General features: G+C 48.9%; 3 protein-coding genes, 1 long non-coding RNA gene and 1 pseudogene across 22 annotated transcripts; 4 read left to right on the forward strand and 1 right to left on the reverse strand.

Moving 5' to 3' along the window:
- The first annotated feature begins 3,358 nt into the window (after window positions 1–3,358).
- LOC309642505 lies at window positions 3,359–5,835 on the forward strand (annotated as a pseudogene). Its single transcript has 2 exons — window positions 3,359–3,530; window positions 3,651–5,835. The product of its transcript is annotated as an uncharacterized misc_RNA (transcript).
- Window positions 5,836–15,959: 10,124 nt separating this feature from the next.
- HSPG2 (heparan sulfate proteoglycan 2) lies at window positions 15,960–117,605 on the forward strand. Of its 9 annotated transcripts, none has more exons than XM_082448280.1 (98): window positions 15,961–16,125; window positions 51,267–51,402; window positions 52,627–52,671; window positions 58,262–58,371; window positions 58,473–58,531; window positions 58,838–58,998; window positions 60,161–60,211; window positions 60,639–60,767; window positions 60,975–61,229; window positions 61,321–61,440; window positions 63,444–63,575; window positions 63,728–63,872; window positions 63,967–64,118; window positions 64,214–64,360; window positions 65,823–65,986; window positions 66,503–66,682; window positions 66,778–66,974; window positions 67,083–67,230; window positions 67,949–68,076; window positions 68,422–68,508; window positions 68,597–68,655; window positions 68,823–68,890; window positions 69,779–69,940; window positions 70,063–70,239; window positions 70,377–70,556; window positions 70,670–70,788; window positions 71,446–71,557; window positions 71,728–71,841; window positions 71,929–72,056; window positions 72,440–72,526; window positions 73,014–73,063; window positions 73,382–73,476; window positions 73,790–73,930; window positions 74,327–74,518; window positions 80,123–80,215; window positions 80,541–80,621; window positions 80,846–81,076; window positions 82,776–82,889; window positions 84,084–84,211; window positions 84,350–84,436; window positions 85,454–85,512; window positions 85,703–85,870; window positions 86,024–86,134; window positions 88,107–88,207; window positions 88,306–88,486; window positions 89,365–89,490; window positions 89,636–89,788; window positions 89,869–90,011; window positions 90,337–90,472; window positions 90,553–90,707; window positions 90,926–91,076; window positions 91,812–91,981; window positions 92,067–92,208; window positions 92,647–92,798; window positions 92,952–93,087; window positions 93,185–93,336; window positions 94,496–94,631; window positions 94,768–94,919; window positions 95,283–95,421; window positions 95,514–95,665; window positions 96,268–96,403; window positions 96,521–96,672; window positions 96,871–97,009; window positions 97,625–97,776; window positions 97,992–98,139; window positions 99,183–99,334; window positions 99,755–99,896; window positions 100,228–100,379; window positions 100,769–100,910; window positions 101,037–101,177; window positions 101,508–101,642; window positions 101,894–102,075; window positions 102,593–102,788; window positions 103,039–103,218; window positions 103,529–103,789; window positions 105,272–105,476; window positions 106,015–106,112; window positions 106,542–106,808; window positions 107,549–107,658; window positions 107,861–108,008; window positions 108,091–108,207; window positions 108,862–108,973; window positions 109,744–109,888; window positions 109,973–110,072; window positions 110,218–110,327; window positions 110,452–110,560; window positions 111,128–111,226; window positions 111,614–111,835; window positions 112,126–112,370; window positions 112,715–112,886; window positions 112,981–113,103; window positions 113,190–113,246; window positions 115,001–115,076; window positions 115,159–115,237; window positions 115,364–115,434; window positions 115,635–115,718; window positions 116,129–116,232; window positions 116,381–117,605. In XM_082448280.1, exons 1-98 carry the CDS (start codon window positions 16,063–16,065, stop codon window positions 116,551–116,553), a joined length of 13,278 nt encoding a protein of 4,425 aa, XP_082304406.1. In that variant the 5' UTR covers window positions 15,961–16,062; the 3' UTR covers window positions 116,554–117,605. The 9 variants fall into 9 exon arrangements, with proteins under 9 accessions (XP_082304413.1, XP_082304414.1, XP_082304406.1 ...); XM_082448281.1 differs by having other exon boundaries at window positions 85,706–85,870; XM_082448282.1 differs by having other exon boundaries at window positions 69,800–69,940.
- Window positions 74,527–80,116, forward strand: LOC309655107. Its single transcript, XR_014260623.1, has 3 exons — window positions 74,527–75,697; window positions 76,892–77,095; window positions 77,969–80,116. It is a non-coding gene; the product is annotated as an uncharacterized lncRNA (long non-coding RNA).
- An 87-nt stretch (window positions 117,606–117,692) lies between the features above and the next one.
- Window positions 117,693–161,348, reverse strand: LDLRAD2 (low density lipoprotein receptor class A domain containing 2; the record flags this gene model as incomplete). Its single annotated transcript, XM_082424141.1, has 6 exons — window positions 117,693–118,499; window positions 121,773–121,904; window positions 124,810–125,222; window positions 126,574–126,590; window positions 127,381–127,625; window positions 160,961–161,348. The coding sequence occupies 6 exons, from the start codon at window positions 161,346–161,348 to the stop codon at window positions 118,015–118,017; spliced, it is 1,680 nt and encodes a 559-aa protein (XP_082280267.1). The 3' UTR covers window positions 117,693–118,014.
- USP48 (ubiquitin specific peptidase 48) lies at window positions 161,168–227,595 on the forward strand. Of its 10 annotated transcripts, none has more exons than XM_082448623.1 (28): window positions 161,169–161,576; window positions 173,665–173,785; window positions 174,738–174,894; window positions 177,521–177,648; window positions 177,964–178,088; window positions 178,578–178,686; window positions 182,112–182,245; window positions 182,856–182,938; window positions 184,945–185,064; window positions 190,716–190,895; window positions 193,718–193,843; window positions 194,533–194,682; window positions 198,183–198,380; window positions 199,450–199,564; window positions 200,488–200,618; window positions 203,299–203,370; window positions 209,740–209,864; window positions 210,028–210,150; window positions 210,443–210,504; window positions 210,770–210,880; window positions 211,447–211,577; window positions 211,936–212,042; window positions 214,231–214,335; window positions 217,970–218,125; window positions 222,090–222,215; window positions 223,717–223,765; window positions 225,966–225,992; window positions 227,057–227,595. In XM_082448623.1, exons 1-28 carry the CDS (start codon window positions 161,443–161,445, stop codon window positions 227,077–227,079), a joined length of 3,228 nt encoding a protein of 1,075 aa, XP_082304749.1. In that variant the 5' UTR covers window positions 161,169–161,442; the 3' UTR covers window positions 227,080–227,595. The 10 variants fall into 10 exon arrangements, 9 of the variants coding, with proteins under 9 accessions (XP_082304749.1, XP_082304747.1, XP_082304753.1 ...); XM_082448621.1 differs by having other exon boundaries at window positions 161,170–161,576; window positions 193,715–193,843; XM_082448626.1 differs by lacking the exon at window positions 161,169–161,576 and adding an exon at window positions 161,670–161,698 and having other exon boundaries at window positions 193,715–193,843.
- Window positions 227,596–234,615: the final 7,020 nt, after the last annotated feature.

The following is a 234,615-nucleotide window of genomic DNA, read 5'->3' on the forward strand; positions in this document are numbered from 1 at the left end:
GGTGAATGTGGGGCCCTGGCACTGACAATGTCAGGTTCTTTGGCACATAATAGGTGCTCTACCAGGTCAGTCTCTCAGGGGTGAGTCTGGGCAGGAGGCGGGGTAGGCAGCTCCCCATCACCCTCCCTCCTGTGTCCCTGGGCTTGGAGTCAGTTGGACCCCAGCCGGCAGGCCTGACTCCAGGCTGGGCCCTGAGAGCCCAGGACCTAAGGCCAGAACCACCCCTCCTCTCACGGGAGAAGGGGGCTTTTAGTCTCCTTGACCCCATTCTGGCCTCCCAGACTCTCCTGGCTCGGAAGGCCTCTGTGGCCCCCAGAGGACCTCAGGATCCCCTGGAATTGGGGAGGCTGGAGAGAGACATTCCTGATCTTATGGGATACAGCCTGGCTTTCTGGGAAGATGGAAGAATAGCACATTCCTCCTGAAATAATTGTCCTGGAGCTATTTCCAGAGGCTCTTAATGCCCAGGCCAGAAATGGCCAGTGATCTCGGCGCCTGGGTACCTTCAGGACAAACGGCACGAAGGTCCAGCCCTCTCGCTGGCCGCCTGCCTGCCTGCCCGTCCCCCGGCCCAGAACAGAAGCAGGCCTGGCTGAGGCCCCACAAGGGAACGGTTGCCACTGCTTCCCTGGCCCACTGAGTTTCCCTACACCCCTCTTCCTCCTTCTCCGGGGTCCCTCTGAGCCCTCCTCTTGGCTCCCTGTTTCAGCAGCTATAACCACCCCACCCCAGGGCAAAAGGCCCTTCATGGCTGGGGAATGTCCCGTGGAGGCTTCTGTGTGTATGTGCTTTGTGATCTTGCAGCTGATCATTAGGAAACATCAGATAAACCCAAATTGGAGAACATTCTCCAAAACAATTTGCCTGTGCTCTTCAAAGCTATCAATGTCATAAGAGACAAAGACTGAGGAACTTCCAGGTTGAAGGAGACCAAAGAGACCTGAAAACTAAAGGCAAACCTGATTGTGAATTGGCTCCTGGATTGGAGATACAGCTGCAACGGAGAACATCGGAGGGAATAATCGGTAAATTGTGGATTGTGTATCAGCTAACAGTGCTATATCAGTGTTAACTATCCTGTATTTGATAACTGGATATGTAAGAAAATGTCCTTGTTCTCCTAGCTTGTAGAAGATACACGCTGAAGTATTCAAGAGTAAAGGCTGCCGTTGTCTGCAACGTACTCTCAAAATAATAATAATGTGTGTGTGTGGTGATAAATGTGGCAAAATATTAATAATTAGTAGATTCGAATGAAGAGTATATGGGAGTTCATTATCTTGTAAGTTTTCAGTAAGTTTGAAAAATTTTCAAAATAGAAAGTAAAAGTGTATTTTCAATACTTACGGGAAGGAAATGGTGGAGGGCAAATACCATGAAATCTCAAAGGGGGATCTTGTTCATTCATTCAATGGATATGTCCAAGATGCTCCTTATGGACCAGGACCCAGTGGCGTGGGGGGCACAGGAGTTCTGAAAGGAATCCTCAGGCTCTAGCCCACCACCCAGTAGGGACCCAACACGGTGTTGCTGACTGCATGAGGACCAGGCAAGAAGGGAGGAAACACAGTGCTGTTATGTTATGGGTCACTCAAAGGGACAGCACTTTAGGGAAACTTGATAAATGTTTGCTGACCCAACGAGAAAAGAAAATTGATGCTGACCACAGCCAACAAGAGTTATATCAGGTCCGGCATGGAACTTCCTGACTCTCAGCATAATTAAACACTAGAAAAACAACAGGGAACACTGGAAAAAGTCCACCCTAGCCTCACTTTAAAAATAGGGCACATCTGTCGTGGAGAGCTTAACGCGGTACTTGCCCTGAGGCAGGGGCCTGACCAGGATGACCCCTGGAGGCCTCTCCCAGCTCCAGGATTCCATGATTGTATGACAAGGCCAGCAGCCTGGAGTAGCGGCCTGAGGGTGTTCCCCAGTGGAGAGCAAGAGGAGGGCTAAGTCATCTACCTCCTGAAGGTAGAGTGAGAGTGGGAGAGGGCCCTTAGGGCAGGTGGGACCAGGCAGCCAGGAAGGGAAGGAAAGGGGGGCCTTGGGGACCAGCCTTCAGCCACCTCCCATATTTCTGAAGGAGGAAATGGGGGGCGGGGTGGACCGGGGATGGAAGAGGCGAGAGTCTGGACATTCCACGCGATTCAAACCCAATGGACAAGGGCAGCTGAAGGGCCATGGGCTGGGAGAGGGGCAAGCAGCTGTTTTCCGGGTGGGACAGGCTCAAATACTGCTCCGTTCTCACTAAGCAGAAGTGGAAAATTAGCATCAAGCTGGCAGTAGTGGGGGAGAGAAATCAGAACCTTCCTTCTGGTAAGGGGGACTACTGGGGACCTGAGGGACAATGGGAATGGGGGTGGGGCTCCACTGCCCAGGCAGGCCCAGGGACAGGAGGCGGGGTTAAATGGACTGGAGCCTGGGCAGGCCCTTGTCCCTGTGAGGTGCCCACTTTTAGACCAGGAGGAGTAGGAATTCCAAAGCCCACTTCTCTTGTGGGGTGGATGAGGAGCTCCCTACTGTCAGAGAGGATGAAGACCAAATATCCTGGAAGGTTCTGTCTCACAAGCCCAGCCCCATTAGTAGACTTACAACACCACCTTGCCCCCGCTCCCTCAACTTGGGGTTCATAGAGCCAAGATCATCTCAGTTACAGGGTTAACAAGCACCCCTCTCCATCTGCTTTTCCCCATCAGTGCCCCCATCCAGGCAGACAGGACAACAGGTGTGGCGAGAATTCTTCCTCAGTAGACTGGGGGGGGGCAAAGTCACCCCGACAATGTGGCATTGTCCCTTAAGGGTCATCAGACACGCTCAAGATAGTACCTTGGCCCCCACCACTTACAAGCTGTGTTATCTGAGGCAAGTCACGTCATCTCTCTGAGCCTCAGTTTCCCCACCTGTCAAATAGGAATAGAATAGTAACCACCTCCTAGATTTGTAGTGAGACTTACAACGTAAAGCACAAGCAAAGGGCTGGGCAAAGAGAGAGGGCATGCATTGCATCGCTTCCAAGACATATTTTTTAGTATGAGGGTGCATTGAGTAGTGGATGGTTAGCTATTTGATATTACCTCCAAAGAATGTGTGTCTCAGTACCTGGAATTTCACCATTAGAGATTCAGTCCTTTGCCTTTGTGGTCTCCTAGTGTCCCTGCTTAAAAGGTAAATGGGAATTTCAGAATGTGGGCTAGAGTTAAAGGAAAACAGAGACTGCCCCACTTTTTCTAGGGGTCCTCTGGCCTCAGTTGTTCTCAGGGTCTTGCCTTCTTCCCCATCTCTTGTCCTCTGTGCTTTCTGAAGAATACGGTGGCCGCTTTCCAGCTTGAAAATCCCTGGGCCTGGGAGGAGGATGGGAAGAGGAACACCCAGCGAGAAAGCCCAGGGGGAGGTGGCAGGGAGCCAAGGAGAGGTGACCCAGCTCTCTCCTCACCAGGCCGGGGGGACCAGCTTCCAGGTGAATTCTCAGCAGTTCCGCACCACGAAGCTTTGTCTGCCCGACTGGGACGATGCCTGGATGCCAAGCGAGCCGTTCTAACACCTGCAGCCGCTTGAACCATTCCAACAATGTGTCCTTTCTGGCCCAGGCTGGGACTCCAGGCTGGTCCCACGGCCCCAGTGTGACCGGGGCTAACAACCTCAAGTGTTCTCGTACCTGAGTGGCTCAGAGGCAAGCAGCAGCCCTTCAGAGCAGTCCGACAACCCCGGATCCCCCAGACTTCCAGTGAGGAGAATCTGCATGGGCCGGCCCTACAGCTCCAGGTATGTGGAGACAAGCCACTTGGTGAAGTGCCCCAAGGTGGCCAGAAAGCCCGCTTGTCGTGGCAGTCCCCACTGCCTGCTCTGTACAGATCGTCCCTCGTGTCCCTCTGGCCCCACCTCCCTGGACCAACTCATCAGAGGCATCAACTACCTTGACAGATCCACCAGCGCCTTCTACACCAGCCGCCCTAATCATCCCTGAGCCTGCCGAGGCTTGCAGCCAGCTACCTGGAACGTGCCGCCAACTCCATCCACCTGGACCACCTGGACCACTGCTTCCCGCGCAGGTACTCCAACCCCAGCACCAGACTGGCCGCCTCTGACAACTCCTGCGCCAGCATCTGCATGGCGCCGTCCTCCAGGGCTGCCCATGCTTTGCAGTACGTGGATGACTCCACCAACACGAGCTGCCCTCACGGGCCTCCTAGCCGGAACCTCACTCCCATGCTGCCGCAGAAGCCGGGGATAAAGTTGCCTGAGCTCCCTCTGTTCAGCAACAGGATCTTTTCCTTAGGTCATCTGCCCAAGTTCTGGGAAGCAATCCTCTCGGGCTGGAGAGCCCCCGAGCCCATCTCTAAGCCCTGTAGCTGGTGGTGACATCAACACCAACCGTGAAGTGCGCACACGTCCATCAGGCTGCAGTTGTGGAAAATAAATTGTTTGTGGCAAAATGTACCTTCCAAGCCTCCATTGGGGGTGGTGGTGGGGACAGCCATTTAGATGGGGGGTTAGACACGTGAGGACCTACAGGGCTGGGCAGGTAAAAGTGAATGGGTGAAGGGGGCTGGGTGGTAGTAGGGAGTGGTGGAGACTGTGGCTGAGAGGAGAGGGGACACCTCGTCTAAACCCAGCTCTCAAATGGGCGGTTGCCTTTTCTAGAGAAGCCAGGAATCTGATTTTCTATGTGTTAGCAACAAATTTAAAAATATCATGGTGTTTGAGGGCTGAACAAAAGTACTTGCAAGCTGAATGTGAGGCCCACAGATCAGAGTTTGGAATCTCTGATTTACACCTTGAATGAATCACTGGGGAGCTTCTCAGCCTCCCTTAGCCTCTGCTGAGGCTGTTCATTCTCAATCCCTATTCATATTCTTCTTTTTTTTTTAGAGCATAGATTTTATTTTATTTATTTATTTATTTATTTTTGGCTGCGTTGGGTCTTTGTCGCTGTGCTTGGGCTTTCTCTAGTTGCGGCGAGCGGGGGCTACTCTTCGTTGCGGTACATGTGCTTCTCATTGCGGTGGCTTCTCTTGTTGTGGAGCGTGGACTCTAGGTTCACGGTCTTCAGTAGTTGTGGCACGTGGGCTCAGTAGTTGTGGCTCGCGGGCTCTAGAGCGCAGGCTCAGTAGTTGTGGCGCACGGGCTTAGTTGCTCCGCGGCATGTGGGATCTTCCCGGACCAGGGCTTGAACCCGTGTCCCCTGCATTAGCAGGTGGATTCTTAACCTCTGCGCCACCAGGGAAGTCCAATATTCTTCTTTTTTTTAAGAATTGTTATTGATTTTAGCAGAGCCCCATGTAAGAAGACAGGTAGAAGTAATAATGATGAGGATGACAGTGATGATAGGAAGCCCTCATAGAACACTTAATATGTGGCAAGTACTGTGCTAAGTACTTTATACATATTTGTTCTTTTAAAGATGTGGTTTTAATGAGCAGGGCCCAGGGTGGATGTAGAGCAAACCCTGATGGCTAGTGTGACATGCGTTGAAACAGGCAACCAGGGATGGTTAGAAGTTGGGGGACAGCCTTTCCTGGGAAATCTCTGAAGAGAGTGGTCTGTCCGGGCCAGGTGAGAGCTGGAAGGGTCAGAATGAGGTGGGAATATCTGGGAAAATGTTCCCTGGGCCACCAAGGGCTCCAAACCTTCAGAGACTCAACTGATCTGGATGCTGAAGAATCAGGCCCCACAAGACGCCCAGTTGTTCAACATCATTCTGCCTAATGGACTCTGGAGACCAGATTCCAGACGAGTTTTGCCACCAGCCTGCCCTGAGACCTTGGGGACATCACTTCCCCTCTCCAGGCCTCTGTTTCCCCTTCTGTAACATGAGTGGGGTCCTTTTTTTTTTTTTTTAAAGTTTTTTTTTTTTAATTAATTAATTTATTTGTTTATTTTTGGCTGTGTTGGGTCTTCGTTTCTGTGCGAGGGCTTTCTCTAGTTGCGGCGAGCGGGGGCCACTCTTCATCACGGTGCGCGGGCCTCTCACTGTCGCGGCCGCTCTTGTTGCGGAGCACAGGCTCCAGACGCGCAGGCTCAGTAGTTGTGGCTCACGGGCCTAGTTGCTCCGCGGCATGTGGGATCTTCCCAGACCAGGGCTCGAACCCGTGTCCTCTGCATTGGCAGGCAGATTCTCAACCACTGCGCCACCAGGGAAGCCCGAGTGGGGTCCTTTTGATGGTCTCTAAAGGCCCTCAGACTAGAATATTTCTTTTTTTTTTAAAAGAAATCCTAAAAAAAAAAAAGAAATCCTAAGTTATTTATTTATTTATTTATGGCTGTGTTGGGTCTTCGTTTCTGTGCGAGGGCTTTCTCTAGCTGCGGCAAGCGGGGGCCACTCTTCATCTCAGTGCGCGGGCCTCTCACTATGGCGGCCTCTCTTGTTGCGGAGCACAGGCTCCGGACGCGCAGGCTCAGTAGTTGTGGCTCATGGGCCTAGTTGCTCCGCGGCATGTGGGATCTTCCCAGACCAGGGCTCGAACCCGTGTCCCCTGCATTGGCAGGCAGATTCTCAACCTGTGCACCACCAGGGAAGCCCCGGACTAGAATATTTCTGAGTCTCTCTTCCGAGTCCAAAGCCAGGCCTGGAGCTTCCTGAGCTGAGAACTGAGAGTGCCTCCACCCAAGAATTCAGGCTTCCAGAGTCCTGAGCCATCTTTCCAGGCTGCCCAGGGGCCATTTCAGGCCTCAGGGCCCATTTCTCTGTGGTTCTGAATTTCGGGCCCAGTCCCTTCTTGCTGGAGTTTTCCTCTCTCCTTGGAAATATGAGGGCCAATAGCAACTCAGAATGTGGAATGGGGCTGACCTTGAAATAACACAGAACCTGGAGGTCTACAACTTTCCATGGCTTTTGGAGGTCGCCTGCCGTGGCCTAGTCCTGTGACCAGGAAGAGAAGGCAGCAAGCCTGCAATATCTATGAGATTGACACGGTGGTCCCAAGGCAGGAGGAAGGAAGGAGGCACCGAACCCCTAGCCCATTGAATTCACCTCCACTTTTATTCCATCTCTGAGGACTGGGGAGATCCTCCCTGGGTCCAAAGCTCAGCAGTGCAGCACACTCTTTATTCTGTCTCTTGCACCCCTTCCCTCCCCAGGGAGAAGACTTTGGCCTTTGTCTGGTGGGTGCTCAGGCCCCTAGTGACCCATTGCCCAGGCGAACATTCACAGGAATACAGCTCGTTGGGGTCCATTTTGGCCCAGCTCAAGAGATAGTTCAAGAGTGTCCTGTTTCCTAAACCCTCTCTCTGGCCACTCAAGGCATCCCCTTCTTGCTCTAGGCCCATATTTGCATTCGAGTCAACCTTGACTCTCCTGGAGATGCCTACTTTCAAAACAGTCCAGTTTCTCCTAATCAGAGAATCAGACCCTTGGCCAGGACACTGCTCTCGGGGTCTCCAGTATCTAGCCCAGTTCTGGCTCACAAGAGGAGCTCAGTTATTACACTGATGTTGATTACAAGCTCTCGTGCCCAATAGGTGCTCAGTAACCTTAGCTATTATTACCTTAAGAATAATCACAGGGTTTCCCTGGTGGTGCAGTGGTTAAGAATCCGCCTGCCAATTCAGGGGACACAGGTTCGAGCCCTGGTGTCGGAAGATCCTACATGCCGCGGAGCAACTAAGCCCGTGCACCACAACTACTGAGCCCATGTGCCACAACTACTGAAGCCCATGCGCCTAGAGCCCGTGCTCTGAAATAAGAGAAGCCACCGCAATGAGAAGCCCACGCACTGCAACTAAGAGTAGCCTCCACTCGCCGCAACTAGGGAAAAGCCCGCACGCAGCAACAAAGACCCAACACAGCCAAAAATAAATACATAAATTTATTTTTAAAAAAAAGTATCACAGTGTCTCACACACAATGAATATTCAATAACTAATAATATTAATCATGACAGCCAACATTTATTAAGCTCTTAAATATACTCCAGGCATTGTTTTAAGTGCTTTGTGTGTATTAACTCAATCATCTCATCAATCCTTTAAGAAAGGATTGTCCCTATTGTATAGATGAGGAAACTGAGGCACAGAGCGGTCAGGAACAAATGATTATGATGAAGATGGTTACAGTTACAGAACACAGTGGCTCTCCAAAAAAACGGTTTGAGGGAATTCCCTGGTGGTCCAGTGGTTAGGACTCGTCACTCTTACCGCCGGGGCTCGGGTTTGATCCCTGGTCGGCGAACTAAGATCCCTCAAACCCCGCAGCATAGCCAAAAAAAAAAAAAAAGAAGTTGACATTTTCAGTACAGAGTACTATGTGCAGAGCAGGCACTCAGTAATAATAATTATCTTCATGATTACAACATCTTGCACGTAGTAGGTGCTCAGTGAATGATAGATGTCAGTGCAGAGCTCTGTACATAGCGAGTGCTCAAGTTTGAAGATTGAGGATTAGATTGTACCCAAAAGGGACAGGATCCCTGCACTGCCCTAACTCTTACTCAGGGTAGAAACTCACTACTCATGATTCTCTCCCACCAGTCACTCAGCCCAAGTCCAGAGAAGGTTCTTAGTTAGAGAAGGCCCTCTGCTCTGTGTGGCCCTGCAGAGGTCACAGGACGTCCCCCATGTCCACTGTTCAAGCCATGCATCTGCAGGGTCCATGTAAACAGGAAGCAGCACACCGGCTGCAGAACAATGCCAGAGGCTGCTGTGCTGTCCATCTTGTGTACAGAAGCAGCTTACGTGTCCCTGCAGCTGAGGGTGGCCAGGGAATGTCCGTCACACCTGCAGACGTATGTCACTGTTACTGAGCACCCACACTGTGTGTCAGGCATGCTGCCAAGGCCTGAAACATAGGCTCACAGCCCTCTGCTCCTTGCAAGGCTAGGTTTTAGTACCCATTTTACAGAGGGGGAAACTGAGGCAGCTGGTAAATAGCAGAGCTGGGATTCCACCCCAGGGCTTTGCTCCTCAACCAGTGCCCTTTCCATCCAAAGTGCAGTTTCTTTCTCAGTATTTATTGAACAGATTCCAAGAGAAAGAGGGACAAATCTTGGCCTCCAAAATATGCAGAAATTTAGACAAAGCAAGGATGGTATTTAACCCTGGAGGTTCGGGCTGCACCCAATACCAGTGTTCTGATCAGGGCAGCATTAACCTCAAATACGTTCTTCCCAGGAAATAATAAACAAAAGGAGAAATTCCCTCAAAGCCCACCTGTGTTCTCAATTACCCAATCCACTGGTCCCTGTGGCCTTTGGTAACACTGAGTATAGGTGCATGATATTAGAATTCCTTTTGTATATTTAAAACAATCTGGGGGACTTCCCTGGTGGCGCAGTGGTTAAGAATCTGCCTGCCAGTGCAGGGGACATGGGTTTGAGCCCTGGTCCGGGAAGATCCCACATGCCGCGGAGCAACTAAGCCCGTGCGCCACAACTACTGAGCCTGCGCTCTAGAGCCCAAGAGCCACAACTACTGAAGCCACACGCCTAGAGTCCGTGCTCTGCAACAAGAGAAGCCACCGCAACGAGATGTCCATGCACTGCAACAAAGAGTAACCCCTGCTTGTGGCAACTAGAGAAAGCCCGCGCACAGCAACAAAGACCCAACGCGGCCAAAAATAAATAAATAAATTTATTTTAAAAAAAAATCTGATATGGCCCTTTTCAAACAGTTAATCTGATATCATGATTCTAGGAAATAAACGCAGCTTTTTGTGTTACCAAGATGGGTGTTACAGAGACACACTCAGCCTATTCCTGACCTTCACCATACCCTAAACTTTCCTCATCTCTGAACCTAACCCCCAAAGCCTTAGCCCACCCCACCCCCATTCCTGAGGCCCACTTTATCTCTTCTGCCAGCACGTGACTGGTGCTGCTTGCTCTACAGAGGAAACAGAAAACTGGGGGCGTGTGACACCCTCCCCACTAGTTGCATCCACACGGCCCCCTTTTAAGCGGAAATCTGGAGAGGCAGAGCCTCAGATATGTGCTCTGCCAGAGTTGGTACCACCATTTTTGGCAAACTCTTTTAACAGCCTCCTGAGCCCCTCCCAACAGGGCAGGAATTTCTCATGAACAATTGAACAAAGCCGGGAACTCCAGGGAGAAGGCACAGGACATTCCAAAAGGATTTCTCTCAAGCTCCAAAAGACAACATGTGGGAACACTGCAGAAGGCTCACAGCCTAGCAAAGAAAAGCATGAAAGGGACGGAAAATCTGCCCAGTAGGAAGGGCAGTGCAGGCTGGAGGAAGGAACAAGAGGCTGGGGGTCAGGAGGTCTGAGTGGGAAGCCTGCCTCTGTCACTCGTGACCCTGCGGAAGCCACCCCACCTCTCTGGCCTCAGGTTTGTGGTCCTGAAAAACTGAGGGAACTATAAAAATAAACCCACAGATGCATACATATCAGCTCAGAGCAATGCTTTATGAATCACAGAGACCTGGAGGCAGCCCAAATACCCAACGACAGGATAGGGTTAATGAATAACGGTGTGGTGATGAGACCTGACACCACATAATTATTAGAAATATCGGGACTTCCCTGGTGGCACAGTGGATAAGACTCCGTGCTCCCAGTGCAGGGGGCCCGGGTTCGATCCTTGGTCAGGGAACTAGATCCCACATGCATGCCGCAACTAAGAGTTCTCACGCCATAACTGAGGAAACTGCCTGCCGCAACTAAGACCCAGCACAACCAAATAAATAAATAAATTTTTTTTTAAAAAACGAAATATTACGTGCAAAGTCAACACGACTGCTATTCAGTCACTGGCCCACAGATTGCTAACGATTACCAACTGCAATGAAGAGCTCGTACCAGAATGTAAATCCATGAGCTGCTTCCAAAACGGACCAAGTATTCCAAGAAAAAAATAGTGTCAGCTGAGCTAAACAGAGTGCTTACTGACACAGTTGATTTACGCTCTGAGCAAACTTCTTATCTCATCTTGGACTGGTAATACACAGTTGGGGGCTGGCACTGGTCCACAGAACCACTTTTAAGTAGCCCTGGTCCTGACTGACACATAGAACTGTGTTTATGAAAATGTTAAGTGAGAAAAACAAGACAGGAAATCATCAGCATGTGCTGATCACAGGAGGTAAAACGCCCATGTATGCAGTGACAAAGGAAGGAAACTGAGCATTTATGGAGCTCCAACTACGGCCCCCACGCAGACGTCTTCTAGAGCTGAAGCAGGGATGTGTGGGCAGGAATGTGAGGGGCTGTATGGATGCCATGAGAATTCCAGCCTGGATGGAGGGGAGTGGTGGTGGTGTGAGGTGCTCGAGTGACAAATTCCAATTACAGAGACCATTTATGGTCAGCTCAGGAGTCAGGGGCAGTATTTGCCAAGTGTGTTTTGAGAAACACCAGTCCTGTGAGATGTTAAAAGGTTTTTCCAAAAAACAAGTGGGTTCCATTCTTGAATATGTTGAGGAGTGCTGGGTTAAGCAGAGTTGGACAGGCGACTTTACCGGAGGCCTGCTCAGAAACTTTCCTGTACTGGTGTCCCTCGAGATGGCCAAAGTGTGGGAAAGAGTACAGAGTTCCCAAACTTCTTGACCAGGGAACCCCCTTTCCAAGGAGCATCTCAGAGGGCAGGTGAGGCCCCAAGGTGGAAGCTCAGCAAGAACTCACTTGATAATGACGAGGGGTGTTGGGGAAATACTAGGAGGGGTTGAGAATGTGGGTTCTAGAGTCAGACAGACATGGACATGAATCCTGGCTCCACCACGGCTCCTGGCACTGACTGTGTGATGTAGGCAAGCCACTTCATTCCCTGGGCCTCAGTTTCCTTGTCTGAAAAGGGTGGTAATAAAATACACTCACTTGCCTACTGCCTAGGATTGTGATCAAGTGAGATTCAATGTTGATCAGACTGTGAGGGGAGTTTATCTTTGCCCCAAGTACAAACCAGAAAGAGGACATTTACGCCTTATGCTTTGCTTGAACCAACTTGTTCTTTCATTCAGGTAAAATTATTCAAATGCCAACTTTGCCAGGCACTGTGCCCTTCACAGGGGATACAGTTGGGAACAAGTCAGAAAGCAGGTAGTCACGCTCTCTGCCTTCATTATGCCTCTTCATATTAAATAGTCTTCCAAATTATTGCAATTGTCAAAAATGTCCAGAGGGAGAAGCACGGGGGAGGGAGGTTGTGGGAAAGCATAGTGAGGGACATGATCTAACCTGGGAGGTCGGGGAGGCTTCTATGGTGACATGAGATTTGAGCTGAATCCTAAAAGAGAGCAGTAGGGTGAAGTGGGGTGGGTGTTGGGTGAGAATAGCCCTTAAGGAGAAGGAACCGCATGTGCAAAGACCAGGGTGGGAGAGGCATGTGGCTGGAGAGTTGGCCAGGATTGCATCTCCCTGCCTTGCATGCTTCCCTCCCTCTCCATGAATTTTCACTGCCTGCTTAGAACTGTGTCCTCCCTCCTCTTCTTCCTCTTCTCCACATCATCTCCTGGTTCCCTCTCCTCCATCCCACTCCCTTTCACACCAATTTCCTGTTCCATATTCTCACCCAAGTACATATCCTTGCCCTGCCGGCATCTGTTTTCCCACACAGGCATTGCATCCCTTGTGCATAATAGATGTTTACTTTCATTGTTGAATGAACGCAGGGCCACAGCTAACCCATATGGTACCTTTGCTCATATTACAAAAGGTACCCCCTCTGGGCAGATGTAACACCACAACAGGGTCCCCTTGGCTGCATACCCTTGTTCAGTGAACAACCTGCCCAACCGTCCACTGCAGCCCTGAATGAATAAAGGAATATGAGATGAGTGAGAAGCTCCAAGGCAAAGAAAAGGTTTGGAGTAGGAGTGGAAGCCAGGAGAAGTTGAGTCTTGTGAATTTTGTAGTGGCAGACGGTGACCCACAAACTCTGGCAGACAGGTGACCCACAAAGTCTGTACTCCCCCATCAGACTAGATCAGACTCCTGTTTCTCAGAAGCCAAATTTTTGGCTGCTCTTGCCTATCCAAACTCTGGTAGTCTCCCCTTATCTAAGGAACCTTGTGTGAGGCTTGAGTTGTTTCTCTCCCAAAGAGTGTGACCAGCACCCAGAGCTATGAGTACATACAGTGAGATTATAGGTGCCTCCTGGGCTCAGCAAGCGCCTGGAAGGCCTTGCCTCTGCTCCTCTTCTAAGCCATATGAGGAGATAGCCAGGCCCTAGACAAAGCAACTTGAGAACATTTACTAAAGATATCAAGGACAGCAAAATAAAACAGAGCCAGCCAAATCCCTTAGTGGGAAGGAGAGGATGCAGAATAAATAAGGGGATGACCAATCCTCAGGGTAGGTGGAGTTACTCTGGAACTTTCTCGACAGGCCATATTTCCTGCCCTCCACGTCAGCCCAGTTCCTTCCAGTCCAGTAAGCTTTACCATCTCTTTCCTCAACCTCTTTTAGGAAGCAAGACTTATAGCTCAGATTTAGTCTTGACCAAACATCTACAAAGAGTTGCTTGTTCTCCTTTTCCTTTGCTGATGAGCAAATCATCCAAGAAGCCAAGGCTCTGGGACTTAAAGGCCCCGAGGTAGGGAACATTGAGGCAGCTCACAAAATGCGATTTGTCGAGGATGCTGACCCTCCACGGACAGTCAAGGCCTTGGAAAAATCCTGCCACCAAGGCTGGCCACCTGTCAACTCTGAAGTCAGTGGAGTTTTGTAGTTTTCCTCATCAGACAGGGAAGTTTGATGAGTGCAAGGCTGTACTCCCCCACCAGACTAGAGGGGCTCTTTGGGGTTGGGGGCTGCATCTGGCCTTCAGACTGAGAGCGGCACTGGGTGCAGGGACTGCTCCTCCATCAGACTGGAGTCCCCTGAGGGAAGACTTGTGTCTCGCTCTCTAGATTGGGAGCTCACCCAGAAACAGTAATAAGAGAAACGGGTGGGACTTCCGTGGCAGTCCAGTGGTTAAGACTCTGCGCTCCCAATGCAGGGGGCATGGGTTCCATCCCCGGGAGGGGATCTAAGATCTCGCATTCCGCAGCGCGTGCCACCCCTACCCTGCCACAAAAAAAAAGAGAAAGAAATGGCTACTGCTTATTTAGGGCTTACCATGTGCCCAAAACTGTTCTTTTTAAAAAATAAATATATTAATTCATTTTAATCCTCATAACAACACTGTGATGGAGGTCTTAACGTTAATTCTCCTTGTCTAAATGATGAAATGGAGTCATGGAAAGATTGAAAAATTTGTTCAAGATTGCACAGCAAGGCGATGGAGGCAGGATTCTCCAGCAGACTGGAAACACCATGAGGACAGGAATTATATCCTCCCCTTTCCCTCCATCAGATTAGGGGTTCACCAAGGGCCAAGATCAGGCATCCCTCCTCTGTCCACCTCCCTGTCTGGAGCAGAAATAGACCTTATTCAGTGCTGTGTCTGGCATCTGCGTTTAGGCTGGGGAGTTGGCCAAACCACTGTGAATGTAGTTTCTGCCCCTTACAGCTCTGAGCTGGTCCCCTAGATACACCCCACAGGGTGGAGAAGAACCCAGCTTTTGGAGATGGGGCATTTATCTGGGATGGGAGTCAGGATGCCAGTATTTTCTTAATCCCCCAGGTGCCAGTCAGGATGCCAGTGTTTTCTCATCTCCCAGATGGGAGGCTTCAGAGTGCTTGGGAGACTGCAGGCCGGCCCTTATCACAGGGAACATGCCTTCCGGAGCCAGGCCTGGTGCCGCCCAGTGAGCTGGGCATTTCCTTCTGTCCACAGCTCACCTCACTCCTGGCTGCAAACCCCACTTGTGAGTCTCTGGAACCTAGCAACTCTCACAGGAAACAATGGAAACTTCAGTTTTTATTCTCCTCCATCGTTACTCAAAAGGTTTTCCTCTAAGTGACACACACACACTTACACACCCCAGTTTTCTCTCCACCCATCAGGCTGGGCTGCCCTGGAAATTTTCAGGCAGCAAGGAGACCATGGCCTGGGGAGGCCTGGTGGCATGGCTGTGTGTGTTGTCTGTGGGTCTGTGTCATCAGGGACCGTGATTTACCTCCCAAGCACCTGTGATTGGGCTTTGGCAGTGTCTGTTTGTGTCTGGGCCTGGGTGTGTGAGATGGTGCATCTCTGGCAGCGGGGCTGTGATTTATGTGAATCAGAGTCGGTCTGTGAGTGATTTATGTGGAGAATGGTGTGTATCAGGGGTAATTCAGTTTCGTATTGAGTGCCCACTGTGAGGTAGAGGTACTGAGAAAATGTAAAAAAATGCAGGTGCTGTGCGTGTAAGAAATTCTGTTGGCCTGTGTGTGAACTGTGAGACCCTGTGGGGAATCTGAGCGTGAAAACGTCCTTCCGCTTCCTGTCCTGGGATTCACATATGTGTGTGAAAATGTGACTATGAACGTGAGCAGCTGAGCGTGTATGTGTATAAGCTGTGTCCACTGCGTCACCTGTAGCGGTGAAGGTTTTCAAGGCATACAGTGATCTCTTGAGTCGGGGGGGACTGTTAGTGTATGAAAGTTGGGTGAAGGGAGTGAGCGTGTGCAAGCGTTCACGGGCAGTGGATGAGCACGTTAGCGCGTGGAAGTTGTGAGTGTGCAGGTAATCTTGTGAGCCAAAGTTGTAGTGAGCGCGTGTACCAAACGTGCCCATGTGAGCGCGTGCTATTCTGGAGGGTCCTGGAGAGCCGCCCGCGTGGAGTCACGTCTGCGGAGTGTGAAAGGGTGTGAGAGCAGATGGATTTAGGGGTCCGGGGGTCGGTGGGGAGGTGCGGGAGAGGCGTGCACGTGGAGGGAGGGTGGTCCAGCGCGCAGGGCCCCGGCCCCCGTCCCATCCCAGACTCCAGGCCGGGTTTGGCGGGGAGTCGGGTTGGGCCGCGGCCCGCGCGGAGGGGGCTGGGGGCCCAGACAAAGGCTCACTTGGCTGCGCAGCGGGCCAGGGAGAGCGCAGCCTTCAGTCCCGGGGCGGTCCAGGGGGCGGGGCCTGGTGCCCGGGGCGGGGAGGCCAGGGGGCGGGGCCTCGCCCCGGGGGCGGGGCGGCCGCGGGAAGGGTGGGGGTGGCTGGAGCGGGCCGCGCTGTCCCGAGGACTCAGCAGCCTGGCGAGCGGGCGGCTGCGGGCGGGCGCCGAGCGAGCGAGCGAGTGAGCGGAGCGGGCCGGGCCATGGGGCGGCAGGCGGCGGGCGCGCTGCTGCTGGCGCTGGTGCTGCACGGGCGGCTGCTCGCGGTGAGTGTGCGGGGCGGAGAGGCAGGAGGCGCCCCGGGCCCCTCTCGCCGCCCCCGCCAACTTGGCTGGGGCGCCAAGGCTGCGCGGCTGGGACTCTGGCCCGGGACGGCGGCGCCCGCCAGGGACCCCGGGCCGGCACAGGCCGGCGCCACCCTCCTCCGTGGGGCTGTCCCGAAGGGCACCCAGGGGACCCCGCGACGGACCGGGGGCGGGGCCGGCCCTCGTGGGAGCCCGTGGGTCGCCCGGCCACGTTGCTGAGTCTGAGACTCGCGCTAGGCATGGCCCGGCCTGCCATTCCTGGGGGCCAGGCTGAGAAACTTCTAGCAGGGTGGGAACTCGGCAGGGCGAGGACACGCCTTTCTTTGCCAGCTTGAAACAGGGGCACTCAGTGGTGATGGGGACCATATCCATCCTCACTGGAACTTTACCACGACGTCTCTCCCTTTGGGGAGCTGGTCACCAGGCAGGCACAAGTAAAGAACCGTTCTGGACACAACTGATTCTTGTGTGGAACACCCACGGGCCCTGGAGTCCCACAGCCCCGGAACTGAATCAATCTCTGCTCTTCACTGAGCAGCTGTGTGACCTCCAGCAAATTGTTAGCCTCTCTGAGACCAGCCCACATGCCCAAGGGGAACTCAGAATACACGGCCTCGAAGTGCAGGGCTGGGTGGAGTACGTGCAGAAAGCGCCCGTTGCTGAGCCAGTTTGTGGTGGACAGTGTGTGGATCTGTTTCCCCAGCTTCCTCCTCCCCAGCTCTTCAAGGTGCAGGGGAGGGCTGCCCCTACAGTTCAGTCCCCTGCTCTGAGCTTGGATGGGTCCATGCCGAGAGAAAGAGGACACTTGGCCCGGAGAGGCTCTGAGGACCCAGTGAGCCTGAGAAGGGCCGGGCGGGGTCAGTGGGCAGGGAGCTGGAGGCAGATGTGGATGGGGCACATCTGGGGATCTGGGCCTGCGTGGCGAGCCACAGAGCCAACCCACCCTCTTTCAGGTGGTGCTGGGCCATCCCTGTCCCCTGTCCTCAGAGTCAAGAGAGGGACTCATCTAAGCTGGCCGGTGTTTACCCAGTGACTGACTCCCTGTCCTCGCCTTGCCGGCTCCCTCTCACCTCTGCCCTCCTGAGTCACTCGTTAACCCCCACCCCAGACCTGACCCCTCACCTCTCCTGCCCCACCCACCCAGCACCTCTCCTCCCCCATCCCCATCAGGGCAGCTTCCTTAATCCTCTGTCAGCCTCTCACTGCAACACATCCAGCAGGGCCCATCCATCCAGTTGCTCCCCAGTCTTGACCTGAACTTGCACCTCCCAACACTGATCTTTACTTTTCCAAAAAGTAGACATCAACCTAGCACATGAAATGTTCCTTTTCTGACCCTACCCCAGCTCTGCCCCCTGATCAGGGGTTCTACCGTGGCAGGAGTGGGGAGGGGGGAAGGAGATGTTTGCTGTGTGTGGGAGGAATTCCCAGATTGCAGCCAATCCTCATTCACTTGTTCATTCACCACATCTTTGAGCAGCATTCCATGACAGTGAGCAGGAGTTCAGGGTTCATTCATTCAGTAGATACTTGCTAAGCACCTACTGTGCACCAGTGCATCCAGCACTGGGGGCTTATAGGTGAACAGAAACAGGCCCTGGCTGCACTTTCCCAGAACTGAGATGGGTCAACAGGCAGCTCTGATCCTGTGGAATTACAGTCTCCTCAGCAACCACACCGAGGTCTTCATGGTCCCACCCTAGGCTGAGGGTAGAAGGGCTGGAAAGAGCTTGGCCTCTGGAGTGTTACAGACCCATGTTCGAATCCCAGCTCTGCCACTTCCTAGCTGTGTGATCTGGGACAAGTTCCTCTCTCTGAGCCTCAGTTTCCACATCTGTAAAATGGGGGTGAGAAGTTTGTTGTAAGTTTTAAACGACAGCAGGCTTCTAGCCCTGTGCCCTAGCCAGCCTTGGGCTCCTCCTTGTCTGCTGCACTTTATCTCTCCTGCCTTTCAGTTCATGTCTGCAAGCCCATAGTGAGTGGGTGAGGGTAGGACACAAGGGGAGGGTAAAGGTGGTCCTTAGGGAGCTCAAGACCTCACTGGGGGCAGGAGACAGAGGAAATAGTGGTCTCTGATTAAGTGTGGGAGTAATTTCAGTTCAGAGGAGGTGGGGAGGCTTGCTGGGGGAGGGGGCCAGGCCTGGGTGACTCAGGGCCTGCCTTGGCCTGCTGGGGCCTTAGCCCTTCCTTTCTTGGGGCCGGCGCTGCCAAGAGACAGGGTTCTTGAGGGTGATTGTGGTGTTTTCCAGCGCTGAGGGGGGAAGTCACTGAGATACCTGTTTCCTTCCTCCCCTGGGTTTCCTTGCTGGGGAGGCTGTGGGCAGACGGGAAATGGAGGAGCCTCCCCTTCCCTCAGGGGCAGTGTTACCTCAGCCCTCCCCTTGACATAACTGGCAGCCCTGTCTTTCCCCCTTGCTCCAGATCTGCCGCCCGGAGGGGGTTGTGAGTGTGCGCTGGAGATTTCCAGAGGGAGGGTGCAGGTCTGTCCACAGAGGGAGGCAGAGGCTGGCGGGGGTAGAGATGGACGCCCCCGCCACGCCCCAGCCGAGCTCCTTGTGTCCGGGGAGTCCTGGACCCCGACCAGCTCAGCCTGGGCCTGTTCTCGGGCTGAGTGCAGGCAAGTTGGGATCTGCGGGCCTGAGGCCCAGCCCGGGAGATGGGTGGAAGGAAGGTGGCAGAAGGTGACTGGGTTTAGGGCTTGCAGTAGTGGGAGGGCAGTCTTGGGGTACCAGGCCAGATGCTGACAAAATAATATGGATAGTTCACATTTATCCAGTGCCCACTGTCTGCCACGCATGAAGTTTCTGAACAGATCCTCACACGTTGTTCCCTCGCTCACAGTCTCCCTGCCCTCCCCATGTTGCTCACGTCAGACCCCAGCCCCTGACTTAATTTAGCCCCCAAGGCCCTACAGATCTGGCGTCCCCCTCTCCCTCTCAACTCTCTCCTCCTGCCCACTTTCCCCTTCCTTGCGCACTCCAGACATGCCGGTCTTTGTTTCTGGACCTTGCCAGACACGCTCCCACCTTAGGGCCTTGCATCTGCTCTTCCTTTTGCCTAGAATGCTTGTCCCCCTAGTATCTGCGTGACCCTCTGCCTCACTTCCCTCCAGTCCCTGACTACTCTGCCCGATGTTCGCTGTCCCCTTACACGGCTTTGTTTTCTTCTTGTCACTATCTGATGTGTATTTATTTACTTGTTTATCACCACCCCACCCCCAATTTAAGCTTCATGCGAGCAGGACCTTATGTGCTTTTGTTCACTGCTGCTGTCTCCTTAACACCTGGCGGGTAGTAAGCGCTCAGTAAATATGTCGGTTCAATGAATTAAGCTATAGCTACTAGTACAATCCCCATTTTCTAAGCAGAGGAGACTGAGGCACAGAGGGATCGTATAACTTGCCCAACAACTCATATACACTTTGCTTGGAGGCACCACGAGCCAGGCTTTGAAGCCACACGAAGCTCCTCACCACCCCACCGGCATCCCGCTCACCCTTAGCAGGCAGGCGGTGGGTGTTGATAAAACTGTCACCACTGATGTTGATAAAAGGACTCAGGTCCTAGGTGGTGCAAAGGCTTCCTCGGGCAAGGAAGACTGGGGTCTGGCTTTGGGGACAGAGGCACTCAGGATGGGTGTGCCCGAGTGTCCACGGGGCCTCCTGGGGACACCTGCCCTGGCGGGAGCCTAGAAAGACTTAACTCTAGGGCAGTCATTTGTGGGATTGCCTGTTCGTTTGTAGGTTTGTTAATTAATTTCCTCACCAATATTCCCTGAGACCCTAGAGACAGTTGAATTAATCCAGGGGCCTTAAGGCCTAAGTGCGCCAGGCCGGGCCCTACCCTGTGTGGGAAGTGAAGGAGAGAATGGCTAGCCGCCCGGCACGGAGTCCTCTCTGGATTCCCCTGGCTGTTCCCTGGGGACTGAAGGTTTAGGGTGAGTCTGCAGAGGCTTCAGGGCTGCCTGGCCTTGGGGCGAGTCTCAGGAGGGAGGGTGAGGGGGCCGTCCAGGATGTGGAAAGATCTGGAACGATGATTCAGAAGCTACTTGGAGGCCAGACGTGTGGGTTCTGGACCCTCAGACCACTTGGGACATGCGGGAAGGACTCCCAGCCCTGGCCTGTTGCCCCCTGCCCCAGTCCACTCCCAGCTGTGAGGGCTCAGGCTGGAGGAGGAGGGGCAGAACGTGGCCGCGTCCCCCCCCCCCCCCCGCAGCCTCCCAAGGATCTGCGGAGCCCCCTGCCCTTCCTCCCAGGGCCCACCCTGGCCTTCCCCTCATCTCTCTCCCACCAGGAAGCAGGAGGGTAGGCTGAGGGTCCTGGCCCTGCTGGAATGTTGCCCCAGCTCTGGCCTTGGCCTCTTTGGCCCTGCTGCCCCCTCCTGCTTCCAGGGCCTGGCTGGGGCCTGCTGGCCGCCCCAGCGCCCAGAGCTGGCTGACTGAAACCCAGAAGAATGTGTGGAACTCGCTTCGCGGGGAGCCGCCAGCTTCACTGCCCAGCCTGGTGGCGTTGGGTGCATGTCAATAGCGGCCGTGAGAAGGGAGTGGCTCATGGCTGCTGGGGTGGCTGGGCCAGGGGCACCGCCATGAAAGTCCTGGGAACAAGGCGGCTCTTTGAGGCCTGGGAATGCGGGGCCTTCAAGTGTCAGCCGCCCCCAGAACCCACCCTCCCCTCCTTTCCTTGATGCCCATGTGTGCCAGGGCTGCAGGGACCTCAGAGCATCCCAGGGTAGGGGGTACTCGTGACATCTGTGAGATGTCCTGAGGACCAGCTCCCGGCTGCCTACCAGAGCCCTGTCCCTGAGCCACAGAGGAGGGCGCCCTGTTTCTCTGTTGCTCTGGATTTCAGGGTGGTGTCTGGCACACAGAGGCTTGCAGTCTGTGTTGAATGAATGAATGGACAATGATGTATGTGATTAAATATTCTGTAAACTAAAGTCCCCGAAGTGTTAGACTCAAAATTCATTTCACAGATATTTATTGAGCATCTTCTAAGTACCTGACCCTGTTCTAGGTGCCGAGGTTGCGGCAGAGAACATAGAAGTCCAATTCCCTTCCCTCAGGTAACTTGCATTATAGCAGGTGCAGGGAGACACACAATAAATATAATATGGCAGGTGGCGATCAGTGTTTGGAAGAGAAAATAAAGCAGGGAAGAGGATAGAGAGTGATCTGAAGGAGGTGAGGGTGTGAGCCCTACAGGTATCTAGGGAAAGAGCACTCCAGGCAGGGGTAACAGCTGACACAAAGGCCCAGAGGTGTGCTTGGTGCGTCTGTGCAAAGCAAGGGGGCCCACGTGGCTGCAGCAGCATGGCTGAGGGTTGGTGGATGCAGCCAGGGGCTTGGCAAGGGAAGGTGGGGCAGAGCCTCAGACACAGGAAAGACTTTGGATTTGCTTCTGAGTGAGATGAGAGATCACTCTAGTTGCTGTGTGGAGAAGACAACGTGGGACATCAAGGTCAAAAGCAAGGAGACTGTGACCCAGCCCCGAGACGATGGGAGCTCGTACCAGGGCAGTGGAGGCGTGAAGAAAGGGTTGAATCCTGAGTATATTTTGAAAGTAGGACCAACAGGATTTGCTGATGGACTGGTTATGGGGGTGAGGGGACAGAAAGAGAGGCGTCAGGGACGTCTCCATAAGCTTTGGCTTGGGCATCGGAAAGGTGGGGCTGCCACTAACTGAGGTAGGAGAACTCCACAGAAGCAGGCTTGGGAGGAGGGTGGGGAACGGCAGGTGATGGAGGGGATGGCATGGGGGAGGGGACAGTGTTGGACTGACTCTCAGCTAGGGCAGCCCCACACCCCCACCCCAAGTTGGAGCCTCTGCATTGGCCTGGAGGGGGTTCTTGCTGAGAATACATTTGTGCAGCTGCGGACACTGATCCCTTGGAACCCCCCAGCCTAAGCTCACAGCTTGTATATTTGTGTTTTATTGAAATTCACTGTCTTCCCCATCTAGAATTGAAGCGCCATGAGGGCGGGCATTCAGTTTTGTTTGTTACAGTCTGCCCGGTGCTAGGCTGCTGGGCAATAGTAGGTGAACACTTATTGAGTGAATAAATTAATGGCCTTGAAGGACTTCCCTGGTGGCTCAGTGGTTAAGAGTCTGCCTGCCAATGCAGGGGACACGGGTTCAATCCCTGGTCCGGGAAGATCCCACATGCTGTGGAGCAGCTAAGCCCCTGTGCCACAACTACTGAGTCTGCGCTCTAGAGCCTGCGAGCCAGAACTACTGAGCCCTCATGCCACAACTACTGAAGCCCGCGCTCCTAGAGCCCGTGCTCCGCAACAAAGAGAAGCCACCGCAATGAGAAGCACGCCCACCGCAACGAAGAGTAGCCCCCGCTCGCCGCAGCTAGAGAAAGCCCGCACACAGCAACAAAGGCCCAACACAGCCGAAAATAAATAAATTAAATAAATTAATTAAAAAAAAATTACTGGCCTTGAAGAAGCCAGCTGGCCAAGAAGGCCAAGGCTCCTTGCTGAGGCTGGACGCAGGGGAGCTCTTCTTCCCAGCCACTGTTCTCTGCTGGGTTCTGGAGCATGTGAGACAAGCCAGGGTGCCCACCGTGCCGTGTTCCACCTTTCTGTGCCCCGACTGGACTTGGAGCCCTTTTTTCTGGGCGCTGAGGACAAGGGAAAGGTGTGGGCTCCGAGGGTCGTGCCTTGGCTCAGCCCCAACTGGCTGTGTGACCTTGGGCAAGTTGCTTCATTTCTCTGAGCCTCAGGGCAGAAATGGGGATCATGATGCCTGTTTCCCGGGTGAATATGAGACCAGGTGGATGCACCTCAGGCAGTACCTGGGATGTGAGAGTGTTTGACAGTCAGTGGCTGCTCTATTAGTCTGGTTCCTGCTGAGGACACAGCCAGAGTGGTATTTGACTCGGGGTTCCCAGTGCCCGGCATGACACACCTTCTCCTGATCGCAATTGCTGCCACGTACTGACCCAGGCCCTGCTCTGGGCTTGTTGAATGAATGACCGAGTTAAGGGATCCTCCCTGCTCCCTCTGCCTCTCTTTCTCAGTCTGTGAGCCCCGGATGTAACTGTATCTGATCTGTCACTGGCTCCCCTTCCCCCACTGAGGCTGCAGCTGCAAGAAAAAGTCCACCCTTCCACCCTGATTGCTCCTTCCTGTAGGGGGAGAAGGAGCGGGGGCACACCCCGGGGTGTGGCCTGGGAAAGGCTGGAGCCTGTGGACGCATTGTCCCCTTCCCAGATGTGTGCTGTTGGTGGGCTCTGAGCAACAGAGGTTGTGGCCAAGTGGCTCCCATGGGTGCAGAAAGGATGTTCATGCATCTTAAGGGGAATGGTGGAAGGGGGCTTCCTGGGACTCCATCCCAGCCCTCAGGCCCACTGGAGGAGACAGGATCTTGCCCGGGGAGCCCTGGGCAAACCTGTAGCAGGTCCATTGCCAGGGAAGCTGGAGTTGCACAGCTTTAAATCTGGCTCCCATGGGCTCTCAGAGAAATAGCCGGGCTAAAAGGAAAGAGACGCACTCGTGCTTGGTAACTGCTCCCTGCACCCTGGGCCTTGGCCTTGGGCTGCTGGGTAGAGACATGCCCCTTCCCCAGTAGGATGGGTCATGTCCAGGTGTTTCATTTTTTAACATTTGGCATCTTTTCCCCAATCCCGGGCTGTGGGGATGGGGAGGCAGCCCCAGGCTGGCAGGGGGAGGTCTTTAAAGGTGGCCTGAGGTGACCCCACAGATGCTTCTCCTGGGGTGGGGCTGGGAATTCCCAGCTGCCTCTGGCCCCTTCCCAGCCCACCTCCAGGTGCCTGCCTCCACCCCCTCTCCCCCGCCTCCCCAAACTCACCCCCAAAGAGCCAGCTCTGCCCCCCCTCCTTCTGGTCCTGGCCTCTCCTCCTCACCCCAGCTGACTCACCCCTCTCCTTGTTTGGCGTTCCCAGTTTTCAAATACTTGGGAACTGGGATCATGCCTCTTCTTGCATCCCTCGCTGGACTGGATGCTCTGAAATTCTGGCCTCAGAAATCCTAGCCCCAGTGGCCTCTATCACTTAACAGCTCTTCTCCCCCTCCTGCCATTTGCCTTCCTGTGACCCTTTGGCCAGAGAGACAGAGACCTAGGAGTTTCCTGAGGACAGACCAGTTTCTGTGCCCTGGGACTTCCAGGGTCTCCTCCCCAGTGACCTCAGTCACCCAGGTTGCCGCCCTCTCTTAGCCAAGCCCCACACAGGGCTCTCTCCAGGCATTATCACATATAATCCTCACAGCGGTCTTTTGCTGTTGGCATTATTATCTCCATTGTGCATCTGGGGAAAATGAGGCACCGAGGGGGGTGGGCATGGCTGGCCCAAGTCATCCGTTCAGTACCTGGCACAGCTGGGAATAGAGCCCAGGCTGGCTGACTCCAGACTTGTCATCCCTTCCTGAGTGGGTCTGGCCTGTTGCAGGGAGAGAGAGGACGATCCGGGAGGACTGGCATAGTCACGACAGGCTGCCTGGAGGAGGTGGACTGGGCCAGCCTTGGCGGAAGGTACAGCAAGCTGCGTATCTGCCATGTGGGCTTATCCAGCTCCTACTTCTCAGACTTGGGTGCCTTTTGCCCCTTGGCATCCAGCTCAGTTTAGTGATAACGTTCCCCAGGGAGGTGGATTTGGCTTTCCCTGAGATCGAGACCCTTGGAAACCTGGATCCTTCTCAGTCAGGTCCCAAGCTCCCTTTGGGGCCTGTAGGTTTTGCCTAGTTTGGAGTTCAATGGATTTTTGCTGAGTGGGGCCTGCTCTGAGGCAGCCCTGTGCTCACCTCAGTAGTGACGCAGCTGGGAGCAGAATCTATATACAAGTCCCAAACTGTGTCATTTGTTTTTTGTTTGTTTTGTTTGTTTGTTTGTTTTGGCTACGTTGGGTCTTCGTTGCTGCACGGGGGGTTTCTCTAGTTGCGGCGTGCGGGGGCTACTCTTCGTTGTGTTATGCGGGCTTCTCATTGCAGTGTCTTCTCTTGTTGCGGAGCATGGGCTCTAGGCACGTGGGCTTCAGTAGTTGCAGCATGCGGGCTCAGTAGTTGCGGCACGCGGACCCTAGAGCACAGGCTCAGTAGTTGTGGCTCACGGGCTTAGTTGCTCTGCGGTATGTGGGATCTTCCCGGACCAGGGCTTGAAGCCATGTCCCCTACGTTGGCAGGCAGATTCTTAACCACTGCACCACCAAGGAAGTCCCCCAAACTGTGTCATTTGAACATCTTTGTGCGGCAGAGGAATCAAGTCTTCATCCATCCATTCATTTATTCACTCATTCATTGCCTGAGGACCTGCTGTGTGCCAGACATTGTGCTAGTGTGTTGTCTGCATTTTCAACTTTCCTACGTAATTGGGATTATGCCTCCATTTCCCAGATGAGAAAAAGCTCAGAGGAGAACAGTGACTTGCCCAAGATCACACAGCCAGGTGCAGAGGAAGGTGGGAGCTGAATCCAGCTCTGTCAGTCCTCCTGTAAGAAATTAGAGTGGTGGTCCCTACTCTCCAGAAGCTCTGGGTCTTGTTGGAGAGGTAGGGCTCATGGACCATAGTTACCCAGCACAACTCCAGTCTAGACAATAGCAGATTGTCAGGGAAGGAAAAGGTCAATTTGGCATGAATTCTCTGGAAAGACTTTCTGGAGGAAGTGGGGCTTCAAGAGCAAGGAAGATTTGGCTGGTGGAGGAGGAAGGCATCCAGGGCAGGGGTCCAGAAGTTGTCCCCATCTTCCCTAGATACGCATTGTTGTCAAGCGTGTGAGCAGGAAGGCTGTAGCCTGCAGCTGGAGTCATTAACACTGGAAAAGAATGAGAGGAAGTCACCAAGATAGCTGAGGTGACAAGCATTCCAGTCCCCTGCCCTGTAACTGGTCAGACCAAGAGGCAAGAAGTCAAGGCCTGGGCCTCCACTTGGTTGCCAGCCAACTACTGACCCTCTTCCCTGGACCTCGCTTTTCCGACCCACAAAATGGGCTCCTTGTTTTTTGGCCACTTGCCAATTCAGAGGAAGGGGACGTTGAATTCTTGGAGAAAACTGTTAGCTTGTCCTCAAGACTTGGTGGTAGCTACCAGGTAAAGCCCACCATCTTACCAATCTCATGTCTTCCTTCATTGACTACCTGCCAACGAGTGACAGACCCTGGGCCAGGGAAACAGATGAAGGAGAAGACCCCCTGCTCCATTAGACCTTCCTGAAGCCTCACCTGTCCTCCCGTGTGGACCTGGGGTCACTCCTGCGGTGGTCCGCCCACATCAGATCACCTGCTGCTGAGCTAAGGTCCAGAGGCCTTGTAAACGTCTGTTGAGCAAGTGAGCACTAGACTAGGAGTCACAGGGTTCCTGTACCCCGTGCCCTGTCAGTGGGATCCAGGGCAAGTCATTTAACTTCTCTGAGCGTAATTTTCCCCAGATGCAAAATGGCACCGTTCATTCATTCATACAGCAAATATTTATGGAGTGCCAGCTCTATGCCCAGCCTTGTGTTAGGTTTAAACACCAAGCATGGATTGAAGGAGCTTCTAGTCTGACAGGGGAGACTAGTCAATAAAAGGGGAGGTTCATTCAATAAAAGGAGGCTGCATTCAAGGAAGAGTCTTCTAAGGGCTTGGGAGCAGCTTTTCAGGGCCACACGACCTCTGGGAGATAGCTGGGGTCTTTGTGACTTTGTCTCAGCCCCCGTTTGTTACTCTAGTTACTGTCTGTTTCCCTCCAGTTAGCTTGTGGGAAGAGGGGTCTTGGGGAGACAGCCCCCCTGGGCTAGGGCAGGGGAGAAGACCCACGGGGCAGAGAGGAGAGCAGTCAGGTTTTGCCATGAGTCTCAGATGAGCTCGTGGATGTGGAAAATAGCGAGGCTTATTTATACTGAGTCTGGTTATTTTAATTTAAGAGAAATGGAAGCTGCCCATGGAGCTCATGTTTGGGGCTCCGTGACGTTGAGTGAGTTAAACAAGGAGAGTAGGGCTGAAGCTCCTGCTTTCCACTTTCCTTCCTCTCGTCTCTCTCCCCACTCTTCTGGGGGATCTGGAGGGAGGCAGAGGTCAGCTCAAGCCTGGATTTGATTTGAAGAAATGGGAGGAAAGGGTTAAGTCCGCCTGGTTTCCCACCTCCTGGGTGGGAGGAGGTGGGGAGGGGACAAGGACCGGGATGGCTGGGGCAGGAATGTGCGATAAGATCAAAGCTTCCAGCCTGCCTGGGCCTCACCTAGGTTTCACCTGAGCAGTTGAAGGGAATTCTCTAAGTGACCTCCTGGGGGAGGGGGTGCAGGTCCCACCCGCCACCCTTCAACACTCCAGGAGACCCCACCCACCTCACGCAGGCCTCAGGTGCTGGAAGCCCTAGGGGCCACCTTTACTTGACACATCCAGATATGGGGGACACCCTGCATACCACCCCCACCCCTACCCGCTCTTTCACCTGGGGTTTCTGGCCGGGACTCAGAGGCTCCTTTATGTGGCCTGTTAGCCCCCCATCTGTTAATTCTGCAGGTTATACTTCGGGACAGTGTCATGGGCAGGAGGCACAGCCCTGAGTCCTGTCCTAGCTCCATTACTTATTGCTGTGTGACCCTGGGCCGGTGACTTAACCTCTCTAAGCTTCAGCTCTCAGCTGGGAATGGTAATACCGTCTTTGCAGGGTTTTAGTGAAGATTAGACATCATCTAAATCACCTCCAGCCAGAACAGGCAGTTGATGTATGACAGGAACTATTATTTTGCGATTTTCCTTTTTCCCCTTCAAGACTGCCCTTGGTACTTCGTCCTGGGTAAACCTTGGGGCTTGGTTTCGTTCTGCCTCCCCGTGACCTTTGAGGAGGCTCCAAACCCCAGGGTCCATCCTCTTGTCCAACCCTCTTCACTTATGGGTCTTCATAATTTTGGGAGGGGAGCAGGGCAGGAAGGGTTGTGAGTGAAGAGGGCCCAGATGCTCCTAAGTGTCCTCCAGGCACCTTCTGGGCCACCTGCATAGTGATATCAGATTAGGCCTTCCTGGTCCAATCACCCCCACCTTGTACCAGGGGCCTCAGTATCCCAATGGTGTGGCTGGGAAAGTGGCCCCGGAATTCCTCAGGTGGGAAGGGTCTGGAGCGTCTGGCCTTGGGCCTGGGGGTGCGATGCTCTGCCTTGGTTAATGATTACTCTGTATGTTAAGAGAGCAGGGCGGGGATAGGCCCGCCCTCCCAGCTCCTTAACCACTGGTTGCACCTGAGGTATGTCAGCACTTGGGTGTTCCCTGCTTTAATGTGGCAGCCTTGCTCTGGGGCACATGGGATGGGGGGAGCAGGGAGCAGGGACTTGGAATTACAGATTGACAGGCAGCCTGTGCCCCTGGAGTCCTAGGGACAGACTTAGGACTCACAAAACCTGGGTGAAATGTGAGCTAGGGTATAACAGGCCCCTGTGGTTTGGCACCGGCCATGTGAGCGGACCCTACAATGATACATCAGGTGAGCAGGCCCTTTCTAGCCCCCCAAACCCCCTTTGCTCCTCCTCTCCTGGGCGCAGACCCTGCAGAGGCGTTCCAGCTAGAAGGTAGTACATGGTTAGGGCTTTGGGGCAGCTGGGCTCGGGTTCCAATCCCACCTCTGCCACCTCCGGGCTACGTGACCCTGGGCAAGTCACTGCACCTTTCTGAGCACCCATTTCCTCATCTGAAACGAGAGAACACTAAGTCCCTACCTTGCAGGTGTCAGTGAGCCAAGGTGTGGGAAGTATTTAGCTCATAATGAATACCTGGGGAATGGTAGCAATTATTACTACTGCAGTTTTTGTTATTAGGAGAAAGTGAAAGTTGAATCTTAGTTTTGGGTAACCAGGGCCCATGGGATGAGCTGGAGGTTTTGGGCCTGGGGAAGGCATGGGGAGGTCCCAGGAACACGTATGAGAGAGTGTCCCAGGAACATGTATGAGAGAGTGTCCCAGGAACATGTATGAGAGAGTATCCCAAGAACACGTATGAGAGAGTGTCCCAGGAACATGTATGAGAGGGTATCCCAAGAACACGTATGAGAGGGCTGGAAGGATGGTGAGAACAGGGCTTTGGTGGGATCTCTGTCTACCCCAGGCCTACCTTGGTCCTCCCAGCTTTCACTCCTCCCTGGGCTGGGTCTTGAGGCTGGTGCTGGCCAAGAATGGAGGAGGAGGGAGAATTGTTTATTTTGATAACATTAGGGCATTTTCCCCCACTGGCAGCTGCTATTTTGAGAGCCCCGGAGAGCAGGGGCTATGGTTAAATTAGGTAATGTTGCTCCAGAAGGAATGTGTGAAGCAGGGCGAGGCTGCAGGGAGAGGACAGTTGGTTCACTCCACGTAAAATTAAACTGCAGCTTGGAAAAGAGCAGACGGGCCGCTTTATAAGGCGATGGAGGGGGAGGCTGCTGGACGCTGCCGCTGGGAGAGTGGAAGTGATGGTGCAAGGCCTTTCTTGGGGGAGCTTGGGCTTTTGCCTGGAGGCCTGTCTGGCCCAGCAGGGGCCTGCAATGGAGCTGAGGGGCAGGGCTGGTGTGTCCTCAGCTCCAGGCCCCTGGCTGCCACTGAGGCTGATGGGGCTTGGGATGGTGTGATGCATGGGAAGGATGGATCTGCAGGCGTGGCCTAGAATCCTGCTTTTGCCTTGATTTTTTTTTTTTTTTTTTAAATTTTGGCCTCACCGCATAGCATGCGGGATCTTAGTTCCCCGACCAGAGATCAAACCCGTGTCCCCTGCAGTGGAAGCACAGAGTCTTAACCACTGGACCGCCAGGGAAGTCCCCTGCTTCTGCCTTGAGTCCTAGCCTTCTGTGCTCGGACAAGCCACTCAGCCTCACAGGACCTCAGTATTATTGGGGTGAAATAACGGTTCTAATCCCCTAGGGATGATTCTTAGTGATTAAATCTCTAGAAGAAAAAGTATAGCTAACTTTTATTGAGGGCTGCTGTGTGCAAGGTGCTGTTCTAATCCCTTTTTGTTCTCATAACCTAAAGGGTGGTCCATGCATCAGCAGCTGGGGCCTCACCTGGGAGCTTGTTAGAAATGCAGTCTCAGGCCCCACCCAAACCTACGGAATCCGAATCTGTACGCTAACAAGATCCCAAGATCCCATGCTGATTCCTGTGCATGTTAAAGATGGAGAAGCTCTGCTTTACAGACATTGTCTCATTTTATCTTTTTTTTTTGGTTGTGTTGGGTCTTCGTTGCTGCGCGCGGGCTTTCTCTAGTTGTGGTGAGCGGGGGCTACTCTTCATTGTGGTGCACGGACTTCTCATTGTGGTGGCTTCTCTTTGCTGCAGAGCACGGGCTCTAGGCGCGGGCTTCAGTAGTTGTGGCACGTGGGCTCAGTAGTTGTGGCTCACGGGCTCTGGAGAGCAGGCTCAGTAGTTGCGGCACAGGGCCTTAGTTGCTCCGCGGCATGTGGGATATTCCCGGACCAGGGCTCGAACCCGCGTCCCCTGCAATGGCAGGCGGATTCTTAACCACTGCGCCACCAGGGAAGTTCTGTCTCATTTTATCTTGAAAACCACCCCCATGATGTAGGAATTATCATTTGACAGTTGTGAAAACTGGGGCCTGGAGAGATGGCCAACATAGAAACGCCATCAATGTTGATTTTCTTCACTATTCTCCTCCTCCTTCCCCTCTTTTGGTCTGGGCTGGGGTTGAGAAGAAGACTGGGGTGTCCAAGCTCCTAGCAGGACTGGAGAAGAACAAGAATATCCCTTGCCTTTGAGACTTAATCAGACTCTCTTTTCTCCATTTGCCCATGGGATCAGCACAGCTGGACCTGAGTCATCTCCCCAAAGTCATTCCACACTTCCTGTCCTTGGGGAAAGGTGGGGCAAGAAAAGGGTTCTCTACTGTGCTTGTGGCCACTGCTTGGCAGATTGGGGAGCGGGGTAGGGGGGAGTCAGAGCAGGAGCTTCCCGGGGCTCAGTTAGGGTCACCCCTTCTATCACTGGTACTTTTGGGACTGAGTCAATCTAGCAGCAAATATTTTAAGGAACATCTACTATGTACCCAGCCCTGGGAAAGTATCCTAAATTTCTCCCAATTCTGTAGACTCTTCATTATACAGAAAAGAAAAAGAAAAAAAAAAAAAAAAGTGTTGCTATTGTTTATTTAGCACTTACCACGTGCCACATGCTGTGCTAAGCACCTGACTTGTATTATCTCTGTTATCTGTTTAATTTCACTGTCAGTTTCCTCTATAAGATGGGGTTGTTAAGAAGATAATATTTGTCAAGTGCCTGGCACATAGTGTTTGTCAAATAAATGTAATAAGTACAAATAATCTCCCAACAAGGTGGGCACTATCATTGCCCCCATTTTACAGATGTACAGATTGAGGTCCAGAGCAGGGAAGGGACTTGCCTGTCAGGATCACAGGAGATTAGGGCAGAATCGTTAAGACACTGAGTCCCCAAACTTCTAAGCCACTATTAAAATTCAATTCAATTTAGTAAATACTGTTTATTATCCACTAGCTGTTGCTTGGCATTGGGAAGTGTCTAAAGGTTGAAAAATAAATATATATATAGTATATCGTATATAAATATGATGAAAAAAACTCAAGCTGGTGTTTGTTCCCAAGGAGCTTTGGTTCCAGCAAGAGAGTAGAGATATTTACTCAAGTGGCTGTATTTAAGACCAAATCTCTAGCCCTCTAAGAGGTAGAAATTAAGTCCTGCGGATGTATGGGGGAGAAAGATGTCTTTGTGGGGGGTCCAGGAAGACTTCAGAGTGGAGGTGGTAATTAAGCCAGGCCTTGAAGGATGGATGAGTAGATTAGATTGGGAGGCATAGGAACAGCATTCTGGGAGGAGGGAACAGCGTACATAAAGGCTCAGAGGCAGGAAAATGTGCCATGTGAGAGTGTCGTGCAGATCTCAGGAGCCTTGGGGGGCTGCGTGGGGTCTGGGGTGATGAGGTGGGGAAGGCCAAGCCCAGCTGTCTTGTCACTGAAGATTCCCAGCGTTCTCAAAGACTTGGCTCCTCAACCAGCTAGGATTAGTACGTCATCATTCTGCCTTTTCTTCATGTCAAGAAATCAAAGACTTTTATAAATGGCCCATCTGGTCAGCGTGTGATAACCACCGACAGAATTCGCGCCAAATGCAAGAGACTTGATGCCCTGATTAACTGGGCAGCCTTATCGCCCACGCACGTACGATTTCCGTTAGTCTCTGCCAGGGTTGATATTGACCCTGGGTCGGGGCACAACAGAGGGGCCAGGCCTGGGTTCTGATTTCTTCTGGGCGGCTTACCTGCTGTGTGGCTTTGGGCAAGCCTCAATTTCCTCCTTTGTCAAATGGAGCTAGCACTCCCTCCAGGATTGGTGTAAGGACTGGTGATGGTGTAAATCTGCACTGTCCAGTATGGTGACTGCCAGCCCACATGTGGCTGTTTAAGATTTAATTAAAGGAAACTCAAGTTTCTCAGTTGCACCAGCCGCATTTCAAGTGCTCGATAGCCACAGGTAGCTCATGGCTACCTTATTGGACAATGTAGGTATAGAACATTTCCATCACTGCAGAAAGTTCTGTTGGATAGCACCAGTGCATATAAAGTGCCACGTGCACTCAGTAAGGAATCACTGCTGTCATTTTTACTAGATCCCTGTCCCGGTTTGGAAGCCCCAGTCTATGGAGGCCTGCGAGACTCCTGGGCCCTGATGGGGGCAGACAGGATTGCCCCCCTTGCCACACTGTGCCAGACCCACTTTGTCCTTGGCGCTGGGGAGGTCTCGCTCTCCCCTTGCCTAACTCCATACGTAATGTTGGAAAGTCCGTGACTCGGCTCCATCCAGCCCACCCTTCCCCCCTAAATTTCCCACCCACTCCCCTCAGCCTGTCTCTGCTTAGCTGCTCCCCGTTCAGCTGCTGGCATCTGGACTCTCCACGTCTAGCCTCAGAGATTCCCACTGCCCATTCTCGGGGTGGGGTGGGGGCCTCCCCTGGCAGTCCCCAGCTCCCAGCAGAGGTGCTAGCTGCCTGGGCCCCTCTCGACAGGGCGGAGATGATAGTTTGTTGTGATGGGGGCAGTGGGCAGCCTGCCTGCTCTAACGCGCCTGTATCTGGGAGCCAAGCATGCTGTTTGCACTTGGCTGGGCCTCAGGGTCTGGCCTGGTGCCCATTAGGGCTGGCCTGCTTTGGCACCCCTGGTTACAAAGGCCGGTCACGGGCCTCCGCCTGGTCGGGAACACCAGGAGCTGTTCACAGGCTGGGTCCTGGGTGCTTGGGGGAGAGGCATGGCTGGCACCTGGAGGTAGAGAGCAGGACAGATTCCTGGCTGTGGCTGGGCCCTGGGCGCTGAGTGGGGACAAGGCCCAGGCAGGCATAGGCAGGGTGCAAACTCTTTGTGGGGGGAGGGGGCAGGCAGGAAGTCGTGCTGGGTGGTTCAGGTTGGTCTGGTCTGTATGTGGCATTCACACCTGTGGGGAGGAGCTTCGGGTCTGAGGTGCCAGAAAAGCTCAAGGTCACGTCCCGGCATCATACTCTCCCCTCCCCCTTCTTTTGGCCCCTCCCTCATCAGCTGGGAGGTGGACGAACAGGCATTGCTGGTCCATGAGGCTGAAGACATGGAGGCCCAGCAGGAGATGTAACCTGTCTGAGATCACACAGCCAGTCTGGAGGAATCAGGTCCTTGACTGAACACCTTGCATACTTTTCTCCCACCCTCTCCCTCCCCATGGGAGTTCTCATGGACTCAGTAGCCCCTGGACTCTTTGCTGAGAAGGAGGGTTGGAATTCTAGTTCTGCCACTTACTCCTTCTGTGATCTTGGCCAGCCTCTCTGAGCCTCATGTTCCTCATCTGGGGAATGGGGATAATTATAACTCACTCGCAGGGCAATTATGGGTATTAGGTAACTGGCCTCCTGGATGTTTCCAGAACATTCAAAGGATACTCCTGCCTTGGGGCCTTTACCGCTGCTGTTCCCTGTGCTCAGAGAGCTCTTCTTTGTGCACGCACCAGCTTCCTTCACACTTCTGTGCCACAGAAGTGGCACAGATGGCCTGTGTAAAAGAGCAGCCTCCACGCAGCCACTCCGTGTCCCCCTCACCCTGCTGCATTTTCCCTTTCAGCACTTTCAGCGTTTAACAAGTGCTGGTTTCTGATCCAGCTGCTCTGTGATGGCAGAGCACGTGCATGGCTCATAGTACCTACTCACATGACAGTTCTTGGTTATCTTCCCTTCTCCTTCCCGACACTTCCCAGTACCTAATGGCCACTGTTTATTGGGCCCTTGCTGTGTGCCAGACCCTCCCTGTGCTAAGCGACTCACAGCTGAGCTCCGTGAATGTCACAGGGTGCCCCTCACGGCCGTGTCGCTTGCTTCCGTATCAGAGATGAGGGGTGGGAGGTGCTGCAGTGACTTGCCAAAAGCCTCCCGACTGGCAAGTTGCAGAGCTGGGCCTCCAACCGGGTTAATCCTACCCCAGAGCTTACACTGTGCCACCTCCTACCTTGGGTTAACAAGATCGGAGCCTTCATCCAAACTTGGGGCTCAGAATCCATGTTTGACAGGATTGAATGAATCAGGTTTAGGGGTGGCTTTCAATATTTTGGGGGTCCCCCTTCCAGCCCTCTCTTCTCCTCCTGTGATTGGTTATTTACAACCGTTCCCACCTTCCCAGAATGACAGGTGCCTTTTGGCTGCGGAGCCCCAGAGACCAAGCCAAGGCCCCAGGGGCAGGGCAGGGAGCAGGGGGCGGGCGAGGTCCTGGCTGTCCCTGGGCTGTCCCGGGGCAGGTGGACAGGATGTTCCCCCAGGCAGCCGACATTCCTGGTCGAAGGTGGCAGGCAGTGGGAGATTTATCATTTCCGGTAACCCGGTAACCGAAGTCCCTGGGAGGTGAATTCTCCCTGCCAAGGACACGCACCCCTTGCTTGCCAGCCCTTCCTGCCATTTCCTCCGCTGGGCCTGTCTGACTGGGTCTTGGGGCGGGCCAGAGGAACCAGTTTTCAATCCCAGAGGTTGAGGCTGGGGTCTCAGGCCTTGATCAGCCCACCGCAAAGACCCAGCCTAATGCCACCTTCCCAGAGTCCTCTTCTCTGCAGCCCGGACCCCAGCCTTGGGGAAGGACGGGAAGAAGGGGGCGTCATGGAAAGTGAAGGGCCCTGTGTTAGGAGCCAGGACACCTGGGTCCTGAGTCTACCTCTGCCATCAACTTGCAGGGAGACTTCTTCCTCTCTTCCTTGAGCTGCTACGTCCTCTCCGAGTACCCAGCACTGCCGTAAGAACTCTGCATACGTAATCCAACTTCTCCTTGTAACAGTGCTCCAGTGGGGAGGGACACTAAAATGAAGCTCCAAGAGGTCACGTCACCCAGCGGCAGTCAGGCAGAGGTGGGTGTGAACTCAGCCTCTTCAACACTTGCTGGGCCTCCTTAATGTCCTTACTTCCCCTCTCTGGGCCTCGGTTTCCCCTTCTGATAAGTGAGGGTGTTGGGCTAGGTGATCCCTTCCTGCCCTGACAGCCCAGGACCCAGGAATCCATCGGAGCCTTTTGTAGGTAGGTTCCTCTTGAGCCCTGTCTAGCCTGTAAGGGGGCAGAACAGAGATTATTCTCCCCAGGGGTTTCTGAGGAGCTCACTCTCTTGGCTTGTAAGGTCTTGGTTGGGTAGGAGTGGGAGGAGAGGAAAGGCAAGAAGTTGACACTTGAACCTAGTAAATGTCAGACACTGGGTTAAGCTCTTGGGTTGTCCTGCTGAATCTTTACAACAGCCTTGTGAGGTGACCATTTTTATTCCTATTTTACAAATGAAGCATCAGAGGCTCAGAGAGGTCAAGTGATTTGCTCAGGGCTGCACAGCTAGGAAGTTGCCAGGCTGGGGTGTCCAGTCAGCTCTAACTGGTGTGAGGTGGCATGTGGCCAACACACGTTTCCTAGGATGGCTTTGATTTATGAATAAAATAATATAAAAATAGTCTTTCCAGGCACTTCCCTGGTAGTCCAGTGGTTAAGACTCTGTGCTTCCACCTCAGGGGGCGTGGGTTCGATCCCTCGTCGGGGAACTAAGATCCCACATGCCACGCGGCGTGGCCAAAAAAAAAAAAAAGAAGTCCTTCCAAAACACTGTGAATATGTCCTAGAATTTGAAATCCAGACTACATCTCCCAGGCTGCCTCTGACATCCGGAAGTGGCCCAAGAATCCTTTGTTAAACTGTTCTTCATGTTCGCTTTGGAAAATATGGTCAGTGGTAATTATGGGTAAGCAGGAGTTCAGAGGAGCAAGAGCCGCGTGGGCTGCAGCAGACTGGAAAGGCTTGGCGCTGAGCTGGGAGTGGAGCTATGGGGGCTGAGAGGGGTCTGGGGTGGTGCCAGGCAAGGCTGAGTTCACAGGCTCCAAGAAGGGTCCCTGCAGGGTTTGCAACCCCGGCCATTTGCCAGGAAAACCACAAGGCCCCTCCTAGGACCCCCTTCCTATCCAGACCTGCCCAGCCATCTCCCCCCAGGGGGTCTGGGGCAGCCCAGGCTCCAAGCAAGGCATGTTCAACCTGCAGACCTTTGCTCCAGCCCCTCCACCCTCACCCCAGACTTCCCAGGGAACTGGGGAAAGGGCTACGGGGTGGGGCAGCGAGGCCTGCGTCCTGGCCAGTGAGCCCGGCAGGGCCAGGCACCCTGGGATTTGAGCGATTGGCAGCACGAGGACTGAGATGACGCCAGCCAGCCGGCTCCCACCCCCTCCTGCTGCGGGGCCCTTGGCCCTGAGGCCCCAGCAGCTGTCAGCAGGGAAGGGTGACAGAGGAGGACCAGAGGTGACCTCTCAGCCTACCCCTCTCCCCCTACTTGGGCCAGGCCCAGAACTCTTACCAGCTGTTGTCAGCCGCTGCCAAGCCTTGTTCCAGAGCCAGCAGTGGGCACCCCCGTCCTCTCCAGGACATCTTCCCACCGTCCTTCATAACTGCTGACCCTGGGGAGGGGTTGGGGCTAACATGGGGGACATGGTCGCATCCCTTAATCCCTTTGATTTTACTAATGACACAAAGGAACAAGAATAAATGCTCCTGTTTTTATGGAAGAGAAAACAGTTCCAGAGAGGCCAAGTGACTTGCTTGAAGTCACACAGCTACTGAATGGCTGAATTCAGGCTCTTGGCTCCCAGCTCAGTGCTCACCCCACTGCCTTTCTTGGGGGTGTTTTTGTGCAGGATTATAGAGACTTCAGCGTTCCTGGGTTTGATTCCCACTTGTAGTTTTAGGCTGCTTTGTAGTTTTAGGACCCCAGGCAAACTCCTTAACCACTTGGAGTGGAACTCGCATTTTCTTGCTTATAAAATAATAATAGTACCGACCTCTTGGGATTGCTGAGCAAATTAAATGAGATAATCAATGTAAAGTACTTAGCATAAGGCCTGGCATGGTCCAAGTGCCCAAAATGAGATCTGGCAATATTATCACCAAAGAGTATTAACCACCTGTGTACTCAGCACTGTGGGTGGTTCTGTGGGGGTTACAGACACATTCCACAAATATTTATATCAGTCAGTAGATATTTATTTGGCACCTACTGTGTGCCAGGTGCTAGAAAAAGAGCAGTGGCAAAACAGACAAGATTTCCACCCTGCTTACCTTCTCCCCCACATGGTAGCTGGGGAGACACAGCTTCATTTTAACCACAGAAGCCTCCAAGTACTTTTACACATACTGGTGGTATTATCCACATTTTGCAGATGAGAAAACTGCAAATGCAGAAAGTGTGGGCTGAGAAGATCAGTGGCTGAGCAGGGGCCAGGACCCAGCTCCCCCAAGGGTCTTAGGTAGTGGCCCTGAGGGCTTCCTGGAGGAGGAGGCACTTGTGCGGCATCCCTCGGGGCCTTAAGGCCTGGCGGGAGAGGTTGGGACACAGCCACCACAAGATGAGCAGCAACAATTTCAGGAAGGTCTTGCGGAGGTCAAGGCCTCTTGTTCCCCAGGAATGAGGCCCAGCCAGAGCTTTAAATACCCCATGCAGCCCAAAATAGCCCCCATTGTCTTGGCCTACAGCTGGGGAGATCCAGGAGAATCCTGAGGGAGGCAGACCTTGGAGGTGGGGAGCAGGAGAAGGTCTTCAAGCACTTCCTTATAGGGTACGGGTGGTGTTTTTGTGAAGACTCTTCCATTTGGCTCCTGCAGGAAGGCCTGCCTTGTGGAAAGGGTGGAGCAGCTGCCTAGACTCTGCGTGAGCAACGTGCAGCCAAGGGGGGAGCCTGGTGGGTGGGGGACTCCCAGAGAGGGCCATGTGCCCAAGTGAAGGTGCTCCTTTGTACCCCAGGGATGTGTGTGCTTTGGCCCACTGGGCCCTCCTCTGTGGGCAGGCCTAGCCAGGTCCCCTGCCCCGGGCCTCCTGGCACCCTCTCCTGCTCTGGCTATTTTGGGCACTGGCTGTGTTCAGGCATGGGGAGGGATGGGTAATCCTGCCCAGACCGAGGATGCTGGGGGCGCTCCCTGGACCACCATTCCAGCCTCTTGGATCTTTGAACACTGTGGCCTCTGCCCCTGACCTCATTGTCAAAGGGTCATGGTCAGTGGGATGCTGGCCCCCCCGGCAAGGGTAAAGAAGGGTGCCAGATAAATCTTTACCCTCAGGACATTCATGCTGTCAGTATCAGGAATAGTTGTGCTGCTGCTTCTTTTTTTTTTTTTTAATTAATTTGTTTTATTTTTGGCTGTGTTGGGTCTTTGTTGCTGCGCGCGAGCTCTCTCCAGCTGCGGCGAACGGGGGGCCACTCTTCGTTGCGGTGCACGGGCTTCTCATTGTGGTGGCTTCTCTTGCTGCAGAGCACGGGCTGTAGGCGCTCGGGCCTCAACAGTTGTGGCACATAGGCTCAGCAGCTGTGGCGCACGGGCCTAGCTGCTCCGCGGCATGTGGGATCCTCCCGGACCAAGGCTCGAACCCGTGTCCCCTGCATTGACAGGTGGATTTCTAACCACTGCGCCACCAGGGAAGCCCAGTTGTGCTTCTTCTAAGCAACGGGTTTGTTTTTACCTCCTGGGACACAGAATCCAGGGACCGGGCAGGTTTCCTTCTTCCCATTGACCACTGGAAAGCTTAGAACCTAATGCATTGTCACTTTCCCAGGCCTCCAGAATTGAGCACATGCTTCCCCCCTACTCGTCTCACTCCAGTCCAGGCCCTGTCTGCTGTAATACAGTTTTTCTTATGCATGTTTAGTTGATTTTTCTCTTGCTGTTACGTGTATATCTTTGTAAGCTGCTTTGAGTCTTTCTGGAACAGGGTAGTGGGGGAAGTAGAAACAGGTAAATGACGATGATGAAGATGGTAACCCTTCGCTGGTCAGTTTCCTGAAGTCTGCTCCTTATGGCTTGGTCCTCACTTTGTAATTCCCTCCCCGAGCCCTGCTCTCTGTGCTGGTGGGAGTCACAGCCTAGAATTTTAGAATTCTAACATTTCAGGGTTTCAGTGCCATAAAATGGCAAAGCCAGAAGGAACCTTTGGGATTGTCTAAGCTGAAAACTTTTAAACTTATTTTTAAGCAGTGAAACCCTTGTTTCAATCAAAATAATGGTATTTTGGTTAAATACTATTATATTTTGATAAATAACAGCAAACACTTATAGAGCCTCCACCATGTGCTAGCATTTTACAACAACCCTATGAGGTAGATACTATTATTATAAATTATCATGCCCATTTTACAGCTGAGGAAACAGAGGCACAGAGAGGTGAAGTGACTTACTTACAGCTAACCAGGGACTGAACCAGATGTATTATGTAGAAGGTCAGAATATAAAATGGGAAAAGATGGAATTTGTTTTTTATTGAAGTGAGTATTTGGGGGAGGGGGCCCAAACTCTACCTGTTCCCCCCCACCCCCTGAGGACAGACTGGAAAACAGTGATCTAGGCCTACTGCGTCATTTGACAAGGGAGCCTGAGGCCCAGAGAGGGGAAGGGACTTGCCCAAGACATCGAGGTGAGCTGGAAGCCCATTCTCCATCCCTCATGGCCCGCCTGCTGCCTGGAGGACCACCAACCCCTCCCACCTCCCCTCGCCCACAGCAATCCCCCGTCCCCATCTCTGCACTCAGCAGCTGAGCCCTCCCTCGATCACTCCGCTCCCTTTGTCTCTGGGCGTGGGTGCCCTGGGACCTTCTCCTTGATCCTAGGGCACTGGGAGTGACCAGGTGCTGGGCTACCCTCCTTGTCCTCTCTGAGGGACTCATCTTCTGAGAGGGCAGCTGATGGCCAGGGAGGGAAGGAGTAGCTCCTGTCTGGGTTTTCCCACCCCAGGAGAGAGCATATCCTCCTGCCACCAGCTAGCTGTCACCTGGCCTGCTTTTCCTTTGTCAGCACTTCTCATGTGGCCTTGGGGCTTTTCTGTCTTCAGGAACCCCCTTTTCAAAACCCCTGTGGTGGTGGCTCATAGCTTACATCTAAAGCCTTACTTTGGGAGAGCTAGTTGGCAGCTAGCTGAGGGAAAGGCGGATGTTTGGGGTGGGTGTTCCCAAAGTATGTTCTGTGGAACCCTAGTCCCATGAGGTCTGCATGAAGAAAGGGTTCCAAATTAAGCACATTTGGGAAACACTAAATAGTTGTCCCCCTTCCCTCATCATGGTATTTGGGACATTTAGGACTTAGGGAACCAGCTCAGCTTTGTGCAGCCGGCCTTTCCCAGAGGTGTTTGTCTGCATGACCTTCCCTCATACCTACTGCTGTCCGGAGTTACTGTGCCCTGGAATGGACACTAGTCATGAGGAAAGGGGACAGGGGGGTGCTTCAAAAGGAAGGGGCCCTTCCTCTTATTTCCAGCTCTGTTGCCCATAGGCCTATCTTCAACCATGGGCTTGGCCCTGCCTGCCCCTCCTCCCCCTCCAGGAAGCAGATGAGGAAAGCCCCGGGGGCAGGGGGAGCTGGCCTTTTTGGCTGCAGCTGTTGGGCTGCCATTCCAGCCTGTTTTTTCCTGTTGCCGATGCCCACGGGAGCAAGCAGGAATGGAGTCACTGAGACCTGGCTGTCTGGCTGCCTTGCGCAAGGCCCTGGAGCCAGAGCTGCGGGCCTGCTTGCCTCTGAGATCCCCACCCATTCCCTGGGATGCTGGTCTGGGCAGCGGGCAGGTCTCTCCTCAGTGACCATGGACAGCTTCTTGTGCCCCCAGAGATGGGCCTCCTGGCTGCAAAGCTCCAGGCGTCAGAGATGGCAGGAGGAGGGCTCAGGTAGAACAGAGTTCCCTGTTTGGAACCAGGGGTCTGGCTTCAACGTCTCTGTGGCCATGGGCAAGTCACCTTTCTAAGCCTGTCTCTTGATTTGTAAACCCCATTCATTCATTAATTTAACAAATATTATTGAGCATCTCCTGTGTGCCAGGCACTTTTAGGGGCTGGGGATTCAGCAGTGAACAAAATGGACAAAGTCCCTGCCTTCACGGAGCTGATGATAAACATGTAAAATGTAGGGTAGAATTTAAGTGGTGAGGTCGTCTGAGGCAAAGTAAGGGAAGCGACAGAGAGCCAACTATAATGGATTCTGGACCTGGGATATAGTCAGGGTGGGTCTCTCTAAAGGTGACATTTGAGCAAAAACCAGAGGAAGAGGAATGTGTACACCTGGGGGTGGTGTCCCAGGCAGGGGACACAGCAAGTGCAAAGGCCCTGAGGTGGGTGGGGGCTTGGTGTGTTTGAGAACTGTTGAGACAAATGTGGCAGGGAGTAGGGAGGGCACAGTAGGAGAGGAAGTGCAGAGGTCTGTATAAGTATACACGTGTGTGTAGGTAGATCACACGGGACCTGGCTGGCCATAATAAGGGCTTTTTTCCTAATTCTTTGGTGAGTCGAGAGCAGTGGAAAGGCCTAACCTAGTCTGTTCAGGTTCATTGTTGTTAGCGGTGTCTCATTTCATGGAAAAGGTGTGGAGCCCTCCCCGCATCCTCCCGTAGGACTGGCGCTGTGCCAGGGGCTTCATTCATGAAATCTGTGGGTCGTGACCCCAGAAGGCGTGGGCACACCCAACCAGGTTGGTGTGGGCTCGAAGGCACACAGGCACGCCAGTGTTCCATGGCCAGAGAATCTGAGGACCGAACCGGGCTGCGGGCAGGAGGCAGGCACGTGAACACTACAGGTGCTGTTGGCACCGACAGTACTTGGTGGATAACGTTCAACCCCCAGGGACCTTCTTGCTGGGCGGCCCAGCACGGAAGCTGCCACTCGGCCACTCCCACCACAGTGGCCCCACCTGGCACATGGGTGGGGCAAAGACATTTCCCAGTAGCCTCCTGCTTCCTCCCTGTAAGCGGCAGGCAGCACACTCAGCACCGGGGGAGACCCGTACTTGGAGTGTAAGAGCAGGAAGAGAGTATGGGAACTCCGGGGGGACTGGGAGAATTGGGCTCTGTGACCAGCACCGTGACAATAGCACAAAAACGGGCACTGCTCTTTAGTGGGAAAGCCCGTTCAGGGCTGGTTTCCTTTGATCCTCTGCCACCTGGCACACCATGTCCCACTGCACCAAACTTCTTCCCGTCCCTCAGCCCACCTTCCTTCTGCCTGGTGCATACTCTGTCTCCCTTCTCCATCCTGCTTAGGCAAAATCGTCTTCAAACCCAGCTGAATTGTCATTTCCCCTGGGAAACCCTCCCCAACCTCCACCCAGCCTCGCTAAGTGGGGCGGACCCTCCTCTGGGCTCTCCCAGCCCCTGTCCTTCCTCTGCAGAGTTCTCTGCACACTGTGTTGTCATCACTCGGTTTCGTGGTCTGTCTCCACTAGGCACACGGAGCTCCGTGACCATCTACTTCCTCATTTTATCCTCAGGGCCAACACCTATTAGATGCCCAAAAAGTAGAGGTCAGAGTGACTGGAATTGAACCTTATGGGGTAGGTCTGATTGATGACCCTTTTTTAACAGATGAGGAAGCTGAGCCCACCCAGCTAGAAAGAGGCCAAGGTGGCCTAGAATCGGGGCTGTGCACCCTCTCTGCCCCACCGGTCGCATCTCTCTGAGACACAGGGATAAAGCGCTCTTGCTCGGCCATGGCTGTAGCAGACCCATTCGGGCGCCCACCCCAGCTACATTAGAGGGGCCTTCAAGGCAGAGCCCGGGTCAGGTCTACTTGGGAAAGGGCCAGACAGATTCAGGGTCTTTGGCCACACTTCCCAAAGAAGGTCACCCCTCATTCTACTTGTCTCTCCCAGCAGCCCCAGGAAGGAAGCAAACAAAGCAGGGTTCTTTGCTCCCATTTTTATCACCAAGAGAACTGAGACCTGGCAGGATTGTTATCCAAGGGCAAGGTGTCCTAGGATGGATTTCAGGGAGTGTGTGATTCAGTCCCCTGCTTCTCTTGGTGTCGAGGTGTTATGGCCTCGATTTTACCAATGGGGAAATGAAGCCCAGAGATAATTCTAGTATATGCTAGCTGTGTGATCTTGGGCAAGTCCTTACTTTCTGTTTCTGAACTTTGCTTTCTTTTGTCAAATGGGCTAATTCCTACCTCAGGGTTGTTGGGCAAGTTCGTTTGTTCATTCATTCATTCTTTCACCATGCCACCTAATCAACAGATTTTTAAAAAATATTTGTTTGTTTGTTTATTTATTTATTTTGGTTGCTCCGGGTCTTAGTGGCCGCACGCAGGATCCTTTAGTTGCAGCATGCGGACTTCTTAGTTGCAGCATGCATGCGGGATCTAGTTCCCCAACCAGGGATCGAACCTGGGCCCCCTGCATTGGGAGCGTGGAGTCTTAACCACTGGACCACCAGGGAAGTCCCTCAATCGGCAGATATTAATTGAGCACCTACTATGTGTTGTCTGTTCTGAAGATGCAGCAATGATCAAAACATAAAAATCACTGTCCTGTCCTCCTGGTGCTTTGGCTCACATTGACTGAGATGGCTGCAGTTTGCTAAAAGGGAAGGGTGTCAAGGGGCTTGTCCAGGGTCACATGGTGAGTTTGGGGCAGAGCTGGGATGAGAAGAACCAGGCCCCAACTTCCCACTCCCTTGTCCAGGGTTGAAGACCCTGACTGGGCCTCAGCACTCCCTCAGGACGCTGGCTGGAATGCTGCCTTTCCAAGTTCCAGGCCATGGTACAGAGGGCAGGGGTCAGAAGGAGGGGCCTGCTGGCAGCTGTGCCTCTGAGCTAGCACAGGGGCCCCACTTTCAAACTGGATTTCTCTTGCCTTAGCTGTGTGAACTTGGGCAGGTGACTTCCCTTCTCTGAGCCTCTTTACTTATCTGTAAAGTGGGGGAGCCAACAGTATCTGCCTTATGAGTTTGCGGGTTTGCTTGAGATAAGCCTTGTATAGACCTTATCTCAGCGTCTGCACATGGTGAGCACTTGATGAGCCTCGGCCATTCTCCTTATTTGGGGGATCTGTGTCCTTCCTGGTCACCTGGCTGGCGAAGATCCTGCCGCCTTGGGAACCCAAGTGTGGGAAGCTGGCAGGGCTCCCGAGTGGCACGGGCAGTGCAGGCATGCCAGAGGAGGCTGCGGCCGCCTCCTTTCCGGCCCGGCGCCCCTCTCAGCCTGCCAGGGGATTAAAGGCCTTTTGGCCTTTGTGTTGGGCCCTCCCGCCCCTGGCAGTTTGCACAACAAAGTGCTGCCCTGACAGATTCCTTCCCCTTTGCCGTCTGCTGCCCGTGGACAAGGTACCCAGCAGCCTGGGGGTGGGGCATGGCACCTTGACCCCGTATCTGGGGCCTGGGTTGTAGCAGAGTGGGGGGAGCACTCGTAGGGTTATCTGGGAGCCTGCATCATAGCAGAGTGGGAGGAGGAACTTGTCTGAGTTTGGGTTCCTCCCTGGAGATTCGGGGGCCTCGGGTCACGCTTCTGCTGGTCCCTCCGCCTTGGATCGGGGAAGGGGCAGAGTCTGTGCTGGCAGAAGGCAGGTGGGCAGGCAGCGGCTCGTTTGTCCCCCACCCGCACGCTGTCTCTGGATTTTGATGGAGTGAGCTCACTCCAGGCAGCTGCAGCCACCCTGGGGACTGCGGTACTCAGGCCTTCCTGCCCAGCTGTGGGATGGTGGAGGGCTCAGCCCCAGGCCTGGACCATGGGGAGGTGGGGGGAGCATGGGCTGGCTGCCCAAGACATGGGAAGAATGTCTCTGGAGAAGCCCGAAGTCCCCCAGTCCTCCCAGAATCAACCTCAGAGCAGGCAGACAACTTGAGCCTTGAAACCAAGCTTCACCCCCAGCCAGGGCCCTGCCCAGCCAGCCAGCCCAGGGCCTGGGCAGCAGAGCTAGACCCCTCCCTTCATCCCAGACCTGAAGGTGACCCTAGGCCTGAGCCCAAATCCCACGCCCCCGTGCATCGCTTCATCGCCTCTCAGCCCTTCACCTCTACCCTGTACCCCCTGCATGGTACTAATTCTAATGCTTATGGAGCACTTACTGTATACAAGGTACCAGGCTGAATGACTTACATGCTTAATCCCATTTACACAGATGACCATCTCTGAGCCTGCAAAATGGAAATAACAGTTATAAGTTCACAATCCCTCAATTGAGACCCTTGGAGTAAGCCATGTTTTGGAATTCAGAAGTTTCCAAACTTGAGAAAGGTGACATAGAACATGTGCCAGCTGTGATGTGGCATCCTCGGTAGAGTCTGGGGTAACACCCCATAATCAAACACATTAATATTGCTGCAGCAAAATGTATGACTGTTTACCCTAAGTGGAGTGAATAAGCTATTAATAGCTTCATGTCAGTTTAGGTCAGGACTTGACACCAAATGAGCTTGCTATAAACTTATTAAAAACAAAACAAAACAAAACAAAACAAAAACCACTCTTGGTTTTCAGAGCTCCTTGGATTTCCCTTATTGCAGATGAGGGATAGTGACCCTGTAGTGCCAGCACTCCCGGGTTGCTGTGAGGATTAATTGAGTGTGTTTAGGACAGGGCCTGGCATGGAGAAAGCCCTCTGTGGGCAATGACCATTCTTACGGTCGTCTCTTCACTTGTCACTGCGTCTCTTCCTACAGCTTTGATTTTAGCAGCGCCAGAAATTCTTGTCTATACACGTAACCTCTACAAGACCCACAATCCTCACTTAAAAACTCCTTTTTAAAACCCCACACCCCATACCCACTGTCTGTAGCTGTACCTCCCCCTGTACCCCAAAACCTCTGCCTTCTGTACCCCTCTCTCATGGCTTGACCTTTCACCCCCACACTCTTCCCAGACATCCTTGGCTCCTTCTGCATCCTCACCCAGGCCAGGAGAAGAAGGCGCAGCCGATGTCCCCGGTCCCCAAGGGGCCTTTGCAGGACTTGGACCTGGGGCTCCATGTGCTACCTCATCCTCTCTGGAGGGCCTGGATCCAACCCAGCCTCTGAGAGTGGGTGCCTCCCAGAAGTCCCCTGTCTGTTTGATATCCTGCCTGTCTGGTCCCCCCACTTCCTCACCCTGCCTGTGTTCAGGGAATGCCTGGCCATTGTGTGTGGGGGGGGGCACTCTGCCCACACCTCCACCGCACGCAATTGTTCCTAGCAGTCTAGAACAGTCCTTGGCCTGTGTGAGTCAGCTTCCCCCTCCTTTCCCTCACCAGGAACCTGCAGGGTCTGGAAAATCCCCTTCTCTGTTTGACTCCTTCCTCTCTGACCCAGGTCTGCCCTCTGGACCCCTCCTCTCTGGCCCCGCCATCCGGTTCCGATGCCTGCCTGAAGTACTGGGTTCCTCTGGAAGGAAGCAGGGCTCACTCACAGCCAGAGACAGTCTGGAGTGCAGGAAACCTGGGTTCTATTTCTGCCTTTGACCTTGGAGCCACTGATGGCCCTCCTTGGGACCTTAAGCACCCACTGTATGGGTCCAGGACGCTGCCAGCTCAGGCATCCCATGAGCCATCCTGGGAGCTGGTCCGGTTGGGGATGGAGACTGGCCAGCCCTGGGCCTCCTGGCCCTGCCCACTGCTTGGGCCTCATGGCCAGCCCAGAGGCCCAGCTCCAGCCCCATGTCCTTTCCTGGGGAGCAGGGGCTTGGGGTAGGGAGCTCAGAGGTCCTGGGACAATCCTGACTCTGCCAGCCAGTGGGGGCCATCCACACCAGCTCATCCATCTCAGGGGGTCATTGTCAGGGTCAAATGACACTGAGGCTGAGGAAATGCTCTGTAAACTGTGGATTGCAGTTGAGAGGCTTTGTGGGAGTGACTCTCAGTGACCTCAGTTGGTTCGTCTCTTCCACAGCCTTCGTTACAGAGGTGGTGTGGCACAGTGGTAAGGACTTAGCTGTTGGAGCCAGACCACCAGGGTTCAGATCCCAGCTCTACCCTGTGCTAGATCTTCAAGCAGGTTCCTGACTCTGCTCCGTTTCCCCGTCTTTACAGTGGGGCTACCTAACACCTAACTTGGGTTAACACCTACAAAATCCTTAAAGGAGTGCCTGCTGCATAGTAAGTGCTCAATAAATGTTAGTTCTTTTTATTCCCCAAGTAGACCCTGGACTTTCCAGCTCTGAATCCAAATTCCCTTCTACAGTCAAGTCTCAGGCTCTTTTGGGCTCTTTCTGGAAGCTTCTTTCCAGCCTGGCTTCATCTCCCTTCCCAGATGTAAAATACAGCTGTTAAAACCTTTTGATCTTCAGCTTTTCACAAGTGAAGTCTGCTCTTGCTGGCTTGTGCCTTGCTGTAGGCCCTTATCTGACCCCAAAGCCTCGGGTCCTGGGGTAGGGATTGCAAGCAAGGGCAGGCTGGCATGCACAGAGACCATTTCCTGGGGTCCCTGGGGTGGAGGGGCTTCGGTCCAGGACCCGCCATGCTCTGGATTCTCTCCTCTCACTGCAGATGTGTGTTACTAGCATTTTTTCCAAGTTGAATCTCTCTTTGCTATTTCCTGTCCATTCCCAAGCCCCGGTGGCCTCTCCCTCCCTGGGAGAAGCTCTAGACCTTGCTTACCACCAGGATTTTCCTTTCCAGACAGCGGTTTGGTGTCTAGGGGGTGCCAGGAATCTCTGTGCACCATGCATGCCCTCCACGGCCTTGCTTCCATGGGGAGGGAGAGGGGGTGGCAATGACACAAAGAGAGCCCTCCCCAAGTGGGGAGGGTCCTGCCCCTCTAACCTCCTCTGCCCAGTGTCAGTGCCCCTGTACCAGCCCTAGCCTCACTCCCCTTAGGTCAATCAGGGCCTTCTCAGGACCACCCCCGCCCCCAACACAGTGGGAACATTGCCCTCTACCCCTACCCAGGGGAGGAGGGAGAACCCCTGGTAGGGGACTAGTCTTGTGGTTCGTAACCCGTGAGTGTCAGAATCCCCTGAGCACGCACGACTTTAACCCTCCCAGCTGGAGTGGGGAGAGTCTGACTCAGAGGCTCTGAGAAGGAGCCCAGGAATCTATTTCTCACCAGCTCCTTGAGGTTCTAAGGCTTATTCCTGGATGCAGACCTCATGGGCATGGCCCAGAAGTCTACTGGCCACCCAGGGCTGGAATGGGCACTTGTCCAGAGGGAGAGGGAGGGGAAAGAAGGAACAGGAGAGACTTCCCTGGTGGTCCAGTAGTTGAGACTCTGCGATTCCAATGCAGGGGACGCGGGTTCAATTCCTGGTCGAGGAACTAAGATTCCACATGCCGCGCGGTGTGGCCAAAAAATAATGAAATAAAATACATGTGAATTCAAAAATATATATATTAAAAAAAAAAAGAAGGAACAGGAGGAGGGATATGCCCATGGATTGTGCGGGGAAGGGGCTTTAGGGGATAAGACATGGGCAGTGCAGACATTACGCAAGGCTTGATAGCACTGCAAACACAAAGATGACCACCCAGCCCCTCCCCCCAGGGAGCTCCCAGCCTGGGAGGGAGATGCATATAGACTGCGCAGGGGTGGGTGGTACCTTCAGAACAAGTCATGTTCAGGAAGCAGCTAGAATTAATAGGTGATGACACTTTTGTCCATTCATTTATTCAAGCATTTATTGAACATGGAGTGCTGAGAAGGTAGAGATGAGCTCATCACAGGCCATGCCTTCAAGGTGCTGTCATTCCAGTGGAGGTACAGGCCATTACAGTGTGAGCCCTGGAGGGCCCAGAACCCAGCCTAGGGGCAGAGGTGGCTGGAAAGGCCAAGGAGTCATGACAAAGCCTCCCAGAGGAGATTTTCTTTTGAGTCATATTTATTGAGGTGTAAATTGCATACAATAAAACATACCCACTTTAAGTGTACAATTCAATAATGAGAATGAGTTGTGTATAACCAGGGGACCGTTACTCCAAAAGGTTTCCTGTGACCCTTCCCGGACAGCCCCACCCGACCCCTGGTCCCAGGCAACTACAGATCTTTCTGTCATTATAGATTAGACTTTTCCCCCGTGGGTTTCATATAAGTGAAATCATATGCTATGGAGTCTTCTGTGTCTGGCTTCTTTCACTCAGCATAATGTGTTTGAGATTCCTCCATGTTTCCAGGCCTATATGGAGTTTGTTCCATTTTGTTACTGAGTAGTTAGAGGAGATGATGTTTAGGTGAGTTTCGGAGGATGAACTGGAGTTAGCCAGGTAAACAAAAGGAGGAAGGGCATTCCAAGAGAGGCACCAGCTGAGGGGGCTTCCCTGGTGGCGCAGTGGTTGAGAATCTGCCTGCCAATGCAGGGGACACGGGTTCGAGCCCTGGTCTGGGAAGATCCCACATGCCGCGGAGCAACTGGGCCGGTGAGCCACAGTTACTGAGCCTGCGCGTCTGGAGCCTGTGCTCCGCAACAAGAGAGGCCGCAATAGTGAGAGGCCCGCGCACCATGATGAAGAGTGGCCCCCACTTGCCGCAACTAGAGAAAGCCCTCGCACAGAAACGAAGAGCCAACACAGCCATAAATAAATAAATAAATAAATAAATTAAAAAAAAAAAAAAAGACCATCATTCATAGTATTTCTTTAAAAAAAAAAAAAAAAAAGAGGCACCAGCTGAGAAAAGGCCAGAGGCTCCAAGACATGGGCTGTGTGAAGTTGGGGAAGCAGGGAGGGAGAAGGATTGGCTGTTTCTTTGTTTTTCTTCTTCTCTTTGGCCCTCTCTGCTGCTGCCACCACCTTGTCTAGCCAGTGAGGGCCGGGTTTGGTTTTCACAAGTGAGACTATTTCCTTCTGGTCAGGCTGGGCTCCCCAGATAGGGCTGAGGCCAGGGCAGGGCCTGAGACACTCGCGCCAGGCCATCTGGGCTGGGTGTGTGAATCCATGCACTCTTGTGCTTGGGGGCTCTGGGGTTCCCTTGGGCTCCGCTGAGTTTGTTTTCCTCTAAGTTATCTTGTAAAACTCCTCTGGAAACACCTCAATCTTATCTAAGGGGAAAGAGGCCTTCGTTGTCTGCACCCGTCCCCAAGAAAGGCAGGGGTCATGGCTGTTGGGGCCCTTCTGCGCCGGCCTGCAGGGTGCGGGGTCCAAGCCGCCCCTCTGTGGAACGGGAGCCCGAGGCGGAGCTTGTGCTGGGCTCAGCTGCAGCCCGAGGTCACATGAGTTGACACCACGCCTGACCTGCCCCCGGTCCAGCCCAGCAGCTGGGCTCCACCCCCGCTTCTGGGTGCACAGATGATCCTGTCAGTGTGGCCACAAGTGCCAGAGCTGATCTCCAACATGGCTGCAATGTGTTCCCTGTGGCCTGGAGATTTGGAGGCCAGACCAAGGCAGAAAGAGGTGGCCAAGATCGCTGGGGCGGGGGGGCGGGGGGCTGTTGTTGGGGGCAACAGCTTCAGTTGACCTCCCCTCCATTTCTGCTTCCGTCCCCCATCCATGCTGCCCCTGGCCACCCTGTCACCTGCCCACATCCCCCATCTTTGCTGGCCCCGGTCACCCTTTACCTGCCTGTGTCTCCCTGTTCACTAACTCATGTCCTGGATATCACTTGCCTTCTCCAAAGGAAGAAGAGTCATCACTTACCAAAGTGATTTTAAGTTTATTGTCGGGACTTCCCTGGCGGTCCAGTGGTTAGAACTCCGCGCTTCCACTGCAGGGGGCACGGGTTCAATCCCTGGTCGGAGAACTAAGATCCCACAAGACGCGCAGTGTGGCCCAAAACAAACTTATAAGTTTATTTGAGGATTCATGCAGGGGCTAATGAGATTTGGGGAAACTGAGTCAAAAACAATGGTACAGCCCCAGCCTGACTGTCTTTGCCAAACCATGTCTGATTTAACTGCCGGAGGGCCTTGGGGTGGGACTCTGGGCCCCCCCTTGAAGTGAGAAGAGGTGTCCTGGGCTTGGCAGGAGTTGGAGAGTCTGACACAATTGCTTGTGTGGTGTCCCACAGGTAACCTGTGGGCTGAGGGCATATGATGGCTTGTCCCTGCCCGAGGATGCAGAGACAGTCACAGTGGGCCGTGCTGGCTGGAGCTATTCAGACCTTTCTGATGATGAGGACTTCCTGGCTGATGAGGCCTCCGGAGGTGAGCAGAGGGTTGTGGTGGCTGGGAGTGGAAGGGGTACGGACGGAACTGGGGTTCTTCCCACTGGTCCTTAAAGAGGCTCCAGGATGCTTGCCCAAGGTGGCACCTCAAGAGATGGACTAAGAAAGATATGGAAGCAACCTAAGTGTCCATCAGCAGATGACTGGATAAAGATGTGGTGTATACATATACAATGAGATACTACCCAGCCCTAAAAAAGAATGAAATTTTGCCATTTGCAGCAACATGGATGGACTTGGAGGGCATTATGCTAAGTGAAATAAGTCAGACAGAGAAAGACAAAATACCGTATGATATCACTTATATGTGGAATCGACAAAATACAACAAACTAATGAATATAACAGAAAAGAAGCAGACTCACAGACGTAGAGAACAAACTAGTGGGTTACCAATGGGTACAGGGGAGGGGAGAAGGGCAATATAGCGGTAGAGTAAAAGGTACAAACTATTAGGTATAAAATAAGCTACAAGGATATGTTGTACATCATGAGAAACATAGCCAGTATTTTATAATTACTATAAGTGGAGTATAACCTTCAAAAATTGTGAATCACAGGAATTCCCTGGCAGTCCAGTGATTAGGACTTGGTGCTTTCACTGCCGGGGGCCTGGGTTCGATCCCTGGTCAGGGAACTAAGATCCCACAAGCCGTGCAGCGCAGCCAAAAAAAAAAAAAAAAATTGTGAATCGCTATATTGTATACCTGTAACCTGTATAATATTGTACAGCAACTATACTTCAATTTTTTTTTAGTTCAGAAAAAAAAGAGATGGGCTAAAAGCTGCGTGCGTCCTGAGCCCTGGTCCCAGTGACCACAGGATCCTCCACTTAAAACTGTGTGACCCGGGACTGGTGCCTGCTTCTCCTTACGGCCCAGACTGAGCAGGACCTAAGGGGCAGGTGGTGGGCAGTACGCAGTAGAGGATGATTACGGCCCCCTACTCCACTTCCTCCCATTGTCACCTAGAGGCCAGTCTGACCTGGCCCCCGCCACCCCATCCGTCCTGGTCCACACCCTCTCTGATGGAGAATTCCAAGCTGGCTTTTACAGGCCGGCCCTCCCGAAGTGTGGAGAGGAGGCAACAGCTGTGTTTTCATGACCTTCCCCACCGTGTGCCAGGTGCCCAGAACAGTGCCTGACACCCAGTAGGTGCTCAACAAAGATTAGTTGTTGCTGAATAAGTCTCTCTTTTGCTTGTAGATGGTGTGGGCAGCGGGGACCTGGGCAGCGGGGACTTCCAGATGGGTAAGTATCTGGGGGCATCGCACAGGCCCCCATCCTGCCCCCGGGGAAGCCCCAGAGCAGGTCTTCCCAGCCACAGAGGCGGCATCTCCTGGACTGAGGGCCTTGAGGGCTCCTTGTGCCTGCCATGGGGATGGTCTCATCCCCGCTGAGTGACAGTTGTGTGCCTTGGTTGGCCAGTCCCTGCAAGGTTGGGTATGGACAGGTTCTGTGCCTGCCTGTGCTGGGAAATGCCCGGTTCTGATGGGGACTGAAAGTCAGCCACTCAGCATTCAAAGCCAGATTCTCACCTCCCTGGGCGGCTCAGCTGTGGAGTCCTTCCCCAGAGCCCTCCTTGGGGGTGAATGCTGCAGAGTTGGGGACCCCAGGCAGGGGTGGGCGGACAGAGGGGCTCTGTGGCACAGACATTCGGGTAAGCCAAGAGCTGGACCTGGGAGGGAACCTGCCTTAGGTCGGGTCACCTGCTGGGAAGCCAAAGTTCCTGGGTTGGGGAAAGAGGGTTGGGCTTCCTGGAGAGAAAGGAATCAGGCCTCCATCAGCTGCCCACTCTGCCAGCACTCCAAGTGCATAGCCAGAGCAGGAGCTGGCCCAGCGCTGGGACCAGGGCTCAGAGTCTCTGTTTCCTCCCACCCTGGGATTCTGGCGAGAGAAGGAACTACTCGGGACAAGACCCAGCAGCTCCATATGGTTCCTGCTGCCTTCTCTGGGAGCCAGTGCCTGGGTACAACGTGATCAGGGCCAAGGATGGAGCTCAGCTCAGAGTCACCACTGGGCGGCCCCGCTGCATCCCTGTGCTGCCCACCCCAGCAGGCCTGGGGCGAGTCTGGCCTGGGTCCCTCCAGGGACGGGGTTGCCTGCCTACAGCTGGCGTATCAGGAGCATCCCAATGCCAGAGGGTGGCATCCTAACCGGGCCAGTATGGATAGGAGGGTTGACCCCTGGGTGGCACAGTCCTGACTGTGACCTCCCAGCACCTGGGACGCAGACACTGCCTGAAGCTTTTCCACGTGTAGGTCTCCGCAGGGCTACAGACGCCTGGGAGCTGGGTGGGGCCTGTGTGTGGGTGTCAGGTGGGCCCCATGCACACAATGCACACCCCAGAATGGCCTGTGCTGATGTGTCTCTGGGAGCTGCCTCTTGTTAAGCCAAGTCTGCCTGCTGAGGCCCTGGGCCAGTCCACACTGTCCCTTCAGAAATATCTAGAGCCCCTCCCAGGGGGCTGCTCACAGCAGCTCCACCTGCTTTGAGTGGTCCTGGCTAGCCCACCTCCTCCCATGAGAAGCAGCTATGAGGGCAGGAGAAGCCAGAGGTGGGGGAAGGATGGGGATGGGGAGCAGCGGCTGGGGAGGGCCCAAGGGCAGGGCAGGAGCCTTTCCTTGTAGGTGGGGCTGATCTATGGGAAGATGTGGGGCCTTAGGCCCTCCAGACCCAAACGCTGGCACCAGCCCGCTGCCCCCGGGGCAGGTCCAGGCAGCTGGGCTGAATCTCAGCCCACGAGGCATCAGATAAGTCTCCCTGATTCCCAGGGTCAGTGTGCCTGCTTCAGCCTTGCCCAAGGGCAGGTCCTTCCTAACTCTGGTAAGCAAGGGCCATCCTGACCATGATGGGGCCGTGCCTGGCCACCCCTTGACTGACCCAACCCCCGACGCTGGAATGTCTGAGATGGCTCCTCCGTCTCCCCTTCCCTCGGGCAGGGTTGCGGCTCCCCTTGGCTCTGTCCCAGCCCTGACTGCCACCCCCAGGCCAGTCCCCCTCCTGGACAGCTCCTGGCTCTGCCTCCCCACCTTGGGATCCCTGCCCACCTCCCCTCGCCCAATCTTTCCACCTTCTGACTGTCTCTTTGTCTGTCCTGCTGACAAACTGTCTACATGTCTCTCCTGCTCCCTCCCTCCCCTACCTTGGGCCATCTCTTTCCTACTCTGTGTGTCTCTGTCTCATGCTGCCTTTCTCCCTCCACCTCTTGGACTTGCATCTCTGCTTCCATGTTCCTGTCTTTCCCTCTTTCCAATCTGCCTTTGTCTCGTCTTTTCTCTCTCTCATTCTCCCCACCACTTTCTCTCTGTGTCTCTGCCTATATCTATCTCTCTGTGTCTCTGTCTCCATCTCTCTGTCTGTTTCATCTCTTTCTGTTTTCTGTCTCCATCAGTCTCTGTGTCTCTCTGTCATTTCCCCCCTCTGTCTCTCCCTTTGGTCTCTCCACCTCCCTGCCGTCTCTGCCCCTCCTCACCTCCCTGCTGTCTCTGCCCCTCCTCACCTCCCTCTCTGCAGGCCCTGGGCCACCCCCGGGCCACCCTCCCGTGGCTGGTGTGATGGCCTTGGAGCCCGATGAGGAGTCTCCTTTCCCTCTCTCCCTCCCCCTCCTCTCTCCCAGCTCTTCCTCTCACTCCTTTGTCTTCTTTTCCTCCCCAGCCTGCACTTGGTCACACTTGAGGGTCAGAGGCACCTCTCTGCAGGGTCTGGGGCCAGGCCTGCCTCTGTCCCCACCCCAGCTGGCCTCACCTTCTCCCCTGCCCCTGCCCAGGAGGCAGCCAGGCCCCAGCCGGGCATACAATCTAAGCACAGTGGGCCGGACCCCTGGTGTAGGCAGCATGGGTGCAGCAACCCTTCGGGGAAAAGGCCAGGGCCTCGGGCCTCGCTGATCCTGGGGACCCAGAGGAACTGGGCTGGGGTTCGGGGGCCCAGGTGTGTGGGGGAGGAGTTCTGTTGAGCAGGGACTGGGTATCGAGCGTAGGTGGGGTAGTTGGCTCCGGGGCTGGGGGTGGTCGGGTGTGCGTTCCCCACCCCACTCGGGGTGCCGGGCAGCTCTGGGCCTCCCGTCCCTCCAGCCATTGGCTCCAACTGAGCTGTCCAGATGGGGTCAGATGAGGGCCAGCGTGGAGCTGGTCAGCCAGGCAGGCGCCCAGAGAGCACACCCACCCCGGGCTGCATCACTCCCCATCAGCACCCTCAGCTCTGGGGGCTGGTTCCTGAAACTCACCTTCTGCCCCAGCCCTCGGATACCTGCCACGGGGAGGCCGCTCAGGGTGGAAAAGGGGGTGTGCTCATCCTGACCTGCCCCTGATCTGGGAGAAGGCAGGGGGTGGGGTCAGGTTGCAGGGTCCGTGCCCTTCCCAGGCCCTAGTAGAAAGGGGCTTTGTGGAGCCTCAGCCCCCTCCCCCAACAGCGGGCACATTCCTGGGCAGAGGCCTGGCCTCCTCGCCCGCGCTGGGCCGCAGGGCTGAGGCCAGGGGCCAGGGTGGGGGACTTTCAATGGGCCTCTGTGCCAGCTCACAAGGGGCCTCTGTGGCCAAGCTCGCGACCCTCACACTCCAGCCCACGGGGCCCCGCCCGCCCGGCACCCCGGAGCCCAGCCCAGCACGGTCCCCGTGATGCAGTGCAGGCGGCGCTGCCCTCACAAGCACCTTCTCTTGGTGCAGGAGTTCCCTCCGGTGCTTGCTAGGCTGCCTGATGCGCCCAGGACTTGCTCCGTGAGCCGCAGAGGGGGAGGGTCCAGGCGCAGAGGGCGTGCGCACCTGTGGACCTGCCGGACAGAGTAAAGGGGAAAGAGGACAGGCCCAGCCAGTGCCACTCCCTGCTCTGCTGCCCACGCGCTGCTCGTCTGTCACTTCTCAGAGCCCACTTCTGCCTCAGGGACAGCTGCTGTCCCCTCTGCCTGGAGTGCTCTTCTCTCAGCTGCCTCCCGGTGCCTTACTCTTTGCGGAGAGGCCTTCCTGGCCGCCCTGGGGAAGTAACGACCTACCCCCACCCCAGCACGCCCGCTCCCCCAGCCCTTGTTTTTTTTTCCTCATAGTCCATATATTCCTTGCCCATTTGTTCTATTTCCTTTCTCCTCCCCCTAAAAAGTGATCTTTATGAAGTTCACTGCTATATCCCTTGCCCCTAGAACACTGCCTAGCATAAGAAAGACCTTCAATATAGATTCGATAAAGCAATGAATGCTTCTCTCAGATGGGAAGAAATAAAACCAAATCCATTCCTTCAGTTTGTCTTAAAGACCAGAGATAATACAGCTAATGCATGCAGCCCCTAGTGTGCGCCAGGTACTGCCATAAGCATTTTACATTCATTATCTTATTTCATCCTCCCAACAGCCCTCTGGGGTGGGCACTACCATCGTCCCTGTTTTATAGATGAGGAAACTGAGACACAGGGAGATTAAGTAACTTGCTTAAGGTCACAGGGCAATTTTAAGTTATTTTAATTGTAAATGGAAATTTTGCTCCAGAGGCTGAGCTTTTAACCACTAAGCTATACTGCCTCTCATATAGTAATAGCTCATATTATATTGCCCCTACTATGTGCCAGGCTCTGATCTAAGCACTGTGTGTGTGTGTGTGTGTGTGTGTGTGTGTGTGCGTGTGTGTGTGTGTACATATATATGATTCATTTGCAACTCATATTTATAACTTCTATTATGAACTCTGAACATTATGAGATTTAATGTGCATAAAGTGTATATAGTAGGTGCTTAATAAACAATAGTTGTAAGTGTATGCTCACCCCAATCTGCTATGAATTTATTCAGCAATCACTTATTAGGCACCTACTCTGTGCCAGGCTCTATGCGAGCACTGGGGTACAGGGTGAATGAGATCCAAGGTTTCCCCCCATCAAGTTTATAGTCTGGCAGTAGAAAGATGACAACAGCTTCTGATTCCCTAGCACTTGCTCTATGCCAGGCGCTGCATCTTCATGCACAGGGAGATGGCCTTCTAAGCATGATATCATTTATTCCCCGCAGCAACCCAGTGTGGTAAATGTAATTAATATGCACATTTGACCAAAAGGGAAACAGAAGTTCAGAGAGGTAAGGTCCATGCCTGATGTGCGGCTGACCTCAGAACCCACGATCTTTATGATGATGCTCTGGCAGGATCTATGCCACGTGGGGTAGAAGGTGCTCTGATGGGAGAAGCCAAGGGGCTGGGGGACCCCCAGAGGAGAGGCCTCTACCCAGCCAGGGTTGGGAAAGGAGGGCAGCTCAGGCAGTATTCTTGGAGGAGGTGGTGACTGAGCTGAGCCCTGAGGGCAATGACTGGCATGAATGGGGGGGTGGGGAAGCATGTCACGGTCACTCTCGAGTAATTTCTGTGCCAAAAAAAAAAAAAGAGGGGACTTCCCCGGCGATACAGTGGTTAGGACTCAGTGCTTTCACTGTGGGGGGCCCGAGCTTGATCCCTGGTCAGGGAACTAAGATCCCACAAGCCGCGCGGCGCGGCCAAAAAAAAAATTCTGTGCCAGGTCCTCCTGCTCTGGAAGCCACCCCTTCTTACCCAGCCTTCCTCTGAGCCAGTGGAGGTCTCTTCTGCACTATCACTTGGTGTCTGGATCGGGCCATTTTCCCTGTTAGTTGAAGCCATTCAGTCAAGGGTGGGGCCTCGGCTTTGACCCCTGGGCGGCCTGCCAGGGCCACTGCAGCATGTGCTCTCCTACAGGCAGTGCTGGGCACAGCTGTGGGTACACAGGTGTCAGCCTCAGCGAGAGGCCTCTGGGGACCGTCCCCCCCATTTCCACCCACTGGCCCAGCTGCCTGAGGCCACTACCTGCCAGGCTGGGCCCCTCATAGTGACCCTCCCACCACTCCTTTCTGCAGTTTATTTCCGAGCCCTGGTAAATTTCACTCGCTCCATCGACTACAGCCCTCAGCTGGAGGATGCAGGCTCCGAGGAGTTCCGAGAGGTGTCCGAGGCTGTGGTAGACACGGTGAGGTGAAGGGGCTTTGGGGAGCTCCCCGAGTATGGCAGGGCAGGACTGAAGGTGGGGTGAAGGGATCTGGAGGCTGATGGTGCTGTGTCCCTCTCCAGCTGGAGTCAGAGTACTTGAAGATTCCTGGAGACCAGGTTGTCAGTGTGGTGTTCATCAAGTGAGAAGGGTCCCCTGGGGTGGGGGGTGGGGGCTGGTGAGGGACTGACAAGGATGGGGAGGAGCCCGGGTGCCAGGAGGGGAGGCAAGAGAGGCCTAATGGGCTGAACTTCTATTGGTAGAAATTCGGGAATTGGTAGGGGTACAGTTTGGACTTTAAGTTGCCTTGCATGGGGTACAGGCTATCCAGAAGCAGGGGGAGAGTCAAGAGATCAGGTCTGAGCATCAGGCAGGGGGCCAAGGGAGGAGCTGAGACCCCAGGCATCTTCCTCACCCTGCTGCCCTGCCCCCCCACACCCGTCCCTAGGGAGCTGGACGGCTGGGTCTTTGTGGAGCTGGATGTGGGCTCCGAAGGGAATGCAGATGGGGCTCAGATTCAGGAGGTGCTCCACACCGTCATCTCCAGTGGCTCCATCGCCTCCTACATCACCTCTCCCCAGGGATTCCAGTTCCGACGCCTGGGCACAGGTGAGCCTGTCCTGGAACTGAGGGTCACCTCCTCCAATTTCTCAAACTCATGTGGGCCCCCTTTCAGTGTCACCACCATGGGCTCTCCTAGCTTGGCCTTGCACACCACTAGGGACAGGGAGCTCACTACCTTGTGAGTCTGCCCCATCAATCTTTATGCAATCTTGGCTTGGGTTGAGCAACATCTGTTTCCTCTAACATGTACTCAGTAGACCCAATTTCCACTCTCTATTAACCTCTCTATGTTGACAATAGGTAATAATAATTCCTTTCTTCGTACAGTGCTTTCAAGTCCAAAAACACTTTTGTGTTTAATAATAACCAACAATTCTTCACTGACCGTTCAGTCTTCATAAGAATTCCTATGAAGCAGATATTATTTCTCCTGTTTTAGAGATGAGGGCACTGAGGCCCAGCGAGGAAAAATGATTTATCCAAATCCACATACACAGATAGTGCAAAAGCCAGAATGTAAACCAAACCCTGTGTCTCTGCTGGTCTTGCCAGAACCTGTGACGAGACGAGCTGAGAAACGCAGCTCAGAAAGAACAGGAAACTGGCCCCAAGCCACACAGCTGTTAGATGTGCAGGCCTGGCCTTCGTACCCTCAGTCGGCCCAGCTTTCTTTTTTTAATTTTATTTTATTTTATTGTATTTATTTCTTTTATACAGCAGGTTCTTATTAGTTATCCATTTTATACAGGCCCAGCTTTCTTTTCGCTGCACCCTCTGTCTCCTGTTTCAACTCCCTGAGTGTTTTCTTCTCTAGGCCAAGCAGTCCCAGTTCATTCCTCACAAGCTACAGTTCCCAGCCCATCCCAGTCTCCATCTCAGTCCTCTCTCTGGGAAATGTCACCATCCCGGACTAAGTGGAACCCAGAACTGAACAAACTTCATCCCTACCATGGTGTCACCCAATCAGAAAAAAAGGGTGAATCATTTGTTCTGCACGTAAAACCTCAATTAATGTGCCCAAAGATCAAGTTTGTTCTTTGGCATCCCCAGGCCCAGGTCTGAAGATTGCTGAGGCTCCAGTCCTCTTATCCCCACTTTCCAATGAGTCCTCCTGGCTAGGGATGGTAGGATGGGCCTGGCTCAGCCCTGCAGCCCATAGCCCCCGGGTCCCAGGTGGGACGGCTGCTGATCACACCTTCCTTTCCAGCACAGACACCCCCGCCCCCCCTGGCCGCTGTGGTGGCCGCAGTGACACCAGGTGAGAGTGTAAGCCAGACCCAGGCTGAGCCGGGTAACTAGAGAAGCTAATGGATGGAGGGGAAGGAAGGATGAGGGCAAGATGGCTGGGCACAGCCCACAGGCCTCCCCTCCTCCCCTTCCTCTTCATCCTCTCTAGGCCTGGCTGTGGCCCGCACGTGTGTGCTGTGGTCGTTGCATGGTGTGGAGTGTTAACTGTGTGTGGGGTTTGTGTAACTGATGGGTGAGGCCACTGCCACATAGCCCACATCCCACATGTGCTGTGGATGTGTTCACCACGTGCTCTGTGCCCTCACTGAGTCTGCCAGAAACCACGTGGCCTGACACGGAGCCCCAAAGCCCCCTCCCAGCTCTGCAGCACCTGTGCCGCCCGTGACATTTTCTGCCAACCTCCTGCCTGCCTCTCTGACTGTCCCACACCCCCGCAGTGCCCCAGTTCCCAAGGGTCTGCACCGAGGCGGAGTTTGCCTGTCACCGCTACAATGAGTGTGTGGCCCTGGAGTATCGCTGTGACCGGAGGCCTGACTGCAGGGACATGTCTGATGAACTCGATTGTGGTGAGGGGCTGTCTGGGGACACGGTGGCCTCCAAGTCAGTCCGGGGCTGGGAGGGTTTGCTGCAGGCCAAGGGGTTAGGCGGGTTAGGTGCGGGAGGTGGGCAGGGACACCGGAGGGGTGATGACAGGGTCAGGGCCGGGGAGTGGGAGGGGGCGAGGGCTGAGGAGCCACCCCTTCATGCCAACGCTAAGCGGGCTCTGTCCACAGAGGAGCCGGTCCCCCAGCTCAGCTCACAGCCAGCACCTCTGGCGGAGACACCACCTGTACCGTCCCAGCCGGAGGCAGCCGTCACACAGCAGCTCCCAGCCACCCCTGCTCCCCAGGTTGTGTTCCCCAGTCCAGGCAGGCCCGTGCCCTGTGGGCCCCACGAGGCCACGTGCCGCAGTGGGCACTGCATCCCCAAAGACTACGTGTGTGATGGGCAGGAGGACTGCAGGGACGGCAGTGACGAGCTGGACTGCGGTGAGGGCCGGGCAGGGGCGTGGGTGGGGATGCAGGGGGTGGGGAGATGGCCACTGAGGGCCGCTGGCTGAACCTTGCCTGGTCCCCCCAGGCCCCACCCCACCCTGTGAACCCAACGAGTTCCCCTGTGGAAACGGGCACTGTGCCCTCAAGCTGTGGCGCTGTGATGGCGACTTTGACTGTGAGGACCGCACCGATGAAGCCGACTGCCGTGAGTGTCCCAGCGCCCGCCCGGCGCCCCCGGCCCATTGGCCTAGCTCCCCGAGCCCCGACCCTTCGAGGGTAGGTTTGTGTGCTGTCCCTGGCTGAATGGTAGAGGCCCTGGGGACAAACTTTAAGGTTTATCTCTCTTTGACTCTGAGCTGGCCTTTGTAGCAAGCAGTAGACTACCCGTGGTTAATGTCTCTTTATTTATTTTGTTACCATTCATCTTCTCTTTGTCATATATGCTTGTGTGTGGGTCAGACGAGTAGGCTTGATACACGAGGGTCCCTTGATGAAGGGGTCCTTGATGTATGTGTGAGTCAAAGCCTTCCTCTTACGGGCCTAGAGTTTTTTCATCTAGAGCTGGTTCTGAGTTATTTGTTCCTCCATCTGCCCAGCTTTTCATCCATGTGACCATTCAACCATCCACTATCTATCTGTCCATCCGTCTGTCCAGCATCTTTCCTCCCTCGCATCCATTTATCCACCCACCCACTCATCCAACTATGCATCCATCCATTATTTATCTGCAAAGTTCTTCATCAGTCTGTCTACCTATCTACGTATCCAGCGTCCTTCCTTCTGTCCATTTCATCATCCATTCTATCATCCATCAATCTGTTGTCTATCCATCCATCCATTTGTCCAACATCCTTCCTGCCATCCATCTCTTCATCCGTCCATCTATCATCCATCCATGCATTATGCATCTTGCCAGCTCTCCAGGCAGCCAGCCATTCATACAGCCAACATCTTTCCTTCCTCCTCTTCATCTGTCCAGCCATCTATCCATTGCTCATCCATCCATCTAGTCAATGTTATAAACATTATGACAGTCAAATGGGTGAGACTGGAGAGTCAGAGACCATATCAGGTAGCATCTTGTGGTTTCTGTCCTATGAGGTGAACCTTGGGGCTTATTAGTCCAAGATTGAGGATAATCTTCTAACCATTGCTCTGTGATGCTGGGTCACATGTTTGAGTGCGTGTCGACATTCCCAGTGTCCGCCGGTCCAGCTTCTCCTCCTTGCTTCCCCTCACCTTCCCCGCTCGGCAGCCAACCCTGGAGAGAAGCAGCATCGTGCTGCAGACTGGCAGAGTTTTATGATGCCCTTCTGTGGCTCTAAGCTTGCCTGACAACATGGCCCCTTGGGAGAGAGAAGTAATTGAGGGTTTTAGTTGAAAAGCCCTTCTCAGAGGCCTCTGCGGGGGAACAGTCTAAGGAAGACCAAGTCCTTGTTGACAGAGCGCAGAACAGAGAACATGAAAGCCAGATGACTTTGGGGGCTCGTGGGGTGCTGGGACAGAAGCCCCCGAGGGAGTGGGAGTAGGTGGCTGCCTCCTGCTCTCCTCTCTGTGCCTTCTCTGTGGACGGGTGGCCTCTGCTCCTGCACCACTCTGCCCTTTCTGTCCCTGCCTGTGTGTCTGTATCAAGCTCAGTCTCCCAGAAAAAGAATGTCAGTTACCATCTGCTAGAGATGTCTAGCTGGGGCCCAGCCCTGGGGCCAGGCCAGCTCCAGGCCTCTGGCCAGTCCAGAGATGGCTGCCTCAGGTCAGGCTACTTAGAGGGGTACAGAACAATGAGGTCCAGGCTGCGGCAGGCCCTCACAAGACCTTTCCAGTAGCCAGAACTGCCCAGGTATTCCCGGCATCCAGAGATACTGGCCACTGGGGCCGTGCCTTTGACCAGGGGTCTTGTGCTTCTCTGGTGGCTGGCTGTGGGAGGAGCTGAGTGACTGTGGCGTGCCAGGTATAACTGTCTTGAGGAATGCAGGTAGAGTGTGCTTCATTGCTGACCGGTGACCATGACGTTGTGGACAGCGTCGTGGCAGCAGAGTCTGGGTCTGGGCCTGGTCAGGGCAGCTGTGTTGTCATGTAGGCGAGATGAGAGAGTGATCCTGGGGTCACCTGGGGAAGGTGGACAGGGTGGGCTGTTGGGCATGGGTAGGCAATGGGGGGTCCTCCCTGAGGGCAGTGCCCACTGCCCACACTACCTGGCTCTGTCCCCAGCCGCCAAGCACCCCGAGGATGTATGCGGGCCCACGCAGTTCCGCTGTGTCTCCACAAGCACGTGCATCCCGGCCAGCTTCCACTGTGACGAGGAGAGCGACTGTCCCGACCGCAGCGACGAGTTTGGCTGCAGTGAGCAGGGAGCTGGGCGGCGAGCTCGGGGCCCTGGGCCCCTCCCCACAGTCTCTTCTCCGGCCTGGCTCCTCTGAGCCATTCCCCCCACCCCCACCCCACTCCTCCTCCCTTTGCCCCTCCCACCCCTCACTCCTGCTCCCATCTCCCAGTGCCTCCCCAGGTGGTGACCCCTCCCCAAGAGTCGGTCCAGGCTTCCCGGGGCCAGACGGTGACCTTCACCTGTGTGGCCATTGGCGTCCCCACCCCCATCATCAACTGGAGACTCAACTGGGGCCACATCCCCTCTCATCCCAGGTACAGCTCTGGGCCCCGGCAGGGGCTGGGGACATGGGGGAGGTGCGGCCAGTGGTCCAGGCCTGACCCCCACCTCTGTCTCGGGGCCCACCAGGGTGACAATGACGAGTGAGGGAGGCCGTGGCACGCTGACCATTCGTGATGTGAAGGAGGCAGACCAGGGCGCCTACACCTGTGAGGCCATGAACGCCCGAGGCATGGTGTTCGGCATTCCCGACGGTGTCCTGGAGCTCATCCCGCAGCGAGGTACGGCCCATGGGCAGGTGGGCACCGGGCGTGGGGCTGGAGCCGGGGCTGCCTGCCTGGGACCGGCCGTAGCCCACTCCCTTGCCGCCCCTCAGGACCCTGCCCCGACGGGCACTTCTACCTGGAGCACAGCGCCTCCTGCCTGCCCTGCTTCTGCTTTGGCATCACCACCGTGTGCCAGAGCAGCCGCCGCTTCCGAGACCAGATCCGGCTGCGCTTTGACCAGCCCAATGACTTCAAGGGTGCGTTGGTGGATGGGAGGCAAGCGGCAGGCTCCAACGGGCTCAGAGGGCAGATATGGGAGAGCAGCATGCCCTGGACACATGGGGCCAGTTCAGGGAGGGACACGGGGTTGCTGAAGAAATGCTGAGCTCCGTAAGAAGAGCATTTCAGGGGAAAACAAAACTTTTTTAGGAAAAGCCAAACCCACAGTTGATATTTGCCTGCGTTAGGTGACGATGAGGATGGGCTCTGGAGCCGGAGTCCGGGTTCAAATCCTGACCCTGACCCTTACTGCCTGTGTGCCCTTAGCCAAGTTACTATCTTGTGTCTCAGTTTTCTCATCTACAAAATGGGGATAAAATATTAACTACCCAGGTTGTTATAAGGACTTAATGGATTAATATGCATAAGCCACTCAGAATAGTGCTTGGTCCCTGGTAAGTGCCCAGTAAGTATCCAGTAATGTCATCCTCACCGTCCTCATCATCCTCACCCTGCAGAATGCAGAGGCACCAGTGACCCCAGAGCATTAAGAACCAAGGCTTTGGCATCTTCTTAGCCCAGGGCTGACCTCCAGATGCACTAGTTACTGCCTGTGTGACTTTGAGACTCTTGGCTTCTTTGGGCCTGTTTTCCCAAACATAAAGCCAGGCAGTTGGACTCAGTTCTCTCTGGCTCTGAGAGGCAGAATGGCGTGGGCCCAGGCATCAAACGGACCTGGGTTCAGGAACATTGCCATCATCACAGAAATGCCATCTCTTGGATGGTTGGTACTGCCTTCGAGATCTGGGAGGGTGCTGTAGAGAGAATTCCCGTGTGTGTGTGTGTGTGTGTGTGTGTGTGTGTGTGTGTGTGTGTGTAGGAGAGGGCTGGACTAGATGACCTGTCATAATAACAGCAACAGTAACAGCTAACCGGTTTTTGAGCACCTCCTCTGTGCCACATTCTGTTTTAAGCATTTTATATCAGTTTGTTCATTTTAGCTTCCTAATAACCCTGTGAAGCAAGCCACTATTACCCCCATTTTACAGATAGAGAAACTGAGGCCTTTGCTCAGATCACACATCTGGAGGGTGGTGGAACCAGGACTTGGGCGCCCATTCTTCAGCCCTGTGTAGCTCTCTACTGGCCCCTGTGGGCTGTTCCAACCCTGACAGTCCATGGATCTATTGGCAAGCAAAGGCTCTGAAAAGTCCTGCTGCAAAAAATCCCTTTGACCTTTCCTTGACCCTGGGGTTCCCAGGTGGTTCCCAACCATCATTCTGAAGTATTGGCTTTGCCCAGAGCATGCTTTGGGAGACGCTCCAGAACTTCAGGAGGAAAAAAAACCTTTGCTTTTATTTGACTTTGGGAGAGAGACTAACGTTCTCTCTAAATCACACTTCTCCCAAGACTTTCCCATCTCTCTGGGTTACAGCCCCTCAAGGGGGCTATCTCGGGCCAGAACATGCATGGCCCTCACCCCTCCCCTTTGCCACCCAGGCGTGAATGTGACGATGCCCACACAGCCTGGCATGCCGCCCCTCTCCTCCACCCAGCTGCAAATCGACACCGCTCTGCAGGAGTTCCAGCTGGTCGACTTGTCCCGACGCTTCCTGGTCCATGACTCTTTCTGGGCTCTGCCTGAGCAGTTCCTGGGCAACAAGGTGACAGACCGGGCTGCCGCCCTGGATGGGGAGGTGGCCGAGCCCCGCTGCACATGCCCAGAACCTGCCTGGGCTCCGCTCCCTCTGAAGCCGTGGAGCAGGGCAATCTCTGCTCTGGGAGACGTGTCGTCTTGCCCCAGCGCAGCCCCCCGTGGGCAGCGGCTCGTTCATTCAAGGCAGGGTCAGGCCTGCCATGGTCAGGTTGGGAGGAATGCTGACTCAGCTGTTGGAAAGCCCTCTCGGACCACTCCCCACGTCTGAGCTGGGCCCAGTGCCCTCCTCCGGCCTCCCTGGGCACCTTTTACACAGTATTATCAGACTCCTCCCCCAAATTGGACTGAGCATACCCAAAGCAGAGCCCAAGTCCCACCCATCTCTGCTTCCCTGTGCCCAGCTCCGTGCTGGACACGCAGTACCAGCTATGCAGAGTGAGGGAGGAGGGGAACGAGTGGACACACAGTGGGCATCAAGCGTGCCCATGACTGTCCCAGCCCTGATCTGCCCTATCTCGGCCAGGTGGACTCCTACGGTGGCTCCCTGCGCTACAAGGTGCGCTATGAGCTGGCACGTGGCATGCTGGAGCCAGTGCAGCGGCCAGACGTGGTCCTGGTGGGCGCCGGACATCGCCTGCTCTCCCGAGGCCACACGCCCACCCAGCCCGGTTCTGTGAACCTGCGCCAGGTCCACTTCTCTGAGGTGTGTGGGGCCTGATCCCTCAGGGCTGGCAGTGAAGGGGGTACAGGCTGGGCAGGTGCTGATGCATGACCCCTCCCACCTTTGTCCACACCCAGGAGCACTGGGTCCATGAGTCTGGCCGGCCAGTGCAGCGAGCGGAGATGCTGCAGGTGCTGCAGAGCCTGGAAGCTGTGCTTATCCAGACAGTGTACAACGCCAAGATGGCCAGTGTGGGGCTGAGTGACATCTCCATGGATACAACTGTCACCTACGCTACCAGCCATGGCCGCGCCCACAGCGTAGAGGAGTGCAGGTGCCTGACCTGGCAGGGCCGGGGACCACAGGGACCCTGGCAAAGATAGGGGAGAAACAGCAAGGCCTCATGGTTCTTGCAGCCAGTGTCTTGGTCCTGTCCCCACAGATGCCCCATTGGCTATTCCGGCTTGTCCTGTGAGAGCTGTGATGCCCACTTCACCCGGGTGCCTGGTGGGCCCTACCTGGGCACCTGCTCTGGCTGCAACTGCAATGGCCATGCCAGCTCTTGTGACCCTGTGTATGGCCACTGCCTGGTGAGTCATGCCAGCTGGCACTTGGATACTGGCTAGGGGCAAGGGCTCAGTGGGAGGTTCAGGCTGAGGCTTCCTTGTACCCAAAGCTTAGCACAAGCCTCCAGAATGACTGCCATGGCTGCCACCCAAGCTATCATGACCTCTGGATGCATTAACAGAGATATTATGTCCAGATGGGAGAGGTGAAAGTGCTACTCTCTTCCACCTTGGTCATACCAATCCTGGATAGTACTGTGTAAAGCATGGCCTTTAGCAGGGCATTCCTAAGAGGAAGGAGCCTATAAATCATAACATTATTTCTTAGGAATGGTGGAGGGAGCTGGGATTGTGGAGCTGACAGAAAGAAGGCTCAAGCAGGGAAAACTGTTATCTCCAAATCCCTGAAGAGCTGTCAGGGGTAAAAGGAACGGCCTACAGAGGGCAAAACTAACCAGTGGGTGCAGACTGGAAGAAGAATGTGGGTTTAGGTCAATACAAAGCAGGCATTTGGAACCTTCTATGGGACAGGCTGCCACGTGAGGTGGTGAGCTCCCCGTCAGGATGGAGCTGGGTGTTCCCCTGTCTGCAAAGCTGTGGTAGTTCCAGCATGATGGCAGAGGCTGATCCAGCTAGCCTCAAAGGCCCACCGTCAGGGAGCCCATCTGGTCCAAGGTGGTCCCACACTGGGGTCAGAGGGCTGCTCTGTAGAACCTGAACCACTCCCTCCCCTTCCTCCCAGAATTGCCAGCACAACACAGAGGGACCACAGTGCAACAAATGCAAGGCCGGCTTCTTTGGTGACGCCACCAAGGCCACGGCCACTGCCTGCCGGCCCTGCCCTTGCCCGTACATCGACGCCTCCCGCAGGTCAGAGCCAGCTCGAGATGGGGCACATAGGGCTGAGGGAGCGGGCAGTGCTGCGGCTAGGGGCATCCTCTGGGCAGGGAGATGGGAGACCTGCCTGGGTTCAAATCTTCACCCGGTCACTAAATTATTCTAGGCCCCTTGACCTCTCCAGGCCTGCTTCCTTTTCCATACAATGGGGCCATCTGTCTTCCTAGTGTTGCTATGAGGCTGCAGACCAAGAGCAAGTGGGCCTCATAGCCTGCTATGTCCCTGTGGACAGCAGTCATTCCCAGAGTGGGACTGTAAGCCCTGGCCTGGCCCATCATCGCAACCCTGCCCCATGTTCTGTCCACTTGGTACCCACAGGTTCTCAGATACCTGCTTCCTGGACACGGATGGCCAAGCCACGTGTGATGCGTGTGCCCCAGGCTACACAGGCCGCCGCTGTGAGAGGTGAGGGAGAGCCGGTGGGGGCTGGGAGAAGCAGGCCATCATGGGTGGGGGCATGGGAGTGCCATTGACAACCCTCTCCCTTCCCCAGCTGTGCCCCCGGATATGAGGGCAACCCCATCCAGCCCGGCGGGAAGTGCAGGCCCACCAGTGAGTATCGCAGCCACCATCCCCTGGCACCTCCCCAGGCTGCCCACCAGGCCCCAGTCCCCAAGTCCAGCACAAACCCCATGATCCTTGGGGAGCCGCCCCACTCTGTCCAGATTATGTCCATCCCACTCCCGTCTTGCCTGTCCATACCTACTTTGTGTCTCCAGACCAGCAGATTGTGCGCTGTGATGAGCGAGGCAGCACGGGGACCTCTGGAGAGGCCTGCCTCTGCAAGGTACGCGTGCCCTCCCCTCCCCCACCCCAGGGGCCTTGGGTCCCAGCACACAGCTGGGAGAGGGAGGAAGGAGGCTCCATCCTCTCCATCGCTCCTTGGCCAGTGGGTGGTGACCTAGCTGCAGGCGGATGGACCTGGTGGGCTTGTCTTCCCCTTCACGAGAGGTGGCCCGGCATCAGGAAGGAGCGCTGGTTTGGGGTGGCAGGTGACCTGGGTTCAAGTCTCAGGTCCTTTGCTAGTCATTCTTTGTGAGACCGTTATATCTGTACTGTAGCTTTGCTTTAACCGTGCTTTCATTCCACATTGACACAATGGTGTAGCTAATAGCATCACCAACTCACAGATGAGGAGATGGGGGCTCAGAGGAGGGAAATGGTTTGCATTGAGGGTGGGAGCATCAGGTGTCTGCAGAAGAAAGAACTGGGCAGATTTTGGAATCAGGCATTCCTGATGTTACATCCCAGAGCGGATTAGCAAGCTGAGGAACCCTGTGTAAATCATTTCCCATCCCTGAGCCTCGGTTTCCTCGTGTGAAGCATGGAGATGTCACATCCCTCTCAAGGGACTCAGAGGAGTTAAATGAGGTGCTGGTTGAATAGAAACTAGCACAGTTCATGAAACACTCCATTCATGGTAGCAGTAATTATTCTGACCACGTTGCTATATTTCAAGTCTAAAATTTATTCGTGAGCCCCCTAGCAACCAAAGAGAAAAGAGAAAAACGATTGGTTGTATAACCTCCCATTAATGGGGAATTATTGTTCACATGGTGGCCGCCCTCATACATGTGCTCTTTTCACGGCTCCCTCTGGCCTTGGGTTCCCATCTAGAATATGGGTGGATTGGACCGGAAGCTCCAGGCAGCCCCTCCTGTGGGCCACCCTGCAGCTCCCAGCTCTGTGCCTGCAGAACAACGTGGTGGGGCGCCTGTGCAACGAGTGTGTCGCTGGCTCTTTCCACCTGAGCACCCGCAACCCTGACGGCTGCCTCAAGTGCTTCTGCATGGGCGTCAGTCGCCAGTGCACCAGCTCCTCCTGGAGCCGCGCACAGGTACCTACACGAGGCGGGTGGCTGGGCACACTGGCGGGACCTCCAAGCCCAGGGCTGGGTGGACCAAGGGCCAGTCACAGGCCATGGCCCCCATCCCGCCTTCTTCTCCCCCCACCTCCTAGGTGCTGGGGGCCTCTGAGGAGCCCACCTCGTTCAGCCTGACCAACGCCGCGGGCACCCACAACACCAGCGAGGGCATCTCGTCGCCCATGCCCGGGGAACTGGTCTTCTCCTCCTTCCACAGCCTCCCATCTGGGCCCTACTTCTGGAGCCTCCCTTCACGCTTCCTGGGGGACAAGGTGGGCGGGGGTGGGATGAGAAAGGGAATTCCAGGCAGCATGGTACCTTTGGAGAAGAGGCGGAGGAGGTGGCTGGAGCAGTGGCAGGGCCCGACGGTGGGGGCCCCAGCTGAGCACCTGTCTGCCTTGTGTCCCAGGTGACCTCCTATGGCGGAGAGCTGCGCTTTACAGTGACCCAGCGGCCCCAGCCTGGCTCCGCGCCCCTGCACAGGCAGCCGCTGGTGGTACTGCAGGGCAATAACATTATCTTGGAGCATCACTCTTCCCAGGAGCCTAGCCCCGGCCAGCCCAGCACCTTCACCGTGCCCTTCCGAGAGGTGAGCAGCACCATCCCAGGAGACCCGCGGGGGGAGGCGGGCAGGCCCCCTGCTCCTCTCACTCAGGTGTCAGGCTGTCAGGGGTTGCAGCCCATAAGCTCTTTCCTCGGCAGCAAGCATGGCAGCGGCCTGACGGGCAGCCGGCCACGCGGGAGCACCTGCTGATGGCACTGGCGGACGTCGACACCCTCCTGATCCAGGCATCCTACACCCAGCGGCCAGCGGAGAGCAGGTGTCTGGGGCCCGGGGCGGCAGGACCAGAGGGGACTTGGGGGTGGCTCCAGGCTAAGCGGTGCGACATGGTGCAGCCAGACTGCCAGCTCTGCTGCTTTCTGGCTCTGCGGCCTTCTTGTGCCTCATTTTCCCCATCTGTAAAATGGAGATTATAACAGTACCTCCCTCAGAAGGCTTGTCTTAGGTCGGGTCCCCAAGAAGCAAAGCCTGAGATGGGGATTTGGGTGCCCGTGATTGACAAGGAGAACCTGGGAGGGAGGGACACAGGAGGGAGAAGTGGCCAGGCAAGGAAGCGGTGTCAGGTGAAGACCAGCCTCGGTCTCATCCCCATGGAGCCCTGCAAAGTCATCCTGCCTTGAGGCAGAGGGGCCTTTGTACCCTGGGTCAGTCTGTCATTGGTCACCCCAAGGGAGTGGGACAGTGTGACCTCTCCTGGCAAGGAAGGCTCATTCCCTGGAGGAAGTTACAGGTATAAGCCTTTCACCACAGCCCTTGCAGCTGCTGGGGCATGGACGCCCAGTCAGGGAGCTGGGCGGGGCCCCAGTAGCATCACGGCAGGGCCGCTGGGAGGATTAATGAGGTGATAGCGCGTAGGGCTCCAGGGGTGCCAGACCCAGCGCGAGTGCTCATTCATAGTGGTTCTTGCCACACCCAGGGTCTCTGGCATCAGCATGGATGTGGCTGTGCCTGAGGACACCGGCCAGGACCCTGCACTGGAAGTGGAGCAGTGTACCTGCCCACCTGGGTACCGTGGCCCATCCTGCCAGGTGAGCCCTGGGCCCCACCCACCTGTCCAGCCAGCTCCCTCCACGGTGCTTGCTGGCTCCTCCTCCTTTAGCTCTCCCACCTCCCCAAGCCCGCCCCAGCCATCCAGTGGTCCCTTCCCAGAACAGCCCCTGCTGAGGAAGTCCCTCCACCGTCATCTTCCTGCCCCCAGGACTGTGACACAGGCTATACACGCATGCCCAGCGGCCTCTACCTGGGCACCTGCGAACGTTGCAGCTGCCATGGCCATACAGAGGTCTGTGAGCCCGAAACAGGTGCCTGCCAGGTGAGTCCCACCCTCCTTCCTTCCTACCCCAGGGATCTGTGGCCTCCAGGGGCTCAGCCTCAACCCACGTTCTACCCCCCCACACAGGGCTGCCAGCACCACACAGAGGGCCCCCAATGTGAGCAGTGCCAGCCCGGATATTATGGGGATGCCCAGCGTGGGACACCACAAGACTGCCAGCCATGCCCCTGTCACGGAGCCCCTGCTGCTGGCCAGTGCGTCCAGTCCTTGCCTGTACCTGCCCTTTCCTGAAACGTCCATTGCCCTGTCCCAGATTCCCTTCTTCCCAGACCCTTCTGAGAGGCAGTGGTTAAATCGTGGCCTTACCACTTCCTCAAGGTGTCACTTTGTATAAGATACACTTCTCTCTCTGGGCCTCAATTTCTTCATCTGTGAAATGGGGATAATGACGTACCTCCACTTTGGCCCCTGGTGTGAGCATGAGATGATGCCATGGAACTCTTAGCACAGAGCCTGGCATGTAGCTGGCACTCAGGACACGTTAACTCACATGCCCGCTCCTCCTCTCCTTCCTGCCCTGGTCCTGAAAGAAGAGCTGCTGACCTTCTAACTGGAAATTTGCCCCCCGCACCCACAGAGCCACCCACACTTGCTTTCTGGACACAGATGGCCACCCCACCTGTGATGCGTGTTCCCCAGGCCACAGCGGGCGTCATTGTGAGAGGTGAGGCAGGTGCGGGCAGGGTAGGGAGCGTGCAGGAGGGCCTGCCCCTGGAGTCAGGCTAGGCCCAGCCCTCCTGACCAGAAGGAACCAGAATCCGCCCACTCTGTCTCACAAAGGCCCCCGGAAGGCAATTAGCTCCTTTACCCGAGAGCCTAAACCTTTAGCCTGGCATTCGAGGCCCTCAGAGATCTAGGCCTGCAGTTTACCCCCAACTCCCAACACCCCCTGCCCCCCTGCCCCAACCAGGCCAGAATCTTCCCAGAAAACCCCTCATTCTTGCTGAAAGTCCTGGGTTTGAGGCCTGACCATACTGGGCAAGTCCCTGCCCTTCTTCTCCCACCTATTTCCCCATCTGTGAAATGGGTGAGTTAGGCTAATAGTTTCCTTCCAGCACCCTGAGGTCATTGAGTCCAATACGGGGCCCCCAGCACAGTCCAGGATTCTGTGGTTCTTCCCTCCATTCACCCAGTGCTTTCTCTCACCACAGGTGTGCCCCAGGTTACCATGGCAACCCCAGCCAAGGCCAGCCATGTCGAAGTGAGTTGGGGTGGGGAGGCTTTTGGGATCTGGCTACGCTAGGGGTGGAACTAGGACAGAGCCTTTGTTCTCCTTCAACCTGGGGCAAGTGACTTTTACCTTTCTGAGCCTCGGCTTCTTTATCTGTAAAACGGGGGCAGTAAAAGGCCCACGTACCCCAGAGGGCTGCTGTGAATGTGTATAACGCCTGTGCGTGGTAGGTGTTCAGAAACAAACACTTCCTCTCTCAGGTGGTGAGTTAGATGCCCAGAGGGTGGTGAAAATGGGGATGCTCGGTGGCAGGTTTGGGGTTCCAGCTGTGGCTTCCCTCCATCTCAGGAGACGGCCAGTTGCCAGAGCCAGTCGGCTGTGGCTGTGACCCCCAGGGCAGCATCAGCGACCAGTGTGACTCTGCTGGACAATGCCAGTGCAAGGTTAGTCCAAACCCCTGCCCTCCACGAGGCCCTGAACCGCAGCCACGGCGGTTGCCAGGGCTTCCCTGTCACCATACCCTCAGGGCTGTCCCTGCGCCCCTGCCACCCTTCCTCGCAGGGCCCTTCTCTGCCCTACTGCTCGGGGCCTCGTGGCATGTTAGGCAGCATCTGATGGGAGCCGGGGCCTAGGCATGGGGGCAGCAGGGGCTCCCCAGAACTGCTGGAAGTGGCTGGAAAGCCTGGCTCAAAGGCTGCTGAAGGTGCAAGAGAGCCATCTGAGCTCCCTGCACCCACCTTTCTACCCATCCTCCAGGCCCAGGTGGAAGGCCTCACCTGCAGCTATTGCCGGCCCCACCACTTTCACCTGAACGCCAGCAACCCGGTTGGCTGCCTGCCCTGCTTCTGCATGGGTATCACCCAGCAGTGCACCAGCTCTTCCTACACGCGCCACCTGGTAAGAGCCCCTACACTGCCCTGGCACCGGGGCCTGCCGCCGGCCTCTCCTGGCTCATCACTAGGGCAGGGCAGGTGAGAAGCCTAGCCCAGTGGCATCCCCATTGCCTGTGGGGACACCTGTCCCCATGCCTCCATCACTGCCCATGTAAGCACAGATCCCAGCAACCCTCACCCCCGCCCCTAATGCCCTCCCCATGACCCCATTATTGCTTATGTCATCACTGACCCCAACCCCCTCCTTCCCCCAAATGTCCTCTCCATTTCCCCATTATTTCTGTCCTAGCCCTGGTCTCACCATCCCCCCATTCCCCACTCTAATGCCCAGCCCGCCCCTCCCCCACCAAGGTGCCCGCCCCAGTGCCCAGGCTGACCCCCGTCTTCCTTCTGCTGCCAGATCTCCACCCACTTTGCCCCTGGGGACTTCCAAGGCTTCACCCTGGTGAACCCACAGCGGAACAGCCACCTGACAGGAGGCTTCACCGTGGAGCCGGTGCCCGAGGGTGCCCAGCTTACTTTTGGCAACTTCGCCAACCTTGGCCACGAGTCCTTCTACTGGCAGCTGCCGGAGACATACCAGGGAGACAAGGTGTGACATGCAGCAGGGCCTGGCAGACCCTGCCTGATCGCCAGCTCTGAGCCAGGCCCCTGCCGAGCCCTGGGGCCAGCAGGGACTCAGACACGAGTTGACCCCAGAGCACTTTGGGCCGGCAGGGAGGCATCAGTCATGTCATGGTTAAGCGTGCAGCCTTTGGGGTCAGGTAGGACTCGGTCTAAACCCAGCCCTGCCGCCTCCCAGCTGGCTGCCTTTTGATAAACCTCAGCTCCAAAGCAGCTCGGAGGATTAGAGCTCATGCCTGGTGCATAATAAGTGCTCGCCTGTTAATGACTATTAGCTTTCGCGCAGTTAGTCAACAAGCAGGTCCTGAGCGAGGCCCTGGAAACACAAGGACAAATGAGACAGTTTCAGTTTCATTCATTTGCTCACACATGGAATTCCCTCTGTGCTGTCAGCCCTGTGCTTGGTGTTGGGTATTCTTATTAGAGGTCATATTTACTGATCTCTTACTCTGTGCTGGGCACTGTTGCAAGCACTTTTACATGTCATAAATCACAACTGTATGAGCTAAGTACAACTACTGCCCTATTGCATAAGTGAGAAAACTGAGGTGAGAGAGGTTAGGTGACTTGCCTGGGCTCCCGCAGCCTGAAGGTGGCAATGCTGGGATTCCAATCAGGTCAGAGGCCGACCTTAAATACTACACTAGTCAGAGTCTTTGCTCCTCCAGAGTCATGGTCTAGCGCGGAGGTGATGGGGCGGTGGTGTTAGTGGCACGGTGGGGCGCAGGGTCTTGGGCTGGACTCCAGGGCGGCCGCCCAAATGGGTTCTGTGAGCGGTCAGAGCCACCTGGGGGCACCCAGGGAAACTGGGTCTTGGTACAGGCATCCCTGCTGGCTGAGGCCGGTGTTCAAGCAGATGTGTCCCCACGCCCAGGGCCCCAGGAAGGTCAGGGACACTTAGGAGGGGGTGTTCAAGGTTTCCCTGTCCCTGTTCCTTGGACAGACCCACGTATCCCAGCCTCCTCCCAGGGCTGGCTGCCTTCTGGTCCCTTCTCCCTTCTCCTCCTTTCCTGGCCTCCGTGTCTTCCTCCCTACTGCCCTGCAGCTCCAGACCTTTCACTCTCTCTCTCTCTGACTCCCTCTCCTGGCATTTCCCTGTGCCCCACAGAGGGAGACATATTTTGCGCGGATGCGCCAGGCTCACCAGGTAGGCCCGCAATCTGAGTGGTGTGAAACTGATGTGACGTGGGCATGGTGTGTTCTTGGATGCCCTCTGCCCCGCGTGGGGAGATGCCCAGTTCCCCGGGCAATATGGGTCCACATGGACCCAGGTCGTGCCCGATGGCCCACGGTCAGGGCACTGCTGTGCCCAAGCCCTGTGATAGCAGGAGTTAGAACCAGGAGGGGTGTGTGCCTCATCTACTGTGTGGTCTGGTCCTGGTGCCAACTGTCTGTGGCCAGAGTGGTGGCTGAGTTAGCCAGGAAACTAACTTGATGCTAAACCATGTGACTATACCTGACCCACCAGGTTACCCCAGCGCTGTCTCCCAAGCAGCCTCCGTTAACCATCTGTGTGTGTATGGCCCTCCACGGCCTGGAGTTAACCCTGTGTCTCAGCCTGGAGAGGGGAGCATGCGTCTTTCTCCCCAGTCCGCGTGGGCCTTTCTGGCCGCCATATCCACGGGGAGAGGACAGCCCCAGAGCTGTGCCCTCTACCCGTCAGAACCGCACGTCCCTCTCAGAGGAGCAGTTGCGGGCAGCTGTGGCTGCTGGGAGGATCCTGGGGCCCCCACAGGGCAAGGGCCGGACACAGCGGCTGTCACAGGGGACGGCCAAGGCCTGGCTGGGGACAGCCTGTGTCTAGGGCCCCAGGGAAGAAACCAGAGAGCGCAGTCCAAGTAGGAGCTTGGGGCTGAGGCCCTGGCCTTCCTGGGTCATTTTCCCCCAGGCCAGGCCAGGCCCCAACCTGATGCCTGGACCACTCCAGTGTTGCCCTTGGGAAACATTACAGAACTGTGAGTGGCTTGGGCTGGTACCATGGACATGCACGGAACGTGAGGCCCAAGGAGCCGTCTCGGCACCACATATGCCCCTGGGGCTGCCTCCAGCCCCTCTAGCCTGAGCTTGGGCAGAACTGTCTGCCCCTCTCTTACCAGGGGCACCCAGTATATGAGCTTCTCCCCATAGTCTGGGCCCATTCCAGGTAGCTCCACCAGTCTCACGGGGAGCAAAAGGGCAGCAGGTACAAAGGCCGGAGCGTCAGGCATCGGCACTCGTGAACAGATAGCACAGGCGTGGGCGGCTGGTTGGGCGTGGCACGACCTGGGGGCAGGCAGAGCCTCACGGTGTCCCTTCTGTCCTTCTGCTCCTTTCCTCTGTCCTCCCTCTCTCGGTCCCCCAGGTGGATGAGGCCCAGAGGCGGATGGATGCCGAGATCTGGCAGCTCCTTTCCAGCTTTGCTGCCCACCCCCACACCCCTCCCCAGGGGCTCTCGCCCCATCCCCAGCCGGCAGCTGCTGTGCAAGCAGCTCTGCTCTCCCCCTCCTCCTCCTCCTCCTCCTCCTCCTCCTCCTCTGCTTCTCTGTCTTCCTCAGCAGGCTCTCAGGTATGTGCCAAAGCACCCACCAAGGGATCCCCCCCCCACCCATCATGTTTTCTAGACTTCAGTTTTTTCTGAACCAATTTCACAGATTCTGCCATTTCTGCACACCACTTGGACAGTTATTTACTCCAGTTTTTTGTTTCAACCAATCATATACCAACTCAATTATGCTAGTTTTACATTTTTAAATACACATTAAAATAGCCACTAAATTTTATTTATTTATTTATGGCTGCGTTGGGTCTTTGTTGCTGCGCGCGGGCTTTCTCTAGTTGCGGTGAGCAGGGGCTACTCTTCATTGCGGTGCACGGGCTTCTCATGGCAGTGGCTTCTCTTGCGGAGCACGGGCTCTAGGCACGTGGGCTTCAGTAGTTGTAGCACGTGGGCTCAGTAGTTGTGGCTCTTGGACCCTAGAGCACAGGATCAGTAGTTGTGGCGCACGGGCTTAGTTGCTCCGCGGCATGTGGAATCTTCCCCGACCAAGGACTGAACCCGTGTCCCCTGCATTGACAGGTGGATTCTTAACCACTGCGCCACAGTGGGTAGTCCCAAAATAGCCACTAAATTTTAAAATGTTCTCTGGTGTGCCCCGTAAATCATCTTGGGATCCACAAGGGGCATAGCACCAGATGTGAGGAGACACTGACCCAAACCACAGCCAGCGAGAGCAGTTGGGGTGTCCGGGTCCAGACAGGGGAGCAAGTTGTCCAAAGAGCTGGGCCAGGACCTGAGCTGTGGGGCTGGGGGTGGGGTTTCTATCCCTCTGCCCTCCCGGGTCTCCCTCTGGGGTCTGTTCTCACCCCCGTCGGGACCATCTCTGCCCTTTTGGCCCCCGACCTGTTCGATCCACTCTCACCACCTGTCCTTCTGTCCTAGTTCTCTCTCTCCTACAAAGGCTTCTCTCTGCTTCCTGAAAGCCTCTATTATTGGCAGCTGCCCAAAGCCTTCCTGGGGAACAAGGTAACAAGGATTTGGGGGGGTGGGGGAATAGGGGTGTCATCAAATCCTAAAATATCAGAGGGCCCTTTGTCAAAACCTTTTATGACACAAATGGGTAGACCAAGGCCCAGAGAGGGGTCCCACATTCAGGTCAAAGTAGGGCTGAGATCGAACCCACCTCAGCTCTTACCCTTCAGCAAGCCACAGTCCCCCTGGCAGAAAGGCTGTCTTAACTGTGAGGTAAGGCACCTCTTCTTCGGTCTCCCTTTACCCTGTATCCAGATCACTGACCTAGCTCTTGGGACTGCATTCATTCATTCAAGAAGCATTAAGTACTTACTGTATGCTGTACTGTATATGGGCAGAATAAGACCCTGGCCTCCCAGAGTTCAATGTTAATCTGATTATCATTCCTGTCATGTCGGAATCACCATCATCATCATCGTCATTATTAGTAGTAGTATTGCATTTGTACTAGTATTGTTCCAGAAATGATTTAGAGTGCCTCTTAAGAATACACACAATATGCAATAAAATAACATTCAGAGAAGCAGACAAGACAGTCTGGTTCAGGGGGAAATGAAGGTAGGAAGCTTGCTGGAGCCAAGGGTGGAGCTGGGCGCAATGAGGAGTTAGCGAGCATTGAGGCTGTGTGCTCAGCAGGCCCTGTGCTGAGTGCAGGGTTTTACGTGGCCTGCATTACTTAATCCTCATACTACCTTTCAAGGTAGGTATTATTTTTATTCCCATTTCCATAGGAGGAAAGTTGGGCTCAGAGAAGTTAAGTGACTTGCCCAAGGCTGTCCAGCCAATAGAGCTGGACTTGAACCCCAGTCTTAGACTGCAGGGTCTGCTCCCTTAGCCACCCTGCTGTACACACCTGCAGCTTGGTCCTAGACATGGCGATGAACTTGTTGTCATCCAAAGAAAACGGGAAACCAGCTGTTTCGTGGTTATCTGGTTATGCCCCTAAATTCCTTACCTCACCCTGAGCTTGTGGAGAACATCCTCAGGGCCTGTGTAGCCCAGGGCCTGGCATGTCATCAGTAGGTGTTTAATAAATGCTCACCAACTGAATGAACACAAATGAGCAAATGGGCTAGGCCTGACACAGTGTGGTATTGACCTGAACAACTGCCCTAGCGGCAGAGGAGAGAAAGGAAAGTCCTGTGGGGCAGAGCTGGGGCCTTGGCTGCCCAAGTGGAAGCCCCCAACAGCAAACATAAGGCTCTTCCAGTTGTGAGCAATAGGAAACCCGAGTCCAGCTGGCTTGCCCGCAACGAAGAATCTATTGGCTCATGAAAGTACAAAGCCCAAAGATAGCCAGTATCAGGCATGGCTCGATCCAGGAGCTCATTAGGACTTTATCTCAGCTGGCATCATTCTCCAGCTTCCCGTTTGACTAGTAAAGGGGGTTTTTCTGTTCCAGTAGAAAGGGCAGAAGTACCAGGTTCACATGTTCATCCCTGCTGGAGCAGAGAGGGGGAGTGGTGGAATGTGCAGATTGGCCAGACCTGGCTCATGTCTCCGCTTGAGAAGAGGAGGGGCCGGGCCCCTCAAACCACACAGTCTGCCTGTAGAACATAGTTTCCTTTAAAGGAAACCAGGACTACAGTTTGCAAAACAACGGGGGAAATGGACTCTGAGCAAACAAACAAAAACCACCTGCCCAGGAGGCAAGAGTTCTGAGGGGCAACTTTCAGCATCCCCTTGCCCCCACCATGGCTGAGAACTTTTGAACCTTCTGCAACCTCCCTGTGGTGGTCACAGTCATTACCTTTGTCTGCTTTATGGGAAATTCCTTTAATGGAAGGGACTTGGAGCTTGTTTGCTGGGATCGTGAGACAATGGGAAATGGGGAACCCCATAAAACAGAACAGAGGCTTCTCAGGGTCACTGCCACCAGGTCTGAGACTGTGAAGGAACTGATAGATGTCCTGTCACTTAGGCAACCGCCGGCCTCTGGTTGGGTGGGGAGGACAGCACGGGTGCAGAAAGGCCTCCAGAGGCTCCGCCCCCTCACCTGTCTGGTCGCACACACCCCAGAGGAGGGCAGAGTCAGGTTGTGACTGCAGGGCTTGCCTCTTGCAGGTGGCAGCCTATGGCGGAAAGCTGCGATACACCCTCTCCTACACAGCGGGGGCCCAGGGCAGCCCGCTGTCTGACCCTGATGTCCAGATCACGGTGAGCACATGGGTTCCACACTGAGTGGGCAAAAGGAGAAGGTGGGGGCTGGGGGTACCCTCAGTGTTCCTTTCCTTTCAGTCCAGCACTCAGCTGGCCTGGCACCCACCCACTAGTTAGGCCCATGCCCCCGCCCCACCATCTGTTTGGACACTATGTAGGCAGAGGCCCAGCTGCTGGAAGATGGGGTAGTGGGCATGTACCTGACTCCTTTGGGTACATGAATTTGGGAGATTGGAGAGGTAGGAGACTGGGATTGGGAGAGGAGCCCACTGTCCCCGAGAGCCCCTCAGTTCCCCTCCCAAGCCCACTCGTGTCTCCCCAGGGCAACAACATCATGCTGGTGGCCTCCCAGCCAGCGCTGCAGGGCCCGGAGAGGAAGAGCTACGAGATCATTTTCCGAGAGGTGAGAGGCACTCGGCCACACCATGTCTGACCCTCTGCACCCTCCACCCTGCTTTGGAGCCTGGCTTTGACACCAGCTACACTGCCTCTCACTCCCCACATCCTCAGCTAACAGTCCTTGGCCAGTGCCTGGAAGGCAGGAGTTGGGGCTGGGGGCACTGCAGGAAGAGCACACAAAGCCCAATGCCCCTCACCCTCATTTGCTGTCTTCCCCCACCAACCCAGGAATTCTGGCGCCGGCCTGATGGGCAGCCAGCCACCCGTGAGCACCTCCTGATGGCACTGGCTGACCTGGACGAGCTCCTGGTCCGGGCCACGTTCTCCTCGATGCCGCAAGCAGCCAGCATCAGTGCGGTCAGCCTGGAGGTCGCCCAGCCCGGGCCCTCAGAGGGACCCCGGGCCCTTGAGGTGGAGGAATGCCGCTGCCCCCCAGGCTATGTCGGCTTGTCCTGCCAGGTGAGTGTGACTGGCCCAGATGCCTCTGCGCTAACACAGCTGGATCAGCAAGCGGTCAACTGGGATTTCCATGGCCACCTGTGATTACTGTCATAACTTTAATATACTCAGCAACATCTCGTTTATTCTTCCCAGCAGCACTGAGAGATGAGTAATTGTCCCCTTTTAACAGATTTTTTAAAAAATGAGGCACTGAAGGGTGCACAGCTTACCCAAGGGCACATAGCTACACTCTGCAGAGGTTAAGACCCAGCTCATGTTCCCAGGATGCCCGCCAGAGACAGAGAGACAGAGACACAAATTAGCCCAAAGCAGAGCATGGAAATGCCTCAGAGTGGTGAACAGCGTGGATTGGAGTAGCATTCTAGGCAGGGAGGGCAGAATAAGCAGAAGTTCCGAAGGAGGAATGTGTGGGGACATAGCCTGCGATGCAGAAGGGTCACCCCTGGAAAGCTGAGTGGGTGGTGCTTCTTCAGGCCTGGAGCAAGGCTCCCTCCAGCAGGGACTGCCAAGCTGCTGAGGGAGTGCTGGGGTCGGAACTGAACCCCAGGAAGATTCCTCTGCCCCCAGTGAATGAGATGGATGGGGCGGGGGAGAGACAGTGAGTCCTGTCGGGAGGGAAGAGCAGTAGGGGGTGGAAGAGAGGGCAGGCAGTTGGAGGAACTCCAAGAACACTTGCAGGGTTCAGCTGGAGACTGTGAACACGAGGGCAGGGCCTGAGCTGACTGAATCCCTAGGCACGAAGCAGGCTGAATTCCTAGGCACGAAGCAGGCAACCAGTTAACATTTGATGAATGAATGTGGAACTGGGGAAGGGGGATCGCAGGAGGGAAGGGGGCAGGGCTGCAATGCCAAGTGGGTGGCAGGGAGGTCAAGTGTGGAAACAGCTAGCCCCCCACCCAACCGAGGAAGTCCCAGTGGGAAGTCCACATCTCTGCAGCTTTACATCTGTGCACCTTTGCTGTGTCCACAAGAACTTTCAAATCCAAATAGATGAACTTCACGTCCCTTGAAGTTATAAAATTTAACACATTTTGAAGGAGAACCCCTGGGGAAAGCAGAATCCTTGGTGCACGTTTTCCACAGTGAAGCAAAACAGATTTATAAACATCCCTTTGAAATGGTCGGGGAGCGAGGGCCTGGAGAGATTTCAAAGAAGGGGCAGCGAATAGAAATTCATTATTTTCGGAACCCATGATTACTCACTTAGGATGTGTAAAAACATCCTTGGTTATATGGGTGCTGCCTCTTTCACTTTACTGAGCAAATGTAAACATAATCATAAAGGTCTTCGAGGACTCATTCCAAATCCAGGTCTCCTGAACCCCTTTTTCCATCTCAGGGTTACGTTTTTCAATAAAGACCCTGCCAGAAGAATTTTCAGGGATGAAGTCCTGGGGCTGGAGAAGGGTTCTCCGTTAAGAATGAACTATTATTTCAGTATATCCAGAGTGACTGGAGATGCCAGGCAGGATGGGGGCGACACTGTCCCAACTCTGGAGTGTTGGGAAAGTGAAGATGGGGGAGGAGAGCTTCCAAGAGAGGAGGCTGGGGTGGAGAGCTGGGCCTGGAAGTTCCCTGCCAAGAGCCAGTGGGAGTCTAGATGGTGGAGGGGGGATGGAGGAGAAGGGTTCTGGGTCTGCTGTCTCTGGGTGGGACCACAATGGAGACAGAGACCAACTCTCCTCTCTACCCCCAGGACTGTGCCCCAGGCTACACACGCACTGGGAGTGGACTCTACCTTGGCCACTGTGAGCTGTGCGAATGCAATGGCCACTCAGACCTGTGCCACCCGGAGACCGGGGCCTGCTCGGTAAGATGCAAGCAGGGCCAGGGCAGGGGTCAGCTTGGCTGGGCCTGGGTGGGGTGTCAGGGCTGGCTGTGGGATAGGGAGGGGTTTGGTTTGGATAGACCCAGATCCAGGGGCAAGGTCGTGGGGCACATCCTATGGGGAAAAGCGCCTGGCCCAGCAGGTCTGGGCATCGAGGGGTTGCAGGCATGGTGGGGTGGCCAGAACTATGGAGTAACATCCTTCCTTATAAAGAAAACTTTGGGGGAATTCCCTGGCGGTCCAGTGGTTAGGACTCCACGCTTCCACTGCAGCGGGCACGGGTTCAGTCCCTGGTCGGGGAACTAAGATCCCTCAAGCCGCATGGCATGGCCAAAAAAAAAAAGAAAAGAAAACTTTGGTTCCTGCTATTTCTTATCACCAAACTGACACATGTTTTCTGTAGAAGAATCAGACTATAGAGATAACTTAAAAAGAAAGTAAAAATTCCCTGAAATCCTACCATCTGGAGGTAGTTACTGTCAATGTTAGACTGTGGAGCTCTTTTGCTCTTTTTCTAGGCAAATATTTATGCAGATTGATATACCTTTCGTTTTACAAATAACCGTAGGATCACTGTGTTTTATGATCAACTTTTTTCACTTACAAGTTCATGACGTCTTTGAATATTTCAGTAGTTTTTTATGCCTGAACTTTTCGGAGTGGTGTGTGTATAGCTGTCCAGGGTATGTGGTCAAGGACCAGGGGTTGACAGAGCCACAAGCTACATATGGAATGAGGAATATGCTACGTTAATAAAAGAAACATGGATCTCTTTGGAGGAAAACATAAAACCCACACACGTTTTTACGATGAAGCGCTTATTCCCAAAACTCCGCCCCCACATACTCACGTGGGGACTTTCCTCTGATATTACAGGTATTTAGGTAGAAAAATGTAAGAAATAGAATCAGTATCATCCTTTTTGATAGCTATTTGGATGGGTGCTCTTTTTAATTCTCTCAGTTCTTTTTTCATGGTTTGTTTCCAGCATTTTGCTTTTATAAACACCACTGAGATGAACATCCTGTAGTGAAATCATTATGCATGCCCTTCTATGACTATCTCTTTAAGATAAGCTCACAAACATGGAATTTTGAGGTCAAGAGGTTACAAAATTGTACAGTTTTTGGTAAATTTTGCCAAATAGCAAGTAGCTGACATCCTTGTGCCTCGCAGCAATGCCAGCACAGCGCCGCCGGGGAGTTCTGCGAGCTGTGTGCACCTGGCTACTATGGAGACGCCACTGCTGGAACACCTGAGGACTGCCAGCCCTGTGCCTGCCCACTGACCAACCCAGAGAACATGTGGGTGCCCTTGCTCAAGGCTCAAGGAAGAACTCCCACTGGGGAGTGGAGGGCATTGAACTGACTTTTGGGGGAGAAGTGGAGGGAACAGGGTGGGGAGTGGGCATCCCATGGCCTGACCTTTGCCTCTTATCCCAGGTTCTCCCGCACCTGTGAAAGCCTGGGAGCTGGTGGATACCGCTGCACAGCCTGCGAACCTGGCTACACTGGCCAGTACTGTGAGCAGTAAGTTTGCAAATAGGAGGGATAAAGGGAGGGGGCATATGGTAGACTCCTAGGTGAGAGTCCTGGATGATGTTGCTCAGAAAGGTCCCTACCAGGATCATGTCCCTCCCCTGCTCAAAACCCTTCCAAGATTCCCCATTGCCCTTGGGACCAGCCCAAGCTCCTTACGTAGCTTTATCACTCTTCAGTCTCATCCCACTTCTGACACCCAACTCTGTACTCTAGCTGGGCTTCATTTCTTGACATCTTCATGTTCGTTTCTTTGCATGTGCTATTTCCTCTTCATGGAACATTCTTCACCCTCAAACCGCCTGTTCCTGGCTAACTCCTGTTTAGCCTTCAAGGCTCAGCTTTATTCCCTCATTCAGCACATTTTTATTGAGCATCTACTGTGTGCCATGCAGTGTGCCAAGGTGTTGGAAATAAAGTAATGAGCAAAACAGATTCAGTCCCAGCCCTTACAGAGTTTCCCAACTATAGTGGGAGACAAGATGGCGAGTAATCATACAAATACATAGTTAAAACAGTGATAAGTTCGCTGCAGAGTACAGTCTGCTCCAAGGGAATATAGCAGCTCAGCAGTCCCATCCTCTGGGAAGCCTCCTGATTCTCAGGGCTAGATTAGTGCCCCCCCACCATGGCCTCACAACCCCCATAGATGTCCATCACTCTCATTTACATAGTTTCCATGTTAGTTTCCCAACAAGTCAGTTCCATAAGAGCAAGGACTTTATCATGTTTACTGTTATGTTTCAATAACCTTGCATCGTAGTTGCTTAATAAACATTTGTTGAATGAATGTTTCCCTGAATCCAACCTACTGACATTTCCTCACACTCCCCTTTCTCAGCACCCAGAGGCCCTGTGGTGGGGCTTTTTTGGTCTCTGAAGTCCTTCCAGAGCTCAGAGCTTCTTCACCCCATACTGGGCAGAGAGCTGAGCTTCTGGCTCCCCAAGTCCACTATGAGGCACTGGGTCCCCTGGGGTCTGACAGCTGGTCCTTGTTTCTCCTTACAGGTGTGCCCCAGGATACGTGGGTAACCCCAATGTGCGAGGGGGCCAGTGCCTGCCACGGGGTAAGTGGGACCATGGTCTTGGGTCGAGGTGATGGGCAAGTCAGGGGACCCAGGGAATTTGAGAGATACTAGGTCTGGGGAACAGGGTGAAGGGTGGGGCACGCGAGTCTTTGGGAGGGCAGAGATATCTGAGACAATGGTACATGCTGGGGGCCTCCTGCCTGAATGGCCTCTCCTGTCCCTCCCCCAGCAGACCAAACCCCGCTGGTGGTCCAGGTCCAGCCAACTCGGAGCATAGTACCCCAAGGTGGTCCCCACTCCCTGCGGTGCCAGGTCAGTGGGAGCCCACCCCACTACTTTTACTGGTCTCGTGAAGATGGGCGGCCCTTGCCCAGCAGCACCCAGCAGCGACATCAAGGTACACATGGCCCCAGGCCCCTCGGCCATTCTAATGGAAAGGGAGGCACAGGTCTGTCCCTGCCCTACTGAGATCCTGTAGGGACCCACACGCAGGACTGGGTGGGAAAAGGGGTGCATCTGTACTGATGAGCTCCCATCTCCTTACCACCAGGCTCCGAGCTCCACTTCCCCAGCGTCCAGCCTTCAGATGCTGGAGTCTACATTTGTACCTGTCGTAATCTCCATCATGCCAACACCAGCCGGGCAGAGCTGCTGGTCACTGGTGAGTTTCTACTCCTCTGTCCACAAGACTGCCTGTCCTGGGATGGGCTGCAAACTGCAGACCATCTACCAGAGGGGATGGTGGACGAGGACACTGGCCAGGAAGATGGAAGAGGTGATGGGTCAAGGCTGATGTTAGAGGCAGAACTGGCAGGACTTGAGTCTGGTCATTGAGAGAGAGAGAAAAGCCTAGGAGTCTGGATTCCAGCAGCTGGGCCGAGTGCCATTTACTGAGATGAGAGAGGATCCAACGGGAGGGCATCTTCATTTGGGCTCCGCCAAAAGCAGAGGCTGAGGCAAGGATTTGTGTGTACATAGTTTATTTGGGAAATGAAATGAAACGGAAGAGAAGGCATCCAATAAACGGTGTGTCATTGAGCACATTACCACCTAGAGCAGTTGTTACTGAATGCAGCCGAGGCAGCCCCGGGAAACTCCAGAGTAAAACATGCTGCTTGGAGCCCCCCTGCCCTCCGCCCTAGGGCCAAGAGAGCTGGGGTATGTGCACACCAGCTCGTATCAGTCACTGACTGGGGCCTGCTCCAGTAGCATCGATTCCCCTGCATTCTGTCCCACCTCATGGGCAGACACAATGGTCACCAGTGGCCTGAGAAAACCCTCATGCAAAGAAATGCAGCGGCTGTAGAAGTCAGGCAGGTTGGTTCTGGAGTGACGAGGGGACATGGGTGGGGCACCAGCAACACCTGCCACCAACAGGTCCGAGGGAACCACAAGTTTGGTTTTGGACTTGTTAAAGTTTGAGAAGCTTGGGGAAACATTGAAGTAGGTACATCAGGTGGTCATTTGGATATGTGAATCTGGAACTCAGGAAAGAGGCCCTGGCCAGAGAAATGAATTTGGGAGCTGTTGGCATAGGGATGGGGCAGGATGAAATTACCCAGGAGAGTGTAGCTCGAGGACAGGGCCCAGAACAGAGCCCCAAGGAGCTCCAACTGGAACAAACGGAGGAGGGAGGACAGCAAGAGAGTGAGCAGGGGCAGCCAGTAGACAGGAGGAGGCCGGGGGAGGTGGTGAGTTGGAAGTCAAGAGGGGAAACGACTTCCCGGAGAGAGTGGCCGGCCTCACCGGATGCCCCGGGAAAGTCAGCTACAGACAGAGAAATAACCCTTGGAGGTCATGCTTTGACAAGAGCGGTTTGCAGTGGAGAGAAGGGGTAGAGACTGGATGGGAGTGAGGCAAAGAAGGGATGGGAAGGCAGCCAGTGTAGACAACTCTTTCAAGACTCTTGGCTCTGAAGGGAGGCCAAGAAATGGGGCAGTAGCTGAGGGGTGTATAGGGTCAAGGGGGCATTTTCAGAGATGGAAAATCCTAGAACACATTTGTCTGTGGAGCAGAATGATCCCATGGGGAAGGAAAGGAGAGGGCACAGCAGGGGGAGGGGGTCCTTGGGAGGGGCTCCAGCACTCAGGAAGGGGAGTTGAGGTGGGGTGGGAGGTGGGGAGAAGTCTCATCCTTCAGGGACCAGGAAGGAGGGAGGTGGGTAGATTTGGGAACGTGGAAAATTCCTGACTAATTGTTTCAGTTCTCTCAAGAAGCGTGAGTTGAAGCCATGGAAGTGGAAGGGGGTTTCAGGAGGGTGGAGAAGCTGGGAGCAGGTGTGAAATGGTTGTTTGGGAGAATAGAAACTCAAACCAGACAGAGAAGCCCAGTTGGAGTGGAGTGTGAAGTGTTAAGAGCTCATTTGTGGTCTGTGATCATGAACTGGAGCCAAGGGGATCATGGTGTGATGTTCTCTGATCACAGCCTGCTGGGTGCTCAGTGCCAGCAGGAAGAAAGTAGATGATGGGTTTCGGCCAGGATGAGGGAGGGCGGTGCCAGGGAGTGGAATGGAATCTAAGCTAGAGTGGGAAGGAAGTGACATCCGGATGGGGTGATGAAGAGGGAGAGAAAGTGGCCACAGCACAGCGGCCTGGCCAGCAGCCAGCTCACTGGGGGAACTCCCGTCCCGGCAGAGGCTCCCAGCAAGCCCATCACGGTGACGGTGGAAGAGCAGCGGAGCCAGAGCGTGCGTCCCGGAACCGACGTCACCTTCATCTGCACAGCCAAGAGCAAGGTGGGCGGGGCAGGGAGTGGGCATCGGTGAGGATCTGTCTTCTGGGGTCTCCAAGCCCCACCCGGACCCCCACCCCATCTCCCTTGTTCTGCCTGCAGTCTCCGGCTTACACCCTGGTGTGGACTCGCCTGCATAATGGGAAACTGCCAGCCCGAGCCATGGATTTCAACGGTATCCTGACCATTCGCAGTGTACAGCCGAGTGACGCGGGCACCTACGTGTGCACCGGCTCCAACATGTTTGCCATGGACCAAGGCACAGCCACGCTGCACGTGCAAGGTACACCGTTCATGTCCATGCCTGACCCACCCAGTCCTGGCCTTCCTCCACACCCACCAAGACCAGTGACTATTCCTTCATTCAGCTGACGGTTTCTGAACTACAGTATGGCAGGTCCTGGCCTAGACTCTGAAGAAACAGGGGTGGGAGGGGACAAACAGGAGCTCTGCCCTCCTGCCCTCCATGTTCTGTAGGGAACAAGTGGACAAACAACATAATTACACAGGTGACCAGTGCTGGGACAGGAGTAAACAGAGTGATAGGAAAGTGAGAAATGAGGTGGGAGAAGGGTGAGCTATTCTCCGTGGGGTGGTTGGGGAGGGCCTCTCTGAGGAGGTGACATGTCAGCTGAGACCTGAAGGAAAGAGAAGGTGTTCGGCCACATAACAGCTGGCGGACGAAGCAGCATGTGCAAAGGCCCTGAGGCAGGAGCATGTTGATGTGTTTGAGGGACGCAAGGCCAGCGTGGCTGGAGCCATGGAGGGGAGGGTGGGTGAGGGACTTGAAGATGTGGGCAGAGGTGAGTACACGCAGTGGGTCACAGCAGAGAATTCAGATTTTGTTCTAAAAGCCACGGACAGGTCTTAAGTGGAGAAGTAACAAGACCCCACTGACATTTTTTTTTTTTTTTGGCCACGCCACGTGGCATGCGGGATCTTAGTTCCCCGACCAGGGATCGAACCCCCACCTTCAGCAGTGAAAGAGCAGAGTCTTAACCCCTGGACCGCCAGGGATTCCCCCCATTGACATTTTAAAGGCTCCCTCTGGCTGTTCTATGGCCACGAGGGGATAGAGTGGAAGCAAAGAGAGCAGCAAGGAGGCTGTTGCCGTGGGTCCCTCCCCACCGTGACCACGTACGCTTCCTCCTCCCTCGTCAGCCTCGGCCACCCCGTCTGCCCCCGTGGTCTCCATCCACCCGCCGCAGCTCACAGTGCAGCCTGGGCAGCTGGCTGAGTTCCGCTGCAGTGCCACAGGGAACCCCACACCCACCCTCGAGTGGACAGGTGAGGCCGTGGCGGGAATGACAGTCAGGGCCTGGCTCTCCTGCATGTGGGGGCCAGCGGCAGGACTCTAGGCTGTGGACTTCAACCCCTGGGGGGCCTGGCAATGCCAATCCCAGTGGGTGCTGACCCCACCTCTCCACGTCAGGGGGCCCCGGTGGCCAGCTCCCTCAGAAGGCCCAAATCCATGGCGGCATCCTGCGCCTGCCAGCTGTCGAGCCCTCGGATCAAGCCCAGTACCTGTGTCGCGCCCACAGCAGCGCCGGGCAGCACGTGGCCAGGGCCGTGCTCCACGTGCACGGTGAGAGGATGGGGCTGAGGGTGGGCAGTTGAGAGCTCATGGCGGCCCAGAGAGGTGTTCTCACAGGGCTCTGTCTGCAGGGGGCAGCGGGCCTAGGGTCCAGGTGAGTCCAGAGAGGACCCAGGTACATGAAGGCCGCAGCGTCAGGCTGTACTGCAGGGCTGCGGGTGTGCCCAGCGCCACCATCACCTGGAGGAAGGAGGGGGGCAGCCTCCCCCCACAGGTGAGGATATCCGTTCGGGCCAGGCCCACGGGCTCAGCCGAGTCCCAGCACTTGCCACCTGCCCCTCCAATCTCCTCTTCTGGTTCCCTTCACTTCCAAGATGGTGCCCTGCTCAGACCTCCCGCTCCGTGCGTCCCGGCGGGTGGCAGCCGTCAGCCTCGTGCTCTGCTGCCTGGCTCCGCCCTCCTTGGTGCCCAACTGGGGCCCTAATATTGGCTCGGAGCTTGCCTCTACTCTTTATGCCCCCTCCTCCTGCCCTCCCTGGCTAGCCCTTGCCAGGCTGCCTCGGGCCCTCGGGCGGCTGACCCTTCTCGCTGTGTGGCAGGCCCGGGCTGAGCGCACAGACATCGCCACGCTGCTCATCCCAGCCATCACTACCGCCGACGCCGGCTTCTACCTCTGCGTGGCCACCAGCCCCGCGGGCACCGCACAGGCCCGGATCCAAGTGGTCGTCCTTCCAGGTGCAGGGCCTTGGGGCTGAAGGAGGGGGAGGGCAAGCCAGGGTCCCCCCAAGGCCTACTCACTCCCCCTCTGCTCCCAGCCTTAGGTGCCAGCACCCCCCCAGTGAGGATTGAGTCCTCATCACCTTCCGTGACTGAAGGGCAGACACTGGACCTCAACTGCATGGTGACAGGGCTGGCCCACACCCAGATCACGTGGTACAAGCGAGGGGGCAGCCTGCCTCCCCACACCCAGGTACGAGGGCCCCTGAGCCTGTGGCAGGGGACCTGGGGGTGGTCCTCCACACAGCCCGGCACTCTGCACTCTGCACGAGCAGGGTCCGCCCTTATTTCCCTCCCTCTTCAGCTTCCCATGTGGGGCGGCTCTGAGCAGAGGCAGGCACTGAGGTGCAGTGGGAGCGCTGACCGCGGCCTCTCCCCATCCTCACATGCCTCTGTCCTTACCCGGCCCAGGTGCATGGCTCCCGGCTGCGGCTGCCCCACGTCTCACCAGCTGATTCTGGAGAATACGTGTGCCGCGTGGAGAATGAGTCAGGCCCCAAGGAGGCCTCCATCATCGTCTCTGTCCTCCACGGCAGCCATTCGGGCCCTAGCTACACCCCAGGTGAGGGGCCAGGGGGGCTGGGTGGGGGCCGAGCCCTCCGACCTCCCCTCTGTTCCCAAGGATGGTGCCTGTGGTCTCTTCGATGCCATCAGGACAAGAAGAGGCGCTCCAGGCAGGCTTCAACCCTCCACTCCCTTGAAGGAGAGATGAGGGGACTGAGGGTGGGGACAGGTTGACCTGACTTACCTGGGACCCCATGGGGAGAGTGCTGTTTTCAGAATTCATCAAAAAGCAGCAGAGTCAGGGTTGAACACTGAGTTGGGAGTCAGGCTGACCTGGGTTCAAATCCTGGCCCTACCCTTTATCAGCCTTGAACTGGTTATTTTACCTCTGGGGCCTCAGTTTCCTCACGTGTGAAGTGGGGACAGTAGCACTACCGTGTAGTGTGAGTACACGGCGTGCACTCTAAAGAAGGGGGTTGTGGCATTATTGTCTGCATCCTTTGGCCCCGCCTGGGCGCTAAAAGACTCTGGTTCCCTGCAAGCCAGAGCAGCTCGTCACAGATCAAGGAGTCACGTGTAGGCAAATGGGCCTTGAACTCCAAGTTGAAGGTCAGAGAGGGAAAGAGGGGTCTGGCTGGCCCTGCCGAGGCAGAAAAGCATGGTCTCAGCCCTAGAAGGCCTCCCTTCTGCCCCCCCAAGCTAGGGCCTGGTCAGATCCCAGGGCCCTCTGCTCCAGGGCCGCAGGGCTGCGGCTCAGGAGCCCAGGCCTCTGACCAGCTCCTTTGCGCCCCAGCTCCTGGTGGAGCCCCAGCTCCAGGCAGTAGCCAGCCCATCCGCATCGAGTCGTCCTCCTCTCACGTGGCCGAAGGGCAGACGCTGGATCTGAACTGTGTGGTGCCCGGGCAGGCCCACGCCCAGGTCACATGGTACAAACGTGGAGGCAGCCTCCCCGCCCGGCACCAGGTACAGCAGCCCCCCAGGGCCAGCCCGCTGGAGGGGTTGGATGGAGCTGCTCAGCCCCCTCCTGACCCTCCCTGTTTGCACTCAGACCCACGGCTCGCTGCTGCGGCTGAACCAGGTGTCCCCAGCAGACTCAGGCGAGTACGTGTGCCGCGTAGTCCTCGGCTCTGGGCCCCTGGAGACCTCCGTCCTAGTCACCATCGAGGCCACCGGCACTGGCTCCATCCCCGGTGAGTGACTGCCAGTGACAGGGCAAGCTGGCGGGGGCTGAGAGCCTTCCCAGGTGCTGAGGCCCTAGTGACTCCCGTTGCTGACGCGGGGAAGGGGGTGGCAGGAAGCCACACTGGGGCAGGAAGCCCACCTTGGGGCTGGCCACAGGGCCGGCCCAGGAGGACTCCGCTTCTCTGAGTAATCTGCCGTCTTCCCATCACTGTTCTCTCTGGCCACATCACTCATGTTTTTGCTCCTGCCTCAGTTATCCACATCTCTCCCACTTCCTCACTCCCTCTGCAAGGCTTGGCTCCTGCCCCAGCCCTCCCCTCAGGGTTGCTCAGCCGAGGACCTCAAGCCCAGGCCACTAAACCCACAAGGCTGAGCTGGCTCCAGGGTGAACAGTTCTTGCCTTCTCTTCTGGGGAGCGTCTGCTACCCTCGCCCCTTTCCCCGCAGCCCCAGGACCCGTCCCGCCTGTCAGGATCGAATCCTCATCCCCCACGGTGGCCGAGGGGCAGACCCTGGATCTGAGCTGTGTGGTGCCCGGGCAGGCCCATGCCCCGGTCACGTGGTACAAACGTGGAGGAAGCCTCCCCGCCCGGCACCAGGTACACAGCGGCAGAAAGGCAGGAGGGGGCCAGCCGGGCCAAGCTGTGGACAGTGGGTCGGCGGGGGCAGCCCCTGCTCAGAGGAACAGGGTAGGGGGTACCTGCTGAGCTCTGAGAAGCGCCCCCCTCACACCCCTGCCCATGGCTGTCCAGGTCCGTGGCTCCCGCCTGTACATCTTCCAGGCGTCACCAGCTGACGCAGGCGAGTATGTTTGCCGGGCCAGCAGTGGTGTGGAGGCCTCCATCACAGTCACGGTAACCAGGACCCAGGGCGCCAACTTCGCCTACCGTGAGTGGGACCTCCAGGCTGCGCTTGGACAGAGAAAGGGGAAAGGCGGGGGAAGCTGCAGAGAACTGGACTGACCAGTGACCGTCTTCTCCCCCAGCTCCTGGTGGCACCCAGCCCATCCGCATTGAACCCTCCTCCTCTCATGTGGCCGAAGGGCAGACCCTGGATCTGAACTGCGTGGTGCCCAGGCAGGCCCACGCCCAGGTCACATGGCACAAGCGCGGGGGCAGCCTTCCCGCCCGGCACCAGGTACAGGACCGGAGGATGGACAGGCCAAGAAGGGAACAAGAGGGAGGCCACTGGGGAGTGGAGGTCAAGGGTAGGGTGGGTCGGAGGCTCCTCTGAGACGGGGAGGCCTAGGACCCCACTGCACAGGTGTGTGGGGCAATGGTTAGAACCCAGCCTCTAGGACCAGCCAGCCTAGGTGTGACTGCTGCTTCCACCACTTCCTCGCTTGTGACCTTCAGCAAATTACTTAGTCTCCCTGTACCGTATTTTCAGCATCTGTAAAATGGTGATAATTGTACCTACCTTACAGAATTATCTTAAGGATGAAATGAATTAATTTGTATGCAAAGTGCTCAGAGCTCTGGCTCATAGAAAGTGCTGTGAGCTGTTACTACTGTCATATCATTAGCAAATATTTTTAAAAAATATTTATGTATTTATTTATTCATTTGGCTGCGCTGGGTCTTAGTTGCGGTGTGCAGAATCTTTAGTTGCGGCATGCAGGATCTTAGTTGTGGCATGCAGGATCTAGTTCCCTGACCAGGGATCAAACCCGGGCTCCCTGCATTGGGAGCACGGAGTCTTAATCACTGGACCACCAGGGAAGTACCATCGTTAGCTGTTATTATTGATATATTTTATAGAATTTAGGATGCCAGTGATTGCAAGATGCACCATTATTTTATGTACCTCTAATGAGAAAAAAAAAACAAACTGTCATTTGTAATTGTAATTCACTGTGAGATGCATCTTGATTTCAGAGACTTAAAAAAGTATGTCTAGGGAATTCCCTGGCAGTCCAGTGGTTAGGACTCCATGTTTTCACTGCCAAGGGCCCGGGTTCGGTCCCTGGTCGGGTAGCTGGGATCCCGCAGGCCACACAGTGCGGCCAAAATAATAATAATAATAAATAAAATAAAAATAATATGCAGGTTATCTTCTCCATCCTATTTTTTTTTTTTAAAGTGTCTAAGAATTGATGGAGTGTGGTATTAGTGTTTGCCCAGTTCCCCATGGCTCCTCCGGGCCACCCCTCCCTCCTGGGACAAGACACCCGCTTCACCCCTGAGCAGGACAGAACTAAAAGCCAGTTCTCAGGCTCAGAGTGAGGCAGGGCTGCAGGTTGTAGGTGCGAGGGTCCTAAGAGGGCCCCTTCTGACCTCACCTTCATTCTGGCCAGACCCATGGCTCACTGCTGAGACTCCACCAGGTGTCCCCAGCCGACTCAGGCGAGTATGTGTGCCGCGTGGTAGGTGGCTCAGTGCCCTTGGAAGCCTCCGTCCTGGTCACCATTGAGTCTGCAGACTCTGCGCCTGGTGAGTGGTGCTGGGGGGAGGCTTCCCACTCCAGCAGTGGCAGGACCCCAGAGACCAGCAGTCCCTACCTTCACTCACACCCTCCCCTCCCCCTCTCCTCCCAGCTGGGGATTGACCCTCTGCCCTCTGTCCCCAGCGCTGGGGGTCACCCCTCCAGTCCGGATCGAGTCGTCCTCCTCACACGTGGCTGAAGGGCAGACCTTGGATCTGAACTGCCTGGTTTCTGGGCAGGCCCACGCCCAGGTCACATGGCACAAGCGCGGGAGCAGCCTCCCTGCCCGGCACCAGGTAGGAGGTGGGGTGCTAAGGGGGGGCCTGAAGGACCCTTGAGACTGCGGAGTAAGGAGCTTTGAGTTTGGACACTGCTTTGCCACTTGCCTGGCCAGTCCTTTGACTTCCCTGATCCTCAGTGTCCTCATCTGCCAAATGGGCTCACACTGTCTACCTCACCTGCCCCATAGGTGGCAAATACCGGTCCCCCACTTCTTCCCACTGGACCCAGTCCCAACCCTCGGGCAAGGGAATTGAAGGGTCATGAATGGTGGTTCTCCCTGGAAGAGCTTCCCTAAAGCTCCATCTGGCTGGGTCTGGCTGGGATGGGGACCAGAGAAGGGGGTGGGAGCCTGGCTGTGAACCTGCCTCCCCTCCCAGGTGCATGGCTCAAGGCTGCGGCTGCCCCAGGTGACTCCAGCTGACTCCGGGGAGTACGTGTGCCGTGTGGTCAGCAGCTCGGGCACCCAGGAAGCCTCCGTCCTCGTCACCATCCAGCAGCGCCTCGGTCCCTCCCGCTGTGAGTGTCTCAGGGGTCATAACAAATGGGCTGGGAGGGCCCCCTCCACCCTCAGTGGCTCCCACACCCTGCCTTCCATCTCACCCTCCCAGCCCAGAGTGTGGTGTACCCCGTCCGCATTGAGTCGTCCTCAGCCTCCCTGGCCCATGGACATACCCTGGACCTCAACTGCCTGGTGGCCAGTCAAGCCCCCCACACCATCACCTGGTATAAGCGTGGAGGCAGCCTACCCAGCCGGCACCAGGTATGGAACCAGCAGGCAGGGAGGGCAAAAGCTGGGGTCACCGGCCCTGACGGGAATCAGGAAGAGCTGTCAACAGCCCGTCTGTGCTCATTCAGTCATTCAACAAACATTGAGTGTTCTTGCTGGACAGGCCCTGGACCAGTGCTGAGGATATGGAGATAAGTCCCACTGACCTCAGCTGGATCCTGTACATAACATTCTTTGATTCACTCACTCACTACATTTCCCTGAGAACCTGCTCCAGGCCAAGTCGTGGTCCTGGCACTAAGGATTCAAATGGAATGAGACCACTGCCTGCCCTCAGGGAGCTCACAGGCTAAAGGGCAAGGCAGACATGCCATGTGACAGCGCTGTAATAGGCGTCACTGGCGAGGGCCTCAATGGGCTTTCTGCAGGGGTGACGGGTGAGAATAGTCCAAAGGCTGGAGACACTGTCCACACAGCCCAGAGCCTCAGGAAGGCCACCGAGGGAGTTCTGAAGGAGGCCAGGGTGGAGGCTACCCCAGGCAAGGCAGTGAGGCTCCCGGAGTCCGGGGGCAGCAGCAGCAGCGCCTGAGACATGGAGGTGCTGCCCGCACCCCCTGACACCTGCTCCCCCTCAGATCGTGGGCTCCCGGCTGCGGATCCCCCAGGTGACGCCCGCGGACTCGGGCGAGTACGTGTGTCATGTCAGCAACGGTGCCGGCTCCCAGGAGACCTCACTCATCGTCACCATCCAGGGCAGCGGCTCCTCCCACAGTGAGAACTCCTAGGGCAGGGGGTCTAGGCAAGCGGGTGCGGGGGAGGCAGCGGGGTGCCTGGCACTGTCACTGTTGTCTGACTCCGGCTATGTGGTGCATTCCTCTCTGTCCCCAGCGCCCAGTGTCTCCCCACCAATCAGGATAGAGTCCTCGTCCCCCACGGTGGTTGAAGGGCAGACCTTGGATCTGAACTGCGTGGTCGCCGGGCAGCCCCAGGCCACCATCACGTGGTACAAGCGTGGGGGCAGCCTTCCCACTCGACACCAGGTATGGAGTAGAGCCTGGCAGTGGGGTGGGCAGTGCAGGGACAGCCCCCCATGGGCAAAGAACCCGAAGCATTAGCTGCAGTCCTCCCTCCTGCCCTGGGTAGACGGACGTAGCCTCAGCTGGTCTGATGGAGGAGGCCTGAGCCAGCCGGTGACCCCTCAGCCCCTTGACTCCCTCCTTCCTTATCCACACCCCTAGGCCCACGGCTCCCGTCTGCGGCTGCACCAGATGTCCGTGGCGGATTCAGGCGAGTACGTGTGCCGGGCTAACAACAACATCGATGCCCAGGAGGCCTCCATCGTGGTCTCAGTCTCCCCCAGCACCGGCAGCCCCTCTGGTGAGTCCAGTGAAGACCCAGGAAGGGACTGGGAGACACAGGAAACACTAATTTCCCAGGGAGGAAAGGCCCTGGAGTCAGAGCCCTCAGACGAGGGCGGTGGTCCAGGACGGGGGCTCAGCAGAAGGATGCCTGGGTTCACATCCTGCCTGCACCACTAGGGGCCTTGAGAGAGTGACTCTCCCCTCTCAGCTTCCGTACCCTCATCAGTGAAGTGGGGATGTCGATCATGCCATCCTCAGAGAGCTGTCCGATACAGTGGCCACTCGCCATGCATGGTCATTAAAATTAGTTAAAATTCTAAATTCATATCCTCACATTTCAAAAACAAAGTGCTCAGTAGCCACACATAGCTGGTTGCCACTGCATTGAACAGTGCGGGTAATAGAACATTTCCATCATCGCAGAAAGTTTGTGAATTTTGTGAGGACTAAGTGAGTTAATGCACGTAAAGTACTTAGAACAGTGCCTGGCATACTGTAAGTGCTTAATAAGTGTTAGCTATCCTTACTACCTTGGGGGGTGGAGGTTTCTACAGTTGAGGCTCCCACCAACCCAGTTGTTCCCAAATCTGACTATGACCAAAGCCCCGACTTGCTCTTTCTGTGCGCCCAGTCCCTGGCGGGGCCACGCCCATCAGAATCGAGTCGTCATCTTCACACGTGGCCGAAGGGCAGACCCTGGATCTGAACTGCGTGGTCCCTGGACAGGCCCATGCCCAGGTCACATGGTACAAGCGCGGGGGCAGCCTCCCCACTCACCACCAGGTATGGGAGTTGGGGGCAGGACATAGTGGGAGGGCTGCTGGATGTGCGGGCCCTGGCTAGGGGCCTGTCCCCCAAGCTCTGCCCGGGAAGGAGGGCCTGGGATCCCCTTGTGGGGTGCAGCGCCTGCCTGGGTCAGAGGTTGGACCCTGGCCCCAGCCTTCAAGGATTCCGAGTGCCATCTCATTCTGCTCCTCTCCCGTCCTGTCCCTGCTCAGGCCCACGGCTCACGGCTGCGGCTGCACCAGGTGTCCCCGGCGGACTCGGGCGAGTACGTGTGCCGCGTGGTGAGCAGCTCTGGCCCCCTGGAGACCTCAGTCCTGGTCACCATCGAGGCCTCTGGCTCTGACACTGTTCTCGTCCCTGGTGAGGATCTCTGCAGTGGGGCTGGGAAGCAGGAGGAGGGAAGAAAGGAGGGGCCGAGAGCCAGATCGCGTGGGCTTCATCCCTCGGGCCCGAGAGCACGGGCTTTGGAGTCTGGCTTGTGTGGCTTGAGCCCCGGCTCCTCTGTCCACTCTCTGAAATGTTACACGAGGGATTCCTCTCGGTGTGTCACTTTCCTCATCTGTAAAGTGGGGCTAGTAGAGCTCTGGCAGCAGTTACACGAGTTCCTTAAAGGCTGGAATTGCACCTCTGGGATCTGAGAGGGTGATTTTAGGTGGTGCCCTGATTAAACATTTTTTTATATGAATAGTGATAATGTTAGGGAAAAAACATCAACACGTCAGACCTGTCATGATTGCATGGAAATCATTGCCTGTGATGGGGCTGTGTGTTTAAGGGTTTTCTTAAGTGAATCAATTGAAAGGAAAGTGTAAAGGAATTAATAGCACAGGGAGCACATGGCCATAGCAGACATCATGATCATAGTACCTGAATTGCTAAGTAATGAACGTGATATGCACTTACCAGGTGCTGGGCCCTGGTATTTTTACACATATTAACTCATTTCACCGTCACAATAACCCTTTGAAGTAGGTATGATTGTTCTCTCTGTTTTACAGATGGGGAAACTGAGGCATGGAGAGGTGAAGTAGCTTTCCCAAGGTCACACAACTAATAAATGGCAGGGCTGGGTTTTGAACCCAGGCAGTCTGGCCCCAGAGTCTGGGTTCTTAGCCCCATACTACTCAAGTCTGGGAAACGTTAGTGATCTGTGTGGAGCTGCCTGGCCCTGAGCCCTGGCCGCCAGTGGTGCCGGGAGCACAGGAGATAGTGGGACCACTGTCTGGGGCTGGGCTGGGAGAATGAGGCGCCAGGCTAGCCCAGCTGCTCCGGGCTTCAGGGGAATGGGAAGGGGGGAATCAAGGCCGTCTCCCTGTGGCCTCTGGTCTGAGCATCTGGGCACCCAGGGGCAGGGGCTGAGGGCACAGGGAGTCCCAGCTCACTGACTTCTTCCTGTGCCCCAGCCCCGGGCGGAGCCCCACCCATCCGCATCGAGACCTCCTCCTCCCACGTGGCCGAAGGGCAGACCCTGGATCTGAAATGCGTGGTGCCTGGCCAGGCCCACGCCCAGGTCACATGGCACAGGCGCGGGGGCAGCCTTCCCGCCCGGCACCAGGTATGGAGCCTGGAGAAAGCAGGATGTGGGCATTCCCACCCCACTCCGTCCCCTGCCCGGGAGGGAAGGTGGCCCCAACACCCGGGGCTTCAGGAAAATGGCAGCAGGAGATCACTGGGAGTCAGGAGTTCAAGAACAGGCTGGGCATGGAAGGGCCGTCACTGGCTGCCCAGCACCTTGGTGCAAATTAGAAAAGGACATCTCTTGTTCAAGACACTGGACTTTCTCCTGCCAGAAAAAGCATAATAGTAAACATACCCCACAATGTCTAATGTCAGAGGGGGTCACCTTTGGCAGGAGGCAGCATCCGCAATAGTACATGACAGTCCTGGGGTACAGGTATAGAGGGCTGGGGCGTCTGACGGCCTTGGCCACCAGCCCCCCGGCTCACTGTCCCCACTCTCGCCCCACCCTGGCCAGGTCCACGGCCCCCTGCTGAGGCTGAACCAGGTGTCCCCTGCCGACTCTGGCGAGTACTCCTGTCGAGTGGCCAGCAGCTCGGGCACTCTGGAGGCTTCTGTCCTGGTCACAATCGAGGCCTCCAGCCCAGGCCCCATTCCTGGTGAGTGACAGGAGCAGTGGGCGGTTCTGGGCACAGGCTTGGGGGCCCCTTCCTGGCCTTGCTCCTCCTGCTCTCCAGCAGGGCTCTAGCCCTCGGCTCCAGGAAGGTCCTCCAATTCCCTCCCCCAACCACTGGGGGACCAAGGTCTCACCACGGCATCTCGGCCCCCAGGGGGCAGAGACCCTTCTTAGGTCAATGGTGCTCAGCCATGTCAGTCACTCTCAAGCCACTGCACCTCCAGGAGGGCCAGCTGGCACTCGGTGCCACCGCCTTAGGTCTCTGCCTGCACCCCCGGGGCCGCCCCTTTCTCACCCACCCATTGTGCCCACAGCCCCAGGACTGGCCCAGCCCATCTACATCGAGGCCTCCTCCTCCCATGTGGCCGAAGGACAAACCCTGGACCTGAACTGTGTGGTACCCGGGCAGGCACATGTCCAGGTCACGTGGTATAAGCGTGGGGGCAGCCTCCCCGCCCGGCACCAGGTACAGGGGCCAGGGATGGGGAGGATTCAGGGCAGGCAAGTTTGGACCCGCAGTTGCCTTCTGCATCCCAAACCTTCTTCACACAAACCCTGGCATGCCTGGGGACCCCAGGGGATAAAATACTTTGCGGGGAGGAGTTCAGCAGCCTGGGAATTGAGAGATCTGGGTTTTTCTCCTGGCTTTGCTGCTGAATCATTTCCTGCAGCAGTTTCCTCCTCTGAAAAGGGGATGGAGTGGACTTGTAGGATTCTGTGAATGAAGCTTCCTCATCTCCACCAGCTGGAGCCCTGACCTCCTGAGAACTCTTGGGCACTGGCACATCCGGGCTTGGGGACTTGCCCTGTCCCGAGTGCTCTGGCACAATGGCCACCCTCTCCTCACTCTGACAGACCCACGGCTCCCGGCTGCGGCTCCACCACCTGTCCCAGGCCGACTCTGGAGAATACGTGTGCCGTGTGGTTGGCAGCTCGGGCCCTGAGCACGAGGCCTCCTTCACGGTCACTGTCCCGCCCAGTGCAGGGTCCTCGTACCGTGAGTGAGGCGGACGCCACGGGCAGGGGGAGGCGGGGAGACACTGGGGCTGAGGCGGGGGGAGGGGAGGCGGGGGAGCCCCCCCAGCCCTGCTGAGTCCAGCCCTCTGCCTCTGTCCTCCCCCAGGCCTTAGGAGCCCTGTCATCTCTATCGACCCGCCCAGCAGCACCGTGCGGCAGGGCCAAGATGCCAGCTTCAAGTGCCTCATCCATGATGGGGCAGCCCCCATCAGCCTTGAGTGGAAGACTCGGAACCAGGAGCTGGAGGGTGAGCTGGGCGGGGTGGGGGGCTGGAGGCGGGTGTGAGTGCACGAGGATCACCACTGGCAGCTGGGCAGAGACGACCATGGCACCAAACTTTCTGTGTGACCCTGGGTAAAGCCCTTCCCCTCTGGGGACTTGGTGTCCCTATCTGGATGGTGAGAGGGCTGGACCCAGGAGTCTCCAAGGACTTGTTTATCAACCGTCTGTGACCCTGTGAGCTGGATACACCCAGACTGGAGGGGTCGGGGCCATGGGGCACTGGTGTGCCTACTGGCAGCGCCAAGGCAGGAGGACACCCTCACTGACCACACCCTCCTTGATGCCAACCCCGCAGACAATGTCCACATCAGCCCCAACGGCTCCATCATCACCATCGTGGGCACCCGGCCCAGCAACCACGGTGCCTACCGCTGCGTGGCCTCCAATGCCTATGGTGTGGCCCAGAGTGTCGTGAACCTCAGCGTGCACGGTGAGGGCCTTCAACCCCGTGGGCTCTGACTTCATGTTTCCAGCCCTGATTCCGAGCTCAGACCTCCAGGCTTAAATCCAGCCTCTGCCACTGCCTCCCTCTTGGGCATTCTCCCTCTCTGAGCCTCGGTCTCTACATGGGTGCAGTGGGGAGACTAGTGCCCACTGGCAGTTACTGGTAAGGGGGCTGTGACAGTGCATGTGACCAGCAGAGCCCTGCGTGTGTATCAGTGGTGTCATTCCTCTGGGCAGGGCCCCCGACAGTGTCTGTGCTCCCCGAGAGCCCTGTGCGGGTGAAAGTGGGAAAGGCCATCGCCCTGGAGTGTGTCAGTGCTGGGGAGCCCCGCTCTTCTGCTCGCTGGACCCGGATCGGTGCCCCCACCAACCTGGAGCAGCGGGCACCTGGGCTCGTGGACAGCCACACGGTGCTGCAGGTGATGTCAGGGGGGTCTCACCTCTGGATCTGAGGCCCAGTCAGGGCCCGTTCTTGAGCAGTTGCCTGGAGGAAAGAGTGGTGGATGGACAGATGGGTGATGAGTTGGTGGAGAAAGGGAGGGATGGGATAGGTGGATGATGGGTAGATGGGAAGACGGTCAGGAAGAAAGAAGGAAGGTGGAAGGAGGAATGGGTAGAAGGATGGGTGGTTGGGTGGGTAGGTGGATGGATGGATGGATGGATGGATGGATGGGTAAATGGGTGGATGAGTGGATAGGTGGGTAGATGTATGGATGGATGGATGGATGATGGATGCACGGACGGGTAGATGGGGGGGGTGGATGTGTGGATGGATAGACTAATGGGATATCTTGAGTGTGAGCCCTCAAGCAGCCAGTCAAATAGGAAAGCTAAAAACAAAGGGACGGGTAGAAGAAAGAGGTGAAACCAAGCCAGAGGGCTGATGCCAAGGTCCCCCCTCAGTGGCCCCATAACCAACATCCTTGCTTCTTCCAGATTTCGTCAGCTAAACCATCAGATGCAGGCGTCTACGTCTGCCTAGCTCAGAATGCACTGGGCACAGCGCAGAAGCGAGTGGAAGTAATTGTAGACACGGGCACTATGGCCCCAGGGACCCCCCAGGTCCAGGTAGAAGAAGCCGAGCTGACTGTGGAAGCTGGACACACGGCCACCCTGCGCTGCTCAGCCACAGGTGTGGAGGGGGGCTGGCACACAGGGCAGGCAGAGCAGCGGGCCCTGGGGCCTGAATTTAGACACAAGAGACCTGAAGGTGATGTCATGCTCAGGAAGGGGGCTTTGCTGCTGGCAATCTCTCAGTGATGGCTGAGGTGCCCACTTTGTGCCCCCCATGAAGGAGCAAGCTTACCCAGGTCCCTTCCTGACCATCGCACCCCCAGCCAGTCCTGGGGCAGCCCACCAACCTCTGCCACTCCATTCCACAGGCAGCCCCACGCCCACTATCCACTGGTCCAAGCTGCGCTCCCCGCTGCCATGGCAGCACCAGCTGGAAGGTGACACGCTAATCATCCCACGGGTAGCACAGCAGGACTCGGGCCAGTACATCTGCAACGCCACTAACCCTGCCGGGCATGCTGAGGCCACCATCGCCCTGCACGTAGAGAGTAAGGCCCTCGTCCACCCTCCTCGGGCTACCCTCTCCGCACTGCATGGAGGTCTGAGCCCCCCAACCAGGCCACACCCTGGACAGAACTCCAGGAACCCCATCTGGAGGGTCGCATGCACCTCAGGCCCCGGAGCCTGCCCTAACCTAAAACCCACGTCCCCTCCTGGGACCTTGGCTTCCCCCATCCCCAGTCCTTTGGGCTCCCCGTTCAGCTTCCCTGGTCCTTTGGCAAGTCGCCAGGGCCCAGCACCTGCTCCCATCCTGACCTCTGCTCTTCGCCGCCCTGACCTCTGTGTCTCCAACCCCAGGCCCGCCGTATGCCACCACAGTCCCGGAGCACGCCTCGGTGCAGGCAGGGGAGACGGTGCAGCTCCAGTGCCTGGCTCATGGGACGCCCCCACTCACCTTCCAGTGGAGCCGTGTGGGCGGCAGCCTCCCTGGGAGGGCGACCACCAGGAATGAGATGCTGCTCTTTGAGCCTGCGGCCCCTGCGGACTCAGGCCGCTACCGCTGCCGGGTCACCAACAAGGTGGGCTCAGCTGAGGCCTTCGCCCAGGTGCTGGTCCGAGGTGAGCAGCCCCAGCTCAGGCTGGGCAGAAGGGGGTCAGCTTTCCTCCAGGCGCTTGTCCGAGCCTTTCACTTACCCCTCAGCTGGTGCCGGGGGACCCCCACCTGGGGCACAAAGACTCCCCTCCACTACCCTAGCTGGAATGCCTTCTTTTCCCCCAGGAAGACCCCAGTCACTGTGTTCTCAGCAACTCTAGCTCTCACTGCTGCATCCCTCCCTTGGCATTGACCTCACATTGCCAGAGGCTATGTTTACATGAGTACCCCAGCCTGCCTCACCTGCCGGACGGACGATGCTCAGGGCAGGGCCTGGACCCAGTCACCTCAGCAGCCCCGGGCTGGTCCACCACAGTACCCAGAACGGGCTGCGTAAATGCTGGACGGTGACAACAATGCATCTGTGATAGGGCAGCACCCACCCCCGGTGCCCAGGGTTTCAGTGGGTCTCCAAAGAATCCCACATCTCCGTGGTCTCCTCAAGAGCCTGGACTGAAGTGAGCCCAGGTCCTGGGTTCAGTGCACAGCCCGATCACTTGATAGTTGTGTGACCTTGGCCAAGTCAGTGAACCTCAAGCCTCACTGTCTTCATCCTGTAAAGTAGAGAGGACAATGCCAGCACATAGGCTGACTTAGAAAGGGACACATCTGTAGAGCCCATGGCACCTAGTAGGCACTTGGTAAACGGTGATAGTATGCATTTGACCCACCCTCCCGTATGTCCCCTGCACCCGGACATTAGGTGCCTTCACCTGGGATCCTCCTGTTTTAGTTAGTTAGTTAGTTAGTTAGTTAGTTAGTTAGTTAGTTAGTTAGTTAGTTATGGCTGCGTTGGGTCTTCGTTGCTGTGTGCAGGCTTTCTCTAGTTGCGGCGAGTGGGGGCTACTCTTCATTACAGTGCGTGGGCTTCTCATTGCGGTGGCCTCTCTTGTTGTGCAGCACGGGCTCTAGGCACGCGGGCTTCAGCAGTTGTGGCACACGGGCTTAGTTGCTCCGTGGCATGTGGGATCTTCCCGGACCAGGGCCTGAACCCGTGTCCCCTGCTTTGGCAGGCGGATTCTTAACCACTGCGCCACCAGGGAAGTCCCTCTCCTATTCTAGACTAGAGCCAGAATAGTCTTTGCTGTCCTTCCTTCAGATGTCTGAATCTTTCCAAGGCCGACCCCTCCCGCTCTCGCCTTGGGCTGCCCTCCCCTCCCGAAGGCCAGGAGCTTCTGGAAGCACAGCCCAGCACTCCACAGGCTCTTACTTGTGTTGATTGAATGACTGCACGAGTGAGCAGATGAATGAATCTGCCAATGAAAGGTCTCTTTTCCCTGGTCAGAGAGGCAAACAGGAGAACGTCCCCTGAATGTTAGGATGGGGGTTTCCTGGGTCCTGGAGGGGCATCGGGGATATCACACATACACACACACACACACACACACACACACACACACACACACACACACACACACACACGCACAACCTCTTACCTGTCCCCGCAGGCCCCTCCGGCTCTCTCCCCGCCACCCCCATCCCAGCAGGATCCACGCCCACCGTTCAGGTCACGCCTCAGCTGGAGACCAAGAGCATAGGGGCCAGCGTCGAGTTCCACTGTGTCGTGCCCAGCGACCCGGGCACTCAACTCCGCTGGATCAAAGAAGGGGGTCAGCTGCCTACCGGCCACAGCATGCACGATGGCGTGCTCCGGTGAGTGGGGGCAGGGGCAGGACTGAACTTGGGCATCCCAGCCCAAGGCACCCAGTGGGGCTGTTAGAATACCTGTCCTACTGGGCTTAGCATGAAACAATGGCCTTGGGCAAGTCACTTCACCTCCCTGAGCCTCAGTGTTCTCAGCTGTACAGTGGGTTATATGAGACCAGAATGAGATAACCTAAAGCACTTAACACAGTGCTTAGCATGTGTAAGGCCTTCAGTAATCAGTGGCCCATGTTCGTATTATTGTTAAAGGGAAGAGAACAAGCTCTGAGGCCAGATATATACATATGACCCAGATCTCAGCTCTGCTACTTGATAACTGTGTGATCTGGAACTCTAGACCACAAGGTCTTGGTCTAAAATGGGTGTGGTGATACTCACCCTGACTTCCTACCTACCTCCCATGGTTTTGGGGAGACTAGAAGTTTACATCGTGTGCTGATACTTGACGGCTTTTAACTCCCACACAATTGCAAAGTATTCTCACCAATTGTTTTTATTCACTGATGTCTTATTTTTTTCTTTACAGAATCCAGAACTTGGACCAGAGCTGCCAAGGGACGTATGTTTGCCAGGCCCATGGACCATGGGGACAGGCCCAGGCCAGTGCCCAGCTTGTTGTCCAAGGTAGGACGGTGGCTTCAGGCTTCTGCTAAGAGCAGGGGACAGAGATGAAGGGCACAGGGACCATATTCCCCAAGAAACCCCTTAAATGTGTACAAATAAAGAGAATTATTCGATTGTATCTTGCTTTCGTCTAGCACAGAGTGAGGGGGCTTGACAAATATTGCAAGGGAGGGGGGAAGAAGGGAGATGGGCGGAGTGAGTGGGTGCTCAGACAAACCAATGAGAATGACTGCGGATGCACAAGTGAGTAAAACGAATGAACAGAGAGCAAACAAGTGAACACGCTAATGAGCGGATGCACGAAAAAGCGAATGAAATGCTGAATGCCTCGGGCTCCAGTGCTCACCTGTTCTGGGGCAGTCTGCGGCCTCTCTGAGCCCAGGCCTGCAGCAGGCTGGCCTCACTCGGTTCTGCCTCATCCTCCCCCAGCTCTGCCCTCTGTGCTCATCAACATCCGGACCTCCGTGCAGACCGTGGTGGTCGGCCATGCCGTGGAGTTCGAGTGCCTGGCCCTGGGTGACCCCAAGCCTCAGGTGACGTGGAGCAAAGTCGGAGGGCGCCTGCGGCCTGGCATCGTGCAGAGCGGAGGCATCGTCAGGATCGCCCACGTGGAGCTGGCTGACGCAGGACAGTACCGCTGCACTGCCACCAACGCCGCAGGCACCACCCAGTCCCACGTGCTGCTGCTCGTGCAAGGTGAAGGCTGGCAGGGACCTCTGCGGGGCCGGGGAGCGTGCAGGGGCTGCTCTCACGCCATCTCCTGCCTTACCTGCGCTGCTCCTCCTTCCTGCTCTCTTGGGGATTTTCAACTTGGTGTATTTAGGGAGCAGGTTTCATAACAAGCAGGTGCAGCAGGGGAGAGCAGTGAGTGTTCCTCTGGGGCAGCTGGAACTTGCAGGGAAAAGCTATGCCATGGGGCATCAAGAGGAAATCAGATAAGTAGTCTTCACCTGCTGGAGCTCCTGCTCTGATGAGGGAGACCTACAGCTCAGTCTGATGGCAGAGACAGCACAAACACAAAACAGACGTAAAAGACAGGAAAACATGGACAATGGATGATGCCAGGCAGACACAGTCTGTGTGTTCTTCAAAGGCTATTCTTTTTCACCCCAAGCCCTATGACTTGCCCCAGACTTACCCACACTGCCCTAGTACCCCCTTTTCAGGTCCCCAGAGGGCTGCACAATTTTCCACCCAGGTGTGTTGAAGAGGCTCGGTCTGTGGAGTCAGTTGGACCAGTCCCTGAGCCGTGGCTCTGCCTGGTTCCACCCGTGCAACCAGGAGTGAACGGCCACAGTCTCCTCATCTGTGAAATGGGGACATAGTGCCTCCCTTCCAGGGATGGCATGAGGATTAAATGAGTCAGGACACAGGCTGGGCTCACAAACGGTTGGTGTCATCAGGTTCATGGCCTGTGTCTCCTCCTCCCCTCTCAGCCTTGCCCCAGATCTCAACGCCCCCAGAGGTCCGTGTGCCCACTGGTTCTGCAGCTGTCTTCCCCTGCATGGCCTCTGGCTACCCCACTCCTGACATCACCTGGAGCAAGGTAAATGCTAGGCAGGGAACCAGCGGGCGTACCTGAGGGGCAGGGACCAGGTCTTCACCATCTCGGTGCCCCCAGGAGCTGGCCCAGGCTTGGCCCGGAGTATGTGCTCCATGTCTGAGGGTGGGCCCTAGGCAGGGATGGGAGACAGGCCCCGTGGAGGTGTGGGCCAAGGCCAGGATTCAAAGTGCCAGTGTGTTTGCAGCTGGATGGGAACCTGCCGCCCGACAGCCGCCTGGAGAACAACATGCTGCTGCTGCCCTCGGTCCAGCCCCAGGACGCAGGCACCTATGTCTGCACCGCCACCAACCGCCAGGGCAAGGTCAAAGCCTTTGCCCACCTGCAGGTGCCAGGTGAGACCACACACCCCGGGATAGGCGGCACCCTGCCCGCCACCTTGTGGGTGGCGTCTTGAACTGTGCTTTCTGCCTGCAGAGCGAGTGGTGCCCTACTTCACGCAGACCCCCCACTCTTTCCTGCCGCTGCCCACCATCAAGGATGCCTACAGGAAGTTTGAGATCAAGATCACCTTCCGGCCCGACTCAGCCGATGGTGAGCAGGGGAGGAGCTGATTGGGGGGACCCGGGGCTGGGGATCTCCAAGTCACTGCCATCAGGGTATGAGCCCTGGCAGCCCCCAGTCCTCAGCCTTCCCTGCCCCAGGGGCTCCAGGCCGGCCGGGCCTCCCCCTCTGGCTCTCTCACGCCTCCTCTTCTCCATTCCCTCCTCTGTGATACCTGCACCCAAGCCTCCCCCGGTCCCTCTGCCATTGATGCAGCAACCCCCAGTCCTTCTGTCCCATCTCCCTACTCCTGTCTCTGCTTCCTCCTTTTCCCCATCTCTCACCCTTCCCTCCTCTCTCTCTCTCTCTCTCATCTGTCTCCTCCCACCTCTTACGGGTCTCTGACTTTCACTGTCCAGGCCTCCTTCTCTACTCGGGTGAGTCTCCGCCTCCCTCTCCTCCCTCAGGTAGACCCTGCAGTGTAAGTGAAGCAAATTCAGCTTCTTTCCAGGGGCTTCAGCAAGGCCCTTCTGTTTAGGGCGCCATCCTGAGAGTGAGACGCCCTGGCTGTGTGGGGTGTGCCGGAGGGAGGGACAGCAGTTAGCGAGGGGAAAGGCTCACAAGCTTGGGCCATTCGTTCCGGGGCTGGGCAGACAGGGAGCCCGTAGCTGGACGGGAGGCCCTAACACAGCTGTGCCCGCCCAGGGCTGCTGCTGTACAACGGGCAGAAGCGGATCCCAGGGAGCCCCACCAACCTGGCCAACAGGCAGCCCGACTTCATCTCCTTCGGCCTTGTGGGCGGGAGGCCCGAGTTCCGGTGAGACCCTCGCCCTCCTGGTTTACAGGGGAAGCGGGGCTGGGGGACTAGATTGCGGGATTTTCGTCAGGCACACACCACCCTGGGCTGAGTTGTACGACGGAGGTTCTGAAAGAAGGAGGAGGTGTGGCCGTTACCCTCGGTGACCCCCATGCTGCCGGGGTCAGCACAGTGCGCCAGCCGGGTGGTGGAGGAAGCGGCCTCAGACTTGCACACAGTTGTGGCAGAAATACAGCGATGCTGAGTGTGTCCTTCCAGGGCGGGACTGCTGCAGGCCAGAATTCATTCATTCAGTTATTCATTCAACAGTTTTTTGCTGAATACCTACTATGTGCCAGGCACTGATACAAACAAAACAAATCAAGTTCTGGCCCTTGTGGGAATGTATATTCTAGTTGGGGAAGACCAGCCACAAACAAAGAAGGAAAGAAACAAGGTCATCTCCGAGGGAGGAGTGCTCAGACGAACAGTGAGGCCAGGTGCTAGGCTGTAGGGCCTAGAGCCAGGGGCACTTGGAGCCCCGGGGGCTGCTCTGAATAAGCTCCCAGGGAAAGAGTGTAGGACAAGAAGAACCCCTGGGGCGTGGCAGGGATAGGGTGAGCTGGGGGTGGTGATGGGGCGAGAGCGCAAGGCAGGGAGAGGAACTGGAGCAGGATGGCAGGGAATGGCGTCGCCACCTTTGCCCAGCCCGGGCTCCCCGCCTAGCCTTTCCCACAAACCCCATATCCGCTCTCTCCCGCTCTGGCCCTCCCTCCCACCCCGCGGAGCAGGTTTGATGCAGGCTCGGGCATGGCCACCATCCGTCACCCCGCACCGCTAGCACTGGGCCAGTTCCACACCGTGACCCTGCTGCGCAGCCTCACCCAGGGCTCCCTGGTCGTGGGCAGCCTGGCCCCGGTCAACGGCACCTCCCAGGTGAGACCCAGCCCCGTTCCTCTATTCCTAGCCCCTCCCCACCTCCGCTCAGCCTCTGCCATTCCTGACTTACCCCCTGTCCAGGGCAAGTTCCAGGGTCTGGACCTGAATGAGGAGCTCTACCTGGGTGGCTACCCCGACTATGGCGCCATCCCCAAGGCAGGGCTGAGCAGCGGCTTCATAGGTGAACCCCCTCCCCACCTTCAGCCCTGGCCAGACCTCACCTGGCTGGCAGAGCACCTGGGAGGGCACTGCAGGGCGTGGGTTGGAGCTGGGCAGGCCTCCCAGCACCCCTGCCTTGGCTCATCCTGCCTGCCCGCCCCCCCCAGGCTGTGTCCGGGAGCTGCGCATCCAGGGTGAGGAGATCGTCTTCCACGACCTCAACCTTACAGTGCACGGCATCTCCCACTGCCCCACCTGTCGGGACCGGCCCTGCCAGGTAACCCCACACCGCACACTCCTCCTGGCCGCCCAGGCCGCTGTCCTCAGCCATGGCCGGCCCTGGTGGGGAGTGGGGAAGGGCCAGAGTGCTCTCGGTCTGACTTCCGGGGGCTGCTTTGCAGAACGGGGGCCAGTGCCAGGACTCGGAGAGCAGCAGCTATGTGTGTGTGTGCCCGGCTGGCTTCACCGGGAGCCGCTGTGAGCACTCACAGGCCCTGCACTGCCACCCAGGTGTGTAACCCACCCTCTCCATCACTGCCACTCCGGGCTCTTCCCTCTGCCCGTTGCTGCCCTGTCATATCCACCCCAACTGCTAACTGTACTCACCACACTCTCTCCGTCTTTCCCGAGTACTTAACCACTCTTCCTGGATTCTGACTTCCATCACTGCCACCCTAATACCCACCATGCCTCCCATCTCTGCTACCCAAGCACTCGTCCCCCCTCACTGTACCCGGACACTCCCCCCAGCCCCAATCACTGCTCCCTGGTACCTACCACCTTCCCATCTGTTACCAAGGCACTCACCCCACTACCCACCACCCAGGTACAGTCTTTCAAGAACAAAAGAGTCACTCGTTCACTGCCCCCCTTGCTCTCTCCCTGCCCAGCCTCCTCTGGCCCCACCCTTGCCCAAATCCATTCCTCCTCCCCGGTCTCCCGATGCAGCCCTCGCAGGCTGGCCTGGCCCTAAGTAGCCAAGGCCCCCGGGGTGCAATAGGTAGAGCTCTGGCATCAGGACCCCACCATCTCCCAGGCCACCTCAATGTCCTCCTCATTGGCCTGTGTGTCCCCCAGAGGCCTGTGGACCCGACGCCACCTGTGTGAACCGGCCCGACGGCCGAGGCTACACCTGCCGCTGCCACCTGGGCCGCTCAGGGATGAGGTGTGAGGAAGGTAAGTGGAGCTGGGCCTGAGACCCCCAGTGATCCCAGTAAGGATGGGAGAAGCTGGGCAGGGCATTCTGAGGCCATGACGGGCCCTATGGATGATAAAATTATTCCAGAGCCAGAGGGCCTCAAAGTCACCTGGCCAAGCTTCTGCCCAGCCTGAATCCCGTACACAAGGGCCCCAAAGGGGAACCCCATCTAACTGGAGATCCAGCCTGGTCTGTAGTGCTGGGGGCAGGGTGCTTCTAGGCTGTTGCAGCCATTGCCCAGCTGGTCCCGAGCCTCTAGGACTGGAGAGTGGGGTGGGCAGGGGTCCCAGAGGAAGGCTGCATAGTTGGAGCCCTCCCAGGACTCTGGCGTCCCCACTGCCCTGGCTGATCTGTGGCTGCTGCAGGTGTGACTGTGACCACCCCTTCCCTGTCGGGCGCGGGCTCCTACCTGGCGCTGCCTGCTCTCACCAACACGCACCACGAGCTACGCCTGGACGTTGAGTTTAAGCCACTGGCACCTGACGGAGTCCTGCTGTTCAGCGGGGGGAAGAGCGGGCCTGTGGAGGATTTCGTGTCCCTGGCGATGGTTGGCGGCCACCTGGAGTTCCGCTATGAGTTGGGGTCAGGTGAGCACCGACACCAAATGCAGTTGAGCTGTAGGCACCGAGCTCTGTGCCCCACTGGCCCTCCACACCCCCGGGAGGCGGGAGGAATAAATTCTGAAGTCAGACCAACCGGAGTCCCGTGTTCTTCACGTTGCTTCTCTGCGTGTGACCTGAAGCGAGTCTCTAGCCCTCTCGGGTTCCTCTGGGACACTGGGGGGCTGAAGGAGGTTCCCTGTCTGCTCAAGTTCCAGTAGGGGGTGGGACAGGGCAGAGGGCCATCCGTGTGCCAACCCTGCCGGCGTCCTCCCCAGGGCTGGCCATTCTGCGGAGCTCCGAGCCCCTGGCCCTGGGCCGCTGGCATCGCATGTCCGCAGAGCGTCTCAACAAGGACGGCAGCCTGCGGGTGAACGGCGGGCGCCCTGTGCTGCGCTCCTCACCCGGCAAGAGCCAGGGCCTCAACCTGCACACCCTGCTCTACCTGGGTGGTGTGGAGCCGTCCATGCAGCTGCCCCTGGCCACCAACGTGAGCGCTCACTTCCGCGGCTGCGTGGGCGAGGTGAGCGACTTCCAGACGGCAAGCGGGGAGGGCGGGGTGATTTCCCTCGGCCTGCAGCCAGCCCAAGGCGCTTGGGATCAGAGCCTCAGTTTCCTCCTCTGTAAAATGGGGATAATTACACCTGCTTTGAAGGTTGTAGTGAGGAGGGACTGCACTGATGGATGCTCCTGGCGCACAGTAGACCCTCGACTTTGGTCCTCCGCCCAGACCCTAGAAACCCACGTTACTGCTCAAGTTCCAGCCTGGGCTCCCAGCTACCCTCTGCCGCAGTCTTCTCTCTGCTGGTACACCCGTGCGTCAGCCTCCTGCCTTCTTCGAGTCCCTTAGTGTCCCTATGCCCACAGGTGTCAGTGAATGGAAAGCGGCTGGACCTCACCTACAGCTTCCTGGGCAGCCGGGGCGTCGGGCAGTGCTACGACAGCTCCCCGTGTGAGCGCCAGCCTTGCCGCAATGGTGCCACGTGCATGCCCGCCGGCGAATACGAGTTCCAGTGCCTGTGTCGAGACGGCTTCAAAGGCAAGGGAGCCCGGCCAGGCACTGGGAGGGAGGGGTGGGGGGTGGTCAGTGGCCGCTCCAGCCCATGCCCACTCGCCTCTGCCCTGGCCCAAAGGAGACCTCTGTGAGCACGAGGAGAACCCCTGCCAGCTCCGTGAGCCCTGTCTGCATGGGGGTACCTGCCAGGGCACCCGCTGCCTCTGTCCCCCCGGCTTCTCTGGCCCTCGCTGCCAACAAGGTAACTGCCCCAGCTTCTCTCCACCTCCCCCTTGGGGCGCTGGGGCCTGACACAGCCCACCGACTGGACCCTGCCTCTCCCCACAGGCTCTGCACATGGCATAGCGGAGTCCGACTGGCATCTTGAAGGCAGTGGGGGCAACGGTACGTACTTGCCGTGACCAGCCAGAGGAGCAGGCTTGTCCCTCCCAGGCTTTGGGTCTCTCAGCCCCTCTTCCAATGACCCCACCCCTCCATCCTGGCCTCTGAACAAAACAAGCCCAGGTGAGAGGCTCCCTGGGCACAGAGAGACAGAATAAGAAGAGCACAGCCGCACAGAGCTGGGTCCTGCCCTATGCTCACTGCCTAGTGACTTTGGGCAGGCCCTTGAGCCACTTTCACTTCTGTACCCTCCTCTGTATTCGTGCATTCCAGCAACAGACATGTATGTGTGCCCATACTTGCCCTGGGAGCAGTAAATATAAGATGCATAAGGCAGGACCCTCATTCTCAAGAAGTCCACAATCTGTTTAAAAGCAATGATAATGATTTGTAAAAATGAATATTTATTGAACATTTACAGGCCCTGTGCTAACTGCATTATAGATACATATTTTATTTATCACTAATATAATAGGAGCGGTAGTGGCATAGTGGATAAGAGCCTGGGTTCAAATCCTAGCTCTACCACTTACTAGCTGTGTGACTTGGGTGACTCACTTAACCTCTCTGTGCCTCAGTTTCCTCACGTATAAAATAGAAAGAAGTAACATCCTTCCACAAGGCTTCGGATAAAATTTTGTGTGAGAGTAAAATTCTTTAATGTATTTTAAATGCTTAGAACAATGTCTGGTCCAGAGTGGGCACAGAATGTTAGCTTTTGTTAATATTATAGCAAAGACATCGGGTTGTTACAAGGATCCAGTTAAAAATTATGTTTGTAGCTGGATGTGAAACTTCCTGCATGGTGACTGGCAGATAGTAGGTGCTTGGTAACTGTTAGCTGCTAACTTCATCAGCTGGTGGAGGGTGGCAAAGTGTCGCCTACCCTGGTAGCTGCCAGGCCCCAGGGGCCAGCACTGGTGTGGGATGGCTTTGAGCAGGTAGGGCTGGGGATGTTATAGCCACACACACAGTGTGGACGATGCAGCCGAAAGGTCTAGGTTGCCATCCAGGCTTCCCACTTCCTGGGCAAGTCACTCATCCCTGAACCTGTCTTCCCATCTGTAAGATGGAGGGAGTACAAAGGTTAAGAACCGTTTATGTGCCACCGACCTAGATGACCAGCTGCCCCAATTTGCTCAGGACTGAGGAGCTTCTGGGGACATGGGACTTGCAGAGCTAAAACCAGGACAGGACCCGGCAAATAGGGATGGTTGATCACCCTACCTGGACCCTACTGACTGCATAGAATGAAATACATAGGATTTCAAAGGAAATCAATTGTTCTGAAAGAAGGTTATCAAAATATTTGAAGTTTTTTGCGTCTTTATTAACGCATTAAATACAAGATCTAGTGTTAGGGTTAGGGTCGTTAGTCCCAACAGCTACCACAATTGCAATAAGCATAAACAATGTTTTGAAATATTTGCAGCTACTGTAATGCAATAAGGAAATCTTCCATTGGTGACTGAGTCACAGGCCCTGCTACTCCTTCAGTGTGTTGCCTACCTGCATAACTAAAGGAACTGCCAACCTTCAGGGAGAAGTGAGCAAGGCTAGAACCGTAATGTTTTCGCAGCCAAGTTCGCAGGCCTCTGAATTCTGCCCCCAGCCCCCTTGGGTCTCCAGGGACTGCAGGTTCAGAGCCCTGCAGTAGTACAGGTCAGGGTGGAGGTGGGGGTCAAGGGCACCGATGCGGGATGGAAGCTCCATGCGGGTGAGCAGGTGTCCCAGCATCGCCCCCACTCCCGCGACAGATGCCCCCGGGCAGTACGGAGCCTACTTCTATGATGACGGCTTCCTCGCCCTCCCTGGCCGCATCCTCTCCAGGAGGTGAGAAGAGAGTCTGTGGGCCCAGGGTGGGGAACGGGAATCTGGGACTTCTGCCCTCTCACCCACTTCCCCCGCACCACAGTCTCCCTGAGGTGCCCGAGACCATCGAGCTGGAGGTTCAGACCAGCACGGCCAGCGGCCTCCTGCTCTGGCAGGGCGTGGTAAGTGTGGATGTCCCGCCCAGGATCTCAGGGTTCCCATCCCCCTGGTGGCCACAGAAGTGGGAGAGAGGAAGGAGGAGGCCACAGCTGTCGGCAGCCCCCAGAAACCCTGTGCTTCTCTGGCAGGAGGTGGGAGAGTCCAGCCGAGGCAAGGACTTCATCAGTCTTGGGCTTCAGGATGGGCACCTTGTCTTCAGGTGGGTCCTGGCACCCGACGCTTCCTCTCCCTTCCCTCAGCCCCCTTACCCTTCAGTGGCTTCCCCTCCGGTCAGCCCCATGCCCCCCGCCCACAAGAAGCTGCAGCGCCCGGTGCCCCAGCTGCACGCCACCACCACCGTCCCACACCCCCTCCAGTCCTGACCCCTGCTCACACCCTCTTGGGCCTGTGTGACTGCAGCTACCAGCTGGGCAGTGGGGAGGCCCGCCTTGTCTCTGAGGACCCCATCAACGATGGCGAGTGGCATCGGGTGGTGGCACTGCGGTAAGGGAGCCCCCCGGGCACTAGGGCGAAGGGCCCAGAGTCCTGGACTGGGGCAGGACGGCCCCCACCATGCGCAGGGAGGCAGGCATTGAACTCTGGGGAGACAGAACTTGAAGCCAGGGTCAGGGGAGAGCCCGCAGCCGGAGCACAGACTTCCAGGGCAGGACAGAACTCCGTGGGGGGTGGGCGCACAAGCACCCTAGGGGAGGGATGAAGCCTGGGTGGGGTGCTAGGAAGTTGTGTTTGTGGGACCAGATCTCTCATCCAGTGGAGGGAGGGGCAAGAAAGAACTCCGGGAGCGGGGGGCACACTGCTCTGACTGAAGTCTCTGTAGCAAAGGGAGGGGGCTCTCACTGGCTTGAGAAGGACGGGGGATCGGTGGTGAGGGGCCTGACCCCGTTCCACTGCAGAGAGGGCCGGAGAGGCTCCATCCAGGTGGACGGAGAGGAGCTGGTCAGCGGCCAGTCCCCAGGCCCTAACGTGGCAGTCAACACCAAAGGCGGCATCTACGTCGGTAAGTCTTGAGCTCGGGCCTCGGTGCAGGCCTGGGGCCGCTCCTCCAGGTGGGGGAGGGCCCGGGGCTCCGGCAGAGCTAGAGCACGGGGCCTTCCTCCCCCCCACCTCCTGGAGCTGACAGGCCCCGCCCTCTCCCTTCCCCACAGGTGGAGCCCCCAACGTGGCGGCGCTGACCGGGGGCAGGTTCTCCTCGGGCATCACGGGCTGTATCAAGAACCTGGTGCTGCACTCTGCCCGGCCTGGCACCCCGCCTCCACAGCCACTGGACCTGCAGCACCGCGCCCTGGCGGGGGCCAACACACGCCCCTGCCCCTCGTAGGCACTGCCTGCCCCACACGGACTCCCGGGCAGCGCCCCAGCCCTACAGCGTCGACTATATTATTATTAATATTATTATGATGAATATTTTGTAAGAAACGGAGGCGATGCCACGCTTTGCTGCTACTGCCCTGGGCTGGACTGGAGGGTGGGCACGCCACCCCACACACACAGACACACCTGGGCAAAGCCACAGGCTGCTGGGCAGGGCGGGTCTCGTGGGAGCAGGTGCCTCAAAGGCTCACCAGGACTTGGGGTCGGGCACGGTGGCTGAGCAGGCTCAGAACTGCCCCCACCAACAGAGCCCCCCAGGGTAGTGCTGGGCTGCCCGTTTCTTCAGCCCTTGGGCAGCCCTCATTTCTACAGGAGCCAACCTCGGCTTCCGGCCTGGAGCCTCACCAGCTACCCGGAGCCGAGGGCATCGCAGTGGCCTTCGCCACCCTCCTCCGGGTTGGGAAAGCTCTTTAGTGCTAACTGTGGTGCAAAAGGCAGCTCACCCCTGGGCAGGCAGCCCCCAGCCCTGCCAGCCCATGTCCCAGCCCCCCTCCACCTCCGCCTAGCCAGCCAGGCCACCTGCCCCTGGCAGCCTCCCCCCCTCCCACCAAGCCCTCCTGGCCTGCATCCCTCCCACCCCACACCTAGCCCAGGGCCCCTGCCCTGAGGGGCTGCAAGGGAAAGCCCACCCCAACTCTTACCAGGAGCTGCTACAGGCAGAGCCCAGCACTGAGAGTGTCTCCCTGCCTGCGCCAGGCCACGTCCCCCCACTGATCTGGAAGTGAAGGCCCAGGGCACATGGGGGGAGGAGAGCATTGGTGGTCGGAAAGAGTTAATGCCTTGGGTAGGGGAGCCGGGACTCATGACTGGGAGGGACAGGAAGGGGGCATGACAGCCCTGCCCCACCTGTGGGAGCCCGAGGGCCCAACTGGGGGCAAGCGCCCTCCCCACCAGCAGCCCCCAGATGTGGGTCCGGGGCGCCTGGCCTCTGTGTCCTAGAAGGGACCCTCCTGTGGTCTTTGTCTTGATCTTTCTTAATAAACGGTGCTATCCCCGCCAGGGCTGTCTCCTGTGTCTTTGACTACGACTGGACTCATGGTACCTGAGGGTGGGTTAGGATGGGGCAAAGCAGGGCAGGTGAGGTCCGGGAGTGAAGCAAGGCAGCTTCAGGTGAGCGAGGCCCCTACTCCCTGCCCTTCACTGATCCAGCCGAGTGCCAGTCACCATGCAAGTTGCAGGGTCAGCTGCCTCCTGTGGCCTTCACCATGACCCTGTGAGGCAGGAATCATCCCATTTTCCAGAGGAGCAGACTGAGTCTCGGAGGGTTATATGATCTGCCCAAGGTTAGACAGCCCTGTGGGGGGCGGGGGCAGAACCCAGGGACTGTCTGACCCCAGAGCCCACTCTCCTTCCTCTGATGCCCACAGCCTCTCTAAGGATGACCCCCCCCCGACCCTGGAAGCCTGGCTCACTCAGCCACAGGCCCCCAGGGGCCACCCGGCCAGGACATGTGTAACAGATGGTGCACACCACCAGCCCACCAAGCCAGCCGGCTGGAAGAGCAGCAGCACGAGAGGAGGCCCATGAGGAAGCCAGCAGAGGCTAGGAACAGCGAGAAGGCCAGCGCCACCCCCGCAGCCGGGGGCCTGTAGGAAGAAAGAGTCCACTCAGGCCTCAGCCTGGGCCAGCTGCCCCCACCCATCACTGGAGAGGGACAAGTGCGATCTCGGCGGGAGGAGCGGCAGCAGGTGATAACCAAGAGCCATCTACCTTCCGGAGCTGCATCCTGTCGTGCAGGGTCCCGGTGTGCTGGGGGGCTCCGCTCAGCTGCAATCCCCAGGGGGCCCGCAGACCCACGAGCTGGGGGAAGAGTCAGGGGCCGGGAGGTACCATCATCCGTACTCCCTTCCTGGCTGGGCACCGGAGAGGGACCGGCAGTGGGAAATAACAGCTCTAACACACGGAGATCTGCCCCTTGCAGGGTATGATTATGTCTCGTTTAATCCTCCCAAAACCTCTTAGTGTTAGTATTTTTATTTTACAGATAAGCGAAGTGAGGCACAGAGAGGTTAAGTCACTTGCGCAGATCACACAGCTGGAAGTGACAGGTGTGGACCTGAACTCACAGTCTAGCTCCAGGGGCTGCGGTGGATGAACGGAGCTACTTCTCAAGGAGTAATGCTGTATTGAGCATTTGCTGTGCACCAAGCCCATGCTCTGCGCTGGACCCTTCACCCACAGGATTTCACTTAAGGTTCATGACAAATCTGAGAGGTTAGGTTTATCGTCCCCAGTTTACAGATAAGGAAACGGAGACATAAGAAGGTTCATTCTTCCACTCATTTGATGAGTATTTTTCAGTCACCTGCTACTATACCCCAGGCATTGCTCTAGGGACTGGGGGATATGACGGTGAGCAAAATAGACAAAAACGTCTCCATGGAGCTGGCATTTTAGTGTGAGGCGACACAAAACACAAATTCTACCGTGTGTCAATGGAGATAGGTGCTATGGGGAAAAATTCAGCAGGGAAAGGGACAGGGCATGTTGGCGAGGGGCAAGGTTGCTATTTTTCTTTTAATTGAGGTAAACTATACAAAACAAAATTTCCCATTTTAACCATTTTTAAGTACAGTTTCGTAGTATTAAGTGCATTCACATTGTTGAGCAACCATCAACCCCATCCATTCTCAGAACTGTTTTCATCTCCTAACACTGAAACTCTGTACCCATTATTAATAACTCCCCATTTCCCCTCCCCCCAGCCCCTGGCAACCATCATTCTACTTTCCGTCTCTTTGATTTTGAGTCCTCTAGGTGTCTCATATAGGTAGAATCACATAGTATTCGTCCTTCTGTGACTGGTTTATTGCACTCAGCATAATGCCCTCAAGGTTCATCCATGTTGTAGCATGTGTTGGCATTTCCTTCCTTTGTAGGGCTGAACAATATTCCATTGTGTGGACATAACACGTTTTGTTTACCTGTTTTTCTTTCAATGGACACAGGGTTGCTTTTCTTTTTTTTTTTTTTTTTTTTTTGGCTGCACAGCTTGTGGGATCTTAGTTCCCCGACCAGGGAACCCGCCGTGGCCCCTGCAGTGGAAGCGCGGAGTCCTAACCACTGGACCGCCCAGGGAAATCCCAGGGTTGCTATTTTTAAACAAAGGGGTCAGGAAAGAGCTCATGGAGAGGGTGAGGGTTAAGCCAAGACCTGCAGAAGGCAAAGGAATGAGCATGTAAACCTCTGGGAAAAGCCTTCCAGGTAGAGAAAAGAGCTAGTGAGAGACCAGCGGCAGGACAAGACTGGAGCGTGGAAGGAGCTGCCAGGGGCCGGAGTGGAGGAGCTGATGGAGCAAGGGGGCAGGTGGGAGGAGACGGGCCAGGTCACTCAGGGCCTGGGGGCCCCTGGGAGGCTTGTGTGGGCTGAGTGAGGAGTGAGGAGGGTCCTGCGCACAGGAGTGACGCGATCTGACTTAGTGTTTTAAAAGGCTCCTCTGGGGAATTCCCTGGCAGTCCAGTGGTTAGGACTCCACGCTTCCACTGCTGGGGGCCCAGGTTCAATCCCTGGTCCGGGAACTAAGATCCCGCAAGCCGAGGGGTATGGCCAAAAAAAAAGAATAAAATGCTCCCCTGGCAGGAGAGCTTAACTCCCTGCTAGTGTGTGGGCTGCGCGTGGTGACTTCCTCCCAAAGAGGACAGTGTGGAGAGAGGAGACAGAGTAACAGCGGAGAAACTGACAAACACAGCCTCAACCCGGTGACCAAGGCCAACATCAACATCCGTGGATCATGTTGGGGAGTGATCGCGTTGGTTTGGCCTGGTGTGCACTTGACCTCTGTGATCTTCCTCCTCATAACCCACGACTGCAGTCTTATCATGAGGAAAACGTCAGATTAATTCCGACAACACTGATGGCTTGGTTATGGGCTGAGAGGGAAAAGGGAGTAAAGGACCACTCAACCGTTTGGGCCTGAGCAACTGGAATTCAAAGCTGCCACTGAGGGCTTCCCTGGTGGCGCAGTGGTTGAGAATCTGCCTGCCGATGCAGGGGACACGGGTTCGAGCCCTGGTCTGGGAAGATCCCACATGCCGCGGAGCAACTAGGCCCGTGAGCCACAACTACTGAGCCTGCGCGTCTGGAGCTTGTGCTCCGCAACAAGAGAGGCCGCAACAGTGAGAGGCCCGCGCACCGCGATGAAGAGTGGCCCCCGCTTGCCGCAACTAGAGAAAGCCCTTGCACAGAAACAAAGACCCAACACAGCCAAAAATAAATAAATAAATAAAATTAAAAAAAAAAAAAATGCTGCCACTGAGTGAGAAGGGGACACGGGTGAGGAGCAGGACGCAGGGCAGGCTGTGGATCATGAGTTCAGTTTGGGGCAAGTTAAGTGTGAGACCCGCCTGCACAGCCACGTGGAGATGTCAGGTGGGGAGGTGGTTATATAACTAGTGTTCAAAGACGAGTCCAGCTGGCAATACAGAATAAAGGAGAGCGGGGAGGGAACGGGTGTGGCAGCTGGAGGAGAGGACATGGGGCCCGGGCCTCTGGGCACAGAGCCTAGTGTCAGGAAGGAGCCTGAGGAGTGGCTGGGGAGGGAAGTGTGTGGGCTCCCGGGAAGCTGGGTTTTACCCCTCAGCCAGGTGCATTTTTGCAACAAACAACCTGTTCAACAGGACATGGCAACCCTGACTGGGAGTGCGGCATATCCAGATTCCTAAGAAGGATAATCAGGGGTGACCTAGTCTGGTCCCCTCTGTCCATCCACAGAGGTCATTCCTGGTTACGTCACTCAGTGACTCTATGACCTTGGGCAAGTCATTTCTCCTCCCTAGGCCTCAGTTTCCCCATTTATAAAATGTGGGAGTCAGGTTGGATCAATGGTTTTCAAAGTCTTGAAGGTTAAACTCAGGTCTCTCAGTGGGACATCAGTCAGCCACAGCCCAGACCTCCCACATCCAGTTAAGTAGAGCATCTCTCCTTGTGATGTCTGGGGCCTCTGCAAGGCTCCATTTAGGAAAAGCTTCCACCACTGAAACGACATTTGGAAGCAGCTGGATTCGATCACCATTTGAGCTCTAACATCTTCTGGTCCTCAGGCAGTCTGGTCTGAATGGATTCCCCACTACTGTGCTTCACCTTATCCTCTCCTGCCGCACCCGTGCCTCCGGCCTCCAGCTTCTAACCCAGATGCTCAGCAGGGCCCAAGCCACCCCTGTCACTGACCTCTGCAGTTGGCTGCTGGCCACGAAGCCTGGTCACTGCCATCGCCACAGTTGTCCATGCCCCAGGGATCGCACACCAGGCTCGGGGGGATGCACCCGCTGTTCTGACATCGGAAGTAGGCACAACAGGATCCTGGGGTTGAGAGGGGAGGCACAATGAGGACCCTGAGCACCACAGAATGTTTGGCCCTATGGGGAGGGAATGTGGGAGGTGTGAGCAGGAGAGGCTGTTTCCATGTGCGTGCAAATGAGAGTATGGATGAGACAGGTGTATGATCATAAAGATGATGATGGGGATGGTGATGATGACGATGATGGTGGCGGCTAACATTTATTGAGCTCCTATTCCAAGCCAGGCGTGGTTCACACCCCAGCTCATTAAGTTCTCACATTAACCCCGTAGGGTCAATACTATTATCAATCCCATTTTAGAGATGAGAAGACTGAGGCACAGGGAGGTTAGGTCACTAGACCAAGGCCACACAGCTTGTATCTAAGCAGCAGGATAGGAATTCAGCCCCATGCTCATGACCACTGTGGCACCCAGTGTGTGTGAGTGTGTGTGCACGCGTGCGTGCACGCAGCCTATGGTAGCCCAGCGACCTGAACACTCCAAGCTCATCCCGGCTCGTGGCACTGCACCTGCCATCAGCCCTGCCTGTAACTGCATGGCTTGCTCCCCTCAGGTCTCCACTCAAATGTCATCGTGTCGGAAGGCCTGCCCTCACCTCCACATGAGAACGGCATACCACCCCTCCCCCACCACCACTTTATCCTGATTTGGGTTCCTCTGCAGCACTTACCACCTCTGCAGATTATGGATTTGATTGATTCTTTGTTTATGGTCTGCCTCCCCCACTAGAATGTCAGCTCAAATGGGGCAGGGACTTCTCTTTCATTCACTGCTGCATGTATCCCTGGAGCCTAGAACAGCACCTGGCACAAGGGCCGGTACTCAATCTTTGTTAAATGAATGAATAGGCACACAGGTGAGAGAAGGGTATGACTTGGTGCACAGGGTGTGGCAGACAGGTTGGCTTACCCAGCACCCCATTCTGTGGAGAAAAGCTGGTTCAGGAGGGACTGACCAATACCATGGCTCAGAGGTGGACATGGGAATCAGAGCATTCCATTCCTGGCCCCGGGAACAGACACATGGCCCATGTGACTAATCAAATTTGGCCCCGAGGACTTTTGCTAGAACCATAAGAAAAGATCCTCGCAGTTCTCTGTCAGTCCATTGGTTAGGACTCAGCTCTTTCACTGCCGGGGGCCCAGGTTCAATCCCTGGTCGGGAACTGAGATCCTGCAAGCTGCTCGGTGCAGCCAAAAAAAAAAAAAAAGTGAGAGAGAGAGAAAAGGTCCTCGCTATTTATTTCACTGAGGTGAGAGTTACAAGGGGGACTGTGGGCTTGGAGCTGCAGGGTCACCTTGCTGACAAGTAGAAAGAGGAACTGGAGCTGCCTGAGATGGAAGCCAAACAGACCCAGTGCAATGCAAAGGGAGAGAACAAAGAGATAGAGCCCAGGTGGCATTACTTGATCTCCTGAATCCAGCTATACCTGAACGAACACCTTAATATCCCAGTTATAGGAGCCCCCCAAATTCTCCTTTGGCTTAAGCCAACTAGAGTTGGGGTTTTTTCATGTGCAAATGAAAGTGAATGCTCTAATTTATAAAAGATGTGCAAGGGTAAGAGTGAATATCTACGAGAGAGAAAACACAAACAGTAATCCAAGTAAAAAGTGATCCAAGGAAGCCAGAGTTGTGACAGGGCTTCGCCACTGCCGCCTGCTTTTGAGTCCAATCCTGCTAAACACAAAGCAGCTGCAACATGCTTGGCTTGCACCTCACGGAAGGTGAGAAAGGGAGGGAGGGAGGAAAGGAGGGAGGGAGGGGTTGATTTCCAATTAGCCTGTGAGATCTGCTTGCAAAACAATATAATAGGACCCTTGGCACGCTACAGCCCACAGGACCCCAGGCACCATCAGTCGTGGCCCCAAAGACACACATGAGACAGCAGGGGGTGCTGTCTGACCAGCTCAGGTTGAAGGGCTGTCCAGGGCCTGGCATGTCGAGGTCTAGCTCCTGGTGAACCTGTGTTGGCTCTCAGAGGCCCCCCTGTTCTTGCCTTGAAGTGCTCACAACCCCTTGTTTAATTCTCCAGTCTGGATATTTTGCCAGCGAGGGCGATGATGCTTCTCCGAGGTTTTGGAAACTTCTGGGCTTTGGCAGCTCCCCTGCTGAAACATCAGTGAGTGTCTTCAGTCCTGGGGAAACCTGCTGGGACTAAAGCCTTGACTCAATTGGAGCAGAGGACAAACTCCAGCAGTTAAAGCCCAGCTCCTCCACCTGTGAGCTGAGAGTCCTGTGGCACTTCACTCAACCTCTCCAAGCCTGTTTCCCATCAAAAAATACGAGTGTAGGAGCACTGGCCCAGCAGAGCTGCTGTGAGAACAGATGAGATCTGGTATGCGAAGGACCAAAGGCAATGCTCAACGAGGGATTATTATTAATTTCAGTTCCCTTTTCTTGCCTAAGTGGGTTTCTGTCACTTACAGTCACCAGAGTCCCAACTCTCGGCCCCTCTGCAATCGGGTGGACCCAGGACAGAGAAGCCAGTGTGTGAACGTGAGAGTGTGTGAGTTGCATGGCAGTGTGCAAAGTGGTATTGTGTACGATGAGGTGTGCATGAAGTGAACTGTGTGTGGGAGAGAGTGTTCAGTACGCCAGGCCTGTGGGTTGGGTGTTTCAGTGTGTGTGGTGCAGGTGGGTGTGCCAGGTGTGTGTACGAGGTGTGAGTTGTGCACAGGTAGTGTGTGTGAGGGGGGTAGGTGCTGGAGTGTGAGGTGTGTAAGTGTGTGGGAATCGTGTGGGAGTGGGAGCTGTGTGTGAACAGGTGAGGGGCTGGTCCGTGCATCCATGGAAGTCAGGTTTATGGGGTTGGCTCTTTGGGTCTGGACCGCCCCTTACTGAAGCCCCTGACCCTGCCGCCAGGCCCCAGCCCCTGCCCTCTCTCAGGACCAGCCCGCACCCACCCAACCGGAAAGAGGAGACTTCGCCCACGAAGTCCACGCGGGGCTGGTGGCCTCTGGTGACCAGGTGCAGGCCCAGGAAGTCCCCGAATGACGCCACCGGCCCAGAGATGGTCAGGCCGCAGAGCCGGGCCACCAGAGGCCGTGGCGCCCCCGGCGGGCCCTCGTAGAACTGCAGGTAGGACCCGGGGGCGCAGGGGTCCTCCGGCGCCGGGGAGGAGGCGTTGGGCGCCGCCGGGGTCAGGCTGTAGACCAGGAAGAAGCGAAACTGGAAGCGGATCCTGTCGCCGGGGGCCGCCGCCAGCATCCAGAGCCTGCAGTCGGTGTCTGGGGCCACGAAGTAGAAGCGGCGCGACGCGGAGTGCGAGCGCAGCAGCAGCCCGTCCCGTTCCAAGCCTGGCCCTGCCCTCTGCCCGCTGTGTGACCCCCGAGTGAGTCACTCAGCCTCTTTGAGCCTCAGTCTTCTTGTCGGGAAAATGGGGATGATTGAACGATGTCAGAATTTTTGTGAGGGTTAAAAAATGTAATTCAAGTCCTCAATCTCGTATTCAAAAACCTTAGGATGTGTTTCAGAATTTTTCAGATTTTAGAAAGATATATAATATGTTGCAGCCCCAAATGGAGTCTGCCACAGCCCTCCACGATCAAACACATTTTCTAGAGCAATTGCACAGAACATTTACCTTAAGTAGGACAAATACAGACTGTGAACAGCCTCCTGTCAGTTCAGGTCAGGTGTTGCCAGTTAGTTAGCTAAGAACAAATTTTGGTTGTCAGAGCTTTTCATATTTTGTAGTGGAAACTAAAGGATTGTGGACATGTATGGGTTCAGTGCTTAGGATAGTGCCTGGCATTTAAGGAGCATTACGGAAGTGTTATTCAAGGATGGGGGAGGAGATTTCCTGGCCTTCCCTCCAGTGGTTAGGACTCCGCACTCTCACTGTGGAGGGCCCACGTTGGATTCCTGTTCGGGAAACTAAGATCCCACAACCCTCGCAGTGCAGCCAAAAAATACAAGGATGGGGGAGACACAGTTGGGCACCTGCCCAGCCAACAGGCATTCCCTGTTTCTCCTTGCTAAGAGAAACTTAATTCCCCTCAATTATCAGAGAGGCCCCCTGGTCTTTGGCCTAATAAACCAAGCCTTGTAATCCTAATTCTATTTGCCAGGTTTAGGGATTGGCCTGTGAACTGATTCTGGCCAATGAGATTTAAGGAGAGGTTTGCTGAGGGTTCCTGGGAAAAATTTTCCTCCCTGATTTTAAAAAAAAAGAGAAAAAAAGGAGGGAGAGCTGTGTGATGAGAAGCCTCTTTTTCTTCCTGCTTTTGAAAGCTATTGACTGAGGATACGATGCCCAGAGCTGCAGCAGACATCTTGCAAGGATGAGGTCATGAGAATTATGGAGGAGCCCTGACATGGTTGAGCTGCTGAATTAACCATTTCTGGACTCACCTATGGCCTCTCTTCTTAAGTGAAATAATAAATGTCCTTATGGTTTAAGCTCTGTTTAGTCTGGTAACTGTTACTTACAGCCCGAAACATCCTCACTGGTACAGGGTTGTTGTGAGGATTAATGAGATAATGTGTAAGTACTCAAACCATCTGATTTTTGTAAGGATAGAGAGAGAACAGGACGTGGCTTTTCTGGTGCATGGTAGGGGCACCAGTGGTGCTTGAGGACAAGCCAGGATGTGGGTCTTCGGGGGAGAAATTCTCCGTTAGGGCTCAGGATGTGGGAGCATCTTCTCATATCTGTGCAGACCTACTAAAGCCAGAACCTGCCCTGGAGGCACACGGGACAGGCGGAGGTTTAGAGAGTGGGTGAACGAGCATCTTCTATGAGCTGGGCACTGTCTATGTGTCTTGCATGGTTTATCTCACCTTATATGCACAATAATAATAGTCCCTTAAGGCAGCGGTCCCCAACCGTTTTGGCACCAGGGACTGGTTTTGTGGAAAATAATTTTTCCACAGACGGGGGTCGCTGGGGTGGGGATGGTTCAGGTGGTAATGCGAGCGACGGGGAACGACGGGGAACGACGGGGAGTGACGGGGAGTGACGGGGAAAGATGGGGAGCGACGGAGAGCGACGGGGAGCGATGGGGAACAGCAGATGAAGCTTCGCTCGCTTGCCCACCACTCACCTCCTGCTTTGAGGCCTGGTTCCTAACAGGATGCGGACTGGCCCTGGGGGTCGGGGACCCCTGCCTTAAGGGACGAGGGCCTATTATTCTTTCCATTTTACTGCTGAAGAAACCAAGTCTTAGACAGTGGAAACAGTAATGTCGAGGGTGTGTATGTGAACGCAGGGCCATCTGACTCCAAAGCCCACAGTGTTTCCCGGTGCCAGACTGCCCCACCCACCCCCAGACACCTGCTTCTGGGTGACTTGGAGCTCCAGCCACCCAGAGGTGTGGGGGTGGACTTGAGGGTGCCAGCCAAGACCAGGCACAGGGTTTCCCAGTGCCCCCCAACTCAAGGGATCCCAGCTCATCAGGGTGAGTGCTGATTGAGGAAACACAATCTCAAAGGGTGGTGGGACCTGAATCTCCTGCCTGCCCCAGCCAAGCCACCTCGTACTCACCTGTGTGCAGCGCAGACGCAGTCAGGGCGGTTGCCCCCAGCAGGAGCAGCCTTTGGGGCAGCTGCAGAGGATAGGCTTCCGTCCAGGCCCTCCTGTGCCCAGCGATGGGGAAGACCTGCAGAATCTTCAGTGTGGGGTCTTTGGGGAGACTGGGGTATAGGGGCCTGGTTAGGCCAGTGGAGGGATTGGCAGGACACAGGGAGCAAGGGAGGCAAGTTCGCCAGCTCCTCTGGTCTCTTCAGTGATGTTTGTGCTCCCTGTTCCAGATCCTTCTTCAGATCAGGATTGTGTCTAGGGTTGCCATGGAGATTTGGGACTGGGGCTGGAGCCTGGGGAGAGAAGGCGGGGAGGATGTCTGCTCTTCCCCGGCCAGACAGGAACCAGGAAACTCAGATCTGGTTCAGCCACAGGGCTTCTGGGAGGGGGACCCACAGCCTCAGAGAGCTGCTGCCTTCCTGGAGAAGTTGGCATTTTAGGGCTGAGCTTAAGGGAGGCCCAGAACATCAAAGGGCCTCTCTGAGGGCCTAGAGAGGCAGCAAGTGGTGAATGAGCACTGGCCCAGGAGTCTGCTCTATTTTACAGACAAAGTATTCCTGCCTCAGGGCCTTTGCCCTCACCGTTCCTCCACCTGGGATGCTCCTCTCCCATGCAGGTCCATGGCTGGCTTCTCCGGGTCATTCAGATTTCGAGCTCACATGTCACCTGCTCAGACCACATTTCCCTGACCACTTCTCAGTCTGAATTAGTGTTCTCCCTCCCTGTCACTCAGTCCTATGTCCGCGAATTTATCTCAGCACTCACTGGAATTACTTTGCTTATTTATATCTACCTTGTAGGTATTGTCCATTGACCGCCCCCCACCCACTAAAATTGTGTTCTGTGAGTGTCTTGTTGTTCTCTGAAGCCCTAGGTCATAGAACAGTGCCTGGCACAGAGCAGGCATCCAGGAAGTAAGAACGAATGTGTGGGGACTTCCCTGATGGTGCAGTGGTTAAGAATCCACCTGCCATTGCAGGGGACACAAGTTCGAGCCCTGGTCCGGGAAGATCCCACATGCTGCCGAGCAACTAAGCCCGTGCGCCACAGCTACTGAGTCTGCACTCTAGAGCCCGCGAGCCACAACTAGAGCCCATGTGCCACAACTACTGAAGCCCACGCGCCTAGAGCCCGTGCTCCGCAGCAAGAGAAGCCACCGCAGTGAGAAGCATGCACACCACAACGAAGACCCAACACAGCCAAAAATAAATAAATAAAATAAAGAAATTTTTTTAAAAAAGAAAAAGAACGAATGTGTGACGTTGAGCGAATGACCTCCCTTTTTTCTGGGTTTTACTTCCCCATGTGTAAAAGGAAGGGCTTGGGCCATTTCAGCCTTTTTCAAAATCTGTAATTAGTAGAACCATTTTTTTACAAAGGCATTCTACATGGAACCTTAATATATAAAGCTGAAACTTTTCGAGTCTCAGTTTCCTTATCTGTAAAATGGAATAATGATAGTTCCAACTTTGTAGGTATATTGTAAAGGGTAAGTAACTTGATACAAGTGGGGTATCAAGTTACTTACTTAGAACAGTGTCTGTCACATAGTAAAGTGCGCAATGCATGTCAGACTGGATGATGACCTTTAATGTCATCATTATTACTTAAACAGAGGTCATCTATGTTTCAAGAAGCCCCCACCTCAGACTTTGAGACACCACCTCAGAGTCTGAAGACTGTATGAGAAGGTTAAAACCACTGGCCCTGCTGCTGTCTAATGCTCTTCTTTCTAGACCTGACATTCGATGAAAACTTGATACCGCGCTGTGTGTGATGTCCAAGGCTAGGCCTTGGGGGACTCCTTTGGCAGGAGTGGATTTATCATGAAACTCTTGAAGCTGGCCGCTCTCCCTTCTGAGACGGACCACATTCTGCCTATGGAATGTGTATCTCTCTAAATAAACTTGATTTCACTTTAAAAAAGAAAGAAAGAAACTCGTGAAGCTTACACATCAGGACATATTATTTGCATGAGATTATAATTTTTATAAAATTTACAAAATTAAGATATTTCAACCACAGTCAATTCAGATCACTGTCTCTTTCCACACCGATCTCCTCCATTGCACCTCTCTTCAGATGGTCACGGGCATTTTTGAAATCTGGCTAAGGGGAGGTGGCTTTGGGTTTGGGTTTGGGGGGGATATAATTATGGGGTCCTAGCTCCTTCCAGGTATAGTTCTATTATTTCTAATAAATGCCGCAGAATGCCTCCCAGTAATCCTCCTCATGCCCTCTATGTTGTGATATGTTGTGATATGAAGCTGCAGAATCAGAGATCATTTATTATGCCTGGCCTCGTTGGTGTGAGGCTATTGGAGGAGAAATAAGGTTTGAAACATATGAAGCCAGAAGCCAGTCTATGGAAAATCCTTTCAAATCTTAAAGCTCGCATATGTAAGAAATTTGATAGAGGTTATCCCAAGTTTAACAACAGTCCTTAAGAGAATAAATAATCTTACTAATAACGAATTGCAAAGCTCAAGAAAAAAAGTCTAAATGATCACTAATAAAAAACTAATTTTGGTCAATCATGCTAAAGGAAAGACTGACTTATCGTTCTAGTCCTTTTATAGAAAATATCATATAGTGTTGTCACAGAAATCATAAAAGGGTGTGCAGCCAAAAAAAGTAAGGAAAAATTATCATAGAAGAGGTTTAAGCAGTATTTTAATAAAAACGTGCTATTATTTTAAATTTATATTGTTCATGGTATTTGTCAGTTTTTTTGTTTTTCTTTTTATTTATTTTTGGCTGCGTTGTGTCTTTGCTGCTGCATGCGGGCTTTCTCTAGTTGCAAAGAGGGGGCACTACTCTTTGTTGCGGTGAATGGACCTCTCATTGCAGTGGCTTCTCTTTGTTGCGGAGCACGGGCTCTAGGCGCGCAGGCTTCAGTAGTTGCAGCACATGGGCTCAGTAGTTGTGGCTCGTGGGCTCAGTAGTTGTGGCTCACGGGCTCTAGAGCACAGACGCAGTGGTTGTGGCACATGGGCTTAGTTGCTCCGCGACATGTGGGATCTTCCCAGACCAGGGCTCGAAACTGTGTCCCCTGCATTGGCAGGCGGATTCTTTTTTTTTTTTTTTTAATTTTTTTTTAATTTATTTATTTATTTTTGGCTGTGTTGGGTCTTCGTTTCTATACAAGGGCTTTCTCTAGTTGTGGCAAGCGGGGGCCACTCTTCATCGCGGTGTGCGGGCCTCTCACTGTCACGGCCTCTCTTGTTGCGGAGCACAGGCTCCAGACGCGCAGGCTCAGTAGTTGTGGCTCACGGGCCCAGTTGCTCCGCGGCATGTGGGATCTTCCCAGACCAGGGCTCGAACCCGTGTCCCCTGCATTGGCAGGCAGATTCTCAACCACTGCGCCACCAGGGAAGCCCGGCAGGCGGATTCTTAACCACTGCACCACCAGGGAAGTTCCTGTCCGTTTTTTAAACTTTAAAAGTTGTTGGACATGGAAGCAACTTAAGTGTCCATCAACAGATGAATGGATAAAGAAGATGTGGTATATATACAAATGGAATACTACTCAGCCATAAAAAAGAGTGAAATAATGCTATTTGCAGCAACATGCATGGACCTAGAGATCATCCTACTAAGTGAAGTAAGTCAGAAGGAGAAAGACAAATACCATATGGTATCACTTACATGTGAAATCCAGAATATGGCACAAATGAACTTATCTCCAAAACAGAAGCAGACTCACAGACATAGAGAACAGACTTGTGGTTGCCAAGGGGGAGGGAGGAAGGATGGAGTGGGAGTTTGGGGTTAGCAGATGCAAACTATTACATATAGAATCGCTAAACAACAAGATTCTACTGTATAACACAGAGAACTATATTAAATATCCTGTAATAAGCCATAACGGAAAAGAGTATGAAGAAGAATATATATATGTATGTATATACATATATATATATATATATCTATATATATCTGAATCACTTTGCTGTACAACAGAAATTAACACAACATTGTAAGTCAACTATACTTCAATAAAATAAATTTTAGAAAAATAAAACTAAAAACTTTTGAATGTAAGAGTATTTGTGCTTCCTGACACTGGAAATGTCAGCATGAAGAACGTGCTTTGAGAGAAAAATAGTATTAATAAAAGTGCTGTTTGGTCTAAAGCTCTTCACCCTAGTTAGCAAAAGGTGTGAATGGAACGGAATGGAATGGAATAAGTCTTCTGAGACAGCAGAGCTTTTCTCTGGAGCTGTTTTGAAGGAGTAGTTGGGCAATTAGTACTTTTCTCAAAGATGCTCATCCTACTAAAACGCTCTGGGATTTGGGTTTAGAACATCTTATTTTCAGGCTTTATAGCAGTTCCTGTTTTCCACTGTAGCAGGTGGAAAGCTACCCTGGCCTAATGGAAAGGCAGAGAGCATAATCAGAGCATGAGGTTACATTTCACCGCACATGAAGCTTCGCTATTTTGTTGCTCAAGTTCTTTACCTCAACTTTAAAAAATGAAACATTATTATACTTTGTAAAATAGTGTTTGCCCCATGATAAGACCTATAAGAAAGTTTACCATCTGCCTCAAATATTATAATATGCGTCTGTTATTCAGATTAATACATAGAAGTAAATAGACATTTCTATTTGTAAATAACAGCAAATACACTGATAGATGAAGTATGGGACCAATGAGCCAAATTTAAGTTTTATTTTTCTTTCAGTACACAAAAGTGGTGTTGCTTTTCACAGTCAAACTAAACCGGTCAAAGTACCTTTTGTTGGTTTCTTAAAAGGACTAGAGAACAAACTGATGTATCTTTTCTTTGTTTGTTTGTTTTGGCTGTGCCACCTGGCATGTGGGATCTTAGTTCCCTGACCAGGGACCAAACCCATGCCCCCTGCAGTGCAAGTGTGGAGTCCTAACCACTGGACAGCCAGGGAATTCACAACTGATGTATCTTTGAATTAAAAACTTCATGTAGATTTTAAAAATATATATTGCTGGGATTTTTTTCTCATCCTGAATAAATATTCACTTTCAAAATTTTTTGTGTTTATAATTTCATATTTTTAAAGAGGGCCCTCAAAGTGTCTATGCTTCAGGACCCAAATAACCTGGCCCTCAGGGAGCTCATAGCCTGGTAGCAGCTTCAGATTAAACAAATAAACAGACAAACAAACAAAAAAACAGCCATTAAATAAATCCCAATCTTAACAGGAACATGAGGTACCCTGGGAAGTCAGGAAGTGCTTCCCAGAGAAAGGCATTTCTGACTTGGGCTCTGAAGGATGTAGAGGAGTTTCCATGCAGAAACTGTGTTAAATGCAATAATAGTATCTTCCCGGCCCCTTGACCAGGCTCTGTGCCTGAAACATCCCTACCTTTCATGAACTCCATGTCAATCTTTTCATATTTCTAGCAACCACTTCTTTTTTTTTTTTTTTTTTTACCTTTGGCTGTGTTGGGTCTTTGCTGCATGCAGGCTTTCTCTAGTTGCTGCAAGCGGGGGCTACTCTTCATTGCGGAGCACAGGCTCTAAATGCGTGGGCTTCAGTAGTTGTGGCACGTGGGCTCAGTAGTTGTGGCTCACAGGCTCTAGAGCACAGGCTCAGTAGTTGTGGCGCACAGGCTTAGTTGCTCCTTGGCATGTGGGATCTTCCCGGACCAGGGCTCGAACCCGTGTCCCCTGCATTGGCAGGCGGATTCTTAACGACTGCGCCACCAGCAAATCCCTAGCAACCACTTCTTAAGTGTTTGCAACACTCCAGTTACTGGCTGTAAGCTTGTCACATGCTTTATCACACATAATCGTCACAATGAACCTACAAAGAGGACACTCTTATGAGCCTCATTTAACTGGTGAGAAATCTGAGTGCAGATAATGATAATAAATAAGGTTGGTAGGTAAGGGGGGTACAGTATTCCCCCGGGTCCCATTTCCTAGCTGTGTAACCCTTAAGCAAGTGACTTAACCTCTCTGTGCCTCAGTTTTCTCATCTACAAATTGGAGACAATACTAAAGTATCCTACTGAATTGTTGGGAAGCTTAAATTAAAAGAAAGATGTAAATTCATTTTTCAAATACCACTGACCTCTGTGTGAGGCATTGGAGATACTTCAGGGAACAAAATAAACAAAAACTCTACCCTTGTGGAACTTACATTCCAGAGAAGGATAAATGGGTAAAATGTATGATGTATTGAATAGTGATAAATATTAAGAAGAAAAAACATAAAGCAAGGCCTGGAGATGTGAAATGTCAGAGAGATGTTGAAATTTTGATAGGATAGCTTGGGAAGGCCTCACAGAGAAGGGTCTTTTAAGTAAAGATCTGAAGGAGTGAGAGAGCCAGCCATGCAGTTCTTTGAAGAATATACTAGGCAGGGAGAATAACAAGTGCAAAGGCCCTGAGGCAAGAGCATGCCTGGCACAAGCAACAGCAGTGTGGAGTGAATGCAGCAAAGGGGAGAGTGATAGGAGATAAGTCAGATCATGTAGGGCCCTAGAGGTCATTGTAAGAACTTTGGCTTTTTCTCTGAGATGAGAACCACTGGGCAAGGCCAGATGCAGCAGGACCAGATAGGAGACTATTTTAATAATAAGTCTAGAAATGATGGTGGCCTGGGGACTTCCCTGGCGGTCCAGTGATTAAGAATCTGGGCTTCCACTGCAGGGGGCACGGGTTCAATACCTGGTTGGGGAACTAAGATCCCGCATGCCACGTGGTGCAGTGAAAGAAAGATAGATAGAAAGAAAGAAATGATGGTCGCCTGGACCAGGATTGTGATAGCAAGAAATAGTGAGATTCTGAACGAACATACTTTGAAGGTACAGCCAATAGGATTTGTTGACAGATTGGACTTGGAGTGTGAAGAAAAGAGATGAGTCAAGGAGGGTACCCTGGGATTTAACCTGAGCATCTGGAAGGATGGAGTTGCCATAAGTGGGAGGGGAAGAACTGTGAGAGGAGCAGGGTTGGGGGAGGATGAGGAGTTCTGTTCTGGACACGTTCAGATTGAGATGCCCATTTGCCATTCCAGTGGAGAGGACAAGTGGAGGTTGGATCTCCAAGTCTGGAGTTGAGGGGGGAAGTGCAGACCGGGCATACGATTTTGGGAGTAGTCAGCACATGGATAATATGTAAAGCCACAAGATGGGGCAAGAGAGCCACAGGAGTGAGCATAGAGAGCGAAGAGGAGGACCAAATAGCTTGGATAGTGCCCAACACTTCTGGGGTATTTAGCTGGTACTCATGGTTCTGGAGAAAATGTCCACTAGGGGGCAGTCAATACCAAGACGAGGATGAGGAAACTTGTGTACCCTAGAAACTGCCCCTGGGAGGCTGCAGTACGCCATTCAGCTTAGGGGCTGGGGATGGTGGCAGCTCACCAAGCAACCAAGTACTCAGCATCTTGAGACTGAGGCTTTGGTCACTTCGCTACATGTTCAGGTAACTCTAGAGAAGAACCATTGTCCCCACCAATCAATGTGCCCTTATTGTGTACAATGAGTCAGCCAGACTGGATCATCTCCAAGGGCTCTCTCCCCTCAGACCTTCCTTGAGTCCTGGATATGGGCTGACATTCCTAGATCAAGGCTGTCACATCTCATCTGCCAAATTCTTTATGCAACTTACAGTTTGATAAGCTACTAGTAAATAACTATTCATTGATGCCAGTTCCAAGTCTGGTGCTTTGAATACTTTCACTCCAGAAAAGCCCTGAGACAGGTATAATCATCTCCTTTTATAGATTAGGAAGCCAAATCCAGCGAGATTAGGGGCCTTGTTCAAAGTAGCCCCAGAAATGGGAGGCAAAGTTAGGTGCCCATTTTCAAGGGGCTCCAGACCCCATTCTCTTCCTAGTATATCATCCCACTTTGACCTTGAGTCCAAAAGTATCTGGTGCTATACTAGGAGCTGAGTTAAAGAGGTAAAGGACACACCTCTGCCCTTAAGCAGCTCAGAGCCTAGTAGACACAAAAAACAGAAGTACACTTCAGCATTATAAGAGACAGGGCCATGGAAACAAAGAAGAGGGAACACAGCCTGCTCTGGAGCAGAGAATACGGAGAATACTAAAACTAACGAGTTTTAATAAAATGAATAAATAATAATAATTAACATTATTATTAATGATAAGTTATTCATAATTTATTGAGTGCTCTCTATTTACCAAGGACTTTTGTCATGTACTGGCCCATTTACTCTTCACAATAGTGCCATGAAGAAGGTAGTATTATCATCCCCATTTTACAGATGAAGAAGGTGAGGCACAGGGGTGTTAAATGTAACTAGGAAGTGGGGAAGCAGTCTGGCTTCCCAGAGGAGGAATTGTCTGAGCTGAAAGATGAAGTGTGGATAGACCTAGGTGGATGAGGAGAGGGTCAACAGTGTTCCAGGCAGAAGGAGAAGTGTGCACAAAGTTGAGAAGGCTTGGGAAAGCCCACCTTTGTAGTTTTGCCCAGCAACCTGAGACAGTGCCCACCTTTCTGGTCACAGTTGACCCAGTTTCCACACAGGCCAAGCATGGTGCTAAGATTCATTTCACAGCCAAAATGGGCAGAGCCAGAGTTTGGACTCTGTGTCCTTCTGACTTCCAAATCCATGCTCTTTCCATGATAACATGCATGTGGAACTTCCCTGACCAGGGATCAAACTCGTGCCCCCTGAATTGGAAGCGTGGAGTCTTAACCACTAGACCACCAGGGAAGTGCTCCATGACGACAATCTTAAGCAAGGTTTGTCAACATTTAGTCATGTGGGGAGATAGTTCTTCCCTTTCCACTATCCAGATATTCGCAAAGGTTGTTAATATCCTACAATACAAAGGTCGAGGATGAAATAATGAGATCACAGTCATTTTTACTGAGTTAGAGAAAGAAGGCATCATTAGGTGAACCTAAGCCCTTACAAGTCATTAGACTGGCTGGAAGAAAAATGAAGATTGACAACAGAAACAAAGATAAAAGTAAAATATAATGTGCAAAATAAAACAAGATGTACAAAAAGTATTGTGAGCTCTTATCTAACACATTAGAAATCCCAGGGACTTCCCTGGTGGTCCAGTGGTTAAGAATCCCCGTTTCAATGCATGGGACGTGAGTTTGATCCCTGGTCAGGGAACTAAGATCCTACATGCTGCAGGGCAACTAAGCCCACGCCACAACTACTGATCCCTCACGCCCTGAGCTCATACTCTCTAGAGCCCATGCGCCACAACTAGAGAGAAGTCTGCGCATCACAACGAAAGATCCCTCATGCCTCAGGTAAGACCTGACACAGCCAAATAAATAAACACTTATTTAAAAAAAAGAAATCCCAGAAAATATCTCTACATATCCAAGAAAATAATGTCTACCATAAATACTAGTAATATCTTTTTTTGTAATACTAATATCTCCAGATCCCAAGATCACTAAGCCCAATTTGCATTTACTTGGCAAGGAAAACGATAGACATTTCAGAAACTATCCCAGGGATGTACAAATGACCTAGTACTTGCAAGGATTTGAGAATGTTAAATTCTCATACACATTATTACATACATATCATAGAGGGACAGATAGAAAACATAACTTGTTCATAATAACTTGAACAGATAAAATCAAAAAATGTTGGGCTTCCCCGGTGCCGCAGTGGTTGAGAATCTGCCTGCTAATGCAGGGGACACGGGTTCGAGCCCTGCTCTGGGAAGATCCCACATGCCGTGGAGCAACTGGGCCCATGAGCCACAGCTACTGAGCCTGCGCATCTGGAGCCTGTGCTCCGCAACAAGAGAGGCCACGATAGTGAGAGGCCCGCACACCGCGATGAAGAGTGGTCCCCACTTGCCGCAACTAGAGGAAGCCCTCGCACAGAAACGAAGACCCAACACAGCCAAAATAAATAAATAAATAATAATTTTAAAAAAATGTTTAGAATTAAAAGAATGAACAGTTGCCCACCATAAAATTATAAAAGGGATTATCTTCATTAAAATTTTAGGTAAAATCTCGTCAGTAGGGACTTCCCTGGTGGCACAGTGGTTAAGAATCCACCTGCCAATGCAGGGGACACAGGTTTGATCCCTGGTCCAGGAAGATCCCACATGCTGCGGAGCAACTAAGCCCGTTCGCCACAACTTCTGAGCCTGCTCTCTGGAACCCACAAGCCACAGCTACTGAGCCCATGCACAGCAACTACTGAGCCCGCATGCTGCAACTACTGAAGCCTGCAAGCCTAGAGCCGGTGCTCCGCAACAAAAGAAGCCACTGCAATGAGAAGCCTGTGCACCGCAATGAAAAGTAGCCCCTGCTTGCCGCAAATAGAAAAAGCCCGCCGACAGTAACGAAGACCCAACGCTGCCAAAAAGGTCTTCGTTGCTGCGTGCAGGCTTTCTCTAGTTGCTTGGTTGCTCCACGGCATGTGGGATCTCCCCTGCATTGGCAGGCGGATTCTTAACCACTGCACCACCAGGGAAGTCCCCATCTTAGATAGCCTTTTACAATATATCAGATCTCTAGGGGAAAAAAAGCCCAAGACTTTCCACAGGGATCAGACAACAGACATCCTTAGATGAACTAAAAAGGGCAGTATGACATCAATACTCCAAGCACCTATATTACTAGAGAAAACAGATTTCAGTGACTCATGGACATGCAGACTGGTCACTCTAAGTTAGACTTTGAGAATCAGGCATAGTACTATTTCAGCTTACTGGACAAATACATTCTTTTTTTTTCTCCCCCTCCCCTTTTTTATTGAAGTATAATTGACTTAAAATATTATGATAGCTTTAGGTATAAAACATAGCGAGTCAATATTTTTTTACTTTAGAAAGTGATCACCACGACAAAGACATTTTCTGATACAGAAAACAAATCCAACAGAAAAAAAAAAAAACACTGGTTACATAAGAATCAGGTTACTCATCTCAGCATGAGCTAGACTCAGTCCTGATCAAACAAAGTGGGTAGCACAAAGTCCTACGCACTTAAAATGGAAATGGTATATAAGGGAAAGGACAAAGCAGGGTCCTCCACTGAGGAGGCAGTGTCTCAGCTTTTGTTAGACTTGCCCTTGAGCAGAGGGCAGGGAACATCTCAACCACCACCCCACCACCCTGGAGACAGCAGCTTCCTCCTGGTCTGAGCTGGCACTGGGGCTGTGCCAGTGATGTGATGGTTCAAGGATGGCAGTGCCTCACTTAGACCAGAAGGGGTCAAATGGAAAGCAGCAGTCCTACATTCAACCGCAGGGGTATGGAATAAAATTCACATTTTATGGCAAGACAAGAAAAATTTAAACAAAAAAATCTTCTCTGCCCTTTGGCATCCTCTCCCCCCTCATTGTGGATTGTGTATGTGCATTATGCATCACCAAACCTCCCCCAATGGCAGGAATACCTGCTCAACCATAAACAGCAACATTCTCCTAGCATCAACAAGACAACTCCTTAAAAGATAACATTCCTCTTGATCTTATAAGGGGTCATATGACCCACCACGATGAAGGTCTAGATTATATAAACTGTCAATAGTAAGTCATTTGATGTACAGCCCTCTACTCAAAAAACTTATATAACTCTGTCTTGATTCCTAATGAGTAGAACAGTTCTCAGAACTTTCTGAGATACTTTTCTCCAGTTATAATCCTTAAATTGGCTCAAATAAAATTTTCCATTTCTTTCTTAGATCGACTGATTAATTTTTCATCAACAGGGGAAACTGGTAGGTGGAGGGACAAAGTCAGCCCAACACGATGAATTAAAATCAGTACAATTCCCAATAAGTCGGAGCTTACAGAAGGGACATCCTGAAGTTATCTTGAATTCTGATCCACAGGCAGTAGCCAATGGCCTGATAATTTGGTACCCAAAGTGGAAAACAAATAATTGTCTAATAAACAGATAACCAGTATGGAGAACACCAATATCAGAGAATATACATTAGGTTTGACAGTCTTACATATTAGGAGACCATATCTCAGCACCCAGAAATGTAAAACTCAAAAAGCAAGTTATAATCAGAAGTAGATAAATTAACTGGAACTCTAACATCGAAAATAATTAATTGACAAAATATTAGCTAGATGTGTGTTCCCCAAACAAATGGATATTTGGGCACAAACTCATCAATTAAATGTTCAAGGGAGAGAGGTATTCCTAAAACAGCACATACTAAAACATTGTCAAATCTGCCAACCTTTTCTATGTCACTTGACAACAGAAAACAATCTGGAAGAACTAGCAAAGGCTAAATCTGGTAGATAGACTATGTCAAAGCCATGACTGAGCCACAAAGGAAAAAGAAATGTCTTTGGAGGATACTTTTTCAGGACTGGGATTTGCGGAGATACTAAATCCACAATATCGGACATAGAGACACTTATTAGTGCCTATGGAACTCCCTAATCACAGAATCAAACTGGGGAACAAAGTTTACAGTAAGGAAACAGGTCTAGGCCAATAAGAAGGAAATCAGCAGGAATGGTAAAAAGTTTAATGAACTACTAAGGAAAACCTAAATCCAGACTAGGTGTGAAATAAATGGAAGATTGAACAGTGCTCGGATAGAATAAGTAGTCTAAATTACATAATAAACAACTATCCTGACACCCTAGAGCTACAAACAAAATAACCCTATTGAAACCCTGTGGGGTCCTCCCAGGTATAAAAGCTTTGTTTCTAGTTTGTAAGATTTCAAAGGGAAGGGAGGAAATGCAGAAACAAAGGAGGAGCAGTCAAGAAACATTAATGCAGTGATAAATCAGGGGCCTGGTTCCTCCTCAAGGGATAGATAGACATAACAATATATCTTTGAGTTCTTCTGTAGGAGCTCAGGCTCCCACCCTGGTGGAGGATAGTAACTTCTGGCTGAGCACAAGATCCCTGGAATACCATTCTGTTACCTCACCACCAACCAATCAGAAGAAAGTCACACACTCCGCAGCCCTCACCCTAAATTTTGCCTTTAAAAACTCTTCCCCCAAAACCATCAGGGAGTTTGGGGTTTCTGAGCACAAGCCACCCGTTTTCTTTGCTTGGTCTTTGCAATAAACCTTTCTCTGCTCCAATCCAATGTTTCAGTTTGTTTGGCCTTACTGTGCTTGGGGCACAGGAACTTGGGTTTGACAACACCGAAATCAAGTTTAAACACATTAAACTTAAAGATTATGGGGGAATAAGAGTACAGATACAAGATTCTTCTGGTATCTCCTTCAGAATAGAAAAGCATTTACATTGACAACTCTCAATAGCTTCACTATAACCATCCTAATTATCTGACACAATGTTCCCAGTTTTCCTGTAAATAGACTGACCAAAACCTAATAGGTTGGCTTCACTACCTGATTGCCAAGGTGATAAACACCCCGTTTGGATCAAACCATGTTTGGATACAGAGCATGGACATTTTACAATAACTAAAATACTCCTATTAGCCCAACTACAACTATCATGAGAAAAAAAGCTATGGTCCGGTTTCCCATGGAACGAAAGAAAGCCATGTGATCCCTCAGTTAGCCTGGATGAGGTCAACATAATCTCAAGGGATCTTGAATGGGGAAACTCACCCCATCAGAAAAATGTCAATAAGAACAGAGCATCAGACAGGGGACCTTGTGGGCCTGAGCCTTAGAACCTCATCTCACAGGCATCTACTAAGAGTAGACCCAATTGGAATGATAATGCCTACCTCAAAGGAGACAAGTCAACTAAAACATGGGGAAGATTTATACCAACATCGTCAAGGGATTCATGGACCATTAGCAAGACTGAAAAACAGAACAGACCTAAGAGTGGACATCACAAATGCTCATAGACCCTGGGCATGGTATGCTGAAGAGAAACATGGAACAATTACAACAAAGCTACAATGGATGGAGCTATGTCTCTTCCTGGCCTGGCTACACTATGTGCCATGGGCATTTGTGGGACTCTTGATATAACTTCAGTGATTGGACACATTGCAATGTTACCAAATATTTAAAGAATATGGCTTGTTGAGATAGCCTCATCCACCAGAGGGTAGACAGCAGAAGCAAGAAGAACTACAATCCTGTAGCCTGTGGGGAAAAAAACACATTCACAGAAAGATAGACAAGATGAAAAGGCAGAGGGCTATGTACCAGATGAAGGAACAAGATAAAACCCCAGAAAAACAACTAAATGAAGTGGAGATAGGCAACCTTCCAGAAAAAGAATTGAGAATAATGATAGTGAAGATGATCCAGGACCTTGGAAAAAGAATGGAGACAAAGATTGAGAAGATGCAAGAAACGTTTAACAAACAACTAGAAGAATTAAAGAACAAACAAACAGAGATGAACAATACAATAACTGATATGAAAACTACACTAGAAGGAATCAATAGCAGAATAACTGAGGCAGAAGAACGGATAAGTGACCTGGAAGACAGAATGGCGGACTTCACTGCTGTGGAACAGAATAAAGAAAAAAGAATGAAAAGAAATGAAGACAGCCTAAGAGACCTCTGGGACAACATTAAATGCAATAACATTTGCATTATAGGGGTCCCAGAAGGAGAAGAGAGAGAGAAAGGACCAGAGAAAATATTTGAAGAGATTAAAGTCGAAAAATTCCCTAACATGGGAAAAGAAATAGCCACCCAAGTCCAGGACGCGCAGCGAATCCCATACAGGATAAACCCAAGGGGAAACACGCTGAGACACATAGTAATCAAATTGGCAAAAATTAAAGGCAAAGAAAAATTATTGAAAGCAACAAGGGAAAAACAACAAATAACATACAAGGGAACTCCCATAAGGTTAACAGCTGATTTCTCAGCAGAAACGCTACAAGCCAGAAAGGAGTGGCATGATACACTTAAAGTGATGAAAGGGAAGAACCTACAACCAAGATTACTCTACCCGGCAAGGATCTCATTCAGATTCGATGGAGAAATCAAAAGCTTTACAGACAAGCAAAAGCTAAGAGAATTCAGCACCACCAAACCAGCTCTACAACAAATGCCAAAGGAACTTCTCTAAGTGGGAAACACAAGAGAAGCAAAGGACCTACAAAAACAAACCCAAAACAATTCAGAAAATGGTCATAGGAACATACATATCGATAATTACCTTAAACGTGAATGGATTAAATACCCCAACCAAAAGACACAGGCTTGCTGAATGGGTACAAAAACAAGACCCATATATATGCTGTCTACAAGAGACCCACTTCAGACCTAGGGACACATACAGACTGAAAATGAGGGGATGGAAAAAGATATTCCATGCAAATGGAAATCAAAAGAAAGCTGGAGTAGCAATACTCATATCAGATAAAGTAGACTTTAAAATAAAGAATGTTACAAGAGACAAGGAAGGACAGTACATAATGATCAAGGGATCAATCCAAGAAGAAGATATAACAATTATAAATATATACACCCAACATAGGAGCACCTCAATATATAAGGCAACTGCTAACAGCTATAAAAGAGGAAATCGACAGTAACACAATACTAGTGGGGGACTTTAACACCTCACTTACACCAATGGACAGATCATCCAAAATGAAAATAAATAAGGAAACAGAAGCTTTAAATGACACAATAGACCAGATAGATTTAATTGATATTTATAGGACATTCCATCCAAAAACAGCAGATTACACTTTCTTCTCAAGTATGCACGGAACATTCTCCAGGATAGATCACATCTTGGGTCACAAATCAAGCCTCAGTAAATTTGAGAAAATTGAAATCATAACAAGCATCTTTTCTGACCACAACGCTAAGAGATTAGAAATGAATTACAGGGAAAAAAACCGTAAAAAACACAAAAACATGGAGGTTAAACAATACGTTACTAAATAACCAAGAGATCACTGAAGAAATCAAAGAGGAAATCAAAAAATGCCTAGAGACAAATGACAATGAAAACACGATGATCCAAAACCGATGGGATGCAGCAAAAGCAGTTCTAAGAGGGAAGTTTATAGCTATACATGCCTACCTCAAGAAACAAGAAAAATCTCAAATAAACAATCTAACCTTACACCTAAAGGAACTAGAGAAAGAAGAACAAGCAAAACCCAAAGTTAGCAGAAGGGAAGAAATCATAAAGACCAGAGCAGAAATAAATGAAATAGAAACAAAGAAAACAATAGCAAATATCAATAAAACTAAAAGCTGGTTCTTTGAGAAGATAAAAAAAATTGATAAACCATTAGCCAGACTCATCAAGAAAAAGAGGGAGAGGACTCACATCAATAAAATTAGAAATGAAAAAGGGAAAGTTACAACAGACACCGCAGAAATGCAAAGCATCCTAAGAGACTACTACAAGCAACTCTATGCCAATAAAATGGACAACCTGGAAGAAATGGACAAATTCTTAGGAAGGTATAACCTTCCGAGACTGAACCAGGAAGAAATAGAAAATATGAACAGACTGATCACAAGTAATGAAATTGAAACTGTGATTAAAAATCTTCCAACAAACAAAAGTCCAGGACTAGATGGCTTCACAGGTGAATTCTATCAAACATTTAGAGAAGAGCTAACACCCATCCTTCTCAAACTCTTCCAAAAAATTGCAGAGGAAGGAACACTCCCAAACTCATTCTATGAGGCCACCATCACCCTGATACCAAAACCAGAAAAAGACACTACAAAAAAAGAAAATTACACACCAATATCACTGATGAATATAGATGCAAAAATCATCCACAAAATACTAGCACACAGAATCCAACAACACATTAAAAGGATCATACACCATGATCAAGTGGGATTTACCCCAGGGATGCAAGGATTCTTCAATATACGCAAATCAACCGATGTGATACACCATATTAACAAATTGAAGAATAAAAACCATATGATCGTCTCAATAGATGCAGAAAAAGATTTGACAAAATTCAACACCCATTTATGTTAAAAACTCTCCAGAAAGTGGGCATAGACAGAACCTACCTCAACATAATAAAGGCCATATACAACAAACCCACAGCAAACATCATTCTCAATGGTGAAAAACTGAAAGCATTTCCTCTAAGATCAGGAACAAGACAAGGATGTCCACTCTCACCACTATTATTCAACATAGTTCTGGAAGTCCTAGCCACGGCAATCAGAGAAGAAAAAGAAATAAAAGGAATACAAATTGGAAAAGAAGAAGTAAAACTGTCACTGTTTGCAGATGACATGATACTATACATAGAGAATCCTAAAAATGCCACCAGAAAACCACTAGAGCTAATCAATTAATTTGGTAAAGTTGCAGGATACAAAATTAATGCACAGAAATCTCTTGCATTCCTATACACTAATGATGAAAAATCTGAAAGAGAAATTATGGAAACACTCCCATTTACCATTGCAACAAAAAGAATAAAATACCTAGGAAAAAACCTACCTAAGGAGACAAAAGACCTGTATGCAGAAAACTATAAGACACTGATGAAAGAAATTAAAGATACCAACAGATGGAGAAATATACCATGTTCTTGGACTGGAAGAATCAATATTGTGAAAATGACTATACCACCCAAAGCAATCTACAGATTCAATACAATCCCCATCAAATTACCAATGGCATTTTTTACAGAACTAGAACAAAAAAATCTTAAAATCTGTATGGAGACACAAAAGACCCCGAATAGCCAAAGCAGTCTTGAGGGAAAAAAATGGAGCTGGAGGAATCAGACTCCCTGACTTCAGACTATACTACAAAGCTACAGTAATCAAGACAATATGGTACTGGCACAGAAACAGAAACATAGATCAATGGAACAAGATAGAATGCCCGGAGATAAACCCATGCACCTATGGTCAACTAATCTACAACAAAGGAGGCAAGGATATACAATGGAGAAAAGACAGTCTCTTCAATAAGTGGTGCTGGGAAAACTGGACAGCTACATGTAAAAGAATGAAATTAGAACACTCCCTAACACCATACACAAAAATAAACTCAAAATGGATTCGAGACCTTAATGTAAGACCAGACACTATAAAACTGTTAGAGGAAAACATAGGAAGAACACTCTTTGATGTAAATCACAGCAAGATCTTTTTTGATCCACCTCCTAGAGTAATGGAAATAAAAACAAAAATAAACAAATGGGACCTAATGAAATTTCAAAGCTTTTGCACAGCAAAGGAAACCATAAACAAGACGAAAAGACTACCCTCAGAATGGGAGAAAATATTTGCAAACGAATCAATGGACAAAGGATTAATCTCCAAAATATATAAACAGCTCATTCAGCTCAGTATTAAAGAAACAAACAACCCAATCCAAAAATGGGCCGAAGACCTAAATAGACATTTCTCCAAAGAAGACATACAGATGGCCAAGAAACACATGAAAAGCTGCTCAACATCACTAATTATTAGAGAAATGCAAATCAAAACTACAATGAGGTATCACCTCACACCAGTTAGAATGGGCGTCATCAGAAAACAAACAACAAATGCTGGAGAGGCTGTGGAGAAAAGGGAACCCTCTTGCACTGTTGGTGGGAATGTAAATTGATACAGCCACTATGGAGAACAGTATGGAGGTTGCCTACAAAACTAAAAAAAGAATTACCATATGATCCTGCAATCCCACTACTGAGCAGTATACCCAGAGAAAACCATAATTCAAAAAGACACATGTAGGGCTTCCCTGGTGGTGCAGTGGTTAAGAATCCACCTGCCCATGCAGGGGACACGGGTTCGAGCCCTGGTCCGGGAAGATCCCACATGCCGCAGAGCAACTAAGCCCGTGTGCCACAACTACTTAGCCTGCGCTCTAGAGTCCACGAGCCACAACTACAGAGCCCAAGTGCCACAACTATTGAAGCTCGCGCACCTAGAGCCCGAGCTCCGCAACAAGAGAGGCCACCGCAATGAGAAGCCCGCGCAATGCAATGAAGACCAGCCCCCGCTGGCTGCAACTAGAGAAAGCCCGAGGGCAGCAACGAAGACCCAAAGCAGCCAAAAATAAATAAATAAATAAATAGATAGATAAATAGATAAATAAATAAATAAATCTATTAAAAAAAACAAAACAAAAAACACATGCACCCCAATGTTCATTGCAACACTATTTACAATAGCCAGGTCATGGAAGCAACCTAAATGCCCATCGACAGACAAATGGATAAAGAAATTGTGGTACATATATACAATGGAATATTACTCAGCTATGAAAAAGAAAAGAATTGGGTCATTTGTTGAGACGTGGATGGATCTAGAGAGTGTCATACAGAGTGAAGTAAGTCAGAAAGAGAAAAACAAATATCGTATATTAATGCATGTATGTGGAACCTAGAAAAATGGTACAGGTGAACCGGTTTGCAGGGCAGAAGTTGAGACACAGATGTAGACAACAAACATATGGACACCAAGGCGGGAAACCCGCGGTGGGGTGGGGATGGTGGTGTGATGAATAGGGCTATTGGGATTGACATGTATGCACTGATGTGTATAAAATTGATGACTAATTAGAACCTGCTGTATAAAAAAATAAATTAAATTAAATTTAAAAAAAAAGAATATGCCTTGTTTGCTACGATCCTGATAATATTGATTTGGGCCTACTGTAAAGCATAATGTAACAGAGTCAGGGGGTGAGTTGTAGTGTGCATGTGTTTATGAATTATGTCTCAGTTCTGACCACAGCATCTTATTGATTCCAGCTCTTGAGAGCTGCCTGTGTTCCAGCGAGGGCCAGCTCACATCTTAACAGTGTCAAAATATTAGGGTTGCCTCATTTGTATTTCTGTAAAGCCTACAGCCTGATGGGTAAGGTGGTAAGAGCCAGTATTTACAGTGATTGTGTCAAGGATCAACATATTAGGGCTTCCTAAATTGCCCATAACCAGTCAGAGCAAGAGTGTGAACAGCAACACATGGAGTGAAATAGCTCACAGAGTAGTAGGTTGAATAGTGTCCTCCCAAAATTCATGTGCACCCAGAATCTCAGCATGTGACTGTATTTGGAAGTAAGATCCTTATAGATATAATTAGTTAAGATGAGGTCATACTGGGAATTCCCTGGCAGTCCAGTGGTTAGGACTCTGCCTTTCTACTGCAGGGGGCACAGGTTTTACGCCTGGTCTGAGAACTAAGAACCCTCAAGCTGTGCAGCTCAGCCACAAGTAAACAAAAGAAACAAACAAATAAATACATAAATAAATAAAGATGAGGTCATACTACATTAGAGTTGACCCTAAACCCAATGACTGGTGCCCTCATAGGAAGAGGAGAGGACACACAGGGACATACATAGGAAAGAAGACCCTGTGAAGACAGAGGTAGAATATGGAGTTACGCTGTGATAAACCAAGGAACACCAGGAGCCACCAGAAGCTGGAAAAGGCAAGGAAGAATTCTCCCTTAGAGCCTTCAGACAGAGTGTGGCCCTGCAGACAACTTGATTTTGGACTTCTAGATTCCAGAACTGAAATCGTGCAACTCAGATTGGGACTTGAACCCATTGGCTTTTAATTGAGATCACACAACACCTGGTCTCAGGACTTAATGAAGCTCAAGTTCTTGATGTCTCGCTGCAGAAAGAATTCAGTGACAGACTATTTACAATAGCCAGGACATGGAAGCAACCTAAATGTCCTTCAACAGATGAATGGATAAAGAAGATGTGGCACATATATACAATGGAATATTACTCAGCCATAAAAAGAAACGAAACTGAGTTATTTGTAGTGAGGTGGATGGACCTAGAGACTGTCATACAGAGTGAAGTAAGTCAGAAGGAGAAAAACAAATACCGTATGCTAACACATATATATGGAATCTTAAAAAAAAAAAAAGTTTCTGAAAACCTAGGAACAGGACAGGAATAAAGACGCAGACATAGAGAATGGACTTGAGGACACGGGGAGGGCGAAGGGTAAGCTGGGACGAAGTGAGAGAGTGGCATGGACATATATACACTACCAAATGTAAAATAGTTAGCTAGTGGGAAGCAGCCGCATAGAACAGGGAGATCAGCTCAGTGCTTTGTGACCATCTAGAGGGCTGAGATAGGGAGGGTGGGAGGGAGACGCAAGAGGGTGGGGATATGGGGATATATGTATATGTATAGCTGATTCACTTTGTTATACTGCAGAAACTAACACAACAATGTAAAGCAATTACACTCCAATAAAGGTGTTAACAAAAAAAAAAAGAAAAAAAAATTCAGTGAGAGACAAAGTGATAGGTAAGAAGTGGATTTATTTAGAGAGAAACACACTTTACAGACAGAGTGTGGGCCATCTCAGAAGGCGAGAGGCCCCAAAATATGGCATGGTTAGTTTTTATGGGCTGGGTAATTTCATAGGCTAATGAGTGGGAGCATTATTCCAATTATTTCAGGGAAGGGGTGGGGATTTCCAGGAATTGGGCCACCGCCCACTTTTTAACCTTTTATGGTTGGCCTCAGAACTGTCATGGTTCTGGTGGGTATGTCATTTAGCTAATGTATTACAATGAGTGTATAATGAGGCTCAAGGTCTACTGGAAGTAGAATCTTCCACCATCTTGGACCTAGTTGGTTCTAACCAGTTTTTGTCATATCCTATGCCTATGTCATTCTTTTAAAGTTTGCGTCTTGCCCCCTTCCCTCCTGTTTCAGAACTATAAAAGAATAAATTTCTATTGTTTTTTTTTAATTTTTTAAAAATAAATTTATTTATTTATTTTTTGGCTGCACTGGGTCTCCGTTGCTGCACGCAGGTTTTCTCTAGTTGTGGAGAGCGGTGGCTATGTGGGCTTCCCATTGTGGTGGCTTCTCTTGTTGTGGAGCACAGGCTCTAGGCGTGCAGGCTTCAATAGTTGTGGCGTGCGGGCTCAGTAGTTGTGGCTCGCAGGCCCTAGAGCACAGGCTCAGTAGTTGTGGCGCACGGGCTTAGTTGCTCCGCGGCATGTGGGATCTTCCTGGACCAGGGTTCGAACACGCATCTCCCACATTGGCAGGCGGATTCTTAACCACTGCGCTATCAGGGAAGCCCTAAATTTCTATTGTTTTAAGCTACCCAGTTGGTAGTAATTTAACATGGCATCCCTTGGAAACCAGTACATACAGAAAGGGACGTCTCGTCTCCATGTAAGAATCCTGATCCTCATGCCACTTGCTCCCACAGCAAGAATGCATACTGTCCTTCGCTCTACTAATGTCTGAGGGTCAGAATCTCGCCAGAAGAGGATCACACCAAGTCCAACCCACAGTGATGGTCTAGGCAGTGACTGAAGAGAAAGAGGAGGAGACTAATGAACTATCATAGTCACTACCCAGAAGTGAAGGCATCCTGGCCTTTTACCCCACCCAAAATGAATATGTGTATGTGTGTGGCTGGTGTATTAATAGAAAGGTTTATTTTAAGTGGGTAAGATACTATTATATTGGGTAATCCTTTATTATATTGAATAATTCTATAATTAATATAAGTAATTTCCAAAAGGTCAATTCCCACATTATTACATTAAAGCCAATGGAGTGAATATGACATGACTTATGTTATATTCATGGTATATATAACATGGGCTTGGCTCCTCCCCCCATTGACCCATTGTCAGTGAATAACTCCCTGGTGTACCAATTCCCACTGTAGATGTTAAATTGAGACTCAGCTCTAGAATATGATCATATACCTGCTGATCCATAGTGGTGGCAGGGCAAAGTGTCAAAATAGTGTCTACAGTGTCCCCATGAATAGTACTTCACGGTTGAGGTACCCATCCTCCTCTTCTTTAGGTGGTGAGACACTCCAACACTCCACTTCCATTTTTATTTATTTATTTATTTGTTTGTTTGTTTGTTTTTGGCCACGCTGTGGCTTGCGGGATCTTAGTTCCCCAGCCAGGGATTGAGCCTGGCCCCCTAGCAGTGAAAGCGCTAAGTCCACTGGACTGCCAGGGAATTCCCTTCACTTCTGTTTTTGGCTTGGGATTTTTGCCTTTCTTCCCCACTGGGTCTCAGAAGAATGGCTGATGATGTCAAAAAACTGCTTGTGCTTTATACATAATGTGTGAGTCTGTATAGGTTTCAAGCCTCCCTCATGTAGGAAAAAGAAGCTACTGCTAACCACAACTCTGGAACATTAATCCTTAATCAGACAGATGCACATTCATTCATTTAGCAGGCATTTTTAAAATACCTACTATGTGCCAGGCACTGTTCTGTGTGCCAGGAACATAGCAATGAACAAGGCAGCAAGGTTCCTACTCTTGAGGAGCTGACAAATTAGAGAAAGAAGACATAACGAGCAAGTAAACAATTGTGAACATGATCGCTTCAGACATGATAAATGTTAGGAGAGAAACAGGGATGTGATAGTTGGGGGTGTGAGACTGTTACCGAGTTAGGTCACATGGACCACCCACTTGGGCCCTAGCCTGGCCGAGGCCCCTTGCCTTGGTAGGGAATATTCTTTTTCTGTTTGGTTCGCACAGCCAAAAGTGAAACTGAAGCTGAGAGTGGAGCAGCACAAGCTTTATTCGATGGCCAGAGAATGGAGAACCAGGAACTTAGTTCACAAATCAACTTCTCGCGTGTGGGGTTCGGGAGTGCATCAAGGCAAGATTTAAGGGCAAGGTTAACGAGGGAGAAGCATTTGCATAGGTTTTCAGGGGATGGGCAGGGTTCTTTCTGGATATGGGTACCACCTTTTTTCCTGTCCTTTAATGGTCCTTTGGCATCTGAGTGAGAAGCAGGTCGAACCATCATGGCGCAGACAGGTGGAGATCTTACCCAACTTGGTTGGTTGGTGGTGACTTAATCAGGAGTCAACATCATCAACCTTCTGGTTCCCAAGGGTCTGGGTCTATATGCTTGTGGGCAGCATACAGTTAACGTCTTCCACCTGGTGAGGGGTTTCAACATCTGCAAAATAGCCCAAAGGACATGGCTCAGGATATTATCTATAGCCCTTGAGGAGGAACTAAAGGTCCTTGACTTTGTTTAATGGCTAAACTATTATTATTTTGTCTTGCTTGACTGTTTTCCTTTCTGTATTTTCTCAGTTCTCTGATTAAATTCATTCTCTGTAACTCAGGAAAGGCTAAAGTTTTTCTACAAATAAGAGGCAGGTGGAGGACATGGCAGGGGCAGGGGGTGTGTGTGCCCCAGGAAGGCCCCTGCTTGGTTACAAGATGGCTCTGGGTCAGGAAAGTACTTGATACTGTCCCTAAAGCACAGTCAATGAGGGATACAAGGTTGGAGTTAGGAGTGGCCAGATCATTTACTGTTTTTTTTTTTTTTTGGCCATGCCACGCCACATGTGGAATCTTAGTTCCCCAGCCAGGGATTGAACCTACACCCACTGCACTGGAAGCGCGGAGTCTTAACCACTGGACCACCAGGGAATTCCCAGGAGTGGGCAGATTATGAAGGGCCCTTGTATTAGTTTCCTACTACTGCTGTAACAAATCACCACAAATTTAGTGGTTTAAAACAATTTATAATTCTGGAGGTCAGAAGTCTGAAATGGGTTCACTGAGCTAAAATCAAAGTGTTGGAAGGTCTTCCCTTTGGAAGCTCTAGGGGAGAATCCATATCTTTGCCTTATCCAAGAATCCATTCCTTGGCTTGTGGCTCCTTCTTCTGCCTTCAAAGTCAGCAGTGTAGCATCTTGTCTGACCCTGACCCTCCTGCCTCCCTCTTATAAAGATCCTTGTGATTACATTGGACCCATTCAGGTAATCCAGGATAATCTCCCCATCTTAAGATCTTTAGGGAGCTCCCTGGTGGCCTATGGTTAGGATTCCAGGCTTTCATTGCCGTGGCCCAGGTTCAATTCCTGGTTAGGGAACTGAGATCTCACAAACCATGCAGCGCAGCAAAAAAAAAAGAAGATCTTTAACCTAATTCCCTTTTGCCACATAAGGTAACATATTCATAGGTTCAGACGTTTTGGATATAAGGAAATGGACATCTGTCTTAGAAACTCTGGGCTCTATTAACAAAAATACCACAGCCTGCATGGCTTATAAACAACAGAAATTTATTTCTCTTGGGTGGTTCAAAATGAAGGCACTGGCAGAGTGTCTTGGTGAGAGCTCACTTTGGGTACATAGAAGGCTATCTTCTCACTGTGTCCTCACATGGTGGAAGGGGCAAGGGAACCCTGTAGCCTCTTTCATAAGGGTACTAATCCCATTTATGAGGGCTCCACCCTCATGACCTAATCACCTGCCAAAGACACCACCTCTAAATACCATCGCATTGGGGGTTAGGTTTCAATATATGAATTTTAGGGGGACAAAAAATTCAATCTATAGCAACATTTTGGAGGGGCATTATTCTGCCTACTACAGCCCTATAAGTCATGAAAAGGAATTTAGATTTTTGTATTTGGCCACACCTTGCGGCATGTGGGATGTTAGTTCCCTGACCAGGGATCGAACAGTGCCCCCTGCAGTGGAAGCGTGGAGTCCTAACCACTGTCAGTGGAACCACTGTCATTCCTGGAATTTATTTTATTTATTTATTCTTGGCTGCATCGGGTCTTCCTTGCTCCACGCAGGCTTTCTCTAGTTGCACCGAGCGGGGCCTACTCTTCATTGTGATTCGCGGGCTTCTCATTGCAGTGGCTTCTCTTGTTGCGGAACACAGGCTGTAGGTGCGCGGGCTTCAGGAGTTGTGGCACACGGGCTCAGTTGCTCCACGGCATGTGGGATCTCCCCAGACCAGGGCTCAAACCCATGTTCCCTGCATTGGCAGGCGGATTCTTAACCACTGCGTCACCAGGGAAGCCCTGGAATTTAGATTTTAAAGTGCAAAAGTGTGCCAAAATGGAGTGACATCTGATTTCTGGTTATACTTCTTTGTTTCTTTTTTATTGACTGATATAGAAGAGGGCCCAGGACAAACACTAGAACTCCAGCTGTGATACTGTGATTTATAAGAAATATATATTAGTCTTCTGCCATTCCCTACAGAGCTCCTAAAATCCTCGGAACTTCTGAAGTGATTAGAGTGATAAAGGTGTCTTTTGTTATTTGTAACAAGCTCTTTTCAACCACACCTGAGTTTATGTTAATGCAGCGAATTTTGGAAAGCCCCTAGGCTACATAGGCAAGGGGGCTCATTGCCAGGGGAACCAACCAGAATTAACTGGTGCTTTCATCTCTACTCCCACCCTCCACCCCTATCTCCCAGGAGATGAGATTGAGGGACTGGAGATTGAATTCCATCACCAATGGCCAATGATTTAGTCAATCATGCCTGCTTGATGAAGCCTCCATAAAAACCCAAAATGACGGGGTTTGGAGAGCTTCCTGGCTGGTGAACCGTGGAGGTGCTGGGAGGGTGGTGTGCAGAGGGCATGGAAGCTCTGTGCCCCTTCTCAGGAGCCTCGACCTATGCATCTCTTCCATCTGGCTGTTCCATAGTTACATCTTTTTATAATAAACTGGTGATTAGAAGTTAAAAGGTTTCCCTGAGTTCTGTGAGCCACTCTAGAAAATTAGTCAAACCTGAGGAGGGGTCGTGGGACCCTCAGATATACAGCTGGTTGGTCAGAAGTATAGGTGATAACCTGGACTTGCAATGGCATCGCAGAATCGCTTCCGTGTGTGGAAAACCCACACATCCGGTGCCGGAAGTGAAGTAGTGTTGCAGTGGAGCACTGAGAGTAGAGAAGACACATAGGAGTGAGTTGTTTGGTTTTTTAAATAATTTTATTTATTTATTTATCGCTGCGTTGGGTCCTCGTTGCTGCGTGCGGGATTTGTCTAGTTGCGGCGAGTGGGGGCTACTCTTCGTTGCGGTGCGCGGGCTTCTCATTGCGGTGGCTTCTCTTGTTGTGGAGCACGGACTCTAGGCACGCAGGCTTCAGTAGTTGTGGCGCACGGGCTCTAGAGCGCAGGCTCAGTAGTTGTGGTGCACGGGCTTCTTTGCTCCGCGGCATGTGGGATCTTCCCTGACCAGGGATGAAACCCGTGTCCCCTGCATTGGCAGGCGGATTCTTAACCACTGCACCACCAGGGAAGTCCAGGAGTGAGTTTTTTTTCTTTAGAAAGCCAATAGAGGAGGAGGTGGCAAAGAAGACTGAGGAAGGAGCAGCCACTGAGGGAGGTTGAAAACCAGGAGATGATGCTGAAGCCCTGCAACTCAGATTGGGACTTGAACTCATGGGCTGGGACTCAAACCCAGCCAAAACCCAGATTGGGACTTGAACCCACGGTCTTTCAATTGAGATCACACACCTGGTCTCAGGACTTAATGAAGCTCAGGTTCTTGATGTCTCATCATGGAAAGAATTCAGTGAGACAAAGCCAAAGGTAAGAAGTGGATTTATTTAGAGAGAGATACACTCCACAGTGTGGGCCATCTTGGAAGGCAAGAGTGGCCCCAGTGCATTGGTTTGTCAGTTTTTATAGGGATGGGTAATTTCATAGGCTAATGAGTGGGAGGAGTATTCCAGCTATTTTGGGGAAGGGGTGGGAATTTTCAGGAATTGGGCCACCACCCACTTTTTGACCTCCTTGGAACAGTCATGGCACCTGTGGTTGTGTCATTCAGCTTGCTAATGTGTCACAATGAGCATATACTGAGGCTCAAGGTCTAGTGGAAGGCGACTCTTCCACCATCTTGGACCTATTTGGTTCTAATCAGTTTATGTCGTGTCCTCGGGCTATGTCATTCCTTTAAAGGTTGTGCCCTGCCTCCTTCCCTCCTGCTTCAATACTGCCCAGAGACCATTTCAAGATGGTGAGAGTGGTCATCTGTGTGGGTGATTGCAGGGAGCTGAGGATGAGAGAGCACTGGATTTGGTAACACGGAAGTCATGGTAACCATGATAAAAGCAGCTGTAGAGGAGTGATAAGGTCATAGGCCAGATTGGAATTGGTTGAAGAGTGAATGGTGTTACCAGAAAACTGGGTTCACCTCTTGTTGGGTGTTGAGCCAAAAGACACAACCAAGGCAAACAGCAGGAGAAGGAAGGATTTATTACTTGCAGCAAGTAAGGAGAACACTGGGGATCTTTCCCAAAGCAGTGTCTCCCTGAACAGCAAAATTGAGGAACTTTTAAGCTAAGGGTACATGTGTAAAAGGGAAGAGCTAAATCGGAATCCATGTTCGATCTGTTTCTTTGACTGTAACCTTTGCTTTTCGTTGCTTTTGTTATTATAATCATACATAATGGCCTGCCTCAGGGAACCCTGCCCCTTTGCCTCTATGTTAAACCAGAGTGCCTGTGTACATCCTGACTCTGTCCACCTGTGGATGGCTGCAAGAAAGAAGAAATTAACACATCCCCTTCCAGAGGCTGGCCATTCCAGGGGACATTTGCAAATCTTATGGCCTTTTTACTTTACTTCCTCATCTCCTCCCCTCCTCTATTCTATAAAAGAAACTGGCATCCAAACCCCGATAAGATGGTTTATCAGAGACACTAGGCTGCCATCTTGTCTGCCGGCTTTCCGAATAAAGTCGTATTTCTTGCTTCAACACCTCGTCTCTGATTCGTTGGCCTGTCGTGTGGTGAGCAGAGCGAGCTTGGACTCGGTAACTCATGCATATTCATGAAGGGGCTTGAGCATGGAATTAGGGCAAAGGTTGAGAGAGTCCAGCTTTAGTTGACTGAAGTCCTGAGGGTCAGCAAAGATCAGCATCATCATTCCTTAGGTTTTGGGATCTCAGCATGTAAGTTACCATCCTCCACCTGGGTGGGGCATTTGTTCCGGCAGAACTCTGAGATTATGTATATCCCTTGAGGAAGAACTAGGACTCCGCTTTATTGATGAACTCTTGTTTCTTGACTGCTTTTCCTGTGTTCCTGCATTCCCTCACTTTCCTACAGATCATTAATTGCTGAGACCGGTTCAAGGGCAAGCATTGTGGCCAGGCTTAGATCACAAAATGGCTTAGCCTAAAATGGCTTCTCTTTTGTAAAGGAAGCCATGCTGATTCTCTTTCTCTGGGGACCTCCTACCCTTTCTGCTTACAATAGGAGATGAGGAGGTCGAGAGAATATAGAACTGTGCCATCTATTATGGTACCACTCACTACATGTGGCTACTGAGCACTTGAATGTGGCAAGTTTCAAATGAGATGAGCTATAAGTGTAAAACGCACACCAGATCTCCAAAACGTGGTGTGAAAAAAAAGGATGTCTCATTAATGTTTTAAAAATATTGATTTCATGTGGAAATGTAAACATTTTGGCTATACTGGGTTAAATATATTATTAAAATTAATTTCACCTGTTTCTTTTTATTTTTTAGACGTGGCTACTAGAAAATTTAAAACTATCAATACGTATGTGGCTCATATTATATTTATATTGGACAGTGTTGGGGTAGATAATTTTTTCAATAATTTTACTCTGAAGGGAGCCAAGAAATTAGAAGGAAAATAGAGAGGAATTTAACATTGCTGACCACTCCCACCTTCTTGAAACTATCCTCCCTAAGCTTCTGAGTTACTCAATTCTTCTGATTCTCCTTATATCTAACAATTGTTCTTCTGGACCTCCTTCCTAGGGTCCTCGCCCTGTTCCCAAAACATCAGGTGAAGGAGCTAGCCATGTGGCTGTGCAGGGGAAGAAACTTCCAGGTAAAGGACACAGCAAATGTAAAGGTCCTGAGGCACGGGTCTGCTTAAGGCGGTTATGGAACTAGGAGGAAGACTGTCGTTGGGACACAGCTGGAGAGAGTGTGGTAGGAAATGAGCTCTGGCCAATAAGGTGTAGAGGGGAGGGACTTTGTCATTTACTTTGAACGAGGTGCTAAGTTTTTGGAGGTTTTTGAGCAGAGGAATGTTCTTCTGGTTTACATGCCAAGAAGACTATAAAGAGGTGTTGGGGGAGGGGAAAATTTCCCCCTCTACCCCTCTTGAGTTCTTGTGGCTGGACTAGTAATAAAATTGACACAAGACAGATTAAAAGGAGAAAAAGACACAAATTTTAATTCATGTGCATGGAGGCCCCATAGAAATGGGACCTAAGAAGTGGCCAAAGCAGGCAGCTTTTATAGTTTTTAGACAAAGAAATAATAAATTTGTGAGAAATTGACAGGACAAAGAAACTAAGGTTTTGGGTGCCCAATTAATGAAGAATCTAAACAGAGTTTGGTCTTGGGGCAGTAAATTAAAGAAGTGACAAGGTTTGTTATCTAGGCTTCTCAGCCTGAATTCCCTATCTTTGGCGATAAGGATGTCCTTCTACCTCCAGATGCTGGGAGTGCACCTTTCACATGAAAGACTTATTTCCTGCTTTCAGGGAGACAGAAAGGAGGGTCAGAGTGTATCCCTCTTGCATTTCTTAAGTAACTGTAATTCAAAATAATCAATAGGCCATTGAGGCACATTTTGGGGTGGCCTACTCTGGGCCCCAACAGGCAAGGGCGAAAACAGGGAGACCAGTTAGGAAGCTTTTGCAATAATCCAGGTGAGAGGCCAGGTGGTAACAGTCCCTGTACAGTAGTTGCATTCCGTATATATTTTGAAGGCACACACAGTTGACAGGATTTGGGGAAGTTCTACATGGCGATGTAAGAGAGAGAGGTTAAAGCTACAGCTAAGATTTCAGGAAGGATGGAGCTGCCACCTGCTGCGATGGGGAAGATTACAGAAGGACATTTGGGGGTGGCTGGAAGTAGAATATGTTCTGGATCTTTAAAGTGCAAAATACCTATCACCTATCGTACATTGGAGATGCCAGGTATGCAGTAGGATATACAAGTCTGGCATTTTAGGAGCAAGGTCAGGTCAGGAGATAATAGAATTTGCGAGTCATTAACACACAGCTGGTATTTAAAGCCACAGGAGATGAGATCACCCAGGGAGTAAATGTAGTTAGAGAAGTCCAAGCACAACCCTAGGCCACTCAAGTTTACAGGTTAGAGAGATGAGAAAGAATCAGCAAAGGGCACTGAAAAAGAATGGCCAGTGGGTGATGGAAAAACCAGGAGAAGGTGGTGTCCTGCTGAAACTGAGGAGGACCCTATGGGGCTCTCTGGTACAAACCTTTCTGTTTCTTCCATTTCTTGTCTGTAGAAAATAGGCTTCATTCAGCCTCCATGACTTTCCCTGAGTTCCAAAGGGCAGGTTCAAACAGTTGCTAATCAGGGAAGGGAAAGAATGCAGAAACAAGGGAGGAAGAGTCAAGAAACAATAGTGCAGCCTTGTGGCAGGGTCCTGGTTCCTCCTCAAGGTATACATAACAATATCTGAGTTTTTCTGCAGGAACTAAGGCCCCCAGACAGGTGGAGGATGGTAACTTCAGGCTGAGCACGAGATTCCTGGAGTACCGACATGTTATCTCACCACCAATCAATCAGAAGAAAGCCATACACCCTGCAGCCTTCACCCCAAATTTTGCCTATAAAACTTCTCCCCGCAAACCATCAGGGAGTTCAGGTTTTTTTGAGCACGAGCCAGCTGTTCTCCTTGCTTGGCCATGCAATAAACCTTTCTGTGCTCCAAACTCCAACATTTCAGTATGTTTGGCTTCACTGTGCATTGGGCACATGAACTTGTGTTCAGTAACTCTGCAAGTTAAGAGAAGAACGTGTTCCCAAGAGGAGAGAGTGAAGAACTAGGTCAAATGCTGCGGACAGGTCAAGTAAAACAGAGTGTGAACTCGCCACTGAATTTAACAACATGGAGGACTTTGGTGACCTTTATGTGGTTGGTTTTGGGGCAAGAGCCTGATTTAGAACGGGTTTAAGGGGGATAGGAAATTAGGGAACTGGAGAAGAGTCTAGATCACTCTTTCCAGGAGTTCTGCTATAAAGAAGAGCAGAGAAAAAAAAAAAAAAGAGCAGAGAAGTGGGATGGTAGCCGGTGGGGGATGTGGGAGTCAAGAGAGGGTTTGTTAAAACTGGGAGAAATTACAGCATGTATCTAATGCTGATGAGAATCACCCAGTAGAGACTGGAAAATCCATGATGCAGGAGCAATATATCCTGCAAGATTCAGACTCATGTCTCCTATCTCTACATGGATGTCCCTGATGCACTTAAAATGCAATTTATTAAAAACTGAAATCATCATCTCCCTTCTAAACCTGCTCCTTCTTCTCTACTTGTTACCTCATTTGGTAGAAACTCTATTCGCTTAACTACCCAAGTTCGAAAACTGGCATATAGCAGTGACAGCACAATGAATAATATTCACGATTTTATCACGTGCTAAGTGAGGTAATGACACAGGGAGCTGTAAGCACCTAGGAAAGGGCTATGACCTACACCTGAAGGTCAAATAACAGAAAGGTAAACAGACTTTGCTTAGACCAACTTATCAAGTTTAGCAATTCCATGTCCTAAATATCTTTCAAGTTTGCCTCCTCATTCCACACCTATTACACTGCCCCATTCTGGCCTTCATTATCTCTGGCTTGTAGTATTTCTATAGTCTTACAAGGTTTCTCTGTCTCTGTCCTTGACCTAGACTGAGGAAGTTATACAAAATGAAAATCCCCCTTATATCACTCACCAGCTTTAAACATTTCTATGAGTCCCTCAGATAAAGCAAAGTCTTGGCCAGCCTCTCAAAGTCTCACCTCTCCTTCTCGGAGTTTGTGGCCTCATACCAAGAAGTTTCTCTCTTCTGTGCTTTTGTTCCTTGTGTTCCCTTTGTCTAGAATGGTACCTTTCTTCTAACCTGGCTAAGTTCTACTCATCTATTAAGGGTGGATTTAGGACTTATCCCTCCTGGGAAGACTTTCCCTAAGTACTCCAAACCTTCCAAGGAAGGGAAGGGGACCTTACTTTAAGTTTCTACCATTCTCCCTTCACCCCCGCCCCCTTGCATAAGTGCAAGGACCATGTCTTATTTTCATCGTTCCTTAAGTGAACGTTTGTCTAAACAATTGCACACATAAAGCATCCAGTCTGGGTAATTCCCTGGTGGTCCAGTGGTTAGGACTCCACGCTCTCACTACCGAGGGCTCAGGTTCTATCCCTGGTCAGGGGAAACTAAAATCCCACAAGCTGTGCAGTGCAGCCAAAAAAAAAAAGGCACCCAGTTCAAGGTTACCCAGCTGGCAAGCTATTGAGTATTGTGTCAGAAGTTAGTGCTTAGACCGCCATAGGGCTCTCATTAGAATGCAAAGTTCTCAAAATCCTCACTCAAGCAGTACCCTTTACAGTTCGCAAAACACTCTGATAAGGCTACTCTTTATGTCCAGAAGCAGAGATTGAAAAAAGGCAATGTTTTCAAACCCTGCAGCTAAAGAGGACCATCATTAAAGAAGGAAGAAATCAGCATATGGAGATAACAGCAGTGAGGAAGGTCCACCACCTGCAAGGATGACCTTCCAGGGCAGAGAAACCCCGCCCAGGGACCCGCTTGCACCCCAGCACAAGCCAAGGCACAGCAAACCCACTACTGCGAAGACTACAAATCCCAGCATGCCTGGCATCCAGTGAGAGACAGCACGCAACGCATGCCGGGACACGTAGTCCAGTTCTAGCTCAGGAAAAGGGCAGAACGTCACGTGACGTCAGGAGGGCTCAGGAAAGGAGTCAGAACCGGTCCAGGCTCGAGTTAACCCTTCTAGAGAGCCGACCCTGGTTTCTCTGGTGACCCAGGTTTCAGGTCCCACCCCACAATCCAGCGGACCTATGGTGTGCGTTGAGTAGCCTCTCGCGTGATCCTTCACGGTTAAAGGCGAAGTACCAGAGAGCAAAAACAGGCAGACTTTAGCCTTCGAGGTGCCCGCTTGGAAGACTAGTGGTGCGCAGAACGCTATCCTGGACAGGAGCTGAGGTCGCTTCCCCTGCAGCGCCGGTGAGGACGTGGCAAGGGTCTCGACTAGCGGCTTCCCCTTCCTCCGCCCGTCGGGCCAGAGGCGCGGGAGGCGCAAAGACTGCTGGGAACGCGCATGCGCCCACCGCGGCGGGGAGTACACCTCCAACGTCTGCGGGTGCGGGGGGTGTCGGGTGTCCGCGGAGGCGCTTTGCGGCCGGTCGTGCGGGTCGGGTGCGGGCGCGCGGGCGGGCGCCCAGGCAGAGGCGCGCACAGGTGATTGACTGGCCAGCTGGCTGAGGGAGCGCCTGGTCCTCATCGCTGGCAGGTGGCGGAGCCCATTTGGGCGGCAGTGGAGGCGGCTGCGGCAGCCTGGGCGGCCGGGCTCAGGAGGCACTCCTCGGGCCAAGGCCATGGCCCCGCGGCTGCAGCTGGAAAAGGCGGCCTGGCGCTGGGCGGAGACGGTGCGGCCCGAGGAGGTGTCGCAGGAGCACATCGAGACCGCCTACCGCATCTGGCTCGAGCCCTGCATCCGCGGCGTGTGCAGGTGAGGCCCGCGCACCGGGCCTCGCGCCCCCCTCGCGTCGGACCTTGCAAAACCAGGCCAGGGGCTGGGGGAAGGAAGACGGCGGCCCTTTGCGTGCATCTAGCAGGCATGGAGAGAACAAGGTGGAGGTTTCCTCCTTTCCGCCTTCTGGGCGACCTGGGAAAGGCAGCTTTTCCGGGCTCTGCACGGAGGTGATGCTGCTGAAAGCCCTTCAGAAAAGGTTCTGGGTTCTTATTAGAAGATGGCGGTGGAGATGGTTGAAGGCAGGAGCTGAGAGCTTAGCAAACGTTGGTGGTTGGTATATCCTGGCCACTGCTCGGTTTTTTGGTTTGTAAAACGGGAACTTCTGCGAAGTGAGCTTCATCATTGTATATCTTGTATTGGTGTTGACGCTGAAGGCGTGATCATATTTTTGGGTAGGGCGGCTTTAGGAAAACGTACGGTTAGTCTGCGTCATCGGTACCCTTCATCCCCAGTTGACCTTCCCCTCTCTCGGTAACCTAGTATTTTTTAGCCTTTTTTTGGGGATGGGGGGTCGCTCTGACTCAACACCAGTCTACCGAGTACAAAGTTTGAGCTGTTAAGTGCTGTCCTTCACTTCTACTTAGCCCGTGAACCTTGCCTTTCCTTTTAGATCGAATCCTTAGCTGTTTTACCACCTTTTAACGCGGGAACTATAGTTTGTGTCCGGAATGTTGTTGAATTGACTTGGCCAAGCCGGGCATGCTCAGTAGCCTTTGATCAAGCATTTAGTAAAGACTTTCTGGAGTTTTTACATTCCATGGTGGGATCCGGAAGGAATGGAAGTCAAGGTCTCAGACTTGGAACTTTAAGTCTAGTATGGGAAGTGAAACAAGTTAGAGAGCTTCCATAAAGCAAACGAATAATTCCAAGCTCTGGGAGTCTGGCTCACGAGGAGGGCAACAGTCAGTACTGGAATGACGTGGCCGTGTATAATAGATAAGCTTCAGTCAGTTTCTCCACATAATTAGGTTCCAGAGTAACCAAAAAATATAAACTCTTTCACTGTAATAGTTATGATTTTAATAGAAGTAAAGGAGTAGAAATTAGCTGAGATCACTATAAGGGGAATGTCACGGACATGAGTTTTAAGCTGCAATTAAAAGGTTTATATCCAAGCAGTTTTTTTCATAAACAGCTTTGAGATATAATTCACACATCATATGATTCACCCATTTAAAATGTACAACCCAGTATTTTTTATTTGTATAGTCACAGAGTTGTTCAGCCCTCAGCACAATCCGACCCCCCTAAAAGAAGCTCTGTACCCATTAGCTTGGCACTCAGTCCTCCCTGTAAACCCCACTCCCCCTCCCCCCCAGTTCGAAGTAACCACTGATATACTTTCTGCCTCTAAATTTGCCTATTCTGGCCGTTTCATGTAAATGGAATCATACAGTATGTGGACTTTTATTTTATGACTGGCTTCTTTGACAGCATAATGTTTTCAAGGATCATCCATGTTGTAGTATTTGTCAGTATTTCATTTCATTAAAAATTGTTTTGTAAAAGTTATGTAAAACGCACAACGAAATTTACCATTTTTAAAAAAAATTATTTATTTTTGGCTGCGTTGGGTCTTCGTTGCTGCTCGCAGGCTTTCTCTAGTTGCAGCGAGCGGGGGCTGCTCTTCATTGTGGTGCGCAAGCTGCTCATTGCGGTGGCTTCTCTTGTTGCGGAGCACGGGCTTAAGGCACGCACGGGCTCAAGGCACGTGGGCTTCAGTAGTTGTGGTGTGTGGGCTCAGTAGTTGTGGCTCGTGGGCTCTAGAGTGCAGGCTCAGTCGTTGTGGTGCGCGGGCTTAGTTGCTCCGCGGCATGTGGGATCTTCCCGGACCAGGGCTCGAACCGCGGTTCCCTGCATTGGCAGGCGGATTCTTAACCGCTGTGCCACCAGGGAAGTCCCACTATTTTTAAAGTATGCAATTACACAGCATTAAGTACCTTTACGATATTGTACAAACATCACCATTGTTTAGTTCCAGAACTTCTTCCATCACCCTAAAAGGAAACTCCATATCCATTAAACTCCAGTCGCTTCCCATTTCCTCCTCCCCCACCCCGACAACCACTAATCTTTTTGTCTATAGATTTCTTTATTCTGGATATTTTATATAAGTGGAATCATACAATACGTGGCCTTTTTTGGTCTGGCGTTCACTTAGCATAATGTTTTCAAGGATCATCCGTGTTATAGCATGTATCAGTACTTTATTCCTTTGTATGGTTGAATAATATTCCATTGTTGGATATGCCACATTTTATCTATTCATCAGTTGATGGATTTAAATTTTTTCCCCCAAGTTTATTGAGGAATAATTGACAAATATAACTATATATTTAAAGTGTACAACATGATAATTTGATGGACATTGTGGAATGATTACCAAGATCAGGGCAATTAACACATCCATCATCTCACAGCATAGTTAAGTTGATGGATATTTTGGTTATTTCTGCTTTCTGGCTGTTGTGAATAGTGTTGCTATGAACATTTGTGTACAAGTTTTTGTTTGAAGACCTATTTTCAGTTCTTTGGGATATATACCTAGGAGTGGAATTGCTGGGTCATAGGATAACTATGTTTAACATTTTGAGGAACTGACAAATTGTTTTCCAAAGTGGCTGCACTATTTTACATACTCACAGACAATATCTGAAGATTCCATTTTCTCCTCATCCTTACACTGTTTTTGTCTTATAGCCATCCTAGTGGGTGTGAAGTGGTATCTCATTGTGGTTTTGCTTTGCATTTTCCTGATGACTAATAAGGTTGAGCATCTTTTCATGTGCTTATTGGCCATTTGTAGATCTTTGGAGAGAGGTCTTTTCACATCCTTTGCCCATTTTAAAATTGGATTGTCTTTATTATTGAGTTCTAAGAGTTCTTTATATATTCTGGATATAAGTGCCATGTATTTGCAAATATTTTCTCATTCTATGGGTTCTCGTTTCCCTTTTTTTTTTTAAAATGCTTTTCTTTTTTATTTATTTATTTTTGGCTGCGTTGGGTCTTCGTTGCCGCAGGGGCTTTCTTTAGTTGCTGAGAGCGGGGGGCTGCTCTTCGTTGCAGTGTTTCTCATTGCGGTGGCTTCTCGTTGCAGAGCATGGGCTCTAGGCACGCGGGCTTCAGTAGTTGTGGCACGCGGACTTCAGTAGTTGTGGCACGCGGGCTTCAGTAGTTGTGACATGCGGGCTCAGTAGTTGTGGCGCACAGGCTTAGTTGCTCCGTGGCACATGGAGTCTTCCTGCACCAGGGCTCGAACCTGTGTCCCCTGCATTGCCAGGCAGATTCTTAACCACTGCACCACCAGGCCGTGTCCCCTGCATTGGCGGGCAGATTCTTAACCACTGCGCCACCAGGGAAGTCCAGTTTTGCCTTCTTAGAACCAGCTCATAGCACAAAGAGCCTGGGAATGTTGAGTCAGTCACCAAAGTTTTGGAAAGGGGTTAAAGTTAGGCAATGACCTGCTGTAGCGCCCCGCCCCCCTCCCCCTGTCAAAGGATGGGGAGCCTTCTGAATTCCTCCTTATTTGTTGACATCTGGTTAGAGACCGGTGTGTGATTATGAAATAAAATGGTAGAGGGACAAGAATGTTCTTAATTAGAGGGGACTAGTTTGGAAGGGAGTTCCTGAACTCAGTTAATGGACCTAACTAATCCTAAGCAACTGTCATTCTGATAGAGTGGTGACATTTGGAGTTACAGAGACAATTTGAAGTTTTCGAGGAAAATTCAGACAGTAAATGGTTATTATTGGAACCATTTCAGTAATCCTTGGTTAACCTATTCTCTCTCCCCCTCCCTCCCTCTCTTTCCTTCTCCCTTTCTCTCTCTCTCTGTGTACACACACAAATCACTTTTTAGAAATCTGGTGCTGCATTAGGCAAAGCCTTAGTGTAGTCAGGGGTCTTCCCTGGAAGCAGAGTTGGCTTGCTATCCTTCATTGATTTCTACCTGGGCTGTGTGAAATGATGTCCTAAGAGCCAAGAAACTAAAAGGTGTTGAGGGAGAAAAACAAAGCAATAACTCTTTAAATGACCACGCAGAGGGAGTAATATCTCCACCCTCCTCTCCCATTCAAATAATAAAATTTCTTTGTACTGCATAGCATCTATGAAATCATTGACTAAATTTCTGTCCATTGTGCTGGAAAACATACTCCTAAATGACAGATCCTTGGAGATCTGTCAAAACAGAGCTAAAACTACCACTCTTACCTATGGTCAGTGTAGAAGGAACTTAAGTCATTTGCACCCCTAGATACTTAGCCTACTGTTTTTTTTTTTCCACTTTGCAGTTTTTGATTTGTGAAAAATTGTTTCCTTTCTATACAGTTTTGGATATCATTGCAGATGTCTCCTTTTCCTTCTTGCCCACACCATCTAATCAGCTCGAAAGTCCTATTGATTTCATTGCATTGATATGCTGGAATTCAGCTTTCTTCCATTGCTTGCATTGCCACTAAATTGGTTTAGACTAGGAAAATTGTTATGTCTCAGGCTTTGTTCAGCCTCGGTCCATCATTTACATTGCTGCGAAAGCGTTTATTGGCCTAAAATCACAGCGAATAATGTCACAGGTGCTTAGCATGTCATACCAAACATTTGGGGAATCTGCCCCCTGCCTACTGCTGTAGCCACTTGGTGTTCTTATATCCATGGCCCTAGAAAAAAAGTACCTGTTAGAATTCTTCATTTTGTTTCATTGCCACAGTGTCAAACATATTCTGTGGACCTGTGCCCAGAAGTATTGAAACAAAATATTGGTGCCATTTAACATTTTGAGACATTTTCTCAAGTTTTTCCAAAAGCGTTGTGTTTAACAATGAACAGACAATGACTCACTTTACCCTGTTTCATGATCAAAACGTTTTTTTTTGGCCGCACCGCGCGGCCTGTGGAACTTCCCCGACCAGGGATCAAACCTGTGCCCACTACAGCTGAAGCACAGAGTCTTAACCACTGGACCATCAGGGAAGTCCATCACCAAAACTTTTTTTGCCAATTTCGTAAGTGAAAACATCTTTCATGACTGTTTTAAACTCACATTTCTCTGGAGCTGAATGTTTTCCCCTGTGTTTGTTAACTGGTCTTATAAGAAAGCTTAGAGGAAGAGGGGCAAAGCTGTTTTTAAGAATTCGGAGATCTGGGAGTTCCCTGGAAGTCTGGTGGTTAGGACTTTTCACTGCCGTGGCCCTGGGTTCAATCCCTGGTTGGGGAACTAAGATTCTGCAAGCGGCGCAGCGCGGCCAAAAAAAAAAAAAAAATTAGGAGATCTGTTAGAGACTGAAATGGATTGTTGACTCTTGGAGGTAAGTTAATAACAGAAAAAGCTTCATTTCGTTAGTCCATATTTGTTAGGGTTCCTAGATAACAGGTGACAGAAACTTTAATATAGTGTAAGGGAAGTGCCTCAGTTAACAAATCTAGGGAGGTGTTTGTTTTAATTCAGGAAAGATGTGGACAAATAAATCATGGCTAGGGCAGGGAAACACTTGAGCCCAGGAGAGATTCATGAACCTCTTCCAGCTGTTTCTCATGCAAATCAGCATGCTGTTTCCTTCTTAATGTTAGGACAGCTAAGCTGTCAGAAGGGTCTGCCACTGAAGAGGGATTGTCATTTTGGGGTTGTTTGTTTTCTCTTTCTCTCAGTTCCCATTTTAAATATCTTGTGAGGCTGTATTTGGGTGCTGGATGGGAGCTGCATCTCAGCAGCTCTTGCTAGAACCACAAGAATGGAGGAACAGTTTGTTCTCAAAGAAAAAAAAAATGTCAGGGGGAGCTGAAGAAACTAGGCATGTACAGTAATAGTCAACTGCCACACAAAACAAAAACCTAGTCATAAGCCAATGGATGCATAAGTAAATGAGATATGAGTAGTGGGAGAGAGCCGGGGGAGAACCAGGATGAGTGCTCTTCGTGCTTTGTTTTTGTTTGTGATTCAGTTCTCCCTCTCTGATTCCCCTGTAGGCAGAAGGAAGGATTTCTGGGAAGAAGACCAGTGGGGAGTGGGTAGAGGGTACAGTTATAAGGTTGTAGGAACTTACTATTTCAGAGAAGGTGAATGGCATCACTCTACCTAGATTATTAAATCGGGGCTACTTGTGACCTTGAAAAAGTTACTTGCTTTTTAAGCCAGCATTAGCAAATTCACATGCTTTCTAGGGCCAAGTAAGTTGTATAAATTTGAGTCAACAGGCTAGGGTATTTACACATCAAACATGTAAACTTGTGTCCCTGTCTCACGTGTCTCAGCCTCCTTGATCTGTCTCTTACACTGATGGAAACAAGTATGCAGAAGTATTTTTCTACTATAAGAAAATTGGTACAAACAGGATGATAGATGATACTTGACACCTGTAGCCTACTCCTAATGGGGATAAAAAGGAGCTTGGGGCTTTGGAGACTGAGGGAGAGGTTTTCTTCTACAGGGGGATTTCATCTAGCCTTCTGTACGTGGCATTCTGCTGCACTGCTTAGGTTGGCTTGGAAGTAATGGCTTAAAATAGAAATTTTTATTTATTCATTTACTTATTTACTTATTTATTTATCTATCTTTAGCTGCGTTGGGTCTTCGTTGCTGCGCATGGGCTTCCTCTAGTTGCTGCGAGTGGGGGCTACTCTTCGTTGCAGTGCGCAGGCTTCTCATTGTGGTGGCTTCTCGTTGCGGAGCACAGGCTCTAGGCTTGCGGGCTTCAGTAGTTGTGGTTCGCGGGCTCTAGAGCACAGGCTCAGTAGCTACGGCGCACGGGCTTAGTTGCTCCGCAACATGTGGGATTTTCCCGGACCAGGGCTCGAACCCGTGTCCCCTGCATTGGCAGGCAGATTCTTAACCACTGCGCCACCAGGGAGTCCCAATAGAAATGTTTTTATGATTTATGCTTCTTAAGTAGATTCTCCACTGCTCCAAACAAGAGAATAAATAAACAAACAAAAAAATCCTCCACAACATTGAGCCCATGTACCAAAAAAAAAGGCTTGGCCTCAATTTGGAAAGCTTTAGTTGGTTAGCCTAAGCTACTTTTAATGCAGTGGCTCACCACTGACTTTGGTTCTCACCTGGAGTGTGTCCTTAGGCACCCTGAAGCCATAGGTTCTCTGGGGAGGAGGGTGGTAGCTGGTGCTTTAACACAGGTTCATCTCATCTACACAGTGATGGCATTTTAGCTGATGGAACCTTATTCAGTAATACCTCACCATCAGTTAATTTAAGAAAAGCAAAAACAAAAAAACAATGCCAGCGTTCTAGGGCTAAATAATACAAGTTGCTCCCAACGTCTCACATATGTTTTTGGAAGTCTTTTTAAAGTTAAAGAAACCTATTGCGTGACATTTTTAGTTCATAGCTGTGTATTTTATTTGATCGTTGAAGCCAACTTTGGACCAAGTGTACAAGATTTACTGTGTGTGTAGGAGGGGAGGAGCGTGGACAAGGAGAGCCTACTTTTGTTCATTTTCTCTATTTTGCTGTTAGGAACAGGAGACTAAAATCAGAATGGTTCTAATGGAACTGTAGTTTTCTGAGAGAATGATCTGTGCTTTTGACACACAGGAGAGTGCCTGTCTTCCCAGCCAAAACTTGTGAAGGACTTACCGCTCCCTTATTTACGAGGAGAAAACAAACTTGGTATACCTTTGAAGAGCATATTGGAAAGAGCAAGTACCTACTTACTTAGTTTTAGAGATAACATTTTCACTCTAGTTATTGATGCTAACTTTTCCTGTTCTAAAGACTTTGCAGTTCAGTGCTGTGAGTTGTAATTTGGGGGTGGGGTGGGGTGTGGATCCCAGCTCCCTGACCAGGGACTGAACCCAGGCTCTTAGCAGCGAAAGTGCAGAGTCCTAACCACTGGACTGCCAGAGAATTCCCTGTAATTTTCTTTTTAAAAGAATCTTCCTTATTATTATTATTTTTAAATTTAATTAATTAATTTATTTATTTATTTTTGGCTGTGTTGGGTCTTCGTTTCTGTGAGAGGGCTTTCTCTAGCTGCGGCAAGTGGGGGCCACTCTTCATCGCGGTGCGCGGGCCTCTCATTATCGCGGCCTCTCTTGTTGCGGAGCACAGGCTCCAGACGCGCAGGCTCAGTAATTGTGGCTCACGGGCCCAGTTGCTCCGCGGCATGTGGGATCTTCCCAGACCAGGGCTCGAACCCGTGTCCCCTGCATTGGCAGGCAGACTCTCAACCACTGCGCCACCAGGGAAGCCCTATTTATTTATTTATTTATTTATTTATTTTTTAAAAAAGAGTCTGCCTGGTAAGTCCTTGCCCCTATTCCAAGGAAAGATTTTAGGTTACTTTCCCCTGTCTCTGAATCAGGTTTGTTTGCTTGTTTCTTTATATCTTCTCTTGGTAGAAGAGAAAAATTACTTTTGTGTAAAAGGAGAGATTTTTTTTTTACTTATTGTAATTCCCTTGTAGTAGTCCTTTACCATTAGAGGTGAGTTATAGGTACAAAAAATAACTCCTTTTAGATCCTCCCCCGCCCCCGCCATGGATCAGTTGTACTTTTATTTCCTTAGTAAGTTACTTTCCAACCTGGCTTTGACATAATCCTGACAAACTGCTCTTAAGTTGGCCAAACTTGTTTTCATTTTTATTTTTTAAAGCCAAGAAGACAGTGTGTTTAAGTGGAATATTAAGAACAATTATTTACTTATTTCTCGAATATGTAGTACTTCCCAGAGTTCTAAATCTGAAAGATATAAAAGGTGATGGGGGAGCATAGATGATATATATCTGAAAGATATAAAAGGTGATGGGGGAGCATAGCAATAAAACTAATTTATTGTTAGTTTTTGCAGCCAGCAGGTAGAGGTAAACCTCCTCAAAGATGGTTGTTCCCAGATTATAGTGCGTCTTTTTATCTAAACAGACAGGTCTGTCAAACCCCGCCCCCCCCACACACACACTTTTTTTTTGGCCACACCACCTGGCATGCGGTATGGGATCTTAGTTCCCTGACCAGGGATCAAACCCGCGCCCCCTGCATTGGGAGCACAGGGTCTAAGCCACTGGACCACCAGGGAAGTCCCCTTCACACCCTTTTTTTTATTTTTAAAGATTTAATTTTATTTTTTTTTTTGGCAGCGTTGGGTCTTCTTTGCTGTGTGCGGGCTTTCTCTAGTTGCGGCGAGCAGGGGCTCCTCTTCGTTGCGGTGCGCGGGCTTCTCATTGCGGTGGCTTCTCTTGTTGTGGGCTCTAGGCACGCGGGCTTCAGTAGTTGTGGCTCGTGGGCTCAGTAGTTGTGGCTTGCGGGCTCTAGAGTGTAGGCTCAGCAGTTGTGGCGCACGGGGCTTAGTTGCTCCGCGGCATGTGGGATCTTCCCGGACCAGGGCTCGAACCTGTGTCCCCTGCCTTGGCAGGTGGATTCTTAACCACTGCGCCACCAGGGAAGTCCCCCCCACACCCATTTTTAAACACTGCTTTGTTCCTTGCTTTTTTCAACTAATGATATTGTTACATATCACAACATAACAGTTTCTCCTTATCTTTTTTTCCTAATTACAGTGGTTTCCATTGCTTGGCTATATTATTTAGCAGATTCCTATTGATGGGCATTTATAGTGTTTCCAATCTTTTACTGCTGTCAATAAAGCTTTAGTGGGTAACCTTCTGAAATATTCAGAACATACTGATTTAATAAACTCCTTCATAGCAAAAGAAAATCTAGGCTCGTATGTTGCAGTCAGTTGTGTATCTTAAGTCTCCTTTAATTTGGATAATTACTCAGTCTTTCTTTGTATTTCATCATATGGAGGGTTTTTTTTTTAACATCTTTATTGGAGTATAATTGCTTTACAATGGTGTGTTAGTTTCTGCTTTATAACAAAGTGAATCAGCTATACATATACATATATCCCCATATCTATATGGAGGTTTTTGAAAAGTATATAGGACACTTACTTTGCAGAAAGCTTCTCAACTTGGATTTGTCTGGTGTTGGCTTATAATTAGGTTTAGGTTATTCACTTTGGTAGGAAAACCACAGAAGTGATGTTGTGCTCTTAGTGCATCACACCAGGAGGGGCATGCAGTTAATTAGACCCATTACTGGCTACTTAAACTTTGATCCTTTGGTTAGGTGGTATCTGCCAGGTTTCTCCACTGAAAGTTACTATATTTCCTTTTGTAATTAATAAACAACTTGTGCTGAGATACTTTGAGACTATGTAGATATTCTGTTACTCAAACTTTCCTACACTGGCATCCATTGACAATCCTTGCATGACTTCTTTATTAATCTGATGGATGCCAAATGGTGAATTTCTAATTCTGTCCTTTCTTCCACATTGATAGTTGGCTTTCTTCTTTAAGGAGGAGATTTCTCATCCATCCATCCATCCACCCACCTTACTATGGATTCCTACATTATTGAGCAGGTTGTAATCCGATCATTATTTTGTTGCTCAGATTGTTCCAGATTTGGGTACTGGGAGCCCCATCCAAGCTCTTCCTTTTAACATGTCCCCCTCATTCTTTGAGTACATCCTTATTTTGGGGGCACAGCAATATGTCCATGTTTATCTTGCCCAGGCTTCAAATCGTCCATTTCTCCCAGGAGCTCTGGGTTCTTCGAGTGGGGAGTATGTATAAATCAAGATCTGCTTGCTGGGTGTGTTCATGTTACTGATTTTAGGCCCTCGGCTGACAAAAAAGCTGTCTCGTTTAGGCTGCCCAATTAAATCTAAATTTCAGATAGACAACAAATACTTTTTAAAATATAAATATGTCATTTATCTGAAATTCAAATAACTTCTGTCCTGTATTTTATCTGGCAACACTAATCTACCTGTCTGTATATATTAAGACCCTGTAGATTTTGATTTAACACCTGTTATTCCTAATCAATACTGCAGGGTTGGTTTTATTCTTCTTCCCTTATTTGTAACTTTCCTCTCCAAAACTTGATTCCCTTCATCCCCAGTATACATGTACTTATTTGTTCAATTGCAGAATGCACAGAAAGTTTCAGAATTGTTAACCCATGTATCTTTGAAAAGGAAGCTATTAAATAAGTTTGTTGTTTGTTCCTTATGTCTTTATCCTGACACTAATAAACTTGCTAATGACCAAGTTCAAGTTACTTGGGTCAGTGCCCTACCCTCTTCCTTTCAGTGTATGTTACTCAGTTGAAATATGTTATTGTTTGTGTTGAATTTAGGGTTCCCTCCATCCTTACTAATTTGTGTGTAACATTCACATGGCCCCCAAATTCAGCAATGTATGGAATGGTATATTCAGGAAAATGTCCAACGCTTCTTTTTTTAAAAAAATCTTAATCCTACTCATGTTCTACAGGTAACCAGTTTCACTAGTCTCTGATTTATCCTTTTGGTGTTTTTCTTTTTTTTATACTGTTATTTTTTTATTGAAGTATTGTTGATTTACAATGTTGTGTTAATTACTGTACAGCAAAGTGATTCAGTTATACACATGCCTATATACATTTGTGTTTTTCTTTTTGCTCAAATGAGCAGATACATGTATATTTTATTTCCCCATCTTTCTTAACACAAAAAATGGCATGCTATAGATAACTCTTTTGCACTTTGCTTTTTGCTCATTAATGTATTCTAGAAATTACATCAGTTCACAGAGATCGTCATGTGTTTTTCCTGTCACAGTTGTGTGGTACTCCATTGTGTGGATGTACCATATTCCCTATGTTTGGTCATTTGGGTTGTTTCCAGTATTTTGCAATCACAAACAATGCTGTAATGAATAACCTAGTGTATGTGTTTTTGCACTGTTGGAGGTCCATCTTCAGGATGAATTCTTAGAAGTGAAATGGATAGGTCAGAAAGTAGGTGTGTATGTAGATTTGTTAGCAGTTGCAAAATTCCCTTCTGTACGAGTCCTACCAGCTGGCATTCTCATCAGCAGTAGATGAGTTCTGTTTCCCCACAGCCTCACAGACTGGGTGTGGTATTATGCTTTCTCAGTTTTGCTAATCTTATAGATGAGAAATAGAATTTTAAAAATGGTATCATTATAGTTTTAATTTGCATATTTCTTACCATGGAACTGTGGTATTTTTTAATCATACAATATTTTTTCATAGACGAAACTGCAAAGGAAATCCGAATTGCTTGGTTGGGATTGGTGAGCACATTTGGTTAGGAGAAATAGATGAAAATAGTTTTCATAACATTGACGACCCCAACTGTGAGAGGAGAAAAAAGGTAAGCCATCGTTTTTTAAGAGATTTCTATATGGCATTCTTGTGTGTTTTATATTGTGCCTATGATCAGAAACCATTACTGATTTCAGGTAACCTAAGCAGCTCTAAGATCAGTAGTGGAATTTAAGACTCCTAAACCACTTGAATTGGAACAGTTCTTAATGGTATGCTTTAAAACAGGTAGCTATGTAATCCAGTAAGCCTTTAACTAATAGTTTTAGTTCAATGCTGATTCTGTGTTTGCTTTAACGTAGCATGTTTTATTTTGAGCTCTTTTTAAGTCTCTTTAAAGGAGGTGGTAAATCCAGGGAACAAGCTCCCATAATGATATTACTTTGCTTTCTTGGGCTTGTATTTTTACATATTATACATACAACAGAAGTTTTACCTTTTTTTTTCTTTATGGTAATACACATTAATACTTTCTAACGATAAAGCCTGGCGTTTACAAAATAGTCACCTGTATAGGTATTTTCTCTCTTAAAAAGAATGATTCTTTGTAAGTTCAGGAATTCTCAGCCTTATCTTTGGAAAATATTGCAACTAACTCCCTCCATCCCCCCATCTCCCAGATCTATAGGATAAAAAGGAACTTTTCTGGAAGTTTCACTTTGTCATTATACTGAATGCTGGGCTCTTAGGAATATAGCAAATGAAAAACCTATGTACACGTGTTTAAAATTGATGTTTCCTAGAGCCAACTGTTCTCTAAGCTTAGATTTAAGTGGCTGGAGAAGACTAGAGATGCTGTCCTAAGTCTTTCCCACTCCCATAGTCAACCCAAATGGGGCTTTCATGATAATTATGCCCTAACCTTTCCTGAGAGAGGCTCACAGGGTTTAGTGGTTGAGGCAGTTTAACACATTTTTAATCAAATTAAAAAAAATACTTCTCATAATTTTTTTATTTAAGGGGAAACTGGTTTTATAATTGTAAATTTTGTGTTTTTGTAGAACTCATTTGTGGGCCTCACTAACCTTGGAGCTACTTGTTATGTCAACACATTTCTTCAAGTGTGGTTTCTTAACCTGGAGCTTCGGCAGGCACTCTACTTATGTCCAAGCACCTGTAGTGACTACATGATGGGAGATGGTATCCAAGAAGAGAAAGGTGAGTGGGGAATGGGTATGGGGAGGGCTTACTGCTGAGCTTATTGCTAGCTAGACCACTTTGAACCAACCATATAGAGGAAACTTCAACTACAATTTCCCTCTGTAGTACACTGTGATTGCAGTCCATTAAGTTCTAGTGATTGAGAGAAATCAGTCAGTAAAGCAGACAAGGTTACTCTTTTACCTAGTTTGAGAGACTTAATAAATATTTCAGTGTACCCACAGCCTTTTGTCTTGATTCCCAAATACGCTGACTTACAAAATATCCTCTAAAATTAAGATTAAATTAACCACCCTTGGCAAAGCAAGCTACTAATATGCGACTACACTCATTGCACATTTAGAAATCAGCTTCAGACTGTTCTAGTGGAATTATTTAGTTTTTTAATGCATAATATGTGGATTGTTATTCCTAATTGATATTTCTATTTAGAGATTATTCTCTTTGAGATGGAACTTCCATGGAATGACCAGCTTTTTCTTCTTCTCAAAGCTGGGGGATAGAGGGAAGTGAGTATAAGATTACGCAGGTCTAGGAGCTCCAGGTTGGGAACCTTTGACTCTTGTTCTCATTTCTAAATCCTGTGCTGTCTTTTATGTGATCTGATTTGGGCACACAGCTCATGTCTTTGGCTCTGAGAGAGAAAAGATAGGGTTCCTAAGCCCCACATCTTCCTTCTTGCTGCTCTTTAGATAATGGTAATGCTTTTGGTCCTTGTTAACAGTACAAAACAGTGCTTAAAATTCTTAAGTTTGTTTCCCCAAAGCTTTATTCCTATAGTTCTGAATATTTAAATCTAGATTAATAGTATAGAAGGTATTGATATTTAAAGAATTAGTGTATATGAAGGATGAGTAATGGAAAATGGATCATTTTTAATTTTAGCATTGTTTTTGCTGAAGAATAAATTTACCAATGAGAAGATAGCTAAATAACAAGTGGAAACTAAATGTCTATTTTGTAAAATGATGTACCATGGCCGCCTTTGGGTATTGTGGTTTTAATATGTATCTTCAAGAGATGTGGTTTGTTTTGTTTTGTTTTTTAAATTTCTAAACACTTAGATTTTACCATTTCACCAAAGTCCTTAACCTTGTTCTCGGATAAGAGTGTGCATTTCTGGTGCTATTAGCGGACACAGTGCAGTGTAGTGAGAAGGGTTTGTGTTGGAAATGATGGGACTTGAGTTCTAGTCCCAGTTCCACTACTCCCTTATTTTACAGATAGGAAAACCAGCAGAGGATAAGTTATTTAAGATCTCATGTAGTATCTAACCTGTAAAATAAGAAAGTTGGAGTAGATACAAACTTACCTGAAGGGCTTTTAACATCCTGTAAAGCCCCTGCACCCCAGGAAGTAAGATTTTTATCTTTATTTTACAAATGAACTATTGACTTCCTTTTCACAATTGGTGAGTCACAATTGGTAGTAAAGAGATAAACCATTCAGACCAATCAGGAGACAAACTACACGACGATTTGAACTGACAAAAAATTATTAATAGGAAATTAGAGTAATAGGGGAATTGGTTAGTAAGAATTAAAGAGGACTTGAAAAAACACAGATATAGCAGATGGGGGAGCAGCCACTACCCCAAGGGCTGAAAAAGAATACAGAAGGAGGAGTCCCACACCCCCACTGACCAGGCCTGAGATCCAGACCTCACTGGAGAAAGCACTGCCTGCCCGAGCTCACTGGATGGCCAAGAAGGTGCTGAGATGCCTCAGTGGGTTTCCTTGCTGGAAACTGTCCTCAGGGAGGTACTGGGCCTTGGACTCTCTTGCAGAGAGTGTCCAGGAGGTCATTCACAGGGTGGTCATTCAGGAGGAAATGCCTCACAAGAGGCATCCTACTGAAGCTACCAGAGGAGGTGCGGGGAGAAGCTGCTGGCCACTGCTGGCTGAGGGAGCCCACGGAGCCTGGTGAGACTCACAGTGGAACCCTGGAGCGCCCTCTACTGACAAGACTCAACTTTACACTAGCTGGCAAAGGAGGAATCTTTGCAGAGCTCATCTCTGTTAGCACAGAGCAAGCAAAGAAAGGGTGGATTTGAAGCGAGAGGCAATTAATCGATAACTGGCACAGAAGAGAATACACAAATCTTTCAGGGCTCTTGAGATTCATGCTTCCTATTTGCATACCTTCTCCGAACTCACTAAAACTTGAAACTAAATTTTAAGATTTTTATATTGTTCATTCAAGTTTGAATCAGTGTGCTTGAGATTGCTGTCATTTGCTCTGTTTGTGGCAAGTTCACATTAATGAGATTATATTAAAGTATTTGGCCATTTAATGCAAATAGTAAATACAGTGTATGGTTTTTATTACTGGATTGGATGTTTCGGTGTGATTTGACACTCTAGAAGCCATAGTCATGATTGCTATTGTTGTTGTAACATATGTATAGCCTCTTGCCTTTAGGGGATGCATATAGACAACCATGGCTGCCTCATGACTTCCAAAAGATGTGATTACTGATTTCTTTTAAAGTTTTAAAACTATAATAAAACATTATTATAGTTTGGATATAAGGGTGTTTAATTATAATTATGTTCTCATGTGAAGAGGAGTACATATTTTTAAAAAGTAGCAGTTTTTAAAAGAACAAACATTTCTTTAATAGATTATGAGCCTCAAACAATTTGTGAGCATCTCCAGTACTTATTTGCCTTGTTGCAAAACAGTAATAGGCGATACATTGATCCATCGGGATTTGTTAAAGCTTTGGGCTTGGACACAGGGCAGCAGCAGGTAAGAACCTTTTATTTTTTTAAATATAAAAAGCATTCCTTACAACCTTTATGGAAAGAAATGAAGAAATTTTTAAAAATTAATTTTTTTCTATTTTATTTACTGTTCAGTATATTACACATTTTCCTTGATCTCATTTCTGAAAATCCATATGTGGGCACAAACTGATCCAGCATAGCTCTAGTCCTTGTTCCAAAATGCTAAGTTCAAAGTACAGATAGTTTCTGGATTATTTTACTTATTACTGTTTGTAACAGAACTTGAAAAGCAAGGTATGATTTTTTTTCTTTTTATTAACCCAAACCTGTATTGTAGGATGCCCAAGAATTTTCAAAGCTCTTTATGTCTCTTTTGGAAGATACTTTGTCTAAACAAAAGAATCCCGACGTGAGGAACATTGTGCAACAGCAGTTCTGTGGGGAATATGCTTATGTAACTGTGTAAGTGTGTTTCCACTTTTTCATCATACATTTTATTCTAAGGCGGTTGCTTCTGTGTCTTCTAGTTCAGTTCCAGGTTATGGATTTAGTGGCCTATCATGGGACCTAAAGTATTTATAGTAATACGTTTCCATGGGAACATGTAAACAACTGACTAGATAATTGCAGTTGAACCCATCCAGGTGTTGGGAACTGTTTCTGGTTGAGCTCTTGCTGTTTATTTCATGGCTGTGGTCTGGGCTGAAAGCGTGAGACTGGAGCCTGCTGGAGTACTAAAAGTAAAACAACTCTTAAACTTCTTCCTAAGCATAAAATGCATGGCCTCATCAATCACTTTGTTTTTATTTTTTGAATATACATAGTGTAGATAATTTCTATGACAGAATTAAGGTAATAAATGCTTCTTTGTGTATTCCCAGGATGTAGTACAGTAGAACGTTATTGCTTTTCCCACTCTGATCTTAATTTTATCACTCTGCTTTATTATAGGTGCAATCAGTGTGGCAGAGAATCTAAGCTTTTATCAAAGTTTTATGAACTGGAGTTAAATATCCAAGGCCACAAACAGTTAACAGATTGTATCTCAGAATTTTTGAAGGTATTCAGATTTTGGCGTATATGTTGTTTCTGCTCATTAACACTATTCTGAATGTCTTTGATTTTATGAATAAATTCATCATTTCAACTTTTTCTACATATGAGTGTCTCTGTTTAATGATGTAGAAGAAACTTTGTAAATTATAAAGTATTGAAGTAGGCTGCATTTAAAGTAATTTTTGACTGTTTCAGTTTGTTTTATATGTAGAGTTATGTATGTGCAAAAACTCGTGTGATTGGGGTGTAACAGAGTAAGAAAATGTAAGTGATGTTACCATAAGGTTAATTTACTTTTTCATTTAATGAGAACTAGAAAGTGTTGAATGCACATATTTTTTTACATCAAATATGGCCATTGTTCAGCCTCTCCACTCCATATCTGTGGGGGGGGGGTGTGTGTGTGTGTGTGTGTGTGTGTTTATTTCGGCCACACCAGGCGGCATGCGGGATCTTAGTTCCCCCAACCAGGGATTGAACCCGTGCACCGTGCATTGGGAGCGCGGATCCTTAACCACTGGACAGCCCGGGAAGTCCCTCTTTGTATATTTAGATTTATGCAGAGACAGGGAAATGGTTCCCCTTTGCTCGGAGTGGAAAAGTTGCTAAGAGGCAGCCTTTGTTATCATGTAGGAACAGACACATAGCATGGTATTGATAGGTGAGCTTATTATATAGCTTCCTTTCTTAAAATATTTTTGTACTTTTCCTCCTCCTTTAGCACAACCTTTAGCATGCTTGAAGTTCTCATTTATTGGGTTCATTCAGCTAAATATTGAGTGCTTACTGGGTTCAGGCAGTGTTTCAGCTATTGGGAATAACCATATGGAACAAAACAGACATTTTTGCCTTTAAGAAGCTTATAGTGATAGTGGTATGGGGACCAGTGACGGACAATAAAATAAATGGAAGTAAAACATCTAGTGTGTCAAGTGTAATAAGGGCTATGGAGAAAACTAAAGCAGGGAAGGGGCATGGAGAACGTGGAGTGTGATTGAAGGTGGAGTAGTGAGTCATCCAAGAATTGGGGAGAAGAGTGTCTGGGGCAGATGAAATAGCAAGTGTAGCACATGAGACAAGAATGTGCCTGGTGGTTTGAGGAATAGCAGGGAGGTCAGTGTGGTTGAAACATAGGGAAGATGATAGACGATGACATTGTGGAGGTAACTAAGGACCATATCAGACAGGGCCTGGTAGACCTTTGTTGGAAATCTGACTCTGAGTGAGATGAGATACCATGTAGGGCTGTATGCATAGGAGTGATGTAATCTGTTTCAACAGGATAACTCTGGTTGCTGTCTTGAGAATAGGCTGATGGTGGGGCAAGGGCAGACAGAAGGAGTTGATGGTGGCTTGGACCAAGGGTTAGCTGGAGAGGTGATAAGCAGTGTTTGGATATTTCAAAGTAGAGCTGATAAAATTGTAGATTGGATATGGAGAAAAAGAGGAGTCAGGGATTAGTAAGGTTTTGTCCTGAGCAACTGGAAGAATAAAGTTGGCATAACTAAGATGTGAAGGAGTGTGGGAAGAGCAGGTTTGGCAGAGGAATTAGGAATTTGCAGTGGAGCATGTTAGATTTGATAGGTATAGTTCAGGGGAGAAGTCAGGGCTTGATCAAATCACCAAGGGCATGAGAGGGATGAAGACCAAGGACTGAACCCTGGGACATTCAAACATTAAGAGATCAGAGAGACAGGGGAGCAGCTAGTCAAAGATGCTGAGGGGGATGTGAGTTGAGTAAATAGGCGAGTGTGGCTTCCTGGATCAAATGAATAAAGTGGTGGTACTAGTATTGTATTACTGTATTTATTGTCTTGTAGTGTAATCTGTACCAAAAAGCTGTTATGGAAACATAAAGGAAGTTGAGGTCTATCCCGATGGAGCCTTTTCTGTATACCTACAGCATTGGAAACGCCTCATAGAGTAACTATGTGGTTTCCTTTACTCATAGAACTACCTGTTATATCTGTGGAAAGAACTAACTATAAGACAGTAGCTGCCAAGTAAACTGTGAAAAACCTAACAGTCAAACTTTTTTTTATCTTAAGTATTGGCATATCCCAACGATCTGTACTGTTATAGGGTGTGATAGCTTAGGAATGAGTATGATTTGAACTTAATACAATTTTAGAGAGTGTCAAATTCAGAACCAGGCAGATCCATCTCCTGACCCTAAACATGGTCCTACAGTAAATTGCTTGAGGAAACTGGATCCCAAAGGTTACAGGTGGGGAATTTTGAAATGTGTCTGTATTCCATTGGAGATCAGAGAAGCCCAACTAAAAGAATTGTGGACTGACTGACATGACAGCTGTGGATTGAGCAAAACTTCTTTTTGAAAGGGCTATCTTATCTTAAAGATTATGACTTTGGAGATTATCACTAAAATAATCACTAAGGTGATTGGCAGTGGAAAGAATCAGAACATGTGAAATTCCTTAAAAATTTATTGACTTAAATAATTTTGCCTATGTTACACATAATAAAAAAAACCCTTTACACTTTGTGCAGAAAGTCAGCATAAAAAAAAAAAGAAACATAAAGGAAAAATTTAAAAAGAAACCACCATTAGCTCTAACATTGCGTTTTTCTGCACTCTTAGTTTTGCGTCATGAATGTGGTTCAGTAACTTTAACTGTGTGTGTGTGTTTGAAACTTGTATATATAATTTCATATTCATTGCCCATATGTAGTTTCCGCCCATTTTCACTGTTTTAAAATTAATTTTGCTGCATCAAAGTACCTATGATTTCTTTTTTTATTTTATTTATTTATTTATTTATTTATTTATTTATTTATTTATTTATGGCTGCGTTGGGTCTTCGTTGCTGCGCGCGGGCTTTCCTAGTTGCGGTGAGCGGGGGCTACTCTTTGTTGCGGTGCGTGGGCACGAGCTTCTTATTGCGGTGGCTTCTCTTGTTGCAGAGCACGGGCTCTAGGTGCACAGGCTTCAGTAGTTGTGGCTCGCGGGTTCTAGCGCGCAGGCTCAGTAGTTGTGGCGCACGGGCTTAGTTGCTCGAAGGCATGTGGGATCTTCCCAGACCAGGGCTCGAACCCGTGTCCCCTGCATTGGCCGGCGGATTCTTAACCACTGCGCCACCAGGGAAGCCCCTTATGATTTCTTTTTTAAACCTACTTCCTTACAGTTCCCAGAATTGGGATTATCAGGAGAAAAGATCTAAAGCCAAGTATTTTTAAAATCATACATTTTGGAAAGAGAAACATCAGTTTTAAATCATTGTATACAAATTAATGTCACTGCTAAGCTAATACAATCTTATGTGTCCTTCGTTATTTATAATAACTTGATCTTAAAGAGCTTGAATAGAAGCTATTAACTAAAATGAAATTATAATGTGCATCGTAGGGTTGATCACTTGAAAAAAATCTTTTCTTTTTTTTAAACTAATGTGTCTTATTCCTGATCAGGAAGAAAAATTAGAAGGAGACAATCGATACTTTTGTGAAAACTGTCAAAGCAAACAGAATGCAACAAGGAAGATCCGACTCCTTAGTCTTCCTTGTACTCTGAACTTACAGCTAATGCGTTTTGTCTTTGACAGGTAAATATGTGCATGTCGTAGTGTTTGTTGCTCACTGTGGACTAGTATGTACAGATTTTACCATAGATAAGATAGTAAAATGCTTATAATTTGAAACTCAAGATTTGGGGATGAAAGTTACAGCCTGTCATAATTAAGAACTAGAAAAATAGAGAATCCTTATTTTTCATTCTGAAAAATTATTAAAAACTGCCAAGGAAAAGCAGACATTTAGGTAGGAACTGAATTTCCTTGACGTTCTGTATTATTGTATAAGGACTTGAGTAAATTTTCTACTCACTACGGTACATCCCCCATTCCCATGGAGATAGAGCAGGCAATTTTTTTTTCACATGTGCATTTCTTCTGTAAAGCAGGAACATGTATGGTTTCCTTTGTAATAAAATTAAAACTTCTGGAAATGTACTGTTTGGAATTAGCACTTTAAATTCATACCTTTTAGGTTGTTGATTATTTATTGCCCAATTCTAAAACAGTATTGTGTTTTGAGCAAGATTGCTAAATGAAATCTACCTAGCTGCTATCCAGTTTATTAAAATAACCAGTAGAGCTTATACATTGTTTTATGGTTGTTTTAAATATAAATATAATTAGCTTTCTTCTTGGTTAGGCAAACTGGACATAAGAAAAAGCTGAATACCTACATTGGCTTCTCAGAAATTTTGGATATGGAGCCTTATGTGGAACACAAAGGTAATATTTTTACCAAGCAGTGATAATTATAATGCTCAGAAACGAACTTGTGATCTACTTGTGTTGAGTACAGAGTAGCATTTTACTACTAAATTTTATTTGCTAATATTTGAGAACAAAGGCATTTTAGGTGAGCCGATACGTTACTTTCATTTTCTATGAGTGAGTACATAACAAAGATTAGATGGTTCATGGATGTATATTGGGGTTGGCCAAAATGTTCATTCACGGAAAAACCCGAACAAACTTTTTGGTCAACCCAGTATATAATTAATGGTATAAAAGAATAAAAAATGAAAAATACTTCGCTGTTCCTGTACTCAAGGCTTGTTACCTTAGCCTCAATACCGTATCTGTAATTCCTCGTAAAATTAAGGGTCTCCAAGCTGCCTCCATTCACGTTTTTAAAAAACATTTTATCAAAGACATTAGATGGCCTAGTTCCAATATTTATGCTATAATTATATATATGACCACTGATAAGTTGTAGGATGTTATGACAGAGTCACTAATAACTTACTCTTTTTTTTTTTGGTAGTCTTCATCTTACCAAACAGGATGATTCTTGTTAGAGAAAAGAAACATCTTGCCCTTTGTTTCTCCTGCCCTTACTGGACAGACCATTTTGCTTCTCTTTTAAGATTGACCTTAATGTTTGTGAAATTTTTAATACAGAAATTATATCATAAACTCTGTCTCCATAAAAAGATTCTGGTGGCAGCTTATAAATAGAAGCAAGCCATAAAATAAAACCTTCAACAGAAATGATTGGGGAGGTTGGGGGAAGTGATGTGATAAATATTTAAGCCTTAAAATGTATGGTGCTCTCTAATCAGTACTGGAGTTTAAAATTTACACCTGTGGAAGAAGGAAACTATTGTAGATGTTGCTGCTGGACTTTGTTACTATTATATTTGGCTGAATGAATAAACTTAGCAGTAGTTCACTTTACATAGTAGTTTGCTTCCTGCCTCCTTTGTTTAGGTAATTATTTGAAATTAGAGAAGCCTGATGGCTTAGTGGTTTCTCAGGGTCAGAAACTTAGGAGATGTAAAAGTATTCCTTTCCTTTTTTTTTTTTGGCTGTGCTGTGTGGCTTGTAGGATCTTAGTTCCCCGACCAGGGATTGAACCCCAGGCCACTGCAGTGAAAGCATCCAGTCCTAACCCTGGACCGCCAGGGAATTCCCAAATTATTCTTTTCCTTGACTCCAGTGTATGATTTTGAATGGTTCTTATTGTTATTCAATTTATTATATATTTGTCCAATTTATACTGTAAAGAAAACCTTTGACCATAATAGGTCAAAAAAGCTGTATATATAATTTTAGTATGTTGGATTACTAAGTAATTTTTAATTAGTGAAATAAAAATTCTTAGTTTAGAATTGTTAGCTATGACTGGTAAAATTAATCCAGTAGTTTGTAGTTATAGACCTGTTCACACCCTTTTGTAATGTTTGTTATACAAATGTATTACCTCATATAGGTAGAATACTAGAAACAAATTAACTTGTTATACTTGCACAAGGTTCATTCTAGATAATTAGGAAAATTCAGAAAGCATAAAGAAGAGTTATAAATAAGAGCCACTTGTAATTCTATCACCCAGATAACCAGTATTTATATTTTCCTAAATTCTTATTCATATGTGTCTACACACACATATCCACACAAAGTGGAAAAGATAGATCTAAAAGATGATCTATTTTTGAAAGGAGAATTCATTTGCTTCTTTAGCGAACCTGCAGATACACAGAGATATGTAGACAGAGGGATTCTCATACCTTGAACATTTAGCAGCTTACCCTCTAACTCAACTCCTGCCATATTTCTTGGGGATTTTAATACCCCTGTAGACCATTTTAAGAGTCCGAATAAAATTCATAGAATTTTAGAAGAAACCAATTACATTTAAAGATTTTTGTTGATGTGGATCATTTTTGAAGTCTTTATTGAATTTGTTACAATATTGCTTCTGTTTTATGTTTTGGTTCCTTGGCCACGAGGCACGCGGGGTCTTAGCTCCCCACCAAGGATCGAACCCGCACCCGCACCCCCTGCATTGGAAGGCGAAGTCTTAACCACTGGACTGCCAGGGAAGTCCCAGAAACCAATTACATTTAAATGTAGTTATCAAAATACTGAGACAAATTTGTAATACAGTAATATAGGTGCAAACCAAAGAACAGGTTCCAGTGGTCAAAACCACTGTAATTCTTAAGTTGATGAGTATAATAAATTGATAAGTATAAAATCAGGTTATCTGCAACAATGGTAATGTGATAATGAAAACCATGATGTCTATTGGTAATAGAGTCACAGTTACTGCTAATACTTCTGTGGTTTATTGTCTTCATTAATAATTTAGGGAATACTACTAAGTACCACTGTTGTAGACAGTCTTCAACTGACCTCATTAACAACTTCTCTCCTTCAGTAATTTTGTCTTTCACTCTGCCTCAGCCCTTCTGAGGGTCATAAGCTACCTTGTTCTTCCATAGTTTAAGTTTCATACATCTTATTCCATCCTATTTTTCCTCTTCTTAAAATTATAAAATGTAACACATTCATCGAAGTTAAAATACAAAAATGTATGGCTCAGAGAATTATCACAAAGTGAATATCTTCATGAGTACCACCCAGGTCAAGAAAGAAAACATTCCCAATACTCCAAAGATTCCTGTGTGCCCCGCCCAGTTGCAATCTCCTTCCTCCTGAAATATAGCTAGTAATCTGACTTATATGGAAATCACTTTTTTATTTTTTTGCTTTAGCGTTTTACCGTGTAAGCTTGTACCCCTAAACATTATAGTTTAGTTTACCCTTTTGCCTCCTGGGATATAGCCAGGCGAAATCTAACCCATTATTAAATCTTAATCTGCCTCCTCTGCTCCTTCATCTGGGCCATTGATCGCTGGAGAAAAACACCACAGGTGTGTCTGTCTGTCTTCTTAACCTTTTTATTTTGGAGAATTTCAAATTTATATGAGATAATCCAATCTGACAGTTTTGATCTTTTAACTGGATCAGTTCATCTATTTACACTCCTAATTCCTCTAATTCAGATTTACATCACTTTTTATAGTTCCCTGTCACTTGCATATATTTTCAAGTTTCTCATTTCTCTAAACATAGAAAGCCCAGTTTTATAATCCATGACTGACATTGGTGGAATATTATTCAGGTTTATTTTTGCTGTCTGATTTGGTTATTTTAATGTTGCCATGTCTTCCGTACCTGGTTATCTCTGGAAAATTTTTATTTTTTATTTTTGCCGCACTGCATGGCATGTGGGATCTTGTTCCCTCACTAGGGATCGAACCCGTGCCCCCTGCAGTGGAAGTGCAGAGTCTTAACCACTGGACCGCCAGGGAAGTCCCTGGAAAATTTTTTACGGGGATTCAGTTAGGGCTGGGATGAAGCCACCTCCTTCAGGGAGACCTCAGGTTTCTTTCTGCCAGGCACCTGGGGTCCCTACTAGTTAGGTATCATCACAGATCAAGTTTACTGCTTGAGGTTCCCTTGCTCACTCACGCTATAAGAACCCGGCCAATTTAACACCATGACACTTCCCCCCATTCTCTTTCTGTTGCTCTGCTCAGGGTTAAGGAGTTTTCTTTAGGTTCCCTGAGGTTGGGGAGTGGAGAGGTTGTTTCTTCCCTGAGGTTGGGAGTGGAGAGGTTGTTTCTCGTTCACCTTTTCCATGAAGTGATTGGGAGAGTGCAGTGTAGTAGAAAGAAGAGTGGGTAGGTGAGTCTAGGTAAGCCCTAAAACGTGGAGTGTGGAAGTGCCCACCTGGTGGGTACAACCTGGGCTGGGCTGTTTGCTATTACTATTTTGTTCTTTCAGTGATTAACCTGGAAATTATAATATACCTAACTCTTAAAGTTAACAACTTTACCCTCTGAAAACAGTACAAAGACCTCAAACCACTAGGAAATCGATATTCTCCTAAGTTGTTTATTGTTTTCATATGTGTTTTAGTTCCACCTTAAAAAAAACTCATAAGGGGAATCCCCTGCCGGGGGCCTGGGTTCGATCCCTGGTTGGGGAAGTAAGCTCCTGCAAGCCGCTTGGTGTGGCCACAGCTGCCAAACACACACACACACACACACACACACACACACACACACAGACACACACACACACACACACAATAGCCCTCATAGGATGCCTTATTATCTGTAGAGCTATTGGTGTTAGTTTACCTACCTCCTTTGTTTATCATTCCTTTTAATATTCTAGACCTTCCATCTGGAATCACTTTTTTTTTTTTTTTTAAGGAATTCCTTTATTTATTTATTTATTTATTAATTTTTGGTTGTGTTGGGTCTTCGTTTCTGTGCGAGGGCTTTCTCTGTGCGGCAAGCGGGGGCCACTCTTCATCGCAGTGCGCGGGCCTCACTATCGCGGCCTCTCTTGTTGCAGAGCACAGGCTCCAGACGCGCGGGCTCAGTAGTTGTGGCTCACGGGCCTAGTTGCTCCGCGGCATGTGGGATCTTCCCAGACCAGGGCTCGAACCCGTGTCCCCTGCATTGGCAGGCAGATTCTCAACCACTGTGCCACCAGGGAAGCCCCTGGAATCACTTTTTAAAATACAGAATTAAGTTTGTAAAAATGCCTTTAGTAAGGGTCTGTTGGTATCAAGTTATTTTCAGCATACTGTCTGGAAGTATCTATTTATTTCTTGTTGTGAAATTTACTCTAAGGATTAACAGTTATTTTCACTCAGTACAATTAGAGATTCTGTTGTCTTAGGGCTTCCTTTGTTGCTGTTGGAAAGTTGGTTGTGGTTTAATTCTTCTTTCTTTATAGGTGACCTGTTTTATTTTGTCTGATTTTGAAGATCTTTTGTCTGTCTGTTTGTTTTTGTTTTGGTGTTTTGCAGCGCCACTGTGACCTGTTTGGGTTGAATTTTCGTGTATTTATCCTCCCTAAAGGATAAATTTCTCAACCATTATGTCTTAAAATTTTTTCTCTTTTCCATTCATTCATCTCTCCTTCTGGAATTACATTAGTCATGTATTAAGATTTTAACTTTGCCATCCATGTCTCCTAACTCTTGCTTTGTCCTGCATTCTACATAACTTTTTTCAGGTCTGCCTTCTACTTTAATGATTCTCTATTTAGGCAAACCTAATCGCGCTGTTAAAACTTGCGTAGAGTTTTGACTTTCAGTTATTGTAACTTTCATTTCTAGAAGCTTGATTTGGTTCTGTATCACATCTTACTTTCATTTTTTATAATCTCTTATTCCTTACTTTTAGTTTTTTATTCTATCATTTATTTCTTTAAACATAACGTTCTACTTATTTTTACTTTTTCCAGTAACTGAGATGAAAAACTTCATGGGTTTTTTATCTGTTGTTTCCTGCCTCTCAGTTATAGTGACTTGTGTCCTTTGTGTTTTGTTGTGTTTGTGTGTGTTTATGTGTATGTTGGACTGAATTCATATTCCTTAGAACTGTCACTCATTCTAGGACCACGTCAAACTAAACTCTTGGCTTGAGGTTTTTCTGTCTTCCTAGATAGTATGAATTCTTGGTTGAAATATTCATGAGGGCTAGATTCTTAAAAACTTGCAACAGATATTTGTTTTTTTCCTCACTCCAAGAGTCAAAGTATAAGGCAGATGATTTTTTCCTACTATTTCCTCTGCAGGGTAGGTTCATTTCTCCTTATTTCTTAAACTGAAGAACCCTAGTTTCACGATGTGAGTCCTCTTCTAGACTCCTCACCTTTTAAGGATCTTAGCTTTGATCTCTGGTCCCACGAACCTCTTAAATGTGAAAAAAAACAGTTGAAGTTGATAGTTTCACCTAATACTCTCAGTAGAAAATTGGTTTCATTTTCCTTAACCTCCCTAGCTTCCTGCCTTCACATAGTATTTGGCTTCTGAGAATTCTTCATTTGTTGCCAGATGATCATTGCATCTTAAAAGATTTTAAAGTATTTTTATCTTAGTATTTTAAATTTATTTTCAGCTGGGGTGGGTTAGATGGGCTTTGCTTCAGGTATTAATCTGCATTACCGTGTCCCCCACTGAGCTAAAAGAATGCAGGACTTTGTCATTTCAGTCAGCTGCTGTATTCTCCATGCCTAAAGCAGTGTCTAGGATGTTTATTATTTGTTGAATGAGTGACTGGCTATACCTTTATGACTGACTTCTTGCAGTTTTAAGGAAATTACAGTGATGAAACAGATATGTGTGCAAAGATTTTTATGACAAAGGTAATTATTTAATGGCCATAAAATGCTACCAGTTTAAATGTCCAGCAGTGAGGGAGTGGTTCAATATAATGTGGTACTTGTATATAGTCACTATAAATAATTTTCAGAAGAATAATGATGTGGAAAGATGTTAATGATATATTTGTTAGAAAAAAATCTATAAGTTTCAGTATTAATAGTGGTTATGGCTGTGTTGTAGGATTGCTGATGAATTTGTTTTCTAATTTTTATTAATAAAATGTGTAGTAGCAGTGATTGCTTTAAATACAATTTCCTCCCTATAATTGGTTTAAGTTTAGAATGTTTAAAAGATTTTTTTCAAACTTAAAAATATTTTATCTTAAAACGTAAATGTTCATTCATTTGCTGATATTTTGATGTATGGATAAAGCCTTCTCTTCTTGCATAAACCATGTGCATAGTAGATAGGCTGTGATATGTAGGTTTTGTTTATTTATTTTAATTTATTTATTATTTATTTTTGGCTGCGTTGGGTCCCCGTTGCTGCGTGCGGGCTTTCTCTAGTTGCTGCAAGCAGGGGCTACTCCTCATTGAGTTGCGCAGGCCTCTCATTGCAGTGGCTTCTCGTTGAGGAGCATGGGCTCTAGGCGCGCGGGCTTCAGTAGTTGTGGTATGCGACTTCAGTAGTTGTGGCTCGCGGGCTCTAGAGAGCAGGCTCAGTAGTTGTGGCGCATGGGCTTCATTGCTCCGCAGGATGTAGGGTCTTTCCGCAGCAGGGATCGAACCCGTGTCCCCTGCATTGGCAGGCGGGACTCCCAACCACTGCGCCACCAGGGAAGCCCCGGTTTTGTTTATTTAAAGTGGAATAGTTAATAAGTTAAAATACTTATAAAGAAATCTGAGTGCAGAACCCAGTCTAGATTTTTATTGTTTCTTTCTCTGTATTTTCTATTTGTCTTGTCTACACCAATTTTTTTTTCCCCCTCTTTTGGCCGTGCCACGAGGCTTGTGGGATCTTAGTTCCCTGACTAGGGATCAAACCCATGTCATCGGCATTGAAAGCGCTGAGTCCTAACCACTAGACCACCAGTGAATTCCCTTGTCTACACCTATTTTGAAAGCAATTTTCCTTAATGACTTATCCAATTTTTAAAAAACATTTTTCTTTTTTCTAGAAACAATAGCTTTTTAGTTTTGCACTCAAATATTATTAGTTTTTGTGTAGTTAATTTTTGTAATAAGTTGGAAAATATGAACAACTGATTCTTGGTAAGCATATGGCTCAGCCTGTTAATGCAGAAGGGAAAGTATACTACAGAATAGCTTCGTAACCCTGAGTGCCCAAAATGCCGTAGCTTTCCACCTGTATATTTTGCAGAGGGAATGGAGAGTTGATACAGTGAGCTGCTTAAAACAATGCCTGCTACATTATTTTATGAGACTAAATTCTTTAAGTCTTAGGTGACATATTTTGAACTCTGTCAGATGCATAAAGAATTGTAATCATTACAATTCAAGCTTAGGATATAAGAAGAAATAATGTTATCCAAAATTTCTTTCATTTTTCCCCTTTCTCCTTCCCTAGGTGGGTCCTATGTGTATGAACTCAGTGCAGTCCTCATACACAGAGGAGTGAGTGCTTATTCCGGTCACTACATTGCCCATGTGAAAGATCCACAGTCTGGTGAATGGTATAAGTTTAATGACGAAGACATAGAAAAGATGGAGGGGAAGAAATTACAACTAGGGATTGAGGAAGATCTAGGTAAAACCTTTAAGTTGTGAGTGCCCTTTTAAAATATAATTTTTTTTTTTACCAGAAATGTTTGTGATAAATTATTATGGCCCAAGATTGTTATGGACTATCAAGACTATTTGCATTTCTTAAACACATGAAATCTCTGAACATCTTTTATAGCAATGCTTGAATTTTTTAAAAAAATGATTTTGCTCCAGAGATGGTTTCCATAATGTCATGTTTTCAGTACAGTTTGAAGGCACAAATTTAATTTTCAATTAACAGGTTAATTGTGGGCAGCTAGGGAAGAGGATGGTGAGTATTAAGCTAAAAATTATGAGTAGTAGATGTAATATAGTAGGATTTGTAGTCCTTTTCTCTGGGTCAGGACATTTATTTTGGGGAAATAAGTACAGCAGGGGAACTTTGTTCCCTGAGCAATGTCTACCCCTCCCTGTTAAGTATCTTACTCCGTCCCTAGAGTGTGGAGCAGTGCCTCTGTGGGGAATCAGCTGCTTGCTGTTTTGTAGTAATGAGGTCTGCTGTAAATGATACCTCCTGAAATAGTATTATTCTAGTATGTAGCTCTCATCGTCTCAGTTTTCGTGGGCTACATACCCATTTATTGTCGAATGGAGTGTGCAGTTCTTCCAATAGGAGCCATCTTGGCTGAGGTTCTCATCACTTTCTTACCGTGTTTGTCATTTTTGGGTGAGGCTCAGACAATGTGATGCAAAAAGAGAAAAGGATTGGGAATAGGTGTGTGTCTCCTGCCACCCTTCTTTCTTAAAGGATCAGTACCACTTTCCCAAGGTGGAGTAGCATGGCAGTTGAGGTTGACTTTCAAGGAAGGCATGGGGAATCTTGCTGCAGATATCCATGTGGTGGCTATATTCTTGTAATTTGAAGAAGTATTTTCTATTTTTTTTATGTATACCATTTTTATTCATCACTTATACCTCAGTAAAGCTTGAAAAGAGAAAGTGGGAGGTGTGCTGGGCTTGCCTGCTCTGAGTAGCGCTCAACCCAGGCTTGATGCTAGAAGTATTTTCTAATTTTAAATCACATTTTAGACATGTAGCAATCTTGCTCCCACTTTACCTAAGTAATACTTAGGCTCTTAACATTTGCTTATATTTTTTCTTATCGTGATATTCTTACTAGGAAGAAAATTGACATGTAGCTTTAAATTGTGAGTAAAATTCGGCTTTATTTGACTGTTCTTTACTGAGGTTTATTTGATCTGTTTCATTTTAGTGAGAAAATTGTAGGATTAAAAGCATTATTAAGGCTCTCCTGTCTTCTACATATAGGTAGTCCTAAATTTTAAAACAGTTCAATAGAAAGAGACTCTACGTGTATGAGGATCCCATTCCATTGTTTTAATGCCTCTCATTATATGCAGCTTACATTGCTCCTTCTTTCTATTTTATCAAAAATAGAAAATACTTATTCATTAAATTCCGTTAGTCATTCATTACTATATTCTCTTGTGAACTTCTATGAATCATTTTATATTCCATCTTATACAAATTAATGAACATCTTAAATCTTAATTTTTTAGTTAGAAATGACTAACGTCTTTTCTTTGTATACGTGCCCCTGAGGTTTTTAATTCCCTATGACTGTGGTCTTTAAACTTGTTTGCTTCTGTAGTCCCTATAAGAATATTGAACAACTTCTGTATTTCATTGCACATTTTAAAATCCAACATTTTTCATTGCAAATTTAAGTAGCTTCAAATAATGTAACTTCTGACAAATTATAAATATTGAAACTTTAAACTGCAGCATTACTGTTGTATCCAAATGAAATTACATAACATATAGATTCCATACATCCACATCATCCTTTTCAGAGTTACATGAACTGATCTTTTTTTATGACAGGATTTTTTTTTTTTTTAATGTTTCCTTTTTCTCCTATACTAGTGTTTCCATTACACTGACCCTATAGAATTTCATTCTAATGGAATATGCTAAGTTTTCTGTAGCTATAAAGCTCTAAATAGTTAGAAAGTACTTCTGGATTGAGTGTTCTTTTTTTTTTTTTAAATGAAACTGTATAATTGATCAAACCAATGTAAGTGTGTTAGAAATTTTTAAAAATTGAACACAGCAGAATTTTACTGTAAACATATTTTTTGGTGAGGTAAGACTTTTTTTGTCACAGGTAAGAGGTTATATCTTTCTTTTGTAAAGTGGGAGACAGATGACTGAAAGGAGAGGTGGAAACCATCAGTGAAACCTGAACAATTTTAGAAAAATACATTGTCAATTGAGGATCTGGTAATTGATTTCCTCAGAACTATCCATGACCTCCTACCCATTGGAAGGTTATACTGGGATAATCAGACTCAATTTGAAGATCACCTTCATGTGATATATGTGCCATGTAAAACACTAATGTTTTCCACTTGCTTCTGAATTTATAGAGATTAGTGGCTAATCTTAGCATTTTATTTCATTTTTTTCAGGAACATTCCATTTTATTTCTTTGCACAATTAAGTCTGGATTTATTTTTGTAATTTAAGATCAACAGTAAAATTAACTCATAATAGTTTGTGGGTTTTTTTTTTTTTTCCTGGTTCAGGTTTGTCATTGTGAAAAATAATACTTTCTTTTCAGCTTTTAAAAATGGAATATGGCAGGCAATGCGGGTTAGTAACTTGTTTAAACATTAAAAAATTTGTCCAGCCTGCTAAATTTTTATTGCCTTTTAATGTATCTTGAGTTTGTATTTTAGGAATTGTTTTCTATAACCCTCCCCCTTCCCCTCCCCTGCAAAAGAATGAATAAACTCCAGGCATTCTAATTTAGTCATCTTTTGATTTCTCTTACCTCAGCAGAACCTTCTAAATCCCAGACACGTAAACCCAAGTGTGGCAAAGGAACTCACTGCTCTCGAAATGCGTACATGTTGGTTTATAGACTACAAACTCAAGAAAAACCCAACACAACTATTCAGGTACCAGGTGAGCAATTTTCCAGGATTACATAAGGCAAATATTTTAGAATACCGTGCTCAAAGGTCAATGATGAGAACGGATTGCTTTTATCTATTATGGTAGGTTGGTTGCATGTGGTAAATGGTGAAAGTGTATATAATCACAGATTTGCTTTAAAGTGGTGAGTTTTTATCATAAAGGAGGCTTTAACAGAACTATTCCACTGACTGCCCCTAAAGAAAAGCAAAAGCAATTAAAAAAAATTCCTGTGGATTATAAAGATGAATTTAAAGAGCAGTTTGGTTCTGTTTTGTTCAGTTTGTAAAGCAGTTTTGGGTTTTAGCCAGTTATAAATTTTCTAGATTTAATATAAAAAAGGAAGAGCTGCTGCTTGGCTGAAGGCAGTCATCAGTTGTCATTTTACCTAATACTGTGCTGTGCTCTGTCTGTGGCACCATCTGTTTTGAATGGTGTTTCTGACCCATTTGATGCTTCCAGTTGGCTGATGATGTCATGGAGAATCGGGTAGGGGAACCCCCTGGTATTTATTCCAGGGGCTGTCTTCAGTTTTACTTCTGCCTGCAGGTTGTAGGGAGACCACAGTAGGATGTTGCCACCAAAATCTTAGCCAGTATTTGTTGTAATTTACAAATCAGCATGGTTCTTTGTCTTTGAAAAACAGGATAAAGGTTTTTGTGTCTTTCTGTTCTGAATAGCCTTTCTTCAAGAGCTGGTAGATCGGGATAATTCCAAATTTGAGGAGTGGTGTATTGAAATGGCCGAGATGCGTAAGCAAAGTGTGGATAAAGGAAAAGCAAAGCATGAAGAAGTTAAGGAGCTGTACCAAAGGTTACCTGCTGGAGCTGGTCTGTAAGATAGTCTGGGACAGCACTGTTGCCATTAAGTGCCTTGTTTCTTTTATGTTCACAGACGTGTATGAACAAACTTTCCCCTGCCCTTTCTTATTTATAACCCGTTAATGCCAGCTTATGCACTATACAATTACTATGTAAACCAACAGTAACTTAATGTGTAGCATTCCGTATAATTTTCATTATCATGTACTTTTAAAAATGGGAAGCTCTTAATAAATTATGAAGTTTAGGTCAGCACTCTGCATATATAACTCTTGTAGATATTTCTAATTTGTGAGACATTAACTTGTTTTTAAAAGAAAAATCTGATTGGGCTACTTATGGAAGCAACTCGCCTAATCTATTTCCTTGTGTACTTTGTGCCCTAACAGTATTAACAGGCATTCTTTTATATGAGTACTATTTTTATGATACTGTTAGATTATTTTGAAATTTAGTATCAAATATTCTAAGAATAGGAAAGCTTTCTGCTGACCCCTAATTTCTTAAGAATTATCCCACACAGTCCAGCTCATTCCTTTACTGTGTATGTTTATTCAAGTTTATCTAATGCCTCAAAAAGGAAACCTCAACTCCTTAAGGCTGTTATGCCATTTGTAATAATGTTTTCTGTCATTTCATAGGCAATTCCCCATACCCAACTCCTACTTTAAAAAGAGGCAGTTTTGCTAATTTTAGAAAATAAATACTCAAGCATAATTGTACTTGTGGTTTTGTCTTTTTGATATCTCAATTTTCCATTACTGGTATTACTTTAAGCAAAAGATGAATATAAATTGCTACATCTGTAAGAATATCTCTCAAAAGTTCTGTCTAAACTATACCGTAATTTGATTCTGACCTTTCTTTGTAACCTGTTACTCTCACTCTGTTTCAAGGGTTGGGATTATCCTAAAGAATTAGACCGACCTCAGTTTGATTGGAAACAATTTGGAAATGAACATGTAATTCAAATCTCTAAATTTATTCAAAGGAGTTGGTACCTAGAAATTTGTTTTCTGAACCTTATTCATGGTTTCCTGTATTCACTGGACAAAAGAAAGCAACTTACTGGGTCTATAAACTAAAATGCTGTTTTGAATTACTCTTTAAAACTGCATGCTCCAAAGATGTTATGTGTCAAGTTTACACTGTGCTCCTCTTGCCTGTTTTCATTCCGTCTATAAGAACCAGTGCTTGTGTTCTTCGAATATGTATATATGTTATCAGTACTCTTACCAATTATGAGCTTTATAATTTTTTCCCATTTATAGTAACCTTATATGGTAGTAAGTCCATGTTTTCCTAAAATATTGTCAGATCTCAAAGCTAATGACCATGGTTTTGTGCTGCCAATCAAAGTCTTGTTATGTTTTTTCTAAATCTTAACCTTTGTGAACATATTAAAAGAAGGGTCATTTATCCTAAAATATAAACCTCACTGGGGACCTGAAACCTTTTGGCCCTTCTTATTTAAGTTGAAATAAATTATCTCTAAATAATCCTAAATTATCTTTAGGTAAGTTTCAAATATTTTTCATGCCATGATCTTTCTAGACTTTATAACTTTCCAAAACAAATTCCTATTCAAAATCCAGGCATTTAAAACTATATATAAATAACTTTGAACCATAGTATACGTTTCCCTTTGGTAAATATTTTAACACTTGCTTTCCCGCTTTGTCAGATGCTGAGATTATTTATACAGTTTGTTTGTTATCCCAACTTAATAGAGTTCTTACTCCTGTTTGTTAGTTGATTATCCATGCCTTTGGCACCACAATAATGGAGAACATCTGTGAGAACCTGCCAGGCGTCTCTCTCTAGTGCAGAAACATCTGTAGTGTAAAAACCTTCCACAAGCAGAATCTACTTTAATTATTGAGACTTGTGCTAGACCCCGATTGTTAGGGAAGCCCTTGGTAGAAATTGATACAGCTCCTTCAAAATTTTTCTAATCTTCATATCTTACATCAATAGCCTTGATATTACTAAAAGTTTTAACCTATGGGACTCTCCTTGGGAAAAGATTAGCTATGCTAAGACTTCTATTTTGCTCTCTGGGATAGGGATCATTCCATACCATTATACATTGTAAAATGCCACAACCATGTTAACCTATGCTGAATCCTAAGGTCTCCACATTTATATATTGTGTGAATATATGATTAACTTTTCTATATCTCTTTTCTTCCAAAAAAGCTCAAAATGCTTCACATATCTTATCTTTTACATTCAACAACATCCCTGTGAGGTAGGTAGAAGGCAGGTATTATTACCTTCATTTTACAAATAAAAGATCTGAAGCATAGAGAGTTCAAGTGACTTGCTCAAGTTCAGTTTCTTGGTGGCAGAACTTGGTCTCAACTTGTAGTCACGAGCTCTTCCTCTGCAGCTGCATCAGAGCTGACCAATCAGTTAGGAGTCTCAGTTTATGATGTACAGTTTTAGCACAAATAAGGGATCCAACAGTTCTGGATTTTGTTTTTGTCAAAATTGAAATGTTTTATGCTAAACTTAAAATGGAAGTTAGTTTTTAGACTTGTAAATCTCAGGGAAGTGTAAAATTGGTCAAAATGGGCTTTGAGTTGAATTGTCTATCCCTCAGATCTCATCAGAAGTAGTATCATAATACAAATATATAAATTCAACCTCTGTATGTTTTCTTCTATGTTTTATGCTGGGACTCACTGGAGATCTTTGTAAGTAATCAAAGCTGGCCCTTTATCTTTAATTTTGGCTTTTACAGAACTCTGGGGCTCTGTTTTCCCAAATTAAAACACACTCTGAGGTGTTTGGTTGTACCTTTTAATTTTTGCAACTTCAGAATTGATATATTCGATTCTAGTGCACTTCATCCTAGAAGTTGCTTAAAATAGCTTAATTTCTTGAAATACATAATAATGTAATGAATTGATTGTGATATGGATTTGGATGGGGAAATCAACTACCTTTTAATCAACATCAGTATCATCTTGGGTGAAGAAAAATTCAGTGGTTTAAACGGCCTTGTGGAAGTGCGGTTATAGCTGATGAGGTTAATTTTTAACTTAGAACCTAGTCAGACTCCTCGTTTTAACTTTCAGTTGTATTATCACACATCGATGACAAGTGTTGATGAAAATCGTTATGGGGGTGAGGTTATGTGATTTGCGAGCTGGCCTGGAGTGTGGCTTGTAGTCACCAAGTGTCCTTATCAGAGCTCTGCTGTGCTATCAAGCAAGACACTTCTCTCTGTGGAAACCTCTTTTGTAGAATGTGGTTAATAATACCAGCCGATCTTATAGGGCACCGTGCAGACTCGTCCCTCCCGTGCACAGCTCCTTGAACTCAGATGAGTGCTAGTTAAACGGAGCTTTGTGCTGTACTCATGAAACGTCTTCCTTGAACAATGATTCTTTTGATTCTGCTAACCTTGGAAAGAGTTTGCATTGTCTTGAGGAAAATGAATGTATCGCTTAGTCAAAAAGCTGTAAGAATACATAGGCTCTTTCCCTTGCTTTCTTCCTCAGAGCCCTATGAATTTGTCTCTCTGGAGTGGCTGCAGAAGTGGTTGGATGAATCGACGCCCACCAAGCCTATTGATAATCACGCTTGCCTGTGTTCCCACGACAAGCTTCATCCCGATAAAATATCGATTATGAAGAGAATATCTGAATATGCGGCTGACATTTTCTATAGTAGATACGGAGGGGGACCAAGACTAACTGGTAATTCGAGATGTCTTATCTGCTTAAAAAAGAGTAATGCAATAAGCCTGCATTATATGATCTTTATGATCATTTGACCCAGACTGTGCTTAGACCTCATATTCCTTGCACTTTGCAAAAATGATTTGCTAAATCAAGTAAAAGTTAAGCAGCGTCATACATGGTATATTTATAATGTTAGAAAAGAAACTGCTTATTCAGTTTTGTGTGTTTTTTCTCATAAAACAGACAAAATAGGATACATTTGAGAAAGCCATCTAGTAGTGTTTTGTTATTTTGTACAATACTCTTCAAAGTATTGGTCTGGTTGATACCCACACGAAGGTCTTTTTTTTTTTAATTTATTTTATTTATTTATTTTTGGCTGTGTTGGGTCTTTGTTGCTGCACGTGGGCTTTCTCTAGTTCGCGGCGAGCGGGGGCTAGTCTTCGTTGTGGTGCGCGGGCTTCTCATTGCAGTGGCTTCTCTCATTGTGGAGCATGAGCTCTAGGCGCGTGGGCTTCAGTAGTTGCGGCACGCGGGCTCAGTAGTTGTGGCTCACGGGCTCTAGAGCACAGGCTCAGCAGTTGTGGCACACGAGCTTAGTTGCTCTGTGGCATGTGGGATCTTCCCGGACCGGGGAACGAACCCGTGTCCCCTGCATTGGCAGGCGGATTCTCAACCACTGCACCACCAGGGAAGCCCCACACGAAGGTCTTAAACAATTAACATTACATTTATAGTTGTCAGATATATTGATTACCCTCCCCTCCTTTACAGCCTCCATCATTTGATGGTGGTCTTGCAAAATTTGCATCTAAATCTTGTAAAATGTACTTTCTGGCATAGATAGTTATAGCCTATTATAACATTTTGTATCCTATAGTTCTTTCTTTATGCAGGATAACACTATTGCTGTCTTGATATTTATGTTGCCAAAATAATTTAGGACGTATACCAATTTGCTGTATTGTCAAAATTTGTGACTTTGGGTTAAAATTCTTCATTGTTTTATGAAGTGCTGAAAACATTTTCTTAACAGGAAATCTGTATGTGAATACACTCTTCCCTTTCGTTTTCTCTGTCTCAGTGAAAGCCCTGTGTAAGGAATGCGTGGTAGAACGTTGTCGTGTGTTGCGTCTGAAGAACCAACTAAATGAAGATTATAAAACTGTAAATAATCTGCTCAAAGCAACAGTAAAGGGGTATGTTCACAGTGTATATTGTTTGATAAGCTAAAAAACCAAGTAGCTTATTATTTGTGGATAATAGGGACTTGGGATCTTTGGAAGAAAGAAGAGTGATGAGTGGTTGGCCACAGCAGAGTAAATTTTGTGGTGATTGCTGCTGTGGCAAAGATAAAGAGAGCTAAGGCACAGCCCCTGTGGCTATATTCCGTCTATTAGAAAGGTGGAAGCAGAGATATGCATCTGAGGCCTAAAGAAGCCAAGGCAAGGTTCTCGCCTGTGTTCTGACATGGAATTGTGGAATACTTATGTTGGAAAACCATTCTAGCAGGCCTGGGGTGTCCCCTTTAGAGAGGCTGAAGCAAGTTTGTTAACCAAGGGTACCCAGTGGTGCATCCTTGTCAGGAACATCCAGGCTTCTTGGAGTTTGTTGAGCCGCACTCTGTAGAGCACCTCTGGACTCAGGTGGCATTTATGATGTTTGGGTTTAATTTAAGTTGTATATTTCCCAGAGAAATATCAATCTAGTTCACTGTTTTGGGTCATTCCACAAACAGCCTACTGAGTACCCTAAATGTGTTTGTGTATATATATGTGAGTGCCTATATGTGCATTTGAAGGGTCAGCTATATGCAGTTTTGAGTAGTAATCAAGTGAAGGAAAGTGGCTAGTTGTTTGGTGTGATTGGCATAAATTTAAATGAGGGTTAGGAGGAGCAGGGTAAGATTTAGGATGGAAGCAAAGTATTTTCTATACATGCAATTTAATAGTGAGGAGTAAAAATGGCCAAAATGAGGAAATACGTAAAAAAAAATTGTGTGCACAGCAGCAAATACTGAACATTTTAATTCAGTTTAGTTGTGGCCTTTACAAGGAAAGAAGGGAGAAGGACATTAGGAAATGTTACTTGCATGATTTTACATTCTCTCTCTTCTCCACAGCAATGATGGATTTTGGGTAGGGAAATCCTCCTTACGCAGTTGGCGCCAGCTAGCTCTTGAACAGCTGGATGAGCAAGATGGCGATGCAGACCAAAGCAGTGGGAAAATGAATGGCAACACCTTGAATAAAGGTAATATTTAAAACCTGTATGTAGATGGTTGTGAATCATACCACAAAACTGTAAGCATTTGTTTGTAGTAAAACTGTTTTGATTCCCATCCACGTCATTTCTAAGACAATTTTTTTGAAGCCTAAAGCTCTCAAAAATGTCTCAGAACAGATAAAAAGACTTATAAGCTATTGAAAGTGAGCAAGGGCTCAACAGCTCACGAGAGGCATTCCTTATGGCATAAGGCATTCCTTATGACCTGCTTTGGGCTTAGGGTCTCTCTAGTTAATCCCAAGCAAAATTACTTTTAATTTTGCTCCAGCTGAAATTTTTAAGAAAGGCAAGTCTGCTGCAAATTGCATAGTATGTTGTTAGCTCAGTACATTTTGGTTATAGATTATTAGCCACGCCAACAGGCTGACTTCATCAAGTTAACTGTGCTTGAACTTCTGCATTTTTCATCCAGGAGAAAAAGCAGGTTTTGAATAGCTTTTTACTTATAAATTCTTCTGAGTTTTCTAAGCGATGCTTTTAAATAGGAAATTATATTAATGTAAGTCAACCACTCAATTCAATTTTGTAATCAGTATTTTATAAGATTATGGGAAATTAAAACATTAAAACCTTTTAGATTTAAAATAGAAATCAGTAGTTTGATCAGTTTACTAATTCAGATACAATTAATGATCCATAAGCAATTATTTCACTTAATTTTATCTCCAAATATTAGTACTTACATACATATATTTTATTATTTTAATATTCTTAACCTTTTTACTGAAATATTCTGTATTTTCTGCATTTGAACATTTGTATCATTTTATTTGATGTGGATCTTCCCATATCACTGCTTTATTTTTGAGAATGTAAAAACACCAGAGCCACTAATAATTTTAAACTGTGATTTTTTTTTTTAAACATTTTCAAATTTGAAGAGTATTTTTTTCTTTTGGCTAAAGTATTTTGTTGTGCTGTATACTTCATGAACTTAACATTTGTTTCAATTTTATTCTATCATTTAAAAAAGATATTTTAAATATAGCCAATATATTATAATAGCTATATATGGAATATAACCTTTACAAATTGTGAATCACTATACCTGAAACTTATTTAATATTGTACATCAACCACCTCACTAAAAAGAAAGATTAAAAACATACTTTTAGTGTGACATGTGACCCAGTATGTTAAATATTTTGTGCTCTTTTAAGCCTGTTTACATATCAGTGGCCCTTTTTTTTTTTTAAACTGAAGTATAGTTGACTTACAATGTTGTGTTAATTACAGCACAGTGACTAAGTTATACATATATATATTCTCTTCCATTATGGTTTATCCCAGTATATTGACTATAGTTCCCAGTGCTCTGCAGCAGGACCTTGTTGTTTATCCGTTCTGTATATACCAGTTTGCATCTGCTCACCCCAAAGCCCCAGTGCATGCCACCACCACCACCCCAACCACCAGTCTGTTCTTCTCTATGTCCCCGATTCTGTTTCTGTTTCATAGATAGGTTGATTTGTGTCATATTTTAGATTCCAGCGACCCTTCATTTTAAGGAAAGTTGGATGCCATAATAGAAAATGCCTCAGTGTCCTAGCTTAAAAATATTTTTCATGTTGCTTTCAGAGTAAAATGCTCCTCTTCTCCCCCTTCCTCCATTCAAAGATTTTAAAAGTTTGAAGCAGAGTAGAAGTAACAAAGTAAAACCTGAAAGCCTTTCCACCAGGTATAATCACTGTAAACAGTGGCTTTTTATAATGGTGCTTGTTATTGGCACAGTTGTGCATCATCCTTTACCAAAACAGTTTTTAAAAATTTAGCAGCTACATTTCATTGCATGAATATATATTTATTTAACCTATTTCAGTTTTTTACAATTAGTATGTAAGCACAGATGCAGTAAATGTGTCCTTGTACCTACTTCTTTGCCTAATTTTCACATTGTGTGACAGAGAGAGAGACACAGAGAAACAGGCAGGAGACAGAGTTATCTGGTCATGTCTTTCCTTTGCCCATTTCTCTGCTTGAGCTTTTTAATGATTAGTAAATATTCTTTATGTATATTAAGTGTATTAAAAGTCTGTTATGTGCTTAACCTGGAAAATCCATGAATAACTATTCTAATCTCCTGCTACTTAGGACTTCTTTTATTTGATCCTGTTCACTGGTATACACAAGTACAAACTGGCAAGTGTCACAGTGTAGACAAGTAGGAAAAGCAGATATTGAAAGAGAACTGTTAATAGGAAAAGGAAAGTTTTAATTATATATGTTTGACATGAAATGTTAAATCCTTATTTCATTAGCCTTCTAAAGTTTTGTTCTTCCCTAAAGAGTCGATGGGTGAAAGTGACATGACATGTAGATGATTATCCTGGTTTATGGCACAGTATTCTGAATACCTTGACTAGAATTAATGGAAGGATATGTAAACTGTTTTTCAGTTTGAAAAGAATGCATATTTTCTTGCATAACCCCAATCTTTGAAAAGCAAAACTGCCATTCAGAAATTTTTCTTTCCTTTAAGGGAAAGAAATGAAACACTTCTTAGCAGGACTGTGTCGAATCACTTGGGTCTAATTTTTAAAATGTTTTAAAGTTTTCTGTGTTTGAAATTGTGTAGAGTAGTATCTTTGCTACTTTGAAATTTAAATACAACAGTAGAAGAGTTATTATCTGTATTTCTTTTGATTAGATGAATCAAAGGAAGAAAGAAAAGAGGAGGAGGAAGAATTAAATTTTAATGAAGACATTCTGTGCCCACATGGTAAGCTAGATAATGTAAAACTTCTGTTGTTAGCCTTACTTTAGCATATCATATATATTTTGTTAAATATTTTACACTCAAGAGTTCAGGCCCTAATATGGCAGCCATGGTAGAGCAACTGGTTTTCTAAACTGTTCATGATCCTAATGTTTCTATTCTCTTGCCCTTTTCAACTGTTAGCTTCTACTGCCTACTTTCAAGCCAATGCCTCTCACACATTTCCCTCTCTCCTCGCAAAAAAAGTTTAAAATAATAGAATTTCCCCATATTTTAGGGAAGAAACTTATTGTCACTTGTCACATTGAAGGGTTTTCTGAGCTTGAAGGAGAAGAATTTCAGTTATTTCCCATTTATGTGTCTGTGTCTTTGTCCAAATTTGAACACTTTGAAAACAGCATTTGTATATTCTTCTTCTTAGGGCTATTTCTGGTTTAGTTTCTTAGCTACTGTATACTATATATTCTTAATAATAATTTCTAAATCCTTATTAATCCTGAATATTTGTTTATGTATTTATTTGGTTTTAGTGAGTGCTCATTTGAAATAACTTTTTTTTTGAGAGGGACTCCTTATATATGACACATGGTTTGCCATTCTGTCAGCCCTCTGAAAGCCAAAAAGGTGTCTACTTCTCAAAGTCTTCTACTGTATAAGTTCCCCAATCACTCTTTTTTTTTTCTAACTCCACCCTGAGAAAAATTGGACCCAGAGAAGCTGGGATGTCAGTGATGAATCTGTTGACACGTTTGCATTTCTTGTTGTGTGCTAATGTATTGCTGATACTCAGCATTCTTTTTTTTTTAATTGAAGTATAGTTAATTACTATGTTGTAGTAGTTTCAGGTGTACAGCAAATTGATTCAGTTATACGTATATGTATTCTTTTTCAGATTCTTTTCCATTATAGGTTATTATAAGATACTGAGTGTAGTTCCCTGTGCTATACAGTAGGTCCTTGTTGTTTGTCTATTTTATATATAGTAGTGTATATCTGCTAATCCCAAACTCCTGATTTATTCCCCCTCCACCATCCCCTTTGGTAACCATAAGTTTGTTTTCTGTCTGTGAGTCTATTTCTGTTTTATAAATAAGTTCATTTGTATAATTTCTTTTTAGATTCCATATATGAGTGATATCATGATATTTGTCTGTCTGACTTCACTTAATATGATAATCTCTAGGTCTATTCATGTTGCTGCAGATGGCATTATTTCATTCTTTTGTATGGCTGAGCCTAATACTCAGACTTCTTGTTGGTCCCAATAAATTCCTTATTTTAGTTCTTCATTGCCTCGTTATGAACCCATACATGATGCCTCACCCTTTCCCTCATTCACACCAGTGCGGTGCGGCACGCAGGATGTTAGTTCCTCGACCAGGGATCAAACCTGCGCCCCTTGCAGTGGAAGCACAGACTGTTAACCACTGGACCGCCAAGGAAGTCCCCACACCAGTGGTTTTTTATGAAGAAGAGTCCTTGGTGATGCTAGTGATAGTAGTTGTCACTTGAGTTGTATTTGTATGCTTATCTTTCTGGCCACAATCTCACTGCTGTTTACTAGCTGAGTGGCATTCTCATTTACTGGCTACACAACTAGGAAGTGGGGGTGAAGGGTCATCCTGGGATGTGGATTTTTTTTTTTTTTTTAAACATTTGTAGCATAGATGTGCACATAGCATAAGTGCCTCCATTTTGAGAGTTGAGGAATCTGTAGCAAAATACTAAGTTTTCATGCTTGGTGCTGCTTAGCAGAGTGAAACAGTGCCAGAACTCAGATTGTCTTCCTCCTTCACTCACTGACATTTGCTCTCAGCCCACCTCTCTCATCTTGTCATTTTAGTTTTACAGTTTTGACTAGAAAGCATGGCAGAGCTGAAAGTGATTTCAGGACTTATGCTGCTCCCCTCAGCTTGTCAGAAATTGTATATGAGCTATTTTTTTAGATCTTCTAGCTTGATCTGCAGCTCAGTGGCATTTTGTTGCTGTACCTTGTTATCTTGCATTTAAAAAGCATAGTTCTCAACTCTTGCTTTTGCGGACGTCACCTGTCAGTGTACCATGTCCACAGGTGCAGGATACAGGACTTCACTTAAAACCTACCCCACTCTTTAGGTTTATATTAAAACTTGTTCCTGAGATGTCGTGATGGTTGTCATAGCAAACAGATGATAGACATTTATCAAATGTTTACCTTGTGCCTAGTAGTTTTCTGAGTGTATAGATATTAACTCATTTAATCTATACAACAACCCTGAAAGGTCAGTATTACTATTGTACCGATTGTACTGATGAGTAAGTAAACTGAGGCACGGAGAGGTGAGAGTCGTTTGCTAAAGGGTACCACACTTAATGCATAGGTTTCCCCTAGTTATACAATTGTCTGAAATTCTTTTTCTTTGAAAATTTGAAGGACTTACTGTATCTTTCAATGTACCATTAGTCCAGAGCCCTTCTTAGGCAGGTTTTGTCCCTTCCACTTTTGGTAGCTTGTTAAGATCTCTGTCCACAGCGTCGTGACACATCACCCTGTGCAGGTCCTAATTCATTTATTGCTTGGGGGGTTCTGTGGAAGCCATGCACATGTGTGAGGACAGGGGACCGCCACCTTCCCTGTTTGGGTGTCCTGGCTGGGCCGTTTCACTGGAGAATTCTCACTTTGATTATCCCTTCTTGGACTGCTCAGATTTCTCCATAAGGATCTTTCATTCTCTTGCCTGGAAAATGCAGAGCTGGCTGTCACTTCCAGGGCTGTAGAGAGGAGGGCTTGGGAGTCTCTGCATTCTGTATGGAAACATTCACTTATCCGCATCTCAGCGCACTACCTCTTGTCTCAGCTTTGTGTCCCCCAGTGCGGAGGCCTTAGGTTTTATATCATCAGAGAAGCTTGTGTTGCCTTTTGTGGATAGCGGGGGCAACTCAGAATTTTAACTGCCTCTTAGATAGTCTTTTAGTCTGTTCTCTTCTGGGTACCCCTAATTCCTGGATTTGTGGGGCCAGTTCTGTAGTGTAGTAAATCGGGTTACTTCTTTTGTCAGTTTAGAATTCATTTTTCTTGTCTTATCCATCCACCTTTAAGCTTCTAAAATATTTGTTTCTGTTGTCCCATCTGTTTTCTTTTATCCATCATGATTTTGTATCTTTAAAAAAGGTCCCCTTACTGTGGTTTAATGGTGTTTCAGGAGGAACTGGAAGTAAATGCAGTTTTAAAACATCATTTTTATCTGGAAGTCCGTGTTCTCATTTTTCTATTCTAAAGCCTGTGTATATTTATCACGGATTTTGTGTGAATTAATAATGGATTATATATTCCATTATATGATTTGCTACTATCATAGAGTTTAGCATTTACTGCAGATATTCCTTATCCATCAGGCTTTCTTATCCATTTCATTTTATATTCATTTAATGGTTAATCTTCCTTAACTTACCTTGTTTATTATACCTGTTTACTAAGCAGCGGAGCAGTTTTTTAATTTATTTTTTTTACAAGTTCTTTGGATATTCTGTGCCCCCAAAGTATTAGAGTTTGAACTAGATTTTGTCGGGGAGGGGATTTATCCAGAATCTAAACTCATTGTTAACTAGATTTCTGTTTTTACCAGAAGAATCTTTGGGGATTAGGTTATCGAATTATGTTTGGTGAATTCAATCTCTCATGACTAGTTTGATCTTGTATTGGGAGATGTTGCTTACAAAATGAATTTAGTTTATTGGCTTTCTCTTAAGATTTAAGAAGCAATGTTATATATTGCAGGATACAAGTCTAATTTCTAAAAATTCATATGTCACAAGTAAAAGTTCATTGTTGTGAGGTCGAACTATTCATATACATTAAATCGTGGTAGTTATTAAAATGATGTGAAACTAAATTTAGAAACATGACTAGGGGTAGAGTAGAGGACTTTCTATTTAATACTGACCTGCAGTATTTAATACTGACCGCAGTATTTAATTTCTGACTGCAGTGAAGTGACTTCTTAAAATACATTGCTGATTTTAGAAATAAACTTGCGTTCTTTTCTAATTACCTGAGCAATGCACATCCTACAATACAGCCAGTCATAAAGTAAAAGCACCCTTACATGAAAACAAGAAGCAGTGTATCCCGAGAGTCTATGGAATCCTGTTTAAAATATGTGTTTGTGTATTTGCATTATTGTTTCCTACATTCTCTCTCCCTTTCTGAACCAGATTGGGTTATAACATATGTATACAGAGGAACAGTCCCTTTAAAAAAAAAAAAAAAAAAGGGAAACCACTTAAAAAGTATAATTGCCCTGGAGTTCTTTCTTTCTTTCCTTTTTTAAAATTTATTTATTTTTGGCTGTGTTGGGTCTTCGTTGCTGCACGCGGGCTTTTTCTAGTTGCGGCGAGTGGGAGCTACTCTTCGATGGGGTGCACAGGCTTCTCATTGTGGTGGCTTCTCTTGTTGCGGAGCAAGGGCTCGTGGCATGCGGGCTCTAGAGCGCAGGCTCAGTAGTTGTGGCGCACGGGGTTAGTTGCTCCACGGCATGTGGGATCTTCCCGGACCGGGGCTCAAACCCGTGTCCCCTGCCTTGGCAGGTGGATTCTTAACCACTGCGCCACCAGGGAAGTCCCTTGGAGTTCTTTCTAAATCAGTTATAGAAGTCTACTGTAATCTTTTTTATGGCTGCATTATATTTCACCATAAAGGTGTACTAGATTGGAGCCTGATAATCCAGTTAACCTTAAAAAAAAATAATAAGTTCCCTAATGGTGTCTGAGGATAGCATTTTATTTTTTAAAGCATTTTTTAAAAAATTATTTGTTTATTTATTTTTGGCTGCATTGGATCTTCGTTGCTGCGTGTAGGTTTTCTCTAGTTGCAGCAAGTGGGGCTACTCTTTGCGGCGGTGCGCGGGCTTCTCATTGCGGTGGCCTCTTTTGTTGCGGAGCATGGGCCCTAGGCACTCAGGCTTCAGTAGTTTTGGCATGCGGGCTCTAGAGCGCAGGCTCAGTAGTTGTGGCACACGGGCTTAGTTGCTCCGTGGCATGTGGGAACTTCCAGGACCAGGGCTCGAACCCGTGTCCCATGCATTGGCAGGCAGATTCTTAACCACTGCGTTGCCAGGGAAGCCCCATGATAGCATTTTAAAGTAAGTTTTCATAACCTCAGAGGAGGTTAACAGCCTACTCAGAAATAAAGTTAATTTTTACATTGTGATCTATTTTCTCTGGTAATAAGTATATTAAAGCAAAGTAATCATTTCTTAGGATTAGTCAAAGCTCAGTAAGAGGTGATAGATGGAAGTTAAGAAGATGCATTTTGAGGCATTAGAAATTATGGGGTTTAGATGAGAGATATCTGGTTTCATATCCTAGCTCCATTATCCACCAATTGTGGTGACCCTGGGTGTATTAATTTCTCTGATTCTTGGTTTATTTATTGTTATAAAACACATAAAGCAAAGAATCATGATACCGCATTTAGAAAGTCCCTGGCTTTTTTACTCATATAAACATGTAAGTATCTTGCCAATGGGGGTAGAAACACATTTTCCTTTGGAAACTTAAAGATGGTTTTCTGGGTAAAGAACCATATAGGTACGTATATGCAGTTCACTAATTATCTATTGGGAACAGCTGAAGCAATAGAAACTGGAACCACAAACACAATGAGGGGTTGAGTGGGGAGAAAGGCCCTGAAATGCTAGAAGTATCAGTCAACCGAGGAGGGGCTGCTGAGATTGAGGGTCACTGCCATCTGGGCGTTCCTGTGATCTTCGGAGGAAATAAGGGTGGTGGTGACTAGCACTCTGCTTCTTCTCTTTTGGATTTTTAAAGATCCACGGGGTTCAGGGTGTTTGCAGTAGTAATAGCAAACCAACTGGGTATTGACTGGAGATGGTTTTACGATTGAACAGTAGATTGCTTTACTATTTAAGCGTGAGTCTCACACAACTTTGAAAACAGCATTTCAATTCGGGATGAATTTAGTAAAGTAATAAGGTAAAATGGAGAAAATACGTTCTGCAGGAAATTGTGGCATTTGAATGTGGGCGGAGATGAAATACAGACCAAACACTGTTAAACAACCCCTGGGGTGGCACAGGGACACCAGGATCCCTGGAAGCCCTTTTAGTGCTTCCTTCACTGGTAGGAAGAAGGACCTAGATTAAGGACAAAGGAATGGCTGGCTTCTTTAGAATTAGATGAAATTAAAAATTTAGAGACTTTGAAACTAAGGAAAGAGAGAGAGAACTACAGTACTTTAGAACAGAAGGAAAAGAGGCCCTACAAATTTGTCTTAAGTTTAAGAAATATAAAATAGATTTTTGGAAGGTATATATTGATTTTTTTTTTTTAACCTTTTCTCTCTACTCCGGCCCCCCCCCTTTTTTGACTTAGGGGAGTTATGCATATCTGAAAATGAAAGAAGGCTTGTTTCTAAAGAGGCTTGGAGCAAACTGCAGCAGTACTTCCCAAAGGCTCCCGAGTTTCCAAGTTACAAAGAATGCTGTTCACAGTGCAAGGTGCTGCACGCTCTCCTGACATCTGTGGAAATTATAGTGCCACCTCCCTGGATTGACTTCCCAGGAGAATTGACATTGCACTCTTGGTAGGGGTTAGGGAGGAGGCAGGTCCTGTGCTGTCAGCAGGAGATGGTTGATTGCTTCCTGCTTCATTCTCTTTCAGATTTTAGAAAGAGAAGGAGAAGAAAATGAAGCCTTGCATAAGATGATTGCAAATGAGCAAAAGACTTCTCTTCCAAATTTGTTCCAGGACAAAAACAGACCGTGTCTCAGTAACTGGCCAGAGGTATAATGATTCCCACAAAGGATAGAATTCATCTCACCTTTGTAAGACCCTTGCCAAATTCCTGATGAACAGTGGTTTCAGAACAACTGAGAGCTTCTCTAATTCTCATTTGTATAGTTTTCTTATCCGGGGGATTTTACTCTTACTTCTGGTTGCTTGGTAGAGGGCTGCATTTCCATTTTATTTATGAAGCTTGAAAGAGGAAAACCACAGTATATGGAGACATTTTCCCTATAGGATTTAGGTTAAGAATGCAGTGAATTAATGGATACTTTCATTTTTTCTATTCTAGGACACGGATGTCCTCTACATTGTGTCACAGTTCTTTGTAGAAGAATGGCGAAAATTTGTTAGGTATATACCAAAAATTTTCTATTTCCTTTTTTATTGTTGATGTTAGTATTTTTAAGAATTCATGGATCCTGATCGTAGTACCTTACTTTTACTAGCATATACTGAAAGTTTTATTTTCTAATAATTTAAATGAATAATCCTGAGGAACACATTAATTACTATCATTAAAATATATCTCTAATTTTAAAATAATCATCTTAAAAAAATCTTCTGTTTAGTCATGCAGTAGTGAAGTATATTGATCCTCCTTGTTTCGTTTGAGTAGGAAACCTACAAGGTGTAGTCCTGTGTCATCGGTTGGAAACAGTGCTCTTCTGTGTCCTCACGGGGGACTCATGTTTACATTTGCTTCCATGACCAAAGAAGATTCTAAACTGTGAGTTTCTTCTCTTCATGTGATTTTTTTTTTTCTTCTGGTGATTAATAGAACGTGTTTAGGAAATTTCTCGTCTGACGTAAAGAGTCTGTTTTAAGAATCTGTTGAATTGTGGGGTTATTTCCTCTGGTATTCTCTGCTAGGTGGAGCACTTGCCTTTAAAAAAAAAAAAAAAAAAGACTGCTTCTCCATAAAAATCAAGAGGCTGCCTGAGGCTCCCTTGCTCTTGTTTCTCCCCTCTCCTTCCTGGAGCCCTGCTTTCTCCTTCCAAGCTGCTGGTACCCAGGACAGTGTCTCTAGGTTACATCGTATAGTATTTATCCCTCTGTAACTAACTTCTTTACTCAGCTTCGGTTTTTGAGGTTTAGCCATGTTGATCCATGTATTGATAACTTCAGTCCATTTTGTTTTACTGCTGTTGTAACATTGTTTTGTATGAAAAAACTACTATTCCTTGTTGATGTATCTTTTCCTTCTTATTTGTATTAAATATCGGTTTTGATAATTTTGGTTTAGAGATGGACTATGTCCTTGTGTCTTAAAGCATGTTGTGTTTTTTTGCACAGTATAGCTCTCATATGGCCCAGTGAGTGGCAAATGATACAAAAGCTCTTTGTCGTGGATCATGTGATTAAAATCATGAGAACTGAAGGAGGAGATGCAAACCCTTCAGAAACACAGTATATTTCTGAGCCTAGTAAGTTTTCATATTGCTCTTGCTTTATGTAGTTAAAAGTTGGCATTTTAAGGGGGAAGGAAAGAGTATGTCAATATTGTATTTTCTACTTAAAGTTAAAGATCATGTGGTGGTCCAAACTATATTCCGCAGATGGGAATTATCGTATAATTACCTCATTATTTGTATGTTTGTCGACAGTAAATGGATTTCCTTATTTGCATACAATAGAATACAACGGTTAACAGAAAAAATGAGTAATATTTTGATGAATACACTCTGGTAACTTTGATATGTTCTTTTAGATCTTTCATTCCTTGACAGTAATTCCTCAACCACTGCTATTTTACCCTCTTTTTTTTTTTTTTTTTTTTTAAAGAACTCTGTCCTGAATGTAGAGAAGGGTTATTGTGTCAACAGCAGAGGGACCTGCGTGAATACACTCAAGCCACCATCTACGTCCATAAAGTCGTGGATAATAAGAAGGTACCAGTCCCTCTTGTGGGCGTGTCTAGTAATGATCAAGCTTGCCTTTTGACTTGCTGTTGGATTTTCACTGAGGATGGCCTAGGGTTGCCTTATTTTTTTTTTTGCTGGGAGGGGATGGTGCAGGCGGAGCCATTGGACTAGAATTGAAAAGGAATAGTTATGTGATTTATGTGGATCTAGTCAGTTATTAATCGAAACACAAATATTGATTGTCAGCTGTGTGCTAGGAATGGTCTTGGTGCTGGGGATACAGGTGGTGCAGAAGACAGAGAAGTTACCTACCGTCAAGAATATTTGTACCTAGTTAGGTAGATCAAGAATAAGCCCATAAATTCATAAGATAATTTCAGACAAGAACAAGTATTTTGAAGGAAATCTAGCAGAGTAAAGCGAGAGACGGATAGAGGCGGAGGTGCATTGTTAGATAGGGCATGGGTAGGAAAGGTGCGTCAGAGGAGGAGTTGTTTTACCTGAGCATTAACTGTCAGAGAGTCAGCCTGTGACGTGTAGTCCAGGCAAAACCATAAGTCTAATGTGCTCAAGCAACAGAGTAAGTTGTATCTAGAGCAGCACTGCCCAATGGAACTTTCTGCAGTGATGGAGATGTTCTGTATCTACACCGTAGCCATTAGCCGCATTTGACTGTGGAGCATTTGAAATGTGGCTAGGGTGACTTGAGGAACTGAGTTTTTAATTCATTTTAATTTAAATAGCCATGTGTCACCTCTGGCTACCATAGTGGACAGCACTGGTCTAGAGAGAAGTTTCTTCCAAGGAGGGAAAGTGAGATAGGTGATGAGGGATCAAATTTTATCGGCCTTTATACATCATACCAAGGATCTGGGATCTTATTCTAAGCGTAGATGTAAACCACTGGAGTTTCAAGGGAGGTCATGGTGTGATCTCACTTACGCTTTCAAAAGGTCACCCTGGCCATTGTGTTTGGAGTTGATAAGGGCATAACGGAAAGAAGGACGGCCAGTCTAGAGCCTGTTGCATTTTTTTATCTAAAGGGTAGGTGACGTAGACAGATTTGGGTATAATTTGGGAGCAGGGGTGTTGCTGTGGATTGTTTTTGGAGCATTTTCACTATATTAGGAATGGCTCTTAGGTAGATCCTGACCACATCTCTGGACATCTCATTAATTTGGTTCCAGGGTTTTGGGAATTAAAGACAAAATAGAATGTGTTTTATTTGATGATAGTTACCAAACACATTATTTTAGAAGAGTAACTTACAAATTATGCTCTAATGGTCTAGGGTTTTGCTTCACAAGTTGAATTAAGGCCTCATTTCCTAGTTTGCTGAGAAAATGAAGTTGAGTAAAAATGTCTCAGTTTTTCCCCTAGAATTTTCTTATATCTTTTGTACCTATTAGTGCATGTATATATTGGTATCTAGTACAAAATAGTATCCAATTTAGGTAAAGTTTTATTATTATTATTTTTTAGTTTGATAGCAGTATTTCATCCATCCTTCATTTTCTCAGTCTCAAGGAGCATTGGGACTCCTGTCTGAACTTGAAAAGGCTTGACGATCAGTGTACTAGGGAAAATGTAGAGCAATTTTGAACTTCTACAAAATAACATCATTGTAAAATCTGATAACTGTTCTGCAGAGACCGCTTACATTTATGGCGAACACATTAAATACAAGAATAAATCACAGGATAAGAACTAACATGTTAAAAGAGCACAGAAAAGAGAGAGAGCCCTTGAGTCTTGATCCTCTATCTGGTCTCTTACCCCACCATTGAAAAAGGTGTGCCTCCTCTTGATAAAGGTGGCCAGTCAAAGCCCCACAGCCGGTTAAGAATCTGCCTGCCAATGCAGGGGACACGGGTTTGAGCCCTGGTCTGGGAAGATCCCACATGCTGCAGAGCAACTAAGCCCGTGTGCCACAACTCCTGAGCCCACGTGCCACAACTACTGAAGCCCACGCGCCTAGAGCCTGTTCTCCACAACAAAGAGAAGCCACCACAATGAGAAGCCCACGCACTGCAACAAAGCGTAGCCCCCGTTCGCCACAACTAGAGAAAGCCCGCGTGCAGCAACGAAGACCCAACACAGCCAAAGATAGATAAATAAATGTATTAAAAAAAAAAAATTAAAAAAGCCCCACAGCCTCCATAGCTCGCCTTCCTAGGGTCTGACCTACTTTTCTCTCTTTTCCTGGCACATTCAGGTGATGAAGGATTCAGCTCCAGAGCTAAATGTGAGTAGTTCTGAAACAGAGGAGGATAAGGAAGAAGCTAAACCGGATGGAGAAAAAGATCCAGATTTTAATCAAGTATGTGTTGAAGCTGCTCTTCATTGTTACACCTTTTGCTGTTCTGAGAGCAGTCACTCTAAGCTCTTGGACATCTCTGCGTAGCCTATGTAGGATGTTGGTTCTCAGGACCCCTTTTTTCCCGCTTTCCTGCATTGGGTAGCATGCTGTAGCTGTCCTGATTTCTCATGAAAAGCCATGGACTACATTACTCCAGAATTAATATGTGCTATTAAGCAAGAAAGGCTAAAATACACTGAAATGATTCAGTTTTTTACCTGGAAAGAAAACTTAAACTAACCCATATCTTGGTTTGTTGCTTAATCATGGAATCTTTATGTATGAAAAAATTATTAAACTCAGATTCCCTGACTACAGGGAAAACACACAGTAGCCTTTATAATATTGGAGTTTATAGAAAAGACTTTCGGGTCTCTAACGTGTTAGGCAAATGACTAGAATCAGCATTAGTCTTTCATTTTTCTTCTATTAAAATTACCTATTTTCTGTGTATTTTGTTATGGTATTTCTACCCCCTCTTATTTGGTTGCTTGATTATATTCTGCATGTTCACAGTGATATTGGAGAAAAATGTCAAGAACAGGAAATAATGTGGGAATATGTTTGGTTGATACATGATGTAGATAAGTTTAGCTTCTCAAAAAGTCAGACCATTATACACCAGGATATTCTAGATTTACCTTAAATTCATGGAATTTCTACTCTAATTAGAGTTTAGCTTTAATTAACTAATTAGAGATATTTGTGTTCTTTCTTTTCTGCTAAAAAATAGTGTAGTCGGATTACGGTTAGCACCCTCCCTGAAGGAATAAAAGTGATAAAATGACCATCTGTTGTATCTGTTACAGAGCAGAGATTATCTGGGTTTCTTGGCCTCTCTGTGTATATATACTGATACAGTTATTTCATTTTCAACTGTGATTAAGAAAGTCTGAAAAGCACTCTTGACTTGAATCTTGGTCTCCCTGAAGTAAATGTTACTTGTAGTTTCCCAACTGGCATAAAGAGATATGTCAGCATTTGTTGACTTTAAAACACCTGTGGAAGAACAGAGTCAGGCACTTTCGCGCAGCCACTCCTACCAAATTTGTGTTTCAATCCCTCAGCATTGGAGGGCCCCCTTGTCCCAGTGCTAACCAAATCCATACAGTTTATAGGGATGTAGGTTTTCAGTTTTGTGGGGATATTTTCCTGTAATAAATAATGCCCTTATTAAAATTTATGTACATGTATGCCTGCTGTTCCTTGGGATGGTTTTTGAGATTATTGAGTTAAGTAATATGTCTCTTGAATAGTAGTTTGCAAACATAACAAACCTTGTTTGTTGTCGACTTGTTTTATGTTCCCATCTCCTCTACAGTCCATTTTTCAAGTCAGATCTACAAGCTAGTGTATTTGCTTTTTCAGTTGATATATTTAAAATAGAAGTGTTTGTGTCCATCTTGATTTAGGACTCCATTCTCTTTCATTTGCTCGGCCGGCAGTACCATGTTAGTTTATTGGTAGTTTATTTATTAGTGGGAGTATGGTTTAATAATCAGTTGGGAATCGCTATTCTTCTGGTAAACTTTGTAAATAAGTTTGTAAAGCTAGATATATATCTGTGTTCTTACTGTCCTTATTTCTGTCATTTCAAACTTTACTTTTCAGCCTAAGAGTTATTTAGAAAACTTTTTAAAACGTTTTCAAGTGATTTAGATTTTTGGGAAACTTTAACTTTTTTAATGTCTAGTTTTACCTATTGTTGTCATACCCCCAGCAATTTTTAAATTGCCATTCTGTTCCTCAGCTGCAGATGACAACAGATTTCACTTTTATAAATACGGTAGAGAATATTTGTTGGGGAACATTGTTTTTTATGACATAATTATTTTTTGTACTTTGAATTTTCTTTTGTCTTCCTTCTCATTGTTGTATACTCTAGAATGTTTTAAACATTTTTGTCTTGCAAAAAAGCTGTAACCTTCCTTTTTGAAAAGAGTAGTTGGTCCCAGAAGAATGTCAAGAGTTTTCAGAATGTCGGCCTCCTCAGATCTTTTCTTTGTAATATGTTGCACTATCTCAATACAAAGCTTACCTGTAGTTGTTGTTTTAAATCCCTGTAATATAAAATGATGCATTTCTATTTGTCCTTAATGGAAATGAACAAATCCCCTTTCCTCTTTTCTCTAAGCTAGATCAACCCACTTCCTTTGACTTTGACCTTATCTACAATTTAGGTTAATAATGTACCCAGTATTGGATATTACTTAGGTAATTGAAAGCCTTCTAAAACCAGTGGACTGCTTTTTGTCAGATAAGTTGGATTTAAATTCTATGGATTGAAAAAAAAAAAAATTCTGGGAAAGGCTTTTAGACCCATGAAAAAATATATCTTGCTTAATGCTCAGGGCTTTGTTATTTGGTTTGTTTTATATTTTAAAGTAAAATTTTAGGTTGTTGTAGATATTTTCCCTTATATTCCTAATTGTGAAATTTAGGTCCAATTTCACCTTTTCTTTAATAGTTGAGATTGAGAAAAATGTGTCATGAATTTTTTTTTTTAACTCCCACGTTGTTTCTTATGTTAGAATCACCTGTGTGCCTCTTGAGACGCACAGCTAGAGCTGAACCTAGCGTTGTGCAGCACCTAGCCAGTGGCCTATCACCCTGAACAAATGCTCTTCTGTTTACCCCCTGATCCTCTCTGCTTTGTAGATCTCTGGAGCTCCATTGATGACGCCTATGTGGCATCTGTGTCCATAATGACCCCTAAACCGCTCTGATTATGCACACCTGACACTCAGTGACAACTATGGAAACCAGAGCCAGAGCCTGGGGGTTACCTCATCCAGATTTAATTAAACCAGGGGAAAATATTATTGTAAAAATCTTGTTTCATTCATTCCCTGTCCTGGTTAGCAGAAGAATCTTGACTGTTAACCTCTTGATGAGGCATTTATTGGAGTATTGTAGAAAGATACTTGGTTCTCGTCTATTTTTTTCTTAAGACTAGTACAATATATATTATATACCCATATGTATGCCTGTACTTTTTGCTGAACCATCTTTAGGTAAATTGTGCACATCATGGCATTCCACCTCCAAGTTCTTAAACCAGCTTATCAGTAAAGACAGTGTCCTGTTTACCCAACCTCAGATTTCTTCACCTATCTCAAATGTGTCTGAAGCAATTTTCCCTCCTCAAACCAGCATACAATTAAGATATGCATTGTTTTGTATCAGTTTAGATTGTTATCCAGAACAGTTATCCTGCCTCTGCACCCCTTTCTTTCCTTTTTGACACTGACTGGATTAAATTTAATAATCTTAAAATTTTTTCAGTTTATCATAATTGTGTCTTTCTAAGGTCAAACTTATTTTGCTTTTAAATTTCCTTTTTATAATGCATACATTTTAAAATCCTGGAGCTTATATGCAGTTAGAAGTGTATTTTACTTATCGTTTAATTTTTTCAATTTTGTCTGAGCCTACTAAGAACCTCCAGCGAGTTCCTATTCACTGTTGATATTGAATTTCAAATGGTTAACAGTCTGATAAATAAATAGCTTTTGCTTGCCTGATGAACTTTATGAGCACGGGTCACAGTGTGGGTAATTTCAGTGCTTTCTTTTTTTTCGGATCTTTATTATAGAGCAACGGAGGAACAAAGCGGCAAAAGATATCCCATCAAAATTATATAGCCTACCAAAAGCAAGTTATTCGGCGGAGTATGCGACATAGAAAAGTTCGTGGTGAAAAAGCTCTTCTTGTTTCTGCTAATCAAACATTAAAAGAATTGAAAATTCAGGTGAGGGAAATATAGCATTTGTTTAATTATGCTCTGAACTTGGAGGACCTTCACGAGTTTCTGCTTTGCACCTAAGTATTAGGCCATTGAGAGAGGGCTTTTTTGAGTTTAGAATAATGCTTGTAGGGTCACCAAATTAAAATAACTCTTTCTTTAGAAAGAGTTTCAAAATTTTCAAAATTAGCCAAGAATCTTTCTGTGAAGATGAAAAGTATTTTGGGGATTCTGAAAACTTGAGCAGGTTCTGAGTAGCTTTCCAATAATAATGAGAAATGTTGAGAGCCATTTAATTTGTTACGTGTTGAGGTTGTTCTTTTTTTTTTTTTAATAGCTATTTTATTTATTTATTTATTTTTGGCTGTGTTGGGTCTTCGTTTCGTGCGAGGGCTTTCTCTAGTTGCGGCAAGCGGGGGCCGCTCTTCATCGCGGTGCGCGGGCCTTTCACTATCGCGGCCCCTCCCGTTGTGGGGCACAGGCTCCAGACGCGCAGGCTCAGTAGTTGTGGCTCACGGGCCCAGTTGCTCCGCGGCATGTGGGATCTTCCCAGACCAGGGCTGGAACCCGTGTCCCCTGCATTAGCAGGCAGATTCTCAACCACTGAGCCACCAGGGAAGCCCGAGGTTGTTCTTTTTGAAGGTTCATTTTAGATCGTTCCCACTCTATCCCACCCGCCCCCTCCATTGCTTTTGCACATCAACGCAGTGGATGCATTATGAAAATGCCTCATGATATTGTTGTTTCTTGGTAGCAATACTAAAGTACTATAAATGAGCATGCCAATGGTACATCTCAAAACCCAGGAAAAAGAGGCTGATAAATTCAAGATGTACATGAAAAAAATCTGGCCCCTTATCTATTTTAGTCACTGATACAGATCCCAAAAGTTGACCAAATTTCCCTCTTTGCTACTTTCATGTGGCATGGTTTACTGGTTATGCATTTTTCCTTGTTGCTAATATTTATCATTGTAATTGAGGAAAAAGTATAGGCTTCCTTTGAGGGTGTTATGTGTTCCAGATTGTCCCGGGAACAGTATTTCCCTTGGTTGAACCCATGGCTCTGCAAATAAATGTGTTGGCATAATATCTTTACTCTGTTATTGTAGCTTTTACATCTGAGAAAGCTTGTTTCTGTCACCGGCTTTCTGCCTGTCAGTGGTAAACCTCGAACATTCAAAACCTTTAAATTACAAAAAGAGCCCCTGTGGATAAAGACATTTTCAAAGCCTGTGCTTCTTTTTATTGTGGACTACCCTTTTTAAAGAATAAATCAAAAGTCAGCAGAAATAACCTCTATCTATGTGCATGTTACCTGCACAAATGAGTTGCTAGAAGGCGGCAGCTATTCACAGGAAACCCCCCAAATGTGCTCTCCTTGGATGGCTCCTTTGCCGTGTCCCTCCTCTCATCTCCCATCCTTGCTTCGAGGACCACTGTGATCTAAACAGTCAAAAGAAAGGGCAGTGAAGTGTAATTTCCCTTCACCGATCCGTGGTGGTAGCTTTGAAAGCTCCCACTAGACGGGACCTTTTTGCCCAGCAACCTGAGAACTGTTAGAGCTTGTGGTGGGCATGCATGTAATCCTCAGCCAGTGGTGGTGGGTGACTTTTTAAGCGTGTAGTGCATTTTTTTTATGTTTCATGGAGCCTGTCCTCTAGGGTATACTACATTTCCAAGTTAATAGGATGGCAACTACACCCATTTATAGTTGCTTAATTCATCCACCTATGAGGCCATAAAGTACAATTTATCCATCTCCTTTCTGAGAATATGCTTGGTGTTTAATTGTCTTATTCCATTTTCCCAAAGAGAGGTTTTGAGTGGGTAGTATTGCTTGTTTTAGAAAGGAGGAAATTTTCCTTATTTCATTTTCCTTATTTCCTTATTGCATTTCCTTATTTCAGCCACACACTCACACCCCCATGGCAAGCAGCATGGAGCCGCTCACCTTGTAGGAACAGAGTTTTCATTGTTCCTTTTATGCCCCACAGATCAACAATGCTACACTCGCTTGTTAAACAGACCTATAGAATGTTAATTCTTCTGAAGCATTCTCCTAGCATTTATGGTTTATGAATTATTATTATACAGGGCACAGGCCTCCATGCCTTTGGCCTGTTCCCTCATTCTGAAATACCGTTTTCTCCTCACTAGTAAGCACTGTTCATCTTTCACAACATCTTTTCTGCAAAACCTGTCTTGGCCTTCAGTTACACAGCTAACTGCTCCTTTCTATGTGCTCCGCTAGGAGCAATGTGTACTTTCTGCCACCATCTTCACTGTTTGGTTTTATCCTCTGGACCTCTCCGGGGTGGGATTATTCACTTTTATATTTCCAGTACCTAGCACAGTAGTCAACACATGGTGTAATAAATCTTCATGAGTTGTTGAATGAATTGAAATGTCCTTGTCTGTGCGCTCAAAATATAAAAGTATGAGCCTCCACCCCTCAGTGATGGAACTCGTGTCTAGAGGTATTTGCGGTTGGTCCAATGTTGTGTGGTGGTACGAAGACCCTGTGCATCCCACTTAGGCGTGTGAACTAGCATTCCTACAGTCATGCAGCTGTGACACTGCCCACATTAAGCTGGTATCAGACACTTCCTTTGTAACTGTGCTTTCTTCTTCATGGGTCATATTTACTAACTGGGGCTGTTGCCTCTGCCTGATGCCCGTGTGCTGGACTGCCTTCGGTAGAACTGTCCCGTCAGTACTTCTCACGTACCAGAAATAGGCTCATTGCTTCATAGACAGATCATTGATGATGTCAGTGCACCGTAGCTACAGATCCCTGTTTAATCAGTCTCTGCTTGCTTCTGAGGGCCTGATGTCCCTTTGAGAAGTCCAATTACGAATCTGGCCTAACAGTTAGGGAGGAGGCCAGTGTTGTTATCCTGTTGTTATTTTCCTGTGCACTGTTATTAAAATCACTTTTCTGGTCACGGTCTTCCCAGCTGGAAAGCTCTAGGGCCCAATTATATACACAGTTGGTTCAGGGCTGCTTGTTTTGTCTTTCCAGATTTTTCAAAGAGTAGAGGAATAGAGTGCATAAAAGGGTAGAATGGTTTCCCTGTCACATGGCTATTGGTGTAATGAGATACATGTAATGGAACATTCAAGGAGTATGGAACTCGGTTATGCAGCATAATAAAATGAATACTCTAGAATACACCCAAGTGAAGAATTAGAATGTATCATTGAAGGGTACCTATGTGTGCCTCTCTGAGCCCAACTCCTCCTTACTTCGTACTGGTATTTACTCCCTGGACGTGATAAAAAATTTTCCTGAATTTGAAAACAATGTTTAAGTATTATGCACAATAGTCTTTCTGAATGTATTCAATTTTTAAGACTTGGCTAGAACTGGGCTGGAGTATATGGCCCCTACCCTTAAGAAATTCATATTCTGGTCCCTAGAGGCAAGATTCGGTCTAATAGTATGTGACAGGGCCCAATGGCTGAATTTTGTAGTCCCGGCTGCTCACTAAGGGGATCAAAACGAGAAGAGTCCAGATAGCCTTCTGGTTAATTTAGAGATGGTCTTATGAAAGAATTTGGAATTGACTTGGTTATTAAAACGATGTGGAACCTTGGGCATGATAGGGGTGACAGTGATGGCCTTGCTCAAGCCTTATTACCCGAGGAGCTGTCAGCCCAGCCCCACCTTCTGCTCCTTTGTTTTCTCCGCACCCCGACCCGTGGAGAGGTTGTCAGATGCGGAACACAAGGTCCTGTGGGTATAATTGTCTCCTAATTCTCTATCAGGCCTCCGAAGAATGTTCTCAGATGTATTGGGATTAGAGTCTCAATAGGAATTTAGCAAGCGAGCTGACTGTAAACTGTTGTATCTTTTGTATTCTGAAGTCTTTTATTTCACCCTCAGAATCTATGCATTATTTCTTCAAATAGGGTATAAGTCTCAGTATTTTGCTTTATACAAACTTGTTTCTTTTATATTGGCACAGATCATGCATGCATTTTCAGTTGCTCCTTTTGACCAGAATCTGTCAATTGATGGAAAGATTTTAAGTGATGACTGTGCCACCCTCGGAACCCTTGGCGTCATTCCTGAATCTGTCATTTTGTTAAAGGTAGGTAACAGCTCTGTACCTGAGGGATTCTAGGGATTCTCATGTGTAAACTACGTGCAGTGGTGGTTACAGTTACCTCAGGTTCTCAGCAGGGTGTGGTAAGAAGCTTCTGCTGTGAGTTTTGCTGGCCTCTACATTCTCCATCTCTGGGTGAGCCATGAGAGACTTAGAGGAGGTCACAACATCATTGGGTCTTGTGGGGTTTTAATAATTCTTGTTTAAAATAATCTAGATTTAACCTCCTCCCTAACTTTTGGATCAGCGAATTACTTAACCGTATTTCTACTATTAAAGCATCTCCACCTTTCCTCATAAGTACAGGAAACAGACATAAGACACAAGGCTTGGCCACAATAGTCAAAATACTTTTGGTTGGCTTCATGGGATTCTTGTCCAGGGTGTGGAATTTGGCTTTGGGGAGAACGGAATTAGGAGAGGTAGGTGTGTTTTAGAAAGTAGGGGCTTGTGAAACTTTGTCATAGAAGAAGAATCATTGAACCAGCCTCTTTAGCCCAATCCTGCCCTCCCTCAGGACCTGATTTTGTCACTTTCCTTTGCCTCTTTTGTTTCTTTGTGGCTAGAAGCATGCCCCCTGTATGATGTGATAGAATATTTTTCAGGTTTTGAACTGTGAAATATATTTTTCATACCGTAGAGCCTCAATTGTGATCAGATAAAGTTAGGCCCTGGAAATGGTCATGGAGACGCATATCTACACACGCACACGCACGCACGCACGCACACACACACACACACACACACATCCTGCTACCTACCCCCTTCCTGTTTGCTTTTCTTGGAACTGTGGGTTCTGTGGAATTATTTTGAAAGCCTTTTGGTTTGCTGAATCCTAAGGACGCCATCTGAAATCCTAGAAACAGCCTGTGCAGTTAAAGCGTTTGTACTTCACATGGGCAACTAGAGTCCATATTGGTCATTGTCCTCTTGACCCTTGCAGCTAATCCCACCGCAAGCTCAGACTCAGTGCTGGCTTCTGCCTTAAAAAGGACATGGGTATTTTTTTCTTGATGTTGAGGAGGGATGAAAATGTATTTTTAACCTAATTGGCATTTTTAGAGGACCATTCTGACTTGATTTCTGCCAACTCACGCTGTCATCACTGGCACCTTAAGTCATATCAATTAGATCAGTGTTTAGTAACCTCAGGGTATCTGAACCTTTCTGCATCAGGGTATCTGAACCTTTCTGCATCTAAAGGTATTTGAGGAGCAGGAAAACAGTGCCACATCCAGTGTGCAGTGTGTGCAGTTATCAGGGTATTGAGTCTAGACCCACCATTGACAAGGCATCCTTTGTTAATCCTGGACATTGCCAGCTCTGGCTTGAACCCTGTTTTCCACTGGACAGTGTTTGTACTTGTGTCTTGGAGCAACACACTGGTGGGCTCGGGACCAGCCTTCCGTGTGAGGTGGATGCGACGTTATCCTCCTCCTGGCTTCCACTCCCTTGTGGTTTTGAATTGTCTTCATTTGTTTTCTAGGCTGATGAACCAATTGCAGATTATGCTGCAATGGATGATGTCATGCAAGGTAAAGACCAACTTGTTTTGGGAATTTGTTGAGGAACTTGTTAAAGGAAGGTGGGATTATAGTTATTGATGCTTTAGTCTACAATGCTTTTACTTTTAAACTTGAACAAAGCTTCTACGTGTTAAGGTAGAATCTTACATTATTGCTCTAAAAAGATCATAGGAAGAATGATACCTATGAAAATTTAGAAAGTGGAGAAAACAGTACTAATTAATTAATTTACCATAGGAAACAAATAAATGTAAGCCTGCAGGTGAAAGAGGTCAACAAAAAGCAAAGCTAATTCAAATTGCAGAGCCTCAGACAGGTACACAGGAATTGGATGCCCTAGGTGCCTTTGAACGTAAGAGTGGGGTCTAAACCTAAAGGCAGGTTGGAAGCTGTATAAGAAGTAGTTAGACAGCTCACTACCTTGCAGATCCTCACAGCCCTTCCCTCATGTCACTGCCTCTTCTCAACCTGTAGAGTTTGTTTCAGCTCTTTGAAGAAATTAACCTAGAAAGGTGATAATGAGGCCCATTACCTACCAAACAGGGAGACCACCCACCAGCTCTTTGTTCAAATACTGGCAGCTCGAGGGAAGGGATGATCCTCTGGGGAAACGGGCAATTCAAGAAAACAACCTACAAATATTTTTAGGAAGTGGTTTGTCTCCCAGGTACCCTTGGGTGAAGCCCACCACTGCCCACCGGACAGTTTTTAGGCATCTTTTTAGTGCCTCACACTTAAATAGGTGGAAATGGACAACTAGAGAGCACCAGACAGTTGAGCAAAGAGCATGAAACCAAAAGACATCAATCAACAGACTGAAAAAAAAGGAGCCCAGGGAAAATAGACAACACAGGAAGCATAAGAAAGCTTAAAAATTAACTATAAACAATACGAGAGAAAGAGTAAATAGTCTATGTGTAAGGAACATTCAGAGAACAGAAAATAATTCATGAAAATAAAAAATGGGTGCACCAAGGGCCTGGTACAGTAAAGTACAAATCTAGGGATAAGAAGACCCTAAAAGCATCTAGAGGTATAGAAGGAAAAACCAGACACATTCACAGGATGAAGAGTCAGAAAGACAAACTAATGGACCAGTGCCCACAAGATTCTGAGGAAAAGTGAGTTTGAATCTAGAATTCTATAACTAGACAGACTTTATTTTAACGTCACACTTGATGGCTCTTTGAATGTAAGGCCTCAAATTTCTCTCACACACCATTTGCCGAGGTACTCTGGGAGGGTGTGCTCTGTTAAATGAGAGAGTAAATCAAGAAAGAAGTCAGCAGTGGAACCCAAAAACAGGGATCCAACATAGGAATAGATGCCGTAGAAGCTGGTGAGGGGGAAATTCCAGGACGGAAGCTCTGCAGCAGCTGTTGAGCACACCCGATCCAGATTGGAGCAGTGGGATGCAGGCTTTGGCACAGGATGTCCCCTGGGAAGAGTGGAAGTGATAGATGACTGTCTTGAGGTTTACAGCTCTTTCAGAGTTTACACTTGAATTGGAGATAGTACAGAGAAAATGAAACACATAAATAATGCAGTAGTTACCAACCCCAGAAAGACACAGTCATACCAGACAGGAACTCTAACCAAGGTACACCAGGGAGGTCAACTGTGAGCAGTATTACGGAATACAAAATAATGTGAACATTGGAGATTAGCTTAACAAAAACTGTCACTGTGTCAGGACAGTGGTATGTACTTCCGGGGCAGGTGGTACGTAAGAGGTGGTAGAAGAACTAAATTTTTATCTTTCACTGAAATTATTAGATAGTATCTAAAATTATGAATTAGCAATATAAGCATGTTATTTAGAAATAACAGAGGTTAAATACCAGAAGTGGCTGCAAGGGCTGAAAGTGGTTCCTTCTAGAGTGTGGGAATGGGAGGGGGAGGGGGAGAGAGGGCGATGGCCACATGGTTTTCTCCGGCCCCCTCCCCCCATCATGCAAAATGTTGGCTCCAGTTACAACCCTTGTTCTCCCAGTATTTGTCTTTTGAGTGATGCATATGTATTGCTCTGATAGAAATAAAGAGAAAGATTTTCATTTGATTATTATCTATAACTTCAAAGGTAATGTTTATAGGTGAATAAGGTAATTAAAAGTTATTTTAAACTTTTCGTCTTTAGGCATTGAAGTGAACTTATTACTGTCGGTAGTGACAATCTTTTCAATTTGGAATTCTGTTTTTTTCCTTCCAGTGTGTATGCCAGAAGAAGGGTTTAAAGGTAAGTTACATTTGTCACGTTTTGTTCATGAATGTCAGAGTCATACTGTAATTTTCTATTAAAGTGAAGCCTATGATTTGATTTTAAAATTTAATTCCATCTGAGTCTCATGACTGAAATTAATTTTAGTTAAATGCATTTTTTATTCAAGCTTCTTCATTATCTGTATCAGCACTCAGGCCTCAGGGCCTCAAATAGGGCCTGTGTGTTAGACGTATCTACTGCCAGATGTCCATTCTGCTTTTTCTTTCTCATTTCGGGGGGAAGTTGGGGAATTGGCTAGTGGCATTTTGATTTTTATACTTAACCTTTTCAAGTTCCTCCTGTCAGTCCCATCTTAGAGCAAAACAGTTTGTATGTAACTGATAAGAATTAGAGGAGAAGAATTTGCTGAATTATATTAGGTTCAGTGAAAAGGTATCATTGATCTATTTAGAATTAGGCATTTCTTGGATTATTACTTTAAATGGATAAACGGCAGTGCCTCCTACTACATCTTGGCCACTATAGTTGTGCACATAGTCGAATCCAGACCTTTGACATTTACAGATTTAACTGTTGCCAGTTTGATTCTTTGTGGCCTAGTCCAGAGATCCATGACAGGTTGCAACTTTGCCCAAGAATGAGGTTGAATCGAATACCAGGGGTTCTTTGCTAAAGCGAACAAGTGAGCCAAGCTACTGGCCTAAATAAAGCCTCCCTCTCAGTGCGGCTATTTGTCTACACGTTCCCACTACACAGAAACTCCTGATGTGGTTAAAACAAAACAAACAAAGCAAAAAATTTCTTTATGAAAAATGGCCATCAAATGAAAGCATCAGTAAAATCTGATTAACTTGTGTGACGATAACTAATAGGAGCCGCGTGGCTTTCAACAGGAATGTGCTTTAGCCGAAAACCTGGAGTCTGTTGATATTTTTTCTTATCCTTCAACGTCAAAAGGCTTCTGCGCTCATTTATTAAGTTGGATATTCCCTGTTGGTGATGCGTTCTTGGCAGATGGAATATATGAACTTTTACCTTGCAGTTCACAACTGTACCTCCACATGTGTTTCTTTTCCCAGGTACTGGTCTTCTTGGACATTAATCTTTTTGAACATTTGCTGACTGCTAAGAAATGACCAGAAAGGAAGAGGAGTTTGACATGTTAGGGCATTACAGAAAAAGTGGATTTAAGAATTAAACCATTACATGACTCCTCCGCAAGGCAGAAAACCATTCAAAAGTGACTGTCCCCAAATGCCTTATGTCAAAGCAGATTGCACTGAAGGCCATCAGACTTGAAGGAAATGTTTCAAATTTTATATTTAAGGGGGGTGGGGGGGGGAATGGGCAAGTAAAGACTGAAGAAGTTTAGTAGCAGTATCAGTAAATCATGTTTACATATGAGATTTATAGGCACGGGAGGGAATAAAGTTCTGTTATATTTCCTTGCTTGAGTTTCATACCAGATGCATTGGTCCATAAAGGATTTGTATCACAGGAGATGGGACAACATTCTGCTCTGAACTAAAAGTAATTCTTTAGAGACATAACCTGCTTACCAATACCTGTCTTTGATTCATATTTTACTTTCAATAAAGCATGAAAGTGAAGAACTTGCCGTAATTGTGGAAAAGTGTCTTCAGATTAGATTCCTCTCCATGTCGGCTCCAGTGCACCCGCCTCACATCCTGCCCGCTGGTCTCTGACTTAGTGCTGGGAAAGGAGGGTGCACCTGCGTGTCTCCTGCAGTGAGCCAAGGGATTGTGTCTCACTTTTGTCTTCAAAGGCTTTTTACTTCCACGCATTTCAGAAAGGATGGCGAACGTATTACATGTCATAGCATCCTCCAGTTTTGCTATTATTAAAAAGTGGGAAATGAAATACACCTTGCACTTTTGAGAAGTCTGACCACCTTTTCTGAAGAGTAAAATGGCCTGAAATACATTTGGAAAATAACACGGGTTTTTATATAAAATTTCTTCTTCCCATCCTCCAAGTCCGCCATTTCTTGGATCTCACTTCTCTTTTTTTGAAAGCATTCTTCCGAAACATCCAGAAAGGATCTTTTAGATCACATTGTTCAAAAATGGAAAAAAATGTGTGCATGGAGTGTGCCACGTCATCCAGCTCAGGATTGTTGGTTAGCAACACATGACCAAAGCAGTATTCGTTAGAATATTCAAGGATTTTCAAATGGAATTAAGACTGGAGTTTGTTTCACTGTTTCCTCTGAGTACGTATGTACAAGTTTGCGGCCGAGATGCTGACTCAGGCGTCTCTCTTGCTAACACTTTATTTAGCCCTGGGTTTTGCTGGGGTTTTTTTTTTTTTTTTTTTAACCCCTCCCTTTTCTGAACATTTAAACTGAAATACCGGGTGGGGGGTGTCAGGTTTCAATCTGAGGACCAGTAACCTTGGCAGCATCCCCTTTGAATAGATCTTTTTATCAGAGTAATGATGGCTTTTGGTAAAATTACAACTTCTTACCTGAGTTTCCCCTCTGTGTTTGCAGTGTCTTCAGTCTGTACCTCCTGGGGAGGCAGGGGGTGTCTAATGAGTCTGTGTGGGAGAATGCACCGCACACAGGACCCTCACAACGCATCCTAGGAACCTGTGGGCCCCACCCTCAGGTCGGCAAAGGGAAGGGAAGGACTTGAGGTCCAGGTCATGAGCTAATCCTCACTTTTAGATCCCAACACCCGCCCCCCAATGAACCTGAACATAAAATAATAACATGCCAAGCAACTACTACTTTCCCAGGGTAAAGACTTGTGTGCAAGTTCACTTAGTACTTGATGCAGCTGCTTCCTCCTCCCTGTAAAGAAGCTGTTTGTCCAGAGAAGGTTCTTTCTGGGGATTGACATAAACATGTCAGTAGTCACCCAGAAATCTGATGTATTTCCCCAGTTTGCTGTTAATAACTGTTTTAAAATGTGTTACTTGGAGTCTTTTTTTTCCTCATGCAGTGGTACAAAATAACAGCCTGTGGTAGGTCTTTCAGGCTGATGACCCAGTACTGGCTCCCTTACTGATCTGCACAGGTGGTGGGAGCGGGGTGGGCCCTGTGTGAGCAGGTGATGCTCCAGCAGTTTTCTGTCTCCCGCCCCCACGACTTAACCGTGTGCTCCCAGCCCCGCACTGCTCAGAGTGATGTCTGTGGCCCCACAGTACCAGCAGCATTGCGAAGCTGTATTAGAAATGCAGGTTTTCAGGCCTGAGACCCACTAAATCTGCATGTGCAAGCCGCCCCTGTTGAGAAGCCTTGGGCTGGGCCCTCTCCCGCCCACAGCCGGCAGAGTTACACAGTCATGAGTACGTGTATTTAGTGGCCCTCACCACTTTGTACAGGGAAAACAGGTACAACATGTAACCTAAAATCAGTTCTTGCCTTCTCTGTATTAATAGATGGAGATTAATTGTCTCCTTGACTATGACCACACTAAGGTGCAGAGACTCTTTCCGTCAGGTTTCTTATGCATGTGGTTTTGTTTTTGTTCTTGTTTTTTAAAGACAGTCTTCTGTGGAAGGTAAAATGAAGCTTGAAGTCACCCCTGCCCCCCATCCCCATTGTATTTCTGTCCATTCCTCAATCCCAATCTGATGTGTACAACATGCCATTCTGCTACAAGTTGTTGCCGTCACCTCAAATATAGGTCGCCGTTTGGATGTCTTCATTCCTTGGGGGGAATAAGTATCTGTGTATTAATGAACTTTATTGTGTAGAATTACAGTTACCATTCTGCCCAATTTCAAAGAAATGTATGTCCCTTTGTTTCTGTGGCATCATAATCCAGAGCGAATTTTTTTATTACTTTAAATGTCGGTTTGGTTCGTCTGTGTGGTCATGGGCTTCTTGATCAGACCCTGGTTAATACTTGAAGTGAATGCTAGGATTGAATAACCTGTTTTAAACACCCAAAGGGTGATTTATCTCTGTCTGAACAAACTGCTAAGGTGAAATGAGCACTGAAGCCTGGCTTTCCTGTTATAGAATCGCGCAGGAGTGTCACATCCTTTCTCTCTGGCATTTGGATGTTCAGCTTGTTCAGTGTTACAGGGGACTGTGAATAGAGTTCAGTCTCATGAACAACCAGCATTTTCATTTTAAGGAGATTCTCACCCCTTTGCCAATGGCCCGTGCATCCCCACCCCAGGTGCAGGGTTTTGTCACGAACTGTATTTCTGATTCTGAAAGCTAGCCATTTACCACCCCCAAAATCCAGGCAATGCATAGATACCAATATTGGCTGGGGATTTGATTATCAACATGAGTGGAATCCTTTATTCATTAAAATACAGATTACAGACATTTGTAAAATGGTAACACTTTGTTTCACATACTTCACTGAGCAACAGCTTTGTGCTGAGTCCTGAGGGCCAAGTCTAGTAGGGAGACTTGGTGGTGCAGTGGTTAAGAATCTGCCTGCCAATGCAGGGGACATGGGTTCGAGCCCTGGTCTGGGAAGATCCCACATGCCGCGGAGCAACTAAGCCCGTGCGCCACAACTACTGAAGCCCACGCGCCTAGAGCCCGTGCTCCGCAACAAGAGAAGCCACTGCAATGAGAAGCCTGTGCACTGCAACGAAGCGTAGTCCCCGCTCACCGCAACTAGAGGAAGCCCACGCACAGCAACGAAGACCCAACATAGCCCCAAAAAAAAAAAAACAGTCTAGTAGAGAGACGTAGAAAACAATGCTTCCATCTCATACATCCCAAACATTTGTGGGTTTTTCTCAAATCTGGCTTTTGAGTTAATTGGGCTGAGGAGTCTGCTGGCTGTTCAGATAGCACATACTCGTGTAGGCGAGTGTTGAAAGGGCTAGTCTGAGAAGTTGGGTCACCTGTGTTACAGATAATCTCACCATTTACCTTTAAGCAAAGTTGCTTAGCTTTGCTTTGTCTTGGTTTCCAAATTATCTCTTCGAACAGAGCAGTATTTGCTGCTTTGTTCACCCTCCCACACTGAGGATCATGCAGTAATAAACACTGTTGGGGTAAAATACTTCGTGATTCTTTGTAATTAGACTTTAGCCTTTGTAAGGAAATGCTGTGGAATCTTTCCCGCAAGTCTTCAAAAAGAGGTCTTGTAACTGCATAGCCAAGCTGCCTGGAACCCCCTCCCTGAGAACTTCAGGACATACGTTACGCTGGAAGCCGTTGGAGTTAAAATGATGGCTGGACAGGTGTGTTTGATTATTCTGTTATATAAGTGTTTCCTCTTGGCCCATAAGGAAAGTGAAGCTAATGGCCAAACAGTAAGGTTCCTTGATTCTATGTTTATTTGCAGGGTCATGTTGAAAGGAATTTGAAACACGTTTGGAATGCATGTTGAAGATTTATGTCTTTGTGATAGGCAGGTTCTGCCCCAGAGGGGCAGCTTCCAGTGTTTTGATTGTCATTGCCAAGAACATCAGGAACAGGTGCCCTGAGCCTCAGAGGCCGGGCTGTGCAGGCACCGGGCAAAGCAGAAGACTGCGGCCAGTACTTCAGGCTACTTTCTGATCTGAGAATCGTGTTTTATATTCTTTATTTACCTCTTGAGATTTAGTGAATAATATTTTTCAAGAGTAGGGTACATGGAACAGGTATTTCTTGTGCTTCTGGGAACTTCCCCAACAGATAAGCCACAGGACCCGCTTTATCACATGACTGCAGTGTACTGCCAACCATATCACATTCAGCACTTTTAAAAAATGCATATGTTTCAGGCAAGTTGGTGACATTTGTTCATACGGTAAGAGTTAGGTATCTTTGCTGAGCCTCTTAGGTTTTGGGAAGAGGTTGCAGAATTGATCTTGTGCATCAAGTCATCTTTGTAACTTGCCAGGAGTTGTCTGGCCTTTTCTTTATTATTACTATTATTATTTATTTATTATTTTTGGCTGTGTTGGGTCTTCATTGCTGCACGTGGGCTTTCTCTAGTTGCGGCGAGCGGGGGCCCCTCTTCGTTGCAGTGTGTGGGCTTCTCATTGCGGTGGCTTCTCTTGTTGCGGAGCATGGGCTCTAGGCTTCAGTAGTTGTGGCTCACGGGCTCTAGAGCGCAGGCTCGGTAGTTGTGGCACACGGGCTTAGCTGCTCCGCGGCATGTGGGATCTTCCCGGACCAGGGCCCGAACCTGTGTCCCCTGCATTGGCAGGCGGATTCCCAACCACTGCACCACCAGGGAAGCCCAGTCTGGCCTTTTCTAGGTGACATTGTTCTGCCTTTAGAATTGGGACCTGCACCAGCTCATTACTGGACTAAGCCCTGGCTGTGTCTCCCCCAGCAGAGGCAAGACCACGTTTCCCGAAGACGTGTATCCTGCTGCCAAACGGGCTCCGTCCACGGGCACCAGTGACGCAGTGGCTCCTCTTGTGCCGTGTGTTCACACTTTGCCATTCATGAGGCTGTCTGAATTCCCCCTGAAGTTAGTTCTGAGAGCTTGTCCAACATAATTACTGTATTGGTCTCAAACAGAGGGCATCATCTGTTCTCCCCCAACATGTTTGAAGGGGAAAACCCAAAAAGACCTGCTTTCAAGGATTTGGCTGGGACTGCGTAGGCCAGGGCCTTTGAAGTGAAATTGCTCTTGGTCAGGGAGGGGACCAGCCTCATAACAGCAGCTGGAATGGCAGCTTGAATTCCAGATCTGCGTTAGTGCTGCCAGGCGAGGCAGGCCCTGGGCCACAGGAAGTGGGGGACACACCCCAAGGAAGCCAGAAGGCCTGGGCAGCGGCTGCCTGGGTTGAAATGTTGCCGGCTGGCACATGGGCCTCTGCAAGCTTGGATCTTGGTCTCCCCTCCCCCCATTCTCTGGCATATTTGTAATGGAGAGAACACTAAACTTTTACCAGCTCTTTTTATGGTCCTGGATAAGTGTGTTCCCCTTTGTGCCTCAGTGTTCGCTCTAAAGGGAAGTTGGGTGTAGAAATTGTTGAGCAGGAGTTAGGTGGAAGGAGGCAGTGGGGCCTCATCTCTTCACCCCTACCGCCACCCACTACCTCAAAGTCCAGGGAGTGCGTTTGGGAAATTGCCCGACTGGACCACCTCTAAGGACTCTTGTTTTATATGTGAGACATTTCTTTGATTGGTTTATGTTTGGAGTTTTTGCTGCATCTCCTGTCCCATCTGTAGCGTGCACTGGCTCTGGGTGAAGGAGGAGACTGTCGAGAATTCTGGAACTAGAGTGAATTACTTATTTTTGTCTTAACTGGGAGCCAGAGTTAGGGCTGTGCTGGATCTTATGTCTGCATTTATTTTATTTTATTTTTAAAAATTTATTTATTTTTGGCTGCGTTGGGTCTTTGCTGTGTGCGGGCTTTCTCTGGTAGTGGTGAGCGGGGGCTACTCTTCATTGCGGTGCACGGGCTTCTCACTGCAGTGGCTTCTGTTGTGGAGCACGGGCTCTAGGCGCACGGGCTTCAGTAGTTGTGGCGTGCGGGCTTAGTTGCTCCGCGGCATGTGGGATCTTCCTGGGCCAGGGCTCGAACCCATGTCCCCTGCATTGGCAGGCAGATTCTTAACCACTGCGCCACCAGGGAAGCACCTTACATATGCATTTAAAACCACTCCAAATCCCAGAAAATGAATCAACCTAATTAGTGCTGGACTGGTCTAGCTCCCTGAGGGCAGGGTCTCTGGCCATCTTATTCATCCTGTATCCTGCAGTGTGTCACACATGTTCTCAGCAAGGAAAAACCGGATGAACACTTCAGGACCCGCTGGAAGCTCTTGTCCAGCAACAGCAAGATCCCTGGGAGAGAGTTTTCTATTACTTCGGTGTGACCAGTGCTGTCCCCACCTTTAGGCTTGTCTCCTTTGTCCTCAAAATGGGGATTTCCTAGCTGTGTTCACAGTTGTGATCCAAGAGTGGGTCCCCCCAGGGTGGCATCTTCTCTGCTGTGTGTCCGGCATCAGCATGGCAGCCCACCGAGACACTGAGGCCTCAGAACCTTTCTTGACGGATGTGCCCTGGAGCTGACTCTCAGTCCTCATCAGTCTTGTTCTCACTGGAGCGGAACTTTCTTCCAGCCATCCCTGCAGCCCACCCTCCTCCTCTTCACCAGCCCCTCCTAGACCTGACTCAGTGTTCTGCGGACAACACACCTTGGGGACCCACCACTTTGGGGTCTTCTCCCTCTGCCTTTCCCACTGGGCAGTTCCCATCCCTATCTTTCTGGTCTGGCCAGGCAGGGAAGGGTGGCAGAGAGTAATTTCCATTCCCAGTTTTGGACTCCCTCGTGCATGATTCCAAGTTTACAGCTGTGCCACCCACGTTTTCACTCTCCAGCCTTCTTAGATGTCAGATTTTTTGAAGCCAGCTTTCATTTTTCAGCAGTGGGGAGGGAGGGCAGGGGTGGTGGCTGGGTCGCAACGTATTAAGTGTTTGGAAAAGAAAAGGCTTGTGCCCAGAGGCAGCCATGCATGAGCGGTCAGTCTTGAGTGGTTTGGATTGAAATAGGGCAGGGAAAGCGAAGCTCCGGGGCCTTCATTCAATCTTCCCTTTAATACCCAGGCTGCATGCCAGGCTCTGTGCCCAGCCCCCTACGGCACGTGCCGGCTGCCGTCTCCCCAGGGCCCCTGAGAGTCTCAGCATGCTGCCTCCCAGGACACAGGAGAGATTATAAGCCTCTTGCACTGAGGTTTTCTGTAAAGAGG

This window comes from Balaenoptera physalus, assembly GCF_965194825.1.
Source record: "Balaenoptera physalus genome assembly, chromosome: 1".
Classification (NCBI taxonomy): domain Eukaryota; kingdom Metazoa; phylum Chordata; class Mammalia; order Artiodactyla; family Balaenopteridae; genus Balaenoptera; species Balaenoptera physalus.

Coding starts and splice junctions, on each gene's coding strand:
- HSPG2 (XM_082448280.1), top strand. CDS start 16,063: ATGGGGCGGCAGGCGGCGGGCGCGCTGCTGCTGGCGCTGGTGCTGCAC. Junction 84,437..85,453: donor ACTGGCCAGTACTGTGAGCA/GTAAGTTTGCAA, acceptor TTCTCCTTACAG/GTGTGCCCCAGGATACGTGG. Junction 86,135..88,106: donor GGCAGAGCTGCTGGTCACTG/GTGAGTTTCTAC, acceptor CCGTCCCGGCAG/AGGCTCCCAGCAAGCCCATC.
- USP48 (XM_082448621.1), top strand. CDS start 161,443: ATGGCCCCGCGGCTGCAGCTGGAAAAGGCGGCCTGGCGCTGGGCGGAG. Junction 218,126..222,089: donor TAAAAGAATTGAAAATTCAG/GTGAGGGAAATA, acceptor ATATTGGCACAG/ATCATGCATGCATTTTCAGT. Junction 225,993..227,056: donor GCCAGAAGAAGGGTTTAAAG/GTAAGTTACATT, acceptor TTCTTTTCCCAG/GTACTGGTCTTCTTGGACAT.